This window comes from Apteryx mantelli, chromosome 21 (genome assembly GCF_036417845.1).
Source record: "Apteryx mantelli isolate bAptMan1 chromosome 21, bAptMan1.hap1, whole genome shotgun sequence".
NCBI classification, from domain to species: domain Eukaryota; kingdom Metazoa; phylum Chordata; class Aves; order Apterygiformes; family Apterygidae; genus Apteryx; species Apteryx mantelli.
In genome coordinates this window covers 2493168-2770268 of record NC_089998.1, presented here as the reverse complement: position 1 = coordinate 2770268, position 277101 = coordinate 2493168, and the positions used below count along the sequence as shown (strand labels likewise).

Genomic DNA, 277101 nt, shown 5'->3' with positions numbered 1-277101 from the left:
GGGAAGCCGTGTTCCCAAGGAGAGGAAGAGGAGCAGGAGTGTGAGAAGGAAAAGGAACCAGAGGGAAAGAGAACAGAGAAAGCAAATGGGGCTGCAGACCCTGAGGTAAGCAGGTCTCTAGTCCTCCCTTGGCGTAGAGAGCAGAGAGAAGAGTTTGAACTGCTGCCTGGCCACACGTTTAGTTTAACATAAAAACCAAAGGTGGTGGTTTTTAGTGGGTAAAGTTTGGTGTCACATGAAAGAGTGAATAGGGAGCAGCTCTCAGACCTGTGGGTTTTAAGCCACAGGCTATTGCTTTTACTTTCAACAGCTCCATTTAAGGAGTGATATTCTAATGAAGTTCTAATTTCTCTAAAATGGGAAGAGAATTAAAAAAAATCTAACAAAAAAAAAGTGCTTTTGAAAAATCCACCTCAAGTTTTGGGTATTCCTGCTGTTATCCCTTAGTTAGTGCAGGACATGGATGGAGAGTTCTCTGCGTGCATCCCATTTTGAAGATGCCAGAGCTGTGGTCTCTGCTGCCTTTCTACAAGGTCCATCCTACAGAAACAAGGTGTGCAGAGAAAAAGACTATTACACATGCAGTCATTACACAGCAGCTGTCGAAAAGATTGTCACATTTGAAAAAGTTCGAATGTTGAGTCCAGTATTAGGCTGCATTAGGAGCTGGTAGAGAACTAGATGGTTCATGATTTTTCTTTAACCTCTATTCATGTATGGGATATTGATGGTCAGAGAGGGGCACATGCAAGCACAGTGTTGTCACATTGCATTGCTATACTTTATAGGGTGTAATTACTAGCTCCTTTGTAAAATGCTTTGCAATTTATGAGTGAAAAGCTTTATTAGACTGTTAGAGTACACACAGATTTATTGTAAGTACTCATGTTATAATTCTGTGGTTAGGCTCTTTCTTGGAGGTAGCCTGGATTTTGCTTTCCATTATGTAATTATTAAAACCCAGAAGAGCGAAGTTTTTTAGTTAGGCACCATGCACAGGGCATGAGTAGAGCACTGAATGCTGCAGCGTAGACTTGTTTCTTGGAATCTCCAAATGATATGAATGGTGTCAGTGGAAGAGTATGACCAAAACTTTTTCCCAGCATGAGTAAGATACCTAATGAACAGCCTGTCTATTGCTGGCATGAATTCCTGTTATAACACTTTTGCTAGTTGATTTCTGACTGATTAGCAATATAAGAGACCACGAAAATGAACACAAAGACTAAATCTGTCTCAAGATCCATGCGTGACTTTTTATAATCCATTTCTCTCCCTTATCTTTAATTACATGCTTGTGGACAGTTGCTAGTAATGCATTTATGAGTGCTGACACCTAGTGTTCTAATATTGGTAACTCCTTGATTTTTTTGTTTATCATTTACAATTTTGTGTGAGTTTAGCCATACTCTTGCAAAAGTAATCTAAACAACTTTGTAGGCTACGTGTTTAGTTATTCACAGAGTAGGTACAGTGGATAAAACACTACAGGCAAAAGTGGTTCCACCAGCAGCAGTTTTCCTGACCTGCCAAAATTTTGTGAGTGGTGCAGCTGCAAGCTAATGTGCAAGGTGATTTAACTGAGATGTTTCTCTGAAGTTCATGTCATCTCTTTCCTTTTCTCTACCCTGCAAACCATGCATAATAAAGATGGAAGCAAATGCTAAAATGTCCAAAACTGCTGTGCATATTGCACGTGGAGGGCTATGCTTTGAAATACGTAAAAGGAAGAGAGAACCTTTCAGCTGTCCCTGTGAGGACTGATAAAGAGCCATTCTTACTCCTGTGTAGGCTCAAGTTGTCATCTCCACACAGTTCTCAAATAATGTGAACCAGCTTGCATTCAACGTGATACCACATTTGAATGCAAATAGTAAATACCATGACATGATAATTAAAGTAGAATTAATGGGATTCCATGAGCTGGTGTCTCGTTGTGTGAAAGGACTTCAACCCAGATCCTAAGAGACCAGATCCAAAAAAAACAACATAACCCAGTCCTTTGCCTTGTTACTTAGAAAATGAATTGCTAAATGCAGTGATGCCTTCTGGGATATAGTCTTGTCTTTTTTTTGGTTGGTATCTAAAGACATATTCACAAAATTTCTTTTAGGTAAACAATCTAAAAGTCATCAGCTGAAAAATTTTGATTACTATCAGTATAGACTTTTTGGATCCTGTTCCCTCATGCTGTAGAAGCTCTTGCTATGTCATGTAAAAACGTGCTTAAAATTTGTCATTAAAAATATTATGATATGATATGGAAGACAGCATGTATGTGAATGGCAGAGCTAAGTCACATTTTCCTGTCTTCCTTCTCAAAACAAAAGCAATGCATTTAGGATAAGTATCTAAGAAGCAAGAGACACAGTCTATCACCCAGTAACTATAAACATATAACAAAGAAATGTATTCCCATCCTTTAATGGAAGAGGTCAAAAGATAGAGAGAGGTATACGTGAAAGCAGCATCAAGTTTAAACTGTCCATGGGAGAACCTCGTAGGGATAACAACAGATGAGGTAATCAGATATCTAATGTTAAAGCAGGGTATGCTGTGATGCAGACAGGTTACTGGTCAGAGCATACATGGCTCCATTTTGATCAGGACACATTCACAGTAAAATGGAACATGACGTATTAGAATATATAGTATTGTGGCTAGTAATAGTATAAAGAAGATGAGAATGACTGCAGTTTTCTCTGTCTTTTGTGCTGACCTTGGGGTCTTCTGGCAAATAGGCTGCTTAGAGTGTCTCGGCATGAATAAGAAGGAAAGAAGGATGTGCTGAAACGGACCTATTCCTGGTTCTGTGAAAACATAGATTAGATATGCTATGATGAACCCCTGTCACCAATACCAAATGTGGCAGTGGAAAAACCTGAGCTGGTGCCAAAAAGAAGATACAATGTTTTTAAAAATAAATATGAATTCAGCATTAAAAAAATTACCATCATTGGTTTACACTGAGTTTCAGCAGAGAAGAGGAAGCATCTATTTGTTTGCTCTATTATTAAAGTCAAAAGCCTGCAACTTAAGACCTTTTCTCCTTCATGAAGTTGGCGATGTTACTTCATCTAAAGCTGTAATAACTTAGTAGTGTCTCATGTACTGATGTACAAATTTATGTTGGCATTTTGCTCAAAGATCAGAAAGCTTTCTATCTAATTTTTAAATGGGACCTCATTCCCTTTCTCTTAATGTCTTTGGATGTTTGCCAAGAAATGGGGAATAAACGGCCGTGGCAGGCAGTGCTCTTGTTCTGTGGTTTATTGCTGCCATCTACTGTTTGCTGCTGTGCACGTCACACCTGTAGTTTCTGGTTAGCCAACATGATAAGTCAACCTCTACTTTTCTTTCAGCTGTGTGAACTGAGTGATGTTATCATGTTATTTAATATAACTTTAGTGTTTCTTAAAATATTGAAGTTGAAAAAAACATGCAGAAATAAAAATGGGTAGCCATAGTAACTCAGTTAAAAGTCTTTTACCACACAACAGTGAGATGCCTCTGTTGATCAGAGTTAAAATCAGAATTCTTCAGGCAGTAAAAGCTCATGAAATACCAACAGACTAGGTATGGAAAGAGAACAGGGAAAGAATGAAACCCTTACTAAATAATAATATCTGAGTGACTCTATCCTCCATAATAAAAACACATGTAATAAAAAGGCAATGTTTAAAATAAAAAAACTGAATACTACAATGGTTCGATGCCTATTAAACTTGCGTATTAAAAAATAATTATATGTAAATGACAACTTAAAAAAATTCTTATACAAGCCCTTCCCATCCCCCCAAGTGATTCTGTATTTAAAAAAACTTCATTGTAAAATTTAATTTTAATTCTCCTCAGGTATCGAGGAGATTGAAACAAAGCTAAAATAAGCTCCTTTGCTTAAAAGTGTGGGAGTGTGTATGTATGTAAGCCTTCCAAAAAGATCTCAGGAACCATGTATCTTTGTCATTTGTTCTGCAAAATAGCAGATGAGAAACTACTGATTTTTGATTCTCAAACCAAGTAATTTCTGAGAACAAAATGCTGTTACTTCAGCCACCTGTGTTTAAGTTCATTGTGATCGCACCAGTGAACTTCACAACACTATTGCAAAATATAAAGAACAACCATGTGTTCAGCTTACGCTTCAGTGGCTTTCATTTTTGCTGTTGATCAAAATTTCAATGGCTTGAATTTTATATTCTGAGGAATATAAATGCAAATGTTACCTTGGCTGAACTTAAGCGGGTGAAAGATAAAATACTACAAATTTCCGCTCTGGTTAAAGTGCTTGGACTGTGTTTGCTTAAAGTTAAATTTCCTAGGGTAGAATGGACTTGTTAGATGGAACAGGAAATGTTTTAGGGGGAAATAGCTAGTGCAAGAGTGTCGGTTTGTAAATACAGCGATTGTTGAGATTATCAAATGGACATTTTTATTCATCCAACCCATTCCTTCCCCTTCCCCAGTTGTGAAGAACTGAAGGAAGCAGATGATTTGTGAAGTTTTAATATTTTCCTTGAAAAATTCAGGTAGGAAAACATATAGTATTTTCTTGTTCTAATTTGTGGTTCAGTAAATAAAAGAATTTAAGAATTTGATTTTGGTCAGGCTAGAAGACTGCAGCGGACTTGAAAATTACTTTATTAATCTCTAGTCCTTATGAAGTGAAAAATTTCTTTGGATTTTGCCTTTATCAATTACTTAAGTCAGTTTGACTTCAAATATGGACACTCCTGTCAATAATAGCCCCTCAGTATTGCTCTGTAGTAAAGCCTGTATTTATGTAATCTTTCCTTGAATTCTAATTTGCCTGTAGGCAGTGTAGGCGGTTAATTAGAAACAGCATTTGTATGAGGCGCATCAACCTTGTAAATGTCTGCTCTTTTTCTCCTCTTCTCTTCTTTTATCTTTTAGGAAAATAGTCTATAATTGGTATGTTTGTGTACCAGACATTGATTATCAATATGTGATGGTTTTTCTTTTTTCTAAGCAGAAAAAATTGAGAGCAGTATACATAGCGGCCATTAGATGTCAGGAAGATATTAACCATGACTGCTACTGACAGCAATCTTTTTTGAAGCACCTATTCAGTGTATTGATTTTTGTCACCCCCGTCTTGTCTTTTTTAAAAACTCTTTTTTATAGTAAAGTTGTAGTCCATAATGATTATGAAATAACATCAAGGTCTATTACCTTAGTTATCTTTGATTCTTACCTAAAAAAAGTTGCAGGAAATGGAATATTTAGCTTCCAAATCCCATCTGGAGCTGCTCATCCTATCCACTAAATTTTATGTGTAACTCCAGTTACGCACACACTCTTCTAAACCCAAGAAGTGTTGTGTGTTGTCAGCTTCCCATAGGGGTTACAAATGACAATCTGGTAACGTGTTTCACAGTGCTTTTTTAATTGTATTTTTCCCAATTTACAATAAATTTTCTTCTGCTATCGTTTTCTATTGGTGTTCACCTTTCATTCAGTATATTTAGAGGTGAACTTAGCTTAAAGCATGTTAGGACATTTACTGTATATTTAGCTATTACATATGTGTTTAAATACTTTGCTAATCGGGGCTAGGTCTCTGGAGGACTTGTATTTTACTTCACATTATGTATTTCCAGTACATGTCTTTTAGTTTTATTCTAAAGAACAGTGCTTGGAATCAGTTTCTCCTAAAACATCTTAAATTAAACAAAACCAGAATGCTAACTAAACAAACATTTCCGACATTAAAACTGTCTGCATTTCATTTAGTTGGATATTTTTATATCATGAGATTATTTCTTTTTGGAGGAAATAGAACATGTATATATTGGAGTCAATAATCCCAAAACAGGAGTGTATTAAAATCAGGTTTCTTTAAACAGAATAATTTCTCCCACATTAAAAGGCACATTGTTTAAAGCATCTTTGAGACTGGGAGGCTCACTATTCTTACGTTGTTTACACTTACAGAATATATATAAAAGACTGATCAGATCAAAACTTGCCCAGAGGGAAGGCTGAGTACTTCTGAATTGGTTTGTATGTATTGTAATGGGAAGTCCGAAAAATAAGGTTGTATAGCAGTCTCGCTCTTCAGTCATTTGCTATTGTTGGGGACATTTGAGCTTTGCATTCAAGTAAAATATAGCATATGTGCATAAGATTTTTTATGACCTAGTATGCTTTCATTATTAAAAATATAATGCAAAATCTGGTCAAATTTTCAGCAAATTATTTTGCTGCCAAACTATTTAAAATGCATTATATGTATTTTAGAAATCTAGCAAATTTTACAAATATTAACTACTTTAAAACTTTCCATAGATCCTGTTAAGGGATACATGGGTCCACAAATACAAATCATACAAATTAAACTGTCTTTGCTAGCAATATATGCCTACATTGGAAATATAATTTCTTTCTGGGGTATTATTCTTATTTCTCATGGTTCAGAGAGGTAGGGGGGTTAGTTCCTTGCTTTCATGACTTGTTGGCAGTCTGAGAGCTCCTCTCATGGCCCTGGAGGAGGTTAGAGCAATCTGTTGCTTCTCTCACCTCACTTCTCTTGTCCTTTGGCTGGATGTGGTGGCGAGAGGGATATTGGAGCCAGCTTTGTTGGTGTTCTGTTGATATTATGTCTATAGAGGAACTTCACCTTCAACAGGAATTGTCAGCAAAAAAAAAAAAAAAAGTAACAGTTCTTTCTAACATTATAAAAAATCTGGCTCTACATTTTATTATTACAGTAATTGCATCTATTTTAATCTAAAGCAAGTAAGAGACACTGAAATTTCCCAGAGCTCTCAGTTAGTTTTCTTGTGAAAACTATTTCCTATTCCCTCTGCCATTTCATATGCTAGTCATGTGCGCAAAGGTTTTACTTGTCCTTTCTGCTCTTACCCAGAATTCAGTTGGCCAGCCAGTGCTCTTTTTGATTTTTCAATATAATGATTTCTTTGCTTCTGTAGGAATGGCAAAAGAGAAAAATTGTGTTTAACAAAACAGAAAAAGCCTTAGGTAATAGGAAAAAAATAAACCTACTAGAACAAGTCAAAGTCGTCAAGGTGCCTTAAAGCAGTCACTTTAGTATTCAAGAAACCCAGTCTCAGAAAAAATCCTCAGTATGTCACTCAAAGTAGAGGTTTGTCTCACATTTAGGTAGCCTGGAGTTTTTGGCATTTGTACCTACTGTATCACTAGAATTTAGGAGCAGAGCTGCATCTCTAAGACACCAATATGCTTGAAGGACATAGTTGCTGAATAAGAGAAAATTGTATTACTGAAAGAAAGGATATTAAAGTGCTGCACATTTCACGCTTTTTATATATTTAACAGTTCTATATTTTAAAACTGAATAACTGTATAAGATACTGGATGCATTTCAGGCCAGTGTAATCTAAATCTGATGATAAAAGTAACAAAGTCTCTTAGGACCTTTTATATTGCAAATACACAAATTTCTGGTGACACTGTGTTGTCCAGGGTCACGCAGTGTTTCAACTATACGGGATTCATAAAGTAACTGAAAGGAACTTTAAGGAAACATAGACAAACATTTGTATGACTTCGCTTGTTATTTGGGATAAAATTGACGCTGAGCAGAGGATCAGTGGCAGTAAAGTCTGGCTAGCAGTGTTAGCCAGGGTAATAGACTGCAGAACAGTGCACATGGAGGTGTTTATTTTCCATGCCAACATAAGCCTCACCATTTATACAAAAAAAAAAAATTAAGGTCAGTTGTAGAGAACATACAACATTATCATGTACTCTGTTTACTGTTTCTAAAGCTATGGTTTCTCAGAAGGTGATCTGTGAAATGATTGTAACTAAAGCTTTACTTTTGCATGGATATACAAGCAAAAAGGGAGAAAAAATATCCACCAAAACAAATATCCCATAATGTTTTTGTGTATTTGTAGAAGGAAACACCTGTGGCAACAGCATGCAGTATGGAATTTTTTGAAAGGTTAGGAAATCCTTGGGTTTAAAGTGCAGGTGAGTTTCATACCTCTTCTAAACACAGCATTGTTCTTTGCTTACAAATAAAAATATTATAAATGTATTTTTATACAGCATATACTTGTTTCAGAATTGCCATAAAAATGTCCCAAACTGTTGCGTTCATGGTTTGCGTGGCATTCATTTTTCTATAGTCATGCTTCATATGAGGCTCGAGTATCTATAATAATCTTTGATAAAAGATTTTAAGTGCAAATGGGGCTTGACTGACATTCAGAAATGTTACTAGATAGCCAAAACCATCATTTTCCATGTTTCCTGGCAGCTGTGTCTTCTAGGTGACGAAGTCATATGTCCTTCTATATAAGTATTGTGTGTGGTTTTACTGTCAAATTTCACTTGTATTGAGTACTCACAGATAAGCCAATAGCAATATATATACACACCCCTGTAGCAATTGCCAACAATGCGTTATTCCACAGTTGTAGATTTTTTTGAAAAAATTGTTCAGTTGCTGTAAGCTGAAGTCATTTAAAAAGCGTCCTAACAGTTATCAAGAACAAGTGCAAATGCAAAAATAAAAATCGGTAAGTTTGTAGTAATTAACCGCTTCATAAATGCCTGAAAAGACAGCTTAGATCAAATTCTGTTCTAAGTACAGCATTGTAAAATCAGTGCAGCTTAACTGATGATTGTGGATTACTCCTCATTTACAAAGCCGTGGAAGAATTTGGCTTACACCTGTGCAACTGGTTCTCTTCTCTTTCCACTGCTATACACTCCTGTTTGTCCTTAGTATTTTCTGGCTGTCTTCCAATCTGCCATGTTCTTCTAGAACTGACGTGTGCTCTTTATTCAGTGAAGAGGAAACTAAACATTGCTGGAATGATCCACACTAAACAATGTGGATAAAGATGAGCTGTCAGCCACTTAATAGATCTATGAAAGTCTCCTAATTTAGAATCTTATCATGGGTCTAATGAAAGAGCTTGAACACATCAATAAGAGGAGAGTTACAAACATTTGTAGGACTACAAATAGGAGAGGCTTTTCTGCTTTATAGACTGTATATAATACAATATATGATACCTCCTTGACTAAGGACTCCTTGTCTTCTGTGATCACGATGCTCCAGTTTTACCTGGCATTTCTTTACCCATTCTCATTTCTGTTATTTGGATATTTACTGGAAAAGTCTCTTCATGTATCACATTCAGAAGTCTACAAACACAGCAGAGGTTGCAGCAGGAATGGTGGAATGGTGTTTGTCGTTTATACATTCTGCTGAGTATGAATTAAAAATATCACCAGTTGGCAGTTTTTCAAATACAGTGGTAGCCCATAGAAATACGCTGAAGTATATTTCTAGTGTAATCCATTTAAATTTAAGCAGGACTGAATTTACTGTAACAAATGCAATTTTTCAGTCAAGTTCATTGTTTACACAATGATGTATGTGCAGTACTACTCAATATCTTATTCTCTTTCTGTCTGTGTATCAGTCTGCTAGTGTATTTGTTAGGGCAAACAAATTCTAGATCAGCATGCTAAAAAAGACTTCTAGCTATCTGTTAACTCTTCTCCATTCCCTAACTGACTGCAGATTAAGTGTAGCCAACAATTCTCTTCACTAATTTTAAAACCTTACATCTTTCCTCCAGGGAACTTTCTATGATTTTGCAATTCATACTGTGTCTTAGCAGTTGCAGAGCAGTGTGCTGGACATTCATAAAGTGCTGTATTCAAACAGTGACAAATACTGCATAGTTTCTTGTTTCCTGAGATTTTTCAAACTGTATAATTTATTCAGTCCATTCCCAATTCAGTCCATTTCACAAACAAATGAAAGAATTCTCTATTTTAAACAGCTAACCATCTAATCTCTAACACGATGGGGATATTACTAAAAATAGAAAGGAAAACAGGAATGAAAATCTGAAAATGCCTGTTTTCCCTGCTGATTACTATTTGAATGTTTTTTAAATGGTCACTTTAGCAACTTTCCACCAATAATTTGTGTTTAAAAGCTATTTGTGTCAGTGGACTGGGTTTTTCTCATAATTATATAGTAAAAACTAGGTTTTTTTAAAAAAGTTTATTGATAATCACATCTGCTCCTCTGTTGTACTCCATTTTGGAGAAAACTGGCTTATCTTTAATTTATCTGTGAAATACATTGAAATCTGAAATGAAAGGAAGCCTATGAATGCAGTGACTTAAAATTAATAATCTTGTTTTAACAAATCCCTCTGTTACACTTGTCTGATCCTCTTTCAGTGGGCATCTAGGTATCTGTGTAGTCATGCTAAAAAATGTAAGTTCTCTGGTTTCTTAACACAGGGAGAAATGGAGTTCAAATGGAGAAACAAGTTACCACTTAGCAAATGATTTTGGGATATTCAGAATGTAACTTGTAATTTGTAATGTTTTGTCCTTGTCCTGCCTTTTTCTTCTCTTTCATCAGTCTGTTTCATTTAGTGAGACGGATCTGTGCCTCAGATTCACTTTGCAATTAAAAATAGTCATGTAGGTTTCCACAACCAAAAGCTTATATCTCACTAGAAAGATGACTGGGTAGTTCAGATACTGTGCGTGGGTGACTTGCAACAAAGCACCAAAGTCATTGTTCCATATTCCCTTTCTGTACTGCTTTCCTGCCTCAGAGATACTGCGTAATGCTAAAGTTGAATCTGAGGCGCTCAGTGCAATAGTGATGCAGTTCGGCTATGACTAGCTGGACTAAGTATTTTACCATCTTCTTCCTTTTATTTAAGGCAAGCACAAAGGACCAGAAGAGCACTAGCCAAGGAAAGAATTGATTGGCTTATTTGAGAAACTAGCATTAAGTAAAGCTGAAAGTTTGTGAACAGGTTTGATAGAGAAACCAGGAGATCCATTTTGTGTTTCCATGGAAACTAGAGTTTGAGGTTTTATCTGGTGAGATTCTAAAAAGAGAACAGTCTTCCTCTTTTTTTCTCATTTGGGTAGACAGAGAGGATAAATACAGCAAAATTAATGTTGCAAAGTGTTTTTTTGGAAAGATAGTTAATGAAGTGCTTCAGGATGAAAACTGCTATATAAATGTAAGGTGACATTTCTGTCTTAATAAATACCAGTAATGAACTGACTTGGGGGACTGATTGCTGGTGACAGCCTGCAGCTTAGCAGTCGAAATATCTGTACATGTTTCCAGTCAGTTGCTTTTCTTGTAGTATTATTTAATTATTTATACTTAGTCTGAATATGAGAGCATAACATTTTGTTTAGTGTTGGTAACAGTTTGTGGAAATTTCCTGTGTGCATCTCTGCTAATTTTCAGTCCTGACTCACCACATCTCTTTTTCCTCTTCCTCGTTTTGCCAGTCGCCTCTGTTGATAAATGTCTGCCCTGCCCTGCTGCACCTTCTGTCGCTCCCACCCCAGATTACCACATTGCTCTGCCAGTTCCTTTCAGTTCTGTTCTATAGCTCCAGTTCTTGGCAGTCTGCAGAGCTGACCTCTGGTTATGCAGTGCTGAATCGTCCTGCTTACAAAAACAGTGGTGTGGACTGTAGCCCAGTGATGACTAGGCTGAGACTAACAAATGTATTAATCATATCACAAGTTTAACATGTTGGTCAAAGATGAAAGCTATAATTCATTAACCCATTGCATTATTTTTGTCCACGCTTTTATGTGCTTTGATTTCACTTTGTTAATCAACATAGATCAGTTCACAGCCTTAGAATTATTATGTACAGTCTATTCATCCTCACTTTCTACCAGATTTTTCAGCAGTTCATGACAGATACTTATCCTCACTTAATCAAGTTTTTGTTCAGAAGTCAGTGGCATCTTGTGCTAGCTGTGATCAATTCCTTCACAATTCCATGGGCCATACAAATAGCTTCATTATGAAAATAGCATATGTTCATGTTTAGAACTGATTGAAGCTGACCTGTTTCCATCTTTGACAGTCTTGTAATACTGACTGTCAGAGCAAATGAAATAACATATGTATTTGCACTTTCATTTTAATGAGGAAAAATACTGAATTAAGGATATCTGAATACTAATGTGTGCTATTTTCTCTCATACAAAGGGAATCATACCCTTTTGTATGGTGATGGTTTCTTACAAAGCAACAGACGGTTCTAGCAGCCAAGAACAATGAATGTTCTGGGACTCTCTCACCTTTTATATGTGTTGTACTTTTTGTATGTATTGTAAACTCTTAGTACAATCCAGGTGTTTGTAGAGATTATACTGGTGGAATGAGCAATTTTGAAATACAGCGTACACATGGAGAAAATACCCTGTTTTACTGTATATCTCTTACATAGGTGTGAGTAAATTATTAAGCATCCTGATGCAAAATGTAAGAGAAACTTAAAAAAAAAGTTGAAAACATAAATGAACTTATATTCATTTTTCAGTCTCAAATCAAAAGAGGAAGTAAGAACATACTACAGAATAAATTGTGATGTTTGTCCATAAGCAAGGAATACTTGGAATTTTAGAAGAACCATTCTTGAGATTTGAAGACCATTGTTACAAATTTAGAAAGATTTGGATAGTTTTCAGAAGGTACTATAAAAGACTGCATGTCTGTGGTTTGCCATGTGGTGTCTTCTACTGAGATAATTAAAGCTAGTATTGTACCATGCTCCGGTTCAGGAAGTACTTAGCCTGTTTTAAATTAGGTATAGAATCTCTCCTGAATTGATTCTTTAAATCTAGGAGTAATATGAAAAACCATGGATATTTTTAGGAATTTTTTTTCTTTCCACCTACTCAGAGAACAAGAGGTGACTGCATACCTTACCTTTTCTCTTAGCTCTTACTTTCGCTCTTCATCTTTTGTTGAACTGTATTTCATGAGAAAAGCTGACTGTCACGTTTGCCGCTATTTCCTGTGGATGATACTTACAGCACTGTTTTACTAGCATCATGTGAAAAATGATGTACTGTTTTTACTGTTTTTACACATTGCACGCTGTTTTTAACAGCAGCTACTGAGCAGCCCTAAAGTTCAGGGCTTTCCATTCTGACACCGCTTCTTGATACTGAAAGTGAAATCTTTCTGCTTTGACTAATCTGATTTGCTGCTTTAAAGTGATTGAGCAGAATAAATTGGTTGTCTGGAGCTGTAGCATAAAATAAAAGGAATAATTTATTTAATTTGAGATAACTTTAAAGATAGCAGCAGTAGTTCAATGAGAGGAAAATTTACGTTCTCCATTGCACAAAGCCAAACAGAAACAGGCTGGTGCCAGTTAAACACTACCTGTAAAGTGATGATATTGCTTTAGCTCTATGAGGCTGATTGAGCTAACTGACTGAAATTATACCTGTGATAGATCCACAGTTCAAAAGGAAAAAACCTAACCCATACAAGAGTATTACATATTTTAGGCCTTCATAATTCCACCCAAAGTTCACTTCTGTATGCATTCTCCCAGGAATTTAGGATACCAGTGCAAGATTATAGAAAGCTGAATTGCTAGCAAAGGGCTTGAAAAGGATTAATTATCATAATAATAGGTCAGAAGAGTTTTTTTTTTTTACTTTCCTGATTTATAATCTGGTAGCAGAGACAGAGAGCTTAATCAGCACAGCATCTCATGCATTTCTGAGGGTATTGATGACTTTGAGTAATTCCTGGGAAAGAAGGAAGCAAAGAGCTGAAATAGAAAATATACATGTGCTTTGAAATCTGGTCTAGTTAGAGCACTGACAGTCCAAAAGATTTTTACATACTTCCACCCTCTTTTTCTTTGTATATCTCATATTTTATAAGGAACAGAACAAGCTCATAAACATGCATTTTTCCGGAGTTTGACTAATAAATCTTCTTTCTCTGTAATTAGCATCCCTGATATGTTAAAACAGAGAGAGAAATCTACCATGTGAAGCAGTCGCTTTTCAAAAGTAGTTTGCTCAATTCCTTCTCCCAAGTTAGTTAAAAAAATTCAGTAGACCAAAAGAGGGGTTCACAAGTTATTTCATGAAAACTGAAGAAAGCATGAAGGCAAATGTAAAGATGCGGCAAAGGGTAGAATGGCTAGTTGAGCCATAGTCTGGATGAGCAATATGTTTCATTACTGTGCTGAGAGAATCAAACCTCCTTAATCCAGCTTTATCTAGGCTACATAAGAGTATCACAGTATGCAAATCTGTTGCTAAAAGACACAGGTCTCCTGAAATTTTTAGGAAATGTGCTCATTTTTTTTAATGAGAATTTTGGAACTAGGCAATAAATGCTTTTTCATTCTTGCAGTTCCGTGTGCTTATTGGCCTCTGCCATGAAAGAGGAGCCTGTGACAGATCGCTTAAAAAAAATGGATTCCTAAAAGTCATTAAAATGCTGAGACCCATTCCAGCATTTAAATAGTCATTGCAACAGATTTAAATGAGTCTAAGCAAGAGGAAATTCTTTTTCAGAAAATTATCTTTGACATAGTAACTTGGTAGGATAGAAAAGGGAGTGGATGCTGTAGGCAAAATGTGAGGCACAAAATGAAAAGCCTCACTCAAGATGCTGCAGAATCGTGATTTCTGCAAATTCTGAATGAAGGCTAGAGTTAGCTGAAACCACAGTCCAAGTACAATCGCTGCTGGTGAGGTTATCCAGTTATTTAGGTACTGAGAAAGGAGACAGTCCAAAGGTGACTGAAGACATCAACTGTTTTATACATAACTGTTCATTTTAGAGCTTAGTCTGCAATTGGGAAAGGGAGGAGAATGTGCCCGTCTGTCATGTCAGCAGCAATTTCCTCCCACAGAGGCTTAGCCAGCAAGGCAAGGACAAGGCAGTGGGACACAGTCCTGTTCAATCAGGGAGCAGTGCTTCGTGTTTTGTTTATTGTGCAACATGTTCTGGGATTGCTGCTGCTGAGTGAAATCTCCTACATCCCTGGAGATGTCAGCTTTATTGTGCCCATTTTACAGATGGCTAAGGAAGGAATTTACATTGATTTTCAGTCATGTACTACAAATTACTAACAAGGCTGTAATAAGCATATGGTCACTGATTTTAACAATCACTCATAGTTTTCACCTAGCAGCTCAGACTCTCTGCCTTATGATGGAGGGTATAGTTCCTTAGCAACTAAATCTTCTGTGTTTACTTCAGTATATTTTAGGAATTGTATCTACTCCATAAATATAGTTAACTGTAAGTCCTGTTTGAGCTGTTATTAAGATTTCAGTTGAAATTGAGACAGTAATTCCAAATATATTATGTGCACTATTTTATAGTAGAACAGGACAATTATAACAAAATATATATCCCATAGGGCCAGCAATAACATTTTTTAGAAAGAAAATAGAAATGATGAAACCGTTATGCCATTCTTATTTCTCTCTTACTTCTGCTGCTTCAGCAGGACAATTTAATGTCAAGTACATCTGTTCTTATTATTCATAGCTAAAGTAACATGAAGGAAGCCCAAGAAGCTATACCATAATGGGATTACTTTCTGAAGTTTCTTGACAGATAAATTGCTTCCCACTAGGCTAATTTTTGCCATATTTTGAAACTTGTTGAGCAGGAAGCCTTTTTGGGGGGATTATTACTGTTAATTATTTTACTTAAATAGAAAACAGAAGATGCTTTTATTTTCACTTACAACTTTACACAATAATGAGAGAAGTTTGGTATATACATAACACAGAACAATCTGACTTGACTGCTATGTTGGTCTTTCATTTATTTTTATTTTTTAGTTGAAATTGGTGAATTAGGAGAAATTATTTTGTCTATAATATTCAATGCAGATGTTCCTGAAAAGTGGCTGTTTTTCTGTGTGTGATCTCTTTCTTTGCATTTAGCTCACATCAATTTCCTATTCAGGGTAGGGTCTGAATTTGAGAAGAAACCTCTAAGGAACATCACAGGCCATGAGGGAATGGTGCTACGATTTCAATAATTGCAAGTCTTTACTGGTAGTGAATATAAAGCCATACCCAAGGAATTGCAGAGGTATAAAACAATCCCTGACTTATGCTCCATTTAGGATCCTGTGACGCTTCCTTCTAAATTGCTGGACTTGTTCTTGTCCAAATTCTAGTTACAAGTAGTTTCACTTTGCGTCATTAAATTCTCTGGCTCTGCCTGTGGATCGATCCATCTATGCTCTAGATAGGAGTATGACTGTCAATCACATGCCTGTGACTATATTATAGGACCTTGAGTTAAGAGGGAGATATCAAATGAATGTAGATAATAGGAGCAACAGAGCTTTCTTAATCCATTCTGGTTTATCAGTGCCTGATGTTGCTTGGATATAGTGATTTTCCTAAATGCGTTATTACTATATGCTGCTAAACAGTTGCTACAATGCACCCCAGTGGTGCATGAACTAATTCTGCTATAACTCATATACTGCATTAACTCTGTAAAGCACTGTGGGGTTTTCTGGATGACAAACAGTGTGTCAGTTCATTATGTTGCGTTTTTACTTTAATATGTAAGAGGCTGTACCTTAGCAAGGATTTTTGTATACAAAGTGATTTCAGTATCAACCCTCCGTCTGTAATCTGCTCAGGATTAATTCTATTTACTTTCTGGTTGGGTAAAAAAGCTTTGACTTTCTGTCACTAAAGAGTTAACATGGTGCATTTGGAAGTCTTAGTCTACCATTTAATGGATGGAATAAAGTTCCTATTCCAAACATTCTTAAACTCAAGAAAATTTAAAGGTTGTAATTTTAAAGGAGAAGGCTATAAACCACTGAGACTATAGAAAAGGTAAACCAAGGCAAAAATAAGCCTATTAAATTTGTCTGTTAATTGTTTGTATCTTACTGATATTCCACATATTCTGTTTTGATGCCTTGTTTCTAAGGAATGGACAGTGGTGTGAATATGTCTTATTATACAGCCGCTAAATATCCATTTTCTTCTAAGCCTGAAATCTGTTTCCTAAATGACTTTTTTTTGTTCATGCAGGCCAATTTGTAAAGGACTTGAGGTCTTGTTCCTAATTAAGCTGTTAGTAAAGCTCCCTCTGACTTTGATTAGAATGGAATCGACACTGAGAATGAGTGAAATACCACTGCTTGCCTCTCTTTTCATCTAAGGGACTGTGTCTTAATTGGTTGCAAGCTTTCTCAGCTGAATTCCTCTTGCATTTGGAAGGGATTTATTTTTCCGTTTCCTACTGTATAGATTTCTTTCTTGACTCTTTCGTGTAGGTTAAAAATATTCTGAAAGTGGCTGAACGGTCTGTGCACAGAGATGCTATTATACTGAAGTAATTAGTGTTGTGCCAGTGTTTCCACTATAAACTCCATTTCTCAGAGTTTTATTGCTCAGCTTCAGTAGTTTGCTTTTGTAAACAAGATGTCCACTCAGGCACAAATTGCTTTGAAACATGTTTTAAATGTCCATTTGCACATCTTTGAGCTATAAAAGAACTGGGGAGAGACCTGAGCAGTCAGCTGACTTTTGGCTCTTATAAATCATAGAGAAATATATTATTTTTCTCAGAGAATTGGTGCAACTTATACTTAATGAGCCTCGCTGCCAGTGGGGATGTTAGACTTAATACTTGTTTCTATTGTGATTACAGAGAAACACAAAAATAAAAAACATTTCACACAGATTTTTGGCCTTCGTGCCTCTCCTGGCAATATGCATACTAGGATGTAGTTTAAAGTATCCTATGACTTTCTGTCCCCACAACAGCCTCAATATCACTGTTAGGTATACATTTTCCAGTTCAGATAGGGCAGCTGAGCATTTCTGCTTTGCTTACAGTGTATCAGAATCATGGGTATGTGCAATGGAATTTTCAAACTACTTCCTTCAAGCAATCTGTAGAGGGCCTAAAGATGCTCCCCCAGGCTGCGACTTGCAATGGGCTAGTTAGTACACTGCTTACAAGCAGCAAGTACGTACTGCTATGAGAAGCTTTCTTGGCTCTGGACATTTCTGCAATGAGGTATTTTGCCCTGTTCTCTTTGTCCAGATGTGAGGGGAGCAGTTCCTGTTCAGCATCGACTACACTCATCTATCCTCAAGCTTTTACTGGTAGTCTCCCTGTGTCATATTTTTTCAAGTGCTCTTGGCTATGGTAAGAAATCACTGTGTACTTATTCCTACTTTGCCGAGGTAAACAGTCCCCTAACAGTTTGATTCTTGGCTCTTCACACATTTATACATTCAGCTTTTACCATTATGCATAGATTAAAAATTATATCCAGGTTTAGGCTCGGGGATTGGACCAACTGATCAGAAGTTAGACAAATATGATAACATTGACAGCCATGTCTATGTTCCATTTACACCTGGAGATTTCAGCTTCTTGGTAAAGTCATTTACACTCAGCATAAAATACTAGCTATGTGTTTGCATCGGCCATTCAGCAGTTCCAATCTTCAGCCTTTCATTACTGACATATTGTAAGATGAGGTTTTCACTTATAGCACTAGATCTGCTGTTGCCCAAGGCTGTGTGACACACTTTCATGTGAATTTGCTACTTTCTATTCAACAATACAATAGCCTCTCGGAAACTAATATTGATTTTGGCTGTAATGACAGTAGGTGGGTTCCTCTTCTGGTGAACATTCTGTGCACTCTAGAGCAAGAAGGAAATTGAGGTAAAATGCAAATGCAAAACATTAACAGGAGAAGGAATCAAAACTTAGAGGAGAATTCTTGGGTGTTTGGTAGGAATTTTCATTGTTTGGTAGAAATGAGGGACAAGAGATTTCAATCTACTGCATACATGGATGTACACATACATAGCTTTGTTATGAAACACTGTAATTTACTGCTTACTTAATTTTAAGGTCTGTAATGTCTTTGTACATGTGCTATTTCCCATGTACCCAGTGATGTAAAAAGAAGAATTCAGGAACAGCAATCAATTAGAGCTTATAAAAAACTGGAAAACTATGTTTGTTCATACTTTAAGCCAGATCACTGAAATGATGCAGTTGAAAATAACTCTTAAAAAACAAAGACTGTTTGTAACCTGTGTCATTTTGATGTTCCAGGTGCTAGCAACACATGAACAAGTGTGGCGGTGCAGCGGGAGAGGATAGTGACCTCTAGCATGAAGTGGGAAAAAAAGACCCAGGAGTGAAAAATTCTGGAGCCGGTGTCACCTTCAGAATTGGCAGGTCATGCGTTGTCTGTGCATTGAAAGCTGGTACAGGCTTGCAGTAAGTGCTTTTGAAAGTCTCAGCATTACAACAGGAAAAATACATTACCTGTTCTGATATACCGGATCTATTTTCTCTAGCCCCTGTAAAGCACACTGATTGTATTAATGCTCTCTTGATGTATTCTTTACATTGGGCTATTGCCAGTACTACCCAGAAGAGCCATGAACTACCATCTTTATTTTACAGTTACTTAATTTACCTTTTTTTAAGAGTAAATCCCAACTTCATAAATGAAGAAGGTCTAATGTAGGCACTTCAAATAGAACTGTACAAATAACTTGAATATGTGTTCAAACTGGAAAATGTCAAAAAACACCCAAATTTTAGTTTTTGCTAGGTTCAAAAAGGTAGATTCTTTCTGACTGAAAGGAACATGTGTTGCTTGTTTCTGGTTGTTTGATACCAAATTGAATGTTCCTTTTGTTTTTCTTAATTTCCTTTTAAAATATTTTGAAGTATAGTAAAATTTAGTCTCAAGACATTGTTTAGAATAGACAAAAAGAAGTTTCAAAAATTATTTTCCCCCTTGTTCCTATTCTGCCACCAGTTTGGTCTTCCTAAAACATGCTGTCACAAAAAAGACCAGGAAAATTGTAAGAAAAAAATTGCCCCTTTCTGTTTACATACTCACCAATGGTAGAAGCTATGTTTCTCTGAATGTATTGATAAAATTCTTTCATTAAAACATAAAAAAAGGGGAGGACATTTTGGAATTTATTAGAGACCATATTACTGTAAATTATGACATATAATTCACCCTGGGAGAGTAAGGGAGTAGAGTGCACAGATGAGGAGCATAAATCTCACCTTTTGGTATAAATGATTTTATTCCTTCTCTCAATTTTATTCTGTGTCCTTTTGCTTTCTCCCTCTAATGTGGCAAAGCCTGGCAATAAGCCTAATGTGAGCTCTCAGCTCATATCTGGGAAAGTCTAATGAGGCAGCACATTCTAGCATTAGCTGCTTCTTTCCCCTGTATCCCAGTCAATTTTTTCAGGGTTGGCAGAGTCTAAAATCTGAACAGGTCCATCTTTTGCTCTTGAGGGACATATTTCTCAGGGGGTTTAATTACCAGTGAAGTGATTGAAGATCTGTTGATAGGGAGAGTGGACCTCAGTTTTTCACCTAAGCTGCCGTTTGTACGGGAATTCAGTCTTTGCAGCCTCATTTCTTGTTGCCTTAGAGCTGCCTCTGTGTCAGCACTAATCTGCCAGCAGCTTCAGTGCTGTGCTGAAAATTCAGAGGAGGCTCAGTTGCATGCAACGATCTGTTCTTGCACATAAAGAGAGATTTTAAACAAGGATTCCTTTTATCCCCCTATTTCCATGCACTTTCTTCTAACAGACCAGGATGAAGGTGTGGTCAGAGATCCCTTATCGTCAGCACATTTGCTGCAGGTTTTTCATCCTTTCATTACCTCCATATTTTATCCCAACTCTGAGGTAACTTACATGTAGCCAAAATGTCTCAAAGTGTTACTTAGTGTAAAAAACAACGACACATTAACTCGTTTTTCCTCACTTACAAATAGAAGCCATCAGAGAAACTCCTTCCCTGAGTGGTTTCTGTCCTTCTGGACAGATGTCAGTAGGCAGCTTCCAGCCCTCTGCAAGGCGTAGGGTTTACAGTTGGGGAAAAAAAGCAATAAAAATTATCAGCTGCTGTTCATTTCCTTGGGATGTTAACAGTTCTACAACGATGTCCATTGCTAATAGTTTCGCGAGGCTCTGTCTGTCTGGAACTGCATATTGTCTTCTCTAAGGGGGGGGATAAGAAGTGGATGGGAGTTACTGAGAGTTTCTTGATGACTTTGTGAGATTAACACCTTGTATGGCGTCTCAGACTATTTTTTGTAACTAATGCTTTGGCAGCTTTAATCCGCAAAGTGGCAAATGTGACAGCCACGTGTATGAAGGGTGCTAGCTGCTCATACTCAAGTGTTGCATATTCAGCTGAAGAGAGCCAACAACACTATGATAGTAATTTCAGTTCTTTGTTCTTCTCTTGGTTTTAAGGTAGCATCAGGTGTTTTATTTCTTTCTGGAATCTCTCTTCCTTCCAGTTAGTCCTGGAGCTCCTTAAATCATGGCTCCACTGTGAGAAAAAAGGATAAATCTTGAGTGTCTAGCTGTTGCAGCAGATTCAAGGATATTTCCAGAGAAAATCAATGGTTCCTTGACATAGTCTTATCTATTTTGTTAATGATACTTACAGGAATCCTTAAAGACCCTATTTTTACAAGGTTTTTTATTGTAATTTCTTATGAACAACAAATTGCTACATTTTACTACCAACTTCATTGTTTCTGGAAATGTGATTTAGGAAACCTTTTATTGTGGAAATCCCCAAATGCGAATAGAAGGTTTCCAAGTGAAAATTTTAACATTTTAATATTTGTACACTCCTGTTAGCAAAATGGGAATTGTCATATTTCACTAAAAGCTTCAATAGTAAAGTCACAAACAGCAGAGAAAGCAACAATTGAAAGTTAACAGATTTAAAAATCTTGCTTTCATCTCCTGCGCTTGCTGCTCTTTTGCCTCAAGAATAATAAAATATAGAGGAAATATCTTAAAGGGTATTTGCTGAACAAACAGAACAGCTGCTTCCTTCTATATAAATTTGGTCTGTCATCCTGAGCATATGCCCATTTCCGGTGGCCAAAAAAAGCAGCATTTCCTTATGCCACTAGATAATATGAGCAGGTGCTTCCTAAATGGTGGCATGCAGCCACCTTGCATGTGTGAAATTGCTTTATGATTCAGAGTACAGTGCAACATGGGCTCCTTTGTGTCGATACACTGGTGATCTTGATCATTTCTCTCATTTTGCCATGAAGTTGGAGCCCTGCTGGACTTAGCCAAAAATAATTGACTCTGAAAAACAAAAAAACCCCATATGACGATAGATGAGTAAGGCTTAGAAAGACAAAAATGATTTCAATAGGTAAGATGTTAAAGACTATAATCCTAATGATAGGTATATCCCAATTAAAATGAGTCAGACAAACTTTCCCAGCAGGTTTTATCCTGCTTTAATGGCTGTGATTTGCTGTCAGCAAACTCCATCTCCACAATATTGATATAATTACAGATGTATAATGTCAAGCTTGACAAGTAGCATTTCACATCAAGCACTGTCTTGCTTATTGTATCGTACTCTCACTGATTGTCCTTCAATACTGAATCCTCAGCTCAGCTTTTCAGTTGCTTTCAAGCAAAATATTTTGTGTTATATTGTTACAACCTCTTCAGTAAAAAAGATTTTGGTTCTTCTGAGCGAAGAATTTTCCCCATGCATAAAAAACCCACATGTCTGGATTTTGTTGTTGGTTTTAAATATAATTTGTCCTTATGGAGTTGCCTTCCAGTTTTTCTTGCTCTTGGGTGCCATTATACATTTTTGGAAATGATAATTTTTTTTAATTGCAAGCAAGAATATAATTCTAGAAATAAGCCCTGTGTCAATAAGTAGTTTAAGCCTGTATTCAAGTTTCAGTGTCATTTAAGCATGTGCTTGCATTAATTTGACTTTTAAGAAGAATGGACATCTCCAGCTGGTGTAAATAGCTATACATGTTTTAGGTTGTCAAAACTTGGTAGGGAATAACTGCCCAGTCTCTGCATGATGAAACACATGGAGAGAAATTTGAAACTTCACATAGCCTTTTCTATACACTGTTAAAAAAACCTATATGAAAACCAATATTCTAATTACTGCACAGACCAAGAAGAGCTACTGATCTTCTGTTAAAGCTAACCTTCTCTTTTAAACGGTGTCTTGGAGCCACAAATGGTGAAATAGAGATGATTTTATGTGGCTTACATTTTACAATAACTTCTGAAAACAACTTGGTTCATTAAGGAAAGAATTTCATCCATAAGCTGAAATTTCTGTGGCCCCTGCTGGGTTTAACCACTGTATGGAGGACTGTGCTGTGCTAATTACCGAGGTGAATCTTGCCCGGAATAAGAGCTGGATGAAGTGCTTCTCAATGTGCTTAACCTCCACAGGGGCCAAAGCACTTACTGCCAGAGGTTTTATGAAAGGATGGTCATTCCCTGGCTGCTAATGGCATGTTTCTGCTAGTCAGAGCTCATCAGCTTCCTGCCTTGTATCTGACAGTGTATTTGGGTGCATTATTAGTTGTCAAAAGTGGCCTTGATGCTGGGTAGTCATCAGAGCTGAAAGCAAGTGTATTGTGTGTCCCAGGAGGTCACCTCGTTATTCTCTCAGGGAGAATTTGTTGTTCTGATATGAACAGACAAGAGTGTTCTCTGTTATTTCTAGCGTTTGTAACAAAGGAGACGTCTGATCTGACTGTTTTGATGCAGACTGAATGAGGATAGTGGGACATTAGAAGCCTGTATGTTGAACTGTGTTATCTGAGCGGTTCTGAAGCAGGAATAAAATATCATTTGGTCTAGCAATGCCTTGCCCTAGTATTTTGTGATGCAAGCCCAGAATTCCTCTTAATAGATAGTTTCCCTGATGGAGGAATTTTTTTTTTAAACAAATTTGTTCCCTTCTGTGTGGTTGACCAAACCAGCAAGGGGGTTCTAGGGCAGCTTTCATGTAACTGTGCTTTTCCATTTAACAGTCAAGAAATCTGGGCTTGGTTATTCCTGTCCAATTAACCCACCTTTCATAGATGTTGGAATTAAAAAGGGTGAAAACCATAGAAAGTAAGAAGAATACGCTCTCCTTTTAGGAAGTAAGAGAATTTATAAACTAAGAGAACCCAAGGCAACCTTAATGCAACACCTCACATGGCTGAAAGGACAAAGAGATGATACTAGAAGTAAGACATAAGATCCCTTCCTGTGAGAGATAATGTATGTCCCTTGAAGATGCACATTCTTTGTATAGGAGTTGGATTAAGTGCCTTACTTGACATAGAAAGTTTGAGAGTGTGAATGCAATTGAGCCAGAAGGCCAGGGAATAGAAACTCCTGGTAGAGCAATATGAGGAAGCTGCAAAATCTAGATCCTCCAGGAGGAAACACTCAACATAATTACCATTTTACTTATATTACATAACTTCAGAGGACGAGGTCTACATTTAATTTATGAATGGGATACAATCTAGAAGGATTTGGATGTCTTCTATTCTTGTTTATATTTGTCCACATTGCAGAAACTGCAAGCATGAGCTTACAGTGCCCTTTGCCCACAGTTGAAATGACTGCTGGATTGTTAAAAAATAAATTCAAGGGAAAACAGTTCACTCCTGTTAAAAATGTATGCAATAAAGGGATTTATCTGTACTGGGATAGAATTTTGACTATTATGGCCTTGATCTCTTGTTTATGGTGCTATAAAGCTTCATTATAAGAAATGATTCAAATGTTCTTTTTATTTCTTGAGCTTATTTTTACTGGTGGTCTTTGGATGTGGACATTTCCTGAGTTGTAAATTCTGTTTTGTCTGCCTTTTTATCTTCTGTATCCACCTCTGCCATCTCATAAAATGTTCAGTGTGTTGCACTGAAAGCAACTGGGTCGAACTTTCATTATATGCTTTGAACAGATCTCAGTAAGGAAGCACAAGATCCAGTGCACTTGCCTAATCTCATAAGCTGAAGCAAATAATTGTACCCTCTGTGCAGTGCTCCTCTGACTTTCTAAAGTGCTTTGAGACTTGTGGATGCAAATCATTATAGATGTATTGTTTTATTTGTTTTTAGAAAGTAAATAGTGATGCTCAGAGTTACGCTAATGTTTTCCAAAGTAGGTTGTGGTGAATCACAAGTGTTATTTAGCAGTACATATGCCTGAGTTCAACAGTTTTGTGGATAATTTGGGGTACAGATGTGAGAAGAAACTCTTGGGATAATACTTTAGCTGCTGCTGTCAGTGTGTTTCAACCATATCTTGTAGGTTGTATCAGGTGGGGAAATGATTAATTATTTATACTTATGTTTAACTCTTAGCCTCTCTTAATCTGGTTTGGCAATTAGGACAGTGAAGTACATCTCCATGTTTCCTATAATAATCTGTCTAAAATCTTCAGCAACAGATGATGATATCATCTACATTTGGAATCACTGTCATAGGGTAGTATGAAGTTCCTAATATGCTTCCAATCTTTTTTTCTCTTCTGTAACAACTGTTGGGTTCTCTTTAGAGTATTCTTTTCCTTTTTGTGCGTATAGGATCATAGCAACATAAGAACACTGGAAGGGAGCTCAGGAGATCGTCTAGTCTAACCTCTTGCTCAAAGCAGGGTCAGTTATGAGGTCAAATCAGGTTGCTCAGGGCTTTATCCAGTTTGGTATTGATAACCTCCAAGACTGCATAACCTGTTTTTGAAGGATCAGAGGAGATAGTATGGGAAAAATTGAAGATTTAAAAGAGAGATTCTTTTCTTGCAAACTCTGCTTAAGTCTTTCTCAGTTACAAAAAGGATTTTCTCAAATTAGCCACACGAGGGAGTTTAAGCCTTTTCTATAGAGAAACAAAAGGTAATACTAAAATATGCCATGAAACTTTGGTTCTGAAACTGGTTTCTTCAGACATCCCAATTAAAGGGCTAAATGGATGGATGTCCATCACCCCAAATCCCAAGCTGAGGGAGCTGTAAATGTTCACGTTACTGCTGCACCACAGGGTCTGTTTTGTCTCCATGGTATATATTTGGCTGCACCATTATCATTTAATTGTATTTGTTGTTGGTACGCTGTGCATTAAAGAATATGAGTCCTCCTGCTATGCAGGTAAGGAGCCTTTGGAACATTGTTCTGCATGCTGTTGTGTCATGTCTTAGCTCCAGGTTTGCTCCAGGTAACCTTTGTTTTGTGTGGTAGAGAGGTAACTGCATCCCAGGCATATGCTACATGTCAGTTCAGCATTTATTTTGTCTTATGACTGGTGAAAGGAGTGTTGACATCCTCATCCTCTTCTCTGAAGAAAAAACGTATTAACTCCTTCACTGCTGGTCTACCACTGCAGCTGCTCTGCTGCTCCTGTTCCACTGAGGTTAGCTTAGTTCTTCTACTTTCTTTTGCAAAGACACAAATTGAGTCCCATCATCAATTATCTAAAATGTTTCCTGTGAAAAGTTGTGCATCTCCTCAGACAGGCAGTAGAATAGGCATCTTTTTATTTCTAAGGGTTCAATCCAGATTAGTGGTGACTGAGATTTTTTCATAAGGTAGCTGTTCAGAAAATACTGCAATAAATATAAATCTCATGCCAGTCTTTCAAAAAAGGTGGCCATTTCACAAGGTATGTCATCGTGATATGCAGTAACATGCCTCAGCGAATTCACCAGAGAGGCCCCAGCCCAAGTGGAGCCAGGAGTTTGCGTAGTAGCTTCAGAGTACTGTCTCACTATGTCGAACTGAACTTGGTTTCATTGAAGAGCTGTTTCTTCTAACTGTCCTCATCAAGTTTTTTCCCCTGACATTTTAACTAGAAATGAGATGAGTTAAAGTGCATGCAGCTATTCCATAGACTCCATGCCTTTTCCTGAAACTGATACCCAAATGCAAAATGCTAACTTTGCTCTACCAGCTACATCAGTCTTGATAAATCTCACTCCATACAGCTCTATAGTTATTCTACTAGGAAATAAAGTACGAGAGGTCTCTTGGTGACAGCGTTGGTCTCCAAACGCCAAGAAGCCTCACCTAACATTGGTCATTTCTGAACTTCTGCATTGGAAGCAGATTGTATACACCATCTGTTGTTCAGGTGTGTTTTTCATCCTCTCACAAGAGGGAATTAGACCAAAGGCTTGGCTTAGAGGGAAATACAAGGATGAATATCAGGGTGGTTTTGTGGCCCTGAACTGATAAACTAAGTAAATGATATTGGTTGATACTGAAGGGCTTTGCTGTGAGAAAGTCAGGAATGGTCTTGCTCTTCACCCTTTAACTGCAGCTGGTCCCCACTCCAAAACTCACAGTGCTTAGGAAAGTGGAAAGTGTAAGGGCAGACTTTGGAAGTTATTCTGAGCAAATGGCTGTGAAAATAAATGTTATTCCTCATATTAAAATTTAGTTTTACAAGTAGCAAAACAGAGAGCAGTTGTATTATGCCAGCTGGCTTCTCCAATTCTGAGCTGCAAGTTGTTAAAATAAAAAAATTAAATAAACTTGAATCTTACTGAATTTGAAAGAATTCTCCTCAAGATGAAAGGAAGGAATAAAGGGAGAAGTCTGTCCCTACTGAACTTCTCTGAAGCACTAGATCCAAAAAGGGGCTTGCATCAGTAAAAGCTAACTGCTTTTAATCTATTGTAAGGCTGTACTGTTTTGAAAAACCTTCTGGCTGAATTATACATTCACTTTTACACATTCACTTATGTTTAACCAGAAAATCCATTAGAGGCATAGAGGCCATAGAATAGATCTTAATTTCAGATCAGATACAAGAAAGCAAAGGCTGAGACACCAAGACTATGTGGCAAAAGCTTAAAAAACTAAGTTAAGGAAATCAAATTAAAGAATTGAAAGAAATATTAAATGATTCAAGGGCCAAAGGAAGGCTGTCATGAAAACATAACATTTCTGATGCCAGTGAAGGGAGATGACCTGTAAACTATTCTGCATTCACTAGTTTAAATTATCAGATGGATTCTCTTCAGGTCACAAGTATGATTTTGGAAACACAGCCCAGTGATTAGTTCTGACCTTTAGAAACTTTCCTCCTTGCTTTTCCAGAAAAAAAATACCGCCTTCCTGGACACATTAACACAAAGAGAACTGTCCTTTCTTATCTCTCTAGAACTCCTTTATCATGAAGGGAGATTTATATCCTTAACACTGCATGTAGTCTGCACAATTTGATATAACTGGTAGCTGTATGCTCAGAAAAGTCTCCGCAACAAACACTTCCATTTTCATGTGGAGACAAACAATTACTTTCAGCTAGGCAACCACCCTGCTTAAATCACCTGCTTAATGTTGATTTAGGAGAATGGTTATTATATATCAAATATGTACACCTTGTGATTGAAGCCATATTGGTCTCAGCTGAAGATGAATGAGGCTTGCTACTACTGTAGAGGGTAAGTCTCACCATTGGTACTCCTGTATTTATATGAGGTTCTGCAGTGTAGGAAGGAAATGGGTGCTCCTCTAAAGAAATATATATGTACTCCACAGATTTATGCATTGGAGTTTGACGGCATGTTGGAAGGAACTGGCCCTCCTGAAACTTTTGGTTCTGTTATATGGTCTCTTTCAATAACTTTATATCATTTATTTTTTCCATCTTCAGTTTTTTAACAAAGGAAAAAAACTTCCTATGTTTATTGGTGACACATATACCAACACAAATAAATGTCTCTAAACAAGTTTGGGGGATTCTCATTTTGAAATATGAGGCCTCACTGTCTGTGAGTTTAGGGATCAACCAGCACAGATTCTGTGATAAATTAGTTTATGGGATTTGTCCAAAGCATTCTGTAACTCTGCAGTGTAACTCAACATCTTTTCTCTTTGTTAAAGAGAATGCTCAAATCCATTAGTTAATTCAAGCTGAATAAACTCTGTGGTGTGTTCAGGCAAAATACTATAAAAGGGAATATTGAATTGTTCCTTGGAAAGGCCCCTAGGATCTGTCATGTCTACACAGTACTTTTTACTAAGACACAGATACACTCCTGTGTATTTGTGTTCCATCACAATCTGAGGTTTGTTCCACGTGGAGAAGTGAGAATATAGGCCTGGTGCTTCCTGAAATTATGAAAATTAGTTAGGGTACAATGAATCTAATGTAGTACTTGTAAAATGCAAAATACTGGAGCCCATTTACATTCAGTCTGACAGTGATAGATTTCTGTGTACAGATTCAGTTTTGTGTATTTTCTATTCACATTGCTAGCATCTGGTGCAGGTTCCTGGTAGCAGCTACTTCACTAGGAAGGGAAGTGAAGATGAAGGAAACTTTTAGGAAGCGATGTTGATGGATGACTTATGGTACAATTGGTCATGGTCTGAAAACCTTAGCAGTCGAAATATGTGCTCATTTCTCCACTGGCATCCTACATGAAAACACTTGCCCTCCTTCAGCAGTAGTCTGGCAAGAGCAATATCATGTGGCCTACTTTGGAGTAACCTAATCTCCCTTTGCAGCAGTTCAGAAGAATTCATTATCTTACAGTGTCATTAATAACTCAAGTGATATAGCTCCTTCACGTGTCATTTCAAAACTATGGAATACCCTTACCAGGGAAAGGTGATCATAGGAGAAACTGGGCAGGAGAAAAGAGGGTATCTTAGAAAATGTTGAGGTCTTAGAGTGCTGCAATACTAAGCAATGAAGCAGTGCTCCTATATACTTCAATACACTGTTCTTGGCATCTGCTATGAATGTCAGAAAACAGATTATCCAGGGTGTTTTCTCTAGCTAGTTAGAATATGGTGAATGGCTGGAAGATGGGCCAAAGAAGCATTACAAGGGCATGCATGAAGGCAAATCTTGGCAGAGGCTATTATACTGAGGCTGTCAAAACCAGTCAAGCAAAAACAGATTGACACTTCTCTGTGCAAAAGGCACCAGAGAAAAGCAAGTGCAATGAATACAGGAGGATGCATCTGTGACACCTGTAGCCTCTGTTGTACTGTGAAGCCACAAAAGGTGAATCTTCGCATATGTCTAACTGATGGGAGACCCTATCATGTAATATGTTTGTGGAACAAATCTGTCTGTTTGGTGCTCCTCCTTTTGTCCTTATTCTTCTCACCCTGAGTAATCGGTACATCAGAGCACAAAAGTTTTCCTCCAAAGCAAAACATTTGAACAATTGAATTAAGGACAGTCTTCTTTATATGCTAGTGATACAGAGACATTGGCACATATATGGACTCAGATCTATTCAGCTGTTAGAAGGTGGTTACTGTGTGATACACTATATCATTTGTAAGCACATCTGTAATAAGATTTTACAGATATGATTCCTCCAAATGTTGAATTTTTGCTGTGTGTATTCAGACGGTGAAAGATCATTCAGGGAGACCTTTTTGACATTGGAATAGTAATGCTGTTTCTTTACAGCTTTCTTCTCTCTTTGTCCTGTTTTGAGACTGAATGCTATTTTTCTATAACTCTATGCTATCTTTATATAACCCAGGTAGTATTTCACAAGCATTTCAATGGACAATGGTTCTGTCAAGGACTGTGCTGCTTCCCACATTACATTGCTAAGCAACATACAATATAGCAACATGATATCCTTCTGCAGTTGGTAAGAAGTCAAGCTCTAATATTCAGTAAAATCATTCTGATCTCCTTTTCCATCACACAAGAATCCACTTATTTCAGCTCATAAGTAAAGACTTGTGTTAACAGTAACAAAACCCATACAAGAGTTGGAGATTTCTTTTTTAAAAATTTCCAAGTGCTTAATATATATACATTAATAATTTTTCCTAATCAATCCCAGAGAAGCTGGTAAGTCTTTCTGCAGTTTTGCCTGTTGTGCAACTTTCACTGACTTTGATAAGACTTGCTCTTATCAAAGCGTCAATTCAGTAAAATGCTTCAACTTTGAAGTGAGGTTGTTTGCTCATCTGCTTAAGGTTATGCATATGCTTGAATATTTTGCTAAACAAGGGTCAACTTGAGAGCAGAGACAGGATGTCAAATTTGTGTTCAGAAGCAACCTGTATATTTTCTTACCATCTGCCTAAAATACAAACTGTAATATTTGATGAGGTGAAATCTCAGTTATCTCATATATTCCAAACTGCTCTATTTAAAACCAAGGTAACTGTGAATGTGAAAAATCTGATCTGTAATGCAATTTATAAATTCATATATGACATTTCATAGTGGAGAACATTTTTGCCAGCTGATCTCATCTCTAAAGAAACAGATGCATATTTCAGTTCAATTTTTGTTTCTATTTTTTTCGAAAAGAATTAGATAAGATCATCACTCAAAATGTTAGCCCCCATTCTAAAGGATGAGTCTATTTAAAATATTTCAGTAGATCATGAGAGAGAAATTCTGTTGCTTGCAGATTTAGTAAAGCCTTTCCTAGTAGTTGTTTCTCACTATGTTTTAAAAGCCATTAATATTAGTTATGATTACTGTGCCTGGATATGCAAAATGTTCACGTTGTTGCTGTTAAGAATTGTTTTAACGTTTTACTATTAGCATTAGCCACTCTGATAGGGATCAAAGGAGACTTTGTATTATTAATCTTGTATGTTAAGGAGGCGGAGCACAGGGTCAAATCGGTGTTATTTTCAGTAATAAAATCGTGAACTGTGTAATATTGAGTAAGTCAGTATCAGCAAAAACAGCAACATGGAACAGTAATTATTTAGGGTACTTAAGAAGTTACTGCTAAGAATGGCTGGCCTGAGCCAGTGGAGGGGAGGAATTCTGGCTAACTGCAAGGCTGTTTCTCAAGAGAAAACTTATTCGGTCACAGAGATGGTCTCCCTGGCTGGGTGTGGAATCCGTTGGTTTGAATGCTGCTCCTCTGAAAGCCAAAATTATGTCAGGACCTCCTCCTTCTTCTTCCTGTGTGCCAGCATACCTAATGTTTCATGACTGCCTGGGAGTGAGAGAAGGCCCAAATCTGGACACCTCTCTCCTTCTCCAGAGACCTGAATTCCCATGTCTTAATTAATAGAAAACAGAAAAATCTTTGGAAGGTCTGTACCTCTGTTAGGATGGTTATCTCTCTAGGTGACATATAGCAGAAGATGAAGGCTTTGAGGATAATAATAATAATGTGTATGGATGTGAGACAGAGCAGCTCAGTGTGTGAGAAACGGTCTTCATTTGAACAAGAGCAGAGTAAACAGATTGGCTGATAATGCTGAATGCCGTGCAATTTCCTTTTAAATTAGCAGATGGGGAGGGAAAGGAACGTAAAAGGAAATGTGAGAAAAAAAGAAGCTAATGATGAATGTTGAATGGGAACAAAATGTTGCCAAGACATCATGAGGGAATGAAGAATTGATGAAGAGGAGGAAATGAAATTGTTGCTCCGTAAGGGAGCTCAAAGAGCTTTGAACCCCTGGCTTCAATGCCTAAGGTGCACATTATGTAGTCCTGCAAGAGACTCGCAGTTTCACTGGCACACCCGTTGTGCCTAGAGACTCAGAAGCGGGGAGGATTCTGTCTGATGATGGTAGAGACCCATAGCAGAAGAGAAGTCTGATAAAGGATATCACAGCCTGTGCACGCTGAAGAGCGTTTCCTAGAATCAGGCAAAGCTAGTTTTATCTGACTCTAAAATTATTCTATCAAGTGATGGGAACTGATTTTAGAAATTCGTTATACTTCCTAGTCAGAACAAGAAGGCAAATCAGGACATTGCTAAATCATAAAAGCAGGCTGCCAAAAAAGGAGGAAAAAATGTACTTTAAATTCTTCTAACTGTTCTAACAATTTCAGTAACTCTAACTAAGCTAGAAGAACTGACTGTAGAGACTGAAGGTGATCATATTGCACAGGGAAAGGAGTATATATGTATCTGCAGATAGTACTGAACAGTCAGTAGGATCAGCAACTGAATCTTAATGCAGCTGCGTACAGCAGTAAGTCAGACTTGGTAATTCCAGTTGGATACCCCCCAGTTATAGCACATGTGGTATTCACAGGGGCATGTATTCATGCAAGTAGCATAGAATAACTGATTGGAACAGGTCTGTTTTTGAATATGCTTGAAAACATGCACAGATATACTATATATTTTCCAAAAGCTAACCCACCTGGGGCAGTGTTTCCTAGCCTGTGGTCTGTGGACTATTCATGATCTGTGAACTAGCAGAAAGTGGGCTGTGAAATGATAAAAAAAGACAATTAAGAGAACCAAAAAAGCTACATGCACCTTCTCGAGCATGCAAGCATGGAAACAAATGAAAGAGGGGGAAAATAAAACAGTGAATAAACATTGAAGGTTTAGCTCAAGTTTTACTTGGTTGCAAATGAAAACCATGTTGGCGAAACTATATAATATGGTGCACAGTTTTTTTCAAAAAGGTTGCATATTCCATAAGTTTCAAACAGATTGTGAAACACTGAACTGAGAATTATTTACTAAATAGTGAAGTTATTATTTTGGCTGAAATGGTGGCAGCCTCTGCTTTCAGAGTCTGTGGTAACTTCTGAGGCATGTATATGTATGTTTATAAACATATAGACATATATGGTTGTTATATATGGCCAGTTTACCCCAGTGGATAGATTAGGCTTGTTTGCTGCAGACCAGAAACACAGGCTTAGATTTACCATGATAGAGAGTAGGGACACTGTAGCCCTTGCTTCAGCTCCACCCCATGCAGCTCTCGCTCTCAGTTGTGAGAGGAAGCAGCAGCCACGAAGCTGGGTAGGCCTCTCCTCGCCATCTGCGTTATGGCTATGCATGACCTTGATAGACACGGAACTCACGTCCTGGCCTTCGCATAAGACTAAATTATCTGCTTACTTGGTCACAGGTCCTTTATACAGTGACATTGACAGAAAGGTTATAGAAAAATGAATGGGAAAATTTAACTGGAATCAATTCAATTAATAGAAAATGAGCTTTTTTTTCAAAAATGAGGGAATTTTGAAAGTAAAACCCCAGATGGGGATGATACACTGTATTATCACCGAAACAAAATGAAATTGTCAAAACAACAAGAGAAGCTGCTACAGTTCACCAGGAACCATATGGGACAAAAACAAAGGGAAAACACAGATAAGCACATTATTAAATAAAAGTGAATACAACTTAAAGATAATGAGAAACAATAAATAAAAAGAATGAACAATAAGCAAAACAAGAGTTGTTGGTCCAGTTTACATTAGAAAGGATTCTTCCGGACACTTCTGAGCCACCTAAAGAGCAGAAAAAAATGACAGTTTTTTACTCAAGCTCAAGAACTGCGGGACTGTTGCATCTCCATAAGTTAAGTTGAAAGGGGGTAAACTTCATATAGCTTCATTAAGATCTTTCTGATCTTACTGCATCGTGTTATAAGTCGTTGGTTTAAGTGGCAGGTGTGTTTACTAAGACAGGCAATCCATTGCAGTGACCTGTTAGCAGTTTTACAGAAATAATTGCAAAATAGCTAAAAGGTTGGGGCAGCAGGTGGCAGAGAGAGACAGAAAGAACATAAACAATGGGGAAAGATGGTTTGCAAGAGAGGATCTTTAGGTGCAGAGAACTGATAATCTCGAGCAAAACAAACTATTCATCCCTGCAAAGGAAAATATTTCAAGGGAAGAGAAAGTTAAAAGTGAGGAATCGGGGCAGGAAATGGGCATCTCAAAAGGAGATGTTCCTTCTCATGATCTTTTTATGTTGTTGAAGGAAGTGGCAGATTTCACCTCTCTTTATGAGCATTTCCAGCTCCTGGATCCCCTTTGCAGCTGCCCTTCCTTTTAGGTCTTTGAAATTAGGGCTGCTGGGGAATGGGGAAGAGAATTAGGTGAAGAATCAAATTTGGTTACGAGCAAAATCCTTGAAATAAAGAGGGACTTGGTATAATATAGAAAGGAATCCAAGAAACTGAGATACATTGTAAGTAAAACACAGAGCATCCAGGAAGGATTGTTTCAGGAACAAAGAACACTCAGTCATGGAGAACAGGGGTGAGGTTTTGAGAGGAGACGGTTGTTCAGCCCCTGGGATAATGACAATGGAAAGAAAAATGGAGGGATAAATATTGAAGTGCAGAGGAGAGACTGGTTCATTTGATTTGGTTGTAGACAGGTTCAGGAAACCTTGGAAAGGGGAAAAATGCACAGCCAACTTCTAAGTAGCAAGTTGTTCACAGTATTTGGATGATGAATGATAGAAGTGCTATCCATCATTAACAATTTCATCATGCTTTTTTGTTAGGTTTGGTAATTATGGAAACCTCATTTCATGGTATCCCTAAATTAAAGGATAAAGTGTCACACCAAAGTGGCTGATATCCTTCATGTCTGATTTCAGTCAAGAGCTAGTAAAGAACTACATAGATTTATCCTGTTTAGATATTTGTATCAAGTGTATGTGTTAATTGTTAGAGAAATCTAAAATGAAAGTTTCACAATGAAAATTGCACACCGATTCGCTAAAGAGCAGATGGAAGTTCCATTTTTTGCTTAGGCAGGGAGTTGTTAATTAGCCAGTCAAGCACAGGCAGTGACACTTGGTCTAGCAAAATGATATTTGCATTTCCATGAAGAAGAGATAATACTTGGTGTACTCAGAAGAGCATCAAGATTATGCCCTGAATAAACAAAAAGTATATACGTGGGGTGGGGAGGAGGAAGAATTAGTGAGAAGAAAATGAATAAATCTGAGTGGGAAAAAGAAGTAGCATACACATCACTGGAGATCCTAGGGGAGATGAGTTATAAAATTGAGCATTAAAAGTTAGCATGCCCCACGAGGAAAGGATGTCTTCAATGAGTGGAATTTGAAATTTAAGGTATGCAGAAGACAAAATGCCTGACAAATATACTTCAGAAAAAAATTACGTAAATCATCTGCATACAGGAAGAGAGGAACTTTCAGATTTAATCTTGGTTTAAGTAGACTAAGCGTGTTGTTCTCTCATTTCTTGATTGGTGTCTTTGTAGCTATGTTACCCAAAGTGTTGCAAATAAATGCTAATTCTATTTTACTTTAATCTGTGTTAAGAGAAATTTCAGGATAACTGGACTTCCTCACCTGAGGGCAAATATGCTGCATCTGTAAACCAAGATAGTGGGATTCTTAAATGACTGTCCTAGTTTCCCAACACATTCTGTAGAGAAACCTAAGAATAACCCTCACAGAAGCTGCATGGACTGATCTGAGGACTGATATCATAGGGGTCAGGAGAGGAAAAGAGTGATGATTATTCAGGATTTTTTATGCATCAAGGTAGCGAACAGCAGGTTTGAACCTTGCAGTCCCTTGCCACATGCTGAGATGGGCATTTATTTTCTGCCTTTTCACATTACCCTTCCTCTTCCCATTGATTTCAGTAAAGTTTCTCATTTTCTATCTGAGTCTGAAATTAGATTTGCTGTATGTACTTCATACCCAAACCAATATTGCAACAATTCCATGGAAGCCTTGGTTAAAAAAATGGTTTATCTATGTCAGATAGTTAGATCTATTTCTGCAGGTCCTAGCTCAGGCAAAACTAATTGAGTGTAGGAACAGAGACTATATTCTCATACTTTTATTCTGCCCAAAGCAAGAAAGAGTATTGAAAAAGTGAATGTGAAATCAGAAGTAAATGGACAACAAAGAGAAAGAATGACAGTAATATTCCAAAAAAGAGACATTATAGACCTTTTTTGTGGGAAACGAATTAGAAACATGAGAAAAGAATAAGACCTCATTTATCTTATGTTTCTCTTTTCTAGTGACATAGCAACAAACAAAAAAGTTAGTTCAAAATCTTTGCTTTTTGTTGTGGGGATTTCACATAAAGCAAGAGTCCATATGGAGTAATTTATCCTAGAAAAAGCTATTAAAATAAAGAGACTTCTTGATCTGGAAGGACAACAATTAGCTGAATCACTGAATAAAAAGAGAAGGAGGGAGGAAAAGTCAGGAAACAATAAATGAGGGAAAGAAAATGAGAAAGAGCAGGCTCAGAGCAAGCAGCCCAATAGCCTTTGAGGGTTGGGAGTATGTCTCTTTCTTAATGTGATGGCTTTGTTCATGTGCCTAAACATTGTCTGGAATTTTTTGTCCTGTCTAAGTAGCATATATGTGCATAGAGAACCTGCATGCATAAAGAAACATGTATTTTGTTACCTTATTTCTATGGCGTAACTATGGATGTGTGGGAATAATCTACTGATGTGTGGAAACAAAGATTTCAGGAAGAGATCTGGATGTGGGTTTTCTCTCCATTATGCTCAGTATAACACTAGTTTTCATCTGGACAGGTGCACTTCAATACAGAATGCAAGGCCTTATACCTGTCACTTACCTTACTTGCATCTGTTTTAGGATCATATAAATTAAATAATCTCAAATACGTCTGAACCTTGTATTTGCTTTTTGCAACCTTTCTTATTTTTGTAGAATTTTACAAACATATAAGAATGGTAGATTTACTAAAAGCCCTAGGTCCCCTGATCTGGGCTGGAGAAACAAATAGCAATTAGCCTTTGTCCTGTCATGTCCATGCAGAAGTAGTAACAGAAGAGTCCATATCTGGAGGAGGGAAGAAAGGATGATTTTCAGTATACAGAAAGGGGTTTATATAATAAATGCTCCCACAGATCTACTTTTTCCAGCAGATGTTGTTAAGGATTTATGAATAGATTTGGATAGCTGGTTATTTTAGCCTGAACCTTGATAGGAAACTCAGATGGAACCTCTGCCCATGTTCCAAGAAACTGCACTTTATTTTCCCCGTTTTGATGTTCAATAAGATCACCAAAATACCCTTCAACAGCTATATTCATTATGATGTTAGCATCATACGAGAAGAATGTACTTATAACTCTTCATCATCTAGTCTACTCTTGGAAGATTATTAATCTAATCTGGGGATTCCCTTGGAATTCTGGTATGTATCTAAATGTTTGTATGGGTATTTCTCTGAATTGCACTTTCCCTTGCTACTTTTTGTCCAAGTTCTTTTTAATGATATATCATTACACCAGTTCCTACTGGATGGTATCAAAAAGCAACCCATTCTTTAACATTGTCCACTGATTAAGAAAATGTACTTTGATTACTCGTGCATCCTGAATGTGGAGAAAGCTGTTGCAGATTTTTTAAAAAACTGAGAAACCAGCAAGTGCTTCTTGTTCCTGTATCTAGGAGACAACTGCAGAAACATAGTTAAGAACATGTAAAATCAGCTAGGGTGGCATCTCAACAGTCAGGGTGGTAAATTGTGCACAGTACTCTGTGTGTTACAGATCTTTTGTTATTTTTGCCCATGAGTCAGTTTAGTTTTATTTTCCTCCATTAACCTGCCAGTAGGATTTTACTAAAGAAGTTCAAAGATAGTTGTCTCAGTTTGAAGTGTGCAGTAGCAAGATGTAATGTTATATTCTACTTACTCTGAAAGAATGTCCTGAGAGCATTATTCGGTTTTTGGTCTTAGAGACAGAATTAATTTCTCCCTGACTACATTAGGTTGATTGTTGGCATCTTTCATGGCATAGAGTATTTAATGTTTACTCCTTTCAGAGCCACATTTTCTAGTCATGATTGCTATAGAATTTGTAACTCAGAATCATTTAGTTTGGTTTAGTCTTCAGAGATTTTTGCTAATGATGATAAAATTTAGCAGTTTGTTGCAGAGATTTGAATACAGATACAGGGCTCAGTCTCTTCAGAAACTGAAGAACTTCTTTATTCTAAAGATCCTGCAGTCAAAGATGGTTTAGTAAGTTATATGTTTTGAGCATTTGTTAGACACTGAACTGCTCTTACCCCAGAGGATATTCATATAAACCAAACCTTCTAAAACACTTAAAGCACTGAAGAGAAAGATTTAACAGACATAACTTCTTGCACTGGTATTCTATGGAATGTCTTTCATATAGACTCTTTCTCTAATACAGGCCTTCCAGTTTTTCATGGTCCGTTTAATTGTTCCACCTTCTGTTTTTATCTATGGTGGGGGTTGGCTGAGTTCTGACTGGTAAGTTGCCACCTCAAATGTGTGAGAAGAGCATCACCCACCTCAGAAAATTAAGGAGAAAACCTACTGATTTAGTAGAATATGTTTCCATCTCCCTAGATAAAGGATCCTTGGAGGATGTCTGCCCTATTCCTCCAGGTTATATGATGCATATTCCAGAAGGGGGCCCAGCTGAGCATAAAGGCTTCCATATGGCAATGGACAACTCAGCAGACAAATCTTCTTTCTTTGGAAAGTTCTTGAGTAATAAGCTTAAAATAGGTTATACTCTTTTCTTAGCATTATGATTGGTGCTTACTGGCTAGAGCATTTGTATGGATAGAATCTCAGCAACTAGGGCTGCCCTGCAGCTGGGGCTTCCTGAAGATCCCAGTTCTATTTAAATCTGTTAAATTGAAAGGTTAAATTGCCATCAATTTCTGCCAAGGCAGGGAGATTCTTTCTCCCAGTATGAAGTAACCAAGGATGCACCATTTTTCAATTTGTGCTTGTGTCATATTCAAGCACATTTAAGACAGACGAAGTTCAAGCTGAAAAACAGCGCAATGGGGCTATGGTATGATCTTCTTGAGTAGAATCATCCCTGCGCTGACTGTCTGGGGCAAGATAAGCTGCATTTCAATGCAAACAGATGCAGCCACAAGCAGTGACTTTGAAAACTTGCCAGGTAAAGCCAAAGAAACTGTGAGGCTGGTTACTTGGTATGAATTGTTATTCAGCCCTCACAAAAGAGAAGGCTTTGACAACACCCTCAGTAACCTTGGCAAACTGTTTTGTTAAGCAGGCCTGTGCTTCAGTGGGTTTTCAACTTGCATGCATTCATTGCTCCCTCCTACATATGAATTTATGTTTCAAAGCAAGGCTGTGTGGTGGCGGGCAGCTGTGGCATCATGCTGATCTTTTACACTGGCTAACAACAACCGCATCAAACAGCAGGCAAAATAATGTACCTCTCTTCTGTTTCTCAAGGAGAAAAGCAACTGAAACTCTTCTCACTCTTTTTTTTTGATATGCAGTCTGAAATGTTTTCTCCTTATTTTCAGTAATGGAGATCTCTCCATCTCAAACTTGCTCCTCTCACATAGTGTGATACTACCAAACTGGCATGCTGACAGTTTCTTGATCCACCGGAAACATTTTTGCACAGATTTTAGAAACTGAAACGTAATTGCTGGGTTTTTTTGCCTGGTTATGCTGGTAAAGACTCATGATAGGACTATTAGACCTTTAAATAGTTAACGTTCTTTAAGATTTTTTATTGCAAAGAAGATGTTTTGCTGCTCTATGCCCCTATGTCTCTAGCTGCGATATGGGAATGGCAATATTTACTTGGTTCACGCAAGACCTAGTAGGTGCTTGTGATGTACTTTGGGGTCCTTAGGCTGTTAGAGGTAGACTTTATGATAGCAAAATGATGAGTTACCAGGAACAACGTAAAAATAATAGCAACGCTGTCCTTTTGAAGAGTGGAATACTGTTTTCAAATAAGTGTTGACTGTGCATGTTCATACGTACAGGTATTTCTGCTTATCTTTTCCTGTAGATCTAGATCTGTTCCTATAGAACACCTGGTAGAAAAGAAAACATGCCTTAACATTCTCCACTGTTGAAGGTATTCCATGGTCGCTATACATAAAATGGCAAAACCTGGTCAAACAGGCCTATGAAGTAAATCCACTTCCTGGAAATAAATCCAAGATCAGTTAACCCCCACATTTCTACTACTTCCAACTTAGCATAGCTTAATCTGGAAATGTTAGTACTTTATGAAGAATAAAAAATAGATACTGTTATCTCACTTTACAGATCAGTGAAGCTGAACAAAGAGAGATGAAGTGATTTGCCCAAAGTTTTACATGAAGTCAGTAGCAGACTAAAAGTAAGTGCCATCTTTCTTGATTATATTTTCATGTTACTGTGTGAAATAAAGGCCGATATGAGCTATGATTCCCATCTTTTATGAAAAGAAATGGGAGTTAAGTAGTGGCTACGAATTCCTTCAATGCAAAGTCTTACTTATTGAACACAATTGGAGTCTGGTACATAAAAGTTGTAAAAATTAGCATCATGCAGACATTAGGCATTTAGATATAACTTACTTTTTTGTCTCAAAACTAGCCATCTAGGGGAATGCGGAGATATTTTGATTAGACAGAAACAGAGTAAATTTCCTGCTTCCTTCCAACCATTTCAAAATTCTTTCCTTAAAGAGTCAGCTTTCCAAAATTCCAAGTTTTGTGCTGTACTTAACCTCATAGGTATTCCAGAGAATATGCTAACTAGACTTCTCTTTCCACACTCATTAGTTCAGTGTGCTTGGCTGATTTCCTAGGATTTGGTCCAGCATAGCCTCTGACCATTCAGGCCGTTTGTCTGAAAATCATTTCCCTCTTCACTTTTGCAATTTTCCATTCAGTGCCTGAGCAATTAAAATCCCCAGTGATCAAAGCCTGGTCTTCCAACTGGCCCTTTCTTTTCAAAATCATTGCATGAGCTACTTTTTCTAACTGCATGAACTGTGCTCAAACAAAGAATATATGACAATTGCTCTGTTGTTAGAAATTGTGAATACTGCCTTATCCAAAATATTGACATCATTCTGACTGGAAAATTAAAGATTAATTTTTACTAGGACCATAACTTTAGATGAGCAGATCATTTGGATAATCTTAAAATTAAATTACTTGTCATATTATTATTTTCACTACTCCTGTCTTGATTTCTTGGTCTTGGCTATTCTGTTATCATTCCTGGATTATTCATGACTCTCCACAAAGATGGATTTCACAGGTGTTTATTCCTTTCTGTCACTACATTGTCTATGGAAAGCAATTTTGTACTAATGATACATTATGTATATGCAGGACCTGTTTCATGGAAAGGTATGAAATTGTTTTCTCTTTATATAATTCCTGTCCATTCAGATGTTCATTAGAACACTGTGTATTCCTATACATTGATGACCATGATCTATTCAAGTAGTCTGTGAACTAGGTGGGCTGTGTTAATGAGTCACTGGGTGCGGGGGTGTATGTGTTTGTGTATCTTCAGATCCTGGGATAGAGGATAGGTGGCAGATTATATCTGTTCAGGACTCCTCACCTCCAGAATTTCTGTAAATCCCATCTATACCAGATGTTTTATTGTCAGCTTTGTTAAGTCAGACTAATATGTGTAATAGGTGTCAGTCAAGAGTGAACACATTTCTTTCTATCATGTCCTAACTCCTAGACTGGATACATAACCCAGAACAGGTGGAGGACTGTTAACAGGGAGAGTGCCATGTTCCTATAGTCACAGAGTAGGTGGTTTTGTGGGGAAGGTGGAAAGAGGGAGTTTTTTTGTTGTGTCAGTGAGTGGGAGCGGTAGCGAAGTTGTAAAGAACATAAGGGAGCGTAGGGTGCAAGGAGAGAATATAGGGTTTGCAGCACTGTAATTTAGACTAAGGCAGAGATCTCAGAACATTATTTAATAGAGGCTATATACTGTGTGATACTTAAAACAAATAGATGGAAATGAGTTTCTCTTCTCTTCATATGGCATAATCCTCAAGAACAGTACTGAAGTGTTTTTTGCAAGGTACAATTACAGCAGAGTCGTATCAGCCTGCTAGGTTAATTTCTCCATACAGAACTGCATGTTTTTCTCCCTTCAGCCAGCCATTCATTTGCCCGCCTACAGCTTGTAGCACCAGGCGTGAATAGTTAGCTCTAAAGCGCTAGTTACATGACTCTGTAAAGAATGAGCTAGTAAGGCAGAAGCATTACCCAGAAGCACCAAAATAGAAAATCCTGCGCTATCTAGCCAGCCTTAGAATCCCATATCATCAGCCATGACTATCCAAAAATGCATTAAATCTATTGTAGATGTGTAGAGCAATCCTTGCCTTGGATTTAGCTTAGACTTAGACAAAAGCCTTTTCTAAAAACAAGATTTGGCTTTATGCCTTAGCTGGAGCATTAAAGAAAGACTTTGAATCATAGATTCAAAGTAAAATTGATCCTGAAAGTCTGGATTTGCGGAATTGCTCCAGGATTGTGGTAGCAGGAGTATGAATTACCTTTCAGAGACACATCTTACTTTATAGTTGCACATTGATATTTTTTTCTGTTGTTTTGCAGGGATGTCTTCAGAGAAAATAAAACTTTGTATTTTTCAGCTAGGTGATGGGGTCCTCTTCCTCAATCCTTGTACTGTACCAGTTATCCAAGAAGTTCAAAGCAGTTAAAGCTGGGATGTTTCAGCTGTATTCCTGTGAAATAAGGCGTATTTCAATGTCTATATAGAAAACTGAGGCACAAAGAAGAGATACGAGTTGTGGAGGTCTCAGGGAACTAATGTTAGACCCAGTAGCAGAATGAGGTTGACCTGACTCCTAATACAGTGATCTAGCCACCGGCTAATATTGTCTCCGTTGAAAGAGTCTTCAGTTGCAGACTCTGGCATAATCTACTGTATGATTCTAGCAAAGCCTATGCTTGCTCCTCAGCTCATTTGGAGAAGCCTTTTAAAAAGCCAGATTAGCAGCAGCTTCTGTCTTGGCAAAGGAGGTAAATATAGGGCAAGGTATCCAGCAGAAGGCTCTTGCTGCAGCAAGTTACAACTGCCCGGTGCAGAGCCATTGGGTTGCCTCCCTGTTAGGCAGTGGCTGGTCTATTCATTTTGCAAACAGCCTCTTTCCTTTCCAAGACAGCCCTAGGGACACAAGGGAATGGCAGAGTTTATTATAAACTGAGTAAAGGAACAGACTATTGCTGGAGGAGATCCAGGGTTATAAAAGATTGTAGCAGGGGGGAGGGGGAGGAGGGAACAGGACATAATTTGTGTTTGTGTGTGAGGGGGTGGGTACTGGTGGCTTCAGCAAGGCATTCCCCAAACCCTCAAGACCTAGGCTGGTTTTGGTGCGATTTTCTGCAGTGCATACAGTGCTGTGTCAAACCCCACTTACTTTTTATTGTATCAATCATTCTCTTTATGCAGCAACACGAATCAGAGAACGCTCGCAGGTCCTGTTCTGAATGAGCTCCACTCTCTGCCAGCTCAGCCTAGTTACATTACTGTAACTTGGTCTGGGGGAGGGGAGAAAAAGGTTGCTGCTACTTTAAATATAATGCATTAAGAGGATGCTGGAAAAAGGCCTGCATGCTGTAATACCCAGCCATCTAGTTGGAAAAGCAGCCAGATGTAATACAAAAGAAGAAACACAGCCTCTTATGGATGCAGCACTAATTCATAAATCAGGTGAATCAGCTTAGGCAACTGCTGTGTTTTTATGCCTCTGCTGCATGGAGAACTGCATGTTGGATGCTTTTATTTGAAGTAATGGAACCAGATAATCCCTTGGACCAGGACAACTCCAATGGTAAGAAGTAGAAAACATAGAAAAGAGAGAAAAAAGAAAGGGTAGTGAAAGAGTGTCTGAGTTACACATCCTACTTAAGGCACAGGATTAGGCATGTGTTTTTACTGTCTTCTGCATGGATCAATAGAAATGAATGCGATAATGTACTTCACATTATTTTAGAAATCACTGTTTACAGGGTTTGGAGATAAACATACAGTAGACTGATATATACAGGGTATTGTAAGAAACAGTAATCAAGCAGAATTGGTGCTTTTCTCATTAGCCTATCTCCTGGACAGTCTTTGCAGAAAGAAGAGGAACCTACGCATTCTACATTATTCTACATTGTTGAGTTTGGGGGTCTTTTTTGCCAGTGAGAAAAGAATGTAACTTTATGCCTTATGTGCTGTCAAATGTAGCATTTAGAAGCAGTTTCTTTATCTGCAGAAAGCTTTCCTAAAGGCAGTTGCAGTGAGTAATTTACTTAGAAGGATAAATTTAGCTAGGGACCACATGAATTCACCCTGGAATTAAAGTCCATGGTTAAAACTGCAGCTATTCCCTGCATTTATAGCATTCCACATACTGATGTACTGGTATCTGGTCTATTGGAAGGCTTATAAAAGGCATAAAATTCGAGTGAAAAGTTGTTTGTAATTGCAAGTCTTATTTATTTCTCTGTTAGTAGAGTGGATTGGCTGCATTGAGGACAACAAATTGTTTACACTTTTTTAGACTAAATTGATTCTCAGCTCTTTAATATGTATTTCGTACTATTCTGGATACAGCTTTAAACCTACAAAATATTCTGCTTCCCACCTATATATGGTTCAAGAACTAGTTATGGATTTCCCACAGCATATTCTCTGGAGGTGATGTAGAGCTTCCAGTACGACCTAACTGTGGTGTTAATACCACAGTAGCCCTAAAACTCTGTGGAAGGAATGTGGTTAAGGGAATGAGGTAATATTTAAACTATGTGAACAGTTGACTGGACAGATATAAGTGGGCAGCACTGCTTTACTTTGGGCTCTGTGCCATGCTGAAGTTGAGTTGTCTAAAATAATCAAGGACAGATTTCAGCGTTGTTTCAAATGATAATATTTGCATAAAAAGATTAGAAAGGGAGAATCACACTTTTTACTTTAATTTTCTGTTCTCTTTTTATGTAGTTATGTTAAATGGTCTCTAGAGGAACAGCATCTTTCTCTAATGTCTTACATCTCCCCTTATACTACTAGGACTTAGAACTGAATCCTTCTTTATAGCAGGAAGTTTTAGGATTATCAGAGAAGTGCATGCATATTTGGGGCTGATGTTAACAAAGATATAAGCAAGTATTCTTGCCTGTCCCAACGCTAGACCTGAACTTTAGGAATCACAGAGAGAATGTCTTGATTTTGTGGGAAATGTGAGTATAACTTTGGTTTCTCAAATGTGTTACAATGCCTCACTAAATTTAGAATGCGTATTTTAAGATATACAGTTTTTTCATTCTTCTCCCTATGGACGTGTAAAGTGTATTCTGTCACAGTCTACAGAAACTTGTTTTCCTACGGAATATTTGAATAAGGGGGCATGCACTGGAAATGTTCATAAATTGGGAAATTAGAGATAAATAAGCACTCGTGGTGCCAAGTACCAGAGAAGAACCTTCTCTGGTTCTCCTTCCTAGCTGTGCAAATTCCCATCTTCCTTTTAGAATTTTTTAAATTACTTTGATTAAACTATCCCAGGGCAAAACAAATGGGTTAAACAATTTGTTGCTCAGGAGGTCAGTTGCATAAGACGTTATGCTGCTGGTGCTGCAGGAGCAATACAGAGGACTTACCATTTCATCTGTTATTATGATATGTTGTGCATTACTTTTCCATGAATTCAGTAAATAGAAAGTCCTCAAAAATATGCCAGCACAGTGCTGGGAAGGAAAATTTTCTTCTTTGAGGAATTTTTCTGGTAGCTGTCATTCTTGAAACAGCCCCTTTGTGCCTTTTATTATCAAACAGCTAGTGAACTGCTATGAACACACTGGTAGCTGTTGTGTTTACTGTATTGCTCATGTGACAAATACTAATGCCTTGGGAAGTGACCATTACTTGAAATTTCTGTACTTTAAGTAAAATGCCTTTTTTGCCTTCAAGAATGTCAAAGCAAAGTCCTTTTTCTTCTGGCAGAATGAAAATTATTATTTCATTTTCGATCTACCTGATGGTCCTTACTGGTTAACCATCCAGCTTATTTTAGAATCCAGAGTCAGTTCATTTTTGGTTGCTCATTACCTGCCCAATGAATAGATCATTAATGATAGCAATACCTGTTTTGAAGAATATGTGGCAATAATATCCTTTAGAATCTTTTTGCCTCCTGCAGCCCTGTCTTTTGCTTGTAGAGCTGTATGAAATGATTTAGAAGGACCGTAGAGGAATGTGCAAGAATGAGAAGCTGTGTGTCTCTCATTGCTTAGCACAGATTTTTTTTCTGAACAAATTAGATTGCTGGAATAAAATCATAACCTGTGGGTGAACCAGTTATTGGATTTTTCACTATGATTCTTCACTGAGCTGTAGTACTTGCCCTACTTTGAACACAAGCTTGATATGTTGATATCCATTTTGAGGTTTGTGAAAAGAGACAGAAAGTTCTGTAACTTTTCTCCATGTGTTAGCTTCAGCATTTCTGCCCAGGCCGAGGGCTCACAAAAAAATATAGGCTCTTGTAAGGCTTTTAAAAACCATCATAGGACACGACCCAGTATTTTCTTTCCATTTTCTGAAATATGGGAATATAAAGAAAGATTATTGTCATTTTATGATGGCTCACAGTTCTGACTTTTTGATGTGTTCTTTTTAATGCGCTGGGATGGGTTTACTTATTTTTTTTGCAAAAAAACTTTTCATGGAAAAAAGTGCTGAAGAATGTGCTGATTCCAAAACCATAACCCTAAATTACCCATTTCAGAGGGATGACATATTAGAGCTGCAGATTTCTCTTTTGTACTATAGCCACTTACAGCTACAAGAGTAAGTAACAGCTCAGCAGCTTTTTGTGAGCTGATGAAGATTTATATGATGTATTTGTGTACAAAGTCTTGGGTACAAAGTATTTGTGAGTTGAGCATTCATTTTATCTTCTAATTGCTTAGATTACAGTTTATAAATCTGTAGTGAATACTGGTACCACCTAAGAGTTTATTCTCTTGTATGTCCTGATAATAATTGTTTGTGTATTAGTTTTTAAGCTTTCAAAGGCACGGTATTTTTAATGGACATTTTAAATAACCTTGTAGACCAAATCCCAACTACTGGATTTAGTAGAATCATATCCACCTACACAATGAGTGAGTGTGAATCACAGATGCAAATTTTAGACCACAGAGGGCTGGGATCAAAACTACTGTGCCTTGATATTGTAAGACTTATGGCATATTTTTTTAGATCTCTGACATACACAAGCAACCAGGCAAATTACATGGATGACAGCCAGGCCTGACCTGTATCTGCTGTTGTTAATCTGGGCTCGTCAAGCAGTATACCAAGGCAGTAATGAAATCCTAGCCTCAGTGACACCTTGCTGTGCATTAAAGAACTCATTTGGTTGAGAGGAAATGAGAAGCAAAGACTGGAAAAACAGAAACTGCTGCAGATTAGATACAATTATTAGAGTTGTGTGGGAACCCAAGACCAGGAAAGTATGACCGCTGCAGGTGAAGACTGGGTGCCTTTGGCAGTGACATAGCATGGGCCACCTCTTCCAGTATCCCAGCAGACAGAGACACGGGCTCCTCGGCACTCTAGGCTCTTCAGTTTCACAGACATGAAATTTACTTTCACTGTATAGACAAATATATGTGTTATTGACCCCATATGATCTTCTTATAAAGATGGTTTGATGAACTCAGAGTGAACAAACATGAGATTAAAAATAGGGTAAACTGAGGCATAAAGAAATCTTTTGAAGTATCTTTGTGAAGGTTCCAGAGGAAAAGCTTGGAACCAGGAATTTCACATGCAGGAAGAAATTCTTTTGCAGAGCAGCGCAGCAGAGGTGGCTAACAGGCGAGCTGATTGGGCATTTCTTCTTCAAAACCGTATTTTAGGCATCTTGGAGTGAGAGAGAAAGGAGGAAAATAGGAAAATAGCACTAATTTTCAGTGCAGTACTCTGGGACCCCTGCCTTCTAAATAGACGTCTCTACTGGAGATGTTATACAGTGAAGTTTTACAAAGTAAACTCCCCCTCATCTACTCGCAACTGAACTTGCAAACTGAAAGTTTGAAAGTATGTTGCTTACATTTTACCATTGTAAATAAGTTAACTTGTTCTGGAACAGATCTTACCCTGATCTGAATTCCCCAAGTCTGTGGAAATTTGATCTGGAATCTATTTTAATAGAGGTATGTTTTGTGGTTTAATTTTGTACATTGCCTGGAAATGACATATTAAGTATCTCTTATAGGTGTTGCCCTTCTGGTGTGCTGAGGAAGCAAAGTTAATATTATTGAGCATTTATATTTGGCATGTCCTGGAGAAAATAAGATTCAGTGTGGTTAGATGGGAAAGCAAGGTTTGATTTAGATGTGCTGTACAAAAAAAGTATGAGGTATGAAAAGAGGAGAAAAGTATAGAAGAAAAAGACTAGCTTGCTTGACATTTATACAGAATGCATTCATAGTAGATTTATGTTTAGTTTTTTTCTCTTTTAAATAGTCAAGTTAGGCTGATACAGATGTCAGTCAAACAAATTGAATCTAGAGAAAATGTGAGGTCTGAAGAAGATATGGAGGTAATGCAGCGAACCAATGGAAAAAAATCATAATGCAGTCTTAAAACAGCACAATATATGTTTTTGTGCAACATTAAAATCAGTTCATTTTTGCTGTCTTTTTAATGGGGATGGGTCACTGCATATTGGCTTGTTCTGGTAGGCCTGCTCAAATTACAAACAACTCACCAGGATTTTTTGAAGGGCAGAGCACTGATTCTTTTCTTTACGTGAGAGAGAGAGGAAAGTTTTGCCTAGGATCAGCCATCTTTCAAAGACTATTAAGAAAACATAGGTGAACTCTGGCATTTCTTATACTTGGTATGTCCTATAAATACACCCGGTTCTATTAAGCCTAAGAACTCAGGTTCTGTACATGGTGAATATTGGAAAGTAATGGGTTCTGGTGGTAGTAGTTTTTAAAAGTTAATTTCCTGTTATTGTCTACAGGATTGAAGAAAAATGGTAATGAGTAGGTTGGCAATTAAAGATCTTAAGCTATCATTAGGTGATTAAGCAGTGCTGTACGGTGGCCTGTGACACAGATCATTAAAAATTGATTCCTTCTTTTCTCTGCCTACCTCAGCCAACTTTTATATTGTTTGCTTCTGTTTATAAAGAACTCTTTGTATTAAATACATTGAAGAAACAAAGTGTGCATTGTTGCTAGAAATATTTATCCTAGACATTTGTGAGTAACCAAATTATGTAGCAAATAATACCATTCAAAACCATTTCTTGATGCTCCCTTACAACAGTAGCAAAGTCTGTTCTGATTAAAGAGCAGCTTTTAAAATCATATTTTTTCTTAGTGAATTTCAGTTTTCAAGGCTGACAATAGCAGAGGATTATAAAGCGTTGAGATAGTTATGCATCATTCTTTCCTTCTTTGTTATAGTTCTTATATCATGTCTATTTTCATGGCTTCTGACAAAGGAAAGGTACAGAAACGTATGCTTGAGAGTAGGAGAAATGGAAAAGAGAAAGACAAATGACAATATAATCCATAAAGAAGATTAATTCAGACTGATTTCATGATGAATTGTACATGAAAGCAATAGGTGGTATTTTGGGTGGTTCCCCTTTTCTCTGCGTTGTGCTGTAGTGTTCTTCATTTTACCTACACCGTGTTCAGGTGCTAACTATAACTCAGGAAAGATGTGTTCTACTGAAAGTAAGACTTAAGGAGATAATAGATTTCTCTGGAAAAAAAGAGTTCTACATCTTAGAGAGGAAAGACAAAGTGGGGTATCTGCACATAAAAAATGCAGGTGACAAATTCGAATAACATGTCCTACCTGAGGGCATTATTTATTGGTGAACATCTAAAATAGTGACAGCTTAGCCCCCAAAGTAATATTAGGCTGCCATTCCACATTGTTTGCTGAGCAGCCTACAAGTTATATGACCGGTATTGGACTTATTCCGAAGAAATGATACAGGTATGTGTCAGAGATCATTGTTTGGAAAATGGTCATAAATAATCTGCCTCAACTGACAGTGAATGTGTGACAAGTAGAGCAAATGCCACAGAGTTTAAAAAAGGTGGGAGGATGTAATTGGATTCTTCTGTTGTCCCCAAAACTTTGTTGGCAACAGAGAGAGAAATTTATAGACAGATATCAGCACTATCTTGTAATTTCAGTATAGTTTACAGTATGTGGTGAAACAGAAAGATCCAATATAGTTTTAGTGAAGTGTCCAACAGTATCATATAAGCAGAAAGCTCTGAGGGAATAGGAGACCAAGGATTAACAAGATTACTATATAATGCTTTACAGAGTGTCTTTTACAATTTCCAAGTTTTTAATTGAATTATGAACAGCATTTACATGCAGTCTCTTCCTTTATCTTGCTACTGAAACCCGTTGAAAAGGATAGAGCCAATCATAGAACAAGCACCCCCCCAGGTTACGAACATGCAATAAAGGAGAACCGTCAAGGAATGTTAGATGTGTAGAACGTAATCTTCCATACTTGGACTTGGTGAAAATAGTCGAAGTAGCAGCTTAATTCTTTGGTAATAAACCAAGGGATCTTTCATAGTTAAGCATACTCCACACCTTTTTTATTCTGCTTCTAAAAGAGAGCAATTCCAAAGCATGGCATTGTGGTGGAGTCTTCCAGTTCCATCTCTAAAATGCAGTACTGCTACAATTCTCTCACAGAACTTGCTACCACACCAGCCTCCTATTGGAGAGGTGAATTCAGTATGATAAAATGGAATGGAAGAGTGTACTCCATTAATCTGTTCTTTCTTCTGTGATTACTGAAGCCCATCCAGTCAGGATCTGATAACTGTTAATGTTAGTGAGATGTATAAGCTGTGAGAGGATGCTACATAGGAAAATTTCTCAGAATGATGTTGCAAGATTAGTGAAGACAAGAGATTTTAAATGTTTTGTTCACGCATTTCATTTGGAAGAGAGAACACAAGGAATTTCATGGGAGTAGAGATGATGAATTAAAATCCTACAGGTAACAACATATCAAGGTATTTATAGGTCAGAATTTTTTAAATTCATGCAGTTCTGGTGACAGACAACAGAAACTTGAGAAGCTGCAATAGAAATTGTGAGTTCTTACTGAGAGGTGAGACCTACATTTTGACAAAAAGTCAAGGGTTTTTGGGGGGACCTTTAATCGAGGGTTATCGTGGTCACATATAGTTAAGATGTTGGACAGCAGCCTCCTGTTCCACTGATATCAGGAAAGATTGACAACAGCTGATGCTTTATATCCATGTCTAAAAATGTAATGTACACTAGGGATATAAAGAATAAATAGCTGCTTACCTTTAGACACTTCACTATAATATTCTTTATAGTGTTTGATTAGGATGTTTGCCAAGGAGGTTTCTCAGTGCATAAATGTGGTTATCATGTCAGGTGGAGCATTATGGTAATAATATTTACATTTAGATGTTCTTCCCCTCTGAGCATCTCCAAGGAACTAGCACATGTAAAAGACTTAATTGCAAAGCATCCTTACTGCTGATAAGGACTCTGAGGCCTTGCTAAGTGAGTCAGTAGTCAAAGGCTCTGGCAGCTGCAGAGCTTAATCCAGCTATCAAAAAATGTCTGCCAAAATTAAGTTTCAAGAAATGTTTGTTTCCCTACCAAATCTAGGTATGCTGCTTTTTTTGTATTTTACACCTTTAAATGCTTTTCTAGGGGTAGTTGGGAATTTGGTAGGCAGCTGTGGCAGATGTAATATCACAAACCATTGTTCTTTGTCATGCAGCTGTATGTATGGTTTTGTTTTCTTAACCACTGGGTGTGCATAACGCACGCGGGGCTTATGTAACAAATGCTGTTCAGAGCAAGGGTGATACTTAGAACATCACTGGTTCTTTTGCGTGGTCAGAACTCGAGGAGGAAATCAATACCTCTGAGTCTAGGTCCTGCAGTTAACCCAAGCGGGAGAAATCATGATGCTTGGTGTTTTGGAAGAAGGAAAACAGGATGCTAATAGAGTTCTCTTATTTGTTGCAAAAGGAAAAAAGGATAGATATTTGACTTAAAATAATAATTGTAAAAGACCAGAGTTCATGATATTTTATTGTTCTTGCAACTGGTCTTATATGTTTCAGTAATGCTATTAAAGCATTACTCATGGCAGAGAGAATATCCCTAAAGAGTTTTTCACAGTTCATGTGTCAGACAGGAATGCAAAGGATCAATTTACAGCCACAGACAGAGATCTGAAAATGTCCAGGGGAACCTGGGAGAATGCTTCTCACCCCAAATAGCTTCACTTCTTTAACTGATTCCACTTGTCTGACTGGAGCGTGTTTTCAGCCAACCCAGAGTTAATTTCTGAGTGGCAGCAATAAAAGCACTGTATGTATACTGCAGCGAGAGCAGGCATAGGAACATTAACACTGTTTTATCTCCGTGCAGTCCTCTTTGTTATAAGACTGAAGAGAATTTCAGTATGTTTTGGAAGGCTCACTATCATCTTCCAGGGAGAAACCCTTCGGTGCTGTGCAAATCTGTTTCCACAAGTAACTTTGCTTTGTTTAGCAGATCATCCTTTACTCCTCAATTGCAGCTGTCAGAAGCCAGGCATGAGTTGTGCAGTTGTAAAAGTGATCTTGGGCTGAGTCAGCTGCAGTGGTATACCAGCTAAGCAAAGCAGCTGGGGATAGTTTACTGCTTCTATTTGGCCAGCTTTTGGATAACAGTTCTACTTCACCTGGAAGCTGATAGTCTTTTTGAATTCATTTTCTTCTTAGATGTATTTCTTCTACTGTAATTTGGTAAACTTTATACACCACCAGAGGAAATACCAGTCTGTTTAGGAGAAACTGTTCTGAAGTCAACCTTTCTTCTTTTTATACCATTTGCAACAGAATATTTAAATTTATTCCTCAATCTTAAAAGTATTTATGTATGTAGTTAGCACTAGATGCATGAGCAGTTTCATTGAATTAACTGGAAATCATTTGTCTGGAAGAACACACATACAGGGCAGCTCTTTTTTGACCCTTTCAATGTTTATAGTTTTTAAGACTTAAGAACAGATTGTCTTGTCTGCTGGGAAAAAAAATGCAAAGATTTAATTCTTATTGTGACTTCTAACTCAAGATTAAGTTGGTAACACAAATTAAAGATTTGGAAAATGTAATCAGTATTTGGAATTTAAGGGAAAAACAGGTGCATTCAACTTGAAATCAATGGCCAGTACACTCAGGGTTGTTGAGCTGACTGCCTGTGTCTCTGACTGGGAGAGAGGCGTGTTTTATTTTCCCTGCTTATTCATTTTCTGAGTCATTCGTCTTGAGCTGTAGCTATTGAAAACTGTAACAGAGTCTGGGAAGCACTTGGCTTTTGAGTGCTGCCTCCTGATTGGACTAAGGAATGCTGCTGTTGGGGAGTAATGTGTGAATACCATCTGCTCCGAGGAGTTGGGAGTCTCAGTGAATTTTGCTTGTAGAGGCACCTTTAGCCAGGAATTTTGGGCAAGGGGAACAAGCTTTCCTTTCCTGTTTCTTACCCAAACTTCTAGTTGTGGTTGGATTTCCTTTCTGTTTCCCTGTTAAACTTTCTTGTGCTTTGTTCAAGGACTGAGGTGCTTCTGTTGCAGATTTTGGGGTTGTTTTTTTCCCTGCATGGGATTTCTTTTGGGGTCCAGCATGCATACAAAATGGGGAAGCAAATCAACAAGTTTTGCAGCTGTTTATTGTGGCACAACAGCCAACATGGAATGTTTGAGTTGGTTTGAGAAACTGCTTCCAAAAATTTGACCTGCTCATAAAAAGGTAAGCAATTAAGGACTTCTGAATTTCAGGGACTGACTCTTTACTTGCACGGAGGTTTTGTTTGGTTAGGGGTGAATACTGCTCATTGTAAATGTGCAGTTGCTGTGTAACAATGCCTGCAAAGATCAAAGACTGTGCTATGTCTCAGAATTTCTTTAGTGACCCCCAAGAAATGAGTAGAATTGGAATGATGATTGTCTTTCACTCTTTCTTGTAGAAATTGTTTTAGAATAGGTATTAAAGACAAACTTTGTGCAGTGTAAGTGGAATTATGATTTAAGACAACATATACTTTTGGTTTTGAATCTTTATGAATAGAAATATTTCGACTCTTGTTTTCCTGATTATAGAATCACCCTTTTAGACTGTAATCTCAGACTGAACATAGCTATTTTTCAGCAGTCTGGATTTGCAGTCAAATGGTGCATTCCACTTTAAGGCGGCAAGATGTAGTGTGTGAGCCCATTAAATCCTGCTCACTAATGACCTGCTGCTGTAGACACAGTCACTAGAGAGAAAACTAGCCATCCCTTTAACCTTAAAACAACAGGTCTGACACTAACATGATCGGTAGGCATGACTGTCTACCATTATTGTTATCACATACTTAACTTTTTGATGTTACTGTTCTAAAATGTAATTATAATTTTTTGTGGAGGTTACACTTCAGCCAGTCACTTCTATGTACACAAGGCAAAGTTAGCCAAGGGAGTGTATGAAATATTGATGTTTTACAGAATCCTAGCCTTCCTTCCAGTGAGTCAGATTATTCAATGTTACTATCATCTGTACCAAGGAGTGGAAGTCTGCAAGCATTGATAGTGCATATTTCTAAGACTTTGTTTATGCTGAAGGATTCACTGTAATTTATTTTTGACAAATATCTGTTTTCTAGCTTTCTCTTCAGTGTTGATATTTTAATTTTAACTGTATTTAAACTAAGTGTGTCAGTTTCACAAAGCTCTATGTATTTTAAGAGAAATGTTTAATATCTGTAAATAGAAGAACAGGGGATTTATGTAACTGATACTTGATCTAACCTAAACTTTGCGTATTAAATCAATTTTAAATAAACAAGAAAAGGTCTTACATCTAGCTTGCTTGCTTACACTCAAGCCTGTTGAACTCGTGTTCTTTAAAACAGAGAAAAGAGCTGTAGTTGCCTGCAGTTTTACAAAAATGGATTAATAATAAGATAACTTTTCACTTAGTCATTTTTGTGGGAAAATGTCAGATCATCAAAAGTGACACTGCTAATGACAAAAAACCTACTGTGGAGAAGCCCTAATCGGGAAAGTTGCTACAAGTCAAAGTTGGAATGTGTGAACCACACAAAGGTGCTACACCAATACAGTCCATTGCCTGGCAGTCACTGTACCTGCCTAGGATATAGGAGATGCCAATTACTGTCTCACTTATGTCTGGTGCAAGCCAAGTTTGTCTCTCTCACTTTGTGGATGTTAAAAAATTGTGAAAGGTCTGGCATGTCCCAGTTCAAATGGGGGAATCCAGTAATCATCACATTTCTGGGAACAGAAAAATTCCTTCTCATTCATTGTGGCTAATAATAATATATGCTCATCTAGGTCTTTTTTGGTGGAATTATATTGGCAATGTTAGATTTCTCAGGGGTCCTTTTCTTAATGTCATTGTCATTGTGCCAGACATCATGATTATAGTAAAGTGACATGAGGAGTCCAATCTTTGAACACCACACTTTGAAGTGATGATCACTTCCATTCCAGACGTAGCGGAAGGTTTTTTAGCTGTTGGCAATAGTGACTCAGTATCAGCAATAGCTGATAGTATATGAGACAGTGGAATCAGAGCTGTTTAATCCAGCTGTATGTACATATACACATTCAATCAAACACCAGCTGATTATACCAGTGCATTTAGTTTTTGCTAAGAGTCTACTGGCTTTTTTTATTTTTTCTTGATCAAACACAGTAGTTACTTGGTCCTGTGTGAATATCACTTGTATTGGTCTAACTCTGATAAATGTTTTTGCATGGGATAGAGTTTATTGTTCAGGAACTTGACGTACAAACCATCTGTAGAGGGTTACTACTGGATCACTCAACAAAATTCTCCATAACTTAGTGCTGATTAATGTTTCCCTTTAATGTGATTCTATGCAGCCGCAAAACGCTTTGTTGCCTGCCTGTTGCTAATGTGCTAGTGTGGTCCTCAGTACTGCAATATTTAAATGCCTTTCAGTCTCTAATCTATGAGCTATCCTCATGCCAGTTTTAATGCGTTGCTATTATCCCTTTCTTATAAAAGGGAGCTGAATTAAAAGTGACTTCTCCAGCGTCACACAGGAAGCTTTTATCAAATCAAGAAATTGTATTGGATCTTCTGTGTTCCTAATTAGCTCCTTAGCCATTCTTCTTGCCCTTAGTCTTCTTGCCCATTTCCTATTCTTCCCTCTTCTCTTCCTTCCCTCCCCCTCAAAAAAATTAATTGCTGAAGGACATTTGTCATTTTGCTGTGGAGAACATTATCTGTCTGACATGTCCATATGAAATTGGAAAATATTGCTCCTATTTTTTCCATCAGACCAGAGTGTTTGCTTCCTTAAAGATGATGAATTCTCATTTTCAGTATAGGAAAGAGTGCCTTTTTGTTGAAGTGGCAACTCTGAAAAATGCAACAACATTGTTGTGCGTTTACAGCTTAATTTCCAGGAATCCCACACAGATTTCTTTCCTCTTTTCCTCCAATGCAACTGTTCTTGCCTGACTTTGTTGCCAGACTTTCTTGGAGAGTTCACTGTAACTTAATTCACAAAGAATGTGGCTTCCTCTGCCATCCTTGGGGCTTGGTGTCTAGATCAGTAGATTTCTCAGTAAGCTGCAGCTTAAGATAGATCTGACCTGCCTAGAATATAGGCTTCCCATTTGCAGACATGAACCAGAGCGTTGAAATACTTCCATTAACATTAAAGTACTGGCATGTGCTTGTGATAACTATTTCTATTACCTTTTTATATAAGCTAGTGTTTCTTTGCCAAGAAGTGAATGTAATAGTAACTATTTTTGTGTTCCTGGGAGTATTTTTGCTGGCTCTGAGTTCCTCTGAATAGATGCTGCCTCCTGCTATGATGTCATCACTGGTGCTTCCCACTAGACTATAAAAATCAACAAACAAGATAAAATCAAGATAATTAAAAGAAAAGAAAAAAGGCTATCTTGCCTCCTTTTAGGTCAGGTGGAAGCATTGAAACCAGTGTTTTAAATAGAAAAGGAACAAATCAAGAGGGAAGGACTTCAGAGAGATTGGGATAGTCTAGTGGCAAGGACAGTAGACCAGAGAATTCCTGGTTTTTGTTTCAGATTATGTGAAACACTGTTTTGGAGAACAGCCGTAGGACTGAAAATCAGCAAAAGCAGATTTGATCTGGAATTTCCTCATGGAAATGTTGAAAGTCCGTCTTTCTCTCAAGGTATTTAAATCCACATCAGCTCCTCTCTCACAGGAGATTATGCTAACTACCATGATCTGGGGTGGATTACCCTTAGCTCCCCGGACCCCAGATCCCTAAACTCTTCTGCTTTGAACCATATGCAGTAACTGGAACAGGGACTGAAAATGAGTGGCTTCACCTTCCTTCAGTCTTGTGAATTTTGTCCTGAAAAAATTTAGCCAGAGCTGTATGGCAATTATGTGAATGGTTTTTGAATGATTGTAATCAGATTTTCTACTGAATGAGTTATTTGCCAAGAATTTACCATTTCTTCTAAATCTTTTTCCTCCAAACTAGTCTTTATAAATAGCAATCCTTTACAAAGTTACAATTTGTTACTCTTTGACTTTTATAATGTCTAAACAATGCTATTACCATAAGACATGAAAATAATAGCAACTTTTGAACTGCTAAAAGGATTTCAAACAATGGTGAGATTTCTTTGATTTTATTAGTTTGGTACTCAAGTCCTTAGAGTTAATGCTTTGAACTCGTTAACTGCTAAATTTAAATCAAACCTGGTCAAAACTATAGTGTTTTTGTTTGTTATTTTTGGTAATTTGCAAAAAGATACAGTGCATTGTACTGTAGGCTGAAAATTAATTCCAAAACCTATACTGTGCTTACTGTTGGCCTTTTGTTTTTGCCTGGCTGCCCTTTGTGTTTGGCACTGTTGGAAGTGGAAGGCTGCTATCTAAACTCTAAATGCTGTCTGGGTGTTGTGCCAAGAGTTACTATAGAAGTCTAACCACAGAACCACATTAGTTATGCTCTTAACCATGAACTGAAGACTTGCACCTCCTTTATAAGCTAGAATTAATTCAGGCTTCAGGATGCTTTTTTCTGAGGCTCTCATTACTAGGGATGCTCAACTGGCAAACTGCTGTGGTGGCTTTGCCGTATGGGCCTTCTGCAGGCCAAGGATGAAGCAGAAACAGCCAAGGGTAATTTGATAAAAGACACAGGTTAAGCCTGAAGTGCACTGTAGAATGTAAAGCTGTTAAATTTTAAAGATTTTGTTAAAGGACAAGATTCTTTAACATTTCAAGTAATAAATCTCTGTAGATATTATTTACATAATATATACATATGTGTTTTTTATATATATGCATACATACCAAATAATAAGGAAGTCTAGAACAAGAGGCAGCATAACAGAGGTCCATGTAATAACTGTGCAGATTTTCCAGATCTTCTTGCCTAAGTCCTGTACAGTCTCTTTACCTTCTGATCCTGATCTCATAAGCTTCAAAGCAGGACAAGAAGCTTCCTTGTTTTCATATTACAATTTTTACTTATTGTAGCACAGAGTTGAAGACAAAGAATATATTCACTGGAAATGAGTCTTTGTTCTTCAATCACATGTCTAATAGAACTAAGATTAGATGGTTTGTGGACAGTGTAGAGGAACTGAACCCCTGAAATTAAATCAAGGTCTGAAGATAGGTGCCTTTACAAAGAGGAGTGTTTGAAGAGAGTAGTATTTTAAATGTCCATAGTACCTTTCACTGAAAAAGGAGGATGTGGTTTAGATTAGGACAGTATGTTTTTCCAGCTGCAGCGTATGAAATGGCTGCTGGCTATGTCTGCAGTTTATGGATTTTCACAGAAGAATTTCCTGATATGATTAATCGGAGAAATGGTGATAATTATTAATAGGATTAAAAAGAAATGGAGAATACTGATAACATATACAAGGCCAGTGCTTTTCATACAGTTTGTGTGGGTGAATTCAGGGAGGAAAGTAAAAGGAAACAAATCTGCTCTTAAGAAAGAATTCCTCACAGAAAGATTCATATCTTAGTACGTATGGTTTCTTCAGTTTTCTTATAGTTTTATCCACATGCCTTTATCTCTAAAAGCAAAGAAAAGAATACCCAAATCTATACCCCTCAAAAGAAGAGTAACTGCCAGATATCAAAAGATAACAGGAACCTTCCTCCTGAGAGTGCTGAATAGTATTGTAGCTGTGGAAATTATGGAATAAGAGGATGTTCCAACAGCAAGATTTTCAAGGCAGTGAAAAATAACTTTTTTATGGATGGAAAGAAAAGAATCAAGAGTCAAGTTTTCAAGCCATAGAGCTTATAAAAACGCCCTGGTTTTAAAAGAGCTACCAGTGTTCAGGAATGCTCCATAGATAGGAAGAAGCAGTTTCCTTTAGGGAATGTCCAGCACAGATTTGTTATAGTCTTGAGCTTTGCGACAACAGGCTTTTCCTTCCTTTGTAAAGGGTCACCAGTCCAAGTAGGCTATTCAGGTTTTTGAAGGCGCTTGCAAATTAACAAGGAAAGACTTTCTTCCCTCATATTTTAAGCCTAAAGTAAACTTGGGGTAGGAAAAATAAACTTTTGTTGAGCTTCATCCACCATTATGTCAATACTGTAACAGTCCAACAAAGAATATGCCAGATTGTCTCGTTTTGTGTTTTGCATTTATGTATGTTAGGGCTGGGAAGAGAACAGACACCAGAGGAAGTTCTCTTCTCCAGTACTATATTTTAGTATTTTTGGTCAAGAAGGTCAAAAAGGCTTTCGTCAGACACCAAGACCTAGGCGTTTTGATATCTGGGTGCTGCCTTTTGGCTGTCCTCCAGCTCTTTCCAAACTCTTCTGGTACCTCCTCCTGGTCTACTTTGTCCTCATTAGCCCTTGCCCCTCCTTTGGCAGCAGCAGCACAAATGATTGCAGTAGGACAAAAGGTATTGAGCTTTTTTTTTTGGCATTTAGCCCTGTCTGTAGAGATGTCCTCCTGATTCCACTCTTGTTCTGGCTTCCAGGGATAACTAACATTTAATTAAAATCAAATGTAATTCAATTATGTTAAGGTTTTATTTGTGTCAGATGTCTTGTTTATATGTGGGATTTCCACAGATAAACATTTGTGGCTGCAAAATAATTATGAATAGACACCTTGCCTGTTTAGGATGCAAAGTAGTTATGATAGCAAGAAGCCAAGACATACCTGTAGAAATATGGACACAAACTATGAATACGAGGCATCTCCATTTGCAAAGATATCTTTTTTGCTTTGTTTTTTATAGCTATAGGAAAATTGGGATGGATAAAGAAGACAGTAATTTTTCTGGTGCTGCCTCAGAATTTCCCATATATAGATATGTCATAAGGTTTTGGATAAGCTTACCTTGGTTTTTTTTACAGGTCTTTTGATTTGCTCTCTGACTTTTTGACTTCAGGCATTTGGTGCATCTAAAAGAGAAATGCGGAAATTTTTTAACCCCTCCCCCCAATATTTTGTAGACAGCTGACGAGATTCCTGTCCAGCTCTCATTGCAGTTGCTGTCATTCACACCCTGCTTTTTATGTGCGGTGGAGTACTACTGGTTTTGTGCTAGGGCAAATGAGAGAAGAATCAAGGCCTCTGCATTCGTTATTTCAGTGCATCTTTCCAGTAACTACTTCAAGGCATTAACTACAAATATAACAAAAAGAAGAAATAAAATCATAGAGCACTGATGATCAAAGCTGTCTTTCTGAATACCACTCCTCAGCGCTGCGCGGACACCCGGACCACCCAAAGCTTGTGAGGGAAGGTGTGCTATTCCAGCTCCTTTCTCTGATACTGCTAGGTTTCCTGCCACTGAGGAACATGTCTGCGCGTGTGTATAAATGTCTCAACAGTTACACTACTGAGAAGAGTTACTGTGCAGCTGATTTGCACTAGGCCTTGTGGATTTGTGTTAAATGACTGGAGAAAGGTTTTTTTTGTTTGTTTGTTTTTTGTTCTCTCCCCTCCTTGTGTTTGAAATTCAAGCGTCAAGAGTGGAGGAGGAATAAATGGGTGTTCAGCTTTATTCAGTATTCAGTCTTGAGCATAATTGTCCTACAAACCATCTGCCTGGAGAATATCTTAAAAAGGGCACTCTGTGTATGTTGTTCAGGAAAAGGAGCACTATAAAGTGACCAGAATTAGAAGTAGTTGTGGAATTGCTGGGTTTAAGCGATTAGATTCTAATATACATATACTTTTTATTTGTGAAATAAGCCAGTTAAGTTTAGTGATTTTTTTTAAATTTTACACTTGACTTTAATTTTACCTATCTGACATGAGCTCTTTCCTCTTCTTCTTGTGTGTGTACATTTTACATGCTCAATCATTTGTAATAAGAGGTTCTGAAATCCTTGGTTTGCATGCATTTCATTTACCTCCTCTTTGATAAGAGGAATCATGATCTTGAGAGGAAATAATTATTGTGTTGACTGACTCTTGATACTGATTACATTGCCAAACACAAGAATATTGTCTACAAAAACAAAACTGGTCAAACACCTGCAAACTTCTGCAAAGTCGATTGTTACTCTGAGTTATATGCAGTTCTAATCTGTGTTTTCTTAAAACACTGCAACATTCTTTCTCTGGTGAAGGGAACTACTCTCCCGTTAGCTCTCTGGAAAGGTGTTACCGTTTCTTGTAGAATTACAAATAAAAAGTTGGAATCTTTTTTCTTTGCTGTTCTTAACCAAGATGGGTGGGAGGGGGTCATTAACATGGGGAAACAGAATGGCAAAATTTTATTTTCTTCTGTCCTCTATGAAGTAAATGTTCATAGAAATTAAGTTCCTCAGTGAGCCAAAAATTTATAATGATTGCATTTTCTCTAGTCTCTTTCACATTTCAGTGTTTTTTAATTAAATTAAGAAGTTATCTAATAATATGCTCTGATTTCTTCAAATGGAAAAGGTTTATGCACAAAGTCCGGTTGTGTTTCAGGAAGTGCAGCACATGATTTTACTTGATACAATTCAAGCTGATGACCTTCTGTGCTGTAAACTTATGAATGTTATGGCAATTTATAAATTATGCAGATTCCTTACTGGCTAAGGTATATATGTTTTTGAAAATATTGATGCTTTGTCAGTAAATCATTTCAATTGAGTCTTCGCATTTCAGTATCATGTTCCTTACAAATGAATCCCACATCAAGAGATGTTCTTAAATATTTAAAGCTAATTATGTATGTACAGATTTTGGTGTAAGATAGAGATGAAATGTAAATCAAAAACCAACACACAGAAACGTATTCCTAGTTGGATTATAATTAACTTCCTCTTACTGTAAAAGATTTGTATCCAGGTAGAAGTAATATATGGATATTTTGAAAACTCTATGATGTTTAAGGGTTAAATATCCATCCCTTACAGATGCTGTGGATATGTTCCATTCTCTAGAGGCCTTGCCAAGGAACAGGACTTCTCTATATCCTGATCTGTAATTAATTAAGCCCTAATTTTCATCTAGTAAATGGGTAGATGTGCATCTTAACATAAAAGTTACTAATTTTTCTACTTCTGCTCTCTTTTTCAAGGAGCACTGAAAACTGTCAACCCTTCACTATCTGTTTCTTCTTTCACTACTTGAAAACTTTCCGGGGGGATTTTATCTCATTCTGTGAATGCAGCATGTTTAGGCTAACTTCTGCTTGCCAGAGTTCTTACTGAGTAGAACTGGTCTCAATAAATCACTGTGGCTTTGTAAAGTCTGGAGCTCCAGTCACAGCAGTTCAGAAGAGGGAGGGGAAAATAGGAATATGAGAGCTTTGCCAGCTTGGTAAAGAGCAAAGGCAACAGCCGGGAGAAGAGAGAAGTTTGAATAGGGAGGTCTGTAATGGAATATTGTGGATATCATTCTCTTATATGTGAGACTAATATTTCATCTGTAGAGGTGGAGCAATGTCGTCTTATGGTTGGAAGTGACAGAATTTTACTGAATTCAGCTTCCTTTGTCAAGCTTCTCCCTCGGTATAACAATATACAGTCCCACACCATTTTTCTAGCAATGGAGAAACAGAGATCTAGCTACAGTAAGTTAGCCCAGTGATACTGGAGCGAGTTGCTTAGCATCTGTCTCTGACAACTGTAGTTGATCGCTGTCTTGCTTTCTTGAGCAGTAAAATTCACACCCCCAATTTAAATCCCCATTTGGCATTGATTCAGACTAGTACACAGTACATTTATTTCATTCATGGCTTTATTCCTGTAATGTTTTCAGATAACTAGTATCTGTAAAAGTTCGAGGTAGTAATCTTATTTTATTGACTTATTTAGCAGAAAACTAGCTTTAAGCATCCCTGCTATCACTACTACCTAGCGCACAGCAAATTTATTCCTTTAAGATTGTTATTTTTATGGTAAGTGTGCTTCAGTATTAAAATCAATATTAGCTTGAGACTTTTGCTAATGGTGATCCATTTGGTGTGATGACAGAACTGTTTTGCAAACTGTCCTGACCAGGATAACTTGGAAATCTTTTCTGGGTTTGGGGTGTTTTTTCAGTTGCTACTTTGTATCATAAGCCATATGATGCTTTTGGTAACAGTCATCAAGTTTTACAGCCATCACTATAATCCGTTCACTGCTGTCAACCATCTGCATCACTGCTCATGCTCTATAGAAACTGAAGAGAAGACAAGTACATAGTTAATTTTAGACAGCAGATCACTCCTGTTAATGGAGTTTTGTGTGCTAAGTATTTTCACTGCGTGATGTCCATACAAAGAATCTTTTGTAAACCATAACAAATTGACACACAAGTAGATTTCATGATGGTTTAAAGCACTTAGGGCTGCATAACAGTGACCAGGCTGCAAAATGCATGAATCTTTGCTTTTGACAATATCATACAGAAGTCTGGCCACTCGCTGTTACAACCTGTAACCAGAAGATTTTCATTTCATGGAATCTGAATTTGACATCGCCTCAACACAGAAGTCAGGTGAAGGGTCTATAAGTGGTTCCTGATTATACACAGTCACAGACATTTGCTGTACAAACCTTATGAAGTGCCATGAACAGCAAAGAAAGCACATAGCACCCTCTGTACTGTACTGAAGTATGAAAAATTCTTAACTGATTAAAGAGAAACCTGAACAAAAATAGTGGAGAAATGCAACTCTGTAAAATACTGGATCAGCATTTATATAAGCCTGTGATATTTTTTCTTCTGGTTCTAGAAAAAGCAAGACTGTGCAAAGACAGATGGAGAAAAGCAGTTGTCTAGATAACAAGGTAGTCTACATCCTGTATCCTAATCCTGTCTATATGTTGTTTTGTTCTGCGGCTTTAGGCAAGTCATTTACTCTTCCTTTCTTCTGTTTATGCATCCATAAATAGAGTTGTCAGATATCCTACCTAATATGGGATTTCCTGTACTTCACCTTCAAATCTTGTGATTTGTTTAAAAGCATATGGAATATTACTTTTGCTGTGCTTCTGTTACACTTTAATACAGAACCTAAGTTGAAATACAGGATCGCCTCACAGCAAGCTACCTCGCCTGCTGTGCTCCCCTGGCTTCCCTCGGCTGTTCAGGAGTGCCCGCAGGGTAGTACAGGCAATGGTCAAAGAAGGTCTTGTGTTGTGGGACAGGTGGACATACAGCTTCTGAAAGTAAACATCTGTCAACTCTCTCTCTAAGTCAGGGATAACATGTCTGATGTGCAAGATCTGCATTCATGAGTGTTGTCAAATGTTCTGCCTTTAGATACCAGGTGTTACAGAGAGCCACAAAAACTTCACATACGATGATATTTTATACTTATACTACCTGTTGCTTCTTAGGAGTATTGAGAGCTCAGGAGGCACCATCTTATTTGAATAGTGCGGAAGAATTTGCCACTGGTATAAGTATAAATTAGAGTTAGGCTAAAGCTAAATATTTTTGAAAATTCCCCCCAAAGAACCTAGAGTGAAACCTCTATCCCTCTCTGTTACTTAACTTTTTATTTTAAAAAATCATTTTTTTTTATTTTTAAGATAGAATAGTCGTAAAAATGTAATAGACAAAGGCACTGATTCAGAGATAAAGCCATCATCTTGAAAGCAAAATTATGGCCACTTCATTTAGGCTTCGTCTGAGCGGTCAGGATTGGTGCCTGAGATGACATCTGTGTGTAGCAAGACCTTTCATTGGGGAGAGCTGAAAGCGTTCTGAGAATTAAAATAATGTGTTTTAAATGTCTTGATCATACTGCTTTAACCTTTATATTATTGACACACAACAGATAAGTTAGATTTTAAAATGAATGTTCACTGAAACACTGTACCTTTGTATTTCCCCAATTTTTTTCTTCAGAGGGAATCTGTTTAAAATTACACAGTAAACCCTTCTTCATCTTCTGAATATCCCTCTGATTAGCATAATTTATAGCTAGTTCTTGTGAAAGATGATGATTATACCCAGGTGATTACAAAAAGGTCTGCTGATCTTGGTTTTATAAATATTATTCTGAGTCTAACTTTGTGAATGTAATTTATGTAACATGAGTGAGTGCCTTGCAGAGTTCTTCAAATGCAAAGACCACACACTGTGTAATCTTTGGAGCCAATTCTCATCTTGGCTTTGCTTTTCTTAGCAAAAAATTTAACAACTCCATGATTATAAGATTTAGCTAATGCTTTCTCTCTGCAATCGGAATCTTCTCACATAAGACTGTTCAACCCACATTCTAAATCCTGCCCTCAGTATCTATCACAGTTCGCCTCAGAGAACTGAGAAACTAACTTAACGGTAGCTCAGCAGACCAAATATGTTCTCAGATAGTGAGGTATTGCAGGAAAATACCAGTAGGTAAAGGTCTTTGAGACTGTCTCTGACAATTAAAAAAACCATCCAAACCCTCCTCTTTGCATAATTGTTTTCATCCGCAGCTGGCAAGGCACTCCAGAAATGGGACAAGAGTTACTCTCGTAGCATACCAAACAGTAACGAAAGGTCAGCAAGATTAATGGAGCTGCCCATGGCCATGCAGCTTATTTGTCAAAGATACAGGCAAGGTCTCAAGGCTCCCAGCCTCATGCTCGGGCCTGTCATGAAGTCCATGCCTGCCCTGTGCTGGTGCTGCCAGTGACCAGGCTAGAAAATTAACTCTGCTAAGAAAGTTTTGTTTTCAGCATGCAGCTGCAGTGGCTGCTGAATGGTTCTTGTGCTTGTTGGATTTGCCTCTTTCTCCCATGTTTTCTTCCTGCATGGATGCAGTGCTGCCAAAAGGGCTGGACTGTTGCCCAGCAAGTTTGAAATACTCTGGTCACGAATTGGTGGAAACCCTTGTCAGTTGTTTGTACTTCTCTAAAGAAGCTTCATGGCTTGTTCCTAGCCTCTGTCATGACAGAAGGCATTTTGGAGGAGGAGGAGAATGCAGGTACCTACTGTCAGAGCCATGCCTCAGCTTGTCAGGGGAAGCAGGAAAAGCATGACATGATCTAAAATTTCCTAGAAACCTGGTGTGATTTCTTGTATCTTGAAGAAAACTTCCAGAGACCTGCCAAGGTGAAAACATGTACACCTGTCCTCTGTACAAAAATGTGAATATTTTATAAAGATGAGAGTTAAGGAGAAACTTGAATCCTTCTTACTGAGGGATAAGGGCAAATAGATTTCTTTTCCACCTGTTAATGATAGAAACCTAGGATTTTTCTTGTTTGAACAGGAGTGGAAATGCCTAGAAATCCCTGGAGTATTCCATTCTAGCACTACACGTTTGAAAGATTTGGATCCTAATCTGAATATTTGGGTTGCTTGACTGAATCTCCAAAACTGACCTATTCTTTTATCACAAATCCAGTCAGGGAAATAAAATCTCCAGAGGTATTGGCAATCAGTTTAATTATTTTGATAGGCATATTTTGACTATAGTTTTTGCTGTAGTCTGCAGGTCATGAATAACAACATTGGAATAGAAGAGACCTAAAAGAAACGTAAAGGTGGTACAGCTGTCCTTAAAGAAATACACATCAATGGGTTTGAGGTTTCCTTATGGGGGGGACCAAAAGCCAGCATTGGTGCATTGGTTGGGCACATTTTCAAGGCCTCTCTTATTTTGAGTAATCAAAACTGTGTTTTATAGTAATGAAAGCAGGGGCTACTTTGTACAATGCTAGAGCAGTAAAGTGTGACTCAGCAGACAGTTAAATCCTGGTGTAATATTACTTTTGCAGTTTATCACCTACCTGTCTTGCTTATTCAGCGTATAAAACAAGTTTATTGGTGTTCAGACCAATTGTATTCTAAAGACTTATAATTACCTCTCAAAGAGGTGATATCTCTTATTTGATGCAGTCTAAATATAAGCTCCTTTTTGGTGGTCTGTTTTAAATAAAAGTGATTTTATTGAATAAATATATGTATTATGGCTTGAGGTTCCTGTATTCAAATGCTTGAAGCCTTTCTACAAATTTGTAATTATTCCAGCTGTTGTCTTTCTTGATCTGGTGTATGAAAAATCTAGTCTGTTTTCCCTTAGGAAGCTTAAGATACTAGATGATATCAGTGTACAGATTTAAAAATGGTAACAATATGGTAGAAATCGAAGCTGTGTAAGATCCATACTCCTTAATGTATCTTCCTGAAGTTGCATTCCAGATATTATATACAGTCTGCACAAGACACTGCTGACCCATTGCCCAAACAGAAACATTTTCTAGCACTCACTGCATTTTTACATTTTTCCCTCTGGAAATCTCAGTAACACTGAATTCCTGGTAGAGACAATCTGAGAGCTATGCAGAACTTGCCAGCTTTTCTTCCCGGGAGCTCTCACAGTCACCTCCATCACTTTCAGTTTGTGAAGTTTTCCTATTGCAGCAGGTGGCAGTGCCACTTCTGTGTTTTTTATTTGAAACTAAACTTGAAGTTGTTTAACTGGCAGACTTAAAAAAAAAAAAAAAAAAAAAAAAGAATGATGATAATAAATAGATCTTACATAATATTTATAATCTCAAGGTTTTTATGAAGTGTTAATTTACCTATCTTTGGAGAGGTGCAAAATGACTTGTTCAACATTGTGTAGCAGACTGCTGCTAGGGAGAGAAGAGAGCTCCTGTCACTTTGTTACCTTGTCTCATTTAGCTTCAGCACTGGTTTAGGAACACGCACATTTGAACCCAAAGCCTTTCTATTGTGCATTTTGCATTTGTTAAATATGTTGGTGACCTGTTAGATAATTGTTTGTTGGTGTATCTTAGACACTACTGTCTTCCTTGATTGCACCACAAAAACATAGTAAGCTACAAAGTTGACTTCAACGAGTCAGTCCTGGTTGCCAGTCTTCAGCACAGCAAGGTAGGGTTCACCAGCCAAACACAAAAGACTAACCAGAAACCCTCCAAGCTGTTGCTAAGCTTTTATCTTCTGAATCTTTTCCTGCTTTTACAGGTGTGGAAGTCGCTTTAACCTATAGTATGTCTGCAGGGGCCAAACACAGCTCTAATTGATAGTCTGAACTGCTCTGTTCTAAGGGTCCTGCAGTTACCGCTCAAGCTCTACTGAGTTACTGCACAGCTTTAGGCAGCAGAATTTTACTGACTGCAGCAAATAAATTTGCTGTGCTTTATGGAGCACGGAGAAGCATGTTTTCTGAATGTTAATCTTCTTAATAAATTGTCTTTAGATTGTGTTCTATTAAACCCCAGGAAATTAATGAGAGCAATGCAAGTATAGACATTATTTGGAAGGTGTGATGCTAACAGTACAATTAGAAAAAAGGTTTTAAACTTTGACTGAGGGAATAATCGGGGCAATAGGATTGTAGAGATACTGTGTGCAGGTACCCAGGAATCTCCTTCAGTCTTGCTTTTAACCTGCAGTATTCTGAGATATATCTTCATGTAAAGATAGGAATAAAATGTCCCACTGGGGACTAACTGGTTGTCATATTTGATAACATTTTATTCCTGTCTTTACATGAAGATATATCTCAGAATACTCAAGATCATTTTGAGAGCAGAAGGCCCCACATAAAGGTAGTTCAGGCAAAAGAATGTGTGGAAGATAAAGCAGTGTGGTTTATTTTTGCAGCCTCCTCATCTGAGTGTGTGTTGCTGTCATGGGTGCTCCTTTCATGTAATCCTCTCCTGTGCATTTCCCAGAAGTGTGTCTAAGGTGAAGTCCTCCCCTCTCCAAGCAGAAATACTCCACTCTATGGTCACGCGCTTATGCTGGTAAACATGTAGGAGGATAAAACCTATTGTTTTCGGTTTAGTCCAACTGTGTCTTTTCAAGCCAAATTTCTCACTTTAGGATATTTGCTTGTCCTTTATGGACTCTTACATGTAAATGTCTGTAGCATCTTTCATTTTTCTGCTCTCCTCAATAGGGCTATATAACTTAAAGGCAGGTAGAATAAACTAAATGTCATTGCTTTGTAAGAAAAACTGCTCGGTATTTCTAAACTTTTCTAAGCTACATTTATTTTATATTATATCTTGTGCACTAGCAAAAACCATAGAGGGCAGCTACCCAGAAATTGCATCCAGCTGTAAAAAGCAGCTGCAGAAGCAGGGAAAGTAAGAACTACATCACTTTAGGGAGTATAACACAGAGCCTAGGTAAAGGTGTTCTGGACTGGTTTGTTGGGACCAAGAATTGTGTAGAGGAAACACCGCACATCTGATGTCGGCGGTGCTTACCTCTCCTGGCTGATGGAAGGAGCTGTTCAGTGTATCTGCACAAGCACCAAGACGGAGGTCTTCACCTCTTCCAGGAACTCTAGCTTGTTTTCTCTTGTCTGATGCTGCCATGGTTTTGCTGTCACCCACTCTCTCATTCAAACTAGGTGAGTTGATATCTCTGAATTTAGGAATTACTAGATTTCAAAGTAGCTTGCACTCTGATTTTCTTTCTGGCCAGAAACAATTTTCTGTTTATTATCTGGTGCTTTGCAAATAGGAGTCCGCATTCCTTAGGCACTGCCATAATGAACGTGATTAATGACACCATAGTGCTCCAGATCCCAATTACAAGCTATGACTTGGTTATTTCAGGACAGTAGTTCTCAATCTTTTTTTCTTTAATTCTGAACCTGCTGAAGATCAGTAGCAGAGTAAAGTTCCCTATATTAACAGACAGGATGAAACTACATTTGTATCAGGCTCACAAAGCCACTTGTAGCTGCCATAATTTCACTTGAGAGGTTCCAGTTTGGGAAGTGTTGTCCTAGGCATTTTAGATACACATGATAACACTTCAGAATGGAGCATTTTCAAAGTGCAAATATTAGTACCTGCCAGTAGTAAATATTATTATTTCTGTGTCACCTGCAGCAAAAATAAGGGAAGGAGCTTAGAATTTGCTTGAAATCAGAGTACAAGCTACTTCCAAAGGCAAAGATTCATAAACTGAGAATATCAGTTCACTTGCTGTGAGGAAAGAAGTGCCACACTGAAGAGCAGTGCAGCAATGGGATATGCTGAGTCTGTGGAACTTGAAACATGTGAGACTGTTATGAAGCATCAAAAAATCCTGAGTTGTAAGGCTGTGAGCAGTTTTGTTTTCAGCTGCCAACCTCCAAGCAAATAAGAAGAGCTTGCTGCATTCCAGATCAGATTTCATTTATAAGTAGCGGATGTTTTTTAAGTATTCTTTTTAGTTTGCCTTCAATTTTCTTATGTCCAAGGAGCAAATTTTGCTGAAGTGACCTATGTGGAATTTGGTATTCATCAGCTGATAGTAGGGACTGAGTTAGAGACAGATAAGCATTCTGCCCCTCTCTGTCTTTCTTTAAATGAGACCGTGCTCAAAGAACTTCCTTGAGCAGCTGAAGTGGGGCTCTGATACCTGATGATGATTTTCAGGATGCACTTCACAAAGGTGAGAAAACCTTTGTAATGGGGATCAAATACCTGAAATACAGAGATTGTGAAAGGGGTATTTTGTGGTCAAATTATAGTTTTGGATCATTTAAGATGAAACCAGGAATTACAGCAACTGAACTTAGCACTTTCATCCTTAGAAAGCTTCTTTGCTGGATGTGATGTACACCTTCCTTGTATGCCAAACAGTAACTTTTCAGTGACACCATTTCTTGTTTGTTGGTTTGCGTAGTGCCAATGGTATTCAGTGTCAAGGCTGACATGAACGTTCACATTGTACTTTTATCTTATAGGTGTGTGTCAGTCTGCCTTCAAGTATGCTTTAGTTTAATAACTCCTACATTCTCTTTACTTTCCTTAATTGCGTGAATCTTCCAGGTTAGTTTCACATAGTGAAAACGGAAGGAAAGAGTGTGATCGTACGATGAATGATACTGTGGTTCATAATGTTACTTTATCACTATTGAAATATCATCATAGCTTGTATATGCAGTCACATGTATACACCTAGATATCTGTGTATGTGTGTATACATATATAGATACAGAAAAGATGTGAAAATAGTTAATACAGAAATGTTTGAAAAGAAAGATTCTATTTAATAGGGGAGTGCAGTGGAAGAAATGGATTGTCCTCCAATATAAACAAATTAATCAGACCAGCAGCATCAAAGAAAACATTTTGATTCGGTGTAGTGCTACTGATCACAGCAGTTAAGACAAGCAAATTTTAGTTTTAGACTCTTCTTGCACCTGCAGTAGGTGGACGAATATTCATTCTTTTCCTTGAGGGAATGGGTATGTACCTTCGGATCAGAGAATGCATGCAAGATATGATTCTCAGCCTAAGGCCTGTCATTTGGATAGCTTTCAGATCTTTATTTGCAAGATTAGAATGTTTTCAAAAAGATATGCCAGGTTGAAGCCTCTTTATTGCTCTATCTCAAAACATTGTATTAGAAAGCTCTAAATGATTGATGAGCATTTCTCATTGTAATTACAGTGAGGAACAGCAACCAACAAGTCATGCCACACTGATGTACCAGTTACTGAGACACTGTCTGTAGTTTGGCCAGCAAATCATTTAAATGGAGAGAAGATGAGCAAGGAGCTGCCTGGATGTTCTCACCTCAATACAGCAGCTGAGTAAGCTGCTGCCTGTCTAAATCAATCTCTGTGCTGGGAATTGAAGCAATGGAGACATGAAGCCTGTCCATAGCCACATAAAAGACACATTATGGCTGCAATTTAGGGGGCTCTTCCTAAAGCAGCTCCTTGAATTCCTGTCAGTTTGAAGGAAAGAAAACAGGGAGGCCATACTTAGCTATGTAAAACCTTTTTTTTCCTTCTGACTTTCACTCGAACTGGGGGATCTAGCCAGTTAAGATAATCAATGGGAAGTTTATGCACAGTGTATATTGTAATAAGATTTTACAGTGCAGGTCTTGGCAGATATATTTGATACGAGACAATTAAAATTGCTTGGCTACCAAACACACTGAGCATTGCCAGATTTTTAGAAGATCCTGTGAATTCCTGGCCTGTATATTCATTGGAGGAGGGAATTCAAGAGGAGGAGGGAAGCATGAACCAAATATGGAAGACTACTTCTTATCTGTTTCCATTATTTCTTCTGAGCATTAAGAATCCCTAACATAACAAACTAACATAACATATGAAATCGGGTTAAGAAAATGATGTGGGATGTTAGGAAAGGATTAATTAGTTTGCAAAATTTTTTGATGGTATAATCTGTCTAGCACTGTCATGCTATCCTAAATTTCTAGCTTCCACAAACCACGTGTTTGTTACCTTTGCAATGAGGCTTTACATATGGCTGTGATGGCTCTACGCTTTAACAGTACAGTTCTGTGCAGAGTTATCTGAGCTAGCACCAAAAGACTGGGTACTGGACCCGCAACCCTTGTAGTTACCTCAAGACTGTGTGGCCTGTGGGCTATTTAACTGGCCTAATGAGAAGCAAGGCTAATTAGAATGAATGCACTTGGTGCTGATACTCTGTCCTGCTGATCCCTCTGAACTGTGCCCACTTTGCTGCGTGGACACTTTCTTTGCAGTTATCTTGAGGGTATTTAAAACCATGCTATGTTAAACAGTGTAGATATTTTCTGGTAATTTTGGATTGTATTTAAGATATTTCATGTGTAGGATTACCCAAATGGCATTTAAGAAGTTTGAATTCTTACTGTATTTCAACTGTGCCATGATTTGTACTATCCAGATTCTGTTGGGTTCCCTGTAGTTCAGCTAGTATTTTATCTGACGGAGTTATATTTTGGATGGTCTACGCAGTCCAGTGGGTGAGTTTAAAATGTTTTTATATTAAAGTAACATTGTGTGGTTCTGAGATCATACGGTCATCTCACTCTTAAAGTTGTTCCAATTTCAGTCTTTACGTAGTAATTTACCTTATGCTTGTGGTAATGAATAATGAAAAATCTAAACAAACAGGGCATTAAGCCTCAATCCTGCATGTAAATCTGTGCACATGTGCTGCAAACAAGATAGCACCCATGGACAGATTTGTTTGTGTTTGCATGTGAGCCAAATGCTATGTTTTTGCTTCTTTTAATTATTCAGTCCTGAAAGAACTTGCTGTGAAATCCCACCAGGCAGAGATAAGACTAAAAACCTTGTAATCTACAGCTGTACAGGAGGGTCAGTTTATGACCTGAATGTGCCAGTGAATTTAGTTGTTGAAAGAATCTTTCATAATGAAATGGAATGAAAACCTGTGTTATTTTAGTGCTTTGCAGCATGCAAACCTAAAGCTTGGAAAAACCAAATGACTAAATCTAATCCAGATTTGCTATTCTGATGAATTTTTTTCATTCTCAAATTAATTCAAATTGTCAAATTAATTCAGTCCTAACACAGCAAAAGCAAGACAAATTCATTAGCTTAAGCTCCATGAGTTGTGGGGGTGTTGTCTCCCTGTACTTTGCATAAGGATATGCAACGCGCTACCTTCAGATGATTAGCCACTACCCAGTGAAGTCTCTTTTGCTTGCCACCTGCCCTCATACCACTCCCAGCTGAGAAGATTGACAGCTAAAATATTTGAATGCCATTACAGTTTGGAAATGAGGATCACATTGCTAGTGCAGATACAATTTTTAAACTATTTATGTATTCTCCGGAGGCTGCACAGAAATCACAAGTAATGCTTAAAAGAAATTTAGTTGTAGAAAAAATGGCCAGATCTAGTCTTATAAAAAAGAAGACAATTTTTTTTTAAATGTTGGGTCCCACAATAGATGGAATTCCTGCATGTAGTAACCCTGTTACATGTACCATGGTTCTGGTAAATGGGTTTATTGCAAGGGAGTCCCCTGGCACTCTTACTGCGAAGATTGCCTCTCTGCCCCCGTGGTATACAGATTCGCCATCAGAGTGAGAATAAAGTCTCTCTCATCTCTCTCTTTTAAAAAATATCAGTAACTAAAGAGAAGACGACAATTAATTCTTTTTTCAGAAGGAAAAGAAAGTCATGTCTTGGGAAGAAGGGAAACCAAATAAAAAATTTTAATCCTGGTGAAGAAAGGCAGGAAATGCAGTTGTCATGGAAACTAGAGTATAAGTAGAAACTTTCCGGCAAAGAGCAGAGCCTAAAAATGAAAAACTGGAGTGTACAGCCTTGGCAGATAGCCAGCTGCTTCCCCCACCTTCTTCCTTCTTGTTAACTTGGTGAGATTTTCTTTTCTTCACTTCTTGCCCCGCTGAGTCATCTTTGCCACATTTGGGGAGTGCCCTGTGCATTCAGAGAGTAAAGCTGAGGTTGTGGGTCTGTGGACTCCACAATGATAACAGTGAATGACAACGTTGCTTGAGATAAGGCAGGATCTGCCAAAAAGCACTCTCTGTGTGATTTAGCTTGGTGCCGCTTCCACTGAAGAGGAGAAAATTGTCTGGAGATGGGCATAACATCCCAGGGGGGTTGGGAGATAACTTGGTAGCTGCTTAGTCCAGTGGTCACAAAATGCTGAGTAAGTCCTTCTTCATTCTTACCTACTTCAAACCAAGGTTCTCAAAGTGCATTGCAGCAATAAGCTACGTAACTCTTTATGAGCTAGAGTACTTCTCTGATCCCTTTTTAGCGGGGAAAATGGATGCTCTAAAGCCTGCTCCAAGTCTTGCTGTGACTCAGGCAAGGCCGGAACACCGAAACTCAGATCTCTGGTCCTCTGCTATCATCTCAGAATCACACACTACCCCTTTTTGAAAGGTCTAACTTGGGCATGGGACATGTTTCTCATCAGTTATTAGTTGCATCTACTGTATTTCTGAAAGCAAAGGTGTATTTTAGACATTCAGTTTTGTCTAGGACTCTGGGATTGTCTGTTGCTAGCATGCGTTTATGTCAGTTGTATGCAGTAAAGTTTTATAGTCATTGGATTAGTAATTGTTAAGTCCTTATATGCTTTTCAGTATTCCATGGAAAAAAGAAAGTTGGGAAAATTACCAGGCAGTGCTGTAAAACCTGTGTTTATAGCCAGCAACTGATTCTGGTGAAAGATTTTGAGTGTACTTAAGAAATGTACTGTTACAGATGGAAGTAATGAAACCTGTAGTGTTTAGACTTCATTGAGATTATGCATATTCTTGAAATTAAGCATGTCTGTAAGAGCTTTGCTAGCCTAACTTCAGACTGCTCGACATCTTATATAATTGACTCCTTTTTTATGAACAAAATGGATAATGCAGCACAAACCAAAAAACAGGTTTGCCTCTTTGTATGTGAAGTCTGGACAATCTTAGATACAGCACCATGGATGATGAAACTGTCTGCCTCTCGCAGTTTATCACTAATGACAATCACAGTAAGGCTACAGATGTTTAAATCTGCTATCGTACCACTGAATTTACTGCTGAACTGTACTGTAACCGCATCACCTGGACTTCTTCCTTGTCCTTCATATGTCTCAGTTAAATGTTATTGCAAAACAGAAGCCTTATTTTTAAGTTGGGGGTGTTTTAAGAAAGCCCTAGTATGGTGGTGGCTTAAATTCAAAAGTTGCAAGCCAGCAGAGTACTGCCTTGTTTGAAGCCTTGAGCAACTCGCTTGGCTACTCTAGTGGAGCTTCCTACCAAGTAAAATGGAGATCCTTTTTTTTAATGTTCTTTAGCATTTGTGCATGGAAAGGACTGCATACAGCAAGTGCAGCGTATGATCTTATGGTTAGTTTCCTGTGCTATTTTTAATGCCTAAGGGCAAAGTTTATTTAGCTAAAACAACAAGTATGAGAGGTCTGGCCATGGTATTTCAGTTCCTGGTTTCTGGAAAAAAAATTAATGGTCTTTTAGCGCCACAAAAAGTTCCTAGAGGATTTTTTTTAAGAGGAAAAAAAAGATCTTGGGAGAAGACATAACTACATATATATTGGTTAATTTCGTTTCTGGAACTGATTTCCCTGCCAAGGGCAAGCTTTTTGTGGGCAAAAAGAGTGTCCTGACCGAGGAGAGTTACGGGCGAGGGGTGACTTCTGTGGGGCTCAGTGAAGTCGGCGCTGTCCTTCCTGCGGGGGGCAGCAGAGCTGTGCGAACCCAGCCGGGCCGGGCCCCGCCGCCGCCGCCGCCGCCTCCCGCAGCCGGCCGGGCGCCGCCTCCTCCCGCGGCGGGGCTCGCTACCGCCGCCACCACCACCGCTACCGCCGCCTCCCGCAGCCCGGCCGGGCGCCGCCTCCTCCCGCGGCGGGGCTCGCTACCGCCGCCGCCTCCCGCAGCCCGGCCCGGCGCCGCCTCCTCCCGCGGCGGGGCTCGCTACCACCGCCGCCACCGCCGCCGCCTCCCGCAGCCCGGCCGGGCGCCGCCTCCTCCCGCGGCGGGGCTCGCTACCGCCGCCACCACCGCCGCTACCGCCGCCGCCTCCCGCAGCCCGGCCGGGCGCCGCCGCCGCCGCTGCCTTCCGCGGCCTGCACGCGGCGATTCCGATGGGGGACAAACACCGGGGAGTGTGTGCTGGTTCATTTGCCGGGGTAGAGACACCACCCTAATGAAGACATTTACCTGGAAAGACAGCTTTGACCATATTAAAGATAGTACTTCAAACACGTCTCACAGGGGTGTAGTCTTAAGTTATGAAAGAATCTGGTGCGATAGCAAAAACTTTCCTCTAACCTATATGTGAATGCAGGTCTATCTTCAGAACAGACCAATACTGCATTAGACTTAAAAATGCTGAATGGTACTTAGTGTTTCTGGCATTTTCAGCTGGAAACGCTTCCTCACTTCTTCCTAATCTTCTGTGCTCAGTGTAGATGGCAAATGTTTTTCCTGTGTGCTCAACATAGGCCAAGACCTTTGGGATTGTCTTTGTTTTACATGGCTTAGTTTGAGACTATCTAATTTCCGTTGGGATAGTCAAGGTAGTGATGGACTTTAGGACTTATTTATTACTTAGGAATGCTCAAAGTTGAGACAAATCAAATAAAGGTGTGCCAGTAATGTATGCAATGTAAAGCATGCACATTCTGTTAGCACTTCACAATGCTCAGTATTATGTTGATTTAAACACAGCTGTGTGCATTTTGATATGAAGCATGTAAGTGACACGTCCTAAACTAAAGATCACTCCAGTTGCTGCCAGGATTCCAGATGATTCTGACTGTAAGACAACACTCTTTCCATGTATGAAGATAACAGGCTACTTCACGGAATTGGAAACAATGAGCATTTAGGGAAATTCCCTCCTCCTGCTGTACTGGAATGTCTGTTTTCAGCACTGCTATTAAGCAATCTGCCACTTCAAGTTTGTCCGTGTTTGCCAGACTGTCTTGATTAGATATAGATCACTTATGCCAGCTGAACTCATATTGGGGAAAATCTGTATCTCTGACCCTAATGAGCTCTGTTAGGAGAAAAAGTGCCTTTGTATAATGAGCTAAACAGGACCCTGCAAGAACCCTCGATTCAAGGAGTTCTGGAGTCTCTTGCGTTTAGCCTAGTTCAGTAAACGTGGGGCTCCTGGCCGATGGGAGAGTCTCTGAAGAAAGGAGAATCTCTGGCCTTTTCCCAAGCTGGTTACTAACTGAGCCTGCACGTCAACAGCTTTCTCAACCTGCTATAAACTATGCTAGCTTCAGCTAAGGCATCAGGCCTGGCAGAGAGGTTAGTTTTAGGGATCAGTGCTAACCAGGGTGTGTGTACTGGCGGTATAACCTGTTCCAGAGGTTTTCAAAGCTCAGTTTCAGAAACAGTAAGAGGTATTTAAGCTGATGTTCTGTGTGAGAGGTCCTGATTTCAGAATACTAATCTCAAAATCTTTCCCAAACATCTCCTTTGTTGGGAGAATGTATTTCAGAATGCAAAATTTGCTCTTCTTTCTTGATCTTCTGCCCTACCCTTTCCATAAGCTGTTCTGTGTACATCACTCCCTCTTGTCATCCTATCAGCCTTAACAGTCTCTATATTGTCTATAAGCTCTAGGCAAGGATTACCATATCATTCCTCCTTCTTCTGCAAGCTGCTCTTAGAAAGAAAGAAGAGAATGCATTGGAAATTATTTGCTCGTATTTTAAATCACCTCCTGCTTATATGATTTACCAAATCCATCAAATCGGTAACCTGCTCAGTGAGCTGCTGTGTCCACCTTTGAGTGAGTAGCCTACATCACAAAAGTTACCCATACAATTTCTGTGGGATCTTATCTCGCCCCTTCAGGCGGTAGGCATCAAAAACAGATACGGTAGAAATAGTGCTGAAAATGAACTGCAAATAGGAAGATCAGTATCCCTACTAAATATACTAATGTTACATTTGTATTTTTTCTCATCGAGTGGAATTCCCTTCACCCCTTTCAGAACAGCCTGTTAAACTGAGCCTGTACCAAACTTCCCTGCAATTGTCCTTTAATGGCTTCAGATTTCAGCTCCCTGGCCTCTGACTGTATGTTCCTTTAATATGCTCACATCTCCTCTGGGAGAACTAAGCTAGGAATAACTAACACTTTTGCAAGCCAGGCATCCTGCTTTAAGGCTCTCTGTGTTTCTTTTCCTACCATATACATGCTTGCTTTTCTCCATAGTTCATGCTTCCTTATGCTTTTGCATTGCCCATACTGAAATTAGGTGTTATCAGGCATCTGAGGGGAAAGCGTTGCATCCAGTGCTTTCCATTTTGCCAGCTGAAGGAGGACAAAGAACTCTTAACATTTCTCTGCAGTCGCCTCTTGGCTTGGCATACTGTTCATTTCAATAATAAAGTGTTTCCTTTCATTCTCAAACAGTCAGGCCTCTGCCAGAGCCATAATTGTTCACAGATGACTCATTTTGGCTGCAGGATCAAAACTAGGGAAAAGTGCTGTTTGCACAGCCTTTGAAATTGTACGAGATGGGAAGAGATGTTCATGCTTGATATTTGTACCATATGTTGTTTCTAAAATTTATTACAGAGCCTTTACATTTCAAAAGAAACTCTAGTCTTGTCCTGGGGATGATTTAGAAAGAAAAAGATAGGCAGAGTTGTGAGTTAGCCTGAGATTAGTGAAGACTGAGTATGTATTTTCTTCTGTGAAGAAGAGCCCTGCAGGGGCTAGGTGGGAGGCTGGGCTGCAATGGGCAGTCTAAGAGATCTCTTTCTGCTCTGATGTTTGTGTCTCTGTATTGCTTAGGAGCTGCGGACTCAGTTGTGATTTTTATCAAAGTCACATCGAACTTTTCATTCTTTGTAGAATTTCTTTTGAAATCTGGCATCTTGAGTTGTAGCAGGTGTTTGCATTTTCTTCTCTGTAATGAAATGTAATGAATGAATGTAGAATGCTTCTAATGAACAATCATTAATATTGATCAGTTATTTGCTCTGTTGAGTGTTAGTTCTCTTTTTAAAGAACTACATGGTTACTTCAGAAATACCTGTTGTTGCAAGGTTCTGCAGAGAGGTCAAGGACCGAGTGACTCTTTTTAGGGTGAGAAATAAGGAAATGGTATGATGATTTTTGCATTGCCGTCCACGAGCAGCACGTGCTCTGTGGATTAGGAACTATTATTTGTGTCTCCCAGGAAGAGTGTTTTGAGGCCACCCAACTAGTTTTCAATAAAGCACCAAACAGGCATCAGAAGACAAGAAAAATTTTTCACTTGTTTTGTCAGACATTAATATGTCATTCCATATCCTTCTACTAGATTGTGACATACTTTTCTCTTACAAAACACCCAGTCAGATCTCACATTGGGTGGCTGGGGAGATACAGGGCGGACATCCTTAAGCTCTGCAAGTTGTGACCTGGTTTGATTATTAGAATTTATCATTTTGTAGTGGAAAGTTTATAAATTTCTCCAAGTATCTCATTTTTCACAGGAACAGAAACTTTGGATCCCTACCTCTATCATCCATCCTAATTTACCGTGTAGTCGATCTTGCCTCCTTATTAGGTAAACCTTGCTTCTTGTTTCTCTTTTCCCCATAGTTCTTGTATCTCCCCCGTCATGGTTCCCTCTGCTCATTCAAAGTTCACTTGGCCTTAAGCAGTGCATCAAGGACAACAAATGACCCTTTGAATCCTAGCTTGTATTCATTAGAAATCTGAGTGCATGTCAGTCTGGTTGTGCTCTGTCTATTCCACTGTTTGAGTTCATGAAGAATAATAGCAAGATCTCCTTTTTTAAATCATTTTCAATTGACAGCGCTTTGCTGGAGGAATGACTGTACTGTGCTTGCAATAGAATGAAATATTCACCAGCATTAAATACCAGCCTTTTTAGCATTAGTGTATCATTTTGACTAATGAATTGTACAAACCCTGCAAAGCAGATCATCCAAGACTGCTGCCACGTGAATGTACTAGAAGCATGAAGACAAGTTTGTCAAGCTGTCATTGTATGGCCTTTTGGAGGTGCTTAAAGGAAGGAGTCAGGAATGTTAATGCAAGAAAAGGGGGTATTTTAGAAGAATAAAGGATATGGGTTTTATAGGAAGAGTTTTTGCTGTAGCTCTTTTTCCTCTAAAAATATAAGAAGCATATTAGTGGAATGGGTATAGACTAGATAGTCAGTGGAAGACCTGTCTGGATAACTAGGAATATAAATAGAAAAATTTTGATTTGAACTGTAATAGAAGAGCATTGCATCATCATTTGACAAGAATAACTTTGTGACTCGCTAGATGTTTTCTAACACTTTTATTCAGAGTATCACCTACGAGCAAAACTCAACCAACTCTCTGCACAGTGCTTGTGAGGTTTTTGAAGTCGAGACTTAATGGTGTGATGCTTTGCTGGGATGGGTCATGACACTTTAGAGCTTAGTGACTAGAGATGTTTGTTGTTTTCCCTGAGGTTCCACACTTAACAATGTCCCATCCCTGGTGTTGCTCTTAGATTGATTTTTCACATTTCTGTTATTTTATGGAGGATCTTCGCTTTTTGCAATCTACTGAACAAGGACAATAAATTAGTTCAATAACTTCCCTCAGACTAACACTGTGTTGTGCTTCATGCAATAGGGAAGAAGGTAAATTAAAATAAACCACTTCCACATTGTTATTTAAAAATTCATTGCGGGATTTCCAGTTGGTTTTGTCTTTAAAAACAATAGTTGCATTTTAAGTTCTAACTTGTTAACAGGGTATTCTTTTAAAATGGATGGTGTTTTCTGTGATATAGTCTTGTGAGCCTGGTAGGGAAGGATGGTTAAAGAACATATTTGCAAGAAAGATTCCTCGGGAGTGTAATTTGATGCTAAAAAGCAAGTAAAACAAGCAACTGTATTGTATGGTAGTTTGCAATTATGTGGCAAGGAAAGGAAGAAAATAATCTATCACATGAAAAATGAAGTTTGTATTGTGTGTATATAAGCCAGTGATTTTTTTATAGGAGTGTAAGATCATTATCAGGCATTTAAACATGAATTGGAAGTGTCTTATATATTAATTAACCAGCAGAGTTTTACATAGCATGTGTAAACACTTTAATCTTTCATTTCACTTGTCAACATAGATGCTGCTTTCAATGTGATGTTATCATGAGATTAAACACCCAACATGTTGATTCATACTGCTGTGTAAATCTCATGTGCCTTTATACTACACTTTAGAAACATTACATAGTCTATTATGGTAATTTATTATTATATCCAATTAGATTCCTAAACTAAATGTGGTGACAATTCTATATTAAAATTTGCAGATAATGAAGTAAAGATGAATTCTTGTCTGCACAGCATAGGTAGAGAGAAGCTTGTGAATGTGTTATTTGCATTACCATTGATACCTAGTAATAATAACTGAATTTCAGAGTTCCACATGCAAGCTGTTCACTGGACTTTCGACTTCCCTGTTCACTTCTGAATTCCTGTCCTTTCTTCCTAAGTGGCACAGAGTACAGACAATGGCACCAGTTTCACCTCAGCACTGACTTAGGAAATGCTGCCTTTTTGGTCAGTTATTATCCAACCATCTTTTTAATCCTGCCCATTGAACATCTGCTGAGTCCCCATCACTCACGGGAAACCTTTTGCACCTGTACAACAGGGAACAGTATGAGAGAAGGCAGCTTAAAGAGCCAACTTCCTTCTGGGAAGCTAGGTAGATAAGCTATAGAAGAAACAACAGCTTTCCTTTGCTGTGATGTTTTTGTAATACATTTCACTTTTTCCCCACAAATTTTCAGTATGAGAATTTCAGAATCTTGAATATCTTTCAGTTTTGTTTTTCACAGCAAATATGTCAATTTCCCTGTTTTTATTATATCTTAGAAAAGTGGTAGGGGCAGATGTAAAGGTGCTTTTATTTCCAGCTGAAATAATAATAAAAAGATTTTTGATAAAACTATTTTTTTCTGAATATTTGATTTGAACAAAAAAGCAAATTTTAAAATAATCATAATAGTAATAAAAAGTGCAAGAAAAAATTGCATTGCTATGTGGTAGATGTGGTCAATATTAGCAAAAATCTGGGAAATTTTTGCATCTTTGTATGTTATTGTAAGTAACAAGTTTTTGAACAGTTGTATTACAAGACTGATGAAGTGAATTATCTCTGAACAGTTGAGACCACTTTCTTCATTCTCCTGTTGGAAAAAATCTTCTGAGTACGAGCTCGGAGCGCTTGCAGCAGGCAGTATGTTTGGTACGTGTTCCGTAGTTCCTGTTGTGCTGAGTGAGAACTAGAGCCAGCCTCGTTTGTCACAAGGAATGCTTTATGCCTGGGTCCTTCTGCTAAAAGGAAATCTGTTTGTTTTAGTCTGGCCAGCTAGGTCACCCCTGTAAACAGCAGTGTTAGCTCAACTGGACTCAGGGAATGAGTAAAGAGTTTCTGTGAATACTTTCACATTGGCTGAAAGTTGAGTTCACAGAAACCCCCTTGGGTCTGCTTACAGAGGTCATAACAGGGTACTGCTTTCGTTTTGTCTTGGAGAAGGAAATGGGAGATCTTTGGAAACCCGGAGCTGAAGTTGCTCTGTAATCCCTCAATGGATCATTGTAAACATTTTATTTTAGTAGTAAGTTCTTTGTAAAGAATAATCAGGTCTAAAGAAATATTTCCTCACAGCAGCTACTCATAGAAGTCACATGATGTTAGGAAGTGTTGTACCCAAAGGAAAAGGGGAATCTTCCCATTTATGGGGGACTTTGATGCTTTTTTGTATAGAAGATCTTTTTCGATATGATGTTTGCTATAGGAATTTGCTACACAGTAGATACTCATGGTTTTTTTTCCTGGTTGGTTGTTAAAGCAGCAGGGTGTTTTGAGGCACGGGATGTTTGATTCTGATAAAAGTTTCTTCTTGAATTTATTATAGACTTCACGTGCTTAATTTCTTCATTAGGTCTATGAGAATCATAGCACAAGTCTTAAGATAGATTTTGACCTCCCAAATTTTATTAGCATCATTAGCAAGCAGGTTATAAACCAAGTTATCAGAGTAGAGCAACCAAGTTATCTGAGTAGAGCGTTCTTTATTGTTAGGATTAAAATAAATTTAGAGTAATTTAACCGATTTTATTGTGGTCTCCCTAGCTAGTTGGAGGTTGACCTGAAGAGGCTTATGTTCTTTAGCCCTATTGTTCTGCTGGGAAGTAGCCAGGAAGCTTGTTCTGCTTTGAGGTCAGTCTCTGTGTTTCTCCCTTGTTGTCTCGCAGCAAACAGTTCATTACATGGCACAGGAAATGTCCTCAGTTGGGTTCTCAGACACACTGACTCTCCTTGGTGTTACTGTAACCTGCCTGGTGACTGAGCAACTCTTCTATATGAATCACTTCGTGTGTTTTTCACCAAGTGCTACACATCCTTTCAGCATAATGAATAACATATTTGTCAACCTGCTTGCCTGTTCCACACTAATTTGGAGCTGGTGTGTCGTACTGAGTTCCCACTGTCGAGAAGCTGCCTTCTATATACAGAAATCAAATGTTGTGGTCCAAAACTCAGCTTGTTGATAGACAGATTTGGGGGGAATTAGAGTTAGGATTCTTAGCCTCCATTTGTATAACAGAATAATGTGAATAATAGTCATAGCCTGTATGTAGGGAATGCCTATGCTAAAAGAATTCATGAACTAATTTAACTTATTGAAGACTTCCTAAGCTCTTCTTTAATATTAAATTATCCAGACACACATTTTTCCTCTTGCCTTTTTTCTACAGCACTGTTTTTTCTGTTCCTTAAATATCTATGTTATGTATAATGACAACTTTCCCACTCACATTTGGATTTCATCACTGTACAGACTGCAAGAGTATTCCATAGAGTTTTGGTAGCTATGACACTATTCTTTACGTGGAAAGCAATGAATTTTGTGTTTAAATTTAATGTAAGGTTTGTTTCTCATTTCCATTCCAAATCTTTGTGATGTTTTGTTGGGAGGCTTGCAGAAAACTGCTATGTTCCACCTCAGGTGGTAAGGAATATGAAACTTTCCTTTTTAAGTCTTCAAACAAATAATGTCACTGAAGATTTTGTAAGGAATTTAGTTAAAAACTGGAAAATGCTATATTATTTCTGTTTTTCCCTGAAAAGTACATTTTATTTTAAAAAAACTTTTCAATCAAGTCCATTCTACCTTATCAGTTACACATTTTTCTGACTGTTTTATTATTCTGATTTTTTTTTATTAGATAGTTCCAGCCTGTCTGCTAGATTAAGCATGCTTTACTTGTTTCTTTAATGTCTTTCCAAACATTCTCCTTTTTGGAGGGTGTTCTTGTTTGGAGTCGCTTGACCACTTTGCTCCTTTTGGTGGTGTTTTTTTTTTTCCTCAAAGGCCGGGTGTAGAAGCACGGGAACTCGCCCTCAGGTTGCAGCAGGTAAACTTTTCATGGAGGACTTCTCTTGAAAGGTCCTTTCTGATGAGGTAAAGATTAGGTTTTGAAAGCCTAATTGTTGGGAGGCTAGGACATGAAGAAGGCTAGAGTTGAATATTTTCAGCACAAACTTCTTCTACACTGCTGCTTGAAAACCAAGTCTGTTCTACTTCTGTTGGTATAGCTGAACTGGAAGTAAGTCCTTATACAAAGGAAATTTTCTTCCTCTCTGGCTTTGCATATGAGTTTAGGTATTCCTGGTAGCCTTGAGGCAATAAGCCTGGAAATCTTCCAGCTTCATAGTATGCTAAACTGAAAACTGCAATGAACTTACAAGCAAATTCGAGCAGGCACATCCTGCAAGTGTCTACAATCCAGCGAGAACACTGTTATATTTCTTTTATGTTGAAAAAGGTAGATATTTTGTAGGGATTGTTCCCTTACTCCTTTTGCCTCGGACTGTGAAAGAAATATAATTATTTCTCAGAAGTAGTGTAGTTATCACAGGTTGCAAACAGTGATTTTTTTCAATATCTTGATGATAGTGACCAAGTGCAAATTAGAAATTATGCTGATGTCCATCACCTGTCCTCTCTGTACCAGCTGAGGCACAGCTTTTTTTTTGAAAGTCTCAGTTCAGTTCTTTCAGAAAGAATTTGCAAAACTGAAAAAAAATTAACTAAAACTTGTCCTCTAGTAAGTTCAGAGACTATTGATTCATTGCGTAGAGAAACCAGTGTATTCTCATACCTTTATGAATAGAGCATTTGGGGCCAGTGCTTGGATCTATGGACAAAGCACTGTAACTTTCATTTTGAGAATAAAGAATTCAAGCTCCTTGCCATAAAATCAGAGAAAGTTAAGAGGAATAATTGTTTCCCCCTAAAGCCGTTTGGGAAAGTGAGAGGTTTAATGGTAGGAGCTGCCTTGGGAATGTACATTCTGAAAAACAGTCATTATTTCCCCAGCACTAAGCAATAAACAAATGATAAAAAAGCCGAGTGTTAGCCACTGGGGAGGCACGTCTTCCGACGGCTTCCATGGACCAAGCAGCCCCACTGTCGCTGAGCAAACCCTCAGGCAGCTGCTGCCCCTTTTGATGTCAAAGCAAACAGCCAATGATTTTGTAGCTTTCCAGCTCAGAACTTACTTTGGTGCTAATTTAAAATTTCTGTTCAGGTTTCTGTTCAGTGGGGGGGGGGCAGCTAACACCCCAGAAATCACTGCTGTGTTTGGCTCTTTTTGGTCCTCTTATAGGGAGATTCAGTAGAGCCCAATGACTGAACTCATCCTGCTGCTTTTCGGAAGGAACAGCCTGACCAGACCATGATGTGTTATTTTAGAGACAGAAATTTTAAGGTTGTCAGCTTTTCTCCAGGGAAGTTAATGTATCTAATATTTTCATGTGGTAGATTCTACTATACACAAAAGAACATTTGTATCAGGATGTGGCTTTCAAAAAAGGGGGGGTGGGGGGGGGGGAAGGCAATTCTGGATTAATTGGAAAGGTCCAGACCAGCCACATTCCCTCCCAGATGGGTCATTCATTTTTTTGCCTGCTGCTATGTAGCATCTGAACTTAATGCCTTCAAAAACATTGTTGAAGTGAGAGAGAGATAGAGGCAAGCTGGCTAAACTTGAACATAGCTCCCAGCCGTTTATGCTTTTGTTATAAGGCTGCTTTCTCTTGTCATGGTAGTTTATAGTTCCTGATTAACTTCTCCTGTTTTATGGTCACCTGCATGAACATTTCTGAAGGTAGTAGGTTGATTAAAATAAAATCTGTCAACATGGAACAGATTCCTAAGTACATGTGAGTGAATGCACAATGAATTCAGGCCCATCACCCAGATCTCCTGATCATTCCCACCTGCTCAGAGAGGTTAGCAAGATCACCAGGGTCTGCATCTCACCACATCCCAGGTGGTTTGAGGATGAGTCACCTGGTTCCAATTAAGCAAAACCAAACTAAGTGAACCTTACCCTTTCAGACCCTCTGAATTTGGGTGAGCTTTTTAAATAACGTCTTTGTTTAAACTTCAATTTCCATCTCTGCCTTTTTGTTGTTGGGAATGACAAAAGAAAAAATAAATCAGATAGGCTATTTTCAAGGCATTTCTAATGATAAAAGCGTAATCTTATAAAGATTCTCATAAGAGTCTACCAGCTCAGTTATTAGGACACAGAAATGCAGAGAGACACCTGAATATTTGGCTTCTTGCCTGTGACAAATCTTCATTGAACCTCAATATTTTCAGACTTTCCCATCCCTATCTTATACAAGTTCTCAGCTCTATTTGTGCATTGAATCAACTGCACAGGATGAACCTCTAATATTTTGGAAAATGCTTTTGGTTGTTCCTGTATTTTGTTTTGTTTTTACCCAAATACCTACCCAAATATATATATATTAAAAAAAAGTATGCTGGATGAAAATATGAAAGCAGATGTGTAGCAGCTGAAGCCTTTTCCTTTTTTGTTGTGATGTGTTGTGTGATTTGGTGAATGATGGTGCATTTGGGTGGAAGCGGCAGTGGAATGGCCCAGTGTAACATCCCCCTGGTCGGAGGCAGCCGGAGCCTCTGTTGTCCAGCTGGATCTTGCCTCCTTGACCTGAACTTGTCATTGCCCTGTTGATTGGCTCATTCCTGCACTGCCTAAAAGCTGGCTTGAATTCTTTACGTGTGGCCTCAAAACCAGGCATGGATTTTACTAAAGATTGAGACTTGTTTTTTCTCCTCGAAGGGCCTTTCTCAAATTATAGTCATGTTTTTACTACTCAATATGCAAAATAAAAATGGATTTCGTAGAATTTTAGCATTTTCCATGACTGCACAAGTTTATGAAATTCTGAAATTACAGTGGATGGTTGGTGGTGAGGAAGGGACTCTTTCTTGAGGAACTACAGGTTTTTCTGTTTTCCTTAAGTGAATGAAGCACTAACTAGAGATGTTGCATTAAAGGTACTGAAGACTGATAGTTTCTGCCTTTTGCTGTTGAAGGTACAACACCACTAAGGTGTTGTGCAAATGGTATTTTCCAGGAGTTCATCCCACTCTGATCAGGCTTTTGTGTTATCTTGGAGTGTAAATACTGACTTCCAAGAAGCAATGGCAGCACATTAAGTTTTTGGCTGCCAGTCTGATCTTCTAAAATGTTGTCTATTGCTGTTCCTTCAGAGCATTTCTGTGCCAGCAAAGGAAGGAGCCCAAATGAAGGACTGTGGCCAATTCACATCTTACTGTAAATGTAGAGTGAAATTTTATATCTGGTTAGTCTTTTTTTTTTTTTTTTCTTTTCCTTTCCTCCATGGTTTAAAGTGTTAATTCTGCCCATTGAAATGTAATTTTATTGAGCAATATGAGCCGGAGACAGAATCTTCACTGCCATCAGAACCCAAATGGTAAATAGGCTCTTTCGTGGGATGTGTTATAACTCAGTTTGAATGTTGAAAGGAAATGGGCCTCCAGGGGCGTCTGGAGCTCTGTTCACTCAAGTTCTAATTAAAGTTTTCCCCTCTCAAGTTTCAGTTTATTTTCCGGGGCTTGTGCTCCATGATGATTATTAACATGTGTCCCATGGCCAGGAAAATCATTATACCCTTCCACACTCCAGTCTTTCGTAGATATCTCCTGCTGCAAACCGAGCCTGAAAGTGCCTCTCTGAAATGATCGGAAGGCTGGGGCACGTAGAAACAAGCCAGAACCCTAAGGCTACCCCGAAATTTTCATGCAGCAAGCTGTTTACTTTTTCCAGTACACGTTGATCAGCTGTTGCTGTCCAGTGGAGACGATCCAGTCCAGGATTTCTTCCAGCCTTTTCTTCACGTTTCAAGAGTCCAGGCCAACTCTGGCTTCCTATTCCAGCTCCAGCAGGCTTATCTTTTGGGGGGCAGGAATTGTTAGTACAGTTTATCTTGCTTGCTGCAAGTCCTCCCTCTGCTGAGACATGTACTCTGGTGCCGCGTTCTTTTTTTTTTCTCTCTCTTTTTTATGTTTTCTTCTTGTTGTTGTTTTTCTTTTTAAATGTATAAAGTGAAGAATTCCTCTTCCCCCCTCCCCCTTTCCACTCCAAAGAACCAACCTCCTGTTAATTAAACGCTGGAACTGTTGCTACTTTGCCAGAGGGGGAGAGTGAACCTGTGCCTGCATGTGTGTATGTGTAAAATAGATACAAAAATGTCAATGAACAGCAGGAAAAGTTCTGGGAGACCGTCTTACTACTATCGACTGCTCCGGAGGTCACGACTTCAGAGACAGCGAAGCAGATCCCGGAGCCGGAACAGGCCGCTTAGTAGGGGTAATTGCAACAACAGTTCTGTTTAATTGACAGTGCAAAGACATACATTCTGTTGCTTACAGGTAGCTCGGTTTCTATAGATAATAATGACCAGTGCGAATATTCATGGCTGTACCTGCTCCCTGTGAAGTGTGTATTGAGCTTTACAAAAGGGCAGTTGCTTGTGTCGTGCTGCAGTCATGTAAGGGGAGGGAGGACTGTTTAAGAGCTTAGCTCTGGGAGTCAGGCTTGGGTGCTGTTCCTTACGGTGGTTTTAACATGTTATGTAACTTTAATTAAACCAGTCTTTTCAGTTATCCATAGCTCTTTTTTTTCTACTGGTATAATTAAGGTAACAGTACTCTTCTAGGTAACTGAGATGTTTGGAGGCCTAATTGATGATTATACAGATTTGAAAATCCTTCATTAGGAAACGGTATCTATATGCAAAGATGCATTGCTAGAATTTGCTCATCTTCATGAGCTAAGTGTTGCCTGGCGTTTCTGCATTGTGCAGCTGAGTACAGTTTAGGGACAGAATTTTCAAAAGAGCCTAAAGATAGTGCTCCCGAGCATTATGAAAACCTATGGGACTTGTATTCCCAAATCACTTTGCGCTTTTAAAAATCTTGCTCTGAAAGGGCCTGTTTGTCCTCGGCAGCAGAAGTTAGGTCCACAGGGTAATGTTTCTTTAGGGCATAGTCACTCATGCAGTCCATTTATTCTGCTTGAGGCAGCTACTGACCCAGTTGCATTTTTAAAAATAAGCCATTTTGAATTTCTCTTGTAGTGTGAAATAAATGTTTATTGGTGCTTATGCCTATCGTTAAAGCAGTCAAAGAAGCGGGTGTGTTTGAGTCATTTTGCTGTTGGAATATCTATTTGGACAGGGGAGAGAGTTGTGTTTGGCCTCCGTTGTGACAAGCCAGTCATATTTATGTTGTCTTGAACTTCTTGGTGGGTATTAATCAAAGCCATTAATTAAAAAGATTTTTCTTGTCATTGTGTGAATAAAAAGCCATAATCAAAAGCACAATCCCAATACCACATCCTCTGTTGGGTGCTTGTGCAAATCCAGACTTATACTTGTCTCACTAAAGTTAATTCAAATTTACCCAGCAGATTTTAGAGTAGAGTCTAGCTCTACAAGATTTAGCATTGTGCAATGTCCTCTCTTCCTTTCCTGACATTTAGTACATTTTTCAGGATTTTGAATCATTACTGAGAAAACAATAGGAAGCTAAATCAGGCCCTGAGCTTCATCTTTTCCTTTAAGCAGACAGTGTTTTTCTTTCCATGTTTTTCTTTCTGTTTTGCCTGTCAGAGAGGAATGTTTGTAGACTCAGAAGCATGTAACAGCTCCTTTTCCCCATTTATTTGTATACTATTCAAAACCAAAATGTTTTACTGTCACTTCAGTTACTGTGACAAATGAAATGTGTTAGTTTCTGTAAGTAACCCAGTATGAACTTATCGGCATCGTTTGTCATGAACGCAAGGAATATGCAGGCAGATTTAATTGAAATGGAAATCAATCCTAATGTTTGTAAGAAATTGGATCTGAACCAACTGAAATCGTCTTGCTGTTGATCTCTTTCTCACTATTTTGTGTTTGTCACAGTTTGTTTCTGGGATTCCTGCCTGCTAGAAGGATCATAATACTCAGCACTAGTTTAGCTCTTCTCATCTGTAGATCTTGAACTAATTTGCAAATCTGGATAAGAATTTTCTCTTCATTTTCTACATGCTTTTGTAACAGTTGCAGAAAGCAAGTTGCAGAATGGTGGCGTCTTACAGCAAGGTCGGTCATGCAGTAGGTCAGTGGCAGGAGTCAGTCTAGAGTCACTACCTGTCACTGTAGTGTCCTGGCTGCCAGTCTGGAAGGAGTGAGAAAAATGCTAGAATAGAACAAAAGTTCACTGGAAGGTTAATGAACAGAAAACTTTAGGGGTGTAGGAGCTGTGCAGAGGGCAAAGATCAGAATGTAGTTCTCGACTTTCTGGTTTTGGCCTAATGTTAACTTTGAAAACCTACGAGGCTGGATGAAGGCAGGAACTGAGGGTCACCTTCTCAAATACTGATTTGCAGTGTGATTTGCTATCTTTAGCTAAGATGCACGAAGATCAGATGTCCTTAGTGGGAGGTTACCATAAATTCATGAGTACTGGAGTTATTTCACAGCAATTAGCAGTGGTCTGTTTTGCCAGTTCTGTGTTTGCGGGACATTCCTTTGGCAACTTTGTACTGTCTCTCCAGATCCTTTGCCAAGATCCCTGCAGTGCCTGGGTAGCCCTGTGGCCCTATCTGGAGGAGCCACCGTGATACCTGCAGATTGAGCTCTTCCAAAGTGCATCACTTGAGCAGTATGCTTTTGGACAGGGAACTTGCTGAGGACCAACCAGTTGCTACACATTTACTGGGGAGGAGGAAGTCTCTGCTGGCACAAAACTCCTTCCCATCTGGAATCATTCACTATTGCCTGTGTTGCATCGATCCTGGATGATAAATCCCTGATGCTGGAGCTGACAGTGGAGCACCCATGAGATGCAGGTGCTGCCATCTGCTGCCAGCATGGCTCTTCTTTCAAAAAGCTGTAACATGCTTGTTTTGCTGTGAGTTGAAGGACCTCTTTCAGCCCACTTAGTCTATATTAGTTGGTCTGTTTGAATGAGGAGAAGGTGGTGTTTAGAGACATATTTATATTCTGCCACCTCCCATTCTCAACCCCGTGAGGGGGGTAACGCCAGCTGTCCGTGCCTCCCATTCCCTTGAGCCTTGCTACACGAATGCTGCCTACTTGTCATTCGCAGGTACGGCGTGCAGCCTGCCAGAGCAGCACCAGCGAAAGCCGTGCTGGGGATTATAGCTTGCACAGCTGAATCAGAGTCAGAGGTGGTGGCTAGTATAGCTAAGACCTAGTTTGGGAAATTGGTCTAGCTTCCTGAGGTACAAAGAAAGAAGTGACCACTCCCTCAGGAAAACTCTGCTGTAATGTATTTTAGATAGGCAAAGTGAGCAAAGTTTGCATTTTCTATGTAAATATCTGAGGAATATAGGGGATTGCTTTCTGTTGGGACTCCAGACACAGACAATCTGATGTAGCACAAATTGATAGGACTTTCATCTGTTTGTCGTGACAGCCAACTTTTATGCACCTCTGGCAGAGTATAGCATGTGAGAGCATGTGATCTCTTGCAGTTTCCACCAACTTCAGCAAAAGATGCTGTGGCTGGGGCCTGATGTGGCATCCTTAATTTGGTCTCTGCAAAGAATAACTCCTCTGCAAAGGCTATAAAGGACAGAGAATAACTGTTTAGCTTGGCCCAAGTAAAGGAGGAGTATGGTGTTATGTAATAGAAAATATTTTCTGATAGTCAGGTTGAATTTTCCAAAGATGTTAGGAATCTGATTTGTGAAATACTCTCAGAGAGCTGGAAGTTAAGTTGCTTGGAACAGTTCAGATTCGGTTAGATTAAACGCTGTGCCAGGAGTAGTCCTGCACTGGGCCAGGCGATGAATTTGATAGGATCCAATTAATCATTTCACTGCTGTGCTGCCTCCCAGGACCAGCAGCAGTACCTCTCTTCTTCCTTCTTATTAAGAGAAAGCTGAAAACCACTGCACTTGTCACTTGAGGAATTGCACCTACTTTGCTCCTGTTAGCCTTTTCTCACAGGTATGTGTATATGCTGCCGGCACGTGTCCCCTCGCAGCATAGCACGTGACTGCTGAGAGCATAGGCGCTAGCAGGTCAGGTTGGGCTGTGCCTGAGGTTAAAGCCTGGAGTGTCATTTCCCTGCTTCAGGCAACATATGTCCATTAACCCTTAGTGAGGCTGGGTCATAGCAAAGCTGACTGCTGGCTGCAGGCAGGAGCCGGCAGGTTGTGGAACAGTGTTTTCCCAGAATGAGCAGTTCCTGTATTTGCTATATTTAATTACTTTAAGGAATTCGCGTTAACCCTAGCTTTTGCAGGCTCAATGGTGTTTTGGATCCCAGCTTCTCTTAAGGATAAGGATGACTCCCAGGTAAATCCTTGATGGAGTATAGTGTGTTTTATCAGAGGTTCAGAATAAACACAGAATAGTATGCTGAGAAGAATGGTGGCTGAGCCCAGCCTTTTACAAATGCAGCATTATCATTTACATCTGAGCTAAGCATATCCTCGGTGTTAGTCCACTGACTCCCATTAAGTTGGTCCTGTGTGCATCTCCCCCATAAAGCGCTGCTGCACTGGAAGGTTGGCACCTCTCTGCATTTGCTCTAAACCACTTGGCAGCAATCTCAGATAACCCAGCCTCAAACCCCACTTGCCTCATGGAACTGTTTGCCACCCATGTCTCAAGGGCAAGGCACTCTTTGCTTTTCAGTTTGTCTCCTGGAAGAAAGTTGCTTTTAATTAAGTGTTTTGAGTATACTAGGGTTGTGATCCTGTGGACTGAGGAATTCACATTCTCGATTAGTCCCAGAGGTGAATATTTTAGAAGTACACTAGCAATTGTATTTCCCTTTCTGTCAAGCTAGCGCCTTGTCTCAAGCCTCAAGCCTTGTTAGTTACTTTTTACTTTAACTTGTTTTACTTTTACTAGGCCTGTCTCCAGAAATATGAATGGCTCTGAATGGCTCAGAATCTGCTTCCCAGATGAGACTGTGTTTTGACACGCGATGGTATCCTCTATCGTTGGAGTTTAGAGTTCTGCAGTTCGCCCTGGTGCTCATAACGAGTTCATCACGTTTTGGTATTTTCAGCAATCTGTCCTTTTGAGAGGCCCAGGGTTAGAACAGTTGAAGAACAGTAAAACTGGTGGGGAGAGCAAATCAGGCCAGAATAGAAAGGCATACTACCAGGAGGCTCGTGTGATCATGCCTGCAGTGTGCTTAAATTAGTGCTGTTTGATGGTGGATAAACGAGACAGGTTTCCTCCTGCTGTTCATCTTTGTTAGAATGATGAGAGTGTCTGAAATCTCCTGGCTCTGTTTACCACAGGGATTTGGGACCTGCTGCAGGTACATTAGTTAGCTAAAAAGAAAACCTGCAGAAATTCCTATCTCTTCCTTGGACCATCTGTTCAGCTCAGAGATGTGTGTAAATATATGGGGAATCAGGGCTATAATTATGATTACTACCAGGTGATCCGGCTAATGTAGGGGAAGATTCTTGGGAGGTTGAGAGGGTAGAAGGAAAATTCTCTATAAAAGCACCTGCTTCTGCCTGAAGCACTTTGGTCTCTGGCTTTCTTCATAACATCTCTGCTTTTATTTAATTAGGACCATAATGAAGGAACAGGTGTCAGTGGCAAGGGTTCTGAAAATTCAGTTTTCCCATAGGAACTACTCATGGGTGCTCGATTCACAGTTCTGTATCTGAGCCTGCATTTAATGCCAGAATTCAGCTGCTTTATTAGTCGTGAAGAATATAGTCTATGTGCTCCCAAATCTCAGAAATTACTCTGAGTACAATTTTTTAATATAATTTACAAGTAAATTGGTTAATTACTGTATCATTTAATTAAAAATTGGATCCTTTGACATGTTTTGCTTCCTAGTAAGAAAACTTTTTGTCCCAATGTGCAACACAATGGCATAGATACAGGCAAGCTTCCTTTGTAGCTAAACCATAGAGAAACTTCATGCATTTTTCCCTCATGTTTTCCTAACTGAAAATGTATTTTACGGCATATTAGTGTATTCTACAAAAAGGAGATGCCATGGAAAGAGGAAAGTTCTGCATCCCTTATTGTTCTCATTTGGTATAAGTGATTTTTTGCCTGTGATTAACCAGCTCTCCTAAAACAACCTCCTGTCACCCACTTTTCTCAGTGGGACTGAGGCTGGAGGCTGCTTAAATTCTTAGTAAGAAGAATTGGAAATAGTGGTTTGAACCAAACACATCTTTGGCTTCAGTTCTTTCTCCTGTAAAACTCTGTAGGCAATCAGCTGGCATCAAAGCTCTAGGAATTTTAGAACATTTTGAGTTCCTGATCTTAGAGGTTTAGTGTTCCTGATACTGCTGCCTGTGTCAGCTCCCTGGACATAAATGTCTTGCTCTAGTTCTGTTTATCACAGATGCTTTTCAAGGCATTCCAATAAAAGGATTTTTATTAAATAGGCTTTCTTCTTCTTTTCCTTTGATGACTGCTGTGAAGAGAAGACTGACTGATCTTCAGCAAACCCCAGTATTTTAATACACCAAACAGTGAGAGCTTGGAGGCTAAGGTCAGACTCTGTTTTTTCTCAGCACAGGCTATTCAAAAATACATATATACCTTTTAAGTGATATATGAGAGATCAACTTATACCCAAATAGCCAGTACCTTAGAGGTTAAGACACTTGCTTGAGAGGAGGAGAGCAGAGACTTGAAAATTGTCCCAGCATGTAACAGAATGACATAACATCAAAGGAAGTTTTATTATATCTAAAGCTACCTGAAATTCCATACATTCCTCTCTAAACTTTCCCAGCTAAAAAATTATTTTGCAGCATGTTAGCAAGAAGTGATCTACAACAAGAAATGCCATGTGGAACTTCTCCCTTTCCGCCTCTGGGACTCCGTCCTATAGCCCAGGGCAGTGCCCTAGACGCTGTTTTATTACATGTTGTGGGGTGGAGGGATATTGCTCTCATTTTGATTAGAAATTTTGTCCTTACTGAAAATTCCCCCTAAGCTCCATCGTTAGGCCTGATCCAGGGATCTGTAAATAAATAATTCACATAAAGTGTATAAACAATACTTGGTTCTTTTTGTGACCTGCAGTTAGTTTTTCCCTGAATTGCACTTAATTGCAGACCTTCCAGACTGTTAAAATCATGTCTTTCAATGTATGTCTTTTACCTACACTTGCTCTAAATTAAGTTTAGCTTAGATAGTACTAGCTATGACAAGGTCTGGGTATCAGAATACCTGTGTCATATCTGAATCTAGCTTTACTGATAAATCGGTATTGGCCAGACTTTATTGCCAGAATCAACTAATAAATGAATAAATAGGCAAATAAGTAATTTGACATGTGCTGTCCAAACAGAGCACCTCCCTGCACTTACAGTGACCTCTTTTTCTTGCATGCAAAACCAGTATGTGCTTCTGAGCCTTGATTTTTCTTTCTGTGGTCGCTATATTTAACAAATTAAATAGTCATTGTGAATACAGTACCACTATCAGAACCCCATTTATACACCTGCCTAGAAAGAGTACGCGTTACTACATGTTAACCTCCTCTTTCACACTCGCATCCTTTACTCGGTTGTTGTGCTCATCTTTTTGACTGTGTCTAGAATTTTATGTCATAAATTTGTTGAAAGGGACCATGTCTCTGTGACAAACATCTAGCAGCTTTTTAATGGCCTCTGGGACTGAAGAACATGATTTTTTATTAAAAGAAACTGATTCTATATGAGCATATAGGAGTTTGAAATACACAGTGTTACCCTGGCAAATACAAATGTGCCTGAGTGTTGCATGTATTTATTTTGGCAGGCAGAAATCTGACTAAAATATTCCTGTTTCACTGTTATCCTCTGACTCATATCCTACCAAATTTGACAAGACAAGGAATGATTTTGCCTTTTCAGCACATCTTTCTGTGCCAGTGGTTGACACTGAATGAGGTATGGTGGGTAGGAAGCCAAGTCCGGCAAGAAGGATGAGCATAGTAAGATACCACTGGTCAATCTGCCTGCTTTGTTCTTTCACACTCCGAAGTAGTGCTAAGCAGGGTAGCTGGAGTGCCCTGATTTTTCAAGACATCTATCAAATCTATTGGAGAGAAAGAGTCTTCTTGTAGTTTTGCTGAGATTTCTAGTAAACAACCAACTTTGGCCCTGACAGGCCAAAATCAGATGACTGCTTGTGTAGATGCTGCAATTATTCACGAAAATAAAACTCTAAAATGAGGAGAGCAGAAATGTGCTCCGTTTTGAGTACAGGTGCATTCTTGCAGTTCTTACAAACCTCAGCACATAGTGCTTAGCATTGACTTCACCAGAAGAGTCCTCATGGCAGGGGTAGGAATACTGCTGCTGGGAGGTGTAATCTCCATGGGCCAAGACCTGAGGCTACGCTGAGTCAGTGACTGTATCTTGAAACTCCAGCGAGGGCTGCGTTGCTCGGCCATCTTTCAGTCACAGGCCATTGGCAGGCAGCACTAAAATCATATTCAAACTTAGAATCAGTCTTACCATTCTTAATTTGTGTTTTTAATTTGCCAGATTTCATTTCATTTCATTTTCCCTTTTAAGTTATTCACCTTAGTAGCCAATAAATAGAATTGCATTATATTCTGGGTAGCCAAAGGAGAACACGTCAAACACTTTGCCTGTCCTCTGTAAGCCTGATTTATTTAAAGAGTTCAAATCCTGTGCTGTAAAATATTTATTATTTTTCTAAAAAACATGGCATAAACACTTTTTTTCATTTAAGGGTTGGGAGTAGGGGAGTGGAGAGTCCAGTTACCAACATTAGTGATTTTTTTTTTCCAAGGGTGGTGTCTTTTAAGTGTCAGGAAGAGGAGACCTTCCTGCTCAGCAGTTTTTAATGATCTTTGCTTTGTTTTTCCAAGTCTTTTTTGTGGCATTTTCTATTAGAACTCTTTCCTTGTGGTGCTTCATTGAAATTTTAACAGCATGGCTGACAGATGCCTATAGAAAGATCTGCAGAATTTTTTAAGCTGTACTGTTTGTAAGAAATATTCACTGGCAGCACTGCTATTTTTAGCTTTAGTGTTCAACAGAGACTTTGCCATTTTTGTTCAATGCTTAATTGTCTAATAAAAATCTACACTCAATAACTTAGGAAACAGTGCATGATGGAGGAATTCTTGCCTGTGAATTGTTTTGATAGGAAAACAATGTATGCAGAAATCTGAGTGTCCCTTTGATGAACAAAAATCGGAGTCAGTTTATTGTCTCCGGACGGTTAGATGGCCCCTTCAGGAGGAGCGTGGCGGCAGCGCTGCATAACCCTGCTGTTCTGCTGCTGCTGTCCCCAAGCCCTGTCTAGCATGCCTTGAGCTCCTTTGGCCTTTACGGACAGTGCTGCTGAATGCAACGCTGACCTACAGCATCTCCTTTAGAAGTGTGTCAGAAATGTAGAAACATCAAAATTTAGCATGTATTTTCTGTCATAAGTGTATCAATTCCTGCTGGATTAAAAATGAGTTAAGTTTTAAGAATTTCCCAGTAGGAGCTGTTGTAAACACCAGAGTGAATCTCCAAGGAGCACTTGCCCTTCTGGTAGTTGCATAGAAAGTTAGAAAACCACATGCAGTAAACAAGATTTACAAATATCCCATAGCGTCTTGTCTCATTAGTAGTGGAAGCAGTAGTCTGTATTTCCAAAGACACTGATTTCCTGATCAGTCATGTTGTGTGTAACCACTGGTCAGTGCTGCCACTTAGTGACTGAAGCCGCATGGCAGTTAAAGCATAAAATTGTGCTCAACTTGCAATGTTGAAAAGCTATGGGGGAGGTTTTGGAGGACATTTGGGTTTTGGGGGACCAGTCATTTTACTTGCTTTTGACAGGCTGAGTTGCACCTTCGTTCTCTTTATTTACTTTTCTCGCTCCCTGTTTTGAGGCATTTGTATGTTCCTCCTTGTTTGCTCTTTGCTCAGTGTTAAATTTAAAGAGGAAGGTCACGAAGGGGTGATTTAAGACTCGTTGGACATGAACTTTTTATGGTGAAATGCTAAATAGGAGTGGGGGGAAAAGAGGGGAAGGAAGAGGAAGACAGGAGAACTCTGGAAGTAACCTGGGATATGGGAGAAAGTTTATGCAGGGCGGCACAGGCACCTCGTTTCTGCGTCAGCTGCCGTGGATGTGTGTGGGCTGAGGCAGGGATAGTGAGGTTTGCAAGTCAGATTAGCAGCATGAGAAGCAGCAGATTTGGGTAAAGAATCCAGAACCTTGATGAAATGGGTCAGCTAGGAAGGAGTATGTGTCTGCTGACACCGTCAGTGTGGATTACATGTCCACTGTGGTGTTCGTGGCACTATCCCGAAACGGTAAACCTCTTCTGAATATCTTCACATGTAATCAAAACTCTGGCTTATAATAAATCTTTGATTTTTTTTTAGCATGTTTTATAAGAATTGCAAATACTTTATGGACACGAAAAAATTCTTAAGCAGATGCATTCTCCTTTAACCAGCAGGAAGTCCCATGAATGGTCAGTGATGGCATAAACTCCAGTAACTGTGTTCTTCTCTAAGACTGTCATTTTGCCCCAAGACAGGAGAAGAACTCGTGAGTTTTGACTCATAGGATCTTTCTCTAAAATCTTGACCCCAGTCCCATACACAGTGGTGATGTGGCAGCCATAGCTGCAAGTCCCATGATCCCAGAAGCCACATCTTTAAGACATAATTAAATATAGCAACAGTCTTGATAAAAAAAATTGTGAGAGTTGCCAATACTGCTTAGGAGTAACTCAGGTAATTACTACCTGAGGCATAGCCCATGGAGTGCTGCGACAGAAGTTTGGGGATTCTGTCGGCACAGCAGAAGACATCAGACGTGCCGGCAGCGGACCGCTCAGTGAGGCTGACGTGGCAATAACCGACTCCATACCATTATCTTAAGAAAAATACACTCCCAGATGCAGACTGAGCCACAGATTTTCTTCAACTATCTGCATTCTTATGCAGTGTTTCAGACAACTTGAAGACTGATTGCTGTCTTTTTTGCTTGTCTTTTGCTTATTTCCCTACCTTAAGTCCTTTCCTTCTGGTCCTAAACTCACTTTCCCCTGCCAGCGTTGCCAGGAGGGGCTGATTGTTCTGGGAAGGAAATGAGTAGCAGAGTTGCTCCCAAGAAATGCAGAGTGTGTTTTTATCTAAAAGGCATAGGTAATAAATGAGAAACAGGTTAAAAGTCCTGATCTGACTCCAACAAATAATTGCTTCCAAAAGCATGTTTGGAGGGGTTTCAGCAGTCGTTTCATGATCTCTTACGTATTAGAGTAAGCTTGTCTCCTTTCAGCTGTGGCAGTCCAAACAATTTAGACACAGAGCTGCCTTTTAAAGCTTTTAAACCTGTATTTCCCTGGAAGGTCTTTTACTGTCCCACTAATCCCTTAAGTTATTGCACTGAAGACACTCTATAATCCTTTAATTTGCTCTGGTCTCAATGGAAACAGCAAACTACATGGGTCAGTTCCCATATTTGGTCATTATCATTTATTCTTTTTTGATCTTAGACACTAGCTTAGCGTAGTTTGCTTTCCTTTTAATCACTTCAGGGAATATTTTAAATTTAGATTTTAATTGCTTGTTGGTGTGTGTGGGGGTGTGTGTGTGTGTTTAAGAAGTCGACAAAACCGAGAACTTCCTTACTCATTTCATTGGTTTGTAGAGCCTAAAGGTCAGGCTTAAAGCAAGTTTTCTCAGGCCCCTTTGAAAATCATCAAGTGTAAAAGTTAATGACTTTTTAAAAAACTGAACTCATAGCTGGTATCGAGCAGGGGAGGCTCAAGAAGCAGTACTCTCCACAGGGAATTCCGGGAAGCCTCGTGAGCCCAGGCCTGCAGGCGACAAAGCTGCTGAGGGAGATTTCTTTCATGGTGCAGAAAGTAAAGCCTTTTGGTGATGAATAACACTTACTTTTCTGAGTAAGCAGAAATACTTTGAAAGGCTGTCTAGAAAAAACACATGGATTCCTGAACTTGAAACCTTGTTCTGGTAGTTACTCCTCCCTCGCATGATGGGCGCAATGTTTTTCTTGGAGGATTGGTTTTGAGAGCAAGGCTGGAAGTTCTGGTCTGTTACTGGAGGTTCATTTATGAATACTGGGTACTCAACATTACTTTAGAAGTTCATTTTAAGATAAGTGTTGAAGCATTCACTTTGGAGAAAGACACGTGCTATAATAATTGAATAGCCTTTGAGAAACATCGACAGGAATAAAGGAGGCCAAAGTTTTGCTTCATTAACATTTACACTGGAAAAGGAATCCTCAGATGTTGAGCACTTAATCTTTCTTTTTGAAGAAACCAATTTATTTGAAGTGCAAGTTTCTTTTGTACATTAAGTGCTCACACTTTTGATTTCTACAGCACTTCTGCATCAGTGAATTTCTTGTAGTGTTGGAGATCAAGCCTGGTCTTGTTCTGAAGTATCCAAATGTGGCAATAGATGGACTGCTGCAAATTTTGGCATCTGGAGTTAAATTACAGGATGCTTCTTAAGCTTCCTGGTTTCCATAGTAACAGGTAACAGTCATCCTTCATGATTAAGCAGTGTCCATGGTAACCAAACGAGCAAGTTTTAAATGAAAGATATTTTCCCTTTGCATTTTTAGTAGTCAAAGGTTAACAGTTACTACCTTTAGACCTCTAGGTGGGAACAAATTTTGATATGGCTGTTGCATTTAAAGTGAGAACATTTATTGTTCATTTAAATAACTTTACTTTTAGGACCAGCTGATTTTGGGGTGAATACCAAGATAACATTTGTGAGGGGGAATGGTGCCTTGATCTCCCCCAGAGGAGCGGATGGTGGTCACTCCCTGGGCTGGCTTGTTCGGCAGTTGCACTGCGCTGTTAAACAGCTGCCGTGTGTCTCCCCAGGGTGACTGCAGTTCAGAGGCAAAGGAAGCAATCCCTAAATATACTCTGCAGATTTCTTAGGATGGAAAATGCACATGTCAGTGTAAGTAAGCAGTAACATCTTCCCCCATTTAAAAATAGGATGGGAAATGCACCGGTGAATGTAATCCTGCTAGACCCCTTGTCATAATCTGCTACACATTTCTCTTTGAAGGTAAACAGCATGTATCACTTAAGAAAACCCATAGCACCATAATCACAAAAGTAGGACAATTACTATAGGTTAGTTGGATAAAGGATTGGTATTTTGAATGGTGCTTTCTGTATGTCTCTTTGTAGCACACTGTTATTTATATGAAATGAGAAAGCATGACTGCTTGTTTATATTTTCTTTCCTGTTTCTTTCATCGGCACTAGCGATGTTTGCTTGAAAGCTCTAAAAGGTGAGTTTTTAAAGCTGACACCTGCAAGTATGTTTTCAGAGCATGTATGTGTAAGAGGAGCAGAAATATTAAAAAAAGGCAAATGTCAGTATCAGTCATAATAAATTAGGAATTCTGGAAAGTAAAAAAATTGGTAGGAGAGTCTGAAGACCTAAAAGAAAGATGTGTGGCTAGCAGTAGTAGGAACAGTAAGCAGTTTCAGCAACATTGTGTGTGTATATATGTAGATAGATTACATATGTGTTGCATACACACTTTCTCCAGACATGCGCGTATGTGTATACGCTCCCATGTCCAATGTATGCAGACTATATGTATAAGCACTCACTATTTAAAAAAAACTACCATCTCCCCAAAAAACTTCATCTCTGTCAGATTAGGCTGGCAGAGAAGATAACACTCTTTTTATTAGCCTTTGTCTCTTAACTCCTTTTATCTCTAATGTATATTATAAATGAAGGAGAGTTGTTTCTTTTGGGTAGGGGACCTATTATGCCTCCTGCATAAATGCTTGGAAAAACAGAAAAAAATATTCTGCTAACTTCTTTCATAAGTGATAACCATAACTGGAGGAAGAACTATATTTTCATACTTTTTTGTCACTGCTGCTTTTTAACTCTGTCCTTAAGTCAGTTCTCCAGGCAAACTACATTTAGTTTACTACATTTACTACATTTAGTCCAGCAGCTACCAAAAATTAGTACTGTACGATTAGAGAAGAATAACAGATTTTACCTAGGTTTTTCCAGTCAAACTGTATCCTAAATGACCAGTGTTAAATCCCAACCTTCTACTTCTTGAACAATATCAAAGTTTCTTAAATGTTAAAGTAATCTAACTTGGATTAATTGGCTCTGGGCATTAAGAATCTTTCAGGCTGATGTAAGAGCTGCAGATACTATGTGAATTTCAAATCTTAATGTTTGGTCTATTATGCAGATGGATGTGAATAGAGATACGTATGTGACCCCATTTATCTCTCTAATGAAGTGCCATCAATAGAACATCTGTTTCTTTGCTGTGGAAAATCAAATCTCTGATGAATCATGCTTATAAATTTAGTATTTATTTATTTAATTTGCATTTTACCAGTACAGACCTGTTATAGCAGCTACCACGCACAACTGGAAAAAAATAGGTTAGTAATTAAACTGTGCGAAGGTTTCTTTTGTGTTGTGCTGTTATATCAGGCACAAAGTAAACTGTGCTGACCTGGTCTGTAGTTCACCTCTCCAAGTCAGCTATTAAAAAAAATACCGGAACAAACAGAAGAACCCCTTACCAGCGAAACGAAACCTTGCTGAAGAGAGACAAGGAGCATGGCTGCAATCTGGATTTATATCTCCTGCCTCACTGGGGTTTCCACTGTGGAACTTGAGCTGAATGGACCTACAGCAGGAGGGAAAATCAATTACAAAAGGATTTTTAAGAAAAGCAGCGAGCTCTGAGAGGTTAGGATCCTGGCTAGTTGCAGGGACAGGGGAGCACCTGGTTTTAAGAACAAGTAGGAGCTAGGGGGAAGCTAAAATGAGAACAAACTCGAAGTTCTAACTAAAACTTGTAATGAAATAAAAGAAGAATCAAAAAAAAAGTAATGTTCACCTCTGTCTTTCTACATTATCTATTTTAGATTTCTATGTGCTCCTATACTTTTTGGTTCTCTCTGAAACTGGAAGCAAAGAGGGCCAGCGTACTGCAACGCAGTCTGTTCTTGTGAGATTTCTAGCTCTCTTTTGCAATCCCGAATGTTGTAATGAAGGGGGAAGCCTTGCAGGACCTGTGCCAGCTGTACTGAAATCACTGCGGGAGATTCTGTCGCACGTGGACAGAAGGGACAGTCTGCTGCAGTGATGCTGCAAGGTCAGCTAAAGGCCGCGTGAGCTTTTGCGCTGCTGACCTTCTCACAGGTGTAGAGGGTCCCTGCTCCTACGAGCTGTCAGCCACCTTGCATAGGGCCCATCAGTCTGCAGAGGCAGCAGGCTTCAGCTCCCTGGGGCTCCTGTTAGTCTCAAGCGGAAGAGGGCTGGTCATGGTGCCCTGTCCCAGGCGGTGTGTGCAGGCAGCGTGGTTTCTAACCGCAGTGCGCATTTGCAGCCCCACGTTACAGAGCATGAAAGTTTCTCCGTTGTCCTGGATTGCGTTCGTGCATAGGCAGCCGTGCTGATTAAGTACCGCAAGAAAGCAGCGTGGTAACGTTTCGAATCTTCACAGAAATGTTAAGCATGATGGATGAATCTAATTTAAATCTCCCCAGAGCTGACTTCTTGTTCTCCAAACTCTGTGTTGCTTGTCTTTATCATCACATAGGAGGAAACTGATGTTCCACTTCGCTTTATCTTCCTTTCCAGTCCAGCCAGGGTGTTAGCAGTCTCCCCCATCTGGTCCCCGAACAGGCTAGAATTTCATCTTGTTCTGATGTATTTTTTAAGTCTGTGCTTGATTTCAATTCTACCCTGGAGAGAAGGCTCCTAATGATATGCCTTTAGCAAAAGATGAATTTGTTCTCTAGGCATCACACCAGAGAAAGATAAATATCATACATATTTTATATTGGAGACTGATAAATAAAGAAGAGAAATACCCAAATATATATATGTATCTAATTAAAAATACAAGACAGAATAAAAATGGAATTTGTAATGAAGGCTCCTCAATCAGCACAATTTGCTATTTATTTTTAAAAAGCGGGGTTAATTTTCTGGATGCCTTATATTTTGTCCCTGTCACCGCTCTGGCATGAGGTCTAGGGACCTGCAGCTATGTCTTTTTTTAGTATGTGGATCTGTTTACTCAGTTAGTGTGTATGTTTTCTGACTCCTCTTGCTGAGATTATCTAGGCTTCCCATTCCTGTGTTCTTCCATCTGCTCTATTTTCTTCTCTCCTTCCTTTTTGCTCTCCTGGAGCAGTCTTTCTTAAATAAGTTGAAGCTTTCTCTGAAGGTAAGGAATATGTTTCCCATCAATTGCCATGAGAGCAAAATTGGGCCCTAAATGACCATCACTAAGCTACAAGAATGAAGGCCCTGCTTGGACAGGGCTAGCGTCTGTAATGGCCATGTTCGCTGGCATGGGGAGAGCCGTGTTCCCTGGTCTCAGCAGAGGCATAGCTCCCATCCAGCAGTGGCTGGGCATGCAGGGAATGGTCCTACATGATAGTGAAAGATGTGAAGGAGCATACAGAAGAACAGGACGAGTCCTCTTAGCTGTAAGTGGTACTGAACGTTAAATAAACAAACAGATAAATAACACCAAAAAGAAATCCCACACCCATAACGTGTGGGGTTTCAACCAGATTTCTGCCATGCAGTGCAGATGTCCTTTGTGCTCTTGCTCTGTCAGTGCCTGTTTTTATGTGGGTTAGCAAAGAGGCTTCAGCTCCCTCTAGTGAGGCAGCTGGATTTCTGCTGTATTAGAGCTACATTCCCTTTACCCCAGTGCTGGGTGATAACAGAAACACAGATAATTCCTGCTTTGTAGGGGGAAAGGCCCAACTGACCTTGCTAGAAAGGAACAGACTGTCAAAACTGGACAACCAGAGCCCATCCAAGGACAAGAAATGAGGTGAATAAGTCCCATTTCTGCTTACATGCAACAAAAAACATCTCGGCATGCTGCTGGTGAAAGAGCTCAATTATCTTCCGGGTCATATTAGAGAAAACAGAGGAATAGATACATATCAGGTACACAGAAGAATAACAGCTTTTTTCAGTACTGGATTCAAAAGCCATTAATAACACTTCCTCATGAGCAGTATGAGGAGTATTAAATACTACACAGTACACGGTATCCCGGAACCTGACACAGAGATGATATGAGATCCATTAAAGTGCGTAGTGTGCTATGGCGAAGGTCAGTGTCACTTCAAATCATTTTTTAACAAGTGAAAGAAAAAGTTCTTCTCCCAGAGGATCTTAGTCCTCCTTTGAGAGAAGGTGGACATAGTTTTTTTGCTGATGGGAAACAATTTGGACAGATGTCTTCTATGAATTGAACTGTTTTCTGTTTTCCAGCTAGTTCTAATAAGATCTTCAGTTTACACAACTGGCCCAGCCACCATTCCGATAGCTGCAGAGGATCATCTGGGTCTTGGTAGTACTTCAGCTCCCTTTTTGTGCTTCTGGCATGGGCACAGTTGAGTGAGAGAAGGCATTCCCCCTGTGAAGCTGAATGTAGTGTTTTTATAACACTTTGGTCATTTGTGAGGGAAACAAAGGTAATGATAAGAAACTGAATGTTTGGTGTAATCGCTGTGGCTAGCATTAACTACAAATACACAACCAGCTTCTAATGGTGTAATGGTAACAATTTTGTACCAGAGTATAGCACAAAAGGCAAGTAATGATCCCAGTTCATTTCTTTGTTTTCTACCCAAGTAGTTAGATAAGAAAGATTTTTTTTTTATAAGCTATAGTTCTGTAAACAGCATCCTCAGTTGTCTGAAAAGGTAGCAAAAGCATGAGAGCATGAAAAACTTTCTACTTAAAGCAATAAATGAATGGGGAGTAAATCACAGATTCTGGTTTGGAAGAGTCATGGGTGCAGGCAGGGGACTGTTGTGCTTTACAGAAGTGTATTTAAACTAGAGATTCTACAATGTGAAAAGAAATAATTTTATTCTAATATAAAAAGTGGTGGTGACCTATTGTATGCAAGTGTGCATTAGCCAAGGGAATATCCATTCGTCATGCTCGTTAGCCTTACTTTTAGATAAGTCTGATTTTTGAGGGCATCATTAACTGCCCTAAATTTTTGCTCCTCAGCCATTTTTATTTAAAAGTCAATTTTACTGCCGAATAAAGGTTTGACTTTTAACTAGAACTCACCAAGGAATCATTAGGGCAATGGGTTACATGTTCCACTAGTTAGTTCTCTAGGTAATCGAACAAAGAAACTGGCCTTGCATCTGTATTTCCAGTCATAAAATATATAGTTTCAGCTGACCAGAACAAGGCTAGATTGTGTTAACAAGTGCATTCATAATCCATCAGTGGTTCTTAATTGATATTTATCCATTAGAACTCAGATACTTCTTGTGTCTCTGATACCCATTCAAAATTATTCGTGTTCCTTGAAGGAGAAAGTTGGCTCAGCTCAGTATTTATTATTCTGTGTCTTTGTTTATTCATAGGGTGATATTCCCCTTTTAAAAAGTTTCACTATTCTAACAACATCCTCTAAATGCCCCTTTAGATTCAGATTAAGGATCCGTCTTTCCTCCTGGACTCCTGCGGCCACCTAAAACTGTCTGAAATGTAGATTTTTCTCTATCCTCTTTTGAGTATTCTGAATCACACAGATACTACAAAGTCTACTCTCCAGGGATTGTTTTTAATTCAGAAATGCTACTGTGAGCCATATTAAATAAATCACTTCTGCTACTATGTGCCTCCTCTTCTCCTCTGTTGGGTCTATAAGTAAGGAGTTATTAGATAATGCAGAAATTAGAAGAATAACACCTAAGTTCATTAAGCAATAAAATTAATTCACCAAGTGTAATTGCATGAGCAGAAGACTGGTAATTCCTGTTCTCTCTAGTTTCACAGAAACTCCACCCTGTTAAACTCTCTGAGGCACATTATAGATGTCAAGCACTAAACCAATGGGGCAAACCAGGGAGGTATCAGGTGACCAGAGCAAACCTTCATTGGTGGATCATAACCGAAGGTCAGGCAAGAGCTTGACCCCTTCAAGCATTGCATGCAGGATCTTTTCATTCAGCTTGTGGTTCTGATGAACTTTTATTATTATTCTTCGTTATACCCAGATGGTCTGGTGAAGTTTTATTGTCCTCTAAAGTCTCCATTCCTTAAAGCACATCACTGCAGTACTGGTGAAGGGACCTGGCGGTTTCCAGCCTCCTGCCGTGTCTCTCCAGCGCTGCTGGCTTGTCCGGCATTCCAGTCATACTTCTCTTTCTTGCTGCCTCTGATGAAGTCATCATCTCTCCTTCTCCTCTTATTCCTGACTTGTTTGGAGTGCCATGGCATGTGGGTTGCTGACAAGCGCAGCTTCCTTTTGGTGAGTTGAGGGAAACGTTTCTTATTGCTAACTTCTCTGACGTTCGTTCAGATTTGCACCGCCCTTTCTTGTTGGGAGTTGGAACGGTTTCATATCAGAAAATCAGCTTGCTGGGAAGTGTCTGCTTGTTAGCTGTTCATTCCAGCTGGTTCCCTTTGCTCCTGTTCGTATTGTCTCTTCCACTGGCTCATTCCTGGAATTGCGTGTGAGAGGAGAGCAGGAGAGGGGGAGCGCTGACAGGAGATGAATGACCAGAAAGAGTTAATGTGTTTCATTCCCACCAGTGAGAGCATAATCCTGATGATCTCTTGGACTAGCAGTGATTCACAAGAGCAGGTAACACTAATGTAAAAGAATCTCACTTCTCAGGTGAGAAGTAAACAGTATTAATATTTATGCCATGTGTTAAACATAATGACCTGCTCTGTAGCAGTGTCTGAGAAGTTGCAACTAAGAAGACAGCAGTGCTGAGCAGGTTAAACAGGAGCTTGGGTGCCGGGACATCCTCGCGCAGTCACTTCTGCTGCTCGTGCCCTGGAAGCCTTGGGGGGATTGCTAGGCTGCTCTGTGACTATTTCTCAATATGAAGAAGAGGCACTGAAGAGGGTGCTGAGGATTAATTATTCTGTTAGTTCAAATGCCTCAAATTAGTTAACAAATCAAATGTGTTTATTACTGTACAGAAACACTTTCAGAAATATTTCTAAGCCTTAGGGTCCTAAATTAATGTGCAGTGTTTACAGTGCTACGTTAGTGTCCTCCTTCTGTTGGCAGTGAACTCCGTGGGATGCTTTTCCACCCTGGCAGCTTAAAATAAAATCCTAGTGCTATACACAGCAAGAGGCATTTTGGAACCAGTTATGTATAATAACCTCTTAGAGGTTTCTGCTTTTTTTTTTTTTAATTTCAAGGAAGTTTCTCTTTTAGTTTTAAGATCTTATCCTGCAATGTGAAAAACCCAAAACATTGCAGCCTCTGTAAATATTTGGAAAAGCAGAAAACACGTTTGTTCATTGCTTCTTGCTTCTGTTCCTCTGTGATTGCATGAGGCAGAGGAGCCCCAGCCCAGCGTCAGTCTCTGTGACAGAGATTGAACACTTCTACCTGTGATGAGATTTAGTACATGTTGATGAGAAAGAATTGGGAGGACCCACAGGAGCATGGTTCTGCGAAGTGCACAGTGTAAGTTAGACAGTGTGTGAGTAGAAATGCCTAGTTTTTATTGTTCAAGCTTAGAAAAGTGCAGAAAAATGCCATCAATAATGAGGAAGAAATTAGATGAGGCATTTCAGTCAGAATAGCCACAGTTCTCCTCAGTGTGAGTTATGAACCTTTTCCAGTCTAATTTTGAGACTTAGGATCTTCTGAAGAACCGGGTAATATGTTTAGCTGGCCTGATCAAGCTGCCTAAAGGTCATTAGAAAAATTCTTATTGTTCGTCTGTTTATATCCCATCCTTTATTTGGGTATTACAGTATAGGCTGGTGGAAAGGGGAGAGAATCAGAAAGCCATCCCTTGCACGTGGGTATCCATTTCAGCTCACTGGCATCTCTGCTGTTCACTATACCCAAGGAATCATTTTTCAGATCCGGCATGCCTGCACTAAATCCTCATTTAATAGACTGTTGCTTCAGTGATTTGCAGGCCTCGGTGTCATAAAGGAGAGATTTGGAGGTTTTAAGTTCATAAGAAGTTGAGGACTTTGGGATAGCAAATAGTGTCCTGAGATGCTGTGTGTCTAAGCCCTCAAATCAGATCTGATCTAGAGCCAATAAATGGACAAATGAAGGTATAATCCTGGAATTTCTGTGAACTGAGGGATAGTATTCAGCTAACAGAGAAATTCAGTGGCCAGTGAGGATGTTATCTGATAATACCGAGTGCTTCTGGAAATGTCATTCTGTGGTTAGCTGCCTGCAATAACACTTTGCCTTACGCTGGAGTCTTTTATCTTGGGATACAAAATGGTTGGCAGACATTAATTAATGAAAGCTTGCAATGTCCCCATGGGATTTTCAAGATTTTTATCAACTGTGAATCTGAGAAAAGGCATTAAAATGTCCAGGGGTCACATAGTGAGTCTGCAACAAAGTTGAATATAGGACCCCGGACTCTTTCCCTTTGTGCTGTGCTATAGAGGAGTAACAGCACCTCAGCAGGGCAACTTCTCCCTCCCTGCCAGTAAAATCTGTCTGTATAGAAATGAAGCAGAGGTTCAGGAGAGGAGGAAGATGTTTAAGAATTTGTGAAGAAAAGGCTAAAGTCAGATACCGAGTCTGATCTGTATCTTGCTTGTCTTATGCACAAGAGAGCAAATATGTCAGAAATGACAGAAAAAAGGCTGGAAGGGATTTCAGGGGATCATCTAGTATCCCTGTGCCCAGGAGAAGAGAGGGAAGGAAGCTCATTATCCCTAAATCTCTCCTGACAGTGGTGTCTGTGTCACTGAAAGTTGTAAAGATAGGGTTAAACATACATTTTTCTCTGTAGACAATCAATTCCAAAGTATAACTGACCTTGTCAAGAGATGACTTTTTCTAACATCTAACCTAAATGTCTTTTGCTGTAAATTAAAACTTATTTCTTTTTCTCCCTCTAGTGGATATGGAGAGCAGTTTATTATCATAGTCATATAGTGACTTTTTATGTCGTCGCTGAATGCCATGTTGTTGCTGCAAGCTTGCTATAGACATTGCTGGTGCCAGTCACTAGGCAGAGTAACCTGGCTTAAGACTTTTTCCCTAACTCTGAAGAAGTAAAAAGGGGCAATTCAAACCTTTAAGTATTCCTACGATTCGCTATGTAAAACTGTTTTGCTCTACATTTCTGACAGTAGGGAGATACTAATTTACCTGTAAGCTGTTTTTACCTCCCTTTAAAACAAACAAGCAAACCCCCACCCCAACCCCAACCCTCCTTCTAGTTATTTCTGGTTTCTTATTAAGAGTTTTGGAACATGTCCCCCCTGCAGAGCCTCCCTTCTGTAGTGAAATCCACAGTGCTCACACTAAGCTAAGATGGAAGACTGACTCCAAACACTTCATGAACCATAAGCTTGGGAATAATAGGAGGGATCAGCTCCTGACCCATCTCTATGCTTTGATCTGGGTCAGAGTGGTGTGTTTTCTGGCTTTGCTTTGGGTATATTGCAATGATGAAGTAACAATTTAAGAGTACAGTTGGTGACTTCATCGCAATCAAATTTAGACCCAGATATAAATCAGCCATGGGTGATAGGACACTCTCCCTTTCTATAAAGAGGTCTGACCTGCTGGTTGGAAGAGGAAGCAGACTGACAGATTAAGTGAGACAAGTGCACAGTTTGGTCTGACAAACCACTGTGGTGCAAGTCAAAAGTGCTATAACACCTATATGGAACACGAGCACTTTGCCTCTATGCTGAAGGCTGCCATGTGTTGGGCTGTGGAGCACAGCTCTGCGTAGGCCTCTGGGGAAAGTGGTTTCTTGCAGCTGCTTTTCATGTAGTCCCACCACTCCTGCTTTCCAGTCATGTATATGAGAAATGCTTTTTAATATGTTTGTTTGTTCGTTGTTCTGATCATAAAAAAATGCAAACCAGCCTCTTCAGTTCTCTTGTCATCTTGAACCTACTTTCAAAACTGGTGTAATCGAGTAGTTTCTTTATGACAATCCAAAAAAGAAGGCCACTGTTCAAAGGAATAGTGTGGGAGCCTGAGCATGGAAGGAGATGACGCCAGAGGACTTGATTGTCTCCTTGAGATTCAAAATGCAGCACTCTGCAAACAAAGCGACCAAGTAATTAGGAGGCTTGGCTAGAAGTTTTGAAAGCAGTAAATTTTAGCTGTCTGGCTCTCATACAGGCTACATGGCCACTAGTGATGAATTCTGGGTGGGATTTCCAACCAAGGAAGATGTCACTGAACAGGCACTTCACCCAGCCCATGGACGGGATCTTACAACCTATCCTTTTGCAACAGTTTAATATACTCCTCAGCAAGTGCTGAGTGGAATCACAACTGTTAGTTGTTTCTTACAGATCCCAGGTGATGGCAGTCAATGGCAAGGGGAAAACCTTGTTAAGGGGAGAACCCTTGCCAAGACCTGACTGCAACAAATTGCATATCACAGCTGTGACAGAGGCTGAGAACTGGCAAACAAACCATCTCTAAGTTACATTAGTTATGAGAACATCATTGTCTGAGACATTCTGAAGCATAGGTTGTTCCATCTTTAGATTTCTTTGCATAGTAATTTGTAGAACCCTCCATCTAGCAGAGTCTACCATGTAATTTCCTTTTGCTGCAGGTGTTCCTCTTCAGGCTACCTCTCATTCCCAACCAAGGATCATAGATTGATGTAACATTCATAGGCATGCCTGTTGCCTGTGAAATTGTGTGTTGGAATGAGTTCCCCAATGTTTACTTCAGCTCCATTAGTTTTTTTAGTATATTTTTATGCTCATCATTTTTTTTAAAAGAGAACAGCTGTTTGAAAAATCTGCTTTTCAGTATGATTCTGAAATCTCTGTTGCCTTTGCTTAAATTCCCTATTGTTTAGTAAATATCTCAATATTTCATGTTCAGATACTGTCCTTCAAAAGTGGTCAACTCATAGGGATTTCCCTAGATCAGAAAGATTTATTGACAGAAGAACACAAAACAGGTATAGAAAGCAGCCTACAGAAAGGGAGCAATGTAGCTAACAAAGGTCAACGCAATGGATGTGAATAAATAAAAGAGTACCGGAGATTCTGGGTCTAGGAGAATAAGAAATATGAGCTTCAGTTTATCTTCTCTCAACCTTGCACTGTTCTGTATTCAGGAGACCATCCTTTGAAGGCAGTAGAAAATATTTAGATATGCGTTACAGTTTTTAAGAACGCCCCTAAACCTGACTTGGTAAAGTTTTGATATATTATCAGATTCCTTGATTGTGTTTTCTCCGGTCCTTGCTGCTCTCATTTGGGCAGTGCTGGGGAACACCAGGAAATCCTACTGCTGCAGAGACAAGAGTCATCTTTACGCTGTGTGCAGACCTGCTGAGTCTCATGCACCGAACAGGGGCCTTCCCTGAGCCTTCACTCACATTCCTCTGTGAGTACCTGGATCTCTTACATGTGCAGATGAGTTCTGCAACAGCCTTCTGGCTCATGAGCCTCTTGTGCCAAACTCAGCTTGGCATGCATTTATCATGTGACCTGGCTGGGAGAAAGGCCCATCTTCCTCGTGGGCTGACACATGAGTTTCACATACTTCAACTTCGCTCACTTGAGATGTGTGTGTGTGTAAAGCGGTAAAGGTACATCTTCCTCTCTGTGTGAACATGTTTTTGTCATGTGAACATGTTTCCAGTTTGTGAAAAGTAGGGCTCTGTTGTCCATATCTGAATACCTATGTGTTCTTGTTTCATTTGCAATGTTAGACCTTCCTTCTAGGGGTTTAAAGAAACCTTTATTCATTTTGAGAAACAGATGACACATGAGCACAGCTGAATAGCAATGATGAGTTCACTTTTCTGCCAGGTGCATTCATCTGCACCCAGTCACATCCCATCTGGCCAGAAGACTGCACCACTGACAGTCTCCTTTGCTTTCCCTAATATCTGCTGTCAGAGCTACCGTAATGGAAAAGCTAAAAGAAGACAAAAGCATTTCCCCAACTTGCACCTTACCAGTTTATATATATACCAACCTGATATTTGTTTCGTTTTTGTACCCATTTTGAGAATCTTCAAATAGTTAGGGCTGATTTTGAAACACTGTGGATCACAAAATTTAAAAATTCTTCCTGTCCCCAAAAGTCTGGTTCTGGGCAGAAATTGTGGAGTTTCCACTGTGTCTCTCTGTTGGATGTGGTCAGTGCTGCATCAGGGCAGAAACAAGCAGAAAAGAAGCACTGAGCTCAAAAGGATCCTGTGTGCTTGCTTTCAAATCAGCAGCAAAGTAGCTGGTGTTTGAAAGATGAAGGTGCATTACTAGGAGGATTTGCTCAGGTCTTTATTTTGTGCTTCTGACATTTTACATGGGCTTAAACTGTTCTCATTAACATGATTGAGCTATTACTTCTAGCCTTGCCTTCCTGTAGAGATCTGTGTAAAGACATTTGCCTAACCTGCAAAGCCCCAAGCAGATCTCTCTGGCCCATATGGGAGACTGTGCTATCTCCCACCAGGCATGGAGCCTTCTCTGCTCTGAGAGCCATAGCACTGTCTGAAGAGGAAGCCTTCTTCTGCCCTGTGTCATGTGCCCATTCCTGAGAACACTGTAGTCCAGGTACCTGAGTTTTTTCCTGCAGTTATCACTAAGTGCCTATGTGATCATAACCACGGGCCCTGCCTGCGTTCTAGATTTCCTGATGCACAGAATGGAAGTGGCGCAGCCCTGCTGCTGTGGAGATGCTTGGCTAATCAGGGCTCTCAAACGGTTCGAGAAGGGAAGCTTATTACAAGGTCTGAGCACCACTGGATGGCAGTTGGAAAATAGATCTATTTCTGTGAGCTTCACAGGGCTTTCAAAGAGACTTTGTGAACTGAGGAGACACCACCTTTAAATTCTGCTGCTGACCTTATCTAACATCTTTCTAAGTATTCCCAGACTGTTAGACATACTTGTGAATTTAGCCTTGCAGCCCCCTTCCTTCCTTACCAGCAGGGAAAGAGGTAAGTAATATTATCTATATTTTATACCTTAGCAAATTGAGACTTAAATAATTTGTTTCTAGTTGCAAAGCAAGTTACTAGAGGAATTAGAGAGGCAACTTAAGAATCCTATGCCTATAACCCCATTAGCAGTTTTCCTTAGAAGTATCAAGTCCACATGTGCCTGGATCTGTACTTGGCATGTAATTCTCACTCAGCTCTGTGTGTTTTCTGTTTACCCATCCAAAGACTGGAGATAATGCCTGCCAGGTTGTCATTATCACTATCTGGAACTTACAGTTTTGTAAAAAATGCTAATTGATGAAGGTTAAAGTCATGCTGATTAAAAGTTTATCTAGGTGACTGTGGGAAAAATGAGTAGATGCAGTGGAGATGTTGGGTTGGCTCATTTGCAAATGCATCTCACAGGAAAAAGACATCTTGCATGGCCTGCTGACGTTGTTGTACTTTTCCTGCGCTTGTGTGTTTGTAATTGTCCTTTATCCTCTGTGCTGTCCACAGAGTCCCCCCCGGAGAGGTGTGGGCAGAGACGCAGTATGCCCAGTGGGGTCACTGAGAAGAACCCCACCATGGAGCCCGCTGCCACAACGCCGTTCCGGGTCACGGTAAATATCTCCTCCCAGGTTAATAATTTTTATGGGTTTTTGCCAGCAGGGAGAACAACTTGCCCACCCTGAGAGAAGAGATGATGTACATGAAACTATTTGGTTGCCTACTTTTAAATAAATGTGCAGTTGTTAGATACTGTTAGTAATAAGCAATGGCAAAGAATTTCTTGGTAAAGCAACAAGGTTTGAATTTAAATCTGGAGCAGGTTTGAGTAGGTTGTTTCACTTGGGAGACTTCCCTGGTGAGGTTTTATTTGTGAATCCTACGGTAGTCCAGTATATTCATATGTATATTTATTGGTCTGGAACTAAACAGTAATATAGAGAAAATAGAGAAAATCTTCTGTAGAAGAATATGTCTTTACTTAAAAATGGACCACCAGGCTGGTGGTTCTCTATAGCCTGGTATCCCCTCTCCAACAGGAGCCTAGAGGAGCCATTCAGTGTTTTCTGACTCCTCAGTCATCTTGCTTTGAGATGCTCTGCTTATACCCCTGTTTCGTTGTGGTCACGCTGGGTAAAGAATGGGAGGCCATTTGGGGAGTGGAAGAGAGTAGCACCACCAACATGAGTAATAGCAATACCATGCACAAGCAGAGTCTTTGAGGTCCTTGGGGAGGGGCACTACTATGTCCATGTTAAAGAAGGGAGCCGAAGACCCAAAGAAGTCAGAGTTAGCAGCTGACCAAGGGTGCTGACCCCTAGTTCTGTGATGTTGCAGTCAGTAGAGCAGTTGCAAGCAGTCCCACAGCAGTATTGGGAAGTGGAATTAGTCTAACCACAGGGCTCCACTATCCCTATTCTCTCTGCACTCCTAAGATAAGATCTCTGGGCTGGTTCATAGCTTTAGAAGATAGGCTCTGTTGTGCCTTGGAGGTCAGTTCTGGGGTGAGTTAGAAGTCTTTGTTTCTTCTTCGGTTAGAATGTGCACAGGGATACTTACTACTGCCATCCTCCCCGATTTAACTTTTCTCCGCAACACCCTGTAGATATTAGGTAGGCTTCCAGAATGGATCACATTAATTTGAATTATGAAGATTGTTTTGTCTAAAGAATAGTATCAAATTCCAGTAATTACTTAATTTAGGAGTACACTGAGCTGACAAATGGAAGCACAATGGTGGGATCAAAATAAACCTTCTTTTGAAAGTTGGCAATAAGGATCCAGCCAAGAGGAGCTGATTTTTTTTAAGGCATCATTAGCCTAGTCACATTGTAGTTAATGAAATAGAGCCATGGGAGATGGGGGCTTTGTAATCAGCTGAGGTTACCAAGATCTTTTGGGTAATGTTTGGCGTAACCTTCACTAACAATAAGAAGTTTTTTTAGAGATTTTCAAAAATAAGTGTAAACATAAAGTATACACAGCTGGAGATAGATATACCTAATGTAAGCGACTGCCAAGGCAATCAGCAGGTTCTGTTTCAAGAGGAAAATGTCTGCTGTATGTGGATAATAAGTTTGCAAACAGGTATTTTTATTTAGAGAAGAGGCAAAGATCGTGGAGCTAATTTGCTTGATATATATTGTTTTCTCTCCAGGCCACACCTACTTTACAGGCTCAGCTTTTTCATAACAAACCTAGATGGGTAGAACCAGATTTTCAGAGAAAGACAATGGTGCAATCTGAAAAAAATCTGAGCACACCCAGTTCACCTGAGAACATTTGCACTGATGAATGAATCACTAATAGCTGTTTGTCAAGTAGTTTATTTTAATTCTATAAACTGTAAATCTGTGAATGCATAAGATTCTTTGTGGGCTTTATATTCTGTAGCCATTATATGCAAACACAGGCTGAACATCTATGAACGTTTTTTTTGGTACTGTACTATTTGCTAAATAAAAAGGGAAGAAATAATCAAAGCAGTGATGGGACAGTGGGAGATGAGTTCTGTTTTGAAGGTGGCATACAGCATGTGACAAATACTGAAGTCAAGGAAACAGAAAAACAATGGAGTATGAGGTGTTTGTTAGCATTTGCTGGAGGGGCATGTTTGGTTTTCTTTTTCTGGAGTTGATGAAAGTTATTCTACTAACAGTTCCCTGTTCTAAGAGGTCAAAACACAGCAGTATCATCTTTTGGTCCGATTCCCCTTGTGAAATCACCTTTGTGCTAAGCAAGGTGCATCTTGCATCAATGCCAATAGGAAAACTAATTTTTTTCTCTAATTCCCATGTTCCACAAGCCATCTGTCTGAATTGATTATCAGTTGTAAACTCTCTGAAACTCTGAGCATGGCAGGTAGAAAAAGAAAACAGCAAAACTAACCAGATAGGCAAGCTTTTGCTTTGTGCCTTCCATTTACCAGAATCCATCTGCTTCAGTAAATGTGTATCTTTGAACCTTAAACATTGTACTGCTTGTGGATAAAAGAGACAGAGAATGAGGGGAAAACCTGGATTCTTCTCAAGACAGAGGATTTAGGGGTATTTTTCTTAACTTACTTGTTGTCAGTGAAACTAAAATGCTGTTTATTCCTGCTGCAATAGCATGTATCCTGCTGTGTGTTTTTAGAGAAATCATTCCTGTCTTTAAGCAGTTTAGTTTATGGCAGTGAGACAGCCTACCTGCGACATGGTTACTTGCTTTGCCTGGCTCCGTTGTTCAGTATGATTAAATAAGGGCAGTCATCACACGGATCACGCTTAGCATTTGTCTTCTCTGTGTTACAATGTGCTCATCTCACTTCTGTTCCTGCTTAGCCCTGTGAATGTCATTCCCATTAATATGAATGGCTTCATTACAAACACAGTTTTTATGGCTGCCCAGATTTCAGCAGATGTCAGACTTAAGAAGTATATCCTACCTCCCCTTCCTTCATTAACCAGAAGAGGGACATTAACAGTCAGTCCACTCCAGCCACTGGGAATAGTAATTAGTGCTTTAGTTTAGTGGTAATGGGATTATTACTTTTGAGCCTGCTGCTGTAGGTTTTGATGTTGTAAACTTTTCATATTTTACAGCTGATTGTTCTTCCCTGACATCTCCATCCTTCTGCTACTGAGCCTCCAAGGGACAAATAAACTCAGGAGCTGCTGGATTCAGCTATTTGGCAGCGTTGCACTCTCAGTTGCTTTCTTTCATTTGAAATCTAAAGCAATCTAGGGTGGAAGTGCCTCCCTTCCCATACAGAAGTTTGCCAAGTAAATGATAAATGGGCATTTGGAAAACATCAGTTCATGTTGGTTTTTGGGTCCTAGAGTTTTCCTTATTGAGTATAACTTTGAGAATCAAGCCTTAAGATTCCTACATCTCAGTTTGTGAACTAGCTGTTCTTTTTCCTTCCACATTGAGACATTTCTATTAGAGCTTCTTAAAGATAAAAAAACTCGTCTAGTCCTAGTCATCTCATGGTGTAAAATGATTATTTTCCATCTAAACCCATCTCACTGAATTTTTGTGCTCTCTGAGTTTGTATGATCTGATGCAGTCTAATGAATCCAGGTCTCTAATGCAAGCGACTGCTCATCTAAGGGCCCCTCATTCTGAATGTGCTCTGAGCACCAAGATCCATAGCCTGTTGCTGGTCAGTCAGTTGTCTGACTGAAAAAACACACGTACTTCACCTGCCGGCTGTGTAGTGCTTTGCGTGAAGTGGGAGAGACCTTCCTGACTGCTTGCAGCAGTGCCTGGCATCAGTAGATTCGGTGCATGTCACTATAAAACATAAATACAATCAGGGAAATTCTGGCCCTAATGGAGGAAGGTTTGTTTTACATTATCCGATTTACTCATGGAAGAGACTGACTCTGTCCTCACACATGTTGTAGCAGGAGACCGTCTCAGAGCTAAATGGTCTTGTTGGGACCCATCCAATTCAGTGTGATTCTGCTCCTTAGATGAGGAGTCCCAATTAACAAGTATTCCAAGAAAATTCAGTATCTAAGGATAGAAAAAGAAAGACAGAAGGCTTGGCTTAGCATGAGATTGTCAGTTAAAATGTTGCCTGCTTTGGTAGTAACCTAGAGTTGTCTCTGCTGAGAATGGGTAAACGGCATGCTCAAGTATGCTAGGCACCAGCGTAAGCAAGGGCAGAGTCTGGGCTCCTCTCCTCCGTGCCTGAGGGGAGATGAGTCAAGGCTTGCTGTTGACTGCCATGTACCTGCTGTGAGAAGACAGAGAGGCATTTAGCCTCTCTGCATTGGATCCAAATGGCTTAAAATGTGGGATGAGTTAAACCCGAAACTTGTGTTGTGGTTTAATAACCTATGCAAACATAGGAACCAGAAGATGAGAAGCTGCAGTGGGTATTAAATCCTTCTGTTCTGCCCACCTGGCAGGGAAATCATGAGCAGGGATGGAATCGCTCAGTGTTGCTGTGTGATGACTTCTCTTCCGTCTCATTAGAGTACTGCCATCTATTGACTGCTTTTATTAGAGCCTGATTTATTTAGTTCTCTCAACCTGCAAATATTCTAGACCAAACAGCTGTATCCAGTGGGAGAAGTCCAAACTGCAAAAGAACTTGTGTAAAAGAGTTGGGCTGAGGGATTGGATCAAGAAACCAGAATGATTTCCTGCAGTTAGTCCACCTCACTGATTGTGCAAAGAGTCTCCTTCCTAACAGAGTAAAGTAATACAACATGTGTAGTCTGAATATATTTTAAATGGTTTGAAAATGCTTCTCTGCCTTTCTCACAGAGCTGTGTTTGAGGATCGTCACCTCTTGGGAGGAAGCATCTGTATACTCTTTCTTCTCTCCAAAATAGTAATAGGGTTTAGGATTTTCTTCTCTTCTAACATCAATCATTTGCTTTCTGGTATCTTGGAAAACACTTCTGTGCTTCTTCTGTTTGAAGCCACATTGACTAGAAAAAAGATATTTCGTCTATAAACTACATGATTAGGCTGTCACCATGGAATTAGGTAAATTAGGTTAGAGAAGAAACAATTCTCAGAGAAGCTTCAGAGGTTATACTTGGTGTAAACACACTTTCCACCAGACCGTTGTCAGTCAAGAAGATCAGGATCATCTCCCTGTTTTCTCTTCATCTGTCTGCTTGTTGTCTGTTGTTCTGCGAGTGTGATTTCTTGGAGCAGGAGTGTCCTTTTGTGGTTTGTTTCCATAGCACTTCCTAGTTGGAACACAGGCCTAGATGCATCTTCATTACAAATGATTACGCCTATTTATTTACAACTAGTCATTTTTAAGTGAGGATGATCAGAAGAGGGGTTACCAGTTTCTTCCAGGAAGCTGTCCTGCATCTGCATAGGGACTGGTTGTAAAGCCCAACTCTGCTATGTGACAACACCCTGAGCTGCTCAGCTGGGTGCTGCTTGGAAAGACTCTAGCACATAAGTAATTGCTTTGCCTTTCAGGTCCCCTAATAATGAAGCATTTATAGTCCCAAAGACATAGAATTTCTCTTCTGGTTTTAGTTCTCTTCCTATCTGCTTGTAATGCTAACTTGTTTCCCAACACTTTTTCTGTCTGTTTGGGTTGGGTGCACAACTGAATTTCCAGTGATATATTACAAGCTACTCTTATGACATCCTTCCTTCTATCATGTTTTTAATCCTTGATAAATGAAGTATTAAGTACTAATGACATCATACCAGTAAATAGAAACTCCTGGAGAGATGAAAGTAAGTAACCCTTCTACCATTCCTCTTCACTGAACATAATCCTAAATGATGAGATCCTAGTTCAAGCTGCTGTGGGCTAGATATTAAAGGATTTTTTCCCAAGTTTTTGCCAGTATATAATATACACTATTTGCCATTTCATTTCAAGTATTCTTTTTTCAAAAGCAGTTGTGTAAATTATATTTTAATAGTTTGACTCTGGAGAATTTATCTTCCTGTATTATTTGAAGAGCTAAATGGTGCTTCCCTCGGCATGAACATCCCATCTTTAATTGAAATGCAATTGTTTACTAAACCATTCCAACTAGAAGGGAAAATTACTATCATTTTGGTCTGTGGCTGCATACATTAGAGCACCCCTTTTACTGGGGACTGAATTTAAAGAGAATAGGAACATTATCGCAGATGATATATAAACAGAAAGCTATTATCATTAAACTGTCAACCGCAACTGAATTTGGATAACGAGTGTTAGTGGCAGCAAGAAATATGTAAATTACTTTGAGAATGTTTCTGTAGATTCAGTCACCATTTGGTGGAATAGGACATGCTTGGAAGCTTTGGCTTTTGAGCATTTTTGGGGTGGAAAGCATAAGTGAGGTCATCTTGAGCATTTGCTCAGGTCCCACTGGTACTGTTTTGCAAAAATTGGCAGCGCTAACCTGACTGTCGCATTCTTTCTTTGTCAGGTACACCAACAGCATGCAGACGTTTTGCTCTTAGAGCAGCTTTCTTTGATAGATTTCCAAGCTCTCCACAAAGGTGGCTAATTATTATTACCCTCGTTTTACAGTTGGGAAAACTGAAGTAGGGGAAAGTTAACTAACTTAAGTATGATCATGCAGCAAAATCAGGAAATGTGTCCTGAACTGAAATTCTTAATTTCTAATTCCCAGTCCTGATGTTAACTACTAGCTAAGTTACCCCTAATTACATTTTACGTCTCTGAAATCCTTCTTCAGTCTCAAGAGAATTGAATATTTTTCTCAAACTTGATGCTGTCTTGTGAAAATGACTGAGTGGTTTCTGGACTCCAAGTCCCTGTTCCCTAGGCTAGACATGCCCGGCTTTCTTACTGCCTCTGCCAGTGCCCAATGTTATCATGTTTTCAATTGTTTTTAAAATTAGAGCTCTCTGTCTTATTATTCCAAGCCACCTTGTTAATGTAAATCTCTGAGTATGTTTGCTCTTGTTTTGTGTGTAGTTTGAGCCATAAGATAAATTCTAGTTAAGGCATGAAAGTTAGATTTTGTTTGAAAAAATGAAATCTTTTTCCTTACTCAGTGCTAGCACAGGAATTGAAAAATGAAACTGATTGTAAATAGAATATGTTTTAATTATTTGAGTCTGGCCTTGCATATTTAAAGTTTTCAGAGTAAGCTTTGAGTTTCCAGTTGGGGGAGTACTGAAAGACAGCGTGTTTAAAGAAGGATATGTGGGACTGTCAGATTTCAGCACAGAGCTGCTGTTCAAACCACTGTGGATTTATTATGGGCATCAAGCAGGAGACAGGAATGACAGGATAAAAGACATGGTGCTATGACCTGCTTCACTGAAAAGGACTCAGCAAGGCAGGGTATGGATTTTTTTTCCTTTTTGAACTGAACGTGTTCCGGGGAGGTCTCTTTTTCAGAGCCTGCAGCTGTCTAAAGGACACTTGCACAGAAAGGAAGAGGCATAAGGGCTTATCAACAACTTAATTCACACACTGAGGCCACTCTTCTTTAAAAGTGCTAGTAATCCTGTTTTAGTTTTTGTGAGGTGGAGCATGGTTTGGACTGGTGATTCACAGCTTCTGATTGCTATCGGACTGATGTGGCTGCAGACCAGGGCTGTGCAGACAGCAGCAAGGCCGGCTCCGGCATGTGGCGGTGAGGAGGGCACGGCAGATGACCTGATATTGTTGGAATCTGTTGATGCTTTATATAAAAAGAATTAAGAGTCTGCTCCTAAGGGCTAAGAATCCACACAGCCCATAATCAGACCCTTGTACTTAATCTGCAGCTACGGCAGCTTCCCCGAAGAGGGAAATGGCACTGCGTCACCAAATTGCTCTGCCCCAGCCACCGCCGGAATTTGAAACATGTTCAGGTTTAGAGGAGAAATTCACACCGCTGCTTCCTGTGTTAGGTCTGGGCAGTGGATTAGCAGGGCAGCTTATGTTTCTAGGGCACTGAATTTCTTTTTAAAAATAAAGTCAAATACTGTATATTTCCCAGGTTAGAAAGAGAAAAATATTTCAGCGAACTGTCTGGCTCTGTACCTGGTGTGAATTAGCACCGTTCCATCGGATTCATTCAGCGCTGCCAAATTTCTACACTTCCCCATCCCCTGGGGCATGTAAAAGCCGGGGGCTTTCAGGGAAGAGTTGTTGAGGGTCCCAAGGAGGCTAACGGCAGAGGGCAGCAACCTTGTGCCGGGAAGGAGCCTGGAGATGGGCAAGGAGCGAGGGTGGGAGGGCAGCTCCCCGCGCCTCTCCCTGGGGAGAGCAAACTTCTGTGGGAGAACCTGTATTGCTCGCATGGTATTTTGGCTCTTTGCTTCAGATACCTCCATTCCTCCACTCTTGTAGCAGCACCACTGTAGCCATATCAGAAGTACCTAGAATTCCTCATAAATTAAGTTTTCATGGAGAGAGCCCATGGGAGGAATATTTCAAATTTAGGCTGTAAATAGGGATAATAAGTGCTAATTCACATTTTATTCTTTTGATTGGTGTATTTTGAATGATAATTACAGTGATAGTACTTGGCACTTCTGTAGCACCTTTCATCTGAGGCTGTTAAAGTGTTCTGCTAATCTGCATGAGTTCAAGTTTGCAGTCACTGTGGGGTTGCAAACTATCATAATACCTTTAAATAAATGGGGAGACTAAGGCATGGAAAGATTATATGATCCTTCTAGTCTTTAATAATCTATATAAAAGAGTTGGGACTGGATAGTACTGCTGCCGATCATGTGCTACAAAGAGCAAAAACAACTCAAGGCATGATTTAGAAAGTGATGAAATTTGTTAATACTGTCCAGAGGATGAACTTTTACTCTCTAAAACATTCTTTTATTTTTTTGGCAGTTTCACAGTTTAATATATGCTCAGGTGTTCTGTTGTATTTTCATCTGCAGCAGTTGTGAGTCCTCCCGCACAAAGAGAGGGAACCAATCTCAGGCTCGCGCTGTGGTTCACCAGCACACCTGCGCTTGTACCAGCTCTGCAGAGTCTCCCGTCTCCAAGGGATGGTTTGAGCAGAAGTAGCTCCCTCCTGTTCATTTCAAAATGACTACAAATAAAAATCTGGCAGGGTTTTAAACTCTTCCCTGGACGTCCAAAGGCAAACACCCTGGGCTAATTAGCAGGCTAGAGTAAAACAAATTGATCTGACTAGTTTCAGTTCTGTGAAATGAATGAAATGTAAAATGCAAAAAAACCAAAAGCTTTAATTTGTTTAAAGCTCTAGGCATTGAAAAAGTCACAGATTGCAGGCAGAACAGGGAAAAGAAGACCATTAAAATATACAACTTGACAGGGTCCCTTTAATTTGTTTCTGGGTCACAGATAAAGAATTGTACTGCAGAAATAAAAGGTAGGATAATAAATGCATTCTGTTCTCCCACTTTCAATAGCACCGATACAGTGCTTTCAGAAAATAAGCTGAATAATACAAGGTATTATTTGAATCTCTTAGAGAGCTCCAGCAGACCGTGAGTGTCCATTTAATGGGACCTCCATCTCTGAACTTCTTCCATTTGGAAATGTTTATTGCCTTAGATCACAGATATTAGCTATTAATTTAGATATTAAATTGATTGTTGTGGAATTAATAGAAGTGTGCATCATTGCCACAGTAAACAGGACTTGTTAACAGTTGAGAACACTGAACAGTTAGTGTAAATTTCTTCCAAGTTTTTACTTATAATCTGAGACAGATTTTTTCTTACTTAGACTGAACACTTAGCTTTCTAAAGTCAAAACTATGCCATATTTTGAACCACGATTTCTTGGACTGTCATTGTGGAAGATGGTTCCTGTGTCATCCGCATACTTTGTGTAAGAACTTTGGGTGCTGTGACAGGAAACCCCTTAGGAGAGGCTCTGTCCATCTAAGTCATCTTGTCGGTGTTGTTGGCCGCTGTTGAAGTGACTGAGAGCTTATGGCACTTTCTTTTGAGTGGGGCTGCTACGTTAGACCATTCAAAAATTGTTTTGGAGGTGTTCTCCTCCCATCCAAATCCCAAACTGGTGCTGCTTAATGTGAGACTTTTTCTCCAGGTGGTGACACTGTTGTTCCAAACCAAACACAGCTATTTGAAATGGCAGGTCTGATTCGGATCACTTGCATGTTTTACACTATTATATAACTCCACTCATGTAAATGATATAATTCCTCATTTACATCTGTTTTGCACCTTATATCACCAAAACATCAGGGAACTCTTGGAAAGGGATTTTTACATGATCTCATGATACTTGCAGTTGAATAACTTTTTATTACTGTGGGTCTTTATGTAAACATACATATTAAGATTGATTTCTATATACTTTTTTCAAACTTTAGTTACCATAGAAACAAGATTTCTCCTCCATCCCGTGTCTTTTCCTCAATGCTGCACTCTGATAAGGAATAGACTATTTCTCCTCCCCCCTCTGGTTTTCCTAGTGAACAGTGATAGTGATGGCTCAGGCATCAAGGATAATTTGAGAAGGAGATGGTATGAGCCATAGTGCCTTTCCTGAAGTGTTCAGGTATTCCTCGGCCCTGGAGCTCTGCCAGCAGCTTTCCTGTCTTTATCTTGCTCTATAATTACAGTGGATATCTTACCTGCTACAGTCTTCAAAGCACCAAGGAAATTAGCTCCAGAACTAATCGTGTCTTTATTTCCTAAATAGCTCTCTGTAGTTATGTATGCTGCTCTTCAGACTGGGATTCACAGCAATCATCATAACCTGCCCCCGCCTGCCCTCCTCTCCTGCCTTCTCTCCTACCAACTGCAAGATCATATCCACATATTTCCTGTGATGTGACAGTCTTGCTTGATTATAGTTAATGAGCAAGTTCCCGTGCCTTCTTTGCAATGGGTGGGAGATTTGCCCCACTGTGTGTTCCAGACCATGACGTGCAGAGCTGCGTAGACTCATGTCATGTTCCAGAGAGCTGCTGCGAGTCCTGAGGGGCTGGTGCCAAGACTCTACCTCCTTACCAGGATCCGGAGAGTTTCTGCTTCAGCTGCACAATGACCTTGTGCAGCCCTCTGCTCAGAGGCCTAGAGGCAGCATAAGGAAAGGTGGAGCCCAGGTCTGGGTTCATGTCTTATGCCCATGTTGTAAGAATGGGTGGAATCTAGGATCACTTTTCTTTCTATACTTAGATAGAAGTTTATTATCTAGTTCAATGCTGAGACCAGAGATGAGCATGTCTTCCGATGTATTTGGGAAATAGAGATGTGGTATGGAACAAGCTAGGAGCTCATCATGTCCAAGTTCAATTCCCATATCACAGTGTCCAACACTGCTGTGTACTGCAGTCACCCTTGAGCAGGACGGGGACAAAAGGGCACGCATATGCCTTGCCTGGTGTTTTGTACTTCCCTGTCAACTCTCGGATCTTTGAAAGCTTTACAACTAGTAATTCAAATTTTGCTGATAGTAGGAGTTAGGGGGGGTTCCCTGCGTAGGAAACAAGCGCTCTGAACATTGCGCGACTGGTACGGCAGCTGGCCGTAACTGAGGGCCAACACACAGGCCATTTCTGCATGGTTGCCTTCTGGCTTCAGACTTCCTTTGAATGCAGCCTTCCTTGATAATTAGCAAGCAAGTCAAACACAGTTAAGGAATAAATGAATGAGAGTTAAATCTGCCTGATAGAATAGAAAATTTCCTGCTGGGTGACAAAATTCTGCTTTAAAGATAGTAAATCCACTGCTAATAATCAGACAAGAAATAATCTCTGCTAAAACCCCAAAATAGGATCTGCCATTTGCAGTGTCTGCCTTCTTATTTTGCAGAGATAAAACAGCAATGAACTTAAGTTTTGCCTCAAATTTTTGAAGGATATTCTTTCTGTTTTATATCTTTGACAAACTTTCAAAGTGAATGTCTTGAGAAACATAATTATCGACTATGTAGTTTATTACTACCTCACATCACACTCTTCCCCAGCCTAACCTGAAGGGATGCGTCAAGACATAATACAAAGATCAGACACAAGGTGCAAGCTTAGGAGAAAAAGGGAAGGAGTAATGGTGGAGAAAAATACTGGAGGACTAAGATTGTTTTTCATTTAAATTTCAGTTGGTGATTGAATATGTGTGATTTCATCTGAAAGGGTAGAACTGCTGGGTGCTTTTCAAATTCATTTTGCGTGGAGGGGACAGGCAGAGACCTCACATCTGTTCTCTCAATGTAAGGGTGTGTATTTCTGGTCTCTGGCATCTATTTTAACTAGGAGTGGACTTTTGAGATTTTGAGAACTATTTTACAAATTTACAAAACCATGTGAAGTTCTTGAATTTTTTGTGGTATAATTTTAAGTAAATAGATTCCTTCTCCCCTATCCTAAGGATTTATTGCCCATCACAATCCCAAACTTTCTTAATCAAACCGTTGTCTGTGCTGTGTGTCATTAAGGACAGGAAGACTGAAAGCAAGGCTGGTATACTCCTGTAAGACTCATATGTATGTTGTATTTACCCCTTCATTGTAGTTTTCCTCCTTTTTTCAAAGTCATAAGCAAAAGGTAAATCAAATTGAAATGCTCAGAGATTTTCACAAATTTTGAAATCAGGACAAATGAAATTTATCTTAAGTATTTTCACAATGTCTGGAAATTACATCGTCTAGAAAGTTAGGAGAAAAATACAGGACTCTTATTGCCTGACTCTTAGTAAGGATTCACCTTACCTTTACAAAAGTTAACACTTTCGTTTGATTGCAAATGTAATTATTGCTGAATACAAATGTTCCAACTGAAGCTGCAGGAATGTGGTGAAAGCCAAGAGCATCTGCTTGAAACATGAGTTTCATATTTGAATGAGTAACTTTTACTGCAAAATTGCACAATGAATCCTTACATTCAAAGGAAAACAATAATTTTTTATCCCAAACATATCATCTACCAACTGCTTTTTAAAATTTATTGGTCTAGCAGCTGCTTGTGTAGCAATCGTGTTATTAGAAGCACACAGGATTTGTCAATGAAAACGAAGTCACTTAATGTTGATTATTTTTCTATAAACTTAGAGTTGGTCATCAAAACTGGAAAATGTGGTGATCTCTTCCAGCATTTGCTCTTCCCTGAAGTTTTCACATGGAAGCTAATAGGGAGAAGCCTGATGACTAGATACAACATGAAATCCACGTGCTGCTCCGAGGCCATAAATCAAAGTTAAAAAAGCGCATACAAAACACACTCATGAAAGATTTTATTCTGTATCATATAGCAAAAGTGGACTTTAAAAGAAAACATTAATGTAAACAGATTTATGGAGATAGTTTTCTCATCTCCCCTGTGTGTTTATTGCTCAGTTTGGAGAGTTTTGATACCTGTTTTCACTTGAGGCAATGTATATGAATAGCTAGACTGCTGGCATAGGAACGAAGCGTTCTTGAAAAGTAATCCTGGCCTTGCAGCTTATCTGCTGCGTAGCCAGTGTAGAAAGACATTTAGACACATCTACCTTCAAACTCGTTTCCTCTATATATTGCTCTATGCCAAAATAAGCTATTTTGACAGTATTTCCTGCCCACTATCCCACCTCTACCTATCCTTGCACATTCCTCTCCTTGTCAGACAGTAAGCTTGTTGAAGCATGGATCTTCCTATGGACTGACTTTTAAAAGGCATATTCTGATTTCTGATATTGTAAAAGAATTAAGTTCATCTGCTTTATATGAAAAGATACCTTTTTTCATTAAATTGGAGGGCAGTTTGATATATCATGACAACGTATATGCAGGTTAGGTATCTGGTATAAATGGATAGAGCCCAAGGCTCATTCACCAACTGGAGCTCAAGTTCTGTCCCACAACAGCAGGTCCAAACGTGCAGCTCTGGAGAACTCCTGGGCTGCTTAGACCATTGCAAGAGCACCACAGGAGCGTGGGTCAGGATGTCTGTGGCCACATGCTTTGGGCTGAGTTACTTATCACAGCAAGCAGGACACTTCAAATAGTTATATCCCAGTACTGTGTGCACCGGCTTGAAATCTTAAGAACCTGCAGGTGGTTTCCCTGGGATCCTCTCTATAAAAAGTCCATGTGATAGAAACCATCAATATTTGTAGAGTTTGGTTGCTTTTCATGCCTGAATGGGATCATCACATTCAAATATACATTGTTACCACGTCCTAAAAATTCTCTATTTTATCTCCAGTGAAATCACAGCTACGTTTTAAAAGCAGGATGAACATAATGATTCACAGCTGATATCAAGTGCTTAATTCATTATTACACTACAAAAAGTATTGTGAAAAATTAAATTTATAGGAGTGTGAATAATTTTCTGTCCGTTGGGGATTATCCCTTTTAATCTAAAAGGCGCTCATTCTCTCTGTATCTGAGGTTTCAAAAACATTTGCCTGACTGGAATCTATTGCTCTCCACTGTAAAATAAATCTCCTGTGTGTACAGTGCATGGGAGAGTGTAGATGCAAAACTTACTAGCTTTATTTAAAGTCAGATACTCAAAACTCTTAATATCATAAACAGCTGAAGTCTCTGAACGCCACAGGATATATTTTCAAAGTGTTGAGTAATGGTTAGCTGTGTATCTCCTGGATTTGGAAGTTTTATTTGAAGTTGCTTGAACTCTTATGAATCTAATCCAGTGAGGATGATTCTTTAAAAAAATGAGTGGAAAATTGTCGTGGGATTTCTTAGGAGTCTAGAAGTTAGTTTTCCTCCAACAGCCTTCTATCTTGCATTGGATATTTGCTCAAAAACTGCATGCTACCCCCAGCAATTGGCTGGACACTAGTTGCATTAGAAAGCAGGTTTCATGTCCAGCATACCTCATTTTTTCATGTAGACATTGTTATTGGTAATATCGTTAGCACTATATTCGTCAGAGCATTGTCTGGGCAGGGTCTGAAGAGATTTCTACCAATCCATCTCTGTAGTGGCACCTTGCTTCTCACATTCAGTTTTTCCCTTTATATCTTGTCAGAAGCTTCCAATCTCCTGATTCTAAATCCAGGCATGCGTGTTATTTGAATCCTGAATCTCCATACGGCCATGTGTACAGCCCAGGAATGGTAGCTAGGACTGCAATGACTGCGATAGATATTTGCAGCAATGTTTCATCTTGTTCTCTGCATTGTCAATTATTGTATAAAATCAAAGTGGAGTAGAAAACCTCTCCTTGCAGCAAGCTCATTTTGGGCTTCTCTCCACTGGAAGAGAAGTTATGCAATGGACTACATCTCAGGGAGGAACCGTCTCGCTTCCTCTTGAACGTGTTTGGGCTGCTGGTGTTCTATAGCAGAAGGCTAGTTGTTGTGAATTGTAGTTTGCAATGGAGGCAGCACAGAAGCTACTCCTCGGTGAAAGTTGTAATGTTACTGTCTGGGCTTGGCTTCTCCTGGTTGGTGGCTTTATACTTTACAATGTGGGTGAGAAATTTGTTTTGTTCATATTTTAGCCCTTTCCACATTTTTTGAATGAATCTAGGATTTAGGAGGGATTCAAGGCTCATGACCCTGAGACCTCTACTCAGCTCTGTGAAGAGACAGCTGCACTTTTGCAATCACCTCCCTGGCCAAGCAACTGCCCCATCTTGGAGGACCCTACCCCTAAGAGCGAAAGGCCCGTTCATTCCCCTCAGCTCCTTCGGTCTTTGCTGTCTTCAAGGACTATCAGAAGGCACTTCTCTTAGCCCTGAGGCTGTCAGGACATAGTTTTTCCTCTGTTGCAATTATGAGCTGCCATGGTGGTTGCCAGCACTTGGTTTGGACTGCTGTTCAGCAGTGACAACTTTGTTCAGGTGACTGAAAATGCTCAAGAACCTAATTTGAGCAGTTCTCTAAGGAGAGAGAGAGCAAAGCTCGGAGTCTCTTTTCCTTCATTCCAAAGTGCAACAGTCCTGGGGCTGCTACAGTGAGTCTGGTTCCAGGAGCCGGGAGATAGCCCCCGTGAGGTGTTACCTGGTCTAACTTCTGGTGGCAGTGCTCGGCATCTCACAGGTGCTCCGCTTCTATCAGGATTGCTCTCACTAAAGAACAAACAAGAAGTTTGGCATAAGAACAGTTTTTCCTCTTGGATGATTGACTCCACTGGGCCAGTTAAATATGGAAACTGTTTCACCCCATTGGGATGCTTTCCCAGGTGACATCCTTGCTCGGCTTCACCTAGGCAGTCTTTTTCTAGTTGCTCTTCTCTTTGGGTAAATAACTGTGGTTTTGTTCTTCAAGATTACTTGCATTCTACCTGTGTCACAGCTCCTGCATCATTCATCCCTGATTGCTCAATTACCCTTCTCCTACCTTCCTAAGGAATATTTATGTGCCTTGTTCGGATATGAAATGTTGACAGTATGATAATCATGGAACTGTGAACAAATAATCCAGAGTAGTGTGGGTTTATTTTAACAGAAGAACAAAAGAATCCAAATTGAGGGATCGGGTGATCCCTGAATAACAATGTCTTTTGAACACAGTTGTTTTCTAGATTCTTCCTGGCAGCACTTTCCTTTTTTTCAGATTCCGTTAATGCCCTGCCTGTTACATGTTCACGTTATCTGCAAGTCACCAGTGCTAGTGGGACAGTGCGGAGATTTCACTGGTTTCCTCTGCTTTACCAGAGGGCTTTGCCTTGCCCGAACCTTTCTGGCAGTTCCCTTGGTGAGGGACTAAGGGGCTGTGCTGTTGGCGCGTGGCTGTTTCCAGGGCTGGGACAGGGTAGGATTCTCTCCTTAGGAGCAAAGAGCAGAAGAGGACAAAGTGAAATTGTGCAAAGAAACATTGAGCTGAATATCAGGAGAAACGTTTGGAGAGAAGAGGCATCCCCAGCAGGTGCCAGGCTGTGGGATTCTCTCGCCAGGCAATGGGAGAGGACCTGCGATCAAGAAATTTTCAGCAAGATAGATAAAATCTGGACAAAAGCAGAGCACAGCAACAAGCCTTTATTGGCTCGAGGTGACAAAGGGACGTGACGTTATCTGTTGAAGCTGTTGCATCTTACGTCTGTGATTTGCTGATACTTGCCTCTATTAGATTTGCCAGATTCTTGATTAACCCTCAGTGCCTCTCAGTTGACATAATTCCAGGTTTCGTGACCTAGCCAGACCCACGCTGTCCCTTTGGTGACCTCTGGGGCTTCAGCACTTTTTCCTCTGATTTTTCAAACGGACTGAACTAAGTATTTCCAATGACACTGCAAATTTGATTAATCTTTTGCTGTACAGGGCAGTGTTGCTAAGCAACACGGCCCAACAGGCGCTGTTCTTGCCTTCCTGGCCTGCTCCACGGCCTGGCTCCCGACACCCCTCCTGCGCCCTCGGGGACTCTGTCGCTGTGTTTATTCTCCAACGCCGGATGTCAGAGCACAGCTCTGACCGCAGTGTGTGCAGCAGCGAGATTTGACCTTTCATTGCCATCTATCATTGGACACACAATGTTTTTGCAGCTATTTTTCCATTCTGTTGGTTTTCATCCCAATTCCAAGACCCTTTGTCTCAGAGGGACTTTCCTTATCGCTGCAGGATAATGTTTTAAGGCACCATCAATCACAGCGAGTTAGTGGCTCGTGCGTGGATATTGCTTGCTCTTATTTTTGATCATAAGACCTCCCTGCTTCACTGCATCTGCTGTTGCTCTAGGGGTCACAGGATGACTGGGAAGGGCCCTGAGATTGATGCAATAAAATAGGGAAAGATAAACGGAGGGACTTTTAACCCACTTGAACAAAGTTGTGCTTTCAGCCTCCTCTAAACAGAAGGGCTAATACACGTTAATCTCTGTGTGCATTTCTAGGTCCAGAGATAATAAACTGTTCTGGTTTCATTTTAAGTTCACATCCCCGTTGCGTTTTTTTTGTCATGTAACCAGAATTTGAGTTTGTCAATTGGTAAACTTGCAAGAACGTAACTTGTTACGGTTAACTCAGCAAGGGTTCCCGTAAGTCTGGGGGTGTCTTTGACTTCAGATGACGCTCTGGCTGACGTACTCCTGCATACGGTTTGCCCGAGTCGAAAATGGATCCTATGCCAGAGCAGTGTGTGGTAGCAACGTACAGCTCAGGCCAGGGGAGTCGCTAGGGGCCGTCTGCGTGTTAAGCTCGTGGACAGAGCCCTTCATCACGGCTGACAGCTGTAGAATTAGATGATAGGAAAACAACTGTTAACTTACAAGTTCAAATCAAAAGAGCCAACAACAATAAATTATATATGAGTTGTTTGAAAGGACACATATACTTACAGGCACATGCCTCTGTACGCTGAAAAAGTACAAAAGCATTTGATCCCTAAAGGTCAGTGCTACACCTGCAATTCCCTTCCTCGCCCGTGCCAGTTCCAGGAGTCCACGTGGTGGATTACTTCTGGTCTTGGACTTTCAGGAGACACGTTTGACACCTGAACTCACACTCAGCTTTCTTCCGTCTGGGTGCTCTTGTATTTTAATGCGGTCGTGTTCTACAAAGATGACAGTAGAGATGTGCACTTCGATATATTTACCAGGTAACAAGCAACATGCTGCCCGGAAAAAGGCCTTTTTTTTTTTTTAATTTTAAAAGCTAAGGCTAACATGGGTAATTGTAGAAAAGGGGAAGCTCACTTTGTCTTACATTTAAGGCTATAATAAGATCCTTAGCACTGGGAAGTCTCTACTTGCTTCACAAATACAAATATTAATTTTCCATTCAGTATACACATAGTAGCCAGTAATGCCAGTTTTATTTCTGTCTTATTTTACAGTGGGAATAGTAAGCACTGGAAGTGAGAATGTGCTATTTCATGTTTTAGTAATTCAATTCTTTCTCTTGGTGACTTGCATTTTATATCCCAGAAAATAAGATTTTATTTAAAAAAGACAAGCAACAATAAAAATCTTTAGTCCTCATGACTTTGAGGAAAATGTCAATGAGATGCCATAAAGTTTGCTTTTGTCTTTAGACAGCTTGAAGAAAATAGTATAGAAAGTAATGACAACACCAATTCATTCCACGTTTGTTAACTCTGAAGCATAATGATCACAGCTCAACATAAGCACAAGCTATTGCATGCTTGATCTTATTATTTTAGAAAAAATTTGAAGACATTACGTTGTAGTACCTCAATAGGTATAAGCTGATGTATGGGATCTATTTACCTTTGTCTGTAGGAAGAATTTAGGAAAGTATCACGAGTTCTTAGTTGCATTTTTATTCTTGTCTGGCAGATGTCTCCAGTTTCTTTATAAATCATCTGCTAATCTATCTTCATGTCACCTTGTAGGTAAAAGTAATAATTTCTTTTTATTAATGTTACTTTAGATTATGTTTGTCCTTTGGAGCCTCAGTCATAGAGTGTTTCCATGTGTTGTGATAGATGCTGTGCAAGGCTGGGACAAAAAGATGATTCCAGACTTAAAGAAATTGAATAGAAAAAAGAAGCTGAGACTCTAAAGCCCAGAATAAAGACATATCTGGTACAAAAGATTTACTCACAGTTTTATGCAGGTAAACTTATTTCTCCTGTACTAACAAAATGGACACCTGATATAGAATATTGCATCACACACTTGTGGCAGATATTTATTTATGGCAGTTTCATTATTATGAGTAGTGAACACGTTTCTGATGTCCTCTCAAGTCCCCTGTAGTCGAGATTTACTTGAACTGAAACAAAAACCTATGAAAGAGCTATAAAAAATAACCCCATCTGTTCACTAGTTTCTGTGATACGTCTTTATAGAGTTTATTCTGTGTGACCTTTGGATAAGAGCATGAAGCAGGGCTGCTCTCTGCTTTTCTAATGTTCCTGTTGGCCCAGAGGTTGCCCAGTCCTGTGGACCAACCCTTGCACGCACACACTCCTCGCTTTGCCTCCTGGGCGTTTGGCCCGCTTGTTTGCTGTGCACGGCACAGAAAATAAGGGAGCTGCCAGGGCTCTTCCAAAGAAAGCTGCTCTTGAAACATCCAGCTTGATTTATTGATATATACGTTCTTTATTTCACATTCATTGTGTTTCCATGGTGCTGACTTTTTACCTTTAAATTTTTTTTAATGAGGGTTCACTGCAAATGAACATTAATGGTGTGGGAGTCAGTTCCAGATACATGAGACTTGCATCATTACATTTAATGGAACAGGAGCCCAAGAGGCAGACTCAAGATTTTGCTGTCTTTAATCCTCTACTCAGTTTTGCAGCCTGCCCTTTTTCTCTCCACTTCCCAGCTTTCTTATCAAGGGCCCAGGGTGTGTGGAAGTACAGTTTCTTCTTCTCAAAGACTTACAGTTCTGATGGATTTGCACATATGCCATAGAAGTATTCTAGTATTCAGATTCATTCAGGGTCTAGAGTAATTGGAAATGCCAGGATTGATAGGCAGGAAAAATTAAAAAGAGAATCTGACCTTCCTGCAAAGCTGATGGCATCAGATTTCAGGGTTGGTCAAATATATAAGAAAAAACAGCCTAAATCACAGCAGATTTAATTGTCCTGTTCTGAAGTGTGCCTGTCCTGTTTTAGCTTAAGTAGCTGTGGCTGTGATTAAGCCATTCGTCAAAAGGATTTGTTCTGTTTTTTTTCTGCCTTTTTTCTCTGTGTCTTATTATAACTTCACCCAGCTCTTCAGATTAGAGCAGTTGTATACTAGACTCAGGGTTGTACTGCAGAAATAAAACAAGAAGAGCAAGGCTCTTGCGCTTGAAAAAGTTAAATCACTTAGTTGCACAGTGGGAGCTCTGTATGTCTTATCGCTAGGTTAGTTGGGCTCTGCGCTCCCTCTGCGGGCTCCGATGCCTGGCAGGCCTCCATCCAACCATGCAGGGCCGCATGGTTCTGTATGCTTGACCGCAGTGGCTGTCTCTTCTCTGGTGACCTTAAAATACCCCTTCTTGTTCAAAGGATATTTTAGTGGTTGTGCAAAGGACGGATTTATATAGTTAGTACCTCTGCTTGCATTTAAGAGGGTATTTACTTTATGTCTGTTCCCTATAAAGAAGGTAATGTTATCCTAAGTTCGCTTCATTGTATTCCAGCAAAGTTTAAAAAGTCGTTTGGGCTAAACAAGGACAGACCTATCCTGAGTGAGGGGAAGCATTATTCTTGCTCGTGCTGAACATTCAGTGTTGTGCAGGACAACTGGTATAAAGTTTCTCCTTTTGCATCCTTTGAACCTTCTGTCTGCTAGTTTATGTGATGCCTTCTTCTTCATGTTTAGGGAGAAAACATTGATCATCGAAGGAAAAAATAAGCTTTGTTTTTCCATAACATTATAATTCTTAGGACAGGCCTATGATGTGTAGTAGAATGCTACGTTACATGCACATTTTGCACTGGTTCTGAGTAAGCTAACATGTCTACACCTTGCAATGCAGCACAATATTACTTTGTGCACCAGGAGCAATACTGCTACAGCCCGTCCTGGCTAACTGGTTCCAGAGCTTCCCTAGCTGTGTGTGAACGGGCCCCTGCCCTGGGCTGGGGCCAGGCCCGGAGCGAGGAGTGTGGCACCTCGCGGTTTTCTGCTGCAGTAAATTCCAGAGAGATTCTTTTGCTCTTCAGATTTCTATGTATTGTAATTTCATACAGGACATTAACTTCTTTTGTGCTTCTCAATATTACCTTCCTAACTTAGTAGTTTACTTTTTCCTAAGATTTATTTATTTTTTAAGGGTAAATGCTGCCCATGAACAGAAAGACGCAGTCCTGCACTACAGAGCTCTCAGTATAAACTTACAAACATACAAAGAACATGTAATATAAAGAGCAACACTTTAATTACTGGAACCCCCAAGAATGCAGCAAGGCTAGAGGAGTAGGCAATGGTCATGGGGTAGGATTAGCCTCGTTCCTCTAGAGATCAGAATCAAATCTTTAAAGTCATATACGAAGAAGAAAGGGATGACGTGCCTGTGATCTCACTGGGAAAGCATGGCAGTCACACCCCGCGTTGGCTTCTCTGGCCTGCCTTGCTGAGGCCACCTCCCCTCTCTCTTTCTGAGTTACCCATCTCAAAATTAAGAAGGTAGTATTTCACAAAGTAGAGTTTCTGATCTCTGGCATGCGCTGTGGAAGTGTAATGTATTGCGATAGCATTATATAGCGTTATAATTTATCAGCATTAAAATCTCTGACATATCATTCTTCCAATGAAACTGGCAATGAAAACTGAAAGTGGCACGGTGTGATCTTCTTCTGGTGGCAATGACTATAAAAACAATGGGAAACAGAAGGGAAGTAATGTCTTATTGCAACTCTAAGTTCTAATTCCCGAATCCTACACGAATCATCTAACAATTGTCAAGATGTGAAATAAAAGATAGTGAAAGAAAGTTGTGATCGTTTGTTACAGAAAGTATATGTTTTTTCCCCCCTCAGTTCCCTGTCCAGAGTTGAAAGCTGTTACTGGATTTTAAAAAGCAGCTTGATAATATTATGATGTATTTGCCTGCTAGGCCGGCAGCGATAAAGGAAATCAAGTCTCTCGCTTCTGGGCAAAAGCTGCTCGCCATGGGGTGACTGGCCAGTTGCATGTTTTTGATGTTTGGTCTTTCCCTTCACAGAGTATTGGCTATTCTCCATAGCAGGCGATCAGTGGCCTGCTCTAGCTTTGTAAGCGTGGCGTGGCTTAGAGGAGATGGCTGGAGATTTCCTCTTAGGAGTTGGAGAAGGAGATAATGGTGGCAAAAAAATATACTGCTATAGTAAAATTTTTCATTTTATGATATTTCAGTCCCAGCTATCCATATGAAAGGAGTAAACCTATTGGCTGCATTTCACTGACTTTGTGAAGAGGTGACTCTTGCACGTTTCAGTGGGTTTGTGCTGACGTACAGGAGGTCTCCTGCCTCTTGTGCAGGAAGCACAAGCACGAAGAGTTGTTATCAAAAGCGTGAGGCTGGCAAAGGCCTGAGCACAGAGGCAAATATCAATGTTCTCCTCCGTTATCCAAAAGATAAGGGAGGAGGAGATCCCCAAGTTTGCTATTTCTGAGTCACATTGTTCCCTCTTTCTGGTATTTCCCTATACCATAAAAATGAACCTCTCTAAAAGTATTTCTCACAGACAAAACACTTCAGAAAAGGCCCTTGTTTCTTAAGCGTTCCCTCTGTGTAAGACGGCAGAGTATGTAACCTGATGGCCACATGTTCTGTGTCCTCCTATTTCAGTCATGCAGATAGCACCCAAAGAAATATTCAGTTCACATGAATGCATGTTACATACCTCATTTGTAAGGAAAGTGGTACCTAATAAATATGAAACACCTTTGGTTATCTGCATATTTCAAATTCTTGATGAACTTACAAACAGAAAAGTCACTTCCGTAACAAGAGCTGCACATATTGCCCCAGGAAATTTTGCAATCTGAGACAGACATAACGTGACCCATGAATATCCGAGGTGGGGAAGGCATATTTAAATAGAATGAACAAATGACAGGCTAGATATAAGTTACACTATGATTATCTTCCTGCAAGACGTATAAGGGGTACCAATTTATAAAAGGAAGCTGCTAAAGGGTATATGACCCATATCTGTTTCTTAAGATTGATTGGAGAAGCTACTTAGACTCACACCTGGAACGGAGAGGAATGCTCTGTGGGGATATCCGGGATGCTGACACCGTACCCAATGGAAAGATTCCTCTTCTTCTCACATTTCTTTCTTCCTGTATATCAAAATCTGTGCTTGATCCAGAGGATATCTTTACCCCCTGTGCTGGAGATAGGACAGGAAAGTGGCATATGCTAAATCTCAGGTCGTGCAGGGATTTGCCAAGTTGTTTGTATGCAGCTGATTTATTTCTTTGGTATGACAGCATAGGAAAAGAGCACTTCCGCAGGCTTCACTACGAAATCCATGTTTCTCTTTAAAATGCTTCCCCATTTTCTCTAGCTAACATGCTTGATCCATTAAGACTATTCTTACATACTGTAAATGCTGGACACTGCAATAGTATTATTCTTTTATTGCCATATTTAGCCTAGAGATTAAATGTAATGTTCCATTTATGTAGAACATTAACTCCTAACAATAAGCAAATAACACATTAGAAGCTTTGCTATTAAAACATTTAGTGCTAGCTTTGCTCTAGAGCACTATAAGAGCCGTGACTTATATTCCAGGAGGGAAGGCGAAGCAAAGCAGAGCCTGTGCTGTATGTGCAGTGCAAGACCCCGCACCGTCCATAAAGGCAGCACCCAGCATAGAGCCGTTGCTTAAGAGCTGCAGATTCCAGACAGGGTGTTTGTGTATGTGCTAGAGGCTATTTTTATATGAATTGAAAACACCTGAGTCCAATTCTGCCAGCCCTGGGTGAAATCCAGCAGGGTTGATCAGGTAATTAAGTTATTACCTGTCTCCTGGTCACTGTGATAAGTGGGTGATTTTTTGCACCTGTGCCTGTGAAATGGCCCCGGCAGCCCGAGCCAGCCGGAGCCCTGCATCCCCAGCGTTCCTCTCGTCAGGAGTTGCAATGTGCTAGTCTTGTCTTGCAGACAGTATTTTTATGTGAGCTGGTGGTTGCCAGGGTAACAGAGGCTTTGGGGAGTCTCGCGCTGATGCAGCGCCCTGGCCTCGGTGAGCGCTGCGAGCAGATGCTGCCTGCAGCCGGGGAGCCGCGCTGCCTGCAGCCGCGCACAGGGAGCTGGAGAGAACAGTTTGCCTCGCTGCACTTGGGTGCAAGAGAGCAGGTCCAGGGCTCACTCTGTCTTTCTCCTTCTTTTTGGTATAATTTAGTATTCTTGTCTCACCCCACAGGGGTTCCTCAGCCGTCGGCTTAAAGGCTCCATCAAAAGGACAAAGAGCCAACCGAAGCTTGATAGGAACAGCAGCTTCCGGCACATCTTACCTGGCTTCAGGAGTGTGGACAATGAAAGGTAAGGGGACGTCTCGCAGAGGGCGGGGAGGATGGTGTGTTTGAGAGAGAGGATGAAGATACTGATTTTTCCCAGGGCTTGCTAATATCTTGCTTACCTTATTCTATGGTAGAAGTAGACTTGCTTAATTGTGGTGGAGGTGCTTTTAATTTGTTGGTGAGTGTACGGTGCAAACCCTCCCTTTTCAGGCTAAATAACATGCATGGAGAAGCCTGTCTATTCTATTTTTTTTCCCACAATAAATTCTAAGTTGATGCACCAGCATATAAATAGCACGTAGATGCAGCAGCCAAAGCTGACTGATGTGAGAGAGGGAGGGAGGGAGAGGGACGCTCACACACTGAACTACACTGAACACTGCTGGGTTACACGCTGTATGAACAATAACATAGAACAATAACAACCATAATCCGCCCAAATCCCTTCCTTCCCCCCCCCCCTTTCCTTCCCTACACATCTTCCATAGCCACTGACTCCTGTCATTATACCGAGATGGATTCTCGGCATGTGGCCGAAGCTGCTTTTTCTGGCTGAGCCATGACAGGATCTTTCAGCCCAGAGGGGATGTGTTGCAGGGAACGTGCAGATGGATCAGAGGAAGCATTTGACTTGGGATGGTCGGTATTGGAGCAGATTGCAAGCAAAATGAAGGGGAAATGAGACTTTGTTTTAATTCTTCAGCCTAAGCTGAAATTAAGTTTGAAAATTAAGTAGTGCTTTATTGGATTTGAATGTATTTATGTATATGTAGATTTATGTGAATGTGTGCATGAGACAGACGCACATTTCTAGGTAAGCTTATGTATAAATTCACCTGCAGATCAAGGTCAGAGTTGGCTAAGACAGACACCGTTAGTAACCACAGAAACGAACTAACTGTTTGCTTGCAAAAGGGGAATCCGTCAACCTTACGTGACTCTCTTCAGGGAATGACATGGAAGTGCCAAGAAAAGTCTATCTGAAAAACAGCAAAGACTAGAATCCAAAGAAGGACTTACACTGATGTAAACATTTTCTAGCAGTGGTAGCTTAAAACATCAGGACAGTACTTTAATCCATTGACTACACACTTCACTTTAAAACCTAGTGATAACTTTCATTTCTATTTAGCTATACTTCTTGATTCGTTGGATGGGCTGTTAATTTTTGAAGCCCAGAAATGACAATTGCCAGTCTGTATTTTTCCTTACCTGACCTATTACAGCCTCCTAGGCTCTTTTCTTCTGGATTCTGCAAGTGAAAGGATTGTGCTGGTCAGTGCAGAGCAATAGCGTAGAGGTTACTATATGGGAAGATGGAGCTGATTTGATTCCTGTGCTGCAGTTTTCACAAATGTAGGCACTGTCAAAGTAGGGCACTGTGCTCCATGTGGGAGACGAGCAAGTATAGCTAGACATCAGGGAATCCGCCTAGGGTGTTGCTCCCTCATCGGAGTGAGAACTGGCATATTAGACAATGTTTTCTCTCCATCTCGCTGAGTGTTGTTTCTTTCTGTGAACTGGCAGTATAGGACACGGAAATGAACTTTTTGGCCAGCCCTGCGTCCAAAGTCATTTTTCTAAGTTAAGCCTTGTAATTTCCCTGTCCTCCCAGGGCAAGAGTTCTGGAGCTTGCTGGGCGTCAGTATCCTTTCATTTAGAGCCAGACTTACCCCAACTGTCTTTTAAGAGATTCGATGAATGGCTGTAGTACGTTTTCAGCGTAGAGCTTAACAGGTAAGTTAGAGGAGGAGTAGCGTTTAGCAGCCTTGAGTAAAACGCAAGGATTTGATTATGTGAGTATTTAGAAACTGAAAATGAAAGGCTTCCGTTAGGCAGTGGTCACTCATAAACTTCATCTATGATACACAGATATGCCCTGGTCTGTAGGAGACCATCTGACCCTAGGTAGCTTTTGACTACAAGCTTTTAGGCCCCTAGCTGTCAGAACGTTGTCAGATCTATAATGCAAGCAATCCTTCTGCAGAAGATGTTGGCCTTAGATACTGTTGCCCTCACAGAGGTTAAAGAAAGCAACAGCTGGGCCTCTTGGTCACACACCAAGGTTGGGTTATGACAGAAAACTTATCCTCTTGAACATTCCCATGTCTACTAAAAAGAGCAGTGTGCTGTGTTTGGTGTAGGAAGGGACTTGAGCCTTTTAGACCACTCTCATTCACTTTCTACTCTGCTGCCTTGTCTTACTTGAAATCCAAGAACTGCTTCAAAGAAGCATCTTGTATCAGAATACTTGGTTCTTAAATATTTGATTCTTGACTCCATCTTGTATTTGGGCTGATTCTCTGCAAACCGTTCCTTTTCTGGTGTAAGTAACCACTAACAGTTTACTGTTCTGGAGCTGTGTAGGTTTTTTGCAGGAGATGCCATAGCAAAAATGAATAGTGCAATAAATGCAATTAAAACACATGAGGCTGAAATACTGGGCTATAATAGATTATAAATGATTCAGTTACTTGACTTCTGTGTATCTAAATTGGTGCTGTGTTATACCTCTTAATTTCTTCATTTTTCCTTTTCTTGCATGTCCTATTTATCCTGCTATGTACAGCAATTTTGTATATAAAAATATATAAATTTGTGAAATGCATGCGTGTATGTACAGACAGCTACCTAGCTGGACATGGCATGTATGTAGAGCAGAGAGACTATGAACAAACAGATCTATGCTTTTTATGCTGTGTTTGATTGATGCATGCATTTAAATACATTATGTAAATTTAAAATGGCAAATGATTACCTCCTGCAATAGTGGGAAATTTGTACAATGTGAGTTTTATAACAAAGCAAAACAAGGAGCCATCATTAAACATTGAAAATGTCACAGAATGTCTCACTGGCAGCCGTTCAGAATTGCCTTGTTAATTTTATGTCAGTAGAGTCTGGTTTTCCTACCTTGCGTTGGCACGGAGAGAAGGGCCGGGTTTCCAGCAGAGTCTCGCAGAGCTGCTGTCACAAAGCTTGGTCGTTGCATCTTAAAGAGGAGTTGACGCTTGTGAAACGTGTGGGGTTTTTCTTCGTTGGGTTGACGTGCCATCTACCAGGGTCCCATTGCCGTTGCCAGGCAGTTCTTTGCAGTTCTACCATGGCTGTGCACGTGTGTTTAGAGTAACTGTGAAAACTTGGGGAATTCTCTTTTACTAAAAAATCTTGGCCAACCATTTTTTCTCTATAAAGAGTGTCTGAGGAAGTGTTCAAAGTGCTGTGTTAGAAAAGTATACTGGTTCCAGTCAAGCAGAGCGCATGTTTGTAGAAAAAACATGATTGTTTCTCACGTTGTTGGATTTTATGTTGCTTGAGAAGAGACCTTTTGTTTGGAAAAGGTGAGTTAAGGGGTTTGCACTAACTTCAGTAAATTGCTGTGTGATTCACTTTGGGATAGCAGGCCAAATTTTGCCATCCTTCTGCATACTGAATTTCTGTAGGAGCCATGTTAGAGTAATAAAGTACAATTATTGACTGTGAATAAGAGAAGCAGAATCGGACCAAGTATAACTACTATTCAATATGGGCAGTGCATTAATCTGGTAAAATCAGTTCCTATAAATGCAAGACTTAAAGGAGGACTGTGGAATGAGCTCTCCTTTTAATTTGTTGGCTACTCAAATTGCTTGTTAGAGCTAAAAAGAGGTTTCCTTGTAGTGGCCTTTTGCTAACAATGTTTCCTGCTTCTTGATTTATTATAGCAGCCGACAAAATTTTTATCATGGGGTGCTGCATGTTCATCTTTGTAGCGGCCTCTCTGGAATCGGCCACAAATCAAGCGTTTGGCAGATGTACTTTTCTTAATTCAAACCATATTTCTTGAATGAAATAGGTGATGGAGAAAGTTTCTAGGTTGTGCTTGGGACACACAGATAAAGTTATTCTGTAGCAGTTTTAATTATTGTTGTTGGGGCATTTCTGATTGTTCACTTTTAGTGGCCTTTTGGGTTGCTGTTTTCACTTTGTTATAGTGATCTTTTAAAAATATTTTCTGAAAGAGTAAGTTTCTAGGGGATTTAGACAGTCGGATTATATGAGTTTTGTTCTGGTTTAAACCTAAATAACAAACTTGATCTCGTCTCCTCTGAACCCGGCGAAGCTCGCTTTGAGGCTGCGCTGGAACCGAGGGGCCGGAACGCGGCATCCTCTGCATGGGAGGATGCTCAGACTTCCATGGTGGAGTGAAATACGTTTACTCTGCGTAACTCTTTATTCTGATGTAATCCCCAAATCGATCATTCCTGAGGACACTTTCTCTCAGTGAGCCTAGAATTCATTTAGAGCTAAGGGACACTCAGTTACTAACACTTGCGATTATTTTGCAAGATTTTTTTTGCATAATTCCAGAAGATGACATTCCATTTATGCTTTTTCTTGGCACTACAAAAGTCTGAGCATATGGCTGATTGTTAAATGAGCCTCAGCCTTGGAAGGGATACAGCCGTGAATTAACAGCACCAAAGACTTGCGCTAGTCTTACCCCTTCTCTAAACTACTTCCCCCCCCTCCCCCATTAAAATTTTTTACTTATAACTCACAGAGGGAAGAGAAGGTGCACAACCCATGGACTGCCATGCATTTAATTCCTTCTCTAGTGTTAAACCAGTCTGGTCCGTGGGTTTTCAAACATTCATGAAGTTTATTTTGATACAGTAGAGAGCACCAATAACTTAAGATGTCTGTACTCTTACAGTAAACTCGGTTTGTGAGTTCTTTTTAGATCTAACTCTTGTTTGTTTATTCTCAACAAACCAGATCTGCCAAATATTTTTAGTCATGATGAAATTGGTTAAATTTGATGAGAATATGGTGACTGCTGCACTAGCAAGTATGAAAAAGTAGCTTTATTTCCTTTAGAAAGAGGAATGACTCGTACTGCAGAAGTGGGACCCTGGCAGACCCCAGAACGCACGAGTGGCTTCCGGATCTGTGTTAACAAGCGCTCCAGAGCTCTCTCTTCTGGCACTGGCCAATGCCATTTAAGTGGGTCGAGTTACAGTAGTAGGTGCACAGGGGAGGGTGAAACCGAGAGCGTGTTAAACACTGCACAGGGGCCTCTGGTGTTCGTGATAATGGAATTACTTTGAGGAAGCACTGCTGAGGTTGTGTATGGAAACCATTCAGCACTGTCAACAATAATAACTAAAGGACAAAGTATAACATCTTGCAAAGTAAGGAACAGAAGCATCCAGCAGGTGATAGTGTCTGTTTTATCCTGCAGTAGGTAGTGTCTGTTCTCCCTCTGCCCCCCAGTCAGGGAACAGTTGTAGGTAGCTTAAAGATTCGAGGACAGTCTCAGGACTGGCCTCGTAGGGTACCTGCACTTATATCAAGGCAACCTTGTCTAGCAATATGCAAAGCAGCCTTTTCACGGGATTTCTTTGCAAAATATTTCTTGAACCAGAGAGTTAATTACTGATCTCTAATTAATGGCTGTTAGGAGGCTAGAGTGAAATAACAGAGAACTGCTTTGAAGGAGTGAGGCAGGAAGAAATTATTGGTTCTCCCCAGAAAGCGTTACGTTGCTCATCTTCTTCATGGTAGTAGGAAGTTGAGAAATTAGGTACTCAAATATTTTTAAAAGGATAATACTCTTAAGGACAAGAGGGGGTTTTGGAGTTTTCTTTTAGGAGGCACTGAAACAAAATAATCTTTCCTATGGAAGAAACAGGAATACTCAGCTTTGTGCAGTAATATGTAGTTCCCTTATACAGGCGCTTTGAGTTTCCATCATGTTAACAGTGGCACTTATTCCCGTTTGGAATCAGTTTGATGCTGCAGTTAATGACTGATGACGGGCAGTTAGTGCTTGAGCGAGTTTTGCACGAGGTGTGGAAATAGCAGTTTCATCTCGCGCGAGCAGCAGCAGCCCCGGCAGTTAAGCAGAGCTTCTGGAAAGCTCAAGCACTTCCCCGATCAGCGTTCTTTGCATTACATGTTTTGATGAAAGGAAGAAGCTAAAGGCTCCGAGTGAACGTGGAGGGCTGCAGGTCTGTCTCATTGCCACCACACATACAGCAGTACGTGTTGTAAGCCCCTGCTCAGCAATACGATGCTCCTCCTGGCTAAAGCCATTTAATAACCCCAAGAGGGGGGAGACGGACTGGAAACAATGTGGTGCTTCGCAGTTTCTCCCCAGCCAGTAGTGAGGTCTCGGCTATTTCTCTGGTTAAATTTTTGTTACATACATATATGTTCAGGCTTGTGCGTATGCATATAAATCTGATTTGCGTCTGGGGCTACCCAAGGTAAGCGTATTTGACATTTTCAAGGAAATACGTAAGTGCTTCACTTATACTACATATTCAAAGCAACTTCCTAATTTAACAGGGAAGTCATGTCTAAAGTATTTCAGTAAAAGATGATATTAATTCCTGGAAGTTTTTCTAGCAATTGTAAAATGTCAGGGGAAGGGATAAGAATTTGGAATTACTTTAATAGTCTTCTCTTTCAAGTTTCTCTGCTTCCCGCTTTCCTAACAGTCCAAACAAAACAGCGCAGTGCCCCATAGGGATGCAGCTATCACTCTGACTCGACTTGGAGGCACGTAGCAAAACTGGAAAATCCTTCCTACTTAGGCATATGCAGGGCTATTGTGGTAATTGGCTTCATGCATCTTACAATTAGCTTGCAAAAATATGGTTTGCGTTCCTGACCTCCTCTCTGTGAGTGAGGCCATTGTTTGACTGTCCCGCTTAATTACAAAATAGTGTTGTGTGGGGATACAGATGACATGGTTGTATCGTTGGCTCTAATTTGACGAGACATCATAATGGAGAGTTTTCGTACTGAGGGCACTGAATTACTGTAGCATGAAGGCACATTTCTCTAAACCTACTATATAAGGAGAAGTTAATTTTATGCTCTATCTTTTTGACATTTGTAATCAAAGCATTGTATCGCAGCTGCAGATGGTTAGCATTTGAAGAATGTTTGGTAAATGCATATAATCGGAAGGCATTGTTTCTGCAGTGAAAGATCAGGTTGATTAATAGATAGAAGGATGCTTTCTTTCATTTTACTGTTCTTACAGCCTGAACAGATATTTTGGGCTCTTTATTTGGCGATTACCTAGCAGAGATGCTGTTGTGGTGTATCGGTGTACACCTCAGGGTTACAAGGAGATAGTTCTGCTCATACCATCTGAGCACAACTCTGAGCAAGGGTGACAGTTACGTTTCATTGTGGCTGATGGTGTCACGACAGTCTTCAGATCAGAGAGAAATATTGCTACTTCATTGCATTAACATTTTGTTTCCAAACACACTGTTTATTCTGGCTTTGCCCTGGTGAGACTTTCCTGTGCATGAATTTCAGTGCAATTACATTAGCATTACTCTTCATGTCAATAAACTCAAAGAAAAAAGAGCAAGAAAATGACGGCACTATGGCTTTTGTACCAGAAAAGGTTTTCTGTTAGTTTTAGACTCTTCTGCCTGTTTTTACTTGTTTACATTTAGAAAACTAAGATACTTCTATCCCAGGCTTAAACATTCTGGCACAAAATGAAAACTGTTGCTCATGATGAAAATATTACTTATTAACTAAAAGGAGCGGTCTTGCTTTCCCTGCCTGCTGCCTCCTGGCCACACGTCCCCGTTGCAGCAGATCTGGGCAGCATGCAACCTCGAGAAGGTCAGCAAGTTGGCTCAATGGAAAGTTATTCTTTTTTCTTTTTTCTTTTTTTTTGGGGGGGGGGGTTGGTCCATTGGATTAGGGCATTGAGCCAACTGCCATGGCTGCACAGGAACAGGGGAGAGGGTAGAAAAAGGAGGACTTTGCCTTTCAGTGGCAGTGTGCAGTTGCATTCAATTAGGTACAGCGTCAAGCTGTACCTTCAGCTTCTGCCCCAGCCCTGCGCAGCTGTGGGAGGGATGTCCACCTGACGTCTGCCGCCGTTTTCCATCTTTAAAATGGAGATTCCCATCTCACAGGAGAGCTCTAGAGCTTGATGGACCAAATTTTTCTGTCTTTACTCTGTCCTATGTATTGGCAATTACTATTAGCAATAGATGTTTTCCTTTGTTGGAAGAAGGGAATGTTGAGGAACAAGTTTAGCTTTGTTCTATATTGAAACTCTGCAAAACATTGATTTGAAGGCTTGTGCGAGGGGCAAAGATGGAGTTGTAAGTGAAAATATAACAACTGACATGGGCAAGTTTGCAAGCCTTTGTTCGGGGTGCTGGAAGACGCAGATGTTTGACATGTATATCTTGTTATCCAATTTCATATTGCAGCGGTCGTGCACAGAAATCCGCTGATTGTAGCTGGAGGCAGCCTGTGCGCCGAGCTCACTGCTGGCGGTTGGTTGTACAGAGTGCTGGATGTAATGATGTTCGAGACTTGTGAATATGAAATAACTGTGTCAAGTTCATCCATCAACTGGGAAGGGAGAAAAACAGGCTGAGGAAAAATGTGCTCCTCAGACCTTTCTTCTTACCATACTTTTTAATAATACCTTATGATATGAAGCCTCTTTTGAAATGATTTTTAGGGAGATTTCAGGTGGATTGTTAACTAGTGGGTATCTTGTTGTGGTACTGATGTTATGATTTACCTGGCTGTCAATGTTTGTAATCTTGATTTTCAGTTCAATGACAGAACACCTCCCTTCCATTCTCTTCAGCAAAATTCAGGTCAGGTGTGATGAAAAGAAAAAGAACCAAATTTAGTTGAATGAAACCAGTGCTTTTTAGCAGGAATTAAAATAAAATTTGTTTAAAAAATACTTAATTGATTTGAATCAAAGCCAGAAATATAAATTGCAGTGAATTTGGCTTTAATCCACACGGATTATACATGTAATTATGTGAGAAAGAGATGTGGTGTGCATTGTACATGACTGAGAGCGTGTAGAAGGAGGGCGACATTCGTTTACAAAGTGATATAAGTGTATTAGTAATTATAAAGCCTTAGGTTTTACATCGGGGCCCCCTTTGTTCGGATTTACAAATGTCCCCGGGATTGTGCTGGCCCAGCGCAATGGCTCCCATGCGCCGTTGCTGGTACGTGAGAGATGACACACGTCCCCTATTGAAGCGCTCGGCGCTCCGTCCCCATAGGAGCGCCTCCGCAAAGTGGTCCTGCGGCCGTTCCCAAATGATTAACCTAACTCTGTTGTATGTACCTTGAATAATTAATATTTTGCTGTCTTTGCCATGTGGGGACCTTTGTTTCATTATGGATGTCTGCTATATGGTAACACTTTCAGTGAGCTGTATATGTTTGTGTGTGTGTATTTATATATATATATTCATATTTACATATGGATGATATTTACTTATTTTTGGTGAGAGCAAAATTTAAAAAATGGCATTGCTTCTGAGAATCGAGCCTAAAAGGCTGAGGACCGCTGGATGCATTAGCTCGTTCCCGGAATCTTCCGTTCGCCCTCCGCCTGGGAGCGACGCTCCCAGGCGCCAAGGAAGTCGGAGCAGCGCCCCAGCACTGCGCGAGCTGAGGCCGCGGGGCAGTCGCTCCTCGAGCTCCACCGGGCCGTTTCCCTGACGAGGAGCAACGTGCCTCCCGCGGTGCTGCCTGATCAGCCACCCCCTGCTCGCTGCCTGTTCCTCTGAGCATAGGAGGACCAATTCCGCACCTAGCGCAGGGTGAAACACGGAGGCTTTGGAGACTTTTCCTCAATTATCCTGTTCTTTTGAATTTGTAATCAGAAAAATCTGATTTTTCTTTTTGTCTTTTTTAGTGATACTCCTGGCATTTTCAGTCAAAGCTAAAAATGTTACTTACCACCTTGTGACGTCTGAACGATTTTAGTCCTCGCTATTGCTTAAAAAAAAACAGGAAGAAAATAATTTGGATCCAAGTTTCCAGTTGAAATTTGGTGGTACTTGGATCCAGAGGTTCTGTTTAGACTATTGTAAAGGGAAGAGCCATTTGCACTGTATGATTTCTGTTGCATTCAGGCTCTGAAGCAGTAGAGAAGCCTGAGGTTTAAAATCTGGCTTGTTTGTGAGCTGTTTTGTATTTTAAGTTTTGTGCTCTCAGAACATGAGGTTTGTATAGTTCTAAAGCCAGGTTGCAGCTTTTTTTTCTTTTGATATATGCTGCAATGGTTGCTTTAATGCTGTACCTTAATGGTTTTGCTCAATGACACGGCATTGTTCATGATTACCTTGTATTGTGGCATTTTCACTGTACCTTTTACTAATGCTCTAAGTAAACATGGAGGTATTTGTTGTTTGTGCAGTGTCCGTGTTGGCAAACGCAGAGGGTCTGGCCAGCAGCTGTGCTCAGCTGAGTGGCACGAGGCTGCTGCATGGAGCGCCCTGGCGGCTGCCGCTGACTGCCGTCCGGGAGCTTCCTCCACCAGGCATCGCATCTGCAGAGCTTCGCTGCATGAAACCTCTGTAGCTCACCCAGGATTAATTATTTGCTGTTCTGCATTCAGACCTTATGGATCAGGGAGCAGGGTTGGCAGGATGGACAGAAGATGCAGCAATTTGGATTGCAATTAGTATTTCACTTTTTTTTCCTTATTCCCTGTTTGCTTACACGGAACTTGTTTTAGAAACAAGTAAAGATTTAGATCCCAACAGTGGAAGTTTCCTGTGCACCAGAGACTATCACATCCGCTACAGTCGATAAGCTTCCCAAAGAGATAACAACATGTGGTCAGTTTGAGGAGCTGAAATATTAGGGGTGCAAGATTTGCTTAGAAAATGTTGCAGGAGAACAAGTGTCCAGGCTCCTGAAGTAGGAGAGCTTTGCTCAGCTTTATCCTGTCCTTAAGATAAGAACATGTAGACTTTGTCTCTCTCCATCGCTTGTCTACCTTCTTCCCCAGTCCAACTCCGTGAGTATGCTCCTTACTAGCAGTCTCTGGGGGTTACAGCTGTGGCGGGTCCATAAGGGATGCGGAAGCCTGTCTCAGTGAGCAGACCTGTATCGGACAGGGTAAACCCTAAGCCACTGGGTGCATCGCAGACTTGTACAGAGTGAAGTTTTAAGATTAGTCATTGCAAAAATGTTAGCGAACAGTTGAAAGTCTGCTTTACTGGTGAGATTGGGCCTAATGTTGAATCCTCGAGGGATTTTCTTGATTACACCAGTAACCACAGTCTGGGTCACACTTCGCAATAATTATCCTGGTGTCTGAAAGGTTGTTAGAAAGTCCGAAGAGGAAGGGGCCCAGCTGCATTGCAAAGGATTTTGGAGGTATATGCTGGCAAACCTTCAGCACTTAAATCCCTAAATTAGCTCTTTTAATTGCTTTCATGCATCCCTATGCTATTATAAGTTCTATGAGCCATCTAGGGAAGTAAGTCTAGCTAATATTAATCTCCTCAATCCCTCTTCCTTTAACTAGTTATTCCTGGCTTCACATACACAGGCATTTGAGCCCTACCGAGTGGTAATAATTCTGACTGTTCTCGCATGTCGTGAACATGTTCTAACAGAACTTGTAACTTGGGACAAAGCATCAGCTGACTTCTGTAGCTGTTTTGTTTTCCTTCTGATCTCTTAAGTGTGGCTTATGATCTTTGTAGAGCATAACTGCTTCCAGAGACTGGCAGCTTCCTTGATATGTATTCGTAAGCATTTCTCAGTCCTTGAGTGAAACATGCAAGAAAAGGGCAAAGAATTATTATCTTTTTTTTCATTAACATGGTCCTCTTGTATCTGTTTCCAACATGCACTTGAGAGAAGCTTTCTTACTTGATACCCTTATATCTAAAGTTCTCCATATAAACCAAGGCAGGGTATCTTGCCCTCCCTAGATAAGTCACTCGTTTTGAGGCTATCACTCACTCTATTCACCTTATTTCTAACCATCTCACACCACAGGCAGAACCTGTGCTTGTGCCTCAGGTAGAGCAAATGTCTCAGTGATGGGACAGTGGGAAAACAGAATCACAGAAGCAGCCCAGCATGACGGCCCAGGGAGCCCGCTGCCTGCTGCCCTTCGTGGCTCGCTTATTCCCAAGCATTAGCTCTTTATTCCCAAGAGCTCTCTCTTCTGAATATTATAAAAAGTCTCATTGTCTTAAAAAAGAAAATAATAATCCTGTTTTAGTCTTGTGAAGTTTTTGGTTTTAATTACATCTTGTACAATGAGTTCCACAGATACAGTGAAAAACATGATACATAATTTATGAAATATATGATATATAACTCATAATTTAATAAAAAGTATATAGCATTTTCTTTTGTCCACCATTATTTTCTATTTCTTGGCCATTTTAGTAAAAGGCAGTTTATTTCTTATTTGACCATGTGTTATTTGCTAAGAGGACATTTGTCATGTCCTCGTTGTCTTTTCCACCTAAAGAGTCTCCTCTTGCTCCCTCTTAGACTGTTTTTCATGGCTCGTGTCATTTCTTGAGGCTTTCCCTAATAAATGTATTGCGCATAGCTGTGCAGAAGGGACACCAGGAAAAGGAAGGAGCCTGGGGTTGGAGCGGTGGGGATGGCAGCGGCGCCCTGGCATCCCTGGGCGCGTCACATTAACCCCTGTGGGACAGCTGGAGCACTACAGTAGTAATAAATAAGCGCACTAGTAATAGGCTGGACCCGGCAGCGCTCCTGGCTCGTACCCAGCAGAGCGTGGGCTGCTGCCCTCTCCCTTGGCGCTCGCCTGCGCTTCCCAGGGAGCACTGCTCGGAGCAGGGAGCCCAGTGCGCCCCGCAGAGGCGCAGCGTGACCGGCCGCCCCGGCTCCTGCCTCCCTTTCCATCGCTGAGAATTCACGTCCCTTCCTGTCTTGGAGGAACCTATTTCTGTTAAAATGAAGTGATACGGAGTCAGCTTTACACAGAGGAATGAGTTATAAAATAATGGGGCTAATAAGCATGTAAAATAACCCGCCTGTCCGGAGTGCGGTCTGTGGAAGAGCAGCTGCAGCAGATGCATTCGAGTTATCGGCGTGGGGCTATTTTGTGCTGAGACGGCTTAGGTGCGATGAGAGTTACTGCATCACGGGAACTTCTGGCAACGAATAGTGACATTTTTCAATAACAGCTCTCAGAAATGGAAAAACCTCCCCTGTATGAATGTAGTGCTGGCTGACAGCTTGGGGATATCCTCTCTCCACCCTCGCCGCAGGTACAGCGTAGGTGGCGATGGCAGCTTCCCAGGCAACATGCTGTGAACCGCTCCGCAGAGATCTCCGAATGGCAGCAAGGCCGTTTCGTCCCCCAGCGCTCACCGGGTGCGCGCGTGCCCTGGGGCCTGGCAGTTGGGGCAAGGTGGGACGGCAGCTCGCCGAGAACTGCGCTCGGGTCACCAGGCTGATTTCGGGCAACCGGCTGGTGCTGCTCGTAACTGCTTTAGTCCTGCACCAGTGAGGAGCAGTACCTGCGGCTTGAAGGCTTGTCAATAATGTCCTGGGTTAACTGTCCTAACCTCTTCTGAAATTCAGGTTAGGGTTTTGTTGTTGTAGGGTTTATTATTATTATTATTATTAAAATGGAAAGCAGGTCTTGACCTCAGTGATTCCACCAGCCAATCATAAGTCTGAAGGCTCTGGAATTGCCAAATTCCCTTTAAACATTTAAGATAATTCTAAAGTTCCTCTTCTTGTCCGGCCCTTTATCCCGCTTCGCTCTAAATCGGCATGTGGCACTCTTGGCCTTGATGCCAATAGGTAACAGGCTAGAGCACCGGATCAGCGTTGTCAGAACTGGAAGAGCGCTCCATCCCCTGTGTCTCTGGCATTTTTTTCTCCCGTGTGATGTGTTAAAACCACAGAGCTTTCACCAAGACACCATAAAGCTGTCATTCAGCTCTGCGAATAGTTTTTCTGGACACTTTTCTTCCTAGGGACTTTTTCTGTCTGTAAATGTCAGTGCATAGAGAATGCAAGATTAAATTTAGTTCATGCTATTGGTATTTTGCATATAAAGAGTAAGACTTATATCAGTAAAATATATAGGAGAAATTGGCTCTTTCTAATTGAATTCATCCTTGTAAATGAGTGAAACACAACTGGATATTCAAAACCTTTTGTATGCTTTTATGGAGATTAGGGCAGGCCAAATGGTTCAAAAAGTGATCAGTAATATTTACTTTGTAAAGCCAATTCACAGTATTTATTAGTTATTTATGTTGTCTGACCATTTTTTCCACCATTATTGACAACTGTGAACCTTGATTATACCCATTTTGTACAATCTGGTCTGAAAAAATCTGTAAATTTATCCATTGTGTTAACTTCCTCTTTAAAACTTGAGTTATATCACCTGACCAAAAAAGTAATAAGAAGTTGAATTCAACAGTGACGATTACTTAGGCTAGGCTATTTTGTTCAGCAAAGTTATCTACCATTTGAAAAAGTACGCTGGAAGATGTTTGAGCTCAGTCAAGCTTCCAGCTCGGTGTACTTGTTTGCTGCGCTGCTTCTGGGGTCGCGGATCTCCAATTTATTTCTGTGTCATGGCAGCCAGTTCGTAGGAACCTCGTGATAGACCGGCTTAGTGATTCTGAACACGCTACTGCCCCGTCAGATTAATTTTGCATTAACTAGAACGAAGTCCAAACCAAATATGTCACTAGGTGTTTTTCAGCAGTGGCACCCATCCCTGGGCTCGAGGGCTTCTGCTGGAGCGTGTCTTTGCACTGCTCTTTCCTGCCATACGAGCTCACGTTATTTCTTGTCAGGTTTGTAGAAAAATCTGGGGTTTTTTGTTCTGACTATAAGCTGATGTCTGTTGCTGAGCTGAACACAAGTTGAGATCTGCTCAACGGTAAAACATGAAATTGCATAATTATGCCTTACACAACACACACATGCAAACAAAACAGGGAATTAGGATGTAGGATGGACTAGAGAAGTTCGCTTTGTGCAGCTTTTATCTCTAGTATTCCCTGCTAAAGGGAATTCTTGTTACTTTAGTTAGAACAATTTAAAGTAAAATATGCATCTGACTTTAAATTTTCTGAAGAAGAGGGGAATGCTGTTACCATTTTACCTAAAGACTTTGGCACATCATGACTTTCCCATAGTCCACATTGTGCCTTCCCATCCTTGTTTCTTCACGTTCAAGAGTGAGCAGTTTTCCACAACACCAATTGGCAATTACAGCTCTTATTTTAAATAATATGAAAATAAAACAGGCTGCTTCCAAATGTACTCCCACTCCAGAGTCTGCAGATGGGCAGTGTTTTGAATCCTCTTTGAGTAGTCGCTCATGCTAAATATAGCGTTCGGGGAAGACCATGGGGGTGCTGCCCTGTGTCCTTGCAGGGCCAGGGGCTTCAGCGAGCGAGTCTGTGCTGGGCAAGCGCTGAGTCTTTTAGCGTGAACCCAAATGCAGCAAATCAGGATGGTTCCTGCATTGTGATTTCTGCTGTTTGCTTTGTCTCTGCTTTTCTTCCCCGTTCTTTGTCGCTGCCCTTGCACTTCCAGTAAGAGAGCTTATAACAGCAATGTAGGAACTGTCTGAATGGCTAGAAAGACCTTTTGCAGTAAAGAAGATGTAATTGTTATTTATTTTATTTTATTTTATTTTTGGTTGCTATGACTGGAATACAAATGGGGCTTTAATGCCTAAGGGCCTTGCAATCTTAAAGTAATTCCTTATGACATGTGTCAGGCTCTGTTTTACTCAGGTGGGTGGTATGATATTAAACAATAAAGCAAGCTCGCTTTTCCCTGCAACTGTACTTACATACCCATTCTCTGGCACAGAGGTGCTTATTAGTAGAATGTCATATCCACACTGGCTGTACTCGGTCTGAAACCTTTTGCAAATACCATGTGGGCCTTAAGCGAGATCATCTCCAATCAATCAGATAACCGCCCGCCATAGTGTCCTTTCTGCCTTATCCTTTGTCCAGGCACAGATGAGGCTGCAAGAGACGTTCCTTAAGTAATGCTCTAGACAAAACGGTGGTGCCTGAATGGAATATTGATTTTCTAATTGCTGTGCTGCTGTTAAATGAGTCGTTAGTGGGAAGTAGGGGAAAAGCAAACTCGGATGCATTGCAGGCTCGCTTTGGTTTGTCTGCGAAATGTACCCAGGGTGTTAATGTGGGAAACTCAACAAATGGACTAAGGTGGAATTTTTTCATATGACACAAACATAGAAAGGGCAAATGAGACTTACTAGTGTGATAGGTTTATTCTCTCACTAAGCACAAAACAGCCTTTCAGCTTCAGATATTCCTGCTGCAACTAGGGAAAAAAACAAATTGCAAAGCAGTGGCATCTCATGCAGTAGACCCCAGGAGGATGGGTTGGTTGCTCTGAATCACCCTGCGTGGTCTAGCTGAGCTCCTCCAGGCTTTGATACGCACAGCGGAGTTGTCTAGTCCTCAAACAGAGGCCGTGGAAAAGCAGTTTTGTTTCCATGATGCATATTTGCTACTACAGGAAAGCTGCCAGATGGACAGTCCTTAGTTTATCCATGGAGAGACCTGTCGCAGCAGCAGCCGTGCAGGCTTGCCGACATTGCCCCGCCAGCACGCGCCCCCCCGACCCTGCGCTGCTCGTGCGTCCAGCCGTGAGCTTTGCTGCGGAGGCAGCCACCGACAGCAGTGGTGCAGGTTGGGGTGAATATGTGAACGCCCGTTAGCAGAAAATGGGCCTGAGACCCTCTGACTGAGTTCCTCAGGACTGCGTAACGGCTGCTGGGCGCTGCCGTCGGCCTGCACGTCAGCCGCGGTCACGTTTGAAGCGGTGACCTAGATCTTACTGGTTCCAGCTCCCTTTAACAGCCCCTAGAAACAATCTACCTGGGAGAGAAATTTAGTTAGCTGACTTTTCAAAAACTCTAGTGATGCACTTGCTTTTGGAAAGTAAATGCGGTCTAGGTAGTGAAATCATTATTACAAAGAAACTTCTTGAGACAATAGAAATACGTATGAGCTATACCATGTCTAGCCAATAAATAATATTTACTAATGTAGTTGCAGAAAATACAGCATATGTTTGTGTGTTCGAACACATCCTCTTAGCAGAAAAATCACTTCTTTATTTTTCTGAAGATTAAAATGCCAAATCAACTAATTACTTTTACTTGAAAACCTCAGCCACATAAAACACATTCTCTCTGTGAACTAAGTTGATTTATATTTGGTCATTAATTCTTTATAGCCCATAATTTGCAGAAAAACAAAGTTGGAAAATGTGCCCTATTAAGGCACAGAGCTTTCTGAATGAGAAGGAAACGTGTTGGCACGGCAAAGAAACGTGTGGGCGCCGCCTCGGCTGGCGCAGCACAGGGCTCTGCCGCGTCTCCCGCGCAACGGCGGCGCGTGGCAGCCGTGAGAGCACCTTGCCTGGCTCACTGCGTTAGCAGAATAGTTTTCCTACACACTAAAAGGGCAAATCATACTTGCATAGATAGCAGTGAGAGCAGGGTAAGTATTTATTAGGCAGCTAGAACGTTTCATATTATAGATGTAACTATAACTGTGTATAACCATGTAATTTTTCCTGAGCTATTGGATGCTCACTGCTGTTACTGCAGTTCAAGTCTACATATATAATTTAGTCAGGTGTCATGACATTTCCTTTTGGGAGACTTTTCCCATCAGCTTAAGTATATTTGAAATTTTTCTTAATGATGCCATTGTTCTCTTTTGCATTATCAATGGAAGATTTTTTTTTTCTTAACTAGGAGAACTTAGAAAACTAATAAAATTACATTAGATTTCATTCAGTGTGTGCATCATTGACTGGAATTCAGATCTTGATAATGAGATTGGAATTTGTCTTCTATTTCAGGGTAGTAATAAGATGATAGAATAATCTGGGCATTAGGTTAAAAAAAATGCTAGTTTTTTGGCAAATGATTGAGATGTTATAAAAGATTGCTTTTAATAAACATGCACAAAAAAGAAGAAAGAATCATGACTCAAGCAAAACCCCAGGTATTATCAAGTGGGATATCTTGTGAATGGGATATGGATTTTCCTCCACTTCTTTTAATGCTGTTGCTATATTAATTGAGAAGGCTGAAATGTCAGAACGATTGTGCAAATCTGTGAATTAAATTAATAATTCCTCTCTTTAAAAATGAAGAAAATAAAAAATCCTGAAAATATTCTAATAAACAAACCTCAAAAAATCAGAACCTCCTTCCTGAAGCAGAAATTTCACCTCAAGAAAGGAGACTTAATGGAGCTCCATGCGGTCTCTGATTCTTGCTAGTGGTATGGTTTCTATGCGGAAGACACTTAAATACTACAATACCGATGGAGATATCTAATCCCTTTCTGTGCACTTTGTGCACATAATTTAGTGAATGTAGTATATTCTCGCAGTGCTAACACAGTTATTTTGGCATAATGATATTTATAACAAGTTATTCTATTCCAAAATGGATAACAGAAGCATCTTAAATTGTGTCACAGGGGAGACTGTGCCGATTTCATTATTTCAGTATAAAATCATCATCTTAACCAAACGGTTATCCTGTAAAACAAACAAACAACAACAACAAAAAAACCCTTTGTGTAGAGATTGCGTATGGGTCACCACTGAAGAAAATGAAGTACAGCTCATTTCCCTTAGACTTGAACAACTCTTCTTGATCTCAGGACTTTCATTTAAAAAACTGCATTGAATATGTATTCAAACTCTAACAAGTGCTCTGATTCCTTATTTCCTTGAATCAGACTTAATACTGAGAAACTGCTGTTTTCTTGGGGCTTTTTCTTTAATCCAACATGTTTGGAATATATCAATAACATCAAATTTAAAAAGAAACTATACAGTCTTGTAGGTTTTCCAAAATCTCATCTGAAACAAACTAACCTACTAGTTGTTTTCCTAATGCAAGAATGATACATTCATTTTAAAAGCAAAGAGGAAGAAATTAAGTTGCATGTACATAGCCGTGCGTTTGTGTGCAGGTATATAGACACATAGAAATAAAATCTATGCTTTCACTACTTCTACCCTGGAAGAAGGCAGTAAATTGCATGTAAAGTGGCTGTTTCTGCTTTCCCTTCTTTTTTTGACTGACGTCTCCGGTATGCGGAGGACCCTGTGCTCAGCACGTAATGCTTGTTGTAGCAGCAGCAGTTTCCTTGGTGGTGAATCTCTAGCAGCCCAAAGCTTTACAGCTTGCCTGTCAATTTGTCACCAGCCTAGTGCAGTGCTGGAGGATCTGGGATGCCTTTCTTTTCCAGGGTGGGATTCTTTTTAATTCACCTTTAATTGCTGCTTTGTTCATCTGTAAATACCATTCCTTGTCATTCCACCATGAAATCTCTCTGCAGCTTCATTTGCTGGAGCGTGGGGAAAGGAACAGAGGAAAAGGGGAAAAACATCTCTTCCATGCTTTCATGCCCCTTGGCAGTCTGTGCAGTGGCCTTTCGGGTGTCCAGCTGCCAGTGCGTAGACCATCTGGACACAGATCTTGCTGTACTGGGAGTCAGATTTGAAATGTATGTGCACTGCAAGACATGCTGCCCTTTTGGCTTGTCAAGACTAAATCCCTGTTGTTTGAACTTGCAGCCTCTGAGCGCGTAGGAGTCAATGCCCCAGCAAGGTAGCGTGTTCCGCACTGTGCTGACATACCAATGTGTTTTGCCTTTCTTTTTAAAGGAGTTATCCATCTTTAATGTCTGAGGGGTGCACTTACTGTGTATCTGGCATTTCATGGCAGGAATATGCTTTTGCTGAGTACATTTAAAAGTACTGTGTGAAATCAGACTGCATTAACCCCGTTACCAACTGAGACTGCTTAGACAGAGACTTCTCATTAAAAAAAATCAATTTTTAATAATGCTGCTTTTAGTAGTCCTCTTACAGTCCTCCTACAATGTATTTATTTTCTCTTTTCTGTGCTTACATGATAATTGAATATTATTGGTTTTAAATGGCTGATTCTTCCTCATCATTTGCAATTTCTCAGTGACATACTTTGTTCAGCTACTTGTGACAGCATTGTCAGCAGGCACTTCTCAAATACTTGTAATGCATGTGTGAGCATATTAATTAATTCTAAAGGGTGTTACTCCACTTGGATACCAGTGAAGGATACGAGCCAACAGAAGACAGGTGAGTCTTCAGGTCATAATTCAGCGAGAGGTTCTGCATTGGTGGCTGCTGATAGCTTTCATACCATGATTTCAGTGTTATACGTTCTCCAAAAAGCTCGTCTCTCTGTCTTAAACCATATCACACTGCCATAGAGGAAGGTGTTTGAAAATTTAGGACAATTTGCAAGTCCTAGTAGATGCCTTTGATTTTAAGGAAAGTGCTTAGTCCCTGTGCACTCCTGTCTCCCATCTGCAATTATAGTACTGTTCTGTCTGCTTCAGACTGTGAGAGTGTGAGCCTTAAAGAGTGTGAGGCTGAAATAGTAATGGGAGCAAGATTAGGACTTCAGATAATAAATACAAGCAATAAATGTGTAAATTTGAATGACAAATTGTAGGTAAGATAGCTGGCTTAGCCTGTAAGGGTTAGTTTGGTGTCTGCTTTTTATGGAAATCTTCTCTTCATTCCCTGAAATGGGAGCCCGTCAAAAACACTAAATAAATGTAGGGAAAGCTATCAAGGAGGTGTTACAACAGAGGAAACAGAAACATGGACTTAAACAAATTAAAAAGATGGTAATTAACCAAATGAATTTCATCCTGGAGATAATCAGATGAATACATTTAGAGGGAAAATAATCGCAATTCTCAGAAAACAGTAATTAAAAAATACTTCCTTTGGTGAACGGCTCTAATGCTGGATTGGAGGCAACGAAGTAAAATAAAGAAATGATCGCTGCTGCCTGAGACTGTGTCTGAAGAGCCCTCGGTGGCCTATGTAGAACACCCGATGCCCAAACTTGAAATTTTGGAAACATCTCCATATAAGTAAGATCTTGACAGGACAAAAGGAGCATGGAGCACTGCCAGGTCTGTTATCTAGGTCAGCTAAAAGATAACAGAGGGTGAATGTCATAATCGTGTGTTTAAAGGGTGTCAACACTGGGGAGGTGAAAGAATTTAGGGTGGGTAATTGACAGATAAACATGGGAAAAGTGGGAAGGGAAGATATAGGCATCTAGGCATCAGGAAATTATCTGAATACTCCAATATATCAGTCTGGAACAGGCTCCCAAGAGAAGTAGTGAAAGCGCTTTCATTACTGACAAAATCCTTGGGGATGTGCTGGAGGAGTCAATCACTTAACAGGTCTCTTCTGATTTCCATCATCATCATCTAAGGATGCCAGTCAGGATCTGAGAGTAAAGAGATTTATGGGGGAAAAGGGAGCTTGGGGGGAAGCGTGGGAGAATGCACTGGTGCGTATTTTTTGAATGTCCTAACCTAGGTGCTGTGTTTTGCTCTGCTAGCAAATGTTAGCTGTGTGTATTGGGTTTTGTTTTTTCCTTTGGGTTCTCTTGTATAAGCCTCAGATGTGGTCTTCCATAGACAGAACTAGAGATGGGTCGGCCACAATATATGGGTTCATGCCGATATATTGAATGCTACAAACTTTGAGGAAGGTTTAGGCTTTCTTACAGTTTGATCCATTGAAGAAGCAGCAGTTAGGTAGAGACAGAACTAGAAAAAAATATTAATATTTTTTACTCAGAGTAAAAATGATGCTGCTTCTCAGGACTGGCTGATGAATTGCTTACAGTGTCCAAGCCTCATTAACAGACTTCTCTTTTGGGTTCTGGATGAGCAGATGCACTTTCTCTACCAAATATGGATAAATATTGAATTTGTAGGAAATACCGATCTGATCTGATTGTATCATATTGTGGCTTGACATCTGCTCACACATAAAATAATTCATATTGATCTAATTTACTATCTTGAAATTGCCAGTAGATGGATGGATGGATTGATGAGAAGGATAGTGTTTGAGTATTAATTTTATCCTCTTATCAGAATGTCCTCAGAGAGGATAGATGATCTTTCTCTGGGAAACGGACTTCTAGGGTTGTCCATTCTTTTTCTCTCTCCGGTAAAGGGATGAAGGGTATCCTTGAAACAAACTTCATCCCCACGCAGTGTCTGTGATGGGCACACCAGAGGGTGTCTCCTGAAAGGAAGGCAATGCCTGCTGTCTCTTGTGTCTCACTCAGATGTACCAAATGCTTAAATGCTATGCTTCTAGGATTATTGATGAATCTGAGATCCCTAAATTGCGTATTAAGGGGTTTCTGTAGGATTAAACCTTCTGCACATCACAGTGCTCTTATCTAGAATTTATCTGCATGCAATAAAATGAATAAAAACTGAATTAGAAAACATCAATAGAAGTCACATAAATTAGCATGCATATTTATAATCTGTAATAACTACTGTCTTTGCAAATTGTTTATATATTTTTTTGCCCTCACCTAACCTTTAAATGTTTCATTTTAAATTTACATACCTAGTCTTGCACCATCTGAATTTATGGCTTAGTCTAACAGTTTATCTGTTTAAGCGCTTTACTATGGACTGTGTTTCTTGCTTAACAACAGGGATTTATTGATTTTTAAGACGCAAATTGCCATCTCTTTCTTGTTCCATTTGCTTGTAGGCTTGACAGGAACACAGGCTCGGGGAGGGCATGTGCAGCGTGGGGTGTCAGCCTCTAGTGTTTGGGCAGCGGCTTCACAGTGATTACACCAGCGCTGGGCTGTGTCACACCACTTAGTTGCTCTTTTTAAAACCTCTGAGCCTTGTGAACACTGGCGACTCCCCATGGCTTGGTACGATCAAAGTGGGACATTCTGCCTAGCAGGTTGCCTTGTACGATATTCAGCGTTCAAAGCAGACATTTACCGTCTTCATTAGGGCTTTGAAGAGAAGATTGTTCACTAATCGAATACGTGGGTGACTGTTGTGTCATGGTCCAAAATGTGGTGCAGACAGAGGAAATGGCCATGGGGGTTAAGGACGGCGCTAAACTTGGGAAAGAAATGAGAGCTGGCTTGGAAAGGTGAAGTTAATAACTAACTCCACAGACACTGCAAAGTAGCTTACCACTCTGCGTGCTTTTCCTCCGAGCCATTGGTCAATCAGAAGGCTGTAGAATACCTAACAGCTTAGAACAAATCAAGCTCAAAAGTAACATTTAAGTGAATAAGAAGTCTGTGCTCTTGAAATAAATAAAGAGCCCATTTTTCATCTGTATTTGCAGCACATTGCTGATGCTGTTTGTTATGGCAGTATTTTTTAGTCTAGCATATGTTTCCCTTCCCCAGCTAATTATACTCCATTTCAAGTAGGTGCTCTGGCTTAACAAGTGACTATCATTTGAGAAGTCAAAGTTGGGAGGAATACAGAGTTTCTTGAAACCCTTTGTGACCTTGGAACGTAGCGGACATTTTTCTTATATTATTATTTTTTTAAGTTTAACTTCTTCAAAGGAAGACCTTAAGCCCTTCTCAGATTGAAGCATCTCTAATAATGCAGTCATTAAAGATTCGGTAGTTCCTTTTAAGTCCATGTTAGGAAGTTCAAAATTTTCAATTTAGTAAAGTTGCGTCGCTTTTTCAAGTATTATACTGCTCATTTTTGAAGGTCTTCCAGGATTTCTAGTTGCTTCTCACAGAACAAGAGCCAGTATATGTTGTTTCAATTTAAAATCTCAGCGCAGCAGGACTGCACATATTCCATGGTTGAACTGTCTACAAAATTAGAAGTGGCACGTAGGCTAAGAAGGAGCCCCTCAGGTGACCAGCATTTCTTCTGGTATGCTGCTGAAGTCTTTTTTGAGTGTGGCTTGGTTATTTATTTCTTGCATATTCTTATACTTGGGATTGGACCAGAAGTCTCTGCTCTCCCAGGGCTCATAGCTTTTAAATGTTAAAGGATCAACTTCATAGTCACACTGGGCTAACCTGCAGCGTACTTTGAAATCCAAGTCAAGATTGAAACTTTGCTAAATGGCCCTTCCTCTATTTTACATTAGAGGAGGAAAAGCCTAAGCCTCTGACTGGATTCATAGTCATGTTTTAATTAATCGTATTTTTACAGCATGCTGCCAGCAACTGTCAGGAGGAAGGAGATGCTTCTAATCCAATTTCACAACAACCAAAAACAAACGCACTAGAAATATGCCCAGCCAATAAATGGACACATCCTGTAAGAAATAACACTCTTCCCACCAACCAAACCCAGAAAAACTGATGCAAAACAGACTTCTCCCACTCCTAGTCCCCGTCAAACAAGGTATATTTTCTGAAGAGAAATGACTGCCAGCAGCAGTGCACTCCGGGAACCTCACATCAACACAACTGGAAATGCAGGTGATGAAAAGGGAAAGAGCTTGGCAAGGAAACAGATTTCAGTTTCAGCCTTCCCAAAGGATCAGTCTGAAGAGCAAAGGGTCAGGGAAGGAGTGTGGACAAGAACAGGATCTCAGAAAGATCTGATGCATTTTGGAATCCCATCTTAGGCTGCAGTAAATTAAAAAATTAATTGCCCATTATAAACGTGGGGGTGAAAATAACCCCTTTGTTACATGTGGGGCTGTGCATTTTTCAAGGATAATACTAAAAAAAGAAAAGGAAAAAAGAAAAGGAAAAAAAAAAAAGCTGCTGCAGTGAAACTCCAGGAGATTTGAGATTCCTAGAGAGGGAGGGAAATGGCTGAAGCCGTGTTCTGGGTGACGAAATTGAATCTTCCTTAGTTTAAGAAGCGCTCAGGAAATGAAAAGCAACTCGCTCTCCTTCGCTGTGCTGTAGCTGGCTTGGCACTCATGGAAAAAAAATTCACTTGGTGAATGATGATGAGGACAATTTTCTCCAGTTGACAGGATGTGTTTGACTTGCTTACATTTTGGGTTTGGATTTATTTTTCCTAGTTAATTCACAGGCAGCTGTTTTGAGAATAGTTTATTGTCTTTTTAAAAAAACCCTTCTCTTGATGTTTGTTTTTTCTTTCCTTCTTTCTGATGATTCAATTTCTTACCTACATTTTGTTGGAAATATCAAGCTCCATGCTGTGAATCGTGGAGCACACCCTGGAGACACCAAGCACCTTCTGTTCCCAGTGGGCAGGGCCGAGGCTGTGAAATGCCGGTGCTTTAGAAATCCCTGCTGGCTGTTGTGCGGGGCCTGGCTTTATTCGTGAGGACCCCTTCTGCCGGGGCTCTGGCATTTCCTCCCCTTCGCTTAAAAGCGGTTGGGGGCTTGCTGTCTTTCACCTTGTGTTTGCATCAACGTGTAATGAACCTTTTCCTTTTCCATTCTCGTAGTTTTTGAGCCCTCTCTCTGTTCTTGGGCCTCCGTGCTCCACGATTTGCAGTAACGCCTGCTAATGGAGGCAGCAAAAGGGCTGTCGTGCATCTGGAGCCTGGATGATTAGGAGACTGCGGAGCTGTTTAGCCCACTCTGTCATGTCTTTGCCTCTCCTGTACATGCAGCAGACCTAAGTGACCCTTTTTAGCTGAAGGAAGCCTTATTCAGATCTCTCATAGCGCGTGGAAAGAAAGCTGTGAGGGCCCCATTGCCTCCAAACACTGCTGCTTAACTTGCATCTAAAACAGTGTGCGAGTGCATGAGAACTTGATTTCACCAGCCAGGTAGGAGTCCCACCAAGCAGACCCCTGTACCTGAGGGGTGACAAATATGTTTAGAGCCATGGTGCTTAGCCAAGGCTCAGTCAGAAAGCCAGCCAGTTTTAAGTAGCCTATAGAGCTTTGTCTCTTGAAAGTGAGCCAGGGTGAGTATGAAGCAGCTGAGAAAGAACAGGGGTTAGGAGACAAATCTATGGAAAGGGCCGAACACCCATTATTTATTTATCATTTGCAGTGTCAGTTTGGGTTACCTGGGATGCAGGGATTCCCTGTAGCTGAGGGCGGGATATGCTGACTCAAGAGCAATGCGTGGCGGGTGGGGGTCAAAACTTGTTCTCCAAGTTCTGCATCAGGGGAAGATGCTTTAAATTAGTGTGGCTGAAAAGAGCTGGAGTATTTGCTGTAGCCCTCAGAGAAGCTGAGAGGTGGAGTGGATAAAAGGAGATGGTCTTGGAGTTAGGCCAGGTTAAGAATGCCAACTAGGAAAAACTGAGTGAAAAAGATGAGTCTGCTCTGTATTAACTGAGTACGAAAGGAAGGAGGCTAGATTAGGATAAAGCAGTACCCGTAACAGGACTGACGCCACTGAATGGTTGGGGAATGACTGGCCTTAATGGTTGGGATCATTCAGCAATGCAGTTAGTCCACGGGTGTGTGCACACATGCATGCCCACGCACATGCCCGCACACACAAAATGTTAAGGCTTGCACTTTGCATTGTTGCTTTAAAAACACAGAAACACTTAGCCTTGTGTTACCTGCTGGCTGGGAGAGCACATCTGGAGGAGGCTTTCTTGCGAGCTACACGCACAAATTCCATCTTCCCCTCATGCCGTCTGCAACACCCGGCCTCTGCTGCAGGCTCTGAGCCTGGGAGGGCAGGCAGATCCACGCGCTTTCTTCAGGATTGGGAGCTTTCCCGTCCTGAGGATTTGGTGATACACCCAGCCTATCTCACCCTGTATTAATAGTGGGGAGAGAAGAGGAACTTTGGGATGGAAAATAGTGTACTGCATAAAAGAAAAGGGAGGATTGAATCCTGAATCTAACCAGACCGGACTGTAGAGAGGGATGAGAGAATTGGTTCATATGTTGATTGTACAAAGGACATTACCATGGTCAATGCCTATAACTCTTCTGTGACTAAGCCCAAGCTCGCTCTCTCCAGGGCTTTCACAAGTGCTAAAACCCAATTAAACCATATTAAGAGAAACCTCCCAAGAGCTGAGAGTGAAAATATATTGACCTTCTCTGGCAAATGTTGGCACTGTCATCGTCATGCAATGCTCGTATTTCCGTTTTGACAAAGTGCCCAGTAATGAGTTCGTAGCTCTTTTGGGGAGAGAGGATCTGTCCTTTCACTGACCAGGCAGTGGCACCTGCCTTTGGTGCCTGTTTTGCCCACCTGTGGGGAGTCAGCAGACGCCGCCTTTGCTGGCGGGTTCCTCTGTTCTTTCTCCCTCCCTGTGACATTGAAAAGCTGGCATTCCCCAGAGCTTGTCCTCTTTGACTTTTCCTTTTGTGCTTGTCGCTGCTACTGGCCTCTCAATGTGTTCCAAAAAATCTGAGATATATTTTTTTCCACTGTTCCTGAGTGGTTTCATTTATTATTTACTAATGACATCCAGAGGACATGCTAGTGATGGGTTCAGTTGTGATGACTGCAATAAAACTGTGTGCTTAGACTAAGTTCCTGGGAAGATAATACATTCATTGGACAGACTCTGGGATTAACTCTGTAGAGTTGTAGTCGTCTTTGTCTTATGGGAGTATATTTATATGAACCTTTAAAAAATAACTTGGCAGGGATTAAATTGGGAACACCACAACACGAAACAGGCATTTCTGAGCTCCACTTGGGAAATCACAGTAGAGCTTGGTCACATATGTCCCTTGGCCTTTCTCTGAGCCTGTGACAGTGTGAGAAGGTTAATGCTGAGTGCATGGCTTATGTGGCTGGGGATCCTCTACGGCTGGGGCCTCCATCTTATTTCTTATGAGCCACTGTCTACCGTCCATCACAGAATCCGGCCCCACTGCCTGCCGTTACAAAGTGCCTTCATCTCGTTATAGTTACCTCCGCTCCACAGGGCTCCCTTCAACTCTTTCTTCCTTCATCCTGTATGTTTAGCTAACTGGCGAAGGGTGATGGGCTGCCGTAATAGGAGGCACAAGTTTGCTTGGAGGAAGCATGTGCTGACATTTTCCCTTCGTATCCACTCACAGACCTTCTCTTGCTGCTGCTACTGATTTTGCACATCAGTGTAGAAACTCAAGTACCCCTGAGCCCTCCCAGCTGCTGAACTCCTCTCGGTAGAGAGCATCTGGTATTACCAGAGTGAGGAACAGTCCCCCTTCATGGCAAAAGCAGCTGATGGCACAATTCAGCCAGGAAACTCAAGCTGCGTATGTGCCTTCTGCAATCTGTTTCTCTCCCATTCAAGTCAACGGGCACTTTGTCATGGACCTCAGGAGTGTCAAGGCTGAAGCACTGATTCCCCCCCGGTGACCTAGGAGTTCTGTCGTGGCTTGGATGCAGCCAGGGGCCTTTGAAGCTTTGATTTTGGGGATGTGTTTGAATGATTAATCACAGTCACAGTAGACACAGGAGTCTTCATGGACTGCCTCAGGCTGTGATTCACCAAACACAACACCCAGGTTGTTTGCCAAACACTTTGTTTCAGAGTGGCTCTGCTGCGATGTTGTTATTGTGCCTAGCAACAGGAAAGTGTCACTCCGAGGCTGTGGTATTCCGGTGCTCAGAACCAGTTGCAGGGCAGTGCCAGGTGGATCTGAAAGGAATTGCACGTGGGACACTGGAATTCATATAAGTAGGTGCGAGGTAGGTGAGGGTGATGGTGTACGCTGTACATGCTGCAACAGTTGTTCAGCTTTCCAGGACCTACCATTATTCATATTACTCTAAGGTGTTTAAGTAGAGATGGTTGAAATATTTTGTTTAAAAAATGCTAACAATGTCTCTTATTTTCATAAAATTATATTTTTATAACTTTGAAATGCTTTGAGTTTTTGCCAGTTACAAGCCAAGATTTCATTTCTTTCTTTCTTCCTCTTTTTCACCTTTTTGTGTAATGTAAATGTTTTAAAATGTTTTGAAATGGGGTCATGGAATAGGTAGAGACAGAAGAAGCCTCCTACATTTTCAATGAAATAGCAAAACCAAAATCTTAAGACTTCCCATTTTTTGCCCAATTTTAGACATAAACATTCCAATCTCTGTGACTTAGGGAGTGAAATATGCATAGAGAATAAAGACATTTTTTAAGCTTTTGTTTATTATTGCTATTGTTTCTTTAGTCTTTGCAATGGTGTGGTAACAAGGAGTGTCAGATTAAAAGTCTGCTGTACGTTTTCTTACACAAATAGTTCTCTTCTTTGGATGGTACTTACGTTATGTTTAATACTGAGAAAACAACAATGATGACATTTCTGTGTGAGAATATTCGTGCAATGTGGAGACTTTTAAAGCAGTTCTGGAGGCCCCGGGCTCCTGCGGGTCAGGCTGAGTCAGCCCCATCCGCAGCTGCCTCGGTCCGGGAGGGGAGATGCTTCCCCTTTCCAGCTGTGACTATGCAGCAAACGTGTCTCCGAAGCCTTGTGCGCCTGCGTTGCGGAAATGTGGGCAGGGAAAAGGGGCGGCTATTCTGAAGAACGTGTTCTTGCTATCTTTTCCATCACTGATAGGCAAGAGTCTTGCTGCCTGAAGCGCTATTACCATTTAGAAAATCGTATTTAATCTGATCTAATTGCCCTTATTTGTCTTCTCCTGTGAAACTCTAGTTTAATCAGTTCAGAAAGATCTGTAAACTTTAAAATTTCAAATGGAATTTGAAACCAGTGCCTTGACTTTCAGGTATATAGACACAGGTAAAAGATCCATGTGACCTTTAGAAAATTTCCTTGCTTTTTAAAATTAACTCTGCTTTCTATAAAAGTAAAGATTTTTTTGTGCCTTCTATTTTTGGGATGAGGATGTTTTTAGGTTTTGTTTTTAAATCTTTTAAGCTATATACCAGTGTCAGTTATGGTTTTTTAATTAGTCTCCTTGTCTGAGGACTTCTTCCCATCTGATTTTCAGTGCTGGCAATGTCAGCTACCGTTGGAAATGCTGAGTCTGGCACGTATCCTGTTCACTTGAACAGCTTTAGCTTGGAGTGTTGAGGAATGCAGTATCTTGCTGCTGGAAGGCATTGCTAGGAGCAGATGCAACTGCTTTTAAAAACGTTGTCTCTAAAGGTTTGTTCAGAGAAGATAAGTTCACCTCTGTGCAGAGGGGTAGCACGACGCCACAAATCTGGTGCATCCTGCCCAAGCCCCATGGGGGAGAGGGGTGAGCCGAGAGGGGCAGCGGTGGGGTTCAGCGGGCCTGGCGTTGGGCAGGGCCTGGCGGGGCTCGGCGCAGGCACGGGTCTCCTCCTCGTGGCTTCCTGGGATCTGCCCGTTTGTTGCCCTGGAGCCGCTGCGGCACGTTCCTCCCCGGAGGTCAGGGCGGTCTTCAGTGCGACGCACGGGAGAGCTGGCCAGGTGATAAACAAAAGTTTGGCCAGGGTACTTTGCGCTTGGTTTTACTCAGCCAGAACTCTGCCACATCTGCCCCACTTTCCTGCTTAAATATTTTTAGTTTTCTGCTCGTAAGCTGGCTCCACTACGACAGATTGGTAATTTCCCTTCCAATTTTACCTGGGGCAGTAAATGAAAACTTCCCGTTCTTCTCAGGGTGAGTGAAACTCTGCAGTTTTTCATTGTGGAAGCCAAACTTTCGGGTTGGAACTAGTATTAAAACTTCCCTCAAAGACAAGATGCTTTTTTTCCCCCTGCAGAAACATGGTCTTGATTTTTTTGGGAAAGCTGTGCCCTGCTCCCTTCTGTCCCTTCCCACTGTGGTAAAGGCAGAAAGTCAGCTGACAGCACGGGCAGACAAAACGGCAGCACTGCTGCGTCTTAGGGACTACCCAGGGCTGTGTCGCAGTCAGCCATCTATATCATCGGGTTATTGATCCTGCTGCTGTGCACAGGACCTCCTCGCAGCACACCGACTCAATTTTATCACGCCAATATGTAAGATATGCAACAGGGAAATCCTCCCCAATAATGCTTTTATCATTGGTTTCCTTAGGGCTTCAAATGTCATTTTAGCTGAGCCTGTGGGTGAGACCACAAGATAATCAAGCCAATACATCTCGTAAGCAGCGTTCACTTCCAGGGCAGGTCGGCTGCTGCCTGTCCGCTGCACCGCGGTTCTGAAGACACGCAAACGCGAGGGGCTCTGCACGAGCGGCCGCCGTTTTGTACGGCGCATTGCGCTCCACCTCAGTGCCCTCCGGGCCCTTAACGAATCGCGCTAATTGTCTGGTTAGACACATTTAGCAAGTGGGCTCCACTACGTGTAGTGGAAAATTACCACCGCTCTGTGTGTGTGTGTGTGTGTGTGTGTGTGTGCACGCGCCTCCCTGCTTCAGCCAAGCTGTCAGTAGAGTCTGCTTTGAATAATTCAGGCTCTGAGCTACAACTTGTAAGATAAAGGAAAATAAAAAAGTGCCTGCAGCTGTCTATAGTGGCAGTAACTCTCTCTACCAACCTTCAATATCCAGTAATTGCCTTTAGGAGCGAGTTGGACGATCAGAATATCCTCCATGCCGGCGCTGCTTCAACCGCCCAGTTCCTTCGGTGCTGTCGTTACGAGCACATCTGCGCACAACGGCCGCAGCTTGGTGGTAGCTGTTAAACGGTCTGAGTTCAGGGTTTTTATCCCCATCACTTCCCTTCAGCAGCTTGTGTTGTTCCATAGGTGAGCTCCTTCTACCGTTAACAGCTGGGGGGATATGAAAGTGTGATAGATATGAACTAAGCTCATTTATATTTGTGGTTCCTCTCTGGGAATTTTGTAAATTAGTGTAATTTTACAAACTTGCATGCAGTGGTATGTAACATAAACAGCTAGACAGAACATTAGACAGAGTTTTCAGAAAGGTCTTGACTCTTAAGAAACGTCAATACCAGTGGACTGCAGTGCAGAACCTCCACTGCCACTTCTTATGTTTCGTTTGAACCTGGGGATACCCATCACAGCATTTCGCTGAGCAGTATTTCATTTAATTAGTTTGTATTGTTAACTGCAGAAAGTCCTGTCAGTTTTTATCTATTGTTTCCTGCCAAGTGCTTTAAACAATCAGAGCTAAATTATACAGCTATTTCCTTAAGCAGCCAGTGGCAGTCTGTTGATAGTCATTCAGTGGCACAAGATGAAAACAGATAAGTTATAAGATAAATAGCGGGTTAAGGAGCCCTTCTCTTGTGCGTTAGCAGAAGGATGGTGCCTCACTGCTCGGCAGCCGCCCTGCCAGCGATCACTCGTGCTCAATCTCCTTGTTGCTGCTTGATGCCTCTTCTCTCTCTCCCCCCCATGGCCGCGGGTCTGCATGCCGCAAGGCTCCTGCGCTACTTCCCAAAATGCAGATTGCAGCAGAATTTGAAGCAGTTTTTCAGTGTTGTTTAGCTTGCTGTGCTTTAAAGAATTAAGTACTGTAAGGTATTAGAGTAGGTTCCTAGGGTAAAGTGTTGAGGCAGAAGCAGTCTTCGAGGCTGCTGAGCCATTCCCGTCAGGATCAGAAATTCTGTGGGGAGAAAAGGATTCGTTCCCCATCTCAACCAAAGGGATATGGGAAAGCTATTAGCCTTGATTCAGTAAAGTGCTTCTCTTCAGGAAGACATTAAGCTTGTGCCTAAGTGTTTTGCTAAATAGAGAAGACCTTAGTGCAAGAAATTTTAAAGGTACATTTACAGCTTAAATCTATCTCTCAAATGAGACTTGCTGCAAGTAACAGAGATAAAGGGAATAGCATAGTGGTGTGTGCAGAGGTTTCTTGGGATTTTTAAAACATAAGGTCATCATTTGCAGTCTTGGCTCCTTGAAGTTAGGCATGCAAATCCTTATTTAGGTACATAAGGAAGTGGCCTACTTTTCTGTGATGCTGAATCCATTAAAGTCAGTGAAAGTTCTGCATCTCTGAATATCATGTCACTTATTTTGGTAGCTAATTTTAGGTACCCAAATACAGAAACTTTGATCTAAAAGAAGATTTTTAAAAAAGCTGCTGAGTTTTTTGCCATGGTTTTACGACACCAGACTTGGTGGCACATGGTTAATGCCTGGCATTCAGAAAGTTAAATTGGACTGAATCTTGCATGAAGAATTACTTTGGAATCACACTAGCCTAAAAGCGGGAAGGATGTGGTCTACAGAGTATAAAGTGCGTGTGAAACTGTCCACTCAATTCACAGTCTAGGCTGAGGGCAGAGTGAAGGTAATAAGCAAAATAACAAGGAACAGGTCAAAGCATGCTGTAAGAATCTCTCCATGGGATCAGTAATTCCAGGGGAGGAATTTTTGAAGTCGTCATGTTGGTCGGGGCAGGTACAGCCTGTGTGTGTTGTCCCTCGTAGTGGAGTTGCCAGGTCAGGACGTGTTTTCTTGCTCAATCTGAACAGTAATGTTAATGACAATGTCGTCTCAGTAAAAGGAAGCGAGCAATTTGTCACATTCTTTAGTCTTCAGTTTTATAGCACTAAATATAAAAAAATGAGAGGGACAAGTGTCCTGTTGTCCCGTGAGGTCATTGCTTTTCATTACCTGCTACTGTTGTGCCTGGTAGCTGTTTGGGCCTCTGGTATGTTTTGCAGAACATTCAGTCCAAAATTCTACATCTAGGACTTCTCTTCTGTCGCACTCTTTCTCCTGATACTGAGAGCTTTTCTGGTTCGCATTGGTGCCTTGCACTTGATCCAGCCACCTGGGCTGCTGCTCTGATCACGTCATACACAGCCCTTCTAAAGGCTTCCGAGCTGCAGAACTTCTCTAGCATCATGTTCAAGTTTCCTTTTCCCTTCTCCTTCAGGCCCTGAACATACTTTCCCCAGTGTGTATCTAGACCTCCGAAGAAGTGTTCAGTCGTCTTCCTAATAATTTTCTTTATTTCCTCACCTGACCTTGGGTTTTATGTCATCTTTGTGCCTTTCTTTCTGACAACACCTGTATATAGAAACTGAAACAGGCTAGGTCATCGCCTGTCCCTTCCACTCACAATGCTCTCCATTTCCCAAGTGTCGGTCATTCCCTGTCCCTGCTTCAGGTCCTCCCTAAATAACCGTTTCTCCCCTGCAGTCTTAAAACCTGATCTCCTTCCCACTCCTGTGTCTGTCCTGGATAGTTTTGTTTCATTTCATATCTGATTTCCAGTTAGAGTCAGATCCAATAGTTTGGGGTCTTGTCTTCTCCTGTTTGCGAAACGCCCTCTGTGAAGAGTAAAGGCCATTGACACCATGTCACAATGTACTTGTGTGCTGCAACACAAAAAGTTTTCTCCTGGTGAAATGCTCCACTGATGTCAGCAGTAAAAGTTTTTAGTAAACTCTTAATTTGCTAAGTACTTTCAGATTAAAGAAGAACCTGGAATGGCTTGCTTACACAAAATGTTTAAAGGCCAGAGGGACTCTGCAAAAAAAGGTATTAATTTAAATACAATTATTTTTCAAGAGGACAAGAAAATAACCTTTCTTTTTTTTTAGAACTGGGTCAACACTACATCTGCAGCACTGAGCCATTTTACATATGACATGATCACCCACTCTGTTTATCTTTAGGCAATATGCTCTTGCAAACTGCCAATTAATTGTATATTTGGTGCCTGCTCTCTCCCAGCATCCTGGATAAACAGGGGAAAGTCAATCGGAAGGAGCCAGTCCTGGCTGCGAGGGAAGGAAATCTGTCATTGTCTCAGCCTTGTTATCTGCAGCAAAGGCAGGCTCGTAGCAGCGCTCTGCTTGTAAACACCCTCTTTAGACACCTTCTGATTTACATAGATGGTGTGTCAGCCATTCTTTACAGCAGCACTTGAAGTTTTTTTGAAGAACTGCTTTCCAAAATATTAGGTGCAGTTTGTCCTTGATAAAAAGCAAGGACTATCACCATTGGTAAAATGTGGCAAGCAAAATTCTTGAAATGAAAAGATAAAGCCAAGTCCAAACTAACCTAAGAGAGAAAGAAGAGAAAGGAAGATCAAGATTTGGTTTCTGGTTAGCTCTACTCGGAGGGGTCCTTGCTGTGGATTTTTATCTAGATTACCTTTTGGAAGGTTTTGGGGGACCGTTCTGATTGTGGCTTTACTTTTTCAGGAAGGTCAAATCTGTTATGTTAGCCTGGGGATACATTCTTTTCCTCTACTCTAAGCTGGAAGTATTTCCTAGTCAGTGCAAGATTCATATGTCATTTAAATGTAGTCTGGACAAAACAATAAACTGTAGGAAATAATCTCCATTGCACACTGATTTTTCCGACTGACCATATACTTCCTTTCTGTCTCAAATATCTATGACTATGGAAATCCCAAAAGAATGCAATGCGGAGACAATCCTTCACTGGTTTTGGAAGTGCACTAGATACAGTGTAGCAGGTATTCTCTCTTTTTTTCTTTCTATCCCGCTCTAAAACTAAGTGACTGAAAAAGAGGCTCAGCTGAATCTACAGTGGCTCCAGAGAGCCAGGACAAAATCTCCTCCTAGGGCAATCCTCAAGAGGATTTTAAACTGCCATCTTGACATTGAGTTATTGTAAATTAACTGTTGCTTCCAGGCAAACAGTGATGAATGGTCTGAAATGAAGAGGTAAGTGTGCAGATGGATCTATTCTCCCAGGCTCCCATGGACCTCCTGAGGCACTAGCAGCTGGAAATAATTCCTAAGACAGGGAATAGTTGATGCTGGGTCAATTCTTATTCTATTATGCCAATGTATATAAGAGAATGAGTGAGTGGAGTTAGTTCAAACTTGTAATAGTGTAATATAGAATAAAAGCAAGCTCCTTGTGCCTTGCAACAATGTAGACACACGTTTGGGGGGTTGGTTTTTTGTTTGTTTAGTTGTTTGGGGTTTTTTACCAGTCACGGTTCAGACTGTCCATGTTCTAGTCCTGTCATTTAACATTCACCTTCTAGTACTGCCTTAAGGCCATAGTTAAGTTGAGTTCTGACATGCCTGTCAGTCTGCCTGTTCGATAGTCCATCCAACACAGATTCGGTGTGATCAAGGAAGAGATCCCAGCAAACGGGAGCATTGTAGTGAGCCCGTGATGGCTCTTCCAGGGTGGTTCTTACATTTGCTATGAGCTTTTACTTCTGGGTATTTAACTGAAGGGAATTTAACTGAAGCCTCCCAACAATTAGATGGTTTTCGTACCAGTGGATTATTTGCTGCAAGCACATTTATTCTTTGGCTACACTACGTGATATTACTTGGCCTTTTCATCCCAGTCTAGTCTAAAATATATATATGTCTTTCTATTTTGCAAAGACCACATGGGTTTGAGTGGTGGCATTTTAAGGGGACAAAGGAGCTGTGCTGCAAGGCAGCTGCAGAGAGCTTTGGGGAAGTGGGATATCCATAATAAACTACATGTCTCGACAAGCTGACACATTCCTTCCTACACAAGACGGAGGAATTTCCCAGAGTCTGAGGAACTTGGGACGGACTGCTTTGGGATATGGACTAAATCCATCTTGGTGCAGAGAGATCTCTGTGAAATACAGTGGAATAGAAAGAGGCTGCAAAATACAGTACAAGCAGAAGGTTTGCTGTAGGATACGGTCTTGCCATGGAAATGGTGCTGTGGTGCTAATTATGCAGATGTTGTAGTCAGTAACTTGGTGGCTTTGAAGTCCATGTTTTCTGTGGGGAAAAAAAATCAAGATATTCCATATGGAGCTCGCACTTCTAGGCCTGCACAGGTTTAAACAATAGTAATTTAAGTTTGTGAACTCAAAGGCTTTTGAAGACCAAAGATGTTTTGGCTTCCTAAAATGTTTAAGGTGAGTCAGGGTGTTATGAGAGCAGGTAGCATCACTCTGAAACAGTGACATGCTGAGACAGATCACTTACCACTTAAAGCTTCTATTTATACTTTGTGTGCATCCTTGTGCTTGGAATAGAGCTGTCATTTTGTATTTGCTGAACCTAGGTCAAGTAACCGTAATTTATATGTGCTCTTCGTGGCTCCCATAGAGTTCAGACTAATAGAAAAGTGTTACTCCATTTTCAACAGCAAACAGGAGCGTTCCAGAGATACACCCATATCAGACCACTGAGAGTCAAATCCTGCTCCTGCTAAAGCAGTGCAAATTTAACCGTTGGACCTCAGTGAAAGTGGGATTTTGCCTGCAGACAACTAACACAGCATAATGATCTTGCACCCACTTACTGTCTTCTCATTTATTTTTCTGAATATGCATCCTTAGATATGTTTCCTTTTCTGCTGACCTGTGGCTGCCACTGTTGCGTCGTTGTGGGTATTACACAAAGCATTCCTTGCTTGTCTATCAGCCTTGGGTGTAGCGTGGGTTCTGGTGCAAGAACAACCGAGCTCAGGTTAAACAAGGTCCGGATCTAAAGGAGTGCATGCCCATATGTCTTAAGAGCCAGCTGTGCAAATTGCACTTTGTGGGTTAGAAAGATACGTTTTGGCATTGGAGTGAGAGTGAAGTACAGACTGATTGTGCACAAGTCTCAGCCAAGCTGTTAGCCTGAGGCTGGGCCACTGAGCAGAGATGTAATAGAGAACAATTTTGCAGTTCTGCCCTTCCAGGTACTTCTGTCAAAAAGAGCAGGTTCAGAAAAATACCAGGTCCTTGCTCAGTGTTCTCCTGTAGCGCGATGAGCCCTGGTTTGTAGCAGGAGCTCTCGGGGCCCTTTCCTGTTAGCTTGGGGAATGGTACAAACAGCTGAAATAGATAATATGATAGTTCCCACTGCTTGTCGTCATCACCAGGGCAGTGAATCTAAACATTTGCCATCAGAAATGATTGAAAAATGCTGCCTCAAGCAGGTTGGCTTCAGGAAAGGAGGAGACTTGAAGAGCAGTGGGCATTCAACCAAAATACTCTCGTTTTTTTTCTCTTTTATTTCTGTAATTTGCCAGAATTTTCTAATTGACAGGGTGAACTAAAATCTGCTGAATTGAGGCTGCTTGCCAGGTCATTGTACAGTACTGAAATACGCTGGAGATAGGAACTCTATGTCGCTGTCAGGGACTGGAGTTTGTTATCGCAGGAGGTATGGCTAATATAATGGCAGCTTAGGTTTCAAGAGGATTTGAGGAAAATGTCCTTTAATTCCTGTATGTCTGCATTGTGTTTACCTTTTCATAATTAAAAATGAGAATTATAAATACCAAGAGAAGGAGGCTGCAAGCTAAGCTGACAACATTTATAGTTTCGGCTTTAAAGATTAACTACCTTCAGGAAGCAATAAAGAACAGAGCTGCCCAATCCAGCTGCAACCGCGCACGAAGGAATCTTGACATTTTAATGACAGGCTTCAGGAGCAGGCAGCGCATCTCGGGGAGGGTTTGGAAACCCGTGCTCATCTAATGCAGCCAGCATCCTCCCAGGAGCGTCCTCTCCTTGCTGCTGTCAACTGGCCGAGTGTCCCCCATAGGGATGGTGAGTAGATAACACTTTGGAAGTGGATGGGAGCCTGTTACGGAATAGATGAAGAGGAATCTTAAAACTAATTGGAGGTGCAAACAGAGGAGCCTGTACGTGCGTGCAAACTCCCTCACTTCTTACCCCTATGTTTGCTGTACTGCACTAGTTATATAGCATAAAGAAACATGCTAGATTAAGTTTAATTAGGAATGAGCTGCTTTGTCATGTAAAGCTGAAGTGCAGCACAGTCTCTTCAGCCTGGACCGCAGCCAGCACCTGCGTGAGCTCCTCGGCAGCAGGGAGAGGGCTGGGAGCAGATGCCTCTCCAGAGCAGTGAGCCTCAAGGAAGGGTTTGAATTACAAAGGAAGGGAAGGGGCTGAGCTTCCCTCTTCTCCACCTCCCTTCACAAAGGGCAATAGTCAGTTTACTTTAATAATCCCGCTATCAGCTGCAGAGGAAGTCGGGCAGCCCGGCAGTCTGAGAGCGGTTTAAGAGCCAGCTAAATAATAGAAGCCATACAGAGCCGAGCAAGGGAGGACACCGAAGGCGATGGAACCGCACTGCTCGTGGAGGAGCTGAGTTTCCTGGGATCCCAGAGCTGTTTTTCTATACTGATCTTATTTTTCTGTCCTGTGGAGCCTTGGGTAAGTGTCCAGTAGTTTTCCACTTACCTTTCTTTTCAGTAGTTCACCAGGACTTGCTGAATTAACAGGGAACTGCAATGACAAAGTATTTCCTGTGCATTCTTGAATTTGCTCTGGAAGTGGATGATCCAGATGTGAAAAGCTGGACCTTTAAAACCTTTTGAGTTCATATGTTGCTTTCTAAAAAAGGGCCAGGGAGTAGACATGGAGAAAACAGGCTTTCCAGCTCATTGTTTCAGCTGGTGGGGACTGCTGGGGCTCCAGCAGCTTGCAGCGTGTTGGATTTTCAAGTGTTGGATTGCTCTGAAGAGAGCTCCCGAGGTCTGTCAGTCGGTTCAACGGTGCAGATGTTTGGGCTGTTTCCTGCGCATTCAGCCTGTGGGGGTTGCGGCAGCTGCGCCTCTAGCCAACCTCTGTGTTCAATCATCTGCCAAAAGAAGGAGCCTCCAGCGCTTTCTCTAGACGTTCATGGGGAGGGAAAGAGAGAAGCAGGAATCAAATGGTAACATGGTTTGCTTGAATGCTGTTTACTCTGGACCCTGAAACCCTAGCGAAAGGGATCCACGGATTTGGGAGCCCAGCACGCAGGCAGTTCACCCACGGCCACAGAGTGAAGCCTGCGGATGGGCAAGTTGTTGAACACAGAATTAATAGATTTTTCAAAGTGAATGTAAAAGTTCTGTACGACTGAAAAAAGGAATTGGCGGTGGAATAGAATAGGGTGTGTTTGCAAGCAGTCCCGGGTGTGTGTAGGCGGCTGTGTACGTGGTGCGAGTGCAGCACAGCTAACTCTAAAGGGATGTACTGAAACTTATGAAATTGGATGTCCTTTCCTGACATCCCTGCTGTGGACCTGAAAAGACTAACTCTGAAATGAGTTTTAAAGCCGTCTTTATTAGTCATCCTTTATGCAATTTGTTTCCTTTTCACGTTTCATTTTGAGTAAAAGGAGATGGGTGGGTTGCGCTTCCCTCGCCGCTCCTCCCCTATTGTTAGTCTCCCCCAGCTTCCCTTACAATCGTCCACTTCGGCTCTTTTCAGAGCCTGCAGAAAAGGTTCTTGCTGAAACAGAAAGAAAAAATTTCAAATCAAAGTCTGGCAAGCATTTGTGTCCTCATTAGGCTCCATACACAGTTCCCCCCTCCTATCTCTTTTTCCCCCAAAGTATCAGGGTGACAAGCATTGCCCACAATATTTTAAGTAGCTGCAGTATCCGTCTTGGCCTTTGGATTATTCATTATTCAATAAATGCAGCAAATAATAACTGCAGTTTGGAAATGAGGCAAGTTTATAACAATATGTACAACTAAGAGCAACTAACTGTAACTAAAGCAATGAATTCTTATATTAAGACAAGCTTCATTCAAATCTGCGAGCAGGAGTCTGTGCCGATGAGCTGCGGCAGCGCTGAGCGTCGCCCCAGCCAGGGTCGGGGAACGCGGCTCGCAGCAAGGGTGTACGGAAAGGAGTGCGCAGTGCGGGGGGAGGTCACGGCTGCCTCTGTATTTGTTCTCATTTAGTTGTAGCTTGATGTAGCAAGTGGTAATGAAGAGTCATGTTAATGTTTAGAGGTAAACTGATGTGACTCTCCGTGCTTCCTTTGGATTCCCAGCCATCATTTCGGGCATTTTCCTTTGACCAGCACAGATGGAGCAGGGTTGGCCCTGGGTGTTTTTGGAGAGACCCGACCTACAGGACTGCTAGCAGGATGATGTTTGCACTGTGCTGAGCTCCAGTGCTGTGGCAGGGCTCCTGGCACCTTCCTCCTCCTCGCTACGCAGCGGTTAGCGGGAGGTGTCCCTGGAATGGCTGCAGCGCTCGGGAGAAGAGCTCTGCCATGGGGTTTGTGAAAATAACTCAGACTCCTTCGAGGCTAAACTGCCTCCTGTGGCCTCATTAGTGGCAATATTAACAGGGAGATGTGAGCGGAGTGGGTGAAAAAGCCGTTCTGTAAACAAAAGGGGACTCGGTCGGGCAGGAGGCGTCGCTGTTTTCTCCCGGCGGAGCCCGGGCTCGGGCTGCTCCCGGCACCGCCGAGCTGCGGCTCTGTGTGCGGCTCTTGTTTTATCACCGCAGCTTACGAGGCGTCTGTGGCCCTAGGGTGCGTAGCTGGGAATGAGTGGGATGAGAAAGCAGGCAGTAATGTTGTGAGCTTCCATCTGCAGAAAGTGACAGGAATAACACCTTTTCTTATTTAAAACGCTCCCTCAGCTCCGCTAGGTATTGTACAGAAATACCCCCCTTATTTGCTTCTCTTTGGCTTTCAGAGATCTGCAATTTGATGACAGATTTAATAATAAAAGATACAATTGTCTTTTGTATAGAGAAGAGCAATTCAAACAACTTGGAACTGTATCATGCGGGATAGGAAATGTAAGGCCACTGATTTTTTGGGGACATTGATGTCTGATGGAATTGCACTAAATGCTGGGCCCAAGCTGCCAGATACCCCAGTCGGTGGCTTGGTAAGCATATGCAGGCTTAGTCATTTTTTCACAGCTGGAAACTTGTTTCGAGAGGTTTTCTCTTCCCCCAGCACTGTTTCCTCCTTTCAGCCCTTCACCTTGTAGGAATTTTCTGTCTTTCTGAACAGAGCCTTCGTCTCCTTCCCTCCCCTCTGCTGTGGCAGGATCAGCACCCATGCTGGTGCGGTACTGCCCGCGTTCAGGGTGCTGGCCCTGCTGTTCCTGGCTCGCCTGCTGCTCCTGAAGAGCAGCGCTCCGGTGCCCGGTGTGGCGCGAGCGGGACTCCAGGCCGTGGTCCCACCCGCGCCGGGTGCGTGTGGGGTACGCGCTTACGACTGCTGCTCATCTTGCCTGGAGAGCCCCTTTCACCCGTGCTCTCTTAGACAGGCTTGTAGGAGGATACCGTACCTCCGATACGCAAGGAGGTGGAGAGGTGGAGTCCTGTTCAGTGTTTGTGACTTCTGCATCAGAGAAGCAAATGGGCAAGAACGCAGGCTGTAGAGTTTATCTGGCTGTGCAGAGCCTGTTCAAGGAGCTGGTGACGGTCCCCTGCCGGGGGGTGAATGTTGTGTTCACCACATGTCCCAGGCAGGCCACTGGCTTCAGCAGTCCCGGTAGTGCTGGCTGCGCTCCGCGTTTCAGTAAGACTGTTGCGGTGGCAGGTGGCAATCTCTGCCCTGCTGCGATGGGAGGTTCTTGCACGCTCAATTTCCCAGTAAAGACCAGGATGCAGACTGGGCTGCAGCCAGTAGATTTACAGCAAAGACAAGAAAAACAAGAACTAGACCGATAAAATAATAAGAAGGCTTTAACAAAGCCTCTGAGCAGTTCGTCATATCCTGCAGCGTGATTGACTAATGTTTTGGACATGAGCATTCTCAAAGGGGTTGTGCAGCATGGTGCCTGTGCTGGTGACATCCCGTGGGAGAGAGCGGAAATCTCCAGAGGTGAGATTCAAATCGTCTTTCCAGTCACGGTGCTGATCTTCACAGTGCACGCCATTTCCCGGTGATCATCGTTCCCCCAGCGTTTCACCCCTTCCAGTCGTCCGGTTGCCCTGCTAGTGCCGCGCGCGCTTGGACCCCCCTTGTCCCCCTGCAGCTCCGGGAGGGCCAGCCGCCTGTGCGAGCAGGCTCTCCTCGGAGCACGCTCAGCTCTGGGGAAGGTGGGCAGTGTCCAGGGAAAAGCGATACAACAGAAGGTATGAAATACCCAGGACAGTATTCAGGGTCTGAGGAGCCTCCGCTCCCCGGTGTGGCTTGTTGTGCTGGGTGCGGTGGGTTTCAAGGCCAACCTGCGCACGGAGCTCAGGGCGTTCATTTATACAGAACATGCCGAGAGAAAGAAATGCCAGAGATGCCTGCTGTCTGGGACCAGATATACAGAACGGATAGGTACCCGTATCCACAGGGCTCCTCGTTTCCTGATGTAGAGTGCCACAGGCTTGGCCGCCCAGAGCTCCTGGGGCTGGTGCCGGTTAAACTGCAGCCTCTTTTGGGAGCCACCGGAGGGGACTGAACGGAGTGTAACACCCCGGGCAGCCCTGCTGGGGGGCTGCTGCTCTAAAGCCTCAGCCTGCAGCTGCTAGTTCAGAGAGACCTGCTGCTCCGAGTAGACAGGAACACCTCCCGTGTGTGTGTAGGGGGGTGTGTGTACGTGTGTGCGCACGCATCTGTGCGTGTGCACGTGGAGGGAGCTGGATACGGAGCCTGTGTCCTTGATAAATTGGGGTTAACCCCAGTCAGATGGCATCAATGGTTCAGCTTGCTTACACTTCCCTGATGGTCCCCAGGTAGTTGTCCAGTGCGCCGGCAGCACAAGCCAGCCTTTTCCAGCATGCCCCTACAGCCAGGACAACATCAATAAAAATGAGAATTTATGAGCTCTGTCATGTACAGCAAGCAGAGCGTCTTGCAACAAATTAATCACTGATTGCAGCACAGTGCTGACTGGGAGCTTTCTGGTTCTCTCTTGGCATCATTGCCAGCTTGTTCAATAAAAAAAAGTCTGATAAAGAGACCCTTGACTCCCAGCACTCCTGTGTCCTCTGTTATCTGCTCACCAAACATGAAGGATTGCTCGCCCAAAACGTGCTTTTTACTCTCCAAGTTGCTCCTGCTTTTAGTCATCAGAATTTGACAGTGTTAACAGTTCCTTGCACTTGCCAGTTGTTTCCTACCCCGTAATTTGAGGGTCACATAATAATTTGCCTTCTAGTTTTGGCCTGTGACTCCTGGGGGCTGAAAGAACAAGCAGCGCAGGAGCTCCTCTTCGGGTTTCAGCAAGCTTCACAGGGACCAAAAGAGCTTTGACTTAAGCTCTGGTTCTTTGTTTCAACATTTACACAGCAGCAACGAAGAGCGGCTCCGCTCTACTCCCAGGCTTTAAAGCACTCCCAGGTGCTTTAAAGGGGCTATGCAATGGCAACATGAGGTTAAAACAGCTCTTGGCTCCTGCACGTGGCCTGTAAAACTGATGGCATCGTCAAGTCAGCTGATACCCCTTCCCCGAGCTCTAGATGGCATCTCCCCGGCCTTCTGTATGAAATCACATGTGCTCGTCTGTATGTATATAAATATAGCTGTACATATATGCATGTCTTCTAAAGTACAAAGTAGAGAGGGCATTATGTAATGGAAGTATAAAACCCTTATTAACCTGGGATATAGCTCTGACGTCTCTGTTTGCAGTATTTAGAGATCTCAAAGCATTTTTCAGACGTTAACTCGCAGCAGCTGACATCCTCCTGGTAAATCGGCAGAAACCAGAGCGGCGCGGACGTGCTCGCTGAGCGCCCCGTCAGCGCGGGGAGAGCTGGCCCTTCCCGGCTTCCTGCCTGCAGCTCCCGAGGCTCCGGCGCTGCTTCCCCGCGCGGCCCAGGGCCTCGGCAGAGCCTGCGCCCGGCCCGGGTTCCCCCCGAGCCGCTTCCCTTTCCTACCAAGGAGACGTTTTGCCCATTGTTCTCTAATTTGAGCAGACAGGAAGAAAAAATGTTGAATTCTGTTACCTCCCCGCCTCCCAACAGCTGGTGCTGGCAATTGTGGCAGATAGGTTTTCCTTGTTTTCCTAAGGAGTACTTCTGCGAGGTTATTGTTGTTGCAGTGATTTTATTTAGCCCCGACTGAGACTAGACCATTGTTTCCTATCGATTCAGACACCTGTTGACGGCCTCTTCCTGTCCAGCGCAGAAACAGAGCGCTGGGTGGGAGGCGAAGATGGTGGCAGCAGCTCCGTTCTAACGAATGCTCATACGTTACAGCAGCCACACGAGAAACCCCCCAGCAGAAGGAGCAGCAGGGCTGGGGCCGTGCGCTCCGCAGGCAGCCAGAGCACGTGCAAAGAGGAGAGAGGAAGATCCGTTGGGGACACTCACGTGTTCAGGATACTTTGCCCGTTGTTATGGCAAACCTGAATCGGCTGATCCCATCCAGGCTCATTTGCTCACAGGTGCTGTACCCTGAGATCCTCCAACTATTGTATGAGGACAAAACACACATGGCCTGTAAAACGATTATGAGCACTGCCTGGAGACCCTTACGGTTCCAAGGCATTGCCTCAGACGCTTGGCGGGTCCGTGGAATAAGCTGCCAGCAGTTCTGTTTTAGCTACAGGTTCGGTTTGATTCCTAAGGCTTGTTTCTTACTTTTTTTTCTTTCTTTTTTCTTTTTTAAGAGTGCTCCCACATCAGAACTGGGAGTTGGTCTGTCACTGCTGCCGTCTTCGGTGTTGAAAGGTGATGGGTCTCTCCATGGAATGGAGCTATTGATGCTAACGGAAATTACCCAGGCGTTTGCAAGGGGGGAGGGCACTCTGCATTTTAGATGTAACATCAACATGAAATTTCATCACCTAGGTTTCAGGAAAAATAAACTGTGGCTGGACTTAAAACATAGCGGTGAGGAGGAGTAAGGGAGAGAGCCTTTTATGAGCATTGAGAATATTTGTAGCTAAGCAACCAACATCAGCAGGAAGAATAAATCAAAAGTTTCAGGGCTCAGCCTGCCTGCCTTCAAGGGTCAGCAACTATATTTTCCCTCTGTTAACAAGATTGCCTTCCTTTGAAACATCAGCTATTAGCTACTGCTGGAGGCAGGATACCATATTAGATAGACTAGAGGCTTGTTCTGGGATACTGGGCTAGAAACATAAATGAAAGGACAAAGATAAGCATCTTGCCAAAGGCCGTGAAGTGAGTCAGGCCTCCCAATAGCTTGCGGGAAAATGCTCTTAGGAACAGCAATGTCTAACATGTACATAATGGTTTTTAAATGTTCCTGTATAAGTCCTCCTAACAACTCTTCAAGGCAGCAGCTATAGACTGTATTCCCATTTCACAGATGGCAAAGATTAAGTGTCTGGCTGACTACAATGGTTTATGGTTGAAGTTGTAAGTCTCGGTAGCTTTTGCTCATTCTATGCATTTGTACAGCTCCTATCGCTTCGGAGGGCACCGATCTCGGTTGCTGTGATTACAACACAGCTCCAAGGCCTATCAATTAGATTGATTGGGCTTTATTTTCTAAATAGCTTTTGTGCAGTCTTCATTAGGCTGCACAAGAAAACCTACAAGCAAGATATTTTACTTTAAAATAGGTTTTATTTATAAAGAGGAAATTTCCCAGAAATGCCAATGGGAATGGTAGCAAATCAAATCCCAGCAGTAGTTTCTCAATGGAACTTTTTTTTTTAATGCCAGCTTATAACCTCAGGGTTCAGTCTCTGCTTCTTTCTCCTGCTTAGTCAAGAGCTGGTTAGAAACGATCCTGGAATCTTGACCCTGCCCCGTCAGCCTGGCTGATGTGAGAGAGGGGCTTGAGGAAGCCCTCTGCGCTGCGAGAAGATCCCCTTAAAGTACGTTAGAACCAAACTCTTGGAGCCCTGGGACCCTTTTAGATACACAGCTGTAACACACCATAAATCTAGTCCTTAAATAGAGTTATTCCCTGATCAAGAACCCCAGAGACCTCTTAGCCTTCATACACGCTAAAGTTGGTGTTAATTATAAGGCTGAGTATATTAAGGCCAGATCTCATGATATTTATAAGGAACTGTATTCCTAAAAGAGATTTATTATTTTAATGAAAGGAACGAACTGTAATACAGGATAAGTCATGTGGTCTTGGACTTCCAAGAACCCTCCTAGTACCTGTCATGTTTATGGGCAATAGCGTGCTAGGACACATTCTTCAATAGCGACAGCAGCAAAACAGCTGCGGCTAAAGAAGCCAGAGGGTTCTGCACCGAAGAGGATGTGCTACTAGGGACAGAGTTAAGTGTGTGCTGGAGATGTGTTAGCTGTTTAAAAGACATTTAGCCTCAAATACACCTTTGCAAATAAAACATTTTTTCCCACCTGTGGAAAAATCTGTGTGGGGGGGGTCTTTTTTTTTTTTTTGCTTTTGCAAGTCTTGAAATATTTAAAAAATATTTGATTCCTTACTAGTGCAATTTTAACATGTAAGGTGTAACTGCATATATGTCAAGTAATCTTTTTAAAAGGGACTGCCCGTATATTTTATCACTTTATATGATGTTTTCTCCACTTTTACTCCTAGCAAGGTTACTGTTGCATTGAGCATTTCAGTGGAGTTAAAAAGAAAGTCTCAATTTTTCTGTATTAGTGCCCTGATTTGTATGTCAGGCCCTATTCAGAGCATCCTTTTAAAGACAATGAAAAGCATGTAACTTTTAGGAGGCAAACGGCTGGGGTTTTCTGTCTTATTTTCTGATACAGCTGTAAGCCTGGGCAGTGGTGACTGGAGTTACTCAGCTGTGAAAAGCACTTGTGTATTTCAAAGCCGAGGGTGTTTGTGTCCATTAACACCAGTGTTCGCAGAAGCTCAACTAGGTGGGGAGTCCACTTAGCCCGAGTCCCGCCGCTGGGCTCTGACGGAAGGCCAGGGCTAGCAGGTGGAGATGAAATGGCTGTTGGGTACATTTAGCACAAACACGGTGCCACCATGACAGTGAATGAACTCATGGCCATTGCTAATGTTAACGTTCATTCATGGTGCATTTTATTTTACAAATTAGAGAAACTAACACTTGTGGGAGTAAGGCAAACACAGTTTGGAAGTGGCATCAGCTATTTTAAAAGAAAAATACGTGATGGCAGGTTTGAGGAAGACACTGTGGAAAGAAAAGGTACAGACTGGGTTGACAGAAATCCAACCTACTCGTATGGATCCAGGCTTCTCTGTTTGATGTTTTTTCTCTCTCCTGCCTTGGGACTAAAGTTGGGTGAAGTGTGATCTGCTCATACTCTCCTGCTGTGTGGGAACTGAGCTGCAGCTACTGGTTCCTATGTTGTTCCCAGTTATTTCAGACCACTAAACAGCCCCCGAGGCAATGACAGGGTTTCTGAAATGCTTCCACAAAACCAGATAAGCACAAACAGTTGAAAAACAAATACTCAAACTTTCCACAGCCCTTCCTCTCTCTGCCGTGCCTGAAAACGCGCTGGCGTGCCCCCGGGCCGAGGGGTGGGCGGGCGAGCGGGGGGCTCGAGCCAGGCACCCACGGTGCAGTCGTTTTAGCTTTCTCACCACATTTTACACTTTTTTTCTTTGTCCACTAGACAGTATTTTTTAGTTAGTCCGCTTCCCTCCGTTTTGTTTATGCAGCCAGTTTGTCCGTGTGTTGCTGGAGGGAGAGCGGGATGGACGTGAACCAAGCCAGGCGCTGCCAGAACTCAAACTCCTCTGTCTCGTTATTTTTAAGTTGAGGAGTTTTCATATTGACAGTGCCCCCATGGTAACTAATGTTGTTTATTAATTAATTCTTTGAATTACAGCCTCGCATAGCAATCCCAGCCTGTTGTTGCTAAGTGCTGAGCAGATTCAGACCAAAAAGACAGCTGTTTGTATGTGAAAGTCTCAAGAGTTTGAAGGCAATAGAAAAATGCAAAATGGTGAGGGATTTTGGGTCATTTCACATAAAAGTAACATCACTTTATGCAAACGTGCTGAGCTAGACGCAGCTTTCCTGCGAGCCCCGCGGGGGGGTGGCGGGTGCCGCGAGGCTGCGGACGTCCCCCGCTGCAGGAAGGTGCTCGAGGTGCGCGCTCGCAACTTGCGTTTTGCTCGGAGAGCTAAAAGGGAGGGAGCCGTGCCCTTTGCCGGGGCAGCTGGGCCGGGAGCTGCGTGCCGGGCGCCCGGCGGTGCGGGGGGAGCCACCGTGCCCGCTCGCGCCCGGCCCGCGCCGGGGGCACCCAGCACCTGCGCTGGGGGAGTCCTGCGGCTCCCCCCGGGCGGGGACCCCACAAGGGGAGTCGTGGCACGTTGCTTTTGGTGAACACGAGGTGGAATTGTCGTTCAGTGCTTCTTTTGGGGTATTTTCTTTATCTCCTTCTGTGTCATATAAATCCTTCCTTTTCGTTATGCTGCTTTTTCTTTCAAAAATCGTAGCCTCTTTAGTTTAATTTTTACATCTAATGAAACAGCCTTGTAATTAAATCTAGTTTACCAAATCCCTGGACAGGGTATCTCGTGACAAAAAGCAGTCTGATTTTATTATTATTATTAATGCAAAGTAATGAAATGTTTGAATCTTTATCAAGTGTAATGCGTGAGGTCAATCATTTAAGATGAAAGGAAATGCAAGCTCCGTCATTTATGCTGAACAGATTTGATTAGTGTCCTGTTACGTTCTTTACTGTCTATTTAGATCTTGAGACTATACTGTCCTGGCCTAGAACATACAATACATGTAACTGTACATATGTTTGTATGAGCTTCTATATGTTAGCACAGTATGTTTGAATCTGTTTGATTTTCTAGCTCACTGGACATACGGTTAATAGTAAACTAAATATCGGGAAAGATAAAGGAGAATAATAGATTTTCAGGGCTGTGTGTGTGATGTCTAGCTTAACAAACCAATCAAGCACCTAAGAAAAGCAGGCTAAGCCTTAAAAACATCTGTAACTTGCTGAAAAGTCCTCACTGAGAAATACTTTTGCTCCTTCAATTTGTGCCACGAAAAATAACAACTCAGATAACTGTGAATCAGTCAGTCCTACGTTTCCTTCTGAATTAGACTAGCTATCAGTTCAGCCACCCTCCTTTTTCATCTCCTGCTCTGAGCTGTTTGTGTTAATTATTTCCAGGCCTCAGCTGAAGGTTGAGGAAGCAATTTGGGCAGATGTTGGCCACCTGGGCTCTAGGAACAAGCCTTCCCAAAGCCTGGACAAGTTCAGCTTCCAGAACCATGGTTTAGACATCTGGAACCATTGTCAGAACTAGGTCAGCTGGACATCAAAATCTGTGTTGGGTGGATATCCTGTTCTGGGGTATTTGAGACTGGGCAAGTGTATGGCAACTGTGACTGTCAGCGTATAGAAAGATGACTGTGTAAGATGGGGCTCTCCTGTTGCTGTCAGTACTGCACCGATTAAGTTGGCAACAGCAAAAATCCTTTGGGAAACTAGAAACCAGCGTAAAGGTTAAAAGCAGTCGTTGTTTGTATTTAGAGGCTTTACATATGAAATTGCAGCTCTCCGGCAAAGGACATCTGCAGCAGATGCAGATAGCCAGGGAACGTATCTCATGCCTCGCTAAGCAGCAGTGTGTGGGACGGGAAGCGTAACCTGCAGAGCTGACAGCACTGGCTGGATGCCTCCGCTGTGCGCGCTGGAGCTCGGGGAGAAGTAGGAGACGAGCAGTACTGAGACGGGGCGTGGGATAAGTTACTCAGGAGAAGGACTCTGGAGTCAGGGGTCCAGTTCATGGCTGGATGTGTACTGGACGTGAAGCTGCAGCAGAGTGCGTGTCCCCGGCACCCCTGCACACCCCCGCGCTCTTCCTGGGGGGGCAGGCAGGATGCGACCACGCAGGCTTCCCGCAGGGCTGCCTGGCTCCCCCACATTAGCTGGACAGTAACGTCTCCTGCCAGCAGCTGCTCCTCAGGAAAACACGGTGCCTCTTAGTGTCCTCTCCTGTCTTCAGTAGCTAGCTGCAAGGAGGCCTGCCACAGCGGGGGAGAGAAAGTACAGGTGTGTTTGGGGCGGCTCTGAGGCAGTGCAAGAGTAAGTTCAGCTGGAGGGAGGAAGGTTTGGACTTGTTAGTCTGCATGTGGCCAGCTAAAATGTTCCCTTCTTCTGATCATCCTTCATCCTATCTTTGATCTGGGCTGTACTTTTCCCTGGAAGTCTTCCAGCATTCTTGGTGTAACTATGAAGCTCCTTTTTTTTATTTCCTTATGCAGGCCACATCCCTCAAATTAAGAAGGATGCTGTGATGATGAGGTGGGACTGCTGTGTATAAATTCATTGTTGGATAAACATGTTTGACTTCTTCAAATGTTCTTGATCTCTTTATTCCTAGAACAAACACAGAACAGGCAACAACAGCACAAACTCCCACGTTTCATCCTAATAGTCTGGCGTAGTGCAACATGGAGCAATCTTCCCTGTAAGGGATTCAAGCTCTGTGTTGTGAGTCCAGACAGTCTTTGTCCAATAAATTGAGAACTTTTGGCAACTGTCATTTCCAGGCTGACGTGCCAGACAGATTGACGCTCCAGAAGCATACTAGGAAGCAAAGATTGGGTTGGGAAGTATACCAGCAGCCAAAATGCATTTGTACTGCTTATGAGCCATAGTTTGGCCATCTCCGGCATAGACAGCACAGTGATGGAGAGAACCTCGAGGAGCTAGCTAGATAACGACGTTGCTTTTTGAAGGATAACAAAAAATGTGTTGCACCCTGCCCTGGCTTAGGAGGCTCTGAAGCAAAAGAGGAAAGGCTCCTTTCTCTAGAGGTGAACACTCACTTCTGTTTCCTTCAGCAGTAGAAGCCTGACACTAGATAAGTAGCTGTGAGATGATTCATAAAAAACTAATTTATAATTTGCCAGAATATAATCCTGTTTGATCAGTGTTATTCAGTTCCTCTTTCTTTTAAAATTCAGTGCACTTAACTGTTCTAGGAGGGTTTATGAATGTTTAAAAATTGCTTTGTGGTCCCTAAAGTAATTTGACAAGTCTGACAGCTATTGATTAAAAACCTGAAATTATTCAGACTGTAGGATGACTTGGGGGATTAGATAGAAAGTTTTTTCAAATGTGAAAAGAAATAAGATGTTGGAAAGTAAATATGTTCCTGAATATTTTTGAAAAATCCATTACAACTGTGAAATTAAATTGAAATGAGATACTTTGTGTGGAGATGAAGGAACTAAATGCTGGCTTTACTACTTAGGCGTGGGGTGGAACTCACCATACCAGGTCCAGCAGACGTTTCCCTAGAAAGTATTGATGACTTGACGCTGGCGTAGGTCCCGCTGCGGGGAGCCCTTGGGAGAACCTGTTTGTGTAGCTCGTGCACCTGCCAGGTATTGGCCAGGGACCAGGCAGCTCCTTCCATCCAGCCGTTCTGCATCGTGAAGCTAGATACAGAGCCAGATCAATTGACAGCTTAGGGGCTGATAGGCAGGTGTCTGTTTCCGTCCAATATGTACGTTCCTGCCTGGCTCTCTAGGAGCAGGCTGGAGCTAATCCAGCCCCGGACTCGGTTACCGCAGCCTCCAGGACTGTCCTAATTTGCACTCCTTATGCAAGGGCTGCTGTGGTAGTTGGGAACAGCTGTTGTGTTGGATACCTCTGTCTCTGCTTGTCCTTCTTCACCAGAGCTCCAGGAAGGGTATCCAAGGACTGGCTATGCCATCTCTGTACGTGCCAAACAGAATCTCCTAGGAGATCATTAGACCAGCTGGGCCATTTTCCAAATGACCAGAAGGGACTGCTTTGTTCAGCAGGCCCAGACCTGTTCTGTTACTGACAACCATATTTTAGAATATTCTTCATAAACATACATTTTCCATCCTAATATCATTGAGGCTTTCTACCCCATTCTCCCTCCTTCTGGAAGGCTGCTCTCAAATTTCACTTCTCTCCTGGTTAAAAGCCCTCCTCTAATTTTGAAGTCTGAATCTATTCACAGCCAGTTTTTACCCATTTGCTTTACCAGTGCTGCCCTGTAGCTTGAATAGCTCTCCTCTTTCGCACATATTTACTCTGGGGTGTGTATAGACCTTCTCCCCCTCAGTCTTTTCTTGTAGGCTTATCAAGCTGTGAGTGCCAAAGTGCTCTAGCATAAAGCTGAATTTGGCCCAGCAGGTGACACCCCCCGAGCTGAGACTCAAGCCAGTCAAGGCAGGCAGGGGTGGGCACTTTCCCAGCCTGGCTCCTGAGCGCAGCGCTCCATCCCAATCAAAACTCAGTCTGCCACTCTGCGTGGGTGCCTCCAGGACTCGAGAAGTAACTACCCAGCCTGCCAGGAGCTCACTGGGGACAAGGGCAAAGCCAAGGTAGCAGCTGGGTCTGTGGAGTAGAAACAAGTTCATTTGCTGCATGTGTTGTGGGAGAGCCCTCCTGCCCCAAACCCTGGGGGAAACACGCTGCTAGGCACACAACCCCTCCAGCTCAGACAGTCTCTAGATGTAGCAGCTGTGGCCATCTCCTCTGTACCTGAGAAACATGTCTGGGAGGAGACTGGCTGCTTGGTATCCGGGCTGTTGTCAGGGAAAATGCATCTGCCCAGGAGGAAGGGATCAAAATATGAGAGTCTGTAGGCTGGTCCAAGACATCTGGTCAGCTTTGCAGGGGTGCGTCTGGCAACCCAGAAAGTCCACAAAGACCTGATTCTGCTTTTGCTGGCATTATCATTGCTGGTATTTAATTAGATAATTGTTTGCTGTTGGTATTGTTTAAATTTTGGAGGGATTCTGTCCACACAGATAATGAAGTGTTTATAATCATGATTCAGTTCCCTGGACTGGATAGTACATTTGTGAATGAAAATTGTCTTTATCGCCACTGGCATGATTGCTGTAAATAACAAATATCATGATGTTACGTGCTCTATTGGATGTTCACAGCAGTCTAACATATGTATCCATTGATGTCTCCTCAGAGTATTTCAGCAAGGTCAGTAAGTAGTCTATGATGAAGGAACTGAGACATAAGGATATGAAGTGAAGCAGACTAAAGATAAGAACCCATGCCTTCAGCAACGTGTTTCTAACCTTTTGTGGTCAGGATTATCTATGAGGAACTGGAACCTTCTGTTAGAATTCTTTGGTGGCTTCAGAGCTAAGAAAAAGATTTTGCATGTTTCCTAGAATACTTTGCTTCAGGTAAATAATGTTAACGTTTAACAAAGTCAATAATAACCTGCTGACGTGCCTTGGCATTTCTGTGCTTTTCAGAAATTCTTCTGTTCTTGTAAAATGGGAAATGTGTGAAGTTGTGCTTGTGCAATGAGTATGTGGTTCTCAGAAGTTAATATATGCTATTTGTTGTGGTAATGAAGCAGGGTGGCCAGATTTATCCAAGCCTAACTGTGATAGGACTTGTCTTTGGAGATACTAAGGTTGTGATATACATCCATTGAAATTACCAGCAGCATTTCTATCACAGAAGTGGGGTCTGGCCCTAAATTTCCATGTTGCTGATCTGTGAAAAAAGATTAGAGAGGCATGAAAGAAATAAAGAGCTGCCTATGTGGTCACCGCCTGGCTGCCATCTTCAGCTCCAGCTCACCTGTGTTCTTGGAAGGTTATAGCAAAGCAATTGGAAACGCCTTTGGCCATAATGTGGAGACATTAGACATCACACTGTGCTTCATTGCTCGCTTGCCCCATTTGGGTATGACACTGCCCTTGCTCATCTCCAGTAATTCTCTGTTTCACTGGGATCAGCGTAAACCTTGTGTCAAAAACCTTAGCTAGGGGAGTCCTCAGGATACTACACGGAGTCGCTGGACTGTGCATGGTATTTTAAACCCTTGTGCTACGTGTGGCCCTCAGTTACATTTCAGTGACAACATTAAGCTTTAAAAAGATGAGTGAAAAGAAAGGAGACCTTCAAATCTAGTTACTGCCAGAAAATACCAGGCACCAGGTAGTTGTCATTCTGTAGCAGACGGGGATTATGCATAAAAGCTGTATTTCCAAAGCGAAGGAGAGTAATAAAGCTGACCCTAGGCGCACTTTGAACTTAGCTACCTCTGATTAATTAAATTTTTCTTTCCCTGAGCCTGATTTAGTGCTTATGTTCAGAATGAAGGATTTAAGTTAAGAAACTGTGGAGAAATTAAGGACAGTTCTCATCCCCTCTTTTCTTCATCTTATCCCCTTCACTATCGCATGCACACACACGTGTATAATCTAGGGCTTGATGCGGCTGCTGAAAAATCAGTCTCCAAAGGGATTCCTGTCCCAGAATTCCTGCCATTCCCCCTGCAATTGCACTGCTTCCCCTGTCAGCAGGATTTTCCTTCCTGCCGAGCTTGTAATGACAGTGGGGTATGGCAAACACTTTGCTAATACTGGCCATAGGTCTCGGGGCAGAGTGGGAGGTATGATAGTGATTCTGCATTTGCATGGAAGGAAGAAAGGCTTCCGTGCAGCTGGGGAGTATCTTTAATTAATTAAAGTGACAGAGCTTTCTGGGATCTTTAAAGCCAGATGGTGTCAGGGCTGAGGCACAGCACTGCTGTACGGGGGTCTGAGTCTGGAGAGCTTCCTTCTGCTCCAATGGCAGAAGCTGCGAATGAAGATGAGACCTCGACCAGCTCTGCAGCTCCTCAGACTGCAGGATTGCAGAACAGCCCCAAAACTTCGCTGCCCTCCCTGGTTAAGAGCTGTAATGACTACAGTATGAGTTCAGAAACGTGCAGGTATTTGCAGCCTTCTTTATGGGTAAGGAAATGTTGAATAAAACATTAAAAAAAAAAATAGTGCAGGAACAAAGACGACACTGGATTTAGATTTCTTTTTTGCCCATGCAATGTTTTGTCTAGTCCAGAAGACAGCATGGTCCTCAGCAGAAGTGTCTGGTTGGGCAACACGGCACATCGCAGCACCAGGGCCCCGTAGCACAGCAGAACCCCCCGACGGACGGAGCCCTGCGCTGGGAGTGGAGGCCTCGGGCTGCGCCGCTGCGTCTGTCACGGGCTGAATTGCAGCCTCGGAAACGCCTGTCCGCGCCCGGGAGCCGTGATTACACTGACTGAGCTAAAAGCCTGTTTCTGGGCACTGAGCTGCGTCTCACAGCTAACGCCTTCAAATGAAAAACGACAGCCGCTGCGTGGACACGGCGTCGCGCAGGCTGTGCGATAGCTTTGTAACTTCTCGCTGTCCTTTGCAATGCTGTCTGTACTCTGCAACGAACAGCACAGGAGTATAAATCCCATCGCTGAGGCGGACAGACCCTGGCTTTGAAAAATCTGTGTTATGATATGATTAGCGACAAGGAGAAATGCAAATTAAGAGGCAGAATGGTTCGATTTCTCTCTTTCCTCTGCTTCTTTGGGATTTGGTGACCATGGTAGGATTGTTTTGTTTTACAAGGAGTTTGTAAAACGTAGTTGGGAATATGTTTGCTGCTACCAACCAATTGACGTGCTCGTGTCCTGGAAAGTCATTCAACCACTACTTCCCTAATTGGATCGTTGCAGTGGCGTGTTCCTGTGCAGTACTCGTGCCGTATCCCAATAAATGCCCAAGGATTGGGAGGGCTGGGAGTTTTACATCTGTAGTCAGATCTAAAAAAACTTGTCAGAAATGATTCTGCTGATCCCTTAATTAGAATTCTTTTAACCCACTTTTTGGAGGAGAAACAATTGTTGTGGAATAATGAGCGAGTAGGATTTGACTGAGGCATGTACAATAATCTGCCCTGGATCTGCTCTGCTCTATGGTACTGAATTAACTTATTTCTCTACATTTGTTCATATGCAAACCATAAATAACTTAGCATTTTGTCTCTCGCTCTGTGAATGTGAGATGCATGCTTGCTGATTTCAGATCAGCTGCAACAGTGATATTTATTACTCTGATGTTGGGGAATGATTGCTGCATATTTAATACCACCATAAATAAAGTCCTGTAGCCGTGGTCGCGCCAGCGGGACAGGCATGTGGCTCTTTCCTAACGTGTCTGATCTGCAGAACTCAAAAGCTTTTGCGTGATGGAAGCAGAGGCTTTGCTTGCCCACGCCAAGCGAGGCTATGAGCGGCGGCTGCGTTGAGCAGCGAGCCCCGGCTGGCCGGCGAGCCCCGGCGGCCTCCCGCCCCGCGCTCGCTGGCTCCCCCTGCTCGAGCGAAATACAAAAGGTTGGCAGAAATACTCAGAGACGTGTACCGTGTGACACAGCAAATACCAGAAGTAAAACAAACCTCTGGAAAATAAAGTGGCTAGACGATAAGGCCAATATTTAACTTACCTTTTAAAAACAATATTCCTTTTTTTATTTTTTCTTACTAATGCCTTTACTAATTGTCTGCAAATATTTTATAATAATGGCAAGAGGGGCTAGAGCTTTTGACATTCTTACAATGGGCGGTGAACATCTCCTCTGATTTTAGTAGTTTTATTTCAAAGCGTGAAGAAAACACTACAGAGCAGGTGAGTATCTCGCTGTGCCTATTATTTATAATTAAATTTTCTGCAAAGTGTGGTGCAAGTATGGCAGCATTCTGCAGTAATGGGTGCAAGCGTTCCCCCCCGCAGTAGTAGTTCTGCAGCGTTGTGGTCTGTTCTCTTCTGTGCGTGTACACATGATTTTGGTCTGGCGCCTTGCTGAACGCTGGCTTGTCACCCAGTCCCATTTTCCGTCTTCTCTTCTCAAATTCACTAGCATGGAGAGAGATTCTTGCAAATTTTACTGCAGGCACTTGCCAGAGCAAAGGGAGCAAGGCACCGCTTGGCAGTACTGAAAAGCAAGGGGAAAAAGAGCGAGCTTTGTCCGTGAGCCATCTGTGCGCCAAGATACTCCCGCTAGGTCACATTCTTGGTGTCTCAGCCTTGGCAGGTTCCACCTCTTTTTAATGGAGTCCAGTGTTCCCAGTGTTTCCAGACTTGTTTCAGCGTTTGCAGCAAGCTGGGATGTCCTCCGAGAAGCAGTTTGCCTGGATCCGATTTGGAGCAGTCGGTGTCATCGTGTTGCAACGAGGGGAGCCTCGGCCAGGCAGACCGACGGCGGGCGTTTGGAGGAGCGGGCTTGGCCCCCGCTCGTGGTCCCTGCGACGGTTCCCAGCGGTGTCTCGGGGCGCATCGGACACGCGCTTCTCGAGAGTCCCCAGCTGGCCCCCCGGCCGCACTCCGGTTTGCCCCACGGACGGCCTCGGAGCCTGAGGCCTCTGGGAGGGAACGGAGCTGGCGGGCGAGCCCCGGGGGTGGGCGTCGCGTCGCGCCCGTGGCCGCCCGCCCGCCCCGGGGTGCAGGCAGCGTCTCCGGCCTCGGCCCCAGCGCCTGCGCGCAGGAGGAAGGCGCCCGTGCCTGGCCCCGACGGGTGTCCCCGCCAGCCCCAGCGAGACTGGGCAGCGTAGAACAGATGCGTATCAGAAACGGCTCAACCCCCTTCCTTTACTGGAGCGCGGCCATTTCACTCGGTTAGCATCCTGAAAGCAGAGTTAATAACTATTTTTATCTCTATTCTCTCATTTCTCACGTACATATAAAGTCTCTGTTGATGTTTAGCATGACAAGCCAGGCTGCAGCTATGATGCCAAAAATCTCAAAACTGTCATGGAGCGGGGAAAGGATAAAGGAAAAAAAGCAACTTAGATAAAAGAGCTATAGAGTCAGAAATGCTGTATGTGGCACACTTCCCAATCCTCGGGGAGAATTATTAATTTACATCGTGGAAGTCTTTATGGTGCGCAATTCAGCTGGCTTTCTGGCTCCCCTTGGGATCTCACTGGATTTCAGAAGAAGCAGCTTACACAATTCTTCAGGCAAAGGCGTTTAAAAGCATTTTTTGTTTCTTAAAGTATAAGAGATGGTATAAGGGAAGCCACATGTCAAAGGCAGGCCGAGATGGTTTAGCCAATTCCCATCAGAGCACTTTGCGCTCCTGCGCAGAGCCTTGTTTGACAGCCCCGAAGGGCTTTATAAAAATTAATGCCTGTGACAGCCCACTGGCAAGACCGGGCAGCGTAGCTAGATCCACCATCCTGCCGGGAAACTGAGGCACGTAACAACTCTGTGGCAGTGCCAGGCACAGCAAGTTCAAAAACTGAGCTTGGAAGCGCTCGCTCCGGGCTTCCTCTGAACTTGGCTCCTGAAGCTCAGAATTTTTTTTTTTGATAACTTTCCCCCCTCCCCCCCCCAAACCCTCACCCCACATATAACACAGAACTAGTTAGGCTCCTGGGTCTGAATTTTTTTAGTCATATCAGAGGGTCGGGGGGATTTGCGAGACCCTTGCAGGGCGCTGCCCGCGGCCTGGCCGACGCGGGAAGGCACCCGTCCCCAACAGCAACCCTCCGGTACCGCCGGCCGGGGTGCTGCCGCCTGTGAACTCTGCTGCCCTGTTCGCCCAGGCCTGAATCCTGCTGTCAGGAGACCTTGTCGTGGACTCCTGCAGCTTAACCGATGCGGAGATCGTGCCGGCGTTCGGGGGGGCTGGCGCCGGCAGAACGGAGTCGCGCTCAGACGTTGCTCATCGACTGATGGAGAGTTTTGTCTTTATTTGGCTTGTTCCAAACAAAGCTGTTCAGACTTGGATCTAACATTAAGTCCTTTTCTCCTCTTTGTAAGCATGCTTGGTGCTTTCTGTCTGAGCAGGAATATGACACGAGTTAGGCACTGTCTGATTAATAATGTCCCAGATGTGCACTTGGAGCTAGGATTTGGGTTTCCTCCCCGAGTTTCCTTCCAGTTCTGTTTTCCGTTCGACAAGACAATTACATTGTTCATTATTAAAATAAAAACAGACGGGGAGTAAAATGACTCATCTTTTCAAGCAGTTTTGCTCAAGAGTATCATTAATTAAATACCAGCAGGAATGTGTACGCGTATGGAAACGGGCTTCGTCCAAGAGACGAGACTGCTCAAAGGCGGCCTCCCTTTTCCTCGGGGAGGGCTCGGATGCCGCCCTGCGCTCGGTGAGCAGCGTTTCCGACCGAGAGCAAAGGATGCGCGTTTGCCCGGACACTGCCATCCCGCCGGGTCAGCTGAGTCCCGGCTGGCGGACGCAGGAGCAGCGTCAGGCTTGAACCCGGCGCTGGCCTCGGCCCTCCCTCCTCGAGGGGAGCCCGTCGTCGCAGCTCGGCAGTGAGACGTGGCGGGGGGCTCGTGCTGCTGCCAGCCCCTACCAGAAACTGTCCCTTGCCCAGGGATCGGGGTAACACTTTCCACCAGCTCTAATCTCGTTTAAAAAAAAAAAAAAAAACCCAAATTACGTTGTTATCCAGTCATTTGTAAACACGGGTGCGTGCGCCGTGGGCGCATCGGAGAGGAGGTGCCGGCAGCGCCTCCGCCGTTCTCTGCGCCGCGTGGCAGCTGCTCGGCACCTGGCTTCTGCAGAAGGGAAGCCGGCCCTGCGGCGGGGGGGATTTGTTTCTGCGATCTTTGCGTTGCCCCCAGTAATGGGCCAACCAGCTCCGCATCAGCTGTGCAGTCCTCAGGTGGCCCAAGCAAATAAATCATTGCGCGTTTTTCTCCCTGGCAATTGTTTTAATTTCCGTGAAGCCTCTATCAATACTGCCCCTGTCCCGGCCCTTCGATAGCGAGCGCGCCCAGGGCTTTGAATTGTTGGCCTTGCGCTCTGGGAACGCGATATCACCGGAGGTTATGGAGTGACTTAGTCACCGACCGTACTCGGTTACTTGTAAACAGCCAGAGTCCTTTCGGGTAATCCCTGTTGACAGGCTGATGGTTTCCTAATGGAGAGGGTGCGCTGACACTGTGGGCAAGCGTGCAGCCTTCCAGCCGGGGCCCGGGGTGGGTCACGCTCCACGTGATCACCTCCAGCAAGCCCGGTCCTCTGCGTGCGTCTGGGTTTCTGCAGCTAGCAGCAATTGCGCTAGTCTAGGAGGTGAAGTCAGAGAGCTGCGCGTACAGCACAGACGGAGAGAAGTAATACACAGGGGCCACTGCTAGGAGACGGAGCTTTTCACCCCGAGGCCGCCGGTGTGGAGCCAGCAGGGACTGCGAGTGAGCGCTGGCTGCTTTGGGGAGCCTCCCCCTGCAAGCCTCTGCCGCCGCGGCCGGCCCGCGCGGGTGCCGGCGGCAGGCGCTCCGGCTGGCTGCGCAGGGAAGGCTGCGCGGCTCTTGCTGGAAAGGGCTGCCCCTTTTCCGGACACCAGCTGGGGAACTTCAGCTGAATCACTCGTGTCTGGCAGCGCCTGCTTGTCACCTGGATGAGTCCTGCCCTGCCTCGTGTCCCGTAATGGACAGCCAGGGGGCTGGGACTTAATCCTCCAGCTGCGGGAAGGAGACGTCAGTGCAATCTCTGGGCAAACAGCACGTACTTTCTGAACTGCTTCGGTTGTTTTATGAAGTCAGCTCGGCTTTTTGCGCCGCTCGTGCAGGACAGGTGCCTGCAGTGGTTTGCAGCTCTTGTTTGCGATGGCGAGTGAAAAGCAGCTATGACTGGTTGGGCCGGGCTGGACTTTGCCACACGCATTGTTTACAGTGCAATTGCTCATTTGGGAGCCAACCTGCTGCTTTCGGTTTTCATCCCCTGAAATGGTATATAAAGACATTCGGTCTCTCGCTTGCAAGGCTGGCAGGGAGAAGAGGCGGCTCAGCCGGCCAGCTGGCTCCTGCTGCCGCGGGGAGGTGAGTCACGCTCGGCGGCTGGGAGGCGCTTGGCACTGCCCGCTCGTGCCCACCCAGGGTCACAGCCCGCTATCTCCTCCCCGGCTTCCTTGCTCCTTGCGCCGGCCGCTGCCGCCGAGAGCCGGGGGCAGGCTGCAGCGCCCGGAGGGATGCTGCGGGGCTCCCTGCTCTCGGGGGCCCTGGGTTTCCAGTGGCACGTTTTTCTTTTAAACCTTCGCTCTGTGTTGCCCCCGATCGAGTCTTGGACAAGAAGAGAGGTGCATGAAACGAGGAGTACACGTGAACGGGAAGCACCTGGGACGGGGGCCACGAACAGGGCAAAGTAAGGGCAGCTGATATTGGGAAGGAATTTGCCAAGCTAGACCCAGAGTCCGGCGCATGCTTTGTGCCGTTTTGTCTTAATCCTGCCCTAGCGTTACTCAGATCGACTTAGTCGTCAGTTCTGGAAAACTTCTTGGATTCGTCCTCTGCAGCGCCCTGCCTGGCGGGGGGCCGGGCGGTCGGCGGGTGCTGCCAGCATGGGCCGCTGTCTGCAGCTTGCTCCCCGGGCCGCTGCAGCCGTGCCGGCTGCCTCTCCCGCGCTCCCCGCTCCGCTCCGGGCAGCTCAGCACCGCGGGCCAGCGTGGCAGCGCTCCGTGAAGTAGGCTGGTTTTTATAGTCATTTAAACCTACAAATCTGTCAGCTGCCTCCCCGAGTGGAATAGATTCTGATTTACCACTTGATTATACTGAGTAAATCACTCTGCTAACAGCCAACCGATCGGAGTCCGGCACCTTTGCAACTCCGAGCGGCTGAACGTCCCAGCTCGCTGGAGACGGTGGGCTGGCAGGGAGCGGCGAGGCCGCGGCCCATAGTGCTCCCTGCCCCGTCTTTGTCTCGTCTGACTTCTCTTCGCAGAAGGCACAGCGCGCTTTGGCAGCCATCAGCTACGTGTGCACATGGACACGCATCCCTCCGAAACGGGGCCTGGTTTTAGCTGTGATGCAAGGCAGCCTCATGAGTTCAGGAGAAGCAGATTGCAATTTTGCAAATAGGTTGGCTCCATGTAGTCCCATGGATTTGAACCAGGCTTATCATCTGCCACAGTACGAAAAAGTGGTTTAGTGGCATGGGCATAGTGGCAGTTCAGAGGGTGGGGAGCGCCATGAAGGGAGTTGCTGGCTTTTCCTTCTTGAGGGGTAGGCTCATATTCCAGCAGAGGAAGACAAAATATTTGTGGAAATTAGTGTTTTAAGAAATTAAACGTAACAGTGAAACCCACGTCCTAACTTTCTAGATCAAATTTTAAAACTAAAAATGTTTTGAATTTTCTCAGAGGAAAGTAAAACAGGAATTTTTGTTTTCTGCCAAGAAGAGTTTAACCCTTCAGAGCTGGGGAACCATAAAGAAAAGCCAGTGACAGAGAATGGAAATGGTAAGAGTCTGCCCTATTGCATAAGGCGTGGAACTCAGACCAGATCTGCAGAAGAAGGTGTGTCCATGCAACTATTTTTATTTTATCTCAATCTAATTAAATCAACTTAGGCTCTTAGTGCAGTGTGTCTAAATGGGTTTTAACTCTTGTTATCGTACAGGCTAATGGCCTAAAATGTAGGCATATATGTTAAGAATGAATGAAAACAGTAGAGCAGAGAAGGCATGCTTCTACCTCACCAGAGTTAACTGAGGTCAAGCCAAGTTGTGGTGGGGAGCTGTCTGGTGACCCTGAATACCTTTTGCATAGTAAAATCCTCCCAAACTCTTTTTCCATAAAAATTCTACACTGACACAGTAAACTATCAGTGTAAAATACAGCCATTTTTTGCAGCGATGATGAGCTGGAGTTTTATTTGGTTAATAAGTGAGGCAAGTTAATCCTGTTTAGGCAAGGACCAAACCAGTTTCAGTGCATCTATGTCAGTGCTTTTCATCTGTCTAACTAGATTGATTTAAAATAAGTTGGTAAAATAAGTTGGTTACAAAAGCAAACTGTTTCTAATGTACAGCTATTGCATCCAGGGATGAGACCCGTCTCTGTTCCTGCTTCCATTTCCATCTCACAGGATGAAACTTTTGGTCAAGCTGCTTCCCGTTGGTAGCCTCTCTTCCCTTGTGTAGAAGACGAGGATGGTAATATTCTCCTACCAGATAGGGCTGTTCACAGAGCTTGTTCAGGAATCTCTGCAAGTCCCATCTAGAAGGTGGTAGAAAGCCTTTCTGGTAAGAAAGATTGACCTGGTCTAATTTCATCTCTTTGAGAGAAGTAAAGTAAGCAAAAGTTAGGAAAACAAATGTTGGTTGACCTCTTTGTTTAAAGCTCATCTGTTGGTAATGGCAATTCGGGGTTTTTAAACTTGTTATCTTTCCCTGTCATGCACAACTCTTAAAATAGAGCTGAGACGCAATTTTAGGTTTCAGCTTTCATTGCTCAAAGGGAAGGTGGGTATGAGATTCCTACATCCGCTCGCTAGGCTAGAGCACGCCAGTGTAGACTGGGGCCAGCGTGTGTCACAGAGCAGGTGGCTTTGGGCTCTGCTCTTCCATCTATACGAACAGCTTTGCAGCCCCTTCTCCTCCTCCAAGCTGACAGCCTGGCTCTAAATCCCCCCTGCCCCAGCATCCATGCAGAGGGGAGGACTGGAGTGGACTGGCCTTTAGTGAGGCAGGAGCAGAACAACCCCCTGGAAGCTCACCACCAACGATGACATTACTAAAACTGGGTAAAGGGGAGGCTGTAGGTCCAGAGCTCCCTGAGCGAATGGGCAACAGCCAAAATTGGCAGGCTACTTATCTTCTTGTTTTAATTATGTTATTCAGCCAGGTCCAGAGACTTTGCACTTCCGAGGTCTGATTTATATTTGCAAAACTTGTTGGCACAGCAGCTGGCTTTGCCCTGCCGGTACCAAAAGGCACAATCTTTATAAGCATATTCACTTTTATAAACACATTCAGAGTCTCTAGTGCACTTGCCTTGACAAGAGCTGGACGAGGAGCCAGTTCCTCCCTTCCCTGGAGAGTGCCATCTCGACTACCTTCTGAAATCACAAACCATGACTCTCGTTTAAAGTAGAATAGCCTGTATTTTCATCTTCTGGGAAGTCACCTCCTATCCTCAGTCCTGTGTAATGATAGCTAGCTCTTAACAGACACTAGCAGCCTTCATAGACTCACTGATAGGAAGTGTAACATGCTGTATCGATAGCTGGGAAACTGAGGCACAAAAAGCCAGAGTGATAGGACCAACCTTGCATAAAAAAGACAAAGCCATTTTTTTTTTAGTCTGTGCTTAATCTAGTGATATCACTCTGATACCTTCATCCAGTCAGGCTCTTGCTGTACAAAGATTTATATGAAATTTTGTTGAAACAATTTTCAGAGATTCGTTTTTTAGAGTATTAGCATTGATCCCTGAATGCAGGTGCCCTCCTCCTCCTGCCAGCACTCTGTACCCAAGGAGAGCTGCATTATCTGAATTAGAGGAAAGCTCACTTGTCCTAATTTATTGAAAAAAATTAATTTTAGGCTTAAAATGGGGCTGTCATTTATGAACCCTGTTCAATTGGTGCTTCACTCGTGGGTCTTCACCGTGACCTTTTCCATATCTTAAACCCTCTGGGCTGTACGCTGTGTTCATTAGCTGAACGTTCAGAAGGGAGCAGCAGGTGTGGGTTGTGGATAAGGACTGCATGCAAGCTTGACTCTCTGCTTATCCGTGTACCCCTATCAGGCTGTGGCTGTAATTTAATTTAGGGTAGTGCCAGGATTTGGACTTTTTAAGAGTTTTTCACAGTTTGTAAGTTCTAATAACAATTTTTACATCAGCTCTGGATGGAAGTAGCTGCCCCTAGCATTGCATGAAGTATGCAGTAATGATACCTGCACTTTTAAAAACAAGCCTTGGAACTGAGGCAGTACATCTCAGGATTGCAAAGTTTAATTCCTGGTCAGGGAGTCTAGGACTGTAAGAGCCAGCCTGGGCAGAGGATGAGCCAGAGGGGCGGCTGGGGTTGCCCCGGGCCTCCGTGAACCGCTTGGGTGACCTCTCAGCTAGAACAAACACCTCATCCCCTCCCCTGGGAATGGGTGCTTCGTGTAAGTCAGAAAGGAGATACGGAGAGACGAGTGAAGAGCAGTGAGGTGATCCTGCACGTATGCGTGGGGGTAGGTGGGCCCCGCGGTCGGGCTTTGCAAGCTCTGCCGTGATGGTGGCTCTCCCGGAGGTCCCCTTGTGTCGGGGATGAGGGCCGAGGCGACTGCCCGATTCTGCAGACGGACACACCTTACTATGGGGAAGTTTTTAGTGCGGGCACGGCTGTCTGCGGAGGTCCTGGGGCTCCTGCGTCAGTACTAACTGATTTGGGTTGGTAGCTGCCTGCGGAAAGCACCCAAGGAGGGAAAGCGCTGGCTGTCCCGGAAAGGGGCTCCCAGCCGTGTCCAGCATCGGTGCCTGCAACAGGGAGTCCCAGGGACAGAACAGGAGGGCTGGGAGCATCCAGCCAGCCAGGCACGGGGACTGGCGTCAGCGTTGCTTCACGGTTTCCTTCCCCTCGCCGGTGCAGCCCCAGGTGCTGCGTGCAATAGCGCAGAAACGCTCTGTGCTCCAGGGGCGCCGGGCGCCTCTACCCTGCCCTGGGCTGAGGAGAGCAGCGGCTGCGGCGAGCGCTCTCCGGAATGGATCGACAGCCCTGAACGCTGTAGAAAAATCACAGCTCCATAGGTGTGAAACTCTCCTTCCATCTGAAAAAAAAAGGATTCCCATGAGGAGGATGTAGTTTATATCCCTAAAAGATACTAAAGTCTCTCTGGCTGGAAGGCAGATAGCAATGGGAAGAAATTAGCTTTATATCCTGATGCCATCTCTGGTGTGTGTACTCCTGCATGGATAAAATGCAGCACAGTCAAAAGGAACTTTAAAATGCTTTGATTTTTTTTTTTTGAAGAATTTGTAAGTAGTAAAAAAAAACCATTTTCTTAACTTTATTTCAATTGTAAACTTTTCATTGACTGAATTAAGAACACCATTTTGTTTAAGAACATCATTCAGTCTCCAAACTCAGCTGTTACCTACTAAGCCGAAGTTATTATTTATGCCAATATTGTTAGACAGAAGGACAAACCAAAGTAAAATGTTGTTTAGCTGCTAATACACGTATTTGTGTTTGTCAGACTCAAAGTCATAGGGCATTGGTACCCTCACGTAGTTTAGATTTGAAATTCAAAAGTTGACTTCTGCAAATGCTTCCTGGCTCAAATTGTCATTGAATGTTAAATAGTGTCTCTGAAGCAAGACTAATGACGCAAAATGATACTGGATGTTTGCAGGAATGGGGCCTGACAAAAAGATTTATAAAAATCTGCTATTAATAACAATGTTATGATTAAAACATAACACCTATAAAATACGACTGGCATCTCAGTAGAAGTTGTTTTCCTGTTTATCAATATTATAATCCTAGAGGAAAGTCTAACACTGATTCAGGAGAGCAGAAAAGTGAAGCTAATTACAAGCAGAAAGAGAAATTGGCCAGTTCACATTCACTGTCTAGCCATAATGAAATACGGAGTAAAAGGCAGCATTAGTCAGAGGTTAAATATTCTTTCAGTGTAAATAGTGCTTGATACGGGGCCTGATTTTTCAGAAGCACTAGACATCAATTCTGTTAAATTGCAGCAGCTCAGCTTTTGTGAATATCAAGCACATTTTAGTAATGCAGGTGGAGAAAACTTTTAATAATCTATTAGTTTGATCTGCCATTGCTCCTCTAATCTGCAAGGTCTGGATAATATTTTGTACTCTTCAGCTTCAGATTAACTATTTTGCTGAAGCTGAACTGAAGGCAAAAATAAACGCACGCACTGGAGGTTGTGGGCCGTTCGCGTGGGTTTCTCTGGCGCTCAGTGGCCTGGCGTATGAATATGCCATTTGACGGAGGAACATTGGGCGTCCTGAGCGTTAATCTAATAGTATCTGCAGCGATAGCTATGTGTTGCTTGATGGGGCCAGGATTTCTCAGCGATATCTGTATGTTACTTGACGGTGCCAGGAGAGCGCAGGTTGTTTATTTTGCGGCAGCTGTTGAGTATCAGTCTGGAGCGGTGTGAGACGAAGGCGTAACCTGCCGAAGAGAGGCCAGCGTCCACCTTCGCGGTGAGCTTCGGCAGGCTGCGAATGAATCGAGATTATTCCGATGAGTTGAACAGAGCGACTAAACGACACTGCTGGCCAGGCCCGAATAGAGAGAGCTGCAAATTGCACGTCATCCAGCCAGCGCCCCGCGCGGGGGCCTGTCCCCTCCGGCTGTGCTGGGGCTCTGTCCCCGGCCCTCGCCAGGCAGGACTCTGTCACATAACCCGAGTCCTTCCGATTTTTGAACGAAAGCCCCACCATTGATCTTTATAGTCTAGCCCACATCGAGAGATGAAGTTGCTCCCACTCCAGCTGTGCCCCTGCCTGATTTCAGTGACAGAGGTGTACACGGATTGGAAATTTTTTCAGCAAAGCCCTGCAGTAATGAGTATTCACAGCCCCAGCACTCGAGCAGCAATCCAGTAACAAGCCAGTTGTGCAATTACATGTCTTATACCATTAACTGTGCTGAAATATGGGACTGTTCTAAAAACATGCTTTTTAGGACATTAACAGGCATTTGATTTTAACTGTAAATTTGGAACGTATGTGGATAAGCACAGTACCTTCCATTTCTAATTCTCCAAGATTATTAGGGGATTCAGCTTTCCCCAGTGATACATGGAGAGATCGTAAAGCATTGGCTTCACAGCCAATAAAAAGTGAGAGATATCTGGGTTTAATAGCTGAAGCAAAGGAAACATAGCAGGAGTCCGGAAAGGTCACTCCGGGAGGGCTGGCGGCAATGTCTTGCCTTACCATCCTCCCCCATCCAGCTGAGGAAGCACGTATTAAGGCAGGCCCAGTTGGGACCACAGAAGAAAAAGCAACCCAAGAAGACAGCACTACAAATAGTATCAATAATAATCACTGAACATAACTGTGAACCAATGAAAAACTTTAATAACCCACTAAAGGTATTATTTTACTTGCCCGCTGTCAGGGCACAGGGGCTTTTCTTTCACAGAGCTGCTCCTTGGACAGCGAGCTGTGGGTGAATGATGGAGTATCTTGGGTAACAGAAGGTGCAAATGTGAAGACGGGACGGAGGTCAAACACAGCCCTCTGAGGAGGATATCGACAGTAGTAGCAATAGCAATAGATCCCAACATGTTTTACAGCTGCACGTAGCCCTCTGACTGCAGCAGCCTTTGGGGAGGAGGAGGACGGTCTGCAAGAACACAGCACATTATACAGCTGAGGAATGAGGTGCAAGTTAGGTTTAAGAAAGCTAGGATAAATCCTGGCTTTGAATAAAATTAGCTGGGCCTTTGACAAATAGGCTGGGTTTCTTTGTTTTTTTGTTTTTAGTAATGCTCACTGCAGTAATATTTAAGCATCAAGTCAACTGAGTACAGTTTCTTCATTGCCTTGAACTCCTTGAGGAGAGGGAGAAAGAGCAGTCCAAGAGGTCCTGGTTTTTAAGGTTTTAGCTTACTTTCTGTACCTCCAAACATACGCAAGCATATATAGTCCAGATGCTATGGGAGGGTGAAGGAATAAATGATCTGTGCATTATTAGAGACCTGTAGTTCCAAGAAGTTTGTGCGTTTTAGATGTCAATCCACATACAGCATGATAGATGTGGCAGCCTGCTGGGGCATGGGCATGTCAGCGCGTTACCGCTGGGTGACATCCATCTTCGTGGAGGTGAGAGTATGAAGAATGAACGTGCAGTAGGACAGTCCCCACAGAGTACCCGAGGGGCTAAGTTCATACGTTACTCTAGCTCTTGATGTCTGGTCTGTGCGCCCAGACCTGCAGAGGTAGGTTGTAAGGAATTTCAAGTTTGGGACACTGGAAATTAGGCTGGGTAGTTCCCAGCAAATAAAGCTGTTTAGCTGGGTCTTGTCGGTCTTTCTACCTGTCGTGTGCATCAGCCAAGTCCTACGCTGGGGTAGATCCCTGTAATCTGGTAACTGTAGTGGAGCTATGTCGGGTCTCTACACCAGCTTGAATTGCCCCAATTCCAGCACATCTGGCTTGCTGCTGCAGTGCAGGCCAAAAGCACACGCTTGTTCCCTTCAGTGCTCCCTTCCAGATTGTCCTAATAACGTGTCCGAATGTGCAAAAGAATTTATTCAGTGTTGGGCTGAAGAAAGAACCTGGAATCTCTCTTCTTCCTGCTGGCCTTGGTGTGTTTGACTCTCCACCCATCGCAAGTGCGAGGGCTTGTTCCAAAGTTCAGCTTCTGCATTGTAGCGCCTTGCCAGAAAGATAAAATGGTTAGTAAAACTGTAACTTGACCTTAGCGTTTTGCCGCAGCGAGGGAGATAAGGTGCTGAAGGAAGTAAGCAGAGCAAAACTCCTGGCTCTCCCCAAAGTAAGCGCTGTGCTCCCTGATGGCTCTGGGAAAGGGGACACCGCAAGGCAAGGGCTCCCCCGGAGTTTCTAGTGAGCCCATCTTGCAAGGCGGAATGGCTCTGCACTGCTGACCAGCATTTCAGTCCGGTGTGTACCGTATTTTGTGCGCTTGCACAAAGGATCCCAGCGCTGCCGCTGCTGCAGATTCAAGAACGAAAAGATTGACTGAAGCTGCCTGCTATTATTTTTGGCTATTCCAATGATGTATCAAAAACCTGACGCGGGGCTGATGCTGGTGCCCTACTTTATAGAAACCCTGAAAAGCAGACCGAGGACAGCGAGCTTGTCTCTCTGCATGGCATCTGCCAGCAAAGGGTGAGAAAGCTTCAAACCGCTGGAGGGGCGGGCAGGGGGAAGAAGGGACAAGAGCATGAGGTTAAATGTGCTAAATCCAGAGCTTTGTTTGCAGACTGCGGGGAGAAGGGGCCTGCATGCGCTCTGCTAAGGAGGCAAGGTGTGCAATATATTGATTGCAGGTGTCCTACTGAACAAGTGGCTTATCTCAGCATGGCTGGTGAGCTGATGCCGTCGTCCCCACGATGGGGTGGGACTGCCTGGCCCTGCAAGGAAGGAAAGGGCCCCACAAGGAAAGACAGTGATCCTTATTATTCGAATCCAGCAATAACACTGTCCTTCCTTTGCATTTTCTGGATCCCTTAGCCAACACTGATTAATGCTGATCCCTGAGAGGATCCTGTCCGCTTCTCTGGATGAGTAGGAAGAGAGGCACATAAGTGATGGTGTGCAGAGCTGGGCAGAGAACCTGCTGTTGGTGCTGCACGGGCGCGTGTGCTGCCAGCAGTGCCGGGAGCGCGGCTCCGAGGCACTGGAGAGGGAAGGACTGGGGGGCCTGCCCAGGAGACCTGCTATCTTCCCCTCTGGTTAGGGGAAATCCAGAGTATTATTTTTAATTAGAGGTATTTACCTTTGCGCTCCTTTTCCCCTCAAATGCAGACCGGCGATTGGGGTCGAGGCGACTGGTCTTGGCCCCGATCCCGAGTAGTCTTGCTTGAGAGAGTGTGATTTGCTGCAGACCTGGACAGTAGCCTTTGAAAAGTGGAAAAGGAAGCAGCCATAAATAACAGGCAGGGGACAGTGCCATGCGGTGGCTTTTCATCTACTAGATAGTCTGACTTTGTTCTTGATGAGTAATGGAGGCATTTGAATACGCCACGGTGACAGCAGCAGTCTGGCTCAGGGAACGTGTCCGCGTGGGCTGTGGGAGGATGGTGGTAATCAGGACGGCCGGACCATGCTGTGTAGCCTTTTCCTCTCTTTTCCACGTATCGCCCCACCTGCTCCCGCACTTACCCGCTGCTCTGCGCCCGGGGGCTCGCGGCAGAGCCTGTGCTTGAGCAAGCCCGAGCCCTGCGCGAGCACCTGAGCGGCGCCGGGAGCCGCTGCCGTGCGGCGCCCATGGGGGATCGCGGCTCCGGTCATGGCTCACGCCGGTGCCGCCGGTTGCTGCTGCAGACGCTACTCCTTACTGTGGATTGCGCTGCTGCAAAGGTCAGTGACTTGGCTCTCCAGAAGGGGAAAGGAATGTGCATGTGCGTCCCGGGGCAAGGACAGCCGCGGCTGGGCGCTCGGCTGCGTTCCTGCTCCCTTCCCCGGCGCGTCCGACGAGAACGGCAGCTTTGGAAGCGAGTACGAGGGGGGCGGTCGGGGAGGAAAAGCAGCAGCGCGGCTTTTTGCAAAAATAAAGGCTCCCGGAGAATAGGATTTCCCTGAGGTTTATTGCAACAAAATTAAGCAGTGGCGAACGCAAACGGTTTGGAACTGCTTTGGCTCGGGCTGAGCCTCGCGGACACCGGGGCAGGCCTGCTACCCCGCACCGGGCGGCGGGCAGAGCCGCTCGGCGGCAGGAAGGACGCGCAGCCGTCGGGGGGGGGGGGGTGAATAAGGCGAGCGCGGGCGCTGAGCGCCGGCTGCGCGGGAGCTGCGCGGGAGCTGCGCGCGACCGCTCCCGGCGCCGGGCGGGGCTTCGGCCGGGCGGCGGCAGGTCGGCGCGGCGGGGAGCCGGGGGGCGGCGGGCGGCGGGCGGCGGCGGCCCGGGTCGCTCTGCCCGGCTACAGCGCAGCCAATCGCGCGGCCCCGGGCGGGGCGGCGGCGGCGGCGGCGTTGGGGCTCGCTGGGGCGGGGGGCGCCCAGGCGCCCGCGGCCATGGCCGTGCCGGAGCGGGGCGGCGGCGGCGGAGCGGCGGGCAGCCGGGGGCCCGGCCCCGCTGGTAAGGAGCGAGGCGGCGGCGGCGGCCGGGCGGGCTGAGCGGGTGCTCGTGCGCGGGGCTGCCCGCGGGGTTTGCCGCGACGCCGCGCAGCGCTGCCCGCCGCGGCTGGAGCGGGGCGGGGCGGGCGGGGGGCAGCCGCCGGTCGCGGCCCTGCCGCCCCGCGGCTTGAGGAGGCAGCGCCGGTGCTGCCTGCCGCCGCCGCCGCGGGGTGACGGCGCGGGGCAGGAAGGGCGGCCCGGGGCGGCTGCGGAGAGGCCGGGGCGGGGGGCCGAGCGGAGGCCAGTGCAGCTGGCAGCGAATCCGCTCCCGCTTGGTTTCAGCCTGCCCTTTGCTTGCAGCCGGTTCTTCTGCGCTGGCGGTTTATTTTTAGCAGCGCTCCATCCGTGGTTCTACTTGTTAAGGATTTATTTTCGCGATTATTTATTAAAACTTCATCGCCGTCTTAGGCAGCAGCCCATAATTAGGCAGGCTGCGGAGCCGGGGCCGTAGCGCGAAAGGGCAGATGGGGCTTGGGGCTTGCATTTCCCCGTGGCTGATCCAGAGGGAAAGATCCTGCGCTGCTTTTCCTTTCTTGTTCTGCCTCCTCCTGAGTTACATTAAGCAAAATCTTAGTGGTAAAAGGCAAAACCTTTCTCCCCACCCTCCCCCTGCCATGGAAATTTCTGACTCTCGGGTACTGCTGAGGAGCAGCCCGTGTCGCGGGGAGCCGGGCAGCGCCCACCGCTGCGGTGCTGCCTCCAAGGTTCCCCCGGCTCTGGGCCTGGCCGTGTAGCCCGTACGCGCTCCAGCCGCTCTTGGTGATGCGGGAATGGCTCGTTGTCAGTGCTGGGCTGTGGTCTGAGACCCCAAGGAGCGGTGGATCTGTCTGCTGCCCGCATCAGATGTCCACAGAGACAGCACTAGTAGTGCGTGCTGGTTTAGGCTGGTGCAATAAGATAACGTAAAGAAGCGCTGATTTCTGTTAAAGAGATGGTGGTGTCAGTCCACTGTTGGAAAGGAGGGAGCAGTTACTGGCTTCTCTAGTTTGTTAACAACACTTCTAATTATTGAAACTCAATATTTTTGATCACCTTTTATTTCTCACTCCTGAGTCATTTTGTTTGCTTTGCAGTTTCTCTCATCTCGCACGTTACAAATCAAATCACTGTCCTTGCTGCTTATACTGAGTTGGACTTTTCAGGTTTTCACTGGCAAACTTTGCTGGGGCAAAGCAAAATTTGTTAAGCAAATAAATGGCTGTGACGAGGAGAGTGTCACAGAGTAAAATCGTCCTTCAGGTTTCTGGAGGACTTGCTCTGGTGACAAAATTTGCAGTCTGCTGTGGGTTGACAGAGTCCTTTTGAAGGTAATTATTTCTGCTGCCAGTAGAAACTGAGGACAGTCAAAAAACAAGGGCAGGCCTTCATAAGTGTAATTACATGTCCTGTTTGTTGCTCAGTGAAGGTGTCGCATTTAGTGAGGGTAGCATGTGACAGAAGCTTCTGATTATGAGGAGTGTGCTGAAATTTCCCCAGCAACCTTCCTGCTAATGAAGCCCAAAGGCTGCAGAATATCCCTGCCTCCCACCTTATCCAGCTGCAGCACTTCCGCAGCAGAAATCAGCAACTGGAGCTCTGAAAACGGAGGGAGAAAATTCAGGTTAGCAGAATGTGGTCATTATTGTCGTACTAGGAGGATATGCTTATTGTGCACTCTCGTGTGTGTGGACTTCACCCACACATCCTGTCATACAGGAAGAAAACCATTTTCTCATCTTCTGGAAGTGTGCAAGTTCCGTTGTGCTGTTGCTCTTGGTTATTCCCATAGCATCACTTTAATATTTATTTGTTAAATTCAAGCAGCACGCTCAGCAGGATGAGACGTTAGGGAAGGAATGGATGAGAACTGCAGGCAGTGGTCAAGAGGTTAACAGGAAGTCAGCGAAAAGAAATGCAATTTCACATAGGCAATACTAATGAGGCAAAGAGAGGGCTTGTGGGAGAGCGTGCTGTGTAGGAGAGGCTCGGTTGCATGTGTTGCCGGAAGAAATGCAGTCATCAGACCAGTTGGGTCTCTGTGCAGAGAACGTAGCCCCAGTTTTGTTACCAGCAGCAGGGAGTTTCCCGAGTCCCAGGTAGTAAAGGTCTGCATTTGCAGAGCAGAACATCCCAGCTTCCGTTTTTGCTGTCTCTGGTGATATTCTAAGAGGATAGTGTTTGATTTATTCTCGTGTGGGACTGTTCAACTCCTTCTCCCATCTGATGATGCAAATCAGTTTCCTGGAGTTGTCCGCTTTGGTCTGTCTTAACAAATCCTAATCCCCAGGCTGGAGATGGTCAGAATTAAATTCTCCTCTCCAGGCTGCCCATGGATCTCGCGATCTATTCCAATGCTTTTGGGTGCATGGGACACCATGCAGAAGTGTGCAAGTAGGAGTGCAAGAGTAGCCCTAAAGACCCCATTCCAGGTTGAGTCAGAGAAGAGTTGTTAGCCCTTGGTAAGCCATATTCATTGTGTGTTTCCTGGCCAGGAAGGGTCACAGAGACGAGTCTAATTTAGGAGAGCAGATCTTTCTGAGATTGATTGTGGGATAGGGAGCTTACACTTGGTGTTGTCAGCCATGCTGACAGTGGAGAGGCGTTCGCATTGCAAAGGCCAGCCATGCAGTTGGCGTTTACAGGACATCTTCAGCTTAGAGACTGGACTTCAAAATTCTCCAGTTTGTGCTCTCACAGTGGAACAGAAGATTTAAGAAAGGATTGTTGTTTTTCCAGTGTTTGTATTTTACATCTTGTATCTGCTCCCTCTCTGTAGCTAGCCAGCCAGTTTCCCTGTTTGCTTCTGTCTTTCAAAAATATTAGGAAAATTTTCATCATAAAACCACAGAAGTCAGCAGCTGAGTGGTTTCAGGCAGGTGAGGCTCTGAAATGAAAACGGTTGCGGTTGCAAGTTGATGCTGCCCCTTTGAGGGCTTGTCTTCACAAGAAAGCAATTCTGGAATAAGAGTGAATGAGTTAAACACACAAGACCTATTCCAGAAAAATTCTGGAACAGGTCCTAAATATTTTCTTCCTTGTAGCTTCAGCAGAGTATCTTTGTTCTTGAAAGAACATTGAGCCTGAATTCCCCTGTAGTCCCTCCGGTCATTCTGCGGTGCTGCTGCATGCGTGGTGCCACTGCTGCAGATTGACGGCTGCTGTCCCCTTTGCTAGAAATTCAGCCCTCAGATTTCAGAAGGAGGCAGCGGGTTGTCCCTCTGCGTTCGTTACTCCTTAGGCACAAAGTCCTTGCTGTAGTCCCCGATGTCCTGGTTAGGTTAGGTGTGCTACCGCAGTCTAATAATAATACTTGACATCCCTAATTCTGGCCGTTTATGAAGGAAGCAGGCCGAGTGGGATAGGATCCCTTTACATGGTAATGTTTTATGACTTATTATTTAGAAAAACAATCCTAGCTCACTGCTCTTGGGCAGTAAACCTCTTTCTTTAATAACCAGAGACTGGCTGCCTCTCTGTAGGACACCCTAGGTCAGTGCCAGTAGCAGTAATGTTATTTCTCTTCAGAACTAATGTGGTGTTTTATGAGATTTTTTCCCCCCTTCATTTCAACTGAACTTTAGGCATGTAGAAAGGGATTAAAATAAGTCCCATGGCAAAAGGAACTGAAAGTGTGTTTGGAAACAGGGGTGTCTGCTGTGAGATGTCTCTGGACAGTTGGATGTTCTCACCATATTAAAACAAAGGTGTAGGGACTGAATTTGATCGGCTCATGTAAGCCAAGATGGGACCTGGAATGCGACGAGTTATTACAACGAGGAATTAGATGGCCACACAGGCTGCGTTTTTAAAAGTGATGGTAGGGATATGGATTTGAAAGAAATAACTGTAACCTTGGAAGTGTTTATATACAGTAAGCAAATGATGTTTAAGGTGACTTTGGCTGTTAGGATGTTCGATGGCTGTGGGATGACCAGTGGAAGAGCAGGAGTTCACAGATGCTCAGGTGATTCTGTCAGCAAGGGTGGTGTTCTCTGCCCGCACTGCGTAGCAGCAGGCAGAGTTTAGGAATATCCGTTCCCTCATTAACGGAAATTACTGCTTCTGAACCAATTGTATCTCATGCTCTTTTTAGGCTGTCAGTTTGATAGGTGTCTCCTAATAGAAATATTCAAAAATACTCTTGAAAAGGAGAGCCTGGCTTCTCTGTGCGAGAGCTAGAGGGAATAGAGACCAGTCCTCTCGCAGCAGCGCTGAGGCACGCTCTGATACAGCAGCCAGGGGAAAATCCTGCACTGATGGTGTCTGATGCCCCCATTTCAAGCCGAGTCCAGCCTTCGCGTTGAGTGCTTATTATTTCTGCAGCTCTTCATCAGCAGGCGGATTTGTTTTTTTTGTTCTCTACTTGCCAGACCTCACCCATTAAATTGTCTTTGGACCAAGCCCTCTAGGTCTTTCATCGTTTAGTGTGTTGGAAATGGAGACGTTATTGCTTCTAGCACTTTATCTGTATCATGCATATTGTGGACTCGTGTTCTCTCTTCCAAAATGTGGGGAAGGCTGAGTGGTCATTTCAGCAAGAGCTGTGTCCTTACCCTCTGCGTCAGGGAATCGGTTTATGGCATTAGCAGGATATTTTTCTTACTGTTAATATAAAAGGAAGTTTATGGGAACTGTGACGGGGACTTACAAACATCTTCCAGTAAATGGATTCCTGCTGCAAATGTCATGTTACTAAAGGACATGAGAAATGTTTTCTCCTCTTGAACTGGGTATTAAAATGAAGGAATAGCGTGCCCTTTGAAGGCTGATGAAACATAGTACCTCTCCTTGCCCTCCAGAGCCTTTTGTTCCTGGCTGCAGCGCTCTGGACCAGGCCAGGCTTAGACAGGCGAAGCCCAGCAGTGTCAGGGCTGTGCCTGGTCCGGTGCTTGCTGGAGGGGGGATCCGGCCGGCTGCCCTGGAAGCCGCTGCACCAGCCGCGCTCGCGCCTGCTCTGGCTGGCAGGGCTCCCTCTGGCAGAAAGATTGTTCCCGTCCTTTCCTCTAGGATTTCAAACAAGAGTTTCTAATTAATGACATCTCCCCATTTAGCTCTTGATACATAGACAGATGCCCAGGCTTTTAAGACTGGTTTGAGACCTACAGCACTCACTCCATATAACACAGCGTCCAGTGAAGAATTTTATTGTTACTGACTTGGACTGGATTTGATCAGCCCTGCAGGGGTAAAGGACGTCATGGGAGCGGCTCCTGCTTACGAGAGAATCTGACAAATAACCTCATCTCTAAGAAAAAGTCCCGTTAGCTGTAGGATTCCCAGAGGTGCCAGAGCGTGGAGGGATATAAATATGCATTTTTTTGAATTTGTTAACAACATAATATGACCTGAGAATCTCCCCTTGTTAATTCTTCGTGTTGCACATCAGCATTCCCACCCGTGGCTTTGCAGCTGCAGTAATTTTAAATGAAAAAAGGACTTGTTTTAATTTTACCAAAAATTCTTTTGCCAGCATGACATAGCCCAGGTTGGTGAGGTGGATGTGTGCATTATAGTGTGTAGTTCCTGAGCTGTGGATTTAGGTTATCAGCATTTACATTTGCCCGCACAAGAATGCAGGCCCCAACTTGATTACTTACCTTTTCTAATTTCATCTGTAAATTGTGGAAATAAAATTTACCACCAATGCCTTGATTCCAGGTTTATCAGGGATTGGTGAATAGTCTGTATTGTCAGTTCTTGAGCTGCTAGATATTTCTCGGTACTGCACTCGGCATCCAGGGGTAACTTGATCTATCTACTTATATTAGAGTTAATTTACAGTATCATTCAGAGGAAAAGGATATGGGCCCCTTTTCCTTGAAAATAGTGTTAAATTGCCACAAAGTACTGGGAAATGACTGTGCTCAGTTCCTAAAGATCAAATTATTCACAATAGAGATATGGGGTGAGTGGGCGGCTTCGAGAATTGCTAAAGGGATATAGAGCCTTTTGCTTCTAAGCCTCAGCTTCTAGTCCAGCACAAAGCTATATTAACCCGAGGTTTTTGACTTTTGAAGGCTGTTGGTTGTCCCATAAGAAAAGCCTGCGGTGTCTTAGTCCGTTCTTCTGTAGACACATTAAGAGGTACGACCACAGTGGATCCTGGCTGCCAACCTCAGCAGACCCAGGGACGTCTGAGCCGCCCCCAGAGGCTGTGCTGTCCTTCAGCCCTTAGGCAGCGGCTCCCGCGCCGGCTGGGCTGTGCCGCTGCTGCGGTGAAGCAGTGGCCTTCAGCTTTTCAGGCTGCCCGTTTAGCATTCCTAGCTGGCTAACCCAGCTGCAGGCTGATCCGTTATCACCTCCGGGCCTATTGACGGCATGAATCTTAATGGCAAAGCTAGAGAAGCACCTGCTTATCTTTCGGTGCTGTTTATCTTAGACTCTACTTTGACTCTTTTCTGGATTCAGCTTGGCATGTGATGACTGGAAGCTGGAAACTTTGCATGCACTGTTGACATTTCCCCATGTTTTGGTTAGCTTTATTCTAGAGAATGACAAAGCTTGATACACACAGAGCAATCTGGCAGAATATATTGGGAGCATCATTGTGTCGCTCATAGAAGACTGTGCTGAGAATAGCTCGACCTCCCCTTCTTTTTGTCCTCCCGTTCCTTTGAAGCAGGCAGCGTACGCTCTGTGCAGACAGGCAGGCACATAGTCTCGCTGGAAGACCAAAAAGTGCTTGCCAGGGGTTTCAAAGGTCGGAGTTACTGGAATCAGAGCTTTTGTGAACTGGCTGGTGTAGGAACTTCTACATTGTACAGACAGGAGAGAAAGCAACTGTTTCTTTTGCTCTCAAATTATTTTTTCCTTTGCCATTTTATGATTTTGTTGTGTTTTCCGTGGGAGTACCTAGCTTTTTTTTTCCCCTTGAGCTCTCTGATTTTGCTTTAAGAGTTGCAGCACCATTGATTGTATTGGCTGTCTCTGAAAATGGAGTAGTGCTTCGCTGTCTGTGGGCTCCCTGCTGCTAAGTGCTGCCAGTGGGACTCCAGAGCATTTAGATCTGTCGATAGGGCTATCATGGCCTTATTTTCCACACTGTCTCCATCCTGGGCACCTGTATAACAACTGGATGGAGCACATGAGCCCTCAGATCATCAGTTACCGAGTGCTAATCCACACACTGGCTGCGTCCGTGACACAAATGCGTTTGTGGTGGTGGAGAAGGGGGCGTGCGGCATACAGGGGTGGTGGCATCTGCCCTGTGAGCTGCAGCCTTTCTCTCGTCTGGATTCAGAAGGAGTGAACATAGGTTCTTGAGGTTTAGAAAGATGTGTCATTAGTGTCTCCCCATTTTCAGGTGACTTTCTTCTGGCAGTTGGGACTGGGTACTGCAAAGTAATGTGAATGAAATTTGATGCTAATGGGATCCCATTCCCATGCAAACCCAATGCTACGCTGGCAGTCTGTGCTCAGCACCACCGGCACGTGGGCGCTCCAGACCCTGCTGTGGTCCTGACGAGCATATCAGTTGGTACTGGGGACAGCCTGCCTAACTGATACGATCGTACTCCCAAGGTGTTTGAAAAGTCTTGTGCAGCAGGTATTACATCCATTTAAAGACGTATCCTGCTACGCAGAGACGCTGTATCAACCTCTAATGTAGTCCAGACTGCGTCAGAGTTTGGGAAAAAAAACAACATTTCTGCTATAAATATAGCCTGTAATGTAACCTGTTTACCAAATTATAAATGGGACTATCTAGCAGTCCCTGCTATTTCAGGCCCTCTGTTATCTCATGGCAAAAAATTCCCAGGAATATTGTGCAGTTGTTGCTAACAGATGGATTTAATCAGCTCTCTGGGAAGGAAGCTATCCACTGATACTGTTGCATTCTTCCTCCAGATCCCATCTAATGCCGAGGCTGAAAGAATCGCGCTCCCACGAGTCTTTGCTCAGTCCCAGTAGTGCTGTCGAGGCCCTGGATCTCAGTATGGAGGAAGAAGTGGTCATCAAGCCAGTCCACAGTAGCATCCTGGGACAGGACTATTGCTTTGAGGTAAGGGTCCTTTCTGGTTATCCGGGGGGGCTGTTCCTGTCATGTAACATGGCTGGTTGGGGAGCAAGGTGTAGGATCGCATCTTGGACTCTCGCTGCTCTGAAATGTTTCTGGTCTGAACTGCTGCACAAAGAGACCGTTTCACAGGGAGAAAATTACTTCATCTTTACAAGGAGAAGCATACCCATCAAATCAGAGCTTTGAGCTTTTTGCCTTGTAACTGTTGTAGTGGAAGGATTTGCTGCTGGCACAGGTGCTGAACTGCTAAAGGCTGTATTAGTAGAGCATAAATTAGTAGTTTGTGTTCATACAGATATGAGAAGGTGCTAATCTCTGTTCTGTGTTCACAACAACGTTATACATGGTCACAAGGATATCCTGCTGTTGTCGGTGGAAGTAGAGTTGAGGACTTTGTCTAGAAAAGTAAAGTTTCACTTGTTTGGGTAAATAAAAGATCTGTGAATATTTTAAATTTCTTCTACGTGGATATCATCTATTATGGCATGTGATGAGGTCTTTACTAGCAGGAAGCAGTGGTACACAAAAACTGTACAGTTAGATAAACAATTCCTACCTGATACTACATTGCATTATCCTACATCATGGAAGACAAAATATTGCTCGTGGCAGTGGATAGATAAAGATAGAATTGGGAAATGGTTTTCTTACAGTAATAAGGTGGTCGATATTTGTGTTTCTGTGAAGAGCAGGTAACCTGTTTATACTTGGAGATAGAAGAGCAGATAAGGTGTATGTCTGTGGTTGGATCTTGGATCGTGCTGTAAGGAGGTTAATGGGAATGCAGACATTTTTTGGATGGGCAGTGCTAGATGGAGACAACCTTGTCAGGGTTAATGAACAGTCAGACAGGAGAGATTAAGATTTTTTCATTACTGAAATCAGTGCATTTTGAAAGAAATGAATTAAAAAAACCATTTCTTAAAATTTAAACAGGTGACACAGAAACATTCTTACAAAAAAATAGCTCCAAACATAAACTCTGAAGTGGGTAGAGCTATAAATTTTCCAGTGCTGTTCATTCTCTATAGAATTGAGCGAGTGCGGCAGGTCAGGAGGAGAACCGTTTTGTAAATTATATGGCCTCTATTACATTCCACTCAAGAAAGATAAAATGAAGCTAGATGGAAAATAGATGTGACATCCATAATATAAGAGTTGTTTACCAATTCTGTTCAGCACACAAGAGCAGAGGAAGAGATGTGAACAGTACTTGCAGAAAGTTGACTGAAAGGGAATTACACAAGTCATGCATTTCTAAGGAGAAAGAAAATTTTATTTTTAAGCGAGCTGGATAAAGAAGAGTCATACAGAAAAAAGATCATGTTAATTGCTGTCCTGCAAATCCTGCAGAGGAAAGGAAGAATGCCAGAAAACAAAAGGGACATTGATTTGTAACTGATGGTTACTCATCAGCAAGCTCCAGAGGGAAGGACTTAGGTGAGAGCTAAATGGCATATTGTGTTAATGCATTGGTCTTGTGTCTCTGGAGAGCCTGTTTCAGATACTGATTTAGGTCAGAAGTGAAATGAGTTTGCAGATCTTTCTGAATCCCTAATGGGTAGTAGGCAGTGTCCACAATTCACTGTGCATTTATGCCTAACTGACAGAGGCAAAGGATTAGCGTTGCCGTTGGACAGTACAGGGCAGGAGAGATGAGCATAGGTGGTGTCTTGGGCCCAGGACAGAGCAGCAGTGTGTGCTGGCAGGCAGGCTGGGCAGTTTTTAGTTATTGCTGACTTCCCCCGGGCTCTTGCATGCATTGGCCCAGAGAACTTCATCATATGGTGCTACGTGTCAAGCAGTAGTGCAGACTGAGTAACAAAACTGTCCATGCATCTTCTGCTCTCAGTACTTGAATGTTGCCTGTAGTTATTTTGCTTTGGAGAATGTTTTAAATTACTAGAAAGGTGGATCTGTAATACATCTCAAATCACCCCTATATCCTGAGGGTCCCATCTATGGCCTGTGATCCTAAATCCTACAGTATTGCTTTATCTGAAAGTACAGGGAAGACTTGGCAAAGGCTGTTGCCCCTTTTTAGTGGAAGCAAAGAGAGTAAAAAACTATGGTGATTCCTGTGGCTTAGAGCTCTGAAAGCTTTGGTCAAGTCTGCAGAAGGCTGAAAGAAAAACAAGCTGGTAATCGAGAGCCGTGACACTGCTGCGTGTGAGAACACTGAAAAGTGAGAAACGCAAATTGATGTCCTGGAGAACAAACCCTGACTAGAAAATTGTCAAGTGAGGAGGGCCTACCAGAGTCCTGGAGACTAGGGGAACCAAGACATTGCCTGCAGCGTGGAGTATGAAGGTGCAGTGGGTTGATAATGCTGCACCGTCCCTGTGAAGCTATTGTAGATCTGTTCTCTGGAGACATCAGTGAGGAGCAGCCAATTTTGCAAGCTCAAGTTGAGAAGTGAAGCGTTGCTGTTGTTGGGCAATGCCAACCTTACGCTGTTCTGAATTATCTCCTCCTTGCAGTGTTGCGGTTGGGGAGTGGACGGTGCCTAGGAAGTTACTTTCTTCACCAGCTGGCTGGTGTCTCTTAGTTCTCTTCTGGGATGTCTGGGCTCGCTTGGCCTGGATGGCTCAGCATGCTCTTCTTTGAGGTCTCTCATTAGCAGCTGTACGAGGCAGGTTTTCCAGAAGCTGACTGCAGTCCAACCTGCCCAGCACATGCGATGCAAGGTACGGCATGGCACAGTCCCTCAAACGCCAAGCTGCAGCAGCAGCCACGCGGTTTGAAAGAACAAGACCGTGGGATTTGATGTGCCTGCAGATGGAGTCACACTGGAGAGGGGAGGGTCAGAGGAGAACTGGCAGCACAGCCAAACAGAGCAGAAAGCGAGAGGTGCCAGAGCCATCTGCAGTGGAAAAAACCGAGTGGTTTGTTGAGAGGCAGCTGGCTAGGCAAGGGTGCGGTGCAATCGTTTCTCTCCGTTCGTGCGGCTGCCCTGCGGCAAGGCACGCTGTAGCGGCCGCTTAGCTCTGTTCCCCCTCAGCAGGGCTCTGCCAGGGGTGAGGAGAGCACAGCTGCCTGGACAGTGGTAATGCACTGCTTTTTTAAATGCTGCGTTCGGCTTTTTCTGCTTATTTAGTTCTAAGAAACTTGCCTTTTCTGACTCGCTGAGTACTTGGCAATCAGTATTTATTCGTTTTCTTCATTGGTATTTTCAAAAACATTATTTAATGTCATCTTTTTTCTCCCTATGAGAAAGACCTCCCAGTCAGCACAGTTATCTGGTGTCACTGCATGTGCTGCGTATGCTAAATATACAATAGGCGGCTTAGTCTAGTAAAAGAGCCTGGGAGTCCAGACTCCTAGAGCCTGTTGCTGGCTCTGCTATTTGTGAGGTCCTAGTGACTAGGACCAGGAATGGGAGTGAGGATTGAGGGATTCTGTCACTGTCTTGGCAGACCAAAGTCTTGCCCTGTTGCACAGCTCGTGTCCGGGCCATTGCAGGACATAGCCAGGAGAATGTGGAACAGGACAAAGAAAATAAAGCTAAAACCTTGTAGCCTCGTCCTGGCCTTGCCTGAGCGAGGGAGAATTTAGTGGGTAGGTTTAGTCCAGCTGTGTAAACATCTGCCGTTGCTTGCGCAGCCTCGCAGGCTCCCTGGCCGGCCGTCACAGGGTCTGCAGGGCTGGCCCAGGCACTCCCTCCATCCTTTGGTTTGCCCTTCTGCAGCTTGGATATGGTAATATTTATCAGCCTGAGACTTAATTTTTGCTCATAAAATCTTTTGAAGACTTTGAGTGAAACAGCTTCATTAACTAAGGTACCACCTTTCGTCGTTACACCACTGAGATTCCTTGGAACATAGTTTGAGCAGCCCATGCTATTTCTAAGAAATTTTAAAAAATGACAAACTACTACTCTGATTTAAGGAATCACCCATCTGAGGACTGTGGATAGTGAGTGTGAATAAGTAACAATTTAGAAATTAATGCATTTTTTTAATTGAGTTTATCCTGTACATTAACAATATTTTAGCATATCCAAAAACTTGATGAGACCAGAATGTTCTCTTTATTGAGCTAATTAATATCTCATGAAGATCATTAATACATACGATGTTTAGGTCAGAGGTCAAAGCCAAGATACTGTTGCGGATATGGGGAAATCACCTTGTTCAATACACATGGTAGCTATGACTTTCAACTCCCATCAGATCAAGAGAGCTTCCAATCTGACACATGAGGAATTTCCCCTTCTCTCACCTAAGTATGGCCGTTACAGTTTTTAAGGTTTTGAATAACTAGTTAATGGGTAATTGATTTGGAATTGAATTATAAATTTTACCATGGTAAGTCAATGCCAATGTATTTACTTATATGTAGCAATAAAGTATATTAGATATTCAACTTAACAGATAGCTGGTAAAAGCAGTGACATTTAATTAACAGAGCTAATGGATGACTAAATCTCGTTCTTATTTATTTGGATATGAATCCTATTGAGATCAGTAGGATCAACATGTGCCACAAAGAACAACTTCTTTTAAAGAGAACTTCTTTTAATAACAATCAAAAAAGCTGTAATTCCGTTCTGTAGAAGGGCTTCTAAGTTTCCTACCTAATTCCCTAATCTGAGAGCAACATTCAAATGCATTTGTATACCAAACTCCTATCAAAACAAAAGAGAAGAAAAATGGCCTTTGCGGAAAGAGACTCATGGCATAGCTCACTGAAAGGTGTGTTTGACCTGTTCCACCTTTATTGACCGATTTCTAGCAGTCAGTGGGAACTTGATTTTGTGGACCTTGATTTGAATTTCAGTGGGAGGTTTTTTTCCACTCTGGGGCACAGAAGCCGAGCCATAACTGCTGCAGCATAGTGTGGCTACGGCTGTATCAGTAGAGTTCAGGACTTCTGTGCTTTGGACTTGAACATAGATGATTATGAGTCTTCCACAATTGAATTAGATGGGCCAAATAAGACAAGGCTCAAGTTCTGAATTTTTAGGTTCTTGTCTGAGCGGTTTTGAAGCCCTAGAAGATGACGTTGATTTAGCAATTACTGAGCAATCTGGAGCGATGCATGTTTGCTATGTATCTTCCATGATACTTCACTGTAAGTTCTGTTCTTAAAAACCGTTGCTAATTGGTGCTTCTGTGATCTTTGTATTTGTAACTCGGTGTTAGACATTACAGCCCCACGTTAAAGTAATGCAGCTATGCATTGTCTGTCCTTAGGTGTCATTACCATTCAGGTGTGTGGCTGTGCTCATCTTGAATGCTGTTGCAGAAACTCTGCTGAGAAAAGGATCAAGATGCAAAAATGCCGTAGCCTCTGGCAGAGCAAGGCATAGGGATCACACATGATGGACACGATCAGTCTTGCAACATCTCTTGTGCTACCGGAAGTTCATTTTTGAGGGTTCAAGGATATAGGTTGACATTAGTGTCTGCAGCAGCAAATAGGAGATGAAGCAGACCAGATTTGTAGTGGGAAAACTTTGAAGAACCTAGAAATGCACTGAAGCGTGAAAGGATGCTGAAAAGATTATACAACTGTGTCTGTCAATACGGAGTCTTCTGTTCTTAGAAATAGAAGATAACTTGGGCCTAGAAAAATTTTTAGTTTTACAAATTAGAGAACGAAAGCGTGTAAGGACAGGGAAGAGTGTCTGCACTGAGCCTGAAGGAGAGAACTGGAATATCAAGTGTTGGAAGGTTTCTTGCATTTGCTGTGTAAAGACAGGATGGGCCTCTTGTCATTTTGTCCTGGTTGGAAAATGCCTGCGTTCAAAGGAAGGGATGTGTTCAGTTCATCTTTGAGGTTAGCTAATGACAAATGTTAGCGAGTGCCAGCTCTGCGTTAAGAACAGGTTAGGCTTCTGGGAGACGTATGAAATTAGAGGAGATTGTGTCTCCCAGAAGCAGATAACCCAGTGTGCAGTGTGTAAAAACAAACACTGGGAGATGATAAAGAACGCGCCAGTAGTTCTGCAGCTTGGGACTGGAGGAAAGGAAACTTGGAGGGCAGTTAGTTAAAGTACCAGCCAGGGCTGTTTGGCCTGCAAGCAGTGAGGTACGTAAAGAATATTACAGGACATTGCCAGGTGCAGTGAATACCAAGAAGGTCAGAGCAGCTGAAGGAGGCTTTTATGAGTAGTACAGAGTTTGTAATACTGCAGTCATGGTCCATCAGCTTGCCAGCATGGCCTGAAGGAGATAGTTGCTTGAGGAATATATGTACGTGAGAGGCCTCTTCTAATTGAGAGTCATGGCTGGACAGGGCCTTAGAGCTTTGTTGGCCTTTCAGACCTTGGCTCAGTAGCCGACGCCGAGGAAGACTGGTGTGATGGATAGGAGGAAATGTTTGGTGGCCACTGACTTGTGCTGAGTCCTGGGAGACGCTGCTCACCCTGTGCCTGCCTGGCAGTGGCTGCTGAGATGGACTCCCCCAGAGCTGGGGTCACATACATACTACAGAAAGACTCCTTGGAGTGGTGCTGAAGTGTGAGAGGTGAGAGGAGGACACAGTGGCACTTCCACCTAACATCTCCAGGTTCAGGAATCCAAGCTTGGTTGTCTGTGGCCGCGGAGCGGGTGCTGTGAGCTCAGTAACGCCACTAAACGGGCTGTGAGTTGCCACTCTTCCTGCTGCCAGGAGTATGTTGCATACCCAGCCCCATGTTCTTCCCAGTGTGGTCTTCAGAAGCAGCAGGATAGGAAAGGGGAAGGTGTGAAGCAAGGTTAACCAGGGTCTGATGTTCTACTCAAGATGAGGGATGGGCTGTTACAGTCGCAATCTTTGTGCCAAATCTAGAGGAATGCCAAGTGGTTACAGTTTATCTTTAGTTCACCTAAGGATTTGCACTCTCTTTTGTGGTCCTTGGTGATTTAAAGCATCCCATGCATAGGGCCCAATATCTAGCGTCTTCTGGTGTGGAAGAGAGGAAGTAATTGGGATTTGCTTCCGTGATTAATTCTGCGACATGCAGAGTTGCTCTCTTTTTCCATTAGCCTTAGGTGTTGTTGCTTCATGCTTGGGTAAAGCTGTTTAATTGGAGGGGGGGAATCCACCAGTGCTTTTCCCTACTCTCCCCCACTCCCCCAAAACACAGTCTGCAATGTGCTGGTCAAGATATAATCCTGTTCCTTTCCCTGTAGGTGACGACTTCATCAGGAAGTAAGTGCTTCTCATGTCGTTCTGCAGCGGAGCGAGATAAATGGATGGAAAACTTGCGGCGTGCCGTGCACCCAAATAAGGTAGTGGCTTTGAGGAATCGCCTCTGTTATAGTTCAGTTCCTTGTTATTACATTTTAAAGCCCAGTGCATAGTAGCAGCAGGGGACGTATTGTCATTTTAGTGAGTAAGTGTAATTGTGGGTCAGCTTTTCTTCCACACTTATATTTACAGGAAAGTGCTAATTATTTCTTCCCCTCTTTTTGCAGCACATGCTGCTTTCAGCTGTTGCTGAGAAATGATCAGACCTCAAGAATCTTCAGTCTTGCTCTGTTACTAATGATACTTGCCACTTACGTAGGATTTTCCACTTCCCAGAAGCTCTGGGACAGATGGCTGGTAACTGCCAGCAAAGTTACAAGACTGCATGATCTAAAGAGTTCACATAACACCTTTCCTGACTCTGGTGTTATTTGCAATGTCTGTTTCAGAGTTGGAGAAACTCAGATGCAACATCACAGTGAGTTCTCCAAAACTGCAGTGGAATCTGATTTTGGAACGTAGCTTTTGCTTCTCTGGCCGGTTGAGTCGGCAAAATCACGCCCTCTGGGATCGACAGAAACAAATCCCTCTCTTCACTAGAACACAGGGACGCCCAGTATGTGGTTTTATGGTCCACTAAGGCTAAGTGCATCCTAAAATAAAGTCTACAGCTGCTTCTTCCTCTCTGCATTGGAGTTAGCTAACAAAGATTGATCAGGGCTAATCACTGCAGGATTTCACAGCTGATGAGCTCAATGAACAAGTCATTTTCTGCTGATCAGGGAAAATGCAGATGATGGGATCCTGTGAATTTATTCCTGGCATCAGAGATACATAACTGTGCACACAAGCTAGATCCAGGCCTGGCAAATTGCTAAAGGAGCCCTCCGTGTCTGAGTGTATTGTTCCTAGTTCAGTGCCAAATGTTGGTATAACAGATTTCTTTTATATCAGAAAGGGAACAACAGACCGGAGAGGTGGACTTCTACCTCTAAGAATGCGTTTCTGCATGTGGAACTCAGCTGCTGGATCCACTGCTTTGCATCAAGAGTACAGCAGCCCTGGTAGTAGCGATCTGAAGGAGCATTGTAAGGTCTGGGTGATCAGGCCGCCTTATTTACTGTGAGAGTTCCTGGGCTGTAGGGGAGCGATGGGCATATCAGTATGGCTTTGAGATGCCATGTTCAGTGAAAATTCATGTGGAAATATGCCCTGATCTTGAAACATGCTCTTAGCTGATGGCTAACTTTCCATCTTTGTTTGACTTCTTAGACAACAAACTCTCAGTGTCTGACTTGATATTTCTGTCAGGAATTCACTGTTCTTGTATAATTTCCTGCGTGTACTTCCTGGACCTACAGTACCCCATTGTGGATTTCCAGCAAAAATGTTCCTGTCCAGACTCCTAAGCGAAGCAGACAGAATAAACCCTGGTTGCTATTTCAGTTATGGACTTCCAAACAAAACAGGTTGCTGCAGAATCCGTAGGAGTGATTCAGCTGCGAGTGCTTTATCTTTTAAGTCACTCCTGCAGCAAATGCCCCTGGATGTTCCTCCAGGATGAGGTCATTGTCATTGGGGAGTCTTTAAAGAGCCACAGTATCGTTCACTGCATTGTTGTCAAAACGATATCGAGGCCAAATTTCTAATTCTGAATTTTAATGATTCTCCTGTGTGACTCACTCTGTTTCCCATAATTCCTCTTGATGTTTTAGTTGGATACTCTGGTCTTTAGTCCTAAAATCTTGAGAGGTTTTGCAAATGCTTCTTTCCATGCCAGAGGTGGTTGCATTCCAGCCATGGATGAGGCGGTCCTTGGGGGTACATTAGGATGCCTTTATTGTTGCTCCGCTACAGCAAAGAAAACGTACTCCGGTGCTGCTGTAAAGCAGCAATACTAAAAAAAAGAGGGGGAGGGCAATGACACCTGTAACATAGCTTTTGTTTTGCAAAAGACATTCATAGGTAAGGCTCTTTCCTGTTTCTTTTGAGGCCCTCTTGGCAGTGAGTTGGAAATAGTACATTTATAATTTGGAGGGGATTTATCTTTCTTGTTCCTTATATTAATTGGCACCAGCAGACATGGAGAGCACGGTGATATTTGGAAAATTAGCATAAGTAGTGTTATTATGCAAATTCCTGAGAGTCAGTATTTCCTTAAAATAAAATATAATTAAGCCTCTGCTCATTTAGCACATCCGAAATAATTAATTCTTATCTCCAGTTTTGTTGTTCATGGATTTGTTTTTTTCCTCTTGACCTTTTTTTTATCGCATCTTTTTTTTCTAGGACAACAGCAGAAGGGTAGAGAATATGTTAAAGTTATGGATTATTGAAGCGAAGGACCTGCCAGCTAAGAAAAAGTATTTGTGTGAATTATGCCTGGATGACGTTCTTTATGCACGAACTACCTGTAAATTGAAAACTGATAATGTCTTTTGGGGGGAGCACTTTGAATTTAATAACCTCCCATCTCTCAAAAACATTACGGTGCACTTATACAAAGAGACTGACAAGAAGAAGAAGAAAGACAAGACCAACTTCATTGGACAAGTGAACATCCCCGTTGGCTCTGTCACGGGCCGGCAGTTTGTAGAGAAGTGGTACCCTGTGGTCAGTCCCAACCCCAGTAAGGGCAAATCCCCAGGGCCCATGATCCGCATCAAATCGCGCTACCAGAGTATGAGCATTCTTCCCATGGAGATGTACAAAGAGTTTGCCGAGTACATCACTAACAATTACATGGTGCTGTGCTCGGTGCTGGAGCCCTCGCTGAGCGTGAAGAACAAAGAGGAGATGGCGTCTGCGCTGGTTCACATCCTGCAGAGCACAGGCAAGGCCAAGGTAAGACCCTTTTGTCATCCGTTTGCTCCCGTTAGAGACGATCGCGAGCAAACTCCTGTGCATAACGTTTTAGATTGTTGGAAATCAGCACATTGGTTCGACTTTGGTTTGGTTTCAAGCCTTGCCGTCATTAATACACTGTAATTTTCCTTTTTACTATGAACAAGTTGGTAGCATATGCAGTGCGAATTGCTTAATTAGAAAAGAGGTTGGTGGGACCAGGAAGATACCAACATAGTTATTTTTCTCTACTTTTGGAGGCTAAGGGGCCGGATTTATTTCGTAAACAGGCACAAATGTAAAAATACGCAAGAAGGCTGTTTTCAGGGATGAAATGTAAGCAGCGTTGGTTCCAGCCACGCAGGCTGTATGTGCTGCGTGTTCGTACCAGACCGTGCAGTGTTGTCCGTTCGGTGCCTCCCTAGCGCTGCGGGACTGCGTTGTGCGTCCCAGGGCTGGGGGAGCCACGATGAAGTAACTCTGCCTTGGGGATTTCAGAGCAAAGTCTGCCTTCAAGCAGGTGTGTGTGTGTGTGTGAATTAGCGCCGAGTCTTTGGGGTCTGTCCTTTCCCTTTTGGAAGGGAGATACGGTGGGGACAGCAGTGCGGGAAAGCCTGGAGCCTGTGGGATGCTCCCAGGCCGTGCTGGGGATGGGGAACTGATACAGGCCGACTTGCAGGTGCTAAAAGTTCAGTCTTTTGGGCCACTCTGAACTTCCTTCCTGACTGGGAATCCCAGCCAGGTCTGGGGAGAAAAGCAAGCCAGGAAGAGGCAGAGAGTCTGGGATTTACTTCTGGTTGTGCTTGGTGCGAATGAGGGCAGGATGGGCAGAGCTGGTAAAGCCGTTTGCTGGAGAGGACAGGCGACCCCGAGCGCTCGGCTGACCCCCGGGGAGACGGAGCAGCGTGAGCCTGTTGCCACAGAGCAAAACTCCTTCTTGCTGCATGTCACCCGCTGACACGAGCACAGCTGTGACGGGCATTGGCAGCCACAGCGCCAGTGTCAGAACTGAAGGAGTTAAAGCATCATAGTTTTTCTGTGTTCATGTTTCCCTGAACTCTGCAATCAGGAGCTGGGAGGAGCAAGATCTCCAAAGCTTTTGCAGCGCAGAGGAGACGTAGGCTCCTCACCTTTGCAGCTTCCACTCCTGCCTGCAGTCATGGCTGGATTCATGGATTAGATTTAATTACCATCTGTCATACAGAGAAGTGACACAGCCTCCTTATCTAGTCCAAGGCAGGAGAAGCTCACTGAGCGGATTGTGAGACCATGGGCCTGCTATCCCAGAGGTGGTGAAAATGGCTCAGTTAAAGCCGTCCTGATCACAGGAAGGAGTATCACACCGTCAGGACAGTCCTCGTCCCCTTGGCCTTGTTGCTTTCAGAGGGACCAGAAGTGGCTCACAGTTCACTGCATGTGAAATAATACTGTTGTGCTTATATAGCGGAGAACGTCTTAGGTCGTCCCTTCCTCGCTTCTTGCGCCGGTGGCTTTAGCCCAGTCGTCGGCGCGTGCACTGGTTTGCTGGCACAGCCCTGCCTTCTGCTGGTGCTGCTCCTCCCTGCACCCAGTGAGCTTCCCTGCCCTCTGCTGCCTCTGTGACTGCGCTAGCACCAGGGCTCTTGCTGGAATAAAAATATCATAAAAAATCCTCTCCATGACTAACATGGTTCCAGTGCAAAAGGCTTTAAGTGTCACCCTGATCTCTGTCACAGTGAATCATGTGCGTGCGTGTCGGAGAGCTGTTGTCACTGCTCCTCCCTTCTTGCTCTTCTCGCCAGGACTGGAGAGGCTCGGGAGGGAGCAAGTATGTTTCTAGACATGTGTTTGCATCAGTGCTGAGATCCCAGACGCTCTACACAGGGGACACAGCAAACAGTAAACAGACTTGATAAATTTCCCCCTAAAGTGAAGCTTCTGCTTTCCCTGGCTGTCATCTGCCATCAGCATTAGCACAGGGCTTAGAGAGTGTCAGAGCAACAGGAATTATTGGAGCATGGGAACAGGGTGACACATCCTTTGTAGAAGAGGTGGACAAGCAGAGAAAGAAAAAAACAGCAATAAGGTAAAAAGAACAGTGAATGGGAGAGGGAAACACCCGCTCACCCCTGCTCGTGTGACGTGGGTGCACCCCAGCACCGCTCAGAACAGCTCTTCCGGGGCTGAGCAGTGAGACATGGCGAGAAGACGCAGCCACAGGCGAACGGCAAGCTCACGCCCGGTCTGCACGGGGAGGCCGGAGGGGCATGGCGAGCCAGCACACTGCTCCCGTCTTCCCCAGAGGCATGAACACGGAGCGCGGGCTCTTGTCGGGCTGTGCAGGAGCTGGCGGCACGGCTGCTGCCCAGCCCTTGCTGGTTCTGCAGAGCTTGGGCCACGTGTCGCGGTCCCCGTTCTCCACAGTCCCCTCTGGCTGACCTCCGTGGCCTGCTCGGAGGAGCGGGACTGGAGGGGACAAGTCCACGCTCGCTCTGCGCTGAGCCCGTCTGGTTCTCGGGAGCTGGCGTGAGGTTGTCCCTGGCATTGGGATCTGCACTTGCCCCGCGGTATTGACACAGACTGAAGGTGGCCTGGTGACAGCTCCCACAGCCGCGGTGAAGGAGAACAGGAATGGCAGAAGGGCAAACTGCTGTTGCCGAGCCCCTCCGGGCAGCGCGGCCGGTGCTGGGGCTGCCCCCCAGTGCTGCGCGCCGCCACGCGGGCAAGGGCGCTGCCCTGCTCGCAGCCTCACGCCAACGCTTCCTTGCGCTCCTCTGCCTGTTCCTGGAACCTTGTCACTATTTAGCAATATGGTGTCTCTGAACACGCCAGCAGCAAATGCTCTTATTTTAGTACTTTGCGGGTTTCTGCAACTCTCATATCTGTTTCCAGTGGGAGTAGGAAGCTGCAGAGGTCCTAGAACAAGTCCCCAGAACAGGCAGAGATGGAGACCACCATTCTGCTAAAATCTGGGGCAGGAAGAAGATAACTCAAATTTAGAAAAGTCTGATTGCCACGTTGTCTGTGCTCCTTCTCTCTGGGTATAACCTGTTTGGCCCCTGTCAACAGGGCCTCCGAGCACCATCCTAGAATTTAATAGAAACAACAGAAACGGTCTCTTTGTTTTTCTTCCTTACCACCCTGCAGGGGAAACGGTTTGATCCATTTTTCTTTTGTTTGTACATAACGTGGCTGTGTGTGTGTAGACATGCGTGTGCATGCAGGTCTGGCTGAACTACCCAGCTTTGATGCCGAGGACACAATTCCTTCAGCCCAAGCATAGCCAGCAGCAGACATGCCTGCTGGTGCAGAGGTGGCACACTGCGGGCAGGTAAATGCACTGCGGCCTTGAGTAGGACACAGTGGCTTTTGAGATGGTCTTCAAAGCGCAGGAGGAACAGGAAGCGCTCAGTGGGCTTGAGAGCACAGAGGGCAGGGATGGCGCCGAGGAAGCCGGCATGGTGCTGGGTTAGGTTTGAGGCTGAGCGTGGGGCTGGTCCCAAGCTTTGGATGAGGACTGCAGCTCAGTCCGGCAGTGGTTCATACGCTGTTCCTGTGGTGCTGGTGTGTGCAGGAGCCCAGCGGGGCTGGTGTGCACCCTCCACCAGGGCCTCTGTTCTCCTGTGACCCTCCGAAGCCTTCCCGGCCGGGGAGGTGGGTTTCCCGTGCTTAGGCCTTACCAGGAGCCTTCCCAGTGACCTCCCCAGAGTCCTCTTCCCTTTCCCTTGCCCTCTGCTAGCTGAAGAGCGCAGACGTGGCAATCAACAACCCTTAATCCATCTCCCTGATAAAGGGGTTTTTGTGGTTCTTGGCTGCAATAGCTGATGCTAAACTAGCAATTACAGTTGGAGTGAGAAACAAGTGTCCGGTAGATTATGAAGACTCGTTAGCAGCTAATTGCTCTTGCACTGTTTCAGGCTCTGTTTTCCTGTACTGATTTGCTGTAAATACGGTGTAACCCCTTAATGAAGCATGAACGATTGGGTACATGTGTCCATCGAGGGCCGCACTGCAGTTCTCGTGTCCGGAAGAGGCACCACGTGGTGCCGATCCCACAGAGTGGCTGCCGGCCGCTCCAGGCCGCCCTTGGGGGGCAGTCGCCCCCGCGCAGCCTCACGGGCTGCAGAAGGGCGGTTCTCCCTGAGCGGACGTTGCGCTCTCCCCTTCGCAGTAATCAGCTGTCTCCGGCCAACCGGGCGTTCTCTGAAGGTCGTGAGATCCAGCGGCACTGCCCCGCTTGGTCCTGCCCAGAGAGGAGGAGCACGTACAGCTGCTGTGGGCGGCAGGGGGGATGAGAGCTGCCCAGGCAGTGCCCATCACTGCTTCTCTGTTCTCTCTTGACCCCGGCTCAGGCCTTCTGGGGTGTTTCCAGCTCCATCCCTGACTCTGGCACAGCCTCACTCGCTCTCTTCTTGTGCAGCATCAGGCAGCATCTTGCCTGCCCCAGCTGCTGCCAGCGGTGGGACTCGCTGCAGAGGCAGGGAGAAGCTGTGGGGCTCAGTCTTGGACAGTTTGGAGCAGGGAAGCGCTGGTTATTCATGGGGACTTAGCTGATTTACAGGTTCATCAGCAGACAGGTTCGAGGGTACGGGCAAGCTGGGCTGGAGTTCAGCCTTGAGGCAGCCGAGTCTGCGCTGCCTGCAGGCAGGAAGGGCCTTCCCTGCATCCAGGTGCCCTGCCAGGGCCAGCGGGTTCACGTCCGAGTAGAGGCTGAGCGCGACCGATGGGCAGGTGTTTGGGCCTGCTGGTCAGCCCTGAGCTGCCACATCGTATGGACGTGGCCACTGTTATCTGCAGCGAAGGCAAGAGACACGTTTATACCGGTGCCACAAGCACAGGATGCAACGCATGATTAAGTGAGTTAATGTTATACATAGAAAACGCCAAGGAAAAGATCTTACCTAAGAACTACGTCGGGTGAACTGGTGTCAAGCAACATACGCCGATAGACAAGTTCAGTTAAAGCCCTGTGCTGAGCCAGGTAGAAGGCGAGTGTGACCCCGGGGCTAAGAGGAGAAGCAGGGCAGCTGGGACGTTTGGAGGGGCTGCAGCATCCGTTCGCTTTGCTGTTGGAGCACAGGGCCTCGCACGGGGAGCCGCGGGGGCTCTGCGCCACGGCGCACGAGCTGGCAGCTCGCAGCGGGTCGGGCCCGGCGCTGGCAGCAGTGCTTTTCCCTTGGACAGTGTCCGTGTGAAGCGTCTAACTGAGCAGCCCAGGCAGAGCTGCGGCCGGTGGGTCTGCGCTTTGGGATCAGCGGCAAAATCCGGACTTGCCAACAGTACGAGAGAGCGCGGCTCAGAGTTAGTCCCGGGAAGAAAGAACGGAGCAGCAACTCCGGAAGCGTGAGCTGTACTGTTCTCCGGCTGGTTGGGTAGAAGAGGCAGGAGGGAGCAATTAGTGATAAATCAGCCCAAACTGTAATGGGAATGTCAGTGATTTAAACTAATGAATCTCATGGCCCAGGCTGGGACTGCGAAGGGATCTTCTCCTTCGACCGAGCGCTGGCGCTTCTCCGCTGGGAAGGGCCAAGGGCGAGTCGCAGCGCGGGTCGGTGCTTGTCGTGGCGCTGCTGGGGCGCCGGTGTCGGGGAGGTGTGCCGCGACACCGCAGCAGCCCCCGGAAGCTGCCGGGCCTTCAGCATCGGAGTCAGCACAGCCCCGTGTTGCGCGTGGGGAGGGAGGACGTGCCTGGAAGCCCTGACCGGTCGCCAAGGCGGACAGGTGGAGGGAAAGGGAAGAAGCATTTTGGTTAAGCTGAAAGTGCAGGCGGGTTTAGGGAGCTCCCCAGCCCACTGGAAAGGCTCGCAGACCTCCAGGGCAGGCGGTTGTTTGCTGTTTCTGTTCAGGGAAAGCAGAGACTGAAACTGGCACTGTGGCGCTGAGACGAGGGGGCACAGTCCTGTGGCGGAGCAGAGACATGGGCGCCCAGCGCCCGTCGATGATTTGTTATGGGCTTCCATCTTCCCATCAAGAGCCCTGATGACACGTTACCTCTGAGGGTGTGGAGAGGTGCATAACCATTGCGATGGGTTTTGCAGTCCGCAGACTAAAGGCTCAAAGTAATGATTAAAAGCATTTGTTACCATGCTTGGTGTTCCTGGGAATGCTGACCCTCCCCATTAGCATGGCTTGATGTGGCCTGTGTGATGTGGTTCTGGATATGCAGGCTGTGTCCTTCCCAAAGCTAGACTGGTTGTGACTTTTGATGCTTTCAGAGTATTTCCCCTGTCTAGTTTTGTTTCTGGGCTATCTTTCAACTTTTGGAGCTCAACTGTAAGTATATGAAAACTTCCTTGTCCAAACCGTTGGTAGATCAAAACCAGCATCTGGCAAAGCTCTAACTAACCAGCTGCTTACTTGAAATAAATATTTATGGTGTTGTGAATGGAATGAAGGATAAACATGTGGCCCTGTTTGTTTATGCTGCAAGGATTTGCTTCCCCCAAGCAGATGTATTTGCTTCCCCCCATGCGAGCTTGCTGGAAGCTCCCTGCTTTCTCCTCCTCAGCGGCTGGCGGAGGAGACCCTGCAACGTGGGGCTGTTCTCCCCCCTCCTCGGCCAGGCGGGGAATTTGGTCACAGCTCCCTTGGCAGTGCCAGTTTAGATCTGGTAGGAGGAGTGCAGGACCTGGACACACTGTGCAGGGTGCCAGCAAGCGACCGTCCAGCCCCGAGAGCAGTCCTGGAAAGCAGTGGAACAGCCCGGGAGGTTGTTGGGATTAGAGGACGGAGGCTGCGAGGGCAGGAATGCGGGTTGGGAAGGCACAGCATCACTTGGGCTTGGTTGTTTGCTTTGGAAAGCACCCCTTGCTTATCTGCACTGGAGAGGCTGTGAACACAAAAAAGCAAGGATGCTGCATGCGTTCAGCCATATACAGGCCTGGCAGCAGCCATATCATTTCCCCCACAAAGACTTTATCTCTCTGATAATATTTTATAGCAGCTATAGTTGAGCTAATTATGTTTCTAATCAGTTTTATGAGCAGAAAACGTCCCTTCTCCCCCCCTTCCCCAAGATAATAGTTGTGTTGGTTGGGAGGAAAGAAAAGGCTGGTGAGTGGCAGCTTCGGAGATAAGTGCTCTTCCTTTCGCAGGTGTTGTGCGTTATGAGAGCAGGCACTTCAAAGGCACGCGCGTGCGAACCGTCGCCCTCTGCTCGCTGCTTTGTATTCGTGGGGCGCTGCTGCCTGCTAGAGGGGACTGTTTCCGTAACGCTCCACTCTGGAGGCTCCTGTGCGTTTAGTGGTCGTTCAGTGTATTAATGTTATATTCCTCAGTTAGGTTTTCTTATTGCCATAGACAAGGTCATTGCTGTAGATCCCTTGCATTAACCCTCTCATTGCCCCTTCGCCTCCTTTGCCCAAGGAGATTTAGAAAAAGCCAGAAGTGGTCAGAGGATGAGCTCCCCGTGCTCCAAGGACGCAATGTCATTGGTGTTTCCCGGCAGAAAAATGCCCAGCGCTGATGTGAGAGGAGCTGTGTGGTGGTTAAAAGCCAAGGACTAGCGGTCGGGATCCCCGGGTTTCACACCTGCTGTCGAGGACCCCAGTCGCGTGCCCTGCTGCGCTCCCCCCATGTACCTCAGCACCTGCAAGTTCCTTACTGCTAAAACACTGACATATATGTGTTTCCTGACACTCGTCCACCTGTAATCTGCAGCCCTATCAACTCTTGATAATGTCTTTTCACCTCTGCATAAAGGGCCCTGCTGGACTCCGGGCTAGTCTTTGAAATAAGCAGTAATCTTATTACCTTTATCATTTCAATCCTCTTAAAGTTAAGTCAATCCTATTAATCAGGCTTGTGATGTGGAGAATGTTATTTCCAAGTCAATCTGCCCATCAGTCAGTTGTGATATTGGGACCAATAAACTCCAGCACAGAAGGGGAGTATGTTATCGGAGCAGAGCCGCAGATCTCATCAGCGCCGATGACTGTTACACCTCTCGTGTGTCGAGCTGTGAACGTGCCCTGCAAGACAGTGGCTGGGGGACCTTCCCCAGCCTGGCAAGTTATAAAATCCTTCCTGGGTGTGGAAGGGCTGGATGTTATACATCTTGCAAGACTTGTGTTGCTTGTTTCTTATGTGTCTAGAAGGGCTTCTTGTGCCTAGGAGGTGCTCCTGCTCTTGCCTGGGCTCCATCGCGCGCAGCGCAGCAGGTTTGTTCTTCCTGCCCCTGAACTCGGCTGCTGCAGAGACGAGGTACGGCCGAGGAGCCGAGCACGCGTGGCCGGCTGTCTTTAACGCAGCCGGGCCTGAGAGCCGGTGGGCGGGCAAAGCCCCCAGCTGCATGGACCCTCAGCGGGTGGGGGGGGTGGGGGGTCCTTGGCACTGCCCTTGTGCAGCACTGACAGGGCTTTAGTAAAGCTTGACGTTGGCAGCTCGTCTGATGGGGATGACGAGGTGTCCGAAGGCGAGCACACCCGGCACCGCAGAGCAGAGCGGGCAGGACGCCCGGCACTTGTGATTCTCATCAGACTCGTGGGCTGCTCCGGGCTTGAGGATGCCTGTTGCGCTGTAGAAAACTGCTGGAGACAAGGAGAGTCAGAGTTACTGAACGTGTAACTGAATTAGCTGTCGTCTCTGCTCCTGCTTTGCCCCTTGTGAAGAAACTTTTTCTTCCCATTTTGTGTGTGTGTGTGTGTGTGTGTGTGTGTGCGCGCGCGCGCGTGTGTGTTTGAGCTTACCAATTAATCTGCTTTCTCAGCCCTATTGACATCTGCCGGGAAGGACTGTTTTCTTGGGCAGGTGTTGTTTTTTTTTTACTAAGTGAACTTCACTTTTCAATGAGCCTTTCTGAATTCAGGCCGGCCGTGGGGCGGCTGGGGCTGCGAGGGGGCCTTGGCGGTGCCAGTGCCTGCGCCCAGGAGCTCGGTGCCGCCTGGCACGGGAGAGACAGCCGCAGACCACGGCCCGCCGGGGACCAGCGCAGAGCACCGCAGCACCGCACCGCGCTCCCCGCGGGAGCATCGCCGAGAGCTCTCCCCCCCCTTCCGTCTTCCTCAGCCGAGGTCCGGGCGATTGCCCCCGGCAAAGCCAAGCAGTCCCGCCGTAAGGCGGCGTGTTTAGTCAGCCATCCTGAATTGCCTCGTAAGTGAGGGACGAGGCAGGGGTTAGAATGTGTTTCCCACCCCATAGAAAGATGTTGGTTGGTTGTTGTGTGAGAAAGGAAGGAGAACGCACACAAGTGAGGCAGGGGAAGCCGCGTCTGAGAGTCACCGGATGAAGGCACGGGGGGGGGAAAGGAAATCTTTTTAGGCTACGCTACAGATAAATCAGGGTAGAGATTTTTGCGGGTTAGTGAGGCACATGGAACAAACCCCGGCACGAGGGTGGTGTTGGGCTGGCGCCGCAGACCGCCATGTGTGGGGAGGGCGTGCGTTGGGGTGGAGGGGTGATGCTCGGCTGCGAGCTGCCGGAGCAGCGGAGGAGGAGGTTCGGAGGAGCTGCGGAGGAGGACGGGGGCGATGCGCTGCAGGCTAACGCAGGCGGCCCGCACAAGCGGGAGGCTGCAGCACGGGAAATACTTGCCGTGGTGAGTTTTGGCCATGAGGTTGTGCTGAGGAACGCGCCTGCCCTCCCGGCGCTGGCAGAGAGGCTGGCACCGACTGTCCGGTAAGGGCCTGGGGCGGAGGAACAGCCCCAGAAAGTTCAACGCCAGGTGTGATTTTGGAAGGACTTGCAGGAGCTGCTCTGGGATAGGGCGAGCTGCAGTGAGCTAATGCTTGGTTTATTTGAAAAAGTGCTGGAAACCAGTGCTGCCTTGTGCTGTCATGCCCTGGATTTATTTATTTATGAATTGTTCTTCTTTATTAGCATATGTGCAGTGACTGCAGTCGCACAGGTTCAGCTGTGTCCACTCTCAAGCAAATATCCTTAAAACAAACATAGGAACAAGCCTGAAGAACGCTGCTACTGCCCTTAATTTTTGTTGTAGACCTTTTCCTTCCCCTCTCAACTCTGATGTAATGAAATAAAGCATCTTATTTTCTTACATTGCCAGGGGCCCTAACTAAAAACAACCCCCTGCTGATCTCTGCTGCTCAGAAACAGGGAGTTTTATTGGCTTTAGTTATTGCATTTTATTCAGAGCCTTGTATGTGGGTGAGTGAGGCCCCCGGAGGGATTCGGCGAGTATTTGCATTCCATTTGTGTCTTCCAAGTGCTGGCTGCTGGCGTATTTAAGGCACAGATACCAGACGTGATCCAGAGCTGATGTGGCTTGTTCGTGTGGAGGGAAGGCAAGACCTGAAAGATGGCCCTGAGACTGAAATTGCGGGGTGTCATGGGAACTGACCCATGAACACGGCTCCTTACCAGCAGCTAGTGGGCCTCCGCTGTGCTGGGTGAGAACGGCCTTTGCAGAGGAGCTCATCCAAGGACACTCTCCGTGGGTGTTTTGACCTTATGGTGTCTCTCGGGGCCAGTTTGTCCAGCCCAGCAAGCTGCCTCCTGTAGGCAGGCTCTGCTGAGACTGCCAGGGCTGTCCGGCCCAAACCGGGGGTGGACCTGCTGGAGCAGCTCAGAGAGCCTGGCCGCAAGATCTGGTTTGATGCCCTGACTCTGGCATGCAGTTCCTGTGGAGCTGGTCAGTAGCAGGGCCGGATTCTGCCGCGTTACGCCCCAGTCTGCATGCGGCACGGTAACTGAGCTCTTTGCGATTTCAACAACTTTGCTGGCGACTCTGGAGACAAGGTGTTTATTTTCTCACCAACAGAGGTCCTTTACAGGAGAAGGACCACAGCAGAGGCTGGAGAGGGATCTCTTCTGGCTTCATGTTGGGTCACACACTACTGGATATTTGCCTCATTTTAAATTCTGATAAGTTCTGTAGATTAGCTAAAATCATCAAAATGGTGAACATGATGAAAAAATGGCAAAAAACTTGTCCCCAGGTTTCAGCAGCTCAGCATGGCTGGCTCTCAGTTTGTTTCTGTGTCAAAACTTGTAGTCCTTCACCCGTGTCCTGCCCTGGCGTTGTTCCCTGAGCTGTGGGGAGAGGCCAAGGCAGTACTGCCTGCAGCCGGCGGCACAGCAGCTCCCAGCCAGGTCCTCCACTGACGAGGAAAAAAAAAAAGGCAAGCGCTTGGCCAAGAGGAGCTATAAAACTCAGTGTTCCTGAGATAATTAGTATGTTGGGAAAGTGACAGGAAAGAGAATCAAGCAAAGCCAAGGTCAGCATCTGCTAATTGAGAATCAGCACCTTGTGTCAGCCTGAGCTGTGGCTTGGAATTGAAACGCACCCTGGGAGAGACCCAGGCAGATAAAGGTGATGGAGTTACCCAGATAGCAGCTAAAGGGATTTGAGCAGGGGTTTAAAGTTTCATTCCAGCTTGGCTGATAAAAGGGGCAAAATCAGAGAAAATAGTGAAGGGAAGTCATGTGCTTTGGTTCCAGGAGGGATTCCTGCCTGTGCAACTGCCAGAGAATTACAGACTTAGCAGGCCTGTGAGGGGGCGATCTTCTGGCTAAAGAAATAATGAGTGACAGTGACACATTTTTGAAGAGCTTCTCCCCTGGCTTCAGCTGGGAGGTCGTGGCAGTGTGTTGGCCCCAGGTGTGGTCCTGCAGGAACGCGGCCTGGGGGAGCTGTTTGCGGCCCAGAACTGCGGGGCTGCTGCCCGGCGCGAGGGGCCAGGGCGCTTCAGCCCGGCCCGTGGCCGCGGGGCCAGCCCCCGAGGGCATGGCCAAGGCTCCTCTCCAGACGCTGGTGTTGCCCTGTCTCTCAAAAGGCTGCGCCAATACAACAGGTAAGAGGACTGCGGACTTTTTAAGCCAACTCATAGAATTAGGTGGGGAGCAGCCACGTTGGGTCCAGATCTGTGGGATGGTTTCAGAGTCCTGGAGGAGAATTGTCTTCTCCCTTCGGTTCCGAGGCTTTTCAGAGATAGTTCAGGGCCTCCCACTTTCTTCTTAAACTGGGATTTTCCAGAGAGGCAGCGCGGGCCCCTTCAGCTGCAGATAGAGCGCTGCTGGTAAATGAGGTGGGTGGGATGGTCCCGAGATGCCAGCGAGGTAGCCTGCCCGGGGACAGCAGCCAGGGGCAGCTCTCAGTGCCGGGGCTGCGCGTCCGCCTCGAGGTGATACCGGCACTGGCACCGTAGAGGGGAGCCGGGGAAGGTACCGAGAGCCAGCGCGGGTGTGTTGCGTAGCGGCATGGGCCCAGCCCCGCGCAGGAAAGGGAGCCCCCGGCAGGGGTGCTGCCGGAGCGCTGCATCCCCGCCGCCCGGCTCAGCGCGTTCCCCGCCGCAGGCCCTGCTGAGTGTCTGTGACTTGCTGTGTTTTTTACTTCTATTAGGTTTTGTCTTTAAACAAAAATAAACAATTGTTAGGACTTAAGAGACAGCTGCCCTGTGCCTTGAAGGTGTTCAGAACTATACTGTTGTGTTGCAACTCATTTTACTACATGTCTTGTCCCTAGAGAAGGGAAGGTTTGAATCCCTGAATGTACCTGCCTTCCTATGTTCACCTGCTTGTGGGATTGCGTTGGCTTTTTATCACATATGCAGTGCAAGTTTTGAATCATTCTGTGCATGAAACTGTATGTTTGTAGTTCTTATTAAATGACAAGACTAATTTCTGAGAGGAACAAAAGCCTCTTGGCTGTCGACGCAGCTCAGAGTCTCTGCTGTTGCTGCAGACAGCTGCTATGCGAACCTGGCCTTTACACAAGATGCTGGGAAAGATGAAGGTGGATAAAACAGTACTGCATATAACTTGCTTTCTATGCCAGTAAATATGTTTAATCTTCCTAACAAAGCAAAGCAGGCCATCGGTCAAGTTGGTCAGTGAGCTGTATTATTGCTGCCAGTCTTCGTGGGAGGAATGGGACTGCTTGGTACCGCAGAGAGATCATCAGCATTTCTCTCTTCACCTCCCCTTTTTTTAGATGTAAAACATACCTGACTGCAGCCTGGATTTTTTCTTTGTCTGGAGGAGAAGCATAATACTGAAGGGCCTCAGCATTAAGTGGTTTGGGCATGAAATGGGCCAAGAGTGAGTCCCAGGAGGAGGCCATCATTTCCAGGTCACCCTTGGGATTCAGCACAGGATGGAAGGTGTCCAGAATATGCCACACTCCAGGTGGAGTTGTTTCTTGAACTCTGATTAAGATTTTAATGCTTTGGCATCCATATGAGAAGTAAACCCCACCAGAGACGGAGCTAAGCGCCTCTTTTGCGAATCTGTCAGACAGCTGCTGGCAGGGTATGGCACCTGGGTGTCCTGTCTCCCCAAGGCTGGGTTGAAGCACGCTGCATCCTGGCCGCAGCGTGTCAGGAGGCCGGGGCTGGCCCGTCAGGAGCTACGCTCTGGCTGGGGGACGGGAGGACAGGACTGGAGCTCTGTGCTGCAGCACTGGGATGCTTCTCCTGTCTGTGCCCCAAAATGGGTTACATGCGGTGCAGTCATGACGGATAAAGAGATAACCCTTAAAGAAGAGTTATTACCGAGCAGATTATTTTGTTTTAGAAGAAGGCAGTTTAAAAACGGTGCCTTTGGTTATACAAGTAAATTTAAATTTCTCTGTTTCCTGCATGAGGAAACAGTAAGAGATATAATGTGCATCATTTACACAGTGTCAGCAGGCTGGCTTCCTTTGCCGTCCAGGTGAGTGGTGCTGGGTGGGAGGATGTCGACTCCTCAGTACCAGCACAGCTATGAGCTAAGCTGAGGTCCATAGCTGATTTTTTCCATTAGCAGTGCAGAGAACAGAAACTGAATATATATTAGCATTAAAAAGCTGCATGGTCCTGCATTAATGCTAGCTACACCACACTAAATATTACACCACACAGTGGATTTTCAGCAGAATGCATGGGGTGAATCAGAACACATGACCCTCTCTGGTCAGTTAACACCCTCGCTGAAGCAGATGTGGAACTCTGTCTTAAGTGTTGTTTTTGTATTAGAATTTACAATTCAAAGAGCCCAAACTGATGCACAGGGCAGCTGTCAGTGTGCATTTTGCTCCTACTTACCGGTTCCATTACTGTGCAGCGCAGATGATGATAAAATTGCATGGTATTTGGATCTATGCATATTACACCAAAAATGTGCCCAAGATGGAACTATAGCAGTGCTGTTTATTTGCAGGTATACTAAGTAAATGGGGCGTTTGAGCATCTTGATGCACATTACAGGCTTGATTCTCAGGCATTAGCTGTGGGACACAGCTCATGACATAGAAGTATGCCCATTTCGCAATCAGTGCAGTTAGATACCAAATGCAGCCACACTTAACAATGGAGAAAACATTCTATTCACAAAACGTGAGGCTGAGATGAGACCTACCTAAAAACTGGTACGGATGGAGGTGCTAATGTGGCGCAGGACTGGAATGAGTAACACATTTGGAGTGCAAAAGCTGTGACTCCACCAGGGATTTATTTCTCTACTTATCTCTGTGAGGTTGGAGGAACAGAAGAAAAGTCAGGTTGGAAGTAATGTAATGTGCACACAGAGGGTCACCAGCAGCACCTACATTCCTTCTTGTGTCTTAAGAAGATGAGACCTCTTTGGAGAAGGGGTGTATGCTGCCTGCTCTGCTAAACAAAGCATATGTCAGTACGTGGTGACCCACCATGGACTTTGCTTTCCAGGATTTCTTGACTGACCTGATGATGTCTGAAGTTGATCGCTGTGGTGAGAATGAGCATCTCATTTTCAGGGAGAATACACTGGCCACCAAAGCAATCGAAGAATACCTGAAGTTGGTGGGGCAGAAATACTTGCAAGATGCCTTAGGTATGTACAGACACTTGGCAAGTCTCACCCACAGAATACGATCCTTGGAAAGGACCATGCTAGAGCAGGGGAGTTGGACTAGATGATCTCCAGAGGTCCCTTCTAACCTCAACCCTTCTGTGATTCTGTGATACACCTCTGTGAATTTCCTTGTGTTCCGCACTGTGGAAAAAACATCAGCTGAGTACTGGTGGCCTTCAGCGTATCAGAGGCACCAACATTTACCAAGGTGAAGGTTTCTCTGGCAGTTTACCAGAAGCCTAAAGGCTGCAAGCAGTTTGCCTAAAATAAAGTCAAGCACAGATGTCCTAGAAGGTACCAGAAAGTTGCAGGCCACAAGCCCAGGGCTGCCAGCAGGCAGTGCAGCTGGGCTGCGCCACCAGCCCGAGTCACGGAGCAGCGCACGCAGCCGGCACGGCTCGCACCTAGGTCTGAGTGCGGGGTACAGCCACGGGCCGCACGGTGCAGCCTTCTCCTCCCAGGTGAGGGTCGCTGCTGAGTTAGCTCTTTAATCTGCTTTCAGAGGAGATAACAAATTGGTATTTGAAGGTGTTATGCTATCTGCCAAGTCTTGTCTCCGTACTGGCAGTGTCATGGAGGCCTGATTGAATCCTTCCCCTGACTGCGCGCCCGCACTCAGACTCTTTCTCCCCTCAGTTATTTGCAGTACTATTGAGTCAGATGAAATCTCCCAAATTACAGTGATGAGAGTTGCTTCCCAGTCCACACCAGGAACCCTCCTGGTAGTTTTTTTTTAAAAAGGCTGGCTATGCTTATGGCTCCAAAAATATTTCTCCTGTTGCAAATGAAAATAATTAGAGCTTCTGCTTCAGGGTAGGTCAGGAAGGAATTGCTGTGTACAGCCAACACGACAAGGATGAGGAGGGGCTCTCGTTGAAGCCTTATGTCTTAGACTGAGCAAAGGCAGCTAGATCGGATGCACATCCTTACAGTATCTCTATCTCTATCAAGCTGTTAATTTTTCAGTATGCTGAATTCTTTCTAATGGATTTGTGTAATTTTAGGAAGGAGCAAAAAAAATGTAAATACTTTATTAATAATAATGAAGTTGAGGAAGGGGAGATCATTGAGCCAGTCAAACCGATGGACCCTGCGAGATGAGGAAAAGGGATATTAATTTGTTTCTGCCTTGTAATGCTTTCTGTTTGAAGGCAAGTCGGTAACTAGATTATCTCACAGAATTTTTAAAAAGTCAGGAGATTAATGAAAAGAGGGAATTTCATAATACTCTCCTTTCAGGGCTCAATGCAAATGCTACCAGGCAGCTTCATCTAGTATAGGAGGAGCCTGCGGTTCTCGCTTGCTGTTAGGGGCGCTGATTCTGTGTAGACCTTTTATCAGTGAAATGATTCATCTTTATGTCACAAGGTAACACAATACAGTATAGTGCTTTCCTTTAAACCATGAAGCACAAGCAAGTAATAGGGCAGGATAATAACAGCAGGCATCACCTGCAGGTGAGCAGAGAGGCTCCAGAACTCCCTGGCGGAACTGAAAATACATTGGACAGGCTCTCCGATACTTAATTAAAATCTGCTTTGGCAGTAGAATGGGAAGAATACAGACTAGAGTGGGCAAAAGCAGGAGGACAGGAGGAGATAAGCAAACCTTTTGGAACTAGAAGACAAATGGAAACCTTTCCCCTGGCACAGCACCCACCCCTGCAGGTCCCTGTGCGAGGCCGAGGGCAGCCGGTGAAGCAGCGTACCCTTCCAGGGAAGCGCTTCTCACGGGATGGCCGGTCTGAGCACGCTTCCTGAGGGACCCTGTCCACCCTCGCCTGGCAGCCTGGCCGTGCTCCCACAAAACTCGCAGAAGTAGCTAAATACTGCTTGTTAATTCCCATCAGTATCCTGTCATGCTGTCTCCCCAGCCACTACTGTGCGCTAACCGGGATGGACAGCTGCAATTCCCAGCTCGTTGGCTGGACGTGTGCAGAAGTGGTGGGAAGCACCCTCAGCCCGGGTGGCACTGGTCTGTGCCCACTGTATGCCGGGATAAATGGCGACATGAGGATGAGATGCTGCAGTGCAGGGCTGCTCTGCAAATCTGGGAGGGTGACAAACAGCCAGTCGGCAAACAGGAGTGCAGGGAAACTTGGAGAAATATTTTAATCTAATTTTGTGTGATGCTCAGCTCAAAATAAACCAAGAAAATTGTTTCTTTCCTTTAATTACCTATTTTTCCTGTGAATCACATTGGCTCGTCAGTGCCAGGGTGCTGTAATAGGCAGAGTCTGCCATAGCAGGACATCTTACAAATAATTACAGAACTTGCCAACGTACTTACTGCTGGAGTAGCCCAAGGGGACGTCTCTGAAATTGGTATAATCTGGGGGGATCAGGGCAGGCTGAGGAAAGCAGTCTTTTGGCACAATAGTTCTGATGTAATTGCCCACAGCCATGTAGACAGAGCTGCCAGCTGGGGAATAGGGATAAAACTTGTTCATCAGGAGTTTGGGTGCCTTTCTGCAGGGCTTGCTTTATTGTTCTGTGAACTTCCAAGGCCATGCAGGCTGCTCCCAGCAGCAGGATCCACTCAGAGATCTTGACAGCTGGCTGGGGCACAACCTCCCCTGGGAGCCACCTCCGATTACTTTCATACTCCCAGCTTTGTTCATTCAACGTGACAGGGGTTGGGCTAACTCCTTGTGCACTGGGGCTTACAAACCGTCTTGCTTGTAGACTGCTTCTCTAGTGTCTCCAAAATCCATCACTGACTGTCTGTTTTACAGGGGAGTTTATCAAGGCTCTGTATGAATCAGATGAAAACTGTGAGGTGGATCCCAGTAAGTGTTCATCTTCGGACCTTCCTGAACATCAGAGCAACCTGAAAATGTGTTGCGAGCTGGCCTTCTGCAAAATCATCAACTCTTACTGGTCAGTATCCCACAGGTGTCACTTCTCTCCGCATGCCTTTAGCTATTGCAGAAGCAGCACAGCTGTAGAGAAGTGTAGCATCAGCCTGTTGGTATCTGCCTCTTAGCTGTTCTGATGGACATCTTTTCAGAGAGCTTTGGATAAGAACTGCAGGGCTTTGCGCACGCCCTGCAGGATGTAGGGGAGTCCCTGTGACTGCTGTCTGAGGCTGCCCCAAGGCACTGGTGTCTGGGGAGACAGGAACTGAGGTGAAGACAGACTGGCGCCCAGGGTATGCCATGGGTTACACACTCTCAGGTGCGCTCTGCAAACATACGCAATACCTCATCTCTTGTGTGTCTGGCCCAGGAATGGGAGAGAGTTGTTGTGGGTCGTGGCTGCAAACAGTGGAACAATTTGTCAAGAACAGATTCTTCTTCTGAGCTCGGCTTGTTTGGGGATGCAGTTCTGCAGAACCTTAAGGCAAGCTAAGGGTGTGCTGCCATGGGTGGACCCTTCCCTTCTGCCTTCCCTGGTGCCTGCCCAGGAACCAGCTTGCTGCAAGTCAGATGTGGTGTGGCACCAGCAAGGGAGAGGAACATGGTGTGGATAGGCAGGAGGGAGAGACAGCAGCTCCAGCTCTATCCGAGTTTGGAGTATCTGCTCTGGAGGCGTGACAGAGTCACTGATTCCCCACGGTTTTTTTCAGTGGTAGGTAGGGGTTACTGGAGCACAGACACTGGGACAGAGCAGTGGAATCAAGGAACAAGAAATGCTTTTCCCACTGTGGCCAATTCAGAGAGGGGCTTGATGCCCATTGTATATGAAAGTCAGGAATTAAGGGCAGAAATGCATGTCCTGGGTCTCATACCCATACAAAAGTTCTAAACATGCCAAACATACCAGACTCATGGACTTTGCCTGATGGGAACAGATGTTCTGATACCAGCTTAAAGTTTCATGTAATTCTTGTCTGCTGTCTCCTGCATTCTCCTGCCTCCAAAGCATCACATAGTCTGAAATCCTGCAGCAGCGAGGGTTTGTGGCTCTCCTCACGCCTGCAAGGAAGCTGTATCAGCACTGGGAGCTTTTGTTCAGGCAGGTGTTCTCTGGCTGCAGAGTGCTGGAGCCCTGGAGGCACTGCTCTTACTTTCTTACTGGACTCTGGGTTGCTGTTTGGCTCAGTGTCGTGCATTCCTCTGGGCTAAGCTCTTGCTCCCAGCCCGTGGGGCAGCTTGCTGAGGCAGAGATGGGGAGTTCACTGTTCCACTGGCACAAGGTCTGGTATGCAGTTTGAGGCATTTCCCAGTTGTTCATTTTCGGAGGGTAGGTGAAGGTTCTTGCAACTAGTTGGGACAGGCTTGAATAAGCAAAATTGATTGGAGTAAGGTAGTTACCAGTTTGTGTTGTGGAGGTGGCTGTCAAGCCTGGCTGTGCTCACGATGTTGTCTCTTGCTAGCACTGGGGACTGGGAGCCAGTAGTCCGTAAGGTCTGTTATGGATACTGCCTTCAAAGATAACTTGAAAGGGGAAAAAATGGGCTTGTGCCCCTCTTTGAGGAATAAAAATGCTGGATTTGTAGTCTTCCTGCTTAAAACTCTGGGCTTAGTTTTTATTAATGTATTTTGTAACAAAACCATTGTTGCAAAGCATCAACTAAGGATAATTTTGGAGGAAGTCTTTGATAATAAGGACTTCTCCTTTTCTCCTCGTTGCAGCTGTTGTATTGAGGTCTGAAAACTCACTGTATGTAATCTCCTAGGATACCAAATGTGCCCTCCTGGAAGCCCAGGAAGGAAGGGAATTGCTTTTCCTGATATTGCTCGGGGAGAGAACAAGCAGCCAAAGTCTCACTCAGACTTCCTTTATCTACCACAAGTAAGAAAAAGGGCAGATTTCTCTACCAGGTAGCCTGTACCTTATCTTGGGCCAATTAGTAATTCTCTGACTCAGGAACTGCACTTACCTGCTTTCCCAGGAGACATTCACTGCTTCTAGTCACCACTGGATTATAATTGTTTGAATTAGTTTCCTCCTAAAAATAACCAAAGCGACACTAACAGGTCAGTCTAAAAATAGGCTTGAAAAGTGACCTAAGGAAAGTCAAGAATGCATGGAAAGTTTCTTCCTCCAGCTCTCCCTTTAGGAGGAAGGCCGAAGCAACTGAGCTGCTGCTCTGTGAGTGTTTCTCTCTCAGTCCTTTGTGCTCAGTGGTTCTTGGGGATTAACTGGGCTGATGATGAGTGTTTGGGATTGGCCAAGGTATCCTGACAGCTAACGATCTTGCTTTAAATAGAGTGCCAGAGTGTGCATGCTCATCTGCTGGAGAGAGTCAGAGAGAGGAAAGAGGTTTACAATAACTGAAAATTGTTATAATTATGACATAATTTAGACATCTGGAAAGTTTCAGTGTAAGCAGAATTTCAGCATGTGGAGGCTTGTTACTGGGAAGTTGGGTAATGAATTATGGACCCGTTTGTCACATAAAGCCAGCTAACTGAATTCTGTCTGCTGCTACACAATTGAACTTTTATAGTCTCTTAGCCTGTGATAGTGAATGGTACTTTACGGGCTGCATGCATTTGGTACATACATTTTCAAGGGTTTACTTTTCAGTAACTGTCCAACCTGTCCAGATCATTCAAGCTTTAAATTGCTCAAAGGATTCTAGTATTTCTGGGCAAATACCATGAAGTAGAAGGACTCTGTCCCATTGATTGGATTAAGCCAAAGACAGAGGAGAGCTTATCCAGCCAAAAAAATTGGCTGGTGCTATTTATAATGCACAGGGTAAAAGCTCATGACTGTGAAAGCATGAAGCCAACGCTGAGCAGGAGCTGAACATGATGGCAGCATTTGCCAAGTGCTTCCATGGAGAGTCACCCCTTAGGTCAGAGATGGAGAACGCTGAGAAATCCTGAGCACAAAGACACACACCTCCATATGCACCAGTGCGCTGAACGGCAAATGGGCTGCCTCGTGGCCAGGAAGGAGACTGCAGAGGTGCGCAGCTGGCCAGGTTTAACAGCAGCAGCCCCCAGACCTGGAGCATGCTGCTGGCCAGTGCAGTGTTCAGCCAACCAGCAGCACAAATAAATAAGGGGTGAGTGTTGCGTGCGCTGCAGCAGGGCAGTGGGAGCCATAAAAGCCTGACTGCTCTTGAAGCATGTACACTGCTAGCTCAGGTAGTGGCGACAGACCTGGAGGCCATGGACATTTGGCCGCAGGGCACGTGACGGAGCACAAAACCCAACAGTTTCCGAACTCTGCAGCTGTGTAGGGGAACAGTCAGTTGGGCTTGCTAAGTGAGCATCTGTAGCCCTGGGAAGTGGAGGCCACAGGATGGGAAGTGCTGGCACCAGGAGGAAGGTCCAAGGGCTGGCAGCACTGCTGCAGAGGAAGCATGCGCAGTTGGGTTCTCTTAATTGTCCCCTCATTTTAAAGCCTCCTGTTCTGTTCTTGCTGCTGCTTGACAGCGTTTTGGCAGTGTGCTGCACAGTGCGAGGCCAGGACAGTGCGACTCACATGGTTTTCTCTTTCTGACTTGTGTGAGATTCAGCCACAGGGCAGTCAAGCCCAGAGAAGGGGTCAAGCTTGTTACAAGCCTGTTCACATTGCTTTGCTTATCCCAGCTATTCCCTGCAGCAAAACTGAGAAACTGTCCTCTGAAATGGCCCTTTGCTAAGGTGATTTATGGCCTAAAATGGAGTCTGCCACCCTCCTCAGTCTGCTTTCATATCATCCAGCTCTGTAGGTAAATAGCTTTAGTTTTTAAACAAAAACTGTGGTTGCTGGCCAGGGCAGCCTCCTGGGAGGAGGGGGAAGGGGCTCTGTACCAAAGACCTGGCAGGCCAATGGCCCAGTGCGGTGGGAGCCGCTGTCAGCCTGCTCCTGCGTGTGGGTGTACCCAGCTGAGTAAATAATACATGATGGGAACAGGATAAGGTGGGAGCAGGGAGCTGGGGAGGGCCCGAGGAGAAATCGGCAGCAAGTTCTCCAGTGATAAGGGCTGCTGCAGCTGGAGTTCATTTGACCCATGGGAATTTTGGAATTTAGGAAAGCCAGGCTGAATTCTGTGCGAAGTTACAAGTCTGGAATAACTCTGCTGGGGTTCTGCAGTTATACCAGTTACAGTGAGATTTGACTCAAATGCTTGAACAACAGTATTACAATTTGCACACCCCTCCCTCCAAACACCAGCTGTGCCAGTGACCCCAGGTATTGCCACTGTCTCTGCCAGTGTCCTGGGCATGGACTAAGAACCTTCTCCATTGTGGTCTGAATCCCCTTCTAATGGGAGCTCTGCAAAAAAGTGAGAGGGCTCTACCTTTGTAAGAAGGTCTTGGTGTCGTGCCCTATGGCTGATTCATGCCATGTTTAGTTACTGCTGCGTGGCAGCTTGAACCCCCGGCCTTGAATTTACCATCTCTGAACATTCTGTCATTTCAGTGTCTTCCCAAGGGAGCTCAAAGAAGTTTTTGCCTCATGGAGACAAGAATGCAGTAATCGTGGCCGCCCAGACATCAGTGAGCGTCTGATCAGTGCCTCCTTATTCCTCCGATTCCTCTGTCCAGCCATCATGTCCCCCTCTCTCTTCAGTCTCCTCCAGGAGTACCCGGATGACCGCACTGCACGCACTTTGACCCTTATTGCCAAAGTCACCCAGAACCTCGCCAACTTTGCCAAGTAAGTTGGGCTGCAGGAGCAGGAGGGGCAGGTCTGAAGAGGAGGAAACTCCAGACATGTGGGTTGGCTGGATTCAAAGCAGAGGGTCAGTGCATTGGCAGCAGCTCTGCAGGTGGCTGGCTTAGGCTCTCCAGGGCAGCAATCACGTGCAAAGTCCCATGCTGTTCTGCCAGTGTGCTGCAAGCCCAAGCCGCAAGGATGCAGCTCCAAAAGGACTCAGTGGGAGTATCAGCAGGGCCTGAAAGAAAAGTGAATTTGGGAGAGGTCCTGGCACTAGCAGCAAGGTGGCTAAGCTGTACTGTGGGTGTTTCTCTGCATTAGAAGCTGGACCCAGTGCTGGCCACATGGTAGAGCCATGGCTCCTGGATCAGGAGTGCTACACTGGCCGCTCCTCTCCTAGATGGAAAAGGCCTGTTTGTTGTTCTGTTTTTTTCCCACATCTCTCTGAGAGCCGTTCCCTCACTGCTAGGTCAGGGAAATCATTTAAGTTTCCAAAACAGCACATGTTTTATGAACAGGAAAACAGGCTATTCTTACCATACAGAAAAGCAGGCTGGGCCACAGCAGAAACACCCAGGCAGAGGCAGGAAGTTTGTCGCATAATGGCAGCGCTGGGTAGGGCTGATGGCATGCACGCTACCTACCTCCCAGCAGAGGCACCAGCAGGGCCAAACTCCGGACAGCAGCACTGGGGTGCATAGCTCAGGAGTCATTCTAGTGTGCGCTGGAACCCTTCCTGTTGTTTAAATGCAGTTGTCTGAACTTGGAGGGCATGAAAAGAGAATGGGAACATTATCAATTTCTAGCTAAGCCCATAGGTTTGATGGAAACAAAGCAAGAGATTTCTGAAAATCTTTCCACTGGCTGCAGCTCTGAGCTATTTATCCTGAGCTCTGATAAGTGATGAGCTTTTGGAAATATGAATGGACAGTTTCCATCTAAAGCTTCTTAGATCTGGAAACTAGCTTAGTACACACGCTCACAGGAATGCATGCACATAGACACAGACACAGACAGAAGACATACAAGTGTGTTACACTAGATGACAGAAATTCTCCATATTCCTCATCAATCCCTAACTAAAAGGTTTTCAGATTTTCAGCACTTTGCAAGAAAGACTCTTTAACTAAGCTGGCATTAGTCAAGCCAAAGTGATCAAGCTGAGCTGTCCTGCAGACTGCACACAGCCAAGCCTCTCCTCACACAATCACTGTCCCTGTCACAACACGAACTGTTGCTGGTACAATTGAACCACGAAGCTCTGCTGTGCTCTAAATAAGACATCTGAGAGCAAAGACTGTGTGAAGTGGTAGAAGGGGAAAAGAGGGTGCAGAGAGTCTGCAGGGGCAAACAGGCTGAGCCAGCTGCAGGTGTGGATCTCCAGGGGATCCCCAGAGTGGTCATGCCATGGCTGCGACATGTAGGGCTAGAGTTCGCTTCTGTGCCTGTGGAAGGGAGGGTGGATGTCAGGAGCCACTGGTGCCAGTCTTCTCAGAGGCTTCTCCTGAGTCTGTTTGTTAGGCTACTGGACCTTATGCTAGTTAACAGCAGTAGGCCAAATATTGACCTTTTCACATCAGTGCTGTCATTACACTGAAATGGACTGTTTAGCCCAATCAGTTTGTCTTTTGTCCCTCTAATTTCCCTTATCTCGCCGTTAGTGTATTCAAAGCTTGACGCCTGTCACATTCTCATGCCAGACACATCCTCACCTTGTGAGCTTTTACACTTCAGGACTCTCACAGACAGTGGAGACACTGTTCCTTCTCTCTGACAGCAGGCCTGCTAGAAGTGGCGTGCTACATTAATGCACCAAGGCGGCAGCAACATTCAGGGGCTCAGCCAGCTCTGAAGCTTTGCAGGTGTTGTTGGATGGAGGCAGAAGGCAGAGGGCCTTTGGGTGTTGGTCGTAACATACTGGGAATGAGAATACAGAGCATTTGCAGTGGTGTGATGGTTTCAGTTGCCTGGTGATGCTAGATCATATTGGTCATAATAGGATAGTCCTTCCTGTGAATTCTGGATTCTTTAGAAATGCTACAGAGGAGGAGAAAAAAGGAAAATTTCTGTTTTTCCAAATTTGAGTTTTGGATTTGCACAGAGCTGCGTCAAAGCAGCAAAATCAAGGTTGGCCTTGAAAGTTGAAGGATGCAGCAGTGATAAGGGTCTGGATCAAAGACTCAGATCTGGACCCCTCTGTTTTTTAATCTCTGGACTAGGTTGGGCTGAGTGTTACAGTCTCTTTATTTCCAGCAACGTCTTACATCTGGAGGCCATACCCTCTCTCTAGCCTTCACGTTTATTTCTACTGCTCAGATCCCATGCTGATGATCATCTAGCTGGGCTAGGCTGGACTTCATTTTGGCTGCATATTTAGTGAGGTACCAGTTAAGTGAAAAAGTTAAGTGCTTGCTAGCAATCTAGTGATCCCAAAGGCTTTGAAAGGGTTTAGATGCTGGAGGAAAGGCTCTAGCATTCTTCTCTGCATATGTACCTGACTGTTCTGTCGACTGTACCTCTGTTTACAGGGTTTAGCTGAGATTCATATTCCTGTCTTGACAGGTTTGGCAGCAAAGAGGAATATATGTCCTTTATGAATCAGTTTCTGGAACATGAATGGACTAACATGCAGAGATTTCTGTTGGAGATTTCCAATCCAGAAACCATCTCAAACACAGCTGGCTTTGAAGGCTACATTGACCTCGGCCGGGAACTCTCCACTTTGCACTCGCTACTCTGGGAAGTCATTTCTCAACTGGAGCAGGTATCTGGGGGAAGTCACAGGGGCAGGCTTTGAGGGAAGTGCAGTTGGCCAGGGCTGGGCATTTGGACCATACCACACCACACACCTCCCACGTCCAGCAGGTATCAATCCATTAGCTGTATCTGTGCATAGCATAGCTGTTACTAACGCTTAGCACTTCCACAGCCTTTGCACATGCTGTAGAAGTAGCTTATCCTTCGTGTCTCTCTCTGAGGCAGGTGAGTATAGTTTTTTCCTGCTGTTTATCACATTGCAGGGGGGGTGAGGATGGAGGGGCAGATGGCATGAGAAGGCAGAGCTGTTGAACATCAGGCCTTTTGTCAATCCCAGCAGATTCAAAAGCTTTATTTTTAATTTAAAAGGTTTCTGTCTAGAAACCTGGACCAGACCTGGCTGTAGCTGTCTTTTTTCTGTGTCTATAATATGCTTTCTGGTAAGAATGCTTGCTTCCTTCCGCCCTGCAGCAGCAGATGGCTTCTGGAGCCACATGCCCTGGGGCAATCCATAGCCTCAATAGTGGGGGTAAATGATGGAGAAAATTAATGCTGCTAACAAATAATTCACTGCAGAGAGTGCTCAGCAACTGACAGATCCCACAGTTCTCTAACAGGAAAGCAAGATGTTTGTAATAATTCTACCCTCCTTTCTCCCCAGGGCATAGCAACAAAACTTGGGCCTCTGCCTCGGATTCTGAGAGATGTCAACTCAGCGCTCAGTAACCCGGCCTGCGTGCAGGTCTCAGTCACGACTGATCACACTGCATCCACTCCTAATGCCGGCAACAGCATCTCTGCTGGGCTACAGAAAATGGTGATAGAGAATGACTTATCTGGGTAAGAACATAAGAGGTGGCCTGGCCACAGACCAGTGAAATACCAAATATTCTACTACCAAAGCCCAAGCACCTGCAGGGATAGCCATAACAAGGTGTAGTGTGGAGTCACCTGATCCAATGGCTAGGCTTTCTGACTGCAGAACGGATCCTGCATGTAGTCAGTTTGCCAGTCGATGGGCAGTAGTGCAAGTAAGTGGCTCCATCCTGGGCCCATCATGAGCCAAAACAGGAGGGTTGGTTCTGGTCTCAGCTCTTGGCATGGGGTTGCAGAAACAAAATGCTCCCCCTTTGAGGACTTGAGGGCTTGTTCATACCATCCCTAGGATGGTAACTATCACTATTAAATTCATTAGGTCTCTGATTGAGCAAGATGTATAGGATTGGCCTTATCCAAGACACAAGTGCTGAATTTAGGGAGATCTGAGTCTGGACATTTCTCTAACAGTCCCCAAGTTAGAGAGGCTTAATAATCAATTCCATTCTATTCTGTCCGGTTTTTATAATGCTGGCTATTTTTAACAAGCAGTGATTCACACACACAGTCACCAAACACACTTTTTGGCCTCGTTATGTAAGTGCGTTCATTCATAGGGAAGATTAATCTGTTGCAGACCTACAATGTTTCTGTTTGTGAAAAATGAAGTAGAGCCTACACAAACTGAAAGGCTGCTAATAACTTAGTTTGTAAGTGGAAACTACATGTTATTTAACAGTTTAATTAGGAATGAAAGGCAGCAATAGAGCTGGACTTGCTGTAATCAGAGCTTTCATCTCTAATGCTTCCCAGCATGAGGTATAGTTATTTAAATTTAAAGCTGTGGAGAATCTCTGACAGTATGCTTTCTCTCAAATACTTGCTTATAGTACACCATTTTTGGTCAGAGGCTATTCACATTAAGCTACTGCAAAGCTCTTTCTTCTTATCCACTAGAAATCAATACTGCATGAATGAATCCGTTACAGCAGGAGGAATGGGTGGATAACCTTCAGTTGCTACGATTTAGCTATGCTGCTGCTTAGAAAGCAACAGCCAGAGTTATTATTGATAATAATTGTTAATTATTTGCATTGCATAGATTCTTGGAGGCCTAGTCAGGGATCAAGACCCCACAGTGCTCCATGCTGTACAAATATTGGCTAGCATGCCCCCAAGAGCTTCCTGCTTAGGTATAAAACAAGGAACAGGAGAGTGGATACAGCAAGCGGGAAGTGGAGACAGTGACAGATGCTGGACAGCATGACGAGCAGATCACAGCTAGTGAGGCGCAGCCTCTGGGAGTGTGTCCGTGAATGCCTCCTATGCACAGTGCAGCCCTCTCCACCACACCTGCTCACACCCCCTTGCTCACCTGTCTACACCTGCTTGTTCCTCCAGGGTTGGCCCAGGACTTCTCTGCACTCTTCTGTCCTCCCTGCACTCTCGCTGCACTGTCCCTCTGCGCGGACAGGGCCTGGCCTGGCCTGCCCAGCTGGGGCAAGCCCCGGCTCTGTGCCCCGCAGGGGACTGGGTTATGTCCCTGTTCCCACAAAGCTGCGCCATGGTGATTTCTTCTGAGTGATAACGTTTTCCTGCTCCAGTGCAGCATTCACAACTCTTCTTTTTTTTTTCTTTTTTGTTTTCCTCTCCTCTTCCTTATGCACTGACTTCCCCGCAGTCTGATAGATTTCACACGGTTACCATCTCCAACCCCTGAAAACAAGGACTTGTTTTTTGTCACAAGGTCTGCTGGGGCTCAACCCTCACCTGCCCGAAGCTCCAGTTACTCAGAGGCCAATGAGCCCGACGTGCAGATGTCTAATGGCAGCAAGAGTTTGTCCATGGTGGACTTGCAGGACAATCGGCTCTTGGACAGTGGAGCAAACGCACCTGGCACTGCTGACTCCCTCAATGACAGTCAGTCCTCCCTCGGGCAGCTGCAGGGCGTATGGACCACACGGACTCAGCAGAATAGCGTGACGGGCATGGCCACCGTGCGTCGGGTCGGCCAGACCCCCACCACGCCGAGCGGCGAGAGTGCTCCCGGCCGGCCCCAGCTCCTGGCACCCCTGTCCTTCCAGAACCCCGTATACCAAATGGCAGCTGGGCTGCCGCTCTCACCCCGCGGTCTGGGCGACTCCGGCTCTGAGTGCCACAGCTCGCTCAGCTCCCACAGCAACAGCGAGGAGCTGACAGCCAACAAGCATGGCTTCGCTGCTCCTGCCGGCAGCGAGGACTTCACCCGCCGGACAGGGGAGCTGGCCCGCCGGCAGCTCTCGCTGACGGAGAAGGGAGGCCAGCCCACCATGCCACGGCAGAACAGCGCAGGACCGCAGAGGCGGATAGACCAGCCGCCCCCTCCGCCTCCGCCTGTTACCCGGGGAAGGACACCACCCTCCCTGCTGAACACAGTTCAGTACCAGAGACCCTCCAGCGGCAGCATGATGTCCTCCTCGCCCGACTGGCCTGGCAGCGGGGCCCGCCTCAGGCAGCAGTCTTCCTCCTCCAAAGGTGACAGCCCTGAGATGAAGCAGCGTACGATGCACAAACAGGTTAGTTCCCGGAGGCTGTACCCAGGAGAAACAGCCTCGGGGTTTGAAGGGACTGGGCTGGGGTCAGGCCCCGAATCTGGAGAAAAAATTGGCCACGTGGGGATTGCTGCAGTGGGAGGGGATGTCATGCTGGTTTTGAGTCAATCTATCAGTGCCAGTGCCATGGTGGCATGTGTACATGGGGATGTACCTTGGCTCTTGCGCTCAGCTTGGCCTGAGATGGAGGCCCTCCACGGAAGGGGACACATCGGTGTTTGTTCTCTGCGTTCCTCCATTGTGTGGTGCGTCAGGAGTGTGACTGCTGCAAGGCAGTAGCTGGTGGAAACACGAGAGCGATGGCAGCCGTGCCACTGTCCTGCTCTACCATCTCGTCACTGCTTTGCCTTTCCATGTGCAGGCTGTCATCCCATGCCATAGTCAATCCAGCACCATCTCACAGACTTGGACCAGCTCCTAATCTTCTCTTGTAAATAAAGAGTCTCCATGCTGTTGCTACTGTTCCACCAGAGCTGCAGTGCTCCTGGACACTTCTGTTTGCTCTTTTAGACCCTCCCGTAAGGGAATCTGGGGAGGTGAGAGCGGTACGGAAGAAGTGTTTTTCCCATCGAGAGTGAAGTTCATGCTGTACAGAGCTCTGTAGTGCTTCAGGTCTCACAGCACATGCTGGTCTGCATAGAAATAAATTCTGCTATTCATGGTGCTAAAAGTGAAGGCAGTGGGTCACAGGCCCAGGGCCCTCTGATTTTCCTGGCATGGGTAAATTTTTTTCCTAGGGCTTATTTATTCATTTTTTAGGGAACTAATCCTATAAAAAATCAACACAGTAGGGACTCTCAGTGCCTAAAGGAAGAGTTTTAAAAGTAATACAAACGCAGAGAATATGGACAACTGGCAGGAGCTTACTGCATCTCAGCTCGGACATGGTATTAAGGCTCCTTGTAAGCAGAACAGTGTTGAAAGAGCAACAGAGAGTTAGTTTAACTACCCCTCCTTTTCAAGGCAGCTATGGAGGCCTTTGTCAGTGCTGCCCATTAAAGGCTGTTTTATCAGCCTGATCTGGAGCTGTTCTGTGCTCATGGTATTGATTTGTAAGCGCTGACATTAGCAAGCATGCCATGTAGCAGCATTTGTATAATGTGGATCGATACTCATTAGGTACAGAGGGCACAGGGCTCTGCAAAGCAGCAGCCTGTTCGGTAGAAGAGTTTCTTCCAGAAAAAGAGAGCAGTGAACTGCTGGTGACCTTTGAAAAGCTCTGGCAAATTTGTTTGCACACCTTTCATCCACCCTCATTCTCCTCTCAAAGGTTCTCTCAAGAGTTCAAGTCCTGAAAATGCCTCTCCTACCCCTAATCTGCATATTTTACTTTGTTAGATGCATCTTTACTTTGTTAGATGCATCTGTAGATCATAATGAAACTGCTTGTTCATAGTTGGTAGTATTTAATGCGATCTGAGAACAAAGTAATCCCATGTGATGGCCATTTCAGTAGAATTCCCGAAAGCTCACTGCAGCCAGCCAGAAGCGCTCCCCCCTACCTCTGTGAGTTCATCTATTGGCCTGAGTTTAAAGTGGGCCAGGCCAGATCAATCTCTCTTTCACTTCTTCAGATAAGGCAGAAAGAGGCAGAATGACTCATGCACAGTGGTCTGAGCTCTGTTAATTGGCAGTCTTGGACCAATGGTCTTTATGTTGCTGAAATGAACCACGATGGTCATTGCCAGTGTTCCTCATAACCACAAATCTGAGCAGTCGTCACAGGTACAGTGCCTGAGCTGAAGATGCAAGAAAGAGCAGAAAGCCACAAGTCAGGGGAGGATTTATAGCAAGTGATGTTCCATGAACTGAGTCTGGAACTTCAGATTTAAAATTCTGGAAAAAGAAGACCAGAGTGAAAGATGGTATGGGAAATCTCCCAACCCCAGTGAGGTGATTAAAACCAGTCCCCAGTCCTTCAGAGTACAGGATCTCCTGTTCTGCTGCTGCTGCTGACAGGGGCTGGTTTTCTTTACAGTCAAAAAGAAGAGGATGTGAATGGAGGAGACAGTCCCTTAGATTTCTGACTTGTTAACTGGTTTCCTCTTGGCCAGATCATCCAATATGCCTTGTGTTCAGCCTGAGAAACTATTTACTGCAGTTTATAACCAACCAGGATGGAGGGGAAGTAGCGGCAGGTTCACTTCTTCAAGGTTGTAATGTGCTTGGAAAATACTTAGGCAAAGGTGTTCAGTTTGAGTTTGCCATCCCTGCCCAGGCTAGGAAGGCAAAGCAACAACTGTGGCTCTCGCTCACTGACAGCAGAACAGCACGCTCGGCACGGCTCCTTCGGCTCCCATAGCTACATGAACAAACCTACAGATGAACTACTAAGATGCTGAGCACTTAGACCTCTCCAGCATTGTAACCATGGAGTATCATCCAAACAGAAATCTTTATTTTCTGAGAAGGCACCAGCATGACCAAAAGTAGTATTTCAGTTTGCATATCTGCTTTTGTGTATATGAAATCTCCACAGCAAGCAAAAAGACAGCTCAGTAAAGCAGTCTGAAGAGTTGAGTGAAACCTCTGCTTGCCGTGAATATACCATGTCAAGCCAGTCTGTTTGCCTGCAGCTCTGCACCTTGACAGGTCATATTGTTCTGAGGTAACAGCAGGACCTGCTTAGAAACCAGGACCTGTTGATTTCAACCGGATCCCACTAGTGCAGCTTTGTAGGACTGTTCTGTGGGGACGGCAGACGGAAGAACTGGGCCTACCAAAGGCTGTCTGACTTTATCGACCTAAAATGATGTGAGGTGTGTTAACAGGAGTTGTTCCTGTTCCCTGCCAGGCCACTCTGGTAGCTCAGACCTGTTCATTGCTGTTTGAGCAGCACGGGAGAGGGCTTGGTTGGAAGGATATTCTCTCTCTTTCTAGCTTCACAACCATTTCTGTTACAGGTTTTTCTTTTGTTATGGTTGTATGTTTCATTGTAGGCCCCTTCTCCTGTGAACCCCAATGCCCTGGACCGCACTGCTGCTTGGCTTTTGAATATGAACATGCAATTTTTAGAAGATGAAAGCATTGACCCAGATTCCAAGCACAGGGATAAGCTCAGGAATAAGGACGAGCTCAGCCAAGCAGAAAAGGTAAAACCTGATTGGATTGAAACAAGTTTCTAACTAGAGAGAGGGTTTCCTTAACTGTTGTTCACCTAAGCACACTGGGGCAAGGTGGGCTGTGTGGCACCTCACTGTCCAGGAGAGTGGGGTGACAAGCTGCTCTGTGCCCTGCTGCACCGCACTGCAGAGCACTTTTGGGGGAAGGTTTGGGAGGTCTTCACATACTCTGTGACTCAGATTACCTTCTGATGAAACCAAGTAAGAAAAACAGGGGCCAGGAATCAAGTGCTGAAGCTGCTCTGGGACATCACCTGAAGCCAGCCAGCCAAAGCCTGTTATTCCCCCATTCCTACTCCCCCCCCCCCCTTTCTGGAGAGGAAGAAAGCTTAAAAAGTGAACCAAACATACGCAGCAAAGAGGCAAGGGAGTAAGACAGAGGCAGCCTCATGCCTCACAACAGGGACATGTGGCAAGAAGCAGCTTCCACACTAGAAGGCTGTAAACAGACCTAAAAATTAAGGCCAGATTCTGGTCTTGAATATAGCACTGGAGCCTATGACTTCACTGATGTAGTGACACTGCTCCAACCTTATGGTTATGTCACCCGGATTAGGGACTGGCCAGTCTGTGGATCTGTCAGGGAGTCGGTTCCAAAGTATTCAGTCTGAGCCTGCATTTGTGGAGAGGCTCTACACTGTTGGAGGAACAGAGGCGTACTGCTTCCTTTCCCTCCTTCCCAGAGAAGCCTGGAGTGGGAGCAGCAGGGAAGAGACCGAGTACCTCTGGGAAAGGGTCAGGGTTAGAAATTAGGATGCTGCAGTCAGAGTTGAGAATTTCCTGTCTTTTTAAATTGCTACTTCTGCAAGATGCTTTCTCAGCAGCCTGGCACTGCCAGGACATCTGCAGTAGGCCACAGTTAGCATTTGGGACCTTTTCTGAATGTGCATTCCTTTTGTCGCATCAGCCATGAGTTACCACCAGGCCAGCTGGAACTGCAGACATGACCCTCCATGTACCTTTTTGCTGTTTTCCATCAGAGTCATATTTCTGTTTCTGTAAGAATAACCTTCCCATTCTAATTTTGCTGTGCTATATTGCTTTGGGACTAGTTATCTGTTAACTTCAAGTGAAATGCCAAAGTCAGGTATAGTAGGGACTGGACATACAAGAAGAAAGCTCACAGTTTCCCCAAGAAAAATATGGCAGTTGTTTGTGAGAGTTCAACCCACTTTTTACTGGCTTTCTCCTCCTTAGATACTCTTGTAAAAACAGAGACATGCACTGATCAGGTAGCAGCTGATAGAGAAAAAAGCTCTGTAATTAGCAGACTTTATTTCCAGATGTATAAAAAATCTTGAATATGACTTAAGCACAGAAGGTAGAGCTCTTTTCCCTAGCAGAGACACCAGTAGACAGCAAATGAAAGAGAAGGTGCTGTCAGGCTGGTGTATCATGCACTGGGTTACTGCTGCATTTGGTCACTGAAATGCTTCAAAAAGGGTTCAGTGCTTATTTGAATCTGAAGTGGACATGAAAGTGGTGGGCTTCGCTTTTGCATTGGAACTGGGGGGTGAGGTGAAATGCCAGAGAGCCACGCAACAAGAGGTGTCTGCTGGCCAGCTCCAGCTCACACTGCGAACTCCCGCAGGCAGGCAGAAGGCACTCCGGTGTGGACACTGTGCATGCCAAGCGTTGTCACTAATCCCTTTTCCTGGCAACCTTTCCTGTGAAATGGGCTCAACTTTTAACAGGTGGGCACTCACATGGACTGCTCTATTTCCATGCCAGCCCAAGAGGCCGCTGCCCCGTGGGAAGCGCCAGGCTCACCCTGTCCTGCGCAGGGAGGGGTTTGCCAGCGCTGGGCCCTGCTCAGTCAGGGTAGACCGTGTCAGGATTATAAATTCTGACAGTATTGCAGCAAGCCCCTCGCTGCCAAAAGTTCAGATGTAGCCCCCACAGGAGCCTGGTGTCTCATTCCCATGCAGCATCTTTTGTTACTTTGTTGTCATATCAGTCACTGGCATTAAAGATCTTCATTAGCATAATCTCTCTCCCCATTACTGTAAGACTTGAATGGTAACCAAGAATGAGACAAGTGTTCTAGAGACAGGAACGACTCCTACGGTCTCTGAGGCCTCTCCTGCTATCATTTGAGCTCACTTACGCTGCTCCTATTTTAAGGCTAGGGTAGGTATTCAGTCTTTCCTGTTTGAGCAACTCCCTTCTGTCTGAGTGTATTGCTTCTGCGCAACTGTATGGGTGTTTGTGTCCCCCCCATCACTCCAGGTTACATGTGCAAACTGTGTCTTTTCGGTGCCTCGGTGAAAGCTTTGCTTAAAGGAAAACAGCAGTGATCTGTTGTGACTGTCTCTGCCCAGGCAGGAGGAGCTCATAGGTCATTCCCATTCTGCCTGTCATGGCTTGAATACTTTGGCGATTCAAGAGACCATCAGCATCATAAATTTTCAATCCAGATGAGTCATAGTTACTTTTGCTCTCAGCCAGCCAGTCAATTTGTGGAGTGTTTTGATATTAGGAGAGCTGGGTGGATTTACATGAGCTGGGGAGCTGGCTGACTGGTACACGTGAAGCAGCACGGCTGCGTCCCCCTCTCACAAAGAGCTGGTCTTTTGGTAAAACTCCCCAGCAGGACTCTCAAAATTAGGACTCAACAAACAGGTTCATTGTTCGAATGCTTACACAGGTGGACATGGCCAAACCTATTAAAGGCCATACTTTCAGCTAACGAATACAAGATTAAGCACATTTCTGTCAGTTCATGAATAACAATGTAGCCTTTTGTAACATGCTTTAAAGCATATTTGAAAAATTTTCATGAATCAGATTCTTTCTTGCCTCAAACACTTTAAATAACTTGTCAAAATATCAGCTCCATGTTAATTATTCTAAGGGTTATTACAGTTGAGATTTTTTTTTTAATTATTTTCAAAGATAAATTTTTGAAATTAAGTCTCTTCTCTTGTACAGATATGCACTGGAGTTTTCCTTTATCAAAGCAAGTTGTACTGAATGCTGTGCTTCTGCAGTAGCTGAACCCAATTTTACTGAGTTAGAAAGCTCTCTTTTCTTGTAATTGTTTTATGTGATTCTTTTGCTGCTACTGATTTTAGTTCCATTTGTAGTACAATCTGTGGGGTCTTGGCTTCATGCAGCCGCTCTTCTCCCATTGAACCCTGGTTCACATCTGATTCACGTTGTTTAAAATAACGGGCCACAAAATGCAGTACTGCTCACTCAGCCTCTGACCAGCGTGCCCAGCTCCTGCCATGTTTGTTAGGAGCCTGTCTGACATCCATTCCCTTCTGTGAGAGTTGAATCTGGCCCTGCCTTTGGTTCTGTGGGCTGCAGTCCACTGACGGCTGGCTATATATTAGCTCAAATCCCCTACGGACGCTAGGTGGAATTAGAGCCACGCAAGGGCTAAGTGACCAAATGGAGTGCCATCTGGCAGCTGATTGATGGCCTGCGTGAGGTTAGTTTGACAGCCCCAGTAGAAAGGCTTTTACTTTACAAAAACCAATGCACCAGTTGACAACTGTGCTGGCAGTCTTGGAGGAGGGCTGGCCTGCCAGCGGAGCCTTGCATTGAAGCAAAGCTTGCATTGCTATGTATTGTGCAGTTAGCCTGGGCTGCTAAAACCCCAGAGCAGCTGCTCTGCTCTCCTTGCTTGGGGACTTGCCCGGCCCTTCATGAGAACTGTGACCACTTTGCTCTGAGACTAGACTGGCCTACATCAGTTACTGCAGCAGTGTCCCCTGCCTGACGCAAAGAGGGAACCAGCGTTAACAGCTCATGCTTGGCCTTCAGCAACTCTGAAGCACCCTGTGTTTATTGCTGTAGACTGGAGAGCTCATGTGTAAACCCAAAACCCCACCAATGCAGCTTTTTCTGCCTGTGTTTAGCCCTGCACTGTTAGTTTGAGGAAGATCCCACATGCATTTGCCATTGAGTCACCCTAACCTGCATCCCCATGTGAAATGCCAAACTCTGCTAACAACCCATTCTCTGAACCTGCCAGTGACCTGCCATCCCAGAGGAACGCGGCATCGCTCCTAACGCAGTGTGGAGAAGACTGAAGAGGTGTCGGCGGCAAGCGGGGTTATCTGATGCAGTTTTGCAGATAGGCCAATGCAAGGAAAGGGGCAAGACTGGGTTACAGGGAAATCCTGGCAAAGGCAAAGCCTTACTAGGTAACATGCCACATATGTTTTCTCCTCCTGTGTCTGTCCTTGCGTACTATAGTACCAGCAGGATCTAGTAGTGCTGCAGGACAAGCTTCGCATCTCCAACAAGAAGCTGGAAGAGTATGAGACACGCTTCAAATGCCAGGAGGAGACAACCCAGAAGCTGATGCTGGAGTACCAGGCCAGGCTTGAGGAAAGCGAGGAGCGGCTCCGGAGACAACAGGAGGATAAGGAGATCCAGATGAAGGGCATCATCAGCAGGTACAGGGAAGACGGGGGGGTGTGCTCACACACAGTGCTGTGGATCAGAGGAAGGCAGGCACACAGCCTGGCTCGCGTTAGGGCTGACCCCTGCTCAGGAGAATTAGATTTCTTCGGACATGCAGCCAGGTTTCTCATGTGGTTTTCCGTTGCTTGTTCCTTTCCTGCCTTTCTGGGTTACAGCCCCTGGGGGATTCCCAGACTCAGCTCTGCAGACCCTGAATCTTCAGGTCCCACCCAACACTGTCATCTGGGACAAGCAAAAATTCACATTTTCCTGACTCTCAGAGGCAGAACTCTGGGAGGGAACTTAGGGCTGGCAACCAGCCCTAGCTCTCAGAGGATCTGGCAGGCTGGCTCTGTTTGTTTCAGAAGTAGATCTAATGGCTGAAATGTGCTCATGTTTAGCTGAAGATCTCATCACCATCCCATTACTCACAGCTATGAACCCCCTTCTCCCACCCAGGGTAATGTGGTGTTTATGCTCCTCTGGCACATAGACTTTTCCAGTCCAGCTAGGTTCATCTTTACCTGCGCCAAGCCAACTTAGATCTTTTAATGTGCCTTCATAAATTGGTTATTCTTAGCTCTCACTTTTCACTTAAGCATTTGGGCAGTCTGCTCTAGAAGTGTCTAGAGAATTAACACCCAGAAAAAAAAAAGATTTTGAAATACTGGTTGGTGTGTGAGAGGAAGTAGTGCCAATGATTACGTGTCCCCTGCGTGCTTGAATGCACAGCTGCAGGTACCGGGAACACCTCAGTGCGTGCCTCAGAGTTGCAGTTTCAAATGAGAGGGCTCAGCCTTTTATGGATGATGGAGGCTGCTATACAAGGCCTGTTCCAGCTGCAGACTAGCTTCTCTGCTATTTCACACCTCTTGCTCTGTGCTTCAGAGACATACATCACCCCTTTGCCTCCTCGGGTGTCAAGAACTAAATGAGGAAGTGATCTGAATCATTCACCATGGGTGGCTGATTTAGACGTGTAAGACTAAGGTCTGGGCAGCTGGATGTGACAGAGACCAGCAAATGTAATTAATGTATTCTTGACACTGCATGCTTGCTACAAAAGGCCATTACCTTTCAAAGTGTTTGATCCTGCTAAGAAGTGATCAAAGCAATCTTGCCTTAGTGGTAAAAACAGCTTCCTGGGTCACTGTCAAGCCACGCGAGAGCTGGGAGCGTGCATGGCTTAGCATGGCTGCAAGACAGAGACTGAAATTTTCTGAATGGAGCAGATGAAGAAATGCTCTGTGGTACACACAAGGCACTCGGGCCTACCCTAAGCTGTCACTGCCCTTTCTTTGGGGGTGCTTTGGATGTGCTGTTCTTTTTTTTTTTTCTTTTTTTTTTGTCTCTCGTAAAGAAGATAGATAGCTTTTCACAAAGCCACCAGCTCCAAACCAATCTGTACTATCAGGAGTCTGGGGAGGTGAGAAGTTGCAAGGCTACAGGATCCTTCCCCCTGCCCCTCCTCCTCCTAGTGCTCAGATTACCTCCTTAAGCAGTACAAACCACTTTCCAAACAAGGGCTATGTGCTCAGCATCCTAAAAGCGTGTGTTTTTCTTGCCTGTTCTGCTGCCAGACTGATGTCAGTTGAGGAGGAGTTAAAGAAAGACCATGCAGAAATGCAGGCTGCTGTGGATTCCAAACAGAAGATTATTGATGCACAGGTGAGTCCCTGATACCAAGAACTGCAGCAACTTTCAGGGTAAGTCTACCAATATGCAAACCCCCTGCCATGCAGCAGTGCCAGGTCAAGCATGGCAAGACTGCCTGGCATGGGGCAAGATAGCACCAAACTGAAGTCAGTGAAAGAGCACATCAGACTGGAGCATGATGCTATTTATTGTCACAGCATTTGTATTTGTACAGCTGTTTCCAGCCTCAGAGCTTGGCAGGCAACACAGAGGATGTGGGAAGTGACAGTATACAAAGCAGAGAAGAAATGGCAGGAGTAAAATCTTGACAAGGGAATAGTGTGACAGAAGGGCCAAGGAAATGACATGGAGAAGAGAGTGCATGCATCAAGCTGGGATGATTTGTGGGAGTTGGGTGACCTGCAGGATAAGAGGGGAGCTGATGGGAAGAAGAAAAGCCTGTAGCTAGAGAGTAAGGTGGTATTGTGACAGTGCTAGATGATTTGCCTTATGCAAAAGGTCAGCATATAGGAGTAACCACCCTCTTCCTTGCAGGGATGGCCACAGTCACATTCATTCAGTCTGTGGAAGGATTGTACCCTCGCTGACTGAGGCCCTCGAGGTCCCTAGAGCTTTGCTTGGTGCTTCACGTTCAGTTCAATCCCAGCTCTCAAACCACAGCCTGCATCTTTGCTTGGGATTCATTTTTCACAGCTTCCTGAGCTGACTAGAGCAGCTGCCCCATTAGGGTTTTATGCAGATTCTTTCACAAAGCTCTAGCTACAGGTCTATGCCAAAATGAAGGAGACCTGGATTCAAATGTTGAGTAGTGTTTCTCAGCCCAAAGGCTCTTTCTAGTCTCTCAGACTAGAAAGACTCTAGTCACTAGTCTTTCTCATTCTTTTGGATGTGCAAAGTGGCTTGGCTGGAAGCAGGGCATTAGATTAAGTGGCACACCATGGAGAGTGCAAAATGATCCTGCTGGTTGCTGTGAATCTCCTACCCTTGGTGATGGCACAGGCTGAAATGCACGTAGGGATTAGAGGAACACCTTAGTTCCACAGATCGAGCCAACTTAGCCTCGCAGGAACATAGAGAGGCCTGAATGCTGGAAGCCTGCCTTGTTCCAGCCCTCTGGACAGTGAGCCAGTGAGCCAGTTTCCTGCCATAGGAGCACCTTTTGCTTCACTACAGAAAATCTGCCTGAATGACGCTCTGCTGTATAACTCCTGGGATTCAGAGAGCTGGCATGGTCAAAGATGGAGATGAGCAGGGCAGAGGCAGGTGTGGTTCCCTTGGGCAGGTTCAGAGCCTGCACAGTTCCAGTAATGCTTGAAGGACCTGGATAAAAAGGAACACACACGCTGGCCAGAGTAAAGCCAACACATTCTTCAGCCTTGGGGTTGTGGCTTGCAGAATTAGGAAGCTCAGTTAGCTCTACAGATTGCAATGACAGATGGGTATTGCATTATGGAGAATCTGAAAATATGGTCCATAATCTCATAATTTGTCTAAGCAGAGATCAGTATTTTCTCAGCAGCTAGACTTTCCTGCAGTTTGCAGTGCTACTGTATTCTAGGATTAGTTTTAAGGACCATATTAATCACTTGTGAGTCACCAGTCATGATTAATTTACTGTATAGCTAATTAAAAAGGAGATCAGACAGTAGCAAACTTCTTGAAAAAGAATCACTGTTTTTCTGTAATTTGTTCAAAGCTAGTAAATCAGCATGTTCACTTCTGCACTCAGGCAAATCCTAGCAGATCAAGGGGAGCCTGTTACTGGGATCTGTGCAGATTGAGGACTGCCAGCAGCTCTCACCAGTCTGCCTTGTACCTGGCTAGTCCATATCACCTTGTGTGTTACATGTGAGGCTGCTACCATGACCCTAGTACAATCAATAGCTTTTAGCTTTTTGTCATCTCAATCTGTACAATGTCAGACTTTGTCATAGAAAGTTATGCACAAACTGTCCCTTTGAGGTGTTTTTACTCCCTCTTGCTAATGGGCAGACGAAGGAAGGTGACTTGTTCAGTGTCACAAACAGCAGTGGCAGAATCAGACTGTAACACAGAAGCTCTTTCTCCCAGCCTTATAATATTGCAAAGTACCTGTAACAGTAGTCACTGAGAGCAAGGAACTTGCCATCACAGATGTCCTGGGAGGCCACAAGTCATTTAAACTATTAATTTACACTAACAAAATCAATTAAATGCTGACATGAATAACCATCTTGGGAGAGAGCTGGATTTTAGAAGAGGAATCTTACTCTCAGTCTAACAGCTGCAGATAGGCTAGAAACAATGCAATGAGTTTCATAACTGAAACTGCTTTATCTCCATTTTGTTCAGGATCAATTAGAACATAATGATAAAATGAATTTAGCTCTAATTCCACTTGTTTAAAAGCCTGATGCATTAAAAACCTCTGTAGGCCAAGCGGCTAACCATGGAGAACTAGAAAGAGGCTCTGTTAAACAGCATCATTTGGGACAGCAGCAGCTTTCATGGGGACTTCCTGTTGCCAAAGCAATTCTGAGAATGGGATCGAGGCTAGAGAACCTTCTACCTAACATCACTATAAGAATCATATACGAACTAGGATACTACCCTACAGGGATTGTTGCTTTTCTGAACTGGCCCAGATATTGGGGTTCTGTAGTTAGCCGAGGAATGTATTCTTAAAATCACACCTCCCAAACCAGAATTTTAGAAGCTTTCAATCTGGCCTCTCGGAAGGGAACGCAGGCTTTGCATGAGCCCATCACAGCTCAGCGGAGCTCACAGACAGGGTACAACCACAGTCTTGCAGTCTGACTGAGGCTCCGGGCTCAAACATGGCCTGTGTGTTGCTAGCTTGGAGCACAGGCAGAGCTCACTTGCCTCTGCTTGCTAGATGACTGCTTGCTTGGCAAGCAGCAGGGGCAAACATGGGCTAAATACATTTGCAGACCTGTTAATAGCAGTGGGTTTCAGTAAATGATTTCTTAAAAGAACAACAAAAACACCTAAGGTTGTCAAAGAAGAAGGGTCCTGGTCCAAGAAATTCTAGGTTGCCATTTTGGAACTAGCCCTGTCATCACAGAGAGTCAGGTCTCACACATTTCCACTTACAGTTCCCCTTCTGCCTATTTGTTTGCAGGAGAAACGCATTGCTTCACTGGATGCTGCCAACGCACGGTTAATGAGTGCCCTTACTCAGCTGAAAGAGAGGTACAGCATGCAGACACGTAATGGGATCTCCCCCACAAACCCAACTAAATTGCAGATTACAGAGAATGGAGAATTCAGAAACAGCAGTAATTGTTAACCCATGGAGGGCGCTGCCGCAGGAGAGGAGGCCTGGCCAGACAGACCGTGCAGCAGCAGGTGTGAGCCCCGGCTTCAAAGAACGGCTGCTCTCTCCCCCCCTCCCAGAGAAACCAGCTCCTTACTGCGGACGGCGCACTTGACTGAGCCTTTGTGGGAGATGCTAATGCCAGCACATTGAGGGGACGAAAAGACCGAGTGTGAGATGAGTGGCATAAGGAAATACCATATATTTGAGAATCACTGTCACTGTCGGATTTAAATCAGTGTTTAATGTTTAAACAAAGTAAACTTTTCCTTCCAAACTGCCCAAAGGATATGCCTCAACCCTCCCGGCAAGGAATAATGCCCTTGTCATTGCAGTAAGCAAAATAAAGGGAGCTGGGCAGAGCCGGTGGCAGGCAAGGCCCAGTCAGTCTAATTAAAGCGTGTTCAATAGGTAGGTTGCTGGCAGTAACAGCTCAGGGGAGGATGAGAATGTATTGCTGGGACAGCATCTCAGGGTAGCGCCAGCGGCAGCTGAGTGCTGCTGTACATGGCTGTACTAGGAACCGGCAGCAGAGCTTGACCCGCCCTGCCTGTGACTCCCCTGGAGCACAGCCCTCACTCCTCAAAGCAAACCCTGAGCCCAGGACTCTTCTTACTTGCTTTCCTGAGGCCACTCTGCCATTTACAGCGTGTGACTATCAGCAGGGCATTTACACAGCTAATTAGTGTTTGATTAACAGGGGCCCACAGGCCAGATGAGAGGTCAGGGCTCACTCTGTGCAACGTGGTAGCCAAAAGAGGAGTTGCACGGAGAGCCATGGTGTCAGGGCATTGGAGAAGGTTATGACTAGTACTGCTGGGGCTCCTCTGGTGGGCACTGGGCAGCCAAGGGGAGCAGAGCATGCTCAGGGCCACCGCACGCAAGTGGAGGGGAGGGGAGCTGCCAGCTGGTGAGCAGCTTCTTGAGTCCTCTCTCTTGCTTCCCCTCTCTCATGAATAATGGGGAAAAGAAAGGGCAATAATTCCAGCATATGTGCCCCCTACATGTCTAGCTATAGAATAAAGTAAATATTGCCTGAGCTTGGCCCCTGAGCTGTGAATGAGGCACAGGGGCTGGATTTCGTGGTGTTCGTTGTGCCAGAGGGGGAGTGAAGGGCTATGTGAAAAAGGCCAGCGCCTTGCCTGACAGGGGGTTCGTTATGGGGATGTAATGCTCTGTGTAGAGATTTTTTTTTTCTTTTTACTAATTCTGGGGAGAAAAACAGGCAAACAAACAAGCCCTGAAGAACCATGAAGATTGGTAATTGTATTTCTTTTCTTTCACAGTATGCATTAGAAAAAAAAACAGCCCATTTTCTGGAATACTGTCCTCTTTAAATTGGGAATGAGCACTGCATGGAAATTAACCGTCTCGAAGAATGTAAAACTTGGTCATAAGGGAGTAACCAACAAGAACACCAGCCACCACCGAAAGCCCCCTTGTCAGGAAGCACTGTGCAGGCATAAGCCAGGATTAGACTTTCCTAACTGCTGAAACATGCAGATTCGGCACATTCAGACATGTTGTGCTCAGCGGAGGGGTCACCTCCTTAACGGGGGATTGTGCCGCTGACCTGCCGCCACGGTGTGTTTGTTGGTTTGTGTTTTTTAAGTTAGTACTTCATGGCTCCCAGTCTCAGAGCAGGTCACTCATACCAAGAGCCAGAGAGATTTCTCTGAGATATGGATAACAGTGTACAGTGTACAGGACATCTGCCTATTCCTCCCACTAAAGTTTAATATACTGTTGAATGCTTGTCTTAACTCCTCCTGCCATGTGTAAATGTACAGTCAAAGGGCCTAGGATGTTCACTGGGCTCTGCACAGCTTAGATACCATCTCCAACCTCACGGTACCTAGGCTGCCTGAGCAGGACACTGTTTGCCAGTGAGCACTGCATTGCCATGCTGCCCCACAGCCGTAAGGCTCATTAACAGCATTCTTCTGCAGGCAAGTGTCTTAGAAATTAAAGATGCTTTTTTCCTAAAAGCTTTTGTGTTCCCTGGAAGCCCTGGGCCAAGTCCGGTGAGGCTGCACCTGCTGCAGCTCCGGTCCTTGGAGGAGTGAACATGTTGCTGTGCTCTGAGGTCTCCACACACAGCCAACGCCTGCAGAGTGGCACAATCACAGAGCAGACCCCCCCAAAAGGAGCTCCTCAGAGGAAAGTAATAACTAAGCATTTATGGCATTTCAGTCACCTTTGAATTTTGGAAAATTAGCACAGATGGCTTTGAAGAAGCTCACAAAACTGACAAGGTTACAACTGGAAAAAGACCCAGACAGGCTAGGAGATACACAGGGTACTGTGAACAGTTTGGTACGTACACTTACATCTGCCATTGTCTCAGAGTCAAATACATTGTAAGAACCCTGTAAAAAGACTATTTTAAACTGCTGTTGCCCTGAGATGTATTTTTAGAGCTGATTGTTTTTAAGTTCTGAAATATTTGTGTTGCGAGAGACAGACATTTTCTCAAGAGAAGAATAACATAGACAAATGGAAATGCTAACAGGGCGTGGGGGCGGGCGCCCCACCAGGAACATGTTTCCATTCATACATGGAAGTAATTTTGGGATGCAAAGTTAGTGCTCTCCATAAGAGCTGGAAAAAGAAAACACCCACAAAACAATTGTCCAGCACTGAAGCTAACACAGTACATTTTAATCTTCTGTTCAACCACAAGCCAAGGCATTTCTGCCCCCTGCCCCCCCCCCCCGCCCCCTTTTTTTTTTCTCCCAGGATCTGTCAGAAACTTCTGGTCAACCTCAGACTTGCAAATTGCTGAACGCACATTGTTCTGCTGAAATAGCAGGAACACTTAAATCCTTGCATGGTGAGTTATTAAATGCTTAGAAGTTCCAGAGCCAACACCTTCTGGAGTTGTTGCTTAGTTTCCTGAGCCAGTATGAAAAGAAACACAAATCAGGATGAAGTCTCTTTACATTAGAGGTCCCCCAAGCCTGTTTTCCCCCATGACGCCTTCCCCTACAAGCTTCAACAACTGGACCTAAATATGAACCCCCTGCAAAAGTCTGGGGATAGGTTCTAAGATCTAGGCTCAGCTCTGTTATTTCAATTTATGTTTCTGTTATTTATAAACTGTACATTTGTGTGCACACGCACGTGTGTGTGCATGCGTGTGTGTGCGCACACACGCGTGTATGTGTGTGTGCACGTGCGAGAGTGCAAGTGGCAGCTTGTAAGTGTGAGTGCAGTGTGGCCAGGTTACCTGACTGTGGCCTCAAACCTGGTATCTGGCATAGCAATACCAGAAGCAATTCACAGAGGTGCTTGCAGCACCAGAGTAAAGCAACCACTATACGTAATGTTTTGTGATCTGTTCTATTTTCTTTTTATTCTTGCGCTTTCTACAGTAAGAGGCTGTTCTAGTGCAAACTCGTAAAGTGTAAACAAAACAAAAACACTCGGATTTTTAATCTTAATACAAGTCTTAATTTTTTTTTTTTTTTGGTAAATGTTTCCAGTGTTTACTGTAACGTATCTATCTCACTAACAGTTGTATATAGTAATTTACTTCTGGTGCTGCTTATTTGGTCAGGATTTGGCTGTATCTCACTGCTGTTTTGGAGAGGTGGACTCAAACTAGCAAATTTGGATCCAGACACAGTTTATGATTTCAGCCTCCTCCCTTCTGTGATCTGAGGGAAGGGAAGGGGAGAGAAGCCAACTGGCATCCAGATTTGGGGTTGGCCCACCTCAAGAATTCTGTTTTAGAGTTTTGATTTCGGTTGGTTTGTTGTTTTTTTAAAAAACTGTAGTGAACACTCCTGAATATGAGCAAAGTTTTGTGAAAAGGGGGATGAAGTGGACTGAACGGTATCCTAAGGTCTACTGCAGACTATCAGTCTCATCATTTTGGCCAGGGACTATGGCTTAAGGTTAGTGCCAAAAGATTGGTGGGACAGAAATCCTTCCCCATGCCAACTAATTACTACAGTGGACTCACCAGCCCCTTTTGCACCAGTTTAAGCAAATCCTGCCTCCATCCAAAGAGTCCTGTGCCACTCTGCATTGTCATTTGAGTCTGGTTGGTTTTGTTTTCCAATTTTGCTCTTTTAAAGCACGGACTGCACTGTGAGAACACGCTGACTCCTCTGGCCTGGCAGACAGCCTTGTAGGGTGCTGTGGGATACAGGACACAGGTTCTGCTACTACAAATGTTCCTAAAGGGAGAAGGGACTTGGTGGCCCTGAACGAGGCATTACAAGCTCTCTTAGGAAAGCAATCAGCCAGTAATCACTTCTAAAGTTTAGAGGGCTCATGGGCTTTTCTCTGTTATTAATGTCCATAATGAGAGGCAATAGAAAACGTACCAAAGCCTATTCTGTGACAAACAATGAAAGGACTTTTGGTCGCATCATAAGATGGAATTAATTCACTGATTCATTCTGCCAGGACAGCCACAAGGACTGGCTCATGAATGAAGTCTGCAAGGGGCTCATTTCCCACAGCAATCCCAGGGCAAAGGTAGTAGCCTCGGGAGAAGCCTTTCTGAAGGCAGTTCCTACAGACAGCAGTGCTCCAGCAGTTCCACCAAGGTCACTGCCCTTTCAGTAACATGTAGCTTTGCCTTGAAAGTGTGAAGCAGAAAATGCAAAGGGAACAACTGTGACACTGTCCTTGGGGTGAGCGTGAGGTTTCTTGTGCAGCACTACAGCCTTCTCACCTGCAACAACTGTTGTATTCAACCTTTTCCTTAAAGATTTGCATTCAAAGCAACCTAGGACTTGACAACACTCTGGGCCAGTACGGGAATCTGACACAGGTCAGACTGCGTGGCCACCAAGAGGTTCCTTAACTGGACACAGGAATGGGCACTGCCCATCTCCAAATAGGTCTCTGACTCTTCAGGGCAATTTCAGAGGAAACAGCTTTGCCACAAGGCTTAGAAGTGTCGTACCTGCCCTGCATTGAGAACCAGCCAAGCCCTGCTGCAACCCTACAAAGAGAACTGTTGCCTTTTTCTTTTCCTTGGGGTGAATTACATTGGGGGGCAGGGGGAGGCTGAAGAGAGGGAGAATGATAAAAGCCTGCTAACAGGCAACTCATGGGCTTTCCAAACCAAATCCAATCCCAAGGATGTTATACAACACTCAGAAATAGTCAAGCTTTGGAAAAGGGTGTCACATTCAAGCATACATATTCACAGGTTACATGAGCTGTGACAATGCTGTAAATTCATGTAGTTCTGCATTCAACTACGAGTACCCCAAAAGTGCAGTCTCCATGTTCACGTATTCCTTTATCATACATCACTGTGTCTTAAGATATACCTCTTTCTCTCTGTATATCTGCTTAGGCTGATACTTGTTCCTGATAAGCAGTCGCTATGTTTTATATCCTCTTATAAAGAAGAAAAAAATTTTTTTGTAAGTATGTTTAAAAACAAAAAAAATACAAAGTGGAAGTGTTTGCTGAATCTCCTTCAGCTCCTTTTAAACTATGTAATAATGTACAGAGAAAGTCGTTGGTGTTCAAAGAAATGATGTGGCCGTGCAATTTATGTACATTTGCAATTAGAAATATTAAAGATTTATTTAGATATTTTATATAAGTGTTCCAGCACCTCTGCTCAGTCATTTCCAGGTTCCAGAGCATTCTAGCACACTTTGGCCATGTGCACACACGCACAACTATTTGTCTGATCTGTCTTCACACAGTGCCACATCACCCCTTGTGCTGAGCAGGCCTCCCTCTGTCTCCCCAGAAGCAGCATCTGCACACCAAGCCTCGCTTCCATGCCCTGTCCCATTATGGCAGCTTAAGGAGCCAACCACAAATACCTAGACAGTAAATTCCCATCCATGTCCTTAGCACCACATAGCTAGCACAGGTCACCTGCCTCCTACCCGCTGTGGCTCTTATCCTTTATCCTGTCTTATGCCACATGCAGCTATTTCGGAGCAAAGGGCTTTGACAATGATAAAATGTGCAGTGAAACATTAATGTTCGTACCAAATGAGAACAGTTGCTACTTAAATAACAGATGAGCCCAAACCAATTTGCACACAAGACAGCAGACTAAATACTTCACTCTTTAGTGGCAGCTCCTCTCCGTGCTAATCACTTCCCAGGTGGTTTGAGTGTCTTGCCCTTCTCCAGTGCAGAAATCCAGATGTTTCTGATGGGACAGGAGCTATAGTGATTTCAGCCAGTCCCTTTAGCCCTGTGCTCGACCTTGGAGTTGCTGTGCAAAATGGTGCCACCCCAAGAGTAGGATGTCTGTGCCAAAAAGCTGAGGGGGAACAGAGAGAATGAGGCTTGGGCCGAGAAGGAGAGACAGGTAACATCAACAGAGACACCATGCTG

At 43.3% G+C, this 277101-nt stretch overlaps 1 protein-coding gene across 1 annotated transcript; it reads left to right on the top strand.

The window, feature by feature from the left end:
• Positions 1-44000: 44000 nt before the first annotated feature.
• On the top strand, positions 44001-276340 carry DAB2IP (DAB2 interacting protein). The gene is made up of 16 exons (XM_067309020.1): positions 44001-44010; positions 115763-115866; positions 140353-140471; positions 219617-219770; positions 226907-227005; positions 229254-229808; positions 244388-244532; positions 247288-247432; positions 251861-252097; positions 254660-254861; positions 255516-255694; positions 257352-258225; positions 261201-261353; positions 265599-265792; positions 267380-267467; positions 270577-276340. The coding sequence occupies exons 2-16, from the start codon at positions 115798-115800 to the stop codon at positions 270742-270744; spliced, it is 3381 nt and encodes a 1126-aa protein (XP_067165121.1). The 5' UTR covers positions 44001-44010; positions 115763-115797; the 3' UTR covers positions 270745-276340.
• Positions 276341-277101: the final 761 nt, after the last annotated feature.

What these genes read in the sequence shown, in the direction of transcription:
- DAB2IP (XM_067309020.1), top strand. Translation starts at nt 115,798, where the DNA reads ATGCCCAGTGGGGTCACTGAGAAGAACCCCACCATGGAGCCCGCTGCC. An exon ending in GTGCCGTGCACCCAAATAAG is followed by an intron (nt 227,006 to 229,253) that starts GTAGTGGCTTTG and finishes TTTTTTTTCTAG; the next exon opens with GACAACAGCAGAAGGGTAGA. An exon ending in TCATTTCTCAACTGGAGCAG is followed by an intron (nt 254,862 to 255,515) that starts GTATCTGGGGGA and finishes CTTTCTCCCCAG; the next exon opens with GGCATAGCAACAAAACTTGG.